At 40.5% G+C, this 288,358-nt stretch overlaps 2 protein-coding genes across 2 annotated transcripts; one reads left to right on the top strand and one right to left on the bottom strand.

Annotated features, from left to right (window-relative positions):
• Positions 1–26,015: 26,015 nt before the first annotated feature.
• LOC307141789 (E3 SUMO-protein ligase ZBED1-like) lies at positions 26,016–27,590 on the top strand (the record flags this gene model as incomplete). The annotated part of the gene is made up of 1 exon (XM_079842243.1): positions 26,016–27,590. The coding sequence occupies one exon, from the start codon at positions 26,016–26,018 to the stop codon at positions 27,588–27,590; it is 1,575 nt and encodes a 524-aa protein (XP_079698369.1).
• Positions 27,591–55,375: 27,785 nt separating this feature from the next.
• LOC307142079 (zinc finger matrin-type protein 4) lies at positions 55,376–273,111 on the bottom strand (the record flags this gene model as incomplete). The annotated part of the gene is given in 8 exon segments (XM_079842605.1): positions 55,376–58,314; positions 121,216–121,312; positions 134,049–134,273; positions 146,046–146,205; positions 180,482–180,574; positions 205,700–205,804; positions 273,050–273,054; positions 273,057–273,111. Coding segments are annotated over 8 exon segments (762 nt in total). The 3' UTR covers positions 55,376–58,292.
• Between the last annotated feature and the right edge of the window lie 15,247 nt (positions 273,112–288,358).

Below are 288,358 nucleotides of genomic sequence, written 5' to 3'. Positions count from 1 at the left end.
CTCGCGGTTTTTGTGAAGGAGTCATCCGTTTTTCCCCATCGCGCTCCAGAGGCCGCACAGGCCTCTCTTGGATCCGCGACCTGGGGTTCGGATATAGAGCTCGAGGATGGGAGTGCCAGCAGACGGGCCTCGCCCTTTCTCTCCCTCTCTCCCCCGAGCACGTGCGCGGGACTCCGCCCGTCGAGTTTTTCACACGACTATTTGTGTCCCAGCCCAGAGGGACGCAACACGGTTTCCTTCGGTCTGGATGATGTCGTGTTTACCGCAGCGTCCGACTCTGAAGATTTCGGGCCTGCTTTTTTATGACGACGCTCTCCCGCCTAGCGACCAGGAAGCGCAGCGTTCAGCGACATGCGCGGAGCTCGTCGACGTGCTTTCACGCGCTGCGGTTTGACACCGGAAGCAGTTAAGGAGCTGCGCTAAGCCACGAATTTGGCTTTACGAGCCAAGAAGAACACAGCTCGCGCCATAGGACGTTCAATGGCGGGCGCAGTGGCGGCGGAGCGCCACCTGTGGCTCAACCTCACGTAAATCCGTGATAGGAAAAGGTTTTCCTACTGGACGCTCCGATTTCTCAGTCTGGGTTGTTTGGGGAGGCGGTCAACACGGTGGTTGAGAAGTTTAGAGCTGCTAAATCTCAATCTGCAGCTTTTTTAAGCAGTTCATGCCTAGGAGAGCGAAGGATTCTCCTAGCCCCTCACCCTCTCAGAGAACGCCCTTCTTATTGAAGGGAGTTTATCAGTAGGAGGAGCGACCAAAGCCATCCCCCACCCATTTCCCCGCCAACTTCCTCACAGACACATCGACCCAAAGCGGCCCAGCAAACCTTCTGCTCCGGCCACTTCGAGTCGCTCCTGACCCTCCGGTCAGAAAAAGGAGAGCTTCAGCACACGTCCGAAGCTGGGTCACACCGCGCAAGCGTCTCTGCCTGCCTCTCACCAGCTCTCCTTATCCAGCTCTGTTACTTTCGCCGCCAGCGCGCTTCGAAGTACAGAACTGGCCCGACCCACGCCTTTTTCCGGCGCTGAAGGAAAGAGACGCCTTTTGCTTTCTCCCCTCACGGCTGATTGGCTCAGCATCCACGGCTCGTTCATACGGAGACACATTCGGTCTTCTCCGGGAAACAGAGCGACCCAGTCTTCCCACTCTGGCTATGACATCTCCCACTCCGCGCCAGGACGCCACGTGCTCTCCTTTGTGGATGGTCATGCCTTCCTTCGAGGTTTAGCTCGACACCCTATCACAGGTATGTCCACCGCACCTCAACACCCCACTCCCTCTGTCACATTTCTCCCGTGAGTGGAAGCTTCTGCCAGGGATATCATCCTGGGTCCTTCAAACAATTCAGTCTGGTTATACACCCAAGTTTTGTCGCAACCCCTCCTCGCTTCGATGGGGTCATTCAAACTGTAGTAAACAGCGCCTCAGAGGCTTCTGTTCTACAACAGGAACTTACTTCTCCTCAAGGAGGCGATAGAGGAGGCTACGTTAGCAGAAGAGAAATGTGGCTTCCTAACAGCCGCTATTTCCTAGTTCCGAAGAAGGACGGCAGATTGCGTCCCATTTTGGACCTTCGTCGTCTGAACTTCGCCCTCTACAGAGGGAAGTTCAGGTTGCTAACACTCAAGGCTATTTTGTCACAGATACGTGCGGAGGACTAGTTCGATGCGATAGACCTGAAAGATGCATACTTCCATATTCAGGTCGTCAGACGACACAGGAAGTTTCTCAGATTCGCCTTCGAGGGGAGGGCGTAGCAATGCAAAGTCCTTCCCTTCGGCCTCGCCCTGGCACCGAGGACGTTCACGAAGTGTATGGATGCTGCTCTGGCCCCGCTGAGGCTCCAGGGCATTCGTATTCTCAATTACCTGGACGTTTGGCTCCTTCTGGTCCACTCCAGGAAGTTGATGACTCACCACAGAGATGTCGTTCTTCGACACATTCAGTCTCTTGGTTTGAGAGTGAACACCGACAAGAGTGTTCTAACCCCAGCTCAGCAGACCACCTTCTTAGGAGTTCATCTGGATTCAGTTCCGATGTAGGCCCGCTTGACCCCTGCTCGGTTCTCCAGTATTGTTACATGCTTGGCCCACTTCAGGCTCGGCCATCATGTTTCTGTGAGTACATGTCGCAGGCTCTTGGGTCTCATGACCGCAGCTTCCCGGTGTTTCCCCTGGGACTACTCCACATGAGACCCTTCCTTTGGTGGATGAAACGCTCAGGGGCTCGGTCAACAGGATCGGCCCTTCGCCTATTGAAGGGGTCACGAGGCTGCTTCCGTGGCCTATCAGTATGGCGAGACTCTATCTCTCTTCGGAAGGGGGTCAGTATGGGGGCTGTTTTCCGTCACCAAATGGTCATGACGGACACCTCTCTAAACGGCTGGGGTGTGGTATTTGAGGGCAGACCGGTATGTGGGGTCTGGGAAGGGAAAGTTCTCTCTTGGCACATTAACTGCCTAGAGATGAGAGCTGTGTCCATGGCCCTTCAGCACTTTCTCCCCTCCCTCATGGGACATCATGTCATTGTCAGGACGGACAACATGGCAGTGGTGTCTCATGTGAATCGCCAAGGGGGATCACGGTCACGCACCCTGGACAGGCATGAGCGCCGTCTCCTCCTGGGGGCTCAGGACAAACTTCTGTCCCTGAGAGCAGTCCATGTACCTGGAGTCTTGAACCTCGCAGCGGTTTACCTGTCGAGGCAGAAGCTCAGGCTGGGAGAATGGATGCTGGACCCTCAAACTGTATCTCAGATTTGGGAGGTGTTCGGAAAAGCGGAGGTGGACCTTTTTGCCTCGAAGGAGTCGTCCCAGTAGCGACTCTGGTTCTCTCTGAGTTCCCCAGCCTCATTGGGGATAGATGCGTTTGCGCATCCATGGCCCAATCTGAAACTCTATGCGTTCCCGACCATCAAACTGATTCCGTAGGTTCTGTGCAGGATGAGAGAGAGTGGAGTCAGCCTCCTGCTTTGTGGCTCCACTCTGGCCATCCCAGGCTTGGTTCTCGGAGATGGTCCTCCTCCTGGATTCTCCCCCCTGGGAGATCCCGATCAGAGAGGACCTATTGTCCCAGCTTCAGGGCATCCTCACCCGGAAATTTGGAAGTTGTGGGTATGGCCCATCAAGGGCCAGTAGCGCTGGATACTGATCTTCCTGCCGATGTTCAGGAGACCATTGCGAGTGCTAGAGCTCCCTCCACTAGGAGGCTCTATTCCTCCAAGTGGAGGGTCTTTGAGTCATGGTGCTCTTCCCATGCGGTGGACCCAGTTAACTGCCAGGTGGGTCCAGTTCTGGAGTTCCTGCAGGAAAAGTTTGCCGCTGGAGCAGCGGCTACCACCCTTAGGGTTTATGTTGCAGCTATGGCTGCTCCTAGGGAGTTGGACGAAGTTCCTCTAGGCAAGCATAGACTGGTTTCGTCTTTTATGCAAGGGGTTAGGCGCCTGAGGCCAGCACGGCGCCCTGGTATTCCTTCTTGGGACCTCTCAGTTGTCCTTGAGGGTCTAATAAAAGCTCCCTTTGAGCCCTTGGAGTCAACCCAGAGCGGATTCTGACTCTCAAGGTTGCTCTTTTGCTAGCATTATCCTCCCTGAAGCGAGTGGGCGACCTACAGGCTCTCTCTGTTAATGGGACCCATATGGATTTTGCCTAGTCAAGGTAACTTTAAGACCTAGGCCAGGTTATGTGCCCAAGGTTTTGTCCACTTCCTTCCGCTCTCAGGTTATCATCCTCACTCCCCCCCCCCTCCTTTCGACTCAGAGGAGGATGAGAAGCTTCCTTTTCTCTGCCCTGTTCGAGCATTGAAGTGCTATAAAGACCGGTCTGACGGTTTGAGGAAATCTAACCAGCTCTTGGTGTGCTTTGGTGCTGGCCACCGCGGGCTTGCCGTGTCGAAGCAAGGTTTTCCCATTGGGTGACGGAGGCTATTTCGCTGGCTTATGAGGTGCGTGGTATACCTTCACCTCTTAGCATTAGGGTGCATTCTACCAGAAGTGTGGCTTCCTCTCAAGCGCTTTTTAGAGGGGCTTTTCTGGAGGATATTTGTGTAGCGGCAGGTCGGTCCTCCCTGCACACTTACATACTTGCATAACCTATGTTCTCTGAGTAGGGAACGAGACGCTGCGTACGCTGCCAAGCTCCTCGCGCTGCTGACAGGCCTTCCTTTTCGGCAGAGAAATCTTAGGAGCAGATGGCGTGCGCGCGCCAGTATAGTGTGGCAACATCAGAGCGTCGGGGCGGCGCTTGAGCCATCAGCCAATTAATTGGTGTGATTCTATAAGGGCTTCAGACAATCGGCACACCCAGAGGGCATTCCCATTACGTCATAAAGTGACGCAGCGTCTCGTTCCCTACTCAGAGAACATAGGTTACGCAAGTAACCTGAGACGTTTCCAGATGCTATTGATCCCCTAGAGTTTGTCTACCACCCCAACTAATCACTGGGTGATGTGGTGGCCATAGATTGCTTTATACACTTCAACATCTGGACTGCAGTGGAACATATGTAAGAATGCTCTTCTGGATTATAGTTCTGACTTCAATACCATCTGACCAGGAAAGCTAATTGTGAAGCTGACAGACCTCAGGGTCCAAACACCCACCTGTAATTGGATTTTGGCCCCAAAAACTCTATTCCCTGTATACCTTTGACAGTGTCTCCACCCAGGACAACACAGCCTTTTCTGGCTTTCTGTGCTTTCACTTTTATATGGTAGAGGGTGCTATTAGGAATCTTCTGAAAGAGTACTAAATCTCCTGACTACCATCCCTTTCTCCCTTCCTCTTCATCCTGTCCCTATTCATCTCTAACTTCTTCAATAAATTATTCTCCAACATTCACGGTTGTGGTGTGGTCCTTGCTTGTGAAACAGCATATAAATCAAAACCGCCTAACGTTAGCGAATGAAATGTAGACCCTGGATGAACTACAGGACTGTGCAAGCAAGGTTTTTTTTTTTTCTCAGCTAGACACTGTTTTGCAAAATTATGACATTATTACAGTCAAACCTAAACACAATGTAAAAATCCCTCCCAACACTGCGGACATGTATAGTAAAAACATTTATAAAGTGAGTAATATTACTTTTGAAAAAAAAAAAAAAAAAAACATTATTATGTTTATTATAAATCACATTTTATTGTCTGGGACCCTGAACATCCTGAGTGTGACTTTTTTTTTACACTAACATACTACCAGATATCATTCCTTTTTTTGTGTGTTGTAGAGCTACCAAGTGTCAACCACCATTTAGAAAGGGATTCTTTTATAATTTTTTTTTATTTCAGCAAACTTCATTTAGGGTCAAAAAGACCCAGAATAGCGTAGAATGGTTAAAGCAGAAGGTATGTTATTTTTCTTTAGATATATTGCATGTTCAGATATTCATACAACAAAATATTCGGGGGGCCATGAAACTTTTGTGCAAATGATCAAAAACGCTGGCACGGAAAGAGTTAAATATGCAGATGACACAACTATTCTGGGCTTCATAAAAAGTGGGGATGAGTCTGGTTATAGAAAGCTGGTTAACAATACCCTTGCCTATGAAGAGGACAATGACACATCCTCAACATAAAGGAAGGCCGCCCCCTCACCCAGGCCTACAGAGGACTCACAAACGGCATCACTGTCTGGTGTGGGAGAACCGCCCAGGCAAAGAGGAAGGCTCTCCAAAAGGTTATAAAGTCTGCATAGAGGATTATTGGATCTGTCTGACCTCCCACCCAAGGACAATTTACACACAACACTGCAGGAAAAAAGCACAGAACATCCTCAGGAATACATACCAACCAACTCACTCTTTGCTCAGGCATAAACACTCAATATATAACCTGAGACATGGTAGACCAGTATCATTTAACATAAAGGATGAATTTATACCAGTTTATTTCCAGCCACATTCAGACTGATGGCAAAAGACTTGTTGAGACAAGGTTATAAGCTGTTGATATGTATCTGTCATACAGAGATTTTTTATTGTAGTGTTCTTACATATTATTTGTTCATCTCATGACAAGTGAACTGCAAAATGTGCATTATTTTCATATGAAAGTAACAGTGTGTTATAGTGTGTATCTCATGTCTATAGTGTGTGGTTTGTTGTACTTTTGTTAGTGTGTATTTGTTGTGTGTACAGCCTTGATACGTCTTTTTCTTATTATTATTTATTTCTTACCGTGTACTGTTGACTCTAAGTCAATAAATCCTATGCACTCATACTGACAAATGGCAAATAAACAAAACTTCTAACTTCTAATAATTAGGTAACACTTGATTTCGATAGTCCACTTTGAACATTCTATTTACTATAAGTGACTTTGCAACTATGTCAACCGCATTAGAGACTGGCGACCAAGGGACCATCAAAATAAAGTGAAACCAAAATTTTTATTTAGTTTGTTTTATTACAGTTTTACAGTCTCAGCATTCTGTAAATTGTAAGCTAAATTGTCACAAATGTTAGCTTGAACGTCGGAACTCGATTGAATTACTTGAACATCAGAACTCAATTGAATAACAATGCTGCTGTTGAGGAGGGATATGGGTAAGGTTTGGGGCAGGTTTAGTGGTATGAGTAGGTTTATGGGTGGTTTAAATGGTAAGGGAAAGGTCAGCAGTGTAATTCTATATAATTACATGCAGGTATTAAATACAATAAAAAAAATAAACACAATAAGTGTATTGTATCAAATTATTTATTTAAATGTTAGTACTTAGTAGTTAAAGACATCTAAAGTGGGACCGAACATTTTTATTCATACAACACATTTATTTTTGTAGAGATGTGTTGCATGTAAACTGAAAATTCACAGTTGCTTGTTCTTTTTTGGATACTCTATCATGTCTTCCCCTAAACCACGCATTATTACATATCTTCCTATTGTTCTTCCGCAACAAGAAACTGTGAATTTTCAGTTTACATGTAACACATTGCACAAAAATAAACAACTGTTGCTGTTTAGGGATTTAGACATTCCTCCATGTTCAAAAATGGTGGTGATTGTACTGTGGAAATTCCATATATTCTACTGTATGCTTCCAAACTTGATTGGATGATTGGTAAGATTTTGCTTCCTATTTCATTACAATGGCAGGCCAGTTGCCAATTTAGCAAACATTACAAACATTCAATGTCATATTTATGGAATATACATGCATGTCTGACAGATTTTGATAACTGAATGGATAAATTTGCATTTGAAGGCTCACATGATGAATGATTGTTTAGAAGTTTAGAAGAGTTTGACAATTTCACTGAGAATCAGCTCATCAGTTTTGATCAACAAGCTATGTATATTTAGTTACTGTGCAAATTGTAGACTATTTTACTTACTCTTTGGCACACATGTGCCAAAACACTAGAATACATTTTGTAAATGCACCAAGCAATGCAGAGTTTAACGGATATGGCTTAATCTATATGCCTTTATTTAAATACAGTGCAGTGACAATTTCAGCACAATACCACGTGCTAAAGTAGCAAAACGTTTGTTCATTTATTAAACTTCAACAAGTAAAGTACCCTAATAGAACAACTCTGGTCATTTACTGTACATACATCACTGCTGCATTGGTGCATGTAAACAACCTGCATTTTCTTATTAGGGTATGTTTTCTGGTTCTTGTACAGTAAGTCTTACTGCAATGAGACTAAACAGAATGAATGTCCCACTTAGCAACCATCACAGGAGGAACCAGACAATCAGCAGATGTAGATGACTTATTGATTAACAGAACAGCATTCATGAATGCGGTTGTGCATCTAGCCACTAGGCTTACTTGACTAATCTCCCCCTTAGGGTTGAAAGTGTGTAAAATGAGGGGAAAAACTTGACAGACTATGAGCTGGGCTGACTGCTAGAGCGTGAGGGGAGAAGAGAGCAGGAAAGCACTCTGATCTGCAGCAGAGAGGAACGAAAGCATCCAGGGTGTTAGGCAGCACGCAATACTCACAGATGAGAGGAAGCAACATTAAATATGGAAGCTCTGTGATGCTCAGACAGGCTGCAACAGGACAGGAATGATGTGATGGCTTTTGTCACGCTCTCTGGAGAAGAAGCTGAGATTTCAGCTTTAGTGGGTTTATTCATTCGTTCATTCATATTTTACTTCTCTTTTCTCCGTATTTGTGCGGTAATTCTGTAGTGCAGTTATGTTTCAAATGGAGAGGAGAGTTTGGACTGGCCTTCTACACTGGTTTTGACCGAGAAGGTGTCACACAATTTCAGAATCACTCTATCCAGTTTGTTCTACTTGTCTCCGGGTGTTTTAATGGCTGGAACTGTGTCAATCACACAGACGGCCAGTTACATAATGGCCTTAAAAGTGTAAGAGCGGCTTTCTCTCTGCCACACAGAGATGGCACAACAGCTTTCACCAACTGCTACCTCTTCAGAGACTGTCCTCACCCTCCATCTGACTCACGCACCTTCTGTGAGACACTCTGGGAACATTCCAATCGCCTGATAGGGCCATGCAAAGTGGACTTCACAGGGTATTCAGCCAGCTTAAGTGAGATTTCACATTGTAGAGAGTGTATATTCACTGCAAATGGCACTGAAAAACAATTTTACATGAAATATTTGGAGTGCAATGGCTAATAGTTCTAAAATGATGCACAATATAGCACACTATACTGTTTTTTTGACAATGGAAAACTAGTATTTGATATGTATTTAGCCAATTAAAAAACTTCAGGGGTGGGAAAGAATTCTTCTGGGACAGTGCTCAATGGGTAGCACTGTCGTGTCACAGCAAGAAGGTCCCCGGTTGGAGTCCAGGCTGAACTAGGAGTACATTCTGTGTGGAGTTTGCACGTTCTCCCTCTTTCTGTGTGGGTTTCCTCTGGGTGCTCTGGTTTCCCCTACATTCCAAAAACATGCAGTATTTGTAGGTGCTAACTTGTCCATAGGTGTGAATGCATGTGTGTGAGTCCCAAGCCATGTAATGGTGAGGGTTGGGGAAAGACCGGGCAACCTACCCCATGAAATTCATGGACATTCTCTCGCGTAACTTTTTTACAGTAATATTGTGAAATATTGTACACCTATTAGAATATATTTTAAAATGTAATTTATACCTGTGATGCAATAGCTGACTTTTCAGCAGCCATTTCTCCAGACTCTTTAGTGTCACATGATCCTTCAGAAATTTTTCTAATATGCTGATTTAAAAACATATTTTTTTTATATCATTGTTGAAAACAGTAGTGCTGCTTAATGTTTGTGTGGAAACCATTTTTTTTAAGGATTCTTTGATGAATAGAAAGTGAAAAAGAACAGCATTTGAAATAGTAAATACATTTCAAATAAATAAATGTCACTTTTCATCAATTTAATGCAAACTTTCTAAATAAAGCAGCATGCATGACAAAAGCAAACAGAACCCATTATAATCAGTGATGCTGTCTACACTATGGCTGCATCCGAAAGCTGGAAAATGCTGCCTCCGCAGGCAGCAGACGGTCCAAAGATCAGTCATCCTGTCTGCTGACCTTCATCTGATCATTTTTGAAGGCAGCATAGATGTATCCTTTGCTGCCTATGATATCCTACAACTCTGTGCTTTCCATCCCATGACAGTTAAGCTCAACAAAAATGAAAAGTTGCTTTTGCATCTGAAAGTTGCTTTTGGTGGTCAGTTTGTGTGTTAAATGTCTGCTTTTGACCACTTTTTGTCAGTTTTAATTACATTTCTAGTGAAAAATTAAATGTTCGCTACAAACTACGAATTATGCTGCCTCAGAAGCCTGTTCGAAACCAGTTTTGGGAGGTACCTTCATGCGCACATGCTGCCTGTAAAGTCATTGAGTGATAGGTCTGATAGGACGATCTGCGTGACCCAAATATTATGAGCTTTTCAAATGAACACATTTTGTCAAGTTAAGTTAACTCCTACAGATATGCCCTGCTGAGTGTGTAGGGAGCAGTGAGCACAGTGTAGGGACCCTGTGAATCAGAACACAGCTTTTCTATATTACAGCGACACATTGCAGACTCCTTATTTCCATCTAATGAATGCCACTGAGCGCCATCGCATCTATTGTCATGCACAGCGCTCGAAAAGGTCATGAAGAGATTTGGCAGATATGAATTATTGACTGATGCCAGCTGGAGTCTGAATCCCTCTGCTCTACTGGGCCTGTCTCCATACACACGGCACCAGCTGAGAGCACAGCGGGCCTCCCAGTATCCATCGGATTTGAGCTAAATGAAACTCTTCGCACCTGAATAATACTCTGATGCTTTAAAAAGCACACTTGTCCGATAGAAGCTAATATGCTAAATTATATCTAACACATCAAAGTAATGATCCTAAGAATCTCATAGAACTGTGAGGATTTCCCTAAAGCTGAGATGTGAATATTTGTCGCCTTGTGCTTTGCATTTTGTGTATGGGTCTGCAGTTCTGTTTTGACAGGTGGTGGAAACTGGGATTTACACTTAATGTGAGCTTGTAAGTAATCATGCGGATACTGCTTTTAGTGTCTTACTGATCCCATCATGCTTAATTTGATGCCGGGTTTTTTTCTGCCTTTAAGTCTGCTTATTTCCACGCTCACAGGTGCGGCAACAGCTCCAGTGTGACTCGTCATAAAATATTAAGCCTGCCGGCAAAGCGAGATGTCCCTTCTTCAAATTAAATTAATCAACTTTGTCCCAAGATAGCAAGAGAACACTTGATGATGATACCATCTGCTCAATATAATCTGCTTTCTGATTGATATTCCCCTTAGGCAAAAAAAAACTCTCAGCTAGTGAATCAGGACATATAAATAAACCCAAACATAGATTATGGAGAATAGCATTTGACTTTGTCATTAAGCAGTTTCTTTCTTGTTGCTCTGTGACTACTCTTTCATGTCTCAGAAGAATTTAAAGGAGTTCTTAATTATGCTTTATTTAAAATTGACGCGAAATGGGAATTGCGATCATTTTTCTTCCCTAGTGTAACGTTTATCTGAGTGAAACTGTTTCTTAAATGAGAAAAAATGTAGGGCAGGACTTGATTTTGTCCACTGGGAATTGATTGGATTGTTGTTTGCTATTGCTGTGATCTCATGTGAGTGACAGGTTGCTGGAGGGGAGGCTTTATTGTCCAGCCGTCGCACACATCAGAGAAGAGACCTTTTTGAGAGAGGGAGTTTTTGAATAAAAATTACAAGGGCACATAAATAAAAAATAAAAAAAATGTACGGGTTCATTGATTTATAATAAACACTGCAATATTTCATTAAAATATGAACAGTAAATTTTGATGTTATGGTATACTTTGTCAACTTTAAAGTGGTCAAGACATTAACCATTAAAACATCCTGCAAGTGTCATAGATCTGCATGAAATGGAAGTTGAGATATCTTCCCTATTGTGATGAGTTAAACGGCTTCTTAAACAAGAAAAAATGTAGGGGAGGGACTTGATTTTGTACATTGGGAATTGATTGGATCAGTGGATGTTTGTGGTTTATTATTGGTCGATGACAGGTTGCCCCGCCCTCATGCCAGTAAACACATCATCAGAAAAGAGAAGAGATGGTGCTGCAAGTAGGAGGGGAAATTATTTTGATGAAAGATTATTAGGGCACATGAATACAAAAAAATTTAAAATAAAGATTTCGGGTAAATCATTTATAATAACTACTGCATTATTCCAAAAAGAAGAATTGCAGGCGGTCTGTGATGTCTGAGGCTGAGACTGAGGGTTGAAATAATAGTGTTTTGGCATACACAACTTTTTTTGTGCAAAAAAAGTTAACATTATAAGTGCACCTAAAGGAAAGTGTTAAAATAATATTAATACAAATAATAATAAAAAAAATCCATGTCACTGCCCCTTTAAATATATTAAAATAATTTGGATAGCATGTCTCAGACATCTTGGAAGACTGGAAAAGGTTTGAGTTCATATTAAAATATTGACAAGTCTGTTTTGAGTTCAGTTTGAGACACTGTTGAGATCTCTTCTGAAACTCTACAGGTAAGATGATGTGACATGTAAGAGTCCTTTTCACAGGAGAAACAAACAAAAGTCTCAGTTTGGTCTTTTGAGATCGAGAGTTATGAATAGGTAGAATCCAAATTAACATGCTACAAGTGCCAAATAAAAGTAAGAATTGACTTGACAGTTGAACTGTAACTTATATAGAACTACCATATAATACATGGTTTAAGGTGAATTGTATAAATGATATTCTCAATAACACATAAGGATACAAATAGAACACTTAATAAAATAAACAATTTCATGGTTATTTTCTCAATTTACTCACATTTGGAAGGTGTGGCAAAAAGTTAATGCTATAAACTGGCTGTGGTTGCGACACAGGAGAATGTGTGACACTGTCACACAAGACGCTTGTTTTAACCACTCTATATATTATAATGATTTTATGTATATTAGAGTTTTAATAGGTTTACATGTTGTCTTAGTCATTTTAGTCCATTTTAGTCCTCTTATCTATTTTAATGTGTGTATGTCTTTAAATATTATTGGGTCTGCCTGTCATGTGATTGATCACATGACAGGAAACAGGAAATATCCAGTTTTAAGGAAGTAGCATGGCAAACTAGAGAGGTCGCTATTCAAACCGACCCCCGGAGAATCACCTGCAAAGTGGATTGTGGAGTTTCCAGTGAGAACTTTCCTTTCCAGCACAATTGGGATTATCACTTCCGTGGACTTTGTATATACACCGGTGGACACTTACACTTTGGGACATTCAACACATTGGGACTCATTCGGACTGTTTTAGGGTATGGCCTTGAGGACTCTATGCTTTTAACAGACTGATGTTTCCTGGTTTTACTGTGTTGTTTTACGTTCCCTGTGATTATTGTAAATTCAATTTATTTATTCATCTAATTTCTGCTGTCTGTCTTATCCTTTTAAACACGTTTAGGGAACGTTTAAGATTTGTTACGCTGTGTTGAGAAGAGTGTTTTAAGGATGACGACACAACAAGTTAATGCTGCTTCTTTTAATACATCAGCTGGTATGAATGATGAACGGGGGTTACAAAATTGTGAGTGTAAACAGCTATGCACTGAGGTTGCGGATCTTAAAAACATTGTTTTAAGACTGGAGAAGGATTTTAAAGACTCTGTTGAAAGTTCTCTTAATCGTGAAGTGTGTTTTAGAGATGCTGTGGATTTTAAATTTGGCAAAATGGAGGACTCTATAAAGGATGCTGTGGCGACACTGGAAAGAGAGGTCATCGAATGTTTCAAGAGGAGAGACAAGAAATGGGCGAAACAGCTGGAACAAACAAGGGATCCAGAAGCTGCCATCTCCCCTCCGGCTGCGACGATCAGCCCAGTGCCTCCCACATCGGCCCCTGGCTTTCCGCAGGCCAATGATCCCACTGCCTCTCCCACTTCACAGACTACCAACAGAGCGACCAATGGAGATTTCTGTGCCACCACTCCAGCGGGGCCTGATGTCAACGCCATGGTCTCTATCCTTCCCTTCTCCAGAGAGGAACTCCGCAGCGCACAGGCTGATGACGTCCCACTTCAGCGACTTACCATCTCACCCTCTACTCCACCGACCCAGGGTATCGAGGTACAAGAACACCAGGGCTTGCTGTATCGTCGGATCCAGAAGGACGACGGAAGGGTCAAGGTCCAGCTCCTCATTCCGCAGACCCTGGTCCAGCAGACGCTACAGTCCTTCCATCAGAGGACAGCAGAGAGACATCATGCGTGGCTAAAGACCCTCCTGCAGATTCTGGAAGTTGCCTGGTGGCCCTCGATCCGCAGAGACATCTGGCAATTCGTCAGTGACTGCAAGGCGTGTGGAGTGGAGACCAGGGAGTGTGCTGTTATCAACCCTCACAAGAAACCATCTCATCATTTACATCACCGTTCATCAGCAGCAACATCATCCATCAGAGAGACCTTCAAGCCGGTAAGGAGGAAATGCCAGGGGGGCTGGCGGGCCAGCAAGGCTGGGTGCAACAGGACCCTGGGAGGCATGGCGCCACCGATCCTAGGGCACCCAGGCTGGTATCGACTTTCACCTCTTTCGAGCATTCCAGTAGATTCCTCCGGCAGACTAGTGCCTGTGTGGGACGGCCTATTTTTATCTAATTTATTACAAAGACATTTTAAGACACACATTCAAGAGGATACCCACTACATGGACAATGGCTGACAGTACCTTCAAGGGACTAGTACCTTCCCCGGGGAGCCGTAGGCTAGGGTGTGACACTGTCACACAAGACGCTTGTTTTAACCACTCTATATATTATAATGATTTTATGTATATTAGAGTTTTAGTAGGTTTACATGTTGTCTTAGTCATTTTAGTCAATTTTAGTCCTCTTATCTATTTTAATGTGTGCATGTCTTTAAATATTATTGGGTCTGCCTGTCATGTGATTGATCACATGACAGGAAACAGGAAATATCCAGTTTTAAGGAAGTAGCATGGCAAACTGGAGAGGTCGCTATTCAAACCGACCCCCGGAGAATCACCTGCGAAGTGGATTGTGGAGTTTCCAGTGAGAACTTTCCTTTCCAGCACAATTGGGATTATCACTTCCGTGGACTTTGTATATACACCGGTGGACACTTACACTTTGGGACTTTCAACACATTGGGACTCATTCGGACTGTTTTAGGGTATGGCCTTGAGGACTCTATGCTTTTAACAGACTGATGTTTCCTGGTTTTACTGTGTTGTTTTACGTTCCCTGTGATTATTGTAAATACAATTTATTTATTCATCTAATTTCTGTTGTCTGTCTTATCCTTTTAAACACTTAAATATCTCACACAGTAGAATCTGACCCCATTTTAATACATGTAACTTCAACCAATAAGACTGATTGTTACAAATGTTCCGATCAGTTTGATTTTTATCTTGCTTTTCAAGTCTGTAAGTGGAAGCTTTACTGGCAAGCAGATTATTTGGAGACATATCAACTATGTTACATCCTTCTTGCATCATAAACCTTTTCCAGTCAATCAACCAGCCAACTTAACCAAGCAAGCATTCAGCAGAACTCAGGTCTGTGCTGTACAGTGTTCCATCCGGCCTTTTCTTCTGTTTCCTGCTGTTCTGGAACACATTGAAATCCTGCACGAATTGCTTCAGCAAAACGACTGAATGAGCTAATGTTCTGAGAAATTCTCAATGTGGCGAACTATGCAATTCAATTCTGGTTCTTGGTGGGTCTGGGTCATTTTCAGGTGGAAAACCATTTCAGCAGGCAATATCTTGGGGAAAATTCCTTAAAATAGACAATAGAAATGTATTATTTCTGCAGCAACTATAACATAAAATCAACAATAATCTATAATGAAAACAATCAGTAACAAAGCTCATTATCAATTAGTTGTGTCTGTGCACTCTGTCAGTGATGTGACGTAACAGATATGAATCCCAATATGTTAAATCTGTGTATTTATACTGTTATGGACTTTTAGTTTGGTTATCATCAGTTACCTGTTTCCTTTGTTTCTAGTTTCCTGCCAGTCATCCGTATTTAAGTTCCTTTGTGCTCAATTCAGTTGTCCGGTATTGTCGTGTCTTACACGCTTCACATTACCTGTTCTTCATCTGTGGACAACTTGAGTTTGATTTATAATAAATACCTTTGTTTTGTACCTTTTGAATCTTCATTAATATTCTTCTGCTTGTAAACTGTGGGCAAACATGTTTTGTCAATGTATTTATATCAATATATATTATTTTAATTATTTGTAGTAGTAGCAATAGTATTATTAACCCTTAAATGTGTTAATGCTTTGTCAATATTCGGGACTGTAGCGATACGGATCTATATCTAACACAGATGGATCTCTAAATGCCGCAATAGTATGAAATTCACCTGATATTTTAATTACAATTACAAAAGAATAAAATAAAGCATATTTTGTTACCTTTCGAAACTTGGAAGGGTTCAGTTTGAGCAGATGCTTTTTACCATCATCCCTGTAATCGTCTGATTGCTTCTTTAACATATCCTCCATCAAGGATTAGTGTCACGAGGACAGTGACACTAATATTTGATTGCGTTCAGTACTTGCTCTACAGTAAATCGTTAAGATTTGCAGATGATTTAGTTAAGATTTGCAGATGATATACTTGTGTATGCTTTTGTTTTATGCCTGGGTAACTATGAGTGAAACATCACTTCATCATTGTGTATCAGACATTGCCACCTTGAGGAATAAAGGTGAATTGCGCTTATTGAGCCATTAGAGATTCAATTATTGTTGCGCAGAAAAAATACTCTCCATATACCTCTCAAAATAATTGAATTCAGGTGTTCCAATCACTTCACCTAAGCATGCAGGTGAAATAATAATCAGGAGCTCACTGAATTCAAGTGTGGTACTGTGATAGGTTGCAACCTGTGCAATAAGTTCATTCGTGAAATTTCCTCACTACTAAATATTCCACGGTCAACTGTTAGTGGTATTATAACAAAGTGGAAGCAATTGGGAACAACAACAACAAAGTGGTGGGCCACGTAAAATCAATGAGAGGGGTTAGCGCATGCTGAGGCGCACAGCCTAATGCTTCAGCATGCCAAGACATTTTGGACAATTTCATGCTCCCAACTTTGTGGGAACAGTTTGGGGATGGCCCCTTCCTGTTCAAACATGACTGCACACCAGTGCACAAATCAAGGTCCATAAAAACATGGATGAGCGAGTTTGGTGTGGAGGAACTTGGCTGGCCTGCACCTTGGGATGAATTAGAGCAGACACTGCGACCCAGGCCTTCTAGTACAACATCAGTGCCTGACCTCACAAATGCACTTCTAGAGGAATGGTCAAAAATTCCTAAACCTAAACACACTCCTAAACCTTGTGGAAAGTCTTCCCAGAAGAGTTGAAGCTGTTATAGCTGCAAAGGGTGGGTCAACTCCATATTAAACCCTACAGATTAAGAATGGGATGTCATTAAAGTTCATGTAATTGTAAAGGCAGGCGTCACAAAAATGTTGGCAATATAGTGTATATGTATAATGAATAGATTGAGGAATACTAAGAAGGCTGATGTCTTACTTTAAAATTGTAATGAGGGGGAGTGTATAGTGAATGTTTATTCTGTTTAGTCAGAGGTTTGAGCCTAGCCATCATAAATGTAGGAGAGTGACAGAATAGGTTCTGTCCTGATTAGCTTCATAGCTGCCACCATGATGTGTGTATAGTAAACAGATTAAATCGCTCATCTACTGATGTAGCAGCTGTGAGTAGTTGCGTGGTAATGCGTGTATGTGTGTAATGAACTCTCTGAGGGGAGCTTTGAGGCTGCTGTCAGCTCTACGGCCACAATCATGCTGTTTATGGGCATTAGGGCCCAGGTGCACTGCCTCATGGGACTGTTTATCAGCGGCGTACGGGCGTATTGGGCAATGCATTTCAACCCGAACACGCACACTCAAACACCCTCATTCTGTCATGATTTCCTCTGACCTTTCGCTACACTCTATCTGCAAGCGTTTGCCCACGAATGCTTACGGATCAGACAGAATTGGAGCTCTGAGCTCCCTTAATGCTTTCAGAGATTTGCTCTCTTTTCAGCCTCAGCAGACAAACGACTGCTCCTCTTCCCAAAACACGCCTCTCTCAGTTTTACATACTTTAAGCACTGTTCTCCCGTCTGCATTTCCATCAAATCCTGTCTCTTCCCCAGAGGCCAGCTGACTCGATAAACAAACAGACCAAAAACAAACAAACACGTAGAACTCCGCCGCACTCGCTCATTTACAGCGCAAACTAAATATGGATGCTTCGCAGTGTTAGGAGACACGCTAGTGAACACAGTCTAAAGCAGGAAGAAAGATCATGTCTTCCGGACCCAAGAACAAGCTGTAACTCCTGTTCATAGTCTTTCTGTCAGGCTATATTTTTAAACAATTAATTTTTTTTTTTTCAAAAAGTAATAATAATAATGTTTAATATTATTAGTAATAATACAAAGGATTTGTTTTATTTTCACTATTTATTGTGAATTTTAAAATATAAAAGTTTTGTTTTGCTCTATCGAGAGTATCGGTTTTCACAAACTATTATAAAATTCAGACTATTTTTTAAAAAACAAAATCAGTATTTTTTCAATAAAAAGAGATGATGATAATAACAATAATAATAATGATAATAATAATAATAATATTATTGTTTAATATTGTCAATAATAAAATGTATTATTGATATTTGTATTCTTTAAATTTCGATCGATCTGGATATCAGAATATGCCAACCCTTGACGTCATTGTGTGGTGAAGATAGCAAGATATTGCGTGTGCCTGGTTGTGGAAGAACACAGACACTGCATAAGCTTCCTTCGGATTCTAATATTGGGAATGTGTGGTTGAACTTTATTTTTAATGAAGTTCCAGCTCACATGCGTAAGACATTGCACGTTTGTTCCTTCATTTCACCACGGATTCGTTTGTAAACAAGAGACTGGACTTGCAGACAGGTTGAGATTATATGAATGAATGAAGAAACACACTAATGTGAGTAAAAACGTTTTTTATAAATAAATGTATATATGTGATAGTATTGCATTGTTACAGATCGTTTGATATCTATTGATTATGTGTACGTGTCTAACTAAACATAACTTACCACTTTTACAGGGCTCGCAAAGCCCAAGGTCCCGGGGCTATGTGTTTTCCAGACGGGCTACCAATACGTATAATCATCTTAAATAGTGAAATAACATTCCTTTCTTGATGTGCGTTGTTCACTCTCTTGACTTGATATTTGAAGGAAGAATACAATCGCGGAAGCAGCTTGATCATGCTGTCTGCAACGTGCTTTGCTTGTGTGTGCGTGTGTGTGCGTGTGTGTGTGTGTGTGTGTGTGTGTGTGTGTGTGTTAGTGATGCATGGTTCGCGGTTATATCCATCGATCGGACAGGCCAAGTAATATAAAAATAACAAGTAATTGTGGGTGGGTGAGAGATAAATCATTGTGTTTGTTTGATAAAGGCATTTTGCGGACTAATCATTCTGGTTTTTGTTTTCCCACACGCATTCAAAACAATGCCTCACGTGTACTCATGGGGAAGCCGAAGCTCATTAAATATGCAAAGCTTATCCAATCATAGCAGTGGGCATTTACTTCCAAGTCTTCAGTGCGGCATGCCCATAAAAACCAAGCGTTCCATGAGAGAGGCTCAAAACCAGGGCAGAAAAGAGCCTATTACTTTCATTATGATGTTTTTGAATGTAAAAACCACGCCAACTTCAAAAGTTGACCTCAGACAACAGTATAAAAAAATAAAAAAGCCAGTTCATGACCCCTTTAAAGTCCAATTGGACTTTTTATGTTTCAGAAGGCTACTCACAAGAGCCACCTTTTGAAGCCGTTATGCACATGAATGCACAATGAATGGACTATGAATGTCTTATATTTGTTTCTGCATATTCAGCTAGAGAAAGTATTTTAACATTAAAATGACATGTAATTAAAAGTTGAGGATTACTTTTATTCTTACCATAACTCTAACATCATATTGTGTTAGTCTGGGCTTAGATACACAGTTTTTTTTTTCTTTCTAAATTTCTAGGACAACAACACTTCTGCTCCTCATTAGAATGCTAAACAGCTCATTAGCATAATTTGAATGTCTTGATTATTTTGACCTGATTTTGTGAGGTTGTATTGTTCAGCTCTCCAAAGTTTTGGAGAACCAGAGCCAGGTTATTTTGGTGTGAAGTAATATAGTAGTTTCAATAGTTTTTGGTTATTGTTTATTAGCATGCAGTAATTTAGACCATGCAAACTTTTCACGTCCATTGAAAGTTGATATAAGCATTATACAAGCATTTAGTATATTATTGATTAGGAGAAGGCAGGTGCTAGGAAGACACATTATATTAAAAACTGAGAGAACAACGAGTACATTCTGTACATTTATGATAGTTTAGAAATATCTGTATCTCTCAAGCTTTATATGAGCTTCTAAATGTGTAATCATTTTTATTTGCATGGTTTATTTGTCATGTTGACTGCTGGTGTAAATCTAGATAGTAAGTCTTGTTTAAAAATGTTACGGCAGTGTTGCTATCAGAAACTATAATATTATTAAAGGTATTGAGAAAGAATTGTGTAAAATGTTTCCCTCTCTTCTCTGGACAATAACTTCTACAAAACATTAACATTTTCACCAGATGTATTGCCATGGTTAACTGTAGAAAATATATATGGCATGCAATACCCTGCTAAATACAGCTGGAAAATAGGTGATATAAAATAAAATAAAAAAAACATGAAAATATGAAAACTAAGTTTTTAATGGAAAAACACTTTTCATATAAAACAACTAAATTTGAAAAAAATGACTGTAGTTCTCCAGCACCTTAATTGAACTGTCAAATGAAAAGGCCACTTCTTGTAAGAAATATGTAAATAACAAAAAAGTGGACATATTTCAGTCAGATTTACCAGTTATGTTCATAATTTGACTCTTTGCACTAACATGGTTGGTGTTGATTTTGTCTATGTCAGTTGGTCTGCTTGATCCCTTAACCTTCATCAAGTCATCAAAACAGATTCACACGCAGACATTAATTTTCCATTAGCAGCGCTGGTTGATCTGACACGCATAATGTAATCACTTCTCCAGTATGAATGTTATGCAAATTCTTTGCTTACATATTTATAAATGCATGGATATGCTCTTAAAAGGTTCCTCTGGATATTTCAGTCTCTTGGAGAGATTTGTTGCGTAAGCGTGTAACAGTAAGCCATGTGGATGAATGAAGGTGCCCAGGGAAAAGGCTATACAGAGTTCACTTAAAATCACTTGATGTGTTGCGTGCTTCCCAGAACTCTCTGCAGTGAGTTTTGATAGTGATTATCTTGTACATAATTTTATTTGGCAATTGCTTTTTTTCATAGTGAATTAAATACACTGTGCAAGGTACTTATATATTTTATAAACACGCAACTTCGTATGTTCCATAGTAATTAAAATACTTTGCTGTTATAAGCACAAGGACTGCACAATTTTGATTAATAGAGTGTACATCATTTTCATGTTTATTAATCATTATATTAAAATAATAAAATGTATGTAATACAATATTATAATTGATATAATATATAAGTAATAATTCATTTAATACATAATCATTATTTTAATATATTTAAAAATTGTATATAATACAAAATAAACCAGCATGATATGAAGAGAAAATTATATTCAGCAATGTGTTAAATTAATATAGAAGGTTTTGAGATTTTTTAAATATATATTTCATGTGACAATAGGCTAATAAATCATTATATCTAAATAATTTGAATTCCATAAACAATTCCCCAAACAGATGGCTTGTATGCCTGATTTTCTTGCTCAAGCCAGACAAAAACTTTTCAAATGTTACAGTATACACTCAAATAAACAGTAGCTAGTTTACACTGCGCAAGCAATTTCTGTCTGCTTGATGTATTTTTTCCCCCACATTAAATAGATATAGATTAAATTAATTTGGGATGGTGCTTTTGATTGGTTTAGGTATTATACCCTCTACTGGAGCTTGTCAGTGTGCTCACACAAACTCGCTATTACATAGACTCCTTGTATCTCACACACACACACACGCACACACACACACACACACACACACACACACACACACACACACACACACACACACACACACACACACACACACACACACACACACACACACACACACACACACACACACACACACACACACACACACACACACACACACACACACACACTCACACACACACTGAAGGTTTGCACTGTGTTTGTCAGTAGGAAGGAAGGTCAACAGGTGTAGGCTGCATAGTCTTGTGAAATACATTTTCCTATCCCACTTTAATGTGCAAATATAAGCCATTTGTCCTTATTTTCACCAGAAAGTGTAAATGTGGCTCTATGGCACTCTCAATTATTTCCAGTTTCATCCTTCCTTGCAACCGACGGTGACAGTTTTATATCTGTTTTGCGTGGGTTTTAGTTCTTTGAGTTATTTTTTAAGGTTTTTAATTGATGTGATTATGATTTGCACCTATCGTTTAGTTTGCTTTGGTATTTAAGACCTGTGTTTTGTTTTGTTCAGTTCATGTTCTGTTCATGGTTTTCAAGTCTGAGTATTCCTAATATTTTTGGATGTTTGAGCTTAGTAAAAGTCTGCTGCGATTAGATCCTGACATTTTTTTCATCTTTGTTGCTGCCAATTATTGTCCTAAATGCACTCAGATAAGGTGAAAGGATTGAAGCCGGCATCAAAATATTCAATTTCAACACATTTATGGCGTCATACTTTTACCTCCATCCCACAAATGCCTTTGCACGATTCTTTTTCCTTCACCATGAAATCATTTATGGATATCAAAAGGAATCTGCATTGTTACTTTTTCCTCTTCTGTGTGTCCTATTTTTATCACCGCTATCACAGCATGCTAAATTTGTTCGATCAAACATCTCCTTCTGTGCTCACAAAGGCTTCTTAAAGATTGTATTGACTGAAGACACTAGAGGGTCTGTCAGATTCAGTATTGCCTTTGAGGGACAGTCCTCCAGTAAACAGGCCTTTCTATTAGTGGCCTATTTCAGCAGCCGTTCGACTGAAGGGGAGTGGGAGGTCGGATCTATCTGACCGTTGAAAGCTTGACAATGGCACTGAAAACCCAATGGAATGTGAGATGTGTACGAATCGATTAAAAAAAATAAAGAGGAATTGACATTTGCCCGGAGTCCTTGGGGCCAACAACACCCACTATAGTCTTGGCATGGAAGTCTGAAACTGTTCACCTTTCAATAGGACACAACAGAAGCTGAGAGCTACTGGCTAGACAGATTGAGGTGAACAGGTTCAGATGTACATAAAAGGTCTTCAGATACAAAATGACAAGTGATTTGCCACATTTGTCTGGAAGTATCAGAAACTAATTTGGGAACAGACCAATTTGATGTCTTTAATGTCCATCAACACATCAGTAGGTTTCTCTAAGGGGAAGGACGCAGATTACATACAAAAACAAGGTCGAGGGTGTCAAAACCTTGAAGGTTGAGCCACAGTCTCCTGACAAGCTTTATAATTGACCATGACAACTGATTAGTGCAGGTACCCGCAGGCAACAGCCCTCCACTGAGCTGACTGCAGTTTATTTAGGGGGACCATGCACCATAGAGGCATTTAAAATCAACATAAAACTAAAATGTAAATAATTTTTTACTTTTCATAATATTTGATCAAAATTTGCTGAACCTTTCTGCCGACATTACCAATACATCTTTCTTTTTAACCACTTCTTCCAATCAGAAGCATCAATATTTTGTCTGCTATTTTGCATTGCACTTGCCTTTTGTAAACAATGAGATTGAGGCTCACAATCTGACATCAAACAAAGGAGATAACAGCACTCATTCCGACGAATGGCCAAACCGCATAGCAAAAGCTTAAAGACCTTACGAATTCAGTTTCTGTCTTTCCCTTGTCTTGAATTGTTGTTATTGTTTGGTGTCAATGTGTTCGTGGTTGTGTTTCCTCCATGTTATTCTCCTGTTTATTGTTTTGAATTCTTGGATTAAAGACTATTTGAGCATCTTCATCGGCTTTCACTACTTCCACCAACCGTGACAAAATGCAAGACCTTAGCAGTACTGCCAATACAAATACAGTACTTTTCCCAAGTCCGTTCCAGTGAGAGAAGTTCCCAAGTCCATTCCAGTGAGAGGAATTCCTGAGCCAGTTCCAGTGTGTGAAATTCCAGAGTTCCATAGACCGTTCCAGCGAGATAATTTCCTGAGCTCGTTCCAGTGAGAGAAGTTCCCAAGTCCTTCTTTGGGGTTCTCCACCTGGCAACTTTGCTGTAGTTCACGTTGATTATCATGGCAAGTGACAAGCATTTCAGGAAGTGTGCTGATCCTTGTCAGAGATTTTTGACACTTGAGGACTCACACGACCTGTGTGTCCTGTTTGGGTGAGGAGCATGCACGCTCAGTCCTTGAATGGTCCGTTTGTGTGCACTGTGATCGTCTTCCATTGAGAACGCTCCGCTCTTGTTTGTCCTTCTTCTCGAGGGAAGAAGGACTGGTAGCTGTGCCTGGCGGCTCGGGTCCTGCTCTCGCTGAGATGGATAGGAGACTGAGATCGTGAGGTTCTCAGCTGGAGCTTGCTGAGGAGTTGGAGAGGGTGCACTGCTGGGAGATGATGTATTATCCCTTACGTCATCGGATCCAGCGGCCAGTGCTCTGCTGGTATCTAGCCAAGATGAGCAGGAGGAGGCTGAAGCAAGTGAAGATGCAGAAATAGCTGAACTTGCTCAGTCTCCCTGCCCCTTTATGTGGAGCTGGTGGAGGTGATGGAGCGTGCTATGGCAAGGCTCAATCTACCGTGGCAGAGTGGACGAGAGAAACCCGCTCGTGGAAGGCTCAACAAGCCACCAGACCAACAGACCACCAGCTCCGGTGAGCCTTCCATTCCTTTCCGATCTCCATTCTCCATCCAACTTTTTGGTACTTCCGTTGAGGCGGTGGTGAGAAAGATCAGAGAATCGAAGGTGCGCTAGGCTGCATTTAAAACCTTTATACCGCGCCGGTCCGAGGGGGTCCTGGTCTGTCTCGATTCGAGGATATTAGGCAGGGCCAGAGAGAGAGCGTCGCCGCTCAAGCACGTCTCCGGCGAGGAGCAGATAATAGAGACGGCGCAACTCGAGGCAGAAAAAGCAGGACATTAGAGAGGTAATAGAACACAGACATGACCAGCGGCCTGGGTCTGGAAGGGGCAGATACCATTTCTGCCTTCCCCCTCTTTGTTTTTAAACATCAGGACTTGGGCTGGACCAATGATGAAATCATTGATCTGATGGTCTGGCTAAGGCCTTTTGTTTAATAACAAAATCATAGAGTATGGTAGGCCTCCTCTTAATATTAGGGTGAAGGCTTCGACTAGTCGGATACAGGTAAGAGCTGTTTATATCTCCTCCTAAGGTTATTTTGTAGAGATGTCAGGTTCCTGTAACTTTTTTTAAAGGGTTAATTCAGCGATTAGCATTAAGCTTTGTATCAGTAGAAACCCGGTAGTTTATTCAAATGATTGTGCTCCTCCCCCCTTCATATCCCCCTGAGACGAGAGATTTATGTATTTTATGTCTGAAAAAAAAACTTCTGATGACGCAAATATCGTCATTTTGCGTCATCGGAGGCTTTTTTGGCCAGAGGCTAGAGACTTCAGCCAGTAGTAGGAGTTAGTTCCGCATGTTTTCAACCCGCCCATAGGGGTGGGATCTCACTCACAGAATGTAAATGCGCACGGCCGCTCTGGCATTCATAACGGAGCGATGAGGAGCAAAGCGAGTTTTCTAGGGCTGTAACGTCCCAGTCGATTAGTCGATTGTTAGTCGATACGTTCTGGCTCGACCAAAGTTCTGATTGGTCGTTTTTTTGCCGCGTTCATTTCATTAGTTTTGCCGCGTTCATTTAATCAGTTTTGCCGCGTTCATTTCATCAGGTGGAAAACACTTTGCTAATGGGGGTGTTTTCAGAGCACCCCTGTTTCACAGGTAACAGTCTGTCTTCAGAACACCCCCGTTGTTTTCATTTCTTTTGGATTTGCCCAACCCACTGGAGAAGAGAGAACGACTGAAGTAGGCTACTTCGCTTTTTCCTAGTCAGTTTTTCAACCATGTCAACAAAGACATCGGCAGTGTGGCAGCATTTTATAAAAATAGACAATGGGAAAAAAGTGGAATGCAAATTATGCAAGCAACAATTTGCATTTCACAGCTCAACGACAAACATGTCGTATCACCTAAAAACGGTAAGCTAACTTGTCTGCGTTAGGTTGCCCCGTCTGTTTTGAGTAGGCTAGGCTATATGAACATATCAGAATTACCATATTTCAATGTTTTAGTGTAGGCTAATAATCGTTTTATAACTGCAAGCGCACCCATCCACAAGTAAGGCATCCCCCAGTCACACCCAGACCACGCTGGATTTTAAGCCTCCTTTATCATCCAAATGGAAAATTAATATCACGGAAGGAATTATTAACTTTATCACTCAGGATATGAGGCCCATTGCTGTTGTGGAGGGCCAAGGTTTTAAGAACTTGTTAAAAGTTTTGGAACCTGGATATACAGTGCCAGCACGCCACACAATCATGCATGCACTAACCGCAAAATATGAGGGACTTAAAGAGAAAGTTTCGGAGTTAATACAACACAGCGAGGCACTGAGCTTGACCACAGATATGTGGACATCTCTTAGAATGGAGTCCTATATGACAGTGACTGCCCATTTCATTGATGGAGACTGGAAAGCACAGAGTCTTGTGCTTGAAACGAAACAAATAGAAGAGGCGCACACAGGAATAAACATTGCTGCGCGACTCTCTGAAGTTGCTGACACCTTTGGAATTCAAGAAGCAAAGAGAGTTTCTGTTGTATGTGACAACGCGGCTAATATGGCACTCTGTGTGGAAACACTAAAGGAATCACATGAATGGCCAGAGATGCAGGGCGTCAGGTGCGCCGGGCACACTTTGCAGCTCTGCATTAACACTGCACTCAAACAAGATCCCATTTGTCGTGCCGTGGCTGCATCACGTCATCTGGTGGGACATTTCAAAAAGGGGCACAAAGCAAAAACTGGGCTAAAACAGAAGCAGGAGCAGCAAAATGTCCCTCAGCATGAACTAATTCAGGATGTGTCTACGCGTTGGAACTCAACATTTTCGATGTTGGAGCGACTGCTGGAGCAACGCTGGCCCATAACCGCAGTGCTGTCTGACCCAAACTTCACGAAGAAGAGCGATAGCAGTACACTGGACCTTACCACAGCACACTGGAATGCGATAGAGGACATTAAAAATGTGCTGAAACCAATGACAACACTGACCGAGCTGATGTCTGAAGAGGATAACGTGTCCCTGTCTGCAACAGTACCCATGCTGGCAAACTTGAAGAAACGTCACCTGGCCATCGCGGATGATGACAGCCCCATTACCAAAAAAATGAAAAGCAAGCTGGTCGAAGAAATTGACAGTAGGTGGGAGTTTAATAACCGAATGATGATGACTAACAGTGTATACATTACAGCTGCAGTAGTAGACCCTCGTTTTAAGCAGCTGTCTTTTCTGGATGATGCCAAACGAGACGAGGCCTATACAGTAGTTGCACAGCTGGCAGAACGACTGAGTGCACTCAGCGCTGCCATAGGAACAGGTGAACCTGGAGGTGAGGAGCAGCATGTGTCCAAAAAGAAAAAAAAAAACGACAAAGAGAAGGAGATTGCTATGCTGTTGTGCGAAGATGAGGACGATCTGGTTTTTACAGAATCAGGTGGTAGAAGCACAGTGACAGAAGAAATGAAAAACTATCTTCAGGACAGAACCAAAATTGACTCCGGACCATTGGGGTGGTGGAAAAAAAACCAAGACAGATACCCGAGCCTGGCCCGAGTTGCAAAGCGACTGCTCTGTATCCCTGCAACATCCACGCCTTCTGAACGCATTTTCTCCAAGGCAGGATTTATTGTCAATAAAGCAAGAAGCTGTCTCCTTCCAAAGAACGTAGATATGCTTGTGTTTCTCGCACACATCACAAAAAAGTGTGGAGTGGACACTGATTGTACTCGTGAGTGAGTAGCCATTTGTTTATTTAATTGTTTTTACATTATTTCGTTTTGGACATTAATAACATTTTATTTTGCACATTTATTTGAAATACTTGTGGATTTGGGCATTTGATTTATTTATTTTTGTATTTGTTCTGAGTGCGCCTACTTTATATGCACCATTTTGTGTTTCGTTTAAAATTTGGCTGTAATGTTGTAGCCTACTTTTATGGTTCCCTTTTATTAGGCCTATTGTGCAAACTGCTGATTTATTTCTAGTACCTATTATTTGTTGGATTTGGGCACTTTATTATTAAATTTTTTATGTGGAGCCTAATGCGCGATATGCGCTGTGCCCACTGTATTCGTTTTGAGTCTATGCTTTATTTTTCAGTTATGCACTTTATTTAGTTTCTGATCTTAATCTGGCTTGTTTAATAAATATTCCTTTTTTATTAAAGTGGACGTGTCTTTTGTGTTTAAGAGTAAAAGCTTTAAGTTAATCGTATATCCGTGTCTCAGCCACGAAGCTGAGCTGATCATGTGTTCGAGCTGCACGTGCGGCTGAAATGATGATAGTGTCTGTCAGTTATTATAATACATATGACAAAAACAATTGTCTAAATTATGTTGCATATTCCTCAAAAGTTCTTGTGATGATATCACTAGTTGACAACAGTAGCCTACTATATTTTGGGAAATCATAGGCATCATTTTTTTTCTAACGTAATTTTTAGTAGATTTTTAGTCGAAAATTTCAGGAGTTCAGTCGACCAAGATTTTCTTTGGTTGATTACAGCCCTAGAGTTTTCTCAATGAATTCCTATGAAGGTTAAGCTTCCATAGACATGAACTGAAAATTTTGTTCGTTAATTAGCCTTTTATTCTTAATGAAAAACACAACAACAAAACGGTACAATGACAAACTCCCTTAAACAGGCGCTTTTCATTTTGCTTTGAAACCAAATCTTCTGTGATCATCTTGTCTGTCAGCTCCTTGCTCTCGTGATGAATGAAATCTGACTCCTGCTGCGTTTGTGCTGCAACTCTCGTTCGGCTCATGCTGTATTGAGTAGACACGTTGAGTTTTTAATTGTAGTGTCTGTTGGTTCTCTAACTGAACTAAAATATTTTATTACTATAAAAATCAAAACGACGGTGGGGTAGTGCCGCGGTGGGCAAGTGATGTAACCGGTAGGCGTGGCTTGGGAGTGGCCTCGTAGGACAGCAAAGCAAGTGCATTCTGGGAGTTGTTGTCTTTCATCCATATGAGCCAAAAATAAATTTTCTGGCTTTTCTCAGTCTAGAAGGAACCAACTTCTAAAATAATTTCACATTTCTGCAACATACATGACCCAATTTTAATACACATTCATCTTTCCAGCGGTGAAGTACCCCTTTATGTATAGCAGAGTTGTTTTAGAACCCGTGGTGTGCGTTGCAGACTTCCTCTTGGTTTGAGAGTCATTCTGCTCAAACCAAGTCAAACCGGAGTCAGTCTCAGCCCCAGAGATTTTGGTGTTTTGGTGTTTTGGTGAGTGGTTTAGGTTTCGTCTCGATCCAGGAATCGGTTTGGCTGAAGCCTCCGCTCCCTGGGAATTTCTATTTTTATGATGAATGTGGTAGCTTTCCTCCCGATCTGGAAGTCATTCTGCTGAAGCTTTCACTCTCTGGTAATGTTATTCAGTCTAGTACTTTTAAATGAGTATTGTTCTCTAGGCACCCCTTATATACTTCCGGGTCGCACTAGTATGACATCATGGCTGCCGCCGGCCAATAGGATTGCCGTGATTTTACAAGTGCTTCAGTCATCAGTCACACTGAGGCGTTCCCCATAGCGCTCTGACGCAGTGTCTTGTTCCCTGTTCTCAGGGTACTTATACGACTGTCATTAATCTTCATTTCATATTAATGTACTGTACAAGACTTTAAAATGTTTCAATCAATATTCATTTATTACTGTAAAAATAATAATTAAAAAAAAAAAATGGCTGAAAGAAATAATAGAATGGTGCATTAAGCTATTTCCGAAAAACGTCTCGGGTTACAACTGTAACTCTGGTTCCCTGAGAACAGTGATTTTACAAGTGCTTCAGTCATCAGTCACACTGAAGCGTTCCCCTTAGCGCTCTGACGCAGTGTCTTGTTCCCTGTTCTCAGGGAACCAGAGTTACAGTTGTAAACCGAGACGTTTTTCAGAAATAGCTTAATGCACCATTCTATTATTTCTTTCAGCCATTTTTTTATATAATTATTTTTACAGTAAGAAATGAATATTGATTGAAACATTTTAAAGTCTTGTACAGTACATTAATAAGAAATGAAGATTAACGACAGTCATATCAGTACCCTTAATTTTCTTTTTTTTTACATGAGCGTCATGGGGGCTGCAATGTTGAGGTCACCCTGAATACTGCTATCTTTATCTCAGTAACACTCTGTGTCAGTATTGGACACTTTGACTGTATACATTATAAATAAATTACAGCGTGTGCATGTGCAGTTATACAACCTCATTTGCTCACAGAATACAGCGCATAGTGTTATGAGTGTGTTTTAAATAGCATCAGTCCTGTGGTGTTTAGTCTCCACTTCAGTTTGAGAATATGGTTCGGGGTGATTTTGTCATCGAATAACAATGCGTTTCTCATTAGCATGGCTGAGATTTGAGCTGGCTTTGTGATTGACAGCAGTGACATTATGTGAGATAAATGACTTGGGAAGTGTTGACACCTCTGTGACAGCCTCGTGGGGTCGTTCTTCAGGGCAGCTTGAATTCGGATGCTGTTTAAAAGAGGAACAGCAGGCTCCAATGAGCTATTTTGTGTGTTTATTGTGAATCTGTTACTGGAAACTTGACTAATGTAGATGGTTGAATACCCAATTTTTTTTTTTTTTTACAGAAAATACAACCCTTCTAGCCAGATTATGAGGTTAGAAATTCCATCATCTGTCTGTCTGTCTGAAATTTACATTTCCCATCAGTTTCTGCAGCCTACTAGCATGAGAATGAAAGTCAAAATACATAAGTATTGCACCAATTACTCAACTAATGCATGTCCTTGGCTTTTCATTTTCTTGCATTTGTGAAAAAAAGATTCCTGACTTTGTCGTGAAGAGAAAACAGGGAGTGGGGGAAGGAAATTGTATGAAAAATGAAAACTAAACCATCAGTTCTCCTCAGGTGCAGAAATTAAATAGATGGTGGTAAGCCCACATTTTCTAATGCTGATGTTGGCAGAGAGTTGAATAGTAAAAATAGCTCATATTGCCCATTTGTCCCTAAAGGAAAGTGGACTTGAGTTTCATGAGAATACCTGCCCCAGTTTCCCCTGTAACCTGTGTTCTCCTTTCCTCCGTGAGGCAGTGGGGTAATGCACGATACTTGCTGCTGCTTAAGGTAATCCGTGAAGGAGGATGGAACTCTATCTGCGCTCTGCAGAGAGTCGAGCATGTAATGTGTATAATGGAGAAAGATAGGAAATTTCCTTTGAAGAGTCTCGTCCTCACAGGGTGACCTGAAAGGTTGAGGAGGGCGTGGGGGAACTCGAGTTACATTTTTGAGACAAACCTTTTGATAATACAAAAACTCTCTGACTTGTCAATGACTACAGCTCTGCAACATGTTTCATATATTTTTTTAAAAACTGCTTCCATCTTTAGCCTTGGCAATGTCTGCCAATCCATTATGAATCACCACACATACTTCATTTGATTACATTTCCAGCCTTTTCTCAATAGTAAATAATATCTTAAAAGTTAAATAGTTAGCTGTAAAAGCAAATCTCATTAATCTAAATTGACTCGTAGGAGTATATTAAAGAGAAGCAGTGAGACCAAGAGTGAAAGCTGTGGAGTAGTTCAGTTTTAAGATGAGGATCAGTGAAGTGTGTACAGACATGATGCTTTATTAACAAAGTTCGGGAGGAGCATGTTCAAATAATCAACCAAATTAGCATGGGAGGAGCACATTCAACTTAAACATAAACTCAATTAGCAACAGGGGGAACATACTGATTATTACTCTGATTATATAAGGCCAAAGTATACTTCACTTTTTACGCATACGCAAGGGTCAGGGGGGCGATTTCGGACACAGCCTGAGTGTGCCGGTGTCATGAGAAATCGTGTCCTCCTGTGAAATAGTGTTCACTTAGGACCCAACATGGTAATGCCTGATCAGAATGGGAGCCATAACATGCTTAACATATTGTAAATAATTTCAATTGATAATACCAATACAAAATCATAACATAATAATGTACCTATAATGTAAATAATAAAGAATAAAAAACAATAATATACAGAACAGGTGCACAAAATAAATACAACAGGATTTTTGTTTTAATTGTATAAACATTAAAGCTGGGCTATGGCTTTTGAAATGTAGGGTAACCGTGCAACTGTGGTGTATAAACTAAGCTAATCGGGTAGCTGTACGCTAACTAAAAATACATTAAGAACGATATATGCTTGATTTCACAACTTATAGCTTCGGTTATATACTAGTATATGAAACATATGATTTGCAAGACGTTAAAGACTATTTTAACACAATTTAAACAACAAAAATCAAAACGTGATTTTGTAAGAATTGTAATCAGGCTCTGAACAGATTACCCATTAAAAGTTCTTTCAGCCAATAGAATCGCTCTGGGGTCCTAAGCGGACACTATTTCACAGGAGGACACGATTTCCTCCGAAATTCCTTCCTTCCTTCCTCCTTCCTTTCTCATGACACCGGAAGGGCTGCAGCTTTTGCATAATTTGTGCTGTTTAATAATTATTTGATACTTAGCAAACTGGCAGCTCCATAAGTAATGAAAAGATGTATCTTGAACTCTGCCATGTATAAACCGTAATGAAACTACTTAATAATCAATTAAAAAGGAATTGATACCTGTATAATATTACGCTGGACCAGCGCGGTTTGAAAAATGGATGGATGATTCAGCAGCGGGTGCCATCTTGCGGGAATTCATTCAGCATGCGACACTCACAGTGCATTATGGGTATTCTCTAGCCGTTTAGCGTACATCAGTTGTACACTCGTTATTGTGGTGCATTGTGGGATTGAATGAGTGCACTCAATACTGTCCACTATGGTTAAGATAGTGACCTGTTTAAGGGTATAGGGAATTTCGGACACAGCCTAAATGTCATTGAAAACAAAACCAAAACCAAAATATAATGAAAACGTGACACACAGAGGCTATTGTATGCTGAGAATAGACATCTTTTATTAACTATTGCGGAGGGCCGCATCACTTGTGCATGAACTTGTTTATCTACAGGAGAACCCCTGAGGATACTGGAATGACCATATATGAACTTAACTTCCGTAGATACACCCATCGTATACCATAACTAACTGCATAACAAGTCATCAGTTATCTATATCCCCTTTCTTTAGTTCTATACTTCCTTCTAATAAAAAGTACTATAATTTCAAAAAGATCTTTATAACATCCATGTACTGCAAAACCAAAAGCGATAGATCAGATTAGATTTGACACCAGAAATCAGATTTCTACAGCATGTACTTAAACAGTGTACTTTAGGATTGGGTTTGGAAATCCGGCCATATCTAGTATGATATGGTAGCTTTTGAGCAGTTGGCTCAGTTGGAATGTTTTTTTTCAGCATGCAATGCATCTTAGGACACAATGACAACAACTCCTCCAGATCAGTTTGTGTTTGGTTCTTCTACAGAGTAAATGTCGGCAATTCCTCCTGTACTTTTTACATTCTGACTCCACAATGTAAGATCTGGGCTCAGTGAGGGTGTTCCTTATGACTCTAATCTTATCATGGCCTTTTGCTGTTTGCATCCAAACCACCTGGGACTCCTGCAGTTGAGAGAATGGTTTACTCCTCTTGTCATAGAATACTTTCTGCATTTTCTCTTTTTGGAGAATTGAGCTTTGACTTTCACAATGTCCTTTGACCTTGGTTTCTGCATCTGCTTGCAGTCATGCTGGTGCGTGTCAACCTAGACATCAATCTCTGTGCCTCTAAACCCAGTAGGGAAGGTTGCAGATGTTTAAATTCAGAAACAAGTCTGTCATATCCCTCTTTGTGGTTTCAAGAAGGCACTTTGAACTACTAGCAGCCCTCTCTGCAATACTGGGGATTCTCAGTACTGCTGGTAATGTTACAGAAATCCCATGAATGTGCAAAGTCTCTGAAAACTTGGCTTTGTGAACTGGGTACCATTGTCAGTGATTGACTTCTAGGGAATGCCATGAGAAGTACCTCTTCAGTTTGTTAATAATATATCGAGATGACAAAGTAATGAGTGACCAAGAATAAGAATTTACCAGCACTTGTTGACTGTACCAGTCAAATATGTCAGTAGCAACTACTGACCAAGGCGGTTCTGGTATCTTGTGGAGGTGCAATGGTTCCTTTTGTTGATCAGGGCATTGCACATGCTACAAGACTGCACAAAGTTGTCAATGTCCTGTGTCATAGTCAACCAGAAAACAGCATCACACACAGGATGGGTTTAGTCACTTCAGCTCCTGCATGGCCCTTGTGCAAGATTTACAAATACTCCGTTTGAAGGTTTGAAGAATTATTGCCCTTGTTCCCTTCACTGTGATTCCTTCCTTAGTAGTGAGCTCGTCTCAAAAGGAAAGAAGCGGTGTTGGCACACTTTTTGAATCTTCTTTTGCTATCCATGTTTGATGTCCAGCAATGATTTTACATTACATCACAGTTCCCTTTGTTTCAATCACTGTGCCTCTATGAGCCACTAATGTTGCTTTTGACTTCTCATGAATTTTCTCTTCTTTCCTCACTGCTTGGTACTTTTCAGTCGAGATGACATTGCACTTTGCCCTTTACTGTTAGGCTACAGTGGATTTCTTGTTTGTTAATCGTGCTGTGCTGATTGACTGCATACAATTTCACTTGCACCAAGACACAGCCCATCAATATGGAATGATTTTTCGCTGCTGTCTGGGTTCGCGTCAGTGATTTGATTGATGGATTTGAAAGTGTCTTTTGATACAAATCTGCATTTATGACTTTTTACAACAGGGACATGGTTGTCCGAAGGCCTTGCATTGATCACGTTTTGCTGGGGGATTCCCACCGCAATTTTTGCAGTTAATGATTTTCTTTGTCCCGCTCTTGTGTTTGTGCTGCCACTGCACTGTTTTTTTTACCCCTTGCATTATAGTGTACGGCATCAACGCTCGTAGGCATACTGCATGGTGCTGCCAGCACCTTTGTGAGCTGCTCAGTTAATTTGCTGATTTAGCAAGCAGATCTCGGCAGCCATTGACTACCACAGTGGGGGGGAAAATACTATGGTAGTCAATGGCTGCCGAGATCTGCTTGGTTATAAACATTCTTCCAAATATCTTACTTTGTGTTTAGCAGAAGAAAGAAATTCATACAGGTTAGGATCAACTTGAGGGGGAGTATGATGACATAATTTTCATTTTTGGGTGAACTATCCCTTTAGATCCCTTTCTCTGAGCATTTTTCCTTTTGTTTCCTTTGCCAAGCACCAGTCTGTCTCTGATCAATTTGTCTGTTAATACACCAAAGTTACATGTTTTTGTTTAATTTGCCTCAATGGTTTCTCCTGATTTTTGATTTCTGGTGTCAAATGAGTGTCTCTCCATTGTCACGTTTGTCTCTGGGTTGCATACTTCTCTGAATTTTAATTTCAAACATTCCGGATCTTCTCTTGACTCCGCGGGTGTAAGTATATCTTTCCCATTAGCAGCCAGTATCGCTGGAGCATATATAATAAATTAAAGTTCTCTTTCGATTGCCTCTGGTCCCACAAGATTGTGGAATATGTAGGCTTTAGTTTTATCTGGCTTTTTTACTATGCGCTGAGGCGATGAATATGTCCAGTTCGAATTTCCACCAGTTTTCTGCTTTATGTTCTGCCATTGCGCCCTCTCTTATCCTCTTCCTTTGTTGATTGTTTTAACTTCTGACACCATGTAGTTATTATAGACACGGAAGCTTTTGTAAGCTGGAGAATGACATCTTTTATTAACTATTGTGGAGAGCCTGCATCACTCTTGCATGAACTTCTTTATCTGCAGGGAAACCACCCAGGATACAGGAATGACCATATGTGAACACAATTAAGAGTAAATGATGCCCATTTGGTGTGCAATCAATGTTTTAGCTGTGTATTTCATCTTTAACTGCTACAGAGAGTGATGGGAAATGTAAGCTGGGGGGGGGGGGGGGGTGTAATAATATGGGATGATATTAGACTCAAAATGATTAATACATTCACACACACTTATCCATGAACTTGATAAATGTTGCAAACATGTTTTACCATCCACAAACAAATGCCTTTTATCTTGTGTGTGCAAAATACAGAATTACATTAATGTGCAGCGATTTGTACAAATAGAAACATAGTTGTGAATACAAAACTTCGATTTTGTATTAATGTAGGTCAGAATTTGTGCGTGCAACGAGTAAGATGTGCATTTGTGGATCCGTTGACGCGCATTCATTCATTGACTCGTTTGTGAGTTGATCCTATTTGATTCATTTGGATTCTGAGACTTTCATTTCGCCGGTTTGGCCTCGCACGATCCACACACACAGCTGTCTAAGAAAACCTTCTGCCACTAGATGGCAGTATTCTGCAAAAATCAGACACCGGCACCGTGAGTGTTATTCTGCCTCTAAGACGCTTTATGTGTCCTCGTTATAAAGACGAGGAAAACGAGGAGACCTGTTAAGGCTAACGTTAAAAAGGTATTCAAGGCTACTTTGTATAGGCAAGCAGATTAAAGCAGGTTATGAACACAACATTGTTCATCACAACATTTTTCTCCCACAGAAAACCATTATAAAATGTTTAATATGCAATATAGCACATGTTCAATAAAGTGTATAGGCTACTTTTAATATCACCGTTTTACTGTAGGAAGCCACATTAAGTGTTTTCTTTTATAATATACATTATGGGAGAAAACGCTTATGTAGCCTATACAAGATGAGCCCAAGATGCATTAATGCATTAAGACAGCGATAATTACAAGTATAAAAATATGAACCCAAAACGCACAAAATTTCATATTGTTTCCTCTGGAATATTCTAAAATGCTTAAAGGGTTAGTTCACCCAAAAATGAAAATTCTGTCATTAATTACTCACCCTCATGTCGTTCGACTCCTGTAAGACCTCTGTTCATATTTGGAACACAAATGAAGATATTTTTGTTGAAAGCTGATGGCTGAGAAAGGCTTCAGATAGGCCTCCATTGGCATTCAGTACATTCACACTTCCAAGATCCATAAAAGGCAATTAAAACGTCGTTACAAAGTCCATCTCACCACAGTGACTCTACAATAATTTTACGATGCGACGACAATAGTTTTTGTGCGCAAAAAAAATCAAAATAACACCTTTATCCAACTTGTTCTTGTCTTCCGTGTGTGCCTCCACGACGCATGCGCGAGAATATGAGGTAGCGCCGGGGTTCGGGAATCCATGAAATGCACACTTTAGTCCGATTTTGTCTCTGCTTGTAAACAAATCGCTTCTGGGTCATGTGTCCGAACGCCGGATCTGCGTCATATTCTCGCGCATGCGTCTTGGAGGCACACACGTAAGACAAGAACAAGTTGGATAAAGGTGTTATTTTGATTTTTTTTGCGCACAAAAACTATTGTTGTCGCATCGTAAAATTATTGTAGAGTCACTGTGGTGAGATGGACTTTGTAACAACGTTTTAAGTGCCTTTTATGGATCTTGGAAGTGTGAATGTACTGAATGCCAATGGAGGCCTATCTGAAGCCTTTCTCAGCCATCAGCTTTCAACAAAAATATCTTCATTTGTGTTCCGAATATGAACGGAGGTCTTACGGGTGTCGAACGACATGAGGGTGAGTAATTAATGACAGAATTTTCATTTTTGGGTGAACTAACCCTTTAATGTGAAAAACGCATTAAGAAGACCGTGCAAGACCATGCTCTTATTAATAAAGCATGTGCACATAAAAAAGGCAGATGAGCCCAGAATATGAACGCAACGCGTTTATAATTACACGTTTAAAGCATTTCCCTGCACGCTTAACGTGGCTTAATGACAGACAGGAATATTAAAAGAACAAATTCTGTACATACCTCACTAATAAAGAATAGGAGAGTAGCTATGTAGTAGACTATATGTAGCCTACATAAAAACAGATGAGCCCATTACTTTATAAGGGGTTTCCTAGATGTTGTTCAAAACAGTGATATTAAAAGTAGACTTTACTTTATTGAACATGTGCTATTGCATATGAAGCATTTTATAATGGATTTCTGTGGGAGAAAAATGTTGTGATGAACAATATTGTGTTCATAACCTGATTTAATCTGCTTATACAAAGTAGCCTTTAATACCTTTTTAACGTTAGCCTGTTAAGCGTTTTCCTCGTCTTTATAACGAGGACACATAAAGTGCCTTAGAGGCAGAATAACACTCACGGTGCCGGTGTCTGTTTTTGCAGAATACTGCCATCTAGTGGCAGAAGGTTTTCTTAGACAGCTGTGTGTGTGGATCGTGCAAGGCCAAACCGGCAAAATGAAAGTCTCAAATCCAAATGAATCAAATAGGATTGACTATTTGCTGCGGTGGGAATCCCCCAGCAAAACGTGATCAATGCAAGGCCTTCGGACAACCATGTCCCTGACTGACAAATGAGTCAATAAATGAATGCGCATCACCGGATCCACAAATGCACATCTTACTTGTTGCACACACAAATTCTTACCTACATTAATACAAAATCGAAGTTTTGTATTCACAACTATGTTTCTATTTGTACAAATCGCTGCACATTCATGTAATTCTGTATTTTAAGCACACAAGTTAAAAGGCATTTGTTTGTGGATGGTAAAACATGTTTGCAACATTTATCAAGTTCATGGATAAGTGTGTGAATGTATTAATCATTTTGAGTCTAAAATCATCCCATATAAACAATTTTTACACAAACATTGCTTGTAAATTTCACAGTAACACTTTAGAATACTGTTCTGTCATTAATGAATAACTACACAGGAACAAATGAGTAACGCACTATTAACATTCTAGTAACTACTATTAACTAACAAGAAACTGATTAACAAATTAGTAAGTAATAGTGCTTACTATTGATGGTAGTTCACTTCACTATAAGCTAATCAGTAACAAATGTTTTTTTTCATATCTCACAGTAAGAACTACGATATACTATACATATTGTAATTAACATGAATAATGCATAATGTATAATTAATTCTGGTAAGTGAAGATTATGGTAACCCTCTAGTAATGACTCAAGTATTACCAAATGTTCAGAAGGAATTATTAATTATTTGGATCAGCATTCTAAAGTGAAGAACATGATCTATGAATAAGCAACATTTGATCAATAAAATCTTCCTCCAGATTCAAAGAGATAGTTCTCTCAAAAATGAAAACGGTCAACATTTACTCATCCTCCTGTTTTATTTTTGCAAACCTGCATGACTTTCATTCTTCTGCAGAACACAAAAGAAGATATTTTGAAGAATGTTTAAATCCAAAGTACATTTATTTGTGTTCCACATAAATTAAATCATACAGGTTTGGAACGAGAGTGTGTGAGTAGATTCATTTTCAGCCAATTTGTCCCTTTCACAACAACCAGATATCCCTCTGCTTGAACTGCTCATTAAAATGCATGAAGCCAGTTTTCATTAGCATTGACCTGCTGCGTTCGTCATCTTAGTGCATGAAACGCTAAACCTCAAACTCCGCTAGCTGAGTCACTGTAGACAAGCCAGTCAAAAGAAATCAAATACAAGTAGAGTTGAACTCAATACTAACACGATCGCAGTATAGAACAGACCTTAGTTTCATAAATGGACATTTGACAAGATTGTTTCGTCACAGCAGCAATTGATCATGCTAATTTCTGCACCCTGACGAGATGAAAGCAGCACGGGATCAAACGGCAGGCTAATGACTTTTCTGGAAAAAGCTAACTGCAGCACTGTGAAGGTTTTGATCTCGCAATCACAAGGTCAACTCTTATGCTGTATGGTGAACATTTCAGTTGTTACTTGTTGACTAGTTAGTTGCCGCTTAACAGACTTTTAAAAGTCCAAAGCTACTTGCACTGATTGCAGGCTAATTCCTCTGGAGCAATCTGGGGTTAAGTGCTGGGCCAAAAGCGTATTAGATTATGTTAACTGTTCATTGTCTGCAGTATGCATACTTGCTACTGAATCTTCAGTATTTTGTATAGATTTTTTGGAATGATTTTATAAAGGGGAAAATGTGTTTGTACCACTTGCATCAGCTGTCTGTCTGTCTGTCTGTCAGTCTAAAATTAAACTGCTGTGAAAACACATAATTAATAATTTAAAGTGTGGTGACATGTCAGAGACCATATATATAATATATCACTCAGTCTGCCTTCACAAATGTAAATTTCAGTGATTATTCACAAGCATGCGTTTATATCTAGCCCACACTGAAGAAAGTTTAACAGAAAATTGTAAAGTGGTATTCACTGTTATTTCAAATTGTAGTTATGGAGCACAAAATCTGTTGCTTAACAATGCAAAAATTATTTAAGAAGAGAAATGTTATTTCCATTTAGTGTAAGATTAATAGTTAATTTCAGTATCCATTAACTTACTTCTTTGAGCCAGTGCAGTAAAGCAGTATTATGACAGACTAGCTGCTGTCACCCACATAAATGAGGAAACATCAGTAGCGTTGCACTTGCCTATTACATGTGTTTTATTTGCTCCTTGTCCCTGAGGTGTAATTTTCTGCTCAGCTGAAATCGGTAATTGAAATTTTGTGACCTCATCTTCACACTTTTGCTAGCCTGTAGTGCTCAGGTACCATCAGGGGCTCCTGTGATTGAGAAATATTGTGATGGAAGATATAGTAGGTATAGTAGGTACACTTTAAATCATCACAAGTGTCCTGTCCCAACGTGACCAAAGCATAGTCATCAGAATTAGCCTGACAAGCCAGAAAAACGCTTAAAAACTGCTCTTCAGAATCCTATGGGTGACGTCACGGACACTACGTCCATATTTTTTTACAGTCTATGGTCTCAGGCTAGCCTGACAAGCCAGACCCACATTAAGATGGGGAAATCACCATTGGCAGGGCTCAATCCGAGGGGCGGGATAAATGTTTTTCTTTCAAATTCCCTCTGCACGCAATAGGATAGCACTACAACCAACCACAGCAACGAAGAAGGTGAAGCACTAGTTGATGGATTAAATTTTCGCCGTATCCAGTCGGCAAAACTCCGAACACATCTTCATTTCTTAAGAATGACTTCAGTGCCGTTCTTTTCTCAAAGAAAAGCTTAACTCCAAGTCTTCCAGAGTCGCGGCCAAAGCCGATTCGAAAGATCGCTGTTCGCCAGCTTCTTTGTTTACAAGTATCACGCGGAACCGCGTCAACTCTGCCGTCATTATGTTAAGCCCGCCCACCGACTCGATACACGATGTGATTGGCATGACCAAAGTTTGGTTTTTCCAGCTCGCAAGCCAACAGAGAGTTGCTAGACGATCTAGATTTCTAGGCTACATCAGAATAGTTACAGCTTGAATTCAAGTGTAAAATCTTGTTCTGCAGGAGATGATATTTTAAGTTTTCAGTGGATCCTAAAATAATTTGGCCACTTAAATTATACTTAAAAATTTATTATGTTTGTGTTATATAACAAAATAGCAAACCAAGAAGCATTTATTTTAAGACAAACAGATATAGCACAAACACTTCAGTAAAGTAAAACACTTCACAGGAAATACGTTTTTTTTTTAAAGATTTACATCACAGTGAGACTAGGTGGTCATTGCAAAATTAAAAGTAAAGTTGCACAAGTAGCACAGAAAAAATGATGTTAGCTCTGAGAAAAGATGTAGCATAATTTATTTACAGATGCCACTTAGCTTGATATTTAGTCAAAGTTAAGCTATTTTTGAGGGTGACATGAGTGTCTAAAAGTGTCCTAAACATAGTATGTGTGTGTGTGTGTATTTTCATGAAATACCATTATTCATATAAATTAATGTCATTATGAAATTCAATTTTGCTTGCCTGTCATTGTTTGTCTGCCCTCATTGCACAGTGTGTAGATTTTCATAGTGTGTGAAATGTCTTGCATGTGTCAGATTTGACATGAGTGTTTTGTCAGTGGTGTCCAGTTGTGAGATATCAATATGAAAAGGAACAGCAGTGTAAAAGAAGGCTTGCATGCGTCTGACAGTGACAGATGATACAGACGTCTGCTGGAAGTGAGCTTATTAGACAGCAAATACTCCAGAGTCAGCGCTGACATTCATTTCAGTCAACCGCTGGCAATTCCAATATCACTGGTAAAAATCTTATTACGTTGAGTGACAGCTAGCATTTCATCATCAGCTGTGAATTGTGGGAAATTTATTATTAGGGTTCAAGGTGTGCAACATTTTAGCTTCTGAATTTTTGAATTTTAGGACATTGCATCAGGGCTATTGGGGCTTGGGATAAATTTTTTGGTTCCCTGGGCACGTTGACTAGACTAGGAATACTCAAAGTCCAGCTTCCATAATGCGGACATTGTTTGGAGAGTTTGCATGCCAATTCTGTATTTGCACTGGCGTGATAAATCAAAAGGATCTCGTTAGAGTAACGAAATCTGTCAGAGATTGTGTCAGTTCTAACGCATGTCTACACTGAGAGTTAGCAAAACTAGATGCTTTCGCCCATTATTATCAACAGAGCTGTCTACACCCCAAGCACTTTAGTTTTGCACAAGCAGTTTTGTTTTGTAATACCATGCCGCATTGCATGCTCACAGAGCAGACTGTCTTGTAAAAAGTATATTTAAAATACAATTATTTGTTACAGTAATCTGCACAAATAGTTTTGCTATTCGTTAAGACATTTATGTTTTAATTTGATATGCAAATACTGTCATCACAGATTAGTGCATTGTGACAGGACATCTGCTGCATATTGACAGTGTACAAAAGAGCCTGCGTTTCTTTTAGCAGCAACGATTTGTAAGCAAATGACAAAAACAACAGCAGCTTGACGACAATTTTACACAAATGGACTGATTGCTAAATTCTTATCACAGATCATTTTTTGTCTTGAATATTAATAAAGAGGGGTCTTTTGAAAACTGACAGCATGAACAAGCATGAATGTGAGATTGATATATCATTTTCTTTCATGGATTTGGCAAAGGCTTTTATCTAAAGCGACCTACAATACATTATCTTGTGAATACTGTTCAAAAGTTTGGAGTCTTTTTTTGGATGCTTTTGAAAGTAGCCTCGTATGCTCACCAAGGCTGCATTTATTTGATAAAAGCACAGTAAAAACGGCATTATTTAATATTTTTAAAAATGTAAATTATATTTTTATATTTAAATTATATATATTTATAAATTATATTTAATTAATATTTTCTTGGAATACGTGATACATTTGTTTTTCAGGGTTTTTTGATAAATAGAAAATTCAAAACAACAGCATTTATTTGTAATGGAAATCTTTTATAACATCATACAGTAAATGTCTTCATTTTTGATCAATTTAATGTACCCTTGCTAAATAAAAGTATTACATTTATTGTGTATTTTATTGATTAATATTTAATGATGCAAAATCTCTGGCTAACAACAGCATGTATTATGAAAACATCCTGATTGAGTGTATGATGAAACTGTCAGTGTGTGTGTTTTAATCAAATCTGTTTCATCCAGATGGGAAGCACAACAGAAAAGCTTGTGTAAAAGTGAAGCAGCATTTGCTATGGAACAAGGAAAAAAATACACAGACTAGGCTCCACCATCATCCAATCATCGTTATCACCAGAATATTAATCACCTGCACATCATCTCATCATGATTTCAGGCAGCATAAAAGCACACACCTCACTCTGTCACTTTGTCTGGTCTCATTTTTGAGTAAGGACTCACTTACCTTGTGATACTTACCTGTAGCCAGTGTTTGCGTCATTCCTCCATCATCTATCCTGATTCCTCGTGTTGCCATCATCTTCCTGGTCTTCCGTGTCTCCATCTCCAAAGGTTCCTTTACTCACCTCTATCTCCACCAAGGTGTGTACTCCAGCTTCCATCGTCCTCGCCATCCATGACCTCCTCGACCATCTGCAAGACAGTTATCTTGTCAGTATTCCCATTCGCTTTTGCTTTTGGCTTGCTTAGTTGAGGACAGTAAATATTCAACTATTACTGATCCGCCCGCATTGACACTATGAGAACTGAACTTAGCTGGATGATGAGATTACTGTTTTCTCCAGAGTGGCTGTACAGCCGACTCAAATTCTGTTGCATTATTTTCCTGTTACCACTGTGAAGCTGCTTTCCTTTCAGTGATAATCTCCATCTGCATTCAATAAAGCTCATTGTCATTTCTAACCATGTTTTGAGTCTCTGTCCCATAACAACTTCATGGTTCATTTTACTTCTGTGTGACAAACATTTCGATTCACAAGCTTGTGATTCAATTTGATATTGAATCAGTTGGATATTCGGTACATTACTATAATATTGAAGGTTCAAACAAACTGATTTGTATATAGACACTTGAATCACACACAAGGAAGTGTTTTAATAAAGTATCATACTAACTTTATAATATGTTTCTAGTTCAATTTGTTTTTTTTAAATGGGTCTAGACATTTAAATGGTGGCTGTCATAAAATCTTCACAGAATGATTTAATGCATTACATTTTGAAGAACAGTTATATATAATATGGTGCATAGAAGCGGCAACCTCCCGCAGTTTCTCTTGAAGCCAATACGGAAGTGCCTTAAACTGCAATTCACAGACTGGCCGCTAGGGACAGGCTCCAGAAGGAAGCAGAATCTCATTGAGCCCCATGTTAAAATGGTCAACTTTACAGCAGAATAAAACATGTTTACAGCCTGGTACAAATTGTGGTTTTGGTCTATACGACTAATTTTGCCCTTCATGACAACTGTGGGGGGGGGGGGGGGGGGATTTTTTTATAACTCATTCGTTTACATTATATAAAGCCTTAAAGTTCTGCATAATTAAGGGCGTGGCCACTTCGAGTGACAGTCGGATAGCCATTTATCTGCTGTCTGTTAGTCATCGCGTCACTTACTCCGCCCACGTCCCGCCTTTTTGCCCATTTTCTGTTATCCGGGAGTGACGCGCTGCCAAGATGGCAACGGCCATCTCGTCCATACTTTGCGCTTCAGAATGGCTCAACAGAATCCTATGGGTGATGTCACGGACACCACGTCCATATTTTTTTACAGTCTATGGGTGCATATATTTAGCAAAAAGCTCCTCTCTAGAGTTATTTTCTAGCTGATTAACAAGTTTATGGTTAGCTGAATGGCTTTTCTGAGGGAAATGTAACATTACGTGACACTGACGTGGTTCCGCGGTTGAAACACTGATTTAGTGATTTATATGAGACATGATACGGATTTTAGTAAGTTGTGCCTCGTAAAAATCATAATTACAGCTTGTAAAAGGGGAATTTTCTGGGAGCGTCATACCTGTATCACATGACCGGCGCTGCAGAGTCATTTATAGAACGAGCTCCGAATAGAACGTCACGTGTTGTCATCTCAATATGGTAATTACGGCCTTGCATAAACGCAGCATTATTTATGTTCTTCTTGACCACGAAAGCAGTGTGCAGATTCCTTTTAAACAAATCAAAATCAACGTGAAGATGCAAGTCAAAAAATCTAGAATCGTCAACATAAAAAAAAATCTACATGAAATCAAAATGGACTCTATTGACTTTCTTAAAGGTCCCATGGCATTAAATTGTCATTTTATGAGGTTTTTCAACATTAATATGAGTTCCCCTAGCCTGAATATTGTCCCCAAGTGGCTAGAAATTTTGATTGTTGTAAACCGAGTTCTGGCTGTCTTTCTCTGCCTTCGAGAAAATGACAGGTCAGACTAGCCAATCTTGAAGTCTCCTGTTATGAAGTCAAAACAGGAACGGTTACCTCCTTTTCCTCCGCCCAGAGATTTTGGTACGCCCATGCAAGCGCAATATTTGTCCTCAAGAGATCATGGCTTGTGAACGAGTGAATGCTGGCAGTTTATCAGTGTTTGGCTGTATAAATGAAAACAGAAGTCTTTTTTCAGTTCCTTCTGATCTGTGATCAGTGATTTCTGATGTGTAGCTAATTATTCAAGTTCACACAGAACTTTATTATTCGTGCACACGCTGCGGCTTCTCTCTCTCCCGACAGAACGGTGTTTACTATCTTGTGAGTCAGTGTTTTTGTACATCCTCATCACGTTCCACGTTCCACTATCTGTTCTACAATGTGCATACAGTCATGAGTTTCTGCTCAACATCGCAAGACTCACATCTTTTTAGAGATAAACCTCACACACGCCGAAGCTCGGGCTGCACTGGCCGGTCGGCCTTCAACATCACCGACCCCCAGTACTGCATCTGGCCCACAGCGGAGGCGCCAAACGCGGCGCGAGATTAAGCAGAAGAGGGGTAAGCGTGAGCGTATCCAGGCTAGCCAGCCTAGCCCACAATAAACTGGATTACATTCGATTATTGCTGTTGTGTCTTTGTTTGCGCTGTGCACTCAATGCGCGTCACTGACGCTTTTCATATGATAAGAAAATATCTAAAAATAATGCTACAATCAACACTTACTCGTAACTCGTTCATCTTGACAGCTGTTATGGTACATTGCATGTATTACAAAGTTGGTAGAATAAGGATGAAGATGGACTCAGCGTGACTGGGACTCAGATACAAACAAAATAAACTCGCGCTGACAGACAGCGCTCTCACAAATCAGTAGTTACTATAAATAACTTTGTTAACAATCGCTCTGTCTCTGTTCCGTGATGTCCGGTTCGCGAACAAATCATTCTTTTGAACCGGTTCTTTTTAGTGAACCGAACCAGTTCACCAAATCGGACTGAATCGTTCTAAACGGTTCTCGTCTCGAGTCAGCGCTGATCCATCATTTACTAGAGTTACTAACTTTCTGACATGAGTGACAGCCCCTCTGACTAGAAATTAACGAAAAACCTGTAGTATATGCTAGTAACTAAAACAGTTCACTGAACTGAGACGTACTGACAGAACTGATGAGAAGTGAACTCAGGTCCAGCCGTCTCTCTGGCAGCGGGCTCTGATCGTGCCTGGTAGACCTCGTTAAACCACGTCCCCTCCGCTTCAAGATCTGATACTCATTCAAATGCAAAGATGTCAGCCAATCACAACAGTGGGCGTTTTTACTGAAGTCTCACAGCAGACACACCTCTTGAAACAGGGCATTCAGCCAGAGGGCAAACATCAGTATAGAAAAAATGCCTTTTTGTGACATTTTATGATGTAAAAATCATACTAACAATATAAGTACACCTCAGGAAACATTATAAAATAATAGAACAATGCCATGCCATGGGACCTTTAAAGCATTTTACAGGTCTTATTGTGAACACATCATAAGGGCATGTTATTACTAATAATAAAAGCTTGTTTTTGAAAATCTCTTACAAAGTAAAACAGGATGTCAACAGCATTTCATGTTGACTTTCTCAGATGTGCTGTGCAGTGACAGCTAGCCGACTTAAGGAAATCAGATATGAGGGAACTCTTAATAAAGCTGCAAAAATAGTACCTACAGTACAGTCTGTTTTGTTATGAAACGTGAGAAAAGGGATTTGTTCCAGAGTGTCTCTGCAGTATTTATGATCAGAAGATTTTTTGCTGATATAGTCACAGGGTTAAGTTCCTCTTCGGCCTTGACTATGCTCTGTCAAAAGCAATCTCCTGCATTCAGCCAGTGTGATTCAGTGTTTCAGTATAGTAAACGATGTGGGACTACACTCCCAGAAAAGGTACACAATTTCTCCTTAGGTTACAATTATACCATTGTTTTCCTCCTATTTAGAGGGAAAAAAAATTACCACCCCAGTGACGGCCACTTGTACCTCAAAAGGCACAATTTTGTACTTTTTTTTTTCAGAGTGCATAGACCTTATTTGCAGCAGCATCATATCTGATTTTTGTGAGGGATAGACATCAAATAAGAATTGAATGCCGTAATCCCGTAGTCTTACCCCATTTCATAGGTCCTAAATCTTATCTCAACTTATCTCATCATCTCGTTTTAATATGTTTGTCCATCCCCTTTTGGAGGAGTTCTGTCCAATTAGGTTTTGTCTTTGGTTCAGGGTGTGACTGTTTCTCCCCCTCTCACATAAATTACATGTTATCTGATTAGCCACATGGTCTCTTAACTTTCTTCCTCTAGCAAGGGGATAATTTAGACAGGGTTTCTATAATGAGAGCACAACACATTTTACGCAAATTTGATTTATACAGTAATTCAAGAAATGAGAAATCATTCACGCCAATATCAAACACTCCATGCTTCCATGAACTATTAAATTGATATTAAAAAGGACATAAACAATGAGTGATTACAACATGGTAGTAAAATGTGTGGGTTACAAATATTATGTAGAATTATGTAATGAAATGATGTTTGATTATAAGTCCGTCTAGAATTGTTTTGGAATGATCTAATGCATTTTGTTTTATGTAAAGGCAGTCTCTGTGAATTTCAGTCCTGTGTTTAAGAGGTCAAAAAATGGTCTTACAATGATGTCTGCTTTATATCTTTGCCCTGGGGATCAAACAACCTTTGGCATTAACTCATGATTTTCCTTGGGAGACTAAAGATGTGCCATCCCTCAAACCAGTCAATCTGTCTTGACATCTAAAGTGTGTGTTCTCTAGTTGGGACCATCACTGACAAGCATGCATTGTCTTAATCCTGATTGGCTAGACTGGTTGATGCCCCAAATGACAGGATCTTCTGATTTAGGGTCCTGAGTGTTGCCTTGGAATTTGTGGAATTGTGGAGTTCTGTTGAGCCATCTGTCTGATTCATTCTCTGTTCCCAGATTAAAAAACTAATAGTTCATTTATTCTATTGACCTTGGAATTAACTAAAATAAGTTTAAGAAGAAGCACTAAAATTACTTAAAGCAAAACTCCAATAAAAATAAAGGTAGATATAATAAATACACTGCGTGCAGAATTATTAAGCACGTTGATTTTCTGATCATATTTTTTTTTCAAGCACATTTTACCAATTCCAAACCACATTAATCTTAATAACTACTATTAATTTTGTATTTAATAATTTATAAGTGATATATAATTGTTCATTGTACACAGAGGGTGCAGAATTATTAGGCATGTTTTCTTTAACAGATCAAATTAACCAAAAAAAAAAAAGAGATTTAACTCAGAAAGTCAAAAGTCTCCAGAAGTGCAAGGTGTCAGGATCTCAGAGACTTAAGTTAGGTAAAGAATCCAAAAAAATGACCCCCACTTAATAATAATCAAAGCTGAAGTGTTGTAAAATACATGAATAAGTGTTGTGAATACATGAAGACTGTTATAGATAGAGTGACTCTTGAAGGACCAGCATCACATCTTCACGGCCCACTGTTCAAAGAATTCATCTTCCAGAAATCTGGCAGTAAGTTTTGGAAGTTCATTTTTAGTCCATCTCCTATACTGAAGTCTGTTTTGCAGAGATGGACTAAAAATGAACTCCCAAAACTTACTGCCAGATTCTGGAAGATGAATTCTTCGAACAGTGATGTGGTGCCTAATAATTCTGCACACAGTGTAGATAGTCTTTATATTTATATATATATATATTATAACTTTTATATTTCATATATATATATAGCTAAAATCTCTATAAAATAAAAGCTAACTCAAATTATTAATAAATACTCTAATATTTAAAAAGTTGTATTATCTTATAAGTAGATGACTATGTAAGATTAAAATGCATTAGCAGTGTTATGTTTGTGTTATCATATATTATGCATTTTTATTCCTGTTCCTTTATATTTGTAATAGTACTCACAAAAATTGAAGTCAAACTGTGTTTCTACTATAAACGACCCCTAATGAAAAGGCCCCTAAAAATTAATTCTATGGGGCAAATATTGAATGTCATTTGTTGTGACTACAGTGTTGTGTTGAGTGTTGTGTTGAGTGTTGTGTTGTGTTGTGTTGTGTTGTTGTGTTGTGTTGTGTTGTGTTGAAGTGTGTGTGTGTGTGTGTCCTCTGTTGATGTCATAGATAAAGGTAATATCATTACTGGCTGCTCACGATTGCTGGAAAATGATCTATTTATGTATGGAAGGACTGTCTTCGTCTTTGACATAGGATATCCAAATGAATGTCAATTAAATCAAGCTGTTTTAAGAGTTCGGGTCATTGCCCTTGTGAGAGCCTTTGAGATATTTTCCTTAGCGGGTTGTTACCAAGAGGCGATTTGATTTTCCCAGGTAATTAGATTACAGTGGTGATGTCCTGAAAACACCGTCCTCCATTTATGGCACAACGTGAAGGAGAGAAAAATACAGAGAATGAATGATAAATAAGTGAAAAGAAGTGTCGGATAAAAACAAGAGAAGAGATTTATCTGTAAGTAGCCTATCTTAAAAGTTTGTAAGTGTTTAAGTTTTCATGTGCATGTGGCCCAGTGTTATATGAATAATTTACATAAAAAAATTCTCATTTTATTGTTTCAAACCTGTATGACGAGATTTCTAGCAAGCTGTCAATTTTATTTGTTATAATACTTTTCACATGTTTTCAAAGCAGCTTACAATCAAATGCCTTACAGTCGTATTTAGCAGATTAGAGCTTGCCATTCTATTAGAGTATTAATTAAAGTACTCAACGAAACTATATTAAAGCTTGTAGCAAAATCTGAACATTAAAGTGACTAAGGTTTTGAGAGCAGCAACAGGGACAATCGAAAGTGGATATAATGTTTTCAATAGATGATACTACGAATACATATGACTAAACAAAGAATACATTTACAAAATAACGAAAAGTAGAGAAAGAAAGCAAGAAAGAACGATCAAGGAATGACATTTTCACAAACAGTTAACCTCGAGAGCCAGGAAAGGGAGGAAAGGAAGTTCGTCTCGTCGGAAGTTAGGAATTGATTGAGCCACCAAGCCTTTTTAAGAAGTGCATTTGCTTAAAGGTCCCGTTTTTCCAGTGTTTTTGAAGCTTTGATTGTGTTTACAGTGTGCAATTTAACATGTGTTCATGTTTTGCAGTATTTTTCACACAATTTACTTATCTGTATACCGCTGTTTGAAACTGTTTGAAAAACAGCTTGATGATTTCCTTATTCTATGAAGTCCCTCCTTCAGAAATATGTAACGAGTTCTGATTGTGCCAGCGGTTCCCGTGTTGTGATTCGACAGCAGCTAAGCGCACGTTGCCCGGAAAGGTCATGCCTCTTACCATAACGGGGAGATGCATGCGCTCAAAGTACAGCGTCCCTGAAGGCCAAACAAAGGTGATTTGACTCCGGGATGAAAATAACAGCGTCTGGACGACATGGCGACAAACACACTCTACAAACGCAACACTTCCTCTTCTCCACGTGGGAGACAAACAAGACCATGGCCCCTTTTTTGCGTGGGCGGAGGTTAGTCAACAAACTGTTCTATTGACATCATTAAAGCAGGGAGTACAGGGATGTAGTCCAAACTGGCCGTTTGAAAGGGAACTTCTGTTAAATAAAATATCGCGCTTGGCATTGAACTTTGAGCTTTATAATTTTACAGGTATTATTTATGCTCTAACAGCAACATTACACACTAACTGAAGTTTGAAAAATGGGATCACGAAGAACAAGACCTTTTTTGCTAATTTCCTGACTCATAATTAGAGGTTAAGCCAATTAAAAGCTTAGTATTTAGCCATTTTGGGCTTGGCCCATTTTACCCCCCAGGAATGTATATTGTTAAATGAATGTGTATTGCATAATTTTAGTGTAATTTGTGTTATAATGATGGTGTTTTGTATGTGTGCATGACACTGTGTACCTTCTATCTCAGCTTATGGAAAAGTAGTCTCAGACTTCATGCCCATTGGCTGAATGTCTGACGCATAAGTTACACAAAATGGGAAACACTTCAGAAGTTTCGTCGTCATCTGATTGGTTGAATGCGTGTGTCACGTTCTTTAATGGTCCACCTGGAAACAAAGCCGTCGTGACACCAAACTCCCTAATGGAAGAAGAAAGCTGTCATGCTTACAACTGTGACAATGAGTGCTTATCAGGATCAACGTACGCTAGATTTTCAAAAGTATGTGAAGTTTACAGCACCATTGTTGTGCAATTGTCGCAGTAAACTTGGAAGACATTCTTGAATGATTGCACACTGTTATTGTGGGGACATCGACTTTACATTTTCATGCCCCTAAACAAAACAGACTGTAATCGGTTGCTTTAAATGTTGGTCAGATGTCATCTTGGGCACTCCTTGGCCAATGAATGCTGCTATGACTTGCCTTTGCCGTTCATCCCCTGACAGTTCCATAGGCTAAGGCTATGCAGTCAGGACAGGAAACAGAAATGATTAGTTCACCTCCCAAGTCTTCAGGTCTGAGTCATTCGTTCTTTTTATGTATCATATTTAATGTGATGTGACACTGTATTGGATACAATAATTCCCAACCTTCCTTACAAACAAGTGCTTTGTTTTTTTTTATTCTTACAGCTATGTGATGCGTTTCTAATCTCAAATGGTTGCTTTTTTATTTCTTGCAATTTATAAATTTGTGAATTTCTGCCATTATGGTTCTTTTCCATAAGATTGAATGTGGTAATAAAGAAATGGTTAATGTTTTAAACTTAAAAATCACTTTGTTAAAGCAAAGATACCTAAATGTAATACAACATACAGTCAATAATACTAATGTAAGGCTGTATTTGTTGTAAGATATTGAGCCGGGAAGCGGTCATGTGACAAAAGAACCCGAAGACTACTTGGGGGGTGAACTAATCCTTTCTACCGGAAAAAGATTTGTTCATTTTGACGAACGAGATTCAAAGATCCGAGTCTGTAAAATGATCCGAATTTCCCATCTCTACAAGTCACATAAAACACTAGACTCTTTTAGCACTTTCTTGAACATTTTTATTTGATGTGAGCAATTAATCTTAGCTCCAGCTCTGCAGGAAAAATAGGCTTGTGTCGCCAACCTCAATAAGGTCTGAACTTACAACAAAGTGCAGCTGGGGGCTAACTGCACGCAGACAAATTAACTTTAATAACCCTGAAAGCTTTTACGATCAATATGGCAACTGCTTACTGATACCCACTGGCTTAAAAATTGTTTATGATTTTCCTTTCCTCCAAAGCACCATCCTTCAGCAGCAATTCACATCCGGTCATGGGACACCAGTTTACAAAATAATATAATTGTGATTGCCTTGACCATGGACCAGTTGAACATCCATCCATTCATTCATTCATCCATCCAACCAACCAACCATCCTTCCATCCAATCCATCCATCCAACCATCCAACCATCCAACCATCCAAATCCAATCCATATCCAATTCATCCATCCATCCATCCATCCATCCATCCATCCATCTATCCCAATCCATTCATTCATTCATTCATTCATTCATTCATTCATCCATCCTTCCATCCATCCCAATCAAAATCCAATCCATCATCCAACCATCCAAATCCAATCCAATCCATACCCAATCCATCCATCCATCACAATCCAATCCATCTATCCAAATCCAATCCATTCCATTCCATTCCATTCCATTCCATTCCATCCATCCATCCATCCATCCATCCATCCATCCATCCCAATCAAAATCCAATCCAATACAACCAACCATCCAATCCATATCCATCCATCCATCCATCCATCCATCCATCCATCCATCCATCCATCACAATCCAATCCAATCCAATCCAATCCAATAAATATCCATCCATCCATCCAAATCCAGTCCTTTCCATTCCATCCATCCATCCCAATCCAATCCACTCCACTCCACTCCACTCCATCCATCCATCCAACCAACCAACCAACCATCCAAATCCAATCCAATCCATCCATCCCAATCCATTCCTCATCCATCCATCCATCCATCCATCCATCCATCCATCCATCCATCACAATCCAATCCATCCATCCAGCCATCCATCCATCCAAATCCAGTCCATTCCATTCATCCATCCATCCCAATCCAATCCAATCCAATCCATACCCAATCCATCCATCCATCACAATCCAATCCATCAATCCAAATCCAATCCATTCCATTCCATTCCATCCATCCATCCATCCATCCATCCATCCATCCATCCATCCATCCATCCCAATCAAAATCCAATCCAATACAACCAACCATCCAATCCATATCCATCCATCCATCCATCCATCCATCACAATCCAATTCAATCCAATCCAATCCAATCCAATCCAATAAATATCCATCCATCCATCCATCCAAATCCAGTCCTTTCCATTCCATCCATCCATCCATCCCAATCCAATCCACTCCACTCCACTCCACTCCACTCCACTCCACTCCATCCATCCAACCAACCATCCATCCATCCAAATCCAATCCAATCCAATCCAATCCATATCCAATCCATCCATCCCAATCCATTCCTCCATCCATCCATCCATCCATCCATCCATCCATCCATCCATCCATCCATCCATCCATCCATCCAAATCCAGTCCATTCCATTCCATCCATCCCAATCCAATCCAATCCATCCATTCCATCCATCCATCCATCCATCCATCCATCCATCCATCCCAATCTTATTCATCTATCCATCCAACCATCCCAATCTATCCATCCATCCATCAATCCATCCATCCATCACATCTAGACTTGATGATATTCCCATGTCACAGAAAATAATACCCAGAAACTCATTTATAGTTTGAAAGTGAAAATAGTAATTATCAAGTGTATTTACAAATGTGCACAGTACAGACTTCATTTTTCACCATTTCACAGGAAATTCACAATTCTTTCAATTTACATATATGCTTCTATACACTGTTTTTAATATTTTTTAATAATAAATATATCATTCTAGCCCACTGCATATATTGACCATAAAATATTTTGTAATCCATTTGTAGTTGAAATTGCATTCCATTTCATGTACTGATATTTGCTTTTACATGATCCGAAAAAGGCTAAAGACTGAGATGAGGTGAAACAAGAACTGATAGAAACGGATACATCTTAACAGCCTGAGTTTGTTCTCAAAGATCCCGCTACTCTGTACTTCACATCAAATGAATCTGTAATGTCCTTTGTCCTGATGCTTTGTTCTGAACTTTCTGATATTATTCACAAAACAATGTCTACAACAGGGGTCCTGTAATCCTGAGGCCTTTTATACTGTAGCAAACAGCACTGCAAAATATATTTAATGTTTAGACACTTTTACTGGAAACCAAGACAAAAATACTGGCATCACATTCAAATAACAGCCATTCAATAGTCTAGCTCACAGAAAATGAAATGTTATCTCTCTATAACTTTCAACAGAGACATCATTGGGGTTAGACATTAATACAGTGTCTTAAATGACTAACAGATGATTTGTAAAAGCCACAGGGTTTTCAGGATTTCAGTTCAATCACATATTGATCAGAAAGCAGCACACAAAAATCTTTTCAAGTAGATATAACCCCTCCGGTTCTACTCACATTGCTCCGAGCAGGATTCGCACCGGCGCTTCCGGCATGGGAGGTGGGCATCAGTAACTACTGCGCCCCTTGAGGCCAGGGGAGTGAGGCTTACTCACACAGCTCTTACTGACCTCCCTTACATAGATAATCCACAATAATCATCCTGGACTAGAAGTTCAGGGGTAAAAACAATATTGTTGTGTATAGATTATTTACAAAAAGAATGTTTTTTTTGTTTTGTTTTTTGCATTATTTAACCATACCATTTAAAACATCTGGCTTGGTCGCTACCGTAATACTCTGATTTGCATAAATGTCACACTATTCTGACCAAGGCCTCGTTTTTAAAATGTACGTACTGATTTTATACTAAATTCCATGTATTTGATCCTATATTATTCATAAAGGCAGAAACTGATGTGGGAATATTCACCCTCTGAGTTAATAAATAAATGAGTGACAACATTTACATTCACATGCATGGATATTTTGATATTTATTATATTTTTGGACAAACACTAATAATGTAATTGTCAGGGTCTTATTTTTTAAACCACTAAAGCAAAATATTGAAAAAGACCTGGAATAAGATAACAGGAGGTTTTAATGTCAAGTACACATTTTTTCGGAGAATATGATTTTGAATCAGATTACGTGGTGTATATGAACAATAAAGGAATAACAGTGTCCCACCATATAAGGACATTCGTGGGTGTCTTGCAGGATACAAACTGAAGCAGGATGGACTTTTTTGGTTTTAAACTGACTTTTTAAGGATAATTTAGGAAATGCTTGTTTGCTCATGTTCAGGGGGATTAGCCACTTTTCCACTATTGGGTCGAACAGCTCTAACAACTGTAAGGAGTGGTTTCCATATACTGTGTTCACGACATGTCATAATTACTGTAAATAAAGCACTGTATGCTTTCAAAATGTTCTTGCGGTACTTTGATGTCATACACCGATCGATCTGCGCAGTGGTGCTTCAAGTAGAACTCACCTTAACCCTTAAGTGCATGAATGTTTTGCCAATCATTATTACATATTCGGGTCTTTAGCGACCCGGATCTATATCTAACATGGATGGATCTCTACCCGTCGCTATAATATAAAACTCCTAATATTAGAGTTACAATTACAGAAGAATAATATAAAGCATATTATGTTAACCTTTGGACCTTGGAAGGGTTCAGTTTGAGCAGTTGTTTTAAGGCCATCACAACTGTCCTCATCAGAGCTCATTTCCCCAGAACAATCAGCAATCTCAAACATATTCTCAAAACTATCATTTTCAACATCTTCAAAATCAACATTTTGATCGCTGGCAGCTTCTTCACCAGATCCACCATTAAGTGACAGTGATACTAATATTTGATTGCGTTCAGTAATTGATCTGCAGTAAATCACTGAGCCATTTAAGTTTTGCTGATGATACGTCCTATTCTTTTGTTTTCTGCCTGCAGTAACTATGAGTAAAACATCACTTCATCGTTCTGTATCAGACCTCGCCGCGTAGTGGAATAAAGGGGAATTATTTAGTCATTAAAGATTCAATTATTGTTGTGCAGAAAAAAATATACTTGCACTGTTACACACCATGGGTCGTTAGTGACCCTATACAATTTTTACCACAAATAAATGGAAAAACAGGCATTCTTTAATTTATATATTTTTTCTTGTTATATTGTTTATAACTAATTGATTGAGGAATACTAAGAAGGGTGATGTCTAACTTTAAAAAAACGAATAAGGAGGAGGGTAGTGAATGACGTCCCAGGTCACTAAAGACCCGAGGTATGCGTTTAAGGGTTAAATCTTCAGTGTTCTGGTGGTACAACGGCGACATGGTACAAGTCATAGCTCATAAAATTAAGCTTGAGCTTACACATTGCAACCACAAGTTCTGCAAGCATGTAAAGGCTGTTACAGTTCCGAATCATTATCGTACTTACAACATAGTGTGAACGCAGCTATATTTCCACTTGAGCCTGGTACGGCAGCGTTACAAATCATTCTCGGCCCCGGAATTCTTAGCACAGTTGGCTAGTAGGTTAAATCGTGCTGGTAGAATGCGTGTATTTACATTGCAACTCAGGATTGGTCATTTGTCTGTTGCTGGCTACAAGTTTTTTTGTGCTGGATCAGCACGGAACGGTAAAGCAAAGAGAACGATTTGGCCTGACAGTGGAAAAGCGGCTACTGTGTACATGTATTTAAAAATGAGGCCCCAGGTCTGTTCTAGTTTTAGTTTTGTAGCTACCATATAGTCTACGATAACGAGAAAAAACACCACATTTTTATTTTTTATGCCACATCATAAAAGCAACAAAAAAAAGAGCATTCATACATAAAACAGCAGGCACTGAGCTCTGGTTTTACAGGCAGTCATTTTGGCATAGATTTAGATAAAGCTCAGAGCCTGGTTCACACATTTACGTCCATGTGAATCATCCATGATTGAGTCAGAGTGAGAAATGCCAACTCATTGCATCTAAACTCCTTTTTATTGATGGCATATTCCATTTGACATCAGTATTTAAGCAGCATCACAGCTCTGTAGGAATGTCCTGTCCTCTGTGACACTGACTGTGGTGTGAATAAACAGGACGTGTGTTTAGTCTGTGGGAACAGTGCTGGAATTAGTGCTGAAACATGGTTTTCGACCATAGCTGAAAGAGATCTCACACAAAGGCAGCTGAATTGATCCCTCATTGGCAGCATTCACACATAAGTGAGATGTAATAAGGTTGATGATCTCTTTCTGTCACCAGGATGCCAAAGCGAACGACCAAAGCAGCGATGACTCGTTTGAAGAGCAGAGAAATGACAGGCCACTACATAAAAGAGTTTGAAAGGCAAAAATAAAAGGAGCAGGACCGCTGCATGTCTATTCAGGCTGGTGTGTTCATGTTACATGATGAATATCGCTGGAGTTCATAGACATCCTTTTGTTTTACGCTCATGGAAGGACGGACGATATTCCTAAAGTAGATCAATCTTTTAGCTTCTGATTGTGAATAAAAAAATAAAACACTTGACATTTGAGGAACCTCAGATATTGTAGATGAACAATTCCTGTGGCCAAACAAGACATCTTTAGTTTGTGGAGGTCTGTAAATTCCTGAAACGGTCTTCGCGTTTCAGCTGCAGTATTTCCAGGTCTTCATTGCTGATGTTGTTTCAAACTGAAAAAGAAGAAAAAAAATGTCAATAATCATATTTATATCATGGCCAGTCTACTTACTTAAGTATAGGGTACCACGGGGCTAAAGGCTCCACGGGGTAAAAGGCTCCTTTGATTTTATTTTCCTCTAAACCACTCGATGGCCAAAAAACTTGCCTCAGCACTTTCCAAAACATCCGCTTTTCAAGATGCACTTGGAAATTTGTCTGATCTTTGACACGATCACGGGCGGCAGCACAAAGTTGATTCTGCACTCATTTGATCTAATATTTGATGTTTTTAAAAATATTGTAGATTTAAGTAGCAAATAAGAATCGCTAAAATGATTGAATATATTTTTAAACAAAAGGTCTTGTTAATGTTTGTCAGTTTTGTTCAATGTAATTAAAGCAACAGCTTTTCAATAACTGAAGAATATGTAAAAGTATGGTATTTGGGGTAAAAGGCACCCCTGCTGTTGGGGCAAAAGGCACTATATAAGATGATAATAAACAGCTAGCTGACTTTTCCATTTGTTGACATGACATGGTTCGATTACAGATTGTAAATATCATATATTAAGTTGGGTGTCCACCTTAGGGAAATCACCATATTTATAATGAAACCATCTTATTTAAAAATGTGATATTAATCATATCATATAATAAAATATAATGTATTGTTACTACTGTAAATCTACATAAAATTATTATGGGATCTTCTTCAATGCTTTCAGAATCTTTACTTTTTTTAAATGAATTTTGTTTATATATTTTTCAGATGTATTTCTCTATTAACATATCTTAATGAAAGCATATTTATTGATCAAAAAATTATTTTAATCATCAAAATAAACAGAAAATAGTTCAAACCTTGCTAATCTGATTGTTTTGAACAAGTATTAACTTAGACATTATTAAAAACATATAATTTTAGTGAAATTATTTGTATCAATACTGTGTGCTTTTTGCCCCATCCTGGTGAGCCTTTTACCCCATGTGTGGGGTAAAAGGCCCCCCTCGACACCCCACACATGTTTAAGATTTTTAAATAAAATAACCACTTTTATGATTTATTTTGACGCAAAATCTGTTGCTCCATAAATGTTCAATACAAACATATATTTTTTTCTGTGTATCATACACTATAGGAGTAGTGAAAAGCTATTTTTTTCTTAAAGAGCACCTATCATGGCATTTAAAATGTTCCAAATATTGTTTTAGAAGTCCCCAACAACAGTTTTGCATGCATGCAATGACAAAAAAGACTTTAGTTTTCTTATAATATGCATTTATTTTTACCTGTTTTGACAGCGATTCTCAAATGATTCCTTTAGTGATTCACTTTTCAAAACCCCGCCTTTACGTGGCGCTAATCTGCGGTGATTGGTCCGATGACCCAGTCAGTTGTGATTGGTATAGTCTGTGCAGATATTTTCGGAAACGGAACGCCCATCAAAGTCTTATAGTGACAGTAATTTGTTAATATGTGTCAGAAGTTATGAATATGAAAACCGCGTCTGTACCGTTTGATTGTAATATGAGCCTCAGCTGATCTCATTCATAAAAAAACTCCTCTATTCTCCTCACGAAGACTCGCGACAAATCAACATCCCTCAGGGCTTTTAGTTCAAAAGTGTGCAGATGAGGAGACATATTGATAGATTCTCATATGTCTGTGTCAAATTTCTAAACAGAGGAGTATTTTTTATTCAATACTTCCTCAAAATGCGCAGATATAGCCTAATCATGAGCGATTGAGTCTCTTATGTGTTGTTTTCAATTCATACTGGCAGCCGGAGGGCGCTCTGTGCACATGTAGTCCATGTACAGACAGATGAAGAAGATACCATGTGCCATAATAGAAGTCCATAATAGAAGCTTCCTGAGATCGCGAAACATACATTTGACGACTAATAAACACTCAATCGCGACGATGTATGGTCTTCAAATGCTCATCCTTGGGCAGATGAAAAAAGTTTGCTTTTGAGTCGCACTTCAGAACACAGGGTCTCGTCGCCATGATGTTTTCTAGTTTTCACTGGCGTCTTGGAGCGCAATCGTCTTGGAGCGCAATAAGTGGGCGTATCATATTCAAATAACTTGACAAGTTGACGTCATCTAGTCAGAGAAAAAGCTTCGGTCTTCTAACGATTCTTAAAAATGACTCAGAGTCGACTCTTACTTTTGAAATAAAATAACTATATATACGGTGCACAGTCATATTTCAAACTATGCAGGATGTTTTTGTTCACTTAGATCTATGTTACACACTACATGAAAGGTAAATTTCAAAATTCCATGATAGGTGCTCTTTAAGGTGTGCCTTTAGTCCTGTAGTACCCTAAACTTTACTTTATAAGTACAAGTGCATTTAACTTAAAGGATTAGTTCATAGGGGTGAGTACATTATCATGAAATTTTAATTCTGAAGTGAACTTATCCCTTAAGCATTCTATTGTTTTCAAATTTCCTGTTACAAACTACTTTTCCCAACAAGTAGCAGTGTAGCATGACATTTTGCTCCATAAAATGACAGACCCCAGCAGGCAATAATCGTCATTTCACCGTCTTGGTTAACTATAGACCCGATATAGTCCAGCTATGAGTAACCACTTCAAGCGAAAATAACCTTGAACTTAATAACTTGCGAGATGTACGATATTCCATCATGTAAGCACAGTCAACAGTGATTACAAGGTGTTTGATTTCATTTCTTTGACATGTTCTATGCATACCCTGTGCGTAGCCACGATTGATGACTAGTCTATTCTTGGGCTATGGTTAGACGTCTATTACATTTTCACTGACAGCCCAAATTTTGCCTTGTTTTAGCCTAGACGTTAGGGCTGTGTTTGGACGGTTTTGTTAGTAACTTATAGAAACGACTTTTTTAGAACAGTAGCTTGATGAAGAGTATTTTTTTGAAAAACGTGCAATTGTGTCGCTTGTAACTTTCAAAGCTTCTCCAATACTGTATGATTATGGAGGATTTCATTGGAAGTACCAGGTTTTGATCAATATACACATTTTTTAAAAGCTTTTATGTGACTTTCTGACTTTCATAATCAATGCAAATACACAGTTTGAGGTGGAAATATTGGGTTATGTCTAGGAGATTTCTTGTAATTTGCATCTTGACAGTGAAAAAAATCCAATCCCCCATAAAATGCCTTCATTTGAAACTGTAAAACCTGCCAAGCTTGAGGAAAGAGTGGGAGATTGTTTCAGGATGGATATTTCTTGGCTTGCATGTAATGACACAGTGTAAATATTTACTCTCATATATCTAATCCATCACAGAAGATAAACTGTTCCAATGAATATTTTCCTTTCTTTCTTCAAACATCAATTTGCACGCACGGAGATGCCTCAGGAGAAATGCAGAGACTAAATCTATGCACCAGGGCTGTCTGTATTTAAATCCAGAGCCTCAGCCCATGTCCTCAAGCCTGTAATAGTGACACAGCTGAACACCTGGGGAAGCTACGGTCTCTAGGGAGGTCATTCTCAGCACCCTTCCTTTGCAAACAGGGCTGAAAATAAATCTGCTCATCTTCTTGTTTGCCTGTAGAATAACCTTCCCAAACCTGGAGTCTGGCAAACCCACCGGTCTTATAATCCTTATCTCAGTTGGCTGAAAATACAAGGAGGGAATGAATTGCGCACGCTGATAATGTTGTTTATTTGCATACGTGTGTTTTAGCACCTGATTCACAAAAGAGATTATGCAAATCAGGTAATTGTGCAAACACACCCACAAAACAAGTGCTGATAGCAATATTTCCTGTCAGAAATAATGTGTAAAAATTTGATCTTTAGCTTGTCACTGTGGCAGTATACCCTCAGATGTGCAGTTTTGCACTTTCTATTATGCTAAAAGGTGCAAATATATAAAAATAGAGGATACAAAAAGGTAAAATGTGATTGACCAACATAACTATATATATATATTCACGTGTGTAAAGCAGTAAAGCGCTGCTCTGGATTAATATTTATTGTGAAAAGTTTCTCATTTGGTTTCTCATTTGCCTAGAAAGGAGGCATGCTTGTCTAGAAAGTAATTTAATAACCTAAATCTGCATGGTGTAATTCTATACCAGCACACACTGTATAGCGCTTGGTTAAACTAGACTGCAGGTGCATGCAAATAAGATTGAGAGTTTGGTGTTGAAATACTGCACGCTAAAGTGGCACAACTGTTTAGTCAATTCGCTCACACAGTTATAAAGAGAATATCAAAGCTGCTGTGAGGGAATAGAGTGACTCAGTTCATTGAGCATACTACAGTGAATAAAATTTGCAGGGTTTCGGCCCCATACCTAACCTAGTTTCTTTGATGGCTCATAAATGAAGACCTATCTTCAATCATTCTGACAGAAAAACAGATTTCAATAGAGCCAGCAATAGAAAGAACCATTCACTCTCTGCACCTTACTCCTTCAGACTTTTATGAGCTTTTTTCCTGCTTTGGATTCTTGTTTATTTCCTCACAAATATAAGAAATAATTGTCAAACATCTGAGCCATGCACGGGAAGCCACAATATAAGGTGAAATCGGAGAAGGAATGTTTCAAGACAACAAGTGAAAAAGACAATCATTAATGTGCAACTCTTACATTTAGCTTAACTTATACGAACAATTGCTAAATACAATGTTTCCCTACTAAAAAAGCCCAGCATATCACTAATATACACTATCAATCAAAAGTTTGGGGTTTGTATGAATTTTAATGTTCTCTCTTATGCTCACCAAGGCTGTATTTATTTGATCAAAAATACAGTAAAACTGCAATTATTATTACATTTTAAAATAGCTGTTTTTTCTTGTAATATATTTTCAAATGCAATTTATTCCTGTGGTAGCAAAGCTGAATTGTATCAGCCAATACTCCGGTCTTCATTGTCAGTGTTGAAAATAGTTGTGCTGCTTAATACTTTTGTGGAAACGTCTCGGGTTATGACTATAACCCTTGTTCCCCGAGAAGGGAACAAGACACTGCGTCGTCGAGTGACAACACTCTGGGAACGCCCACAGCGTTACGCATCTGAAGCATGAATGAAATCAAGCCAATCTGATTGGTGTTGCGTCGTGACGTAATAGATGACGGCATACCCGGAAGATACAAAAAGGAAGCTGATGCAAACACACACTAGCTCTTTTGCGATGAAGCAAGCGCTCTAGCCGTGATAGGTGTGGCGACGAGACGCAGTGTCTCGTTCCCTTCTCGGGGAACAAGGGTTATAGTCATAACCCGAGACGTTCCCCTTCGAGGGAACTCGAACTGCGTCGTCGAGTGACAACACTCTGGGAACGTTAATACCCACTAGGCCACACCGAAATCACCCCACGTCCCAGTGTGAAGCTGGAGACCCAGGCACACTCAGGACGCAAGAACTCGAGCACCAGGCGTCACCGGGAGGTGCAGACTGTAAAAACGTATGAAGGTGTGCGGGGTGGCCCACCCGGCCGCCTCGCATACCTCTTGAAGCGAGACGCCAGAAAGGAGGGCCACTGAGGAAGCCATGCTCCTGGTGGAATGGGCCCTCACGGCCATGGGGGAAGGCAAATTGCGCACCCCATAAGCCGTGGCTATAGCCTGGACGATCCAGTTACTGATCGTCTGAGTTGACGCAGGCAGCCCCTTCTTGGGTGAGCCAAAGCACACCAACAACTGGTCTGACCTCCTCCAATGGGAAGACTTCTCTAGATAAATACCCAGAGCTCTGACCGGGCAGAGCAGATGAAGTCTCCCCTCTTCCGCCGTCAGGTGGGGAGGGGGATGGAAAGCCTGAAGAACCAGAGACCGGGCTCCCTGAGATGGAACCTTGGGAATGTAACCCGGTCTAGGGTGAAGAATGGCCCTTACTCTGCCAGGGGCAAACTCCAGGCAGGTTGGCGTGACCGCCAAAGCCTGGAGATCTCGCACTCTCCTCAGAGAGGTAATGGCGAGTAGAAAGGCCACCTTCAAGGTCAGGTTCTTAGGCTCAGCCAGCTCCAGTGGCTCGAAGGGGGCCTCAGCCAGCCCTTCCAGAACCACCGCCAGGTCCCAGGTTGGGACTCTGGAGCGAGCTACCGGCCTCATCCTCCGAGCCCCACGGAGGAACTGTACAACCAGGTGGTGCTTCCCCAAAGGTCCATCACCTAGAGGTGCGTGGAAAGCCCCAAGGGCAGCCACGTACACCTTCAGGGTGGACGGGGTAAGACCAGCGGAGAAGCGATCTTGGAGGAACTCCAGCACTGAAGCAACTGTGCAGTTAACTGGGTCCACCTCACGCTCTCTACACCAAGTGGAGAATACGTTCCACTTGAGGCTGTACAGTCTCCTGGTAGAAGGAGCCTTGGAGCTGAGCCAGGTCTCGACCACCTCTGCTGACAGGCCCACCTCTAGGTACCGAGCCCCCTCAGGGGCCAGACCCAGAGGCTCCATAGCTCTGGCCGGGGGTGAATATTGTGCCCCCTGCCTGAGAGAGCAGATCCCTCCTCAGAGGGATCCGCCCTGGAGAGCCGTCTAGCAGAGCTATGATGTCAGAGAACCATACTCGAGTGGGCCACCGGGGTGCTACTAAGAGCAGGCTGATGCCCTCCCGGCGGACCCGCTCCAGAACTCCCGGGAGCAGAGCGATCGGGGGAATGCGTACAGACGCAGCCTCGGCCACGTCTGCATCATGGCATCCAGCCCTAACGGAGCTGGATGCCTGAGAGAGAACCACAGTGGACAGTGGGACGTCTCTCGAGACGCGCACAGGTCCACCTCCACTGGGCCAATCTCTCGCACATGGCCTCCACCACCTCTGGGTGGAGTCGCCACTCCCCGGGCCTCAGCCCCTGCCTCGACAGGATGTCTGCTCCCTAATTTTGGTCCCTGGGAATGTACATCGCCCTGAGGGACGATAACTTCCCCTGGGACAACAGGAGGATTTGATGCGCCAGTCTGCATAGAGGGCGCAACCTCAAACCCCCCTGGTGAATGAGATACGCGACAACCGAAGTGTAGTCTGAGCGTATCAGGACATGGTGGCCGCGGAGGTCCGGGTAAAAAGCTCCTCAGAGCTTTGTAGACCGCCAGCATCTCCAGGCAGTTGATGTGCCATGAAGAATGCCGGGTCTCCCACAGACCTCTCGCAAAACGGCCTTCCATGACCGCGCCCCAACCAGTGAGGGAAGCATCTGTTGAAGCGGCTCTCCGGCAACATGATGCTCCCAGCACCGGTCCTTGGGACAGGAACCAAGGTTTCCGCCATATGACGAGGAAACGAAGGCATTTGCGCGTTACCCTGATCATACGAAACGGATTTCCCCTCGGGGAAAACCCCTTGGCCCTCAGCCACCACTGTAGGGGTCTCATGTGCAGCAGGTCAAAAGGTATCACCTTGGACGCTGTTGCCCTGAGCCCCAGCAGTCTCAACTGCTTCACAGTGATGCTGCGGCCTGGCTTCACTCAGGAGACCATCGCCAGTATGGACTCCACGCGTGCGGGAGACATTTGTGCCCGTACCGACGTGGAGTCCCCTACAACCCCCAGGAACGTAGTCCGCTGGGAGGGCGAGTCTCAGCCCCAAGCATCTGATGTGGGCCAGAACGTCATCTCAATGCCGAACCGCCACCGCGAGGGGAGAGTGCCAGGCCGAAGGGAAGAACCCGATATTGGTACGCTTCGCCCCCGAAAGCGAACCTCAGGAACTTCCTGTGACATGGAAGGATGGAATATGGAAGTATGCGTTCTTTAGATCTATCGTGACGAACCAGTCCTCGGACTGGATCTGACTCACGATGGCTGGAATTATGAGCATCTTGAACCTGAATCTCCTCAGAGACCGATTCAAGAGCCTGAGATCTATTATCGGACGCAACCCACCATCCTTCCTTGGAACTATGAAGTACCGGCTGTAGAACCCGGAGTCCCTGTCCGCCAAAGGAACCCGCTCTATGGCTTCCTTGGCTAACAGGGCTTGTACTTCTTGTTCCATAACCCGAACCTGCTCTGGGCCGACCACAGTCCGGACCACCCCGTTGAAACTCGGGGGAGGAGAACCGAACTGCAGCCTGTAACCCAGCTCTACAGTCTGCAGGACCCATGTAGATACACTCGGAAGGCATGACCATGCGCCAAGATAATCTACTAAGGGAACCAGCCTCTCGAGGCTGGCCTCGGGTGTCAACCGAAACTCGTTCCCGACCCCCCTGAAGCGGCTAACCGGCAGGGAGCGGTCGAGAATGATTTTCGGTGGGCGCACACGTTCGCTGCCCAGTCGCAAGTCCCCTTGGAGGCGACGAAGGCAGCGTGTGTGCGCGGTAAATCAGTGAGGCCCGAAGCGTCTTTGACGGCGGGAACACAGCACTGATTTCCCGAGAGCTCCTGGGGGAAAACGACCTCGGTCGCTCCTACCCGGGAGAGGGGGCTGGCCAGCAGGGGCCTCATCTAAGGGAGCAGCTCGACAGGGCCGCAACACTAGGGCGGACACTGCGCCTAGCAACCGCCTGAAACTGATGTGTCCCGCAGGCCACCAGGCGGCGAGAACGACATCAACTTCAGGAGGGCTCCCTCTTAGATGAATATCCAGACAAGTCAAACACGCTTGGGTGACAGACTGATTAAAGTATCTAACTTATCAAAGTCAGATAACATGACACTCAATTCCTCAGAATTAAATGTCATCATAATCACCCAACCCGTGCAACCTAGTCTGAATAACAAGCTGAATAAAAAATACATCTAACTCCTCACGTTAGATAATACTTTAATTTAATTCCTCAGAATTAAATGCAGCCATAATATGGTCTGAATGATAGGCTGAATATCTAACTCCTCAAAGTCGGATCATATATTATTTAATTCCTCAGAATTAAATACAGCCCAAATCATCAGACGATACTGTTTTATTGTATTTATATGGCTCGTAACCATACGTTGCCTCAGCAACGTGGCTCGAGCCGTTATAATACAATTGGCTTTAATTCCTCGGAAAAAAGTCAAACAGGCGCGAGGCTGAAACACCCGAAAAGCGCACGGTAGTACGCGTTGAGATATTTCTCAATGAAAACAGCCAGCACCCTCAGGCGCTGACCGAATGCCTCGCACCCAACAGTATCCACAATACAGTGAAACATGGTCAGAAATGACACCGGACGATACTGTCTTATTGTATTTATACGGACTCGTAAACCACACGTTGCCTCAGCAACGTGGCTCGAGCCCTTATAATACAATTGGCTTTCATCCCTTGGGAAAAAAAGCCAAACAGGCGCGAGGCTGAAACACCCGAAAAGCGCACGGCAGTACGCGTCGAGATATTTCTCAATGAAAACAGCCAGCACCCTCAGGTGCTGACCGCATGCCTCGCACCCAACAGTATCACATTTCACCGTATCACGTTGTATCACTTTACTAGCAGACTCGAACCTACGCGCTGCCTTTTTTTTTAATTTTTTTTTAGCAACGCGAGATTGAATCTTGCATAGGAAATGGCGAGCCTCGATACGGAGCACGTCTAATTCCTCAAAATCAGACAGCTCACGCATCGGGTCCTCCACCCCGGGGGAAGAAGCCGCAGCGCGGGCTTCCACACGGGGAAGGAGAACAATGGAACTGTCCAACAGGGAAGGAGAAGATGCCTCAGCACCCTCTCAAGTTCCCCTGACAGCCCATCTGCGAGTCCCATGATTGATCAACCGTGCTGTCTTTTTTTTTTTTTTTTTTTCGACAGACACGGGACCAGCCACGGGGTTCGCGAGCCCTGCTTGTGAACAACGTTGGTAGACAAACAACATCAAATAAGACTGACAAAACACAGAGCGCTTCGCTGAAGAGCAAAAAAGCTAGTGTGTGTTTGCATCAGCTTCCTTTTTGTATCTTCCGGGTATGCCGTCATCTATTACGTCACGACGCAACACCAATCAGATTGGCTTGATTTCATTCATGCTTCAGATGCGTAACGCTGTGGGCGTTCCCAGAGTGTTGTCACTCGACGACGCAGTTCGAGTTCCCTCGAAGGGGAACCGTGATATTTTTCTGTATTATTTGATAAATAGAAAGTTGAAAAAACATTATCTATTTGAAATATAATTTGTTTTAACATTATAAACACTGTTAAAATTGCTGTAAAAAACAGCCACATTTTGACAGTAACATAATGTTTTCCATTAAAACAGCAAAGTAATATACCGTTGAAAACAATGCATTCTGGGAAATATTTGTTGTTTTCGAGAAAGTAGCCGACAGGAATTTACTGTGAATTAACAACGCTCAAAGTCAAAGCTCAAGGATTAAGAGCCCAACGAAAGAAAACACTGATTTCCATCATGATAATGTCAAACAAAACAATAAAACAACATCTAAACCTCTGTTAATTCTCAATAAGAACTTCTGTAGAAGTATGACAGAAATAAAGTTGCACTGTATAGTAATAACTGAAGCTGGTAATGCTGTTTGTTGAGTTGTTTAATCTTTCTCTCCTGAGATCTTGAGAGATTTAATGTCTTTTATCTTCACTTTACTTATATTTTTTTTTACACGTACACAAGCGTATGTGCACACTAGAACGCACAGCCTTGCAAAGTATACTTCTTTTGACTCAACGCATGCAGAGTCTCGCCATGAGTTATTTAAATACTGCAACAAAAAAAAAATAAATGCGCATGTGCAACTTGCAAAGTATGCACGGTTACAAAACTCTGGCCGTGTGCGTTCAGTACGCGCATACTCTTCTGATGACGGAATTCGCATGCGCACTGTACGCTGACCCTCGCGTAAACGTAAAAAGGGAAGTATACTTTGGTCTTTATAGGCTGTGGCTGGATGTCAGTTGTAGTTCTTGTTTTTCTCTTTTTTATGTTGTTATTTATATTTCCTTCAATGATTCTGCATGTTAACAGCAGGTGTTAATCACCATCTGCTTGTTAACAGCAGCTCACTCTTCACTGATTCATCTCATTAACTTCAACTGCTTCAGTGTCCACTCTGTAGTGTGGACACATAAGTGTTCACTAAACACTGAGGATGTTGTTGTGAGGTTAAAGGTGTAAGAGGAACAAATCTGAGTGAAACATTTTAACAGTAATGAACTGTAATTAATTTGCGACAACAAACTGTAGAAAAACTGTAATTTACTGGCAACCACTTTGCGTGACCTTTCCGACGTGATTACGCAATCCGTGGCGAACTGCAGAGCAGTGCAAGATGAGCAATTTAGGTTATAAAGTATATACTTTTTTTTTTTTTAAACGACCGATGGTTTCGCTAGATAAGACCCTATTCCTCGGCTGGGATCGTGCAGAGCTTATGAAGCCATTCAAAGCCCTTTGAAACGTCTCAGGTTACTTGCGTAACCTATGTTCTCTGAGTAGGGAACGAGACGCTGCGTCACTTTAATGACGTAATGGGACGCCCTCTGGGTGTGCCGATTGTCTGAAGCCCTTATAGAATCACGCCAATTGATTGGCTGATGGTGCGCACGTCGCCCCACCTGACGTAGTCACCTATATTAGCGCGCGCGCACCATCTGCTCCTCAGATTTCTCTGCCGAAAAGGAAGGCCTGTCGGCAGCGCGAGGAGCTTGGCAGCGTACGCAGCGTCTCGTTCCCTACTCAGAGAACATAGGTTACGCAAGTAACCTGAGACGTTCTCTTTCATAGGTTCACTCGACGCTGCGTCACTTTAATGACGTAATGGAAACGATATACCAAACACGCCAAGCTAAAGCGCTGCCGTATCTGGCTCAAAGAACACCAGATAACCTGCATGACTAGGTTAAGCAGACAGGACATGCGAACCCGGAGCCATGTCGAGATCCAAACTATAGAATCTCACAAAAGTGTGCGGAAAGGACCAACCTGCCGCTACACAAATATCCTCCAAAAGAGCCCCTCTAAAAAGTGCTTGAGAGGAAGCCACACCTCTGGTAGAATGCGCTCTAATATCAAGAGGTGAAGGTAAACCACGCACCTCATAAGCTAAGGAAATAGCCTCTGTCACCCAATGGGAAACCCTTTGCTTCGAAGCGGCAAGCCCGCGGCGGCCAGCACCGAAGCACACCAACAGCTGGTTAGATTTCCTCCATCCGTCAGAACGGTCAACATAACACTTCAACGCTCGAACTGGGCAGAGCAAATTAAGTTTCTCGTCTTCCTCCGAGCCAAACGGAGGGGGGTGAAAGGAGTGAAGAGTAATAACCTGAGAGCGAAATGACGTGGACAAAACTTTGGGCACATAACCCGGCCTAGGTCTTAAGGTAACCTTGACTAGGCCAGGGGCAAAATCCTTACAGGTCCCATTAACAGAGAGAGCCTGTAGATCGCCCACTCGTTTCAATGAAGACAGAGCTAACAAAAGAGCAACTTTGAGAGTCAGAATTCGCTCAGGAGCTGACTCCAAAGGCTCAAATGGAGCCAAAGTTAGCCCTTCAAGGACCACGGAGAGGTCCCAAGAGGGAATACCAGGGGAGCGTGCTGGTCTCAGACGCTTAACCCCTCGCATGAAAGATGAAACCAGTCTATGCTTGCCTAGAGGGATTTCGTCCGACTCCCTACCGGCAGCTATAGCTGCAACATAGACCCGAAGGGTGGTGGCCGCTGCTCCAGCAGCAAACTTCTCCTGCAGGAACTCCAAAACCGAACCAACCGGGCAGTTAACTGGATCTGCTGCATGAGTCGAGCACCACGACTCAAAGACCCTCCACTTGGAGGAATAGAGCTTCCTTGTGGAGGGGGCTCTCGCATGAGCAATGATCTCCTGAACGTCCGCAGAAAGACCAGCGTTTAGTGTCGTTGGCCCTTGATGGGCCATACCCACAACTTCCAAATCTCCGGGTGAGGGTGCCAAATACTGCCCTGAAGTTGTGTCAAAAGGTCCTTCCTGACCGGTATCTCCCATGGGGAGGAGTCCAGGAGGAGAATCATCTCCGAGAACCAAGTCTGGGATGGCCAGTGTGGAGCCACCAGCAAGAGGCTGGCCCCACTCTCCCTTACTCTGTACAGAACCGCCGGAATCAGCTTGATGGGCGGGAACGCATAGAGTTTCAGATTGGGCCATGGATGCGCAAACGCATCTATCCCCAACGGGGCCGGAGAGCTCAGATAAAACCAGAGCCGACACTGGGACGACTCCTTCGAGGCAAAGAGGTCCACTTCCGCTTTCCCGAACATCTCCCAAATCTGTGACACAGTTTGAGGGTTCAGCATCCATTCCCCCGACCGGAGCTTCTGTCTCAACAGATAATCTGCAGCGAGGTTTAAGACTCCGGGTACATGGACTGCTCTCAGGGACAAAAACTTGTCCTGAGACCACAGGAGGAGTCGGCGCGCATGCCTGTCCAGGGTGCGCGACCGTGATCCTCCCTGGCGATTTACGTGAGACACCACTGCCATGTTGTCGGTCCTGACAATGACATGATGCCCCCTGAGTGAGGGGAGAAAATGCTGAAGGGCCAGGGACACCACTCTCAACACCAGGCAATTTATGTGCCAGGAGAGAACTTCCCCCTCCCAGATCCCCATAGCTGGTCTGCCCTCGAATACCGCACCCCAGCCGGTAAGAGAGGCGTCCGTCGTAACCATTTGGCGACGGAAAACAGCCCCCATCTTGACCCCTTTCTGAAGAAAAAGAGGGTCTCGCCACATTGATAGGGCACGAAAGCAGCCGCGTGACACCTTCAATAGGCGAAGGGCCGATCCTGTTGACCGAGCCCCTGAGCGTTTCATCCACCAGAGGAAGGGCCTCATATGGAGCAGTCCCAGGGGAAGCACCGGGGAAGCTGCGGCCATGAGACCCAGGAGCCTGCGACACGTACCCACAGAAACATGATGGCCTAGCCTGAAGCGGACCAAGCATGTTGTGATACTGGAAATCCGAGCAGGGGCCAAACGGGCCTGCATCGGAACGGAATCCAGACGAACACCTAAGAAGGTGGTCTGCTGAGCCGGAGTAAGAACGCTCTTGTCGGTGTTCACTCTCAAGCCAAGAGATTGAACGTGTCGAAGAACGACATCTCTGTGATGACAGGCTAACTCCCTGGAGTGGGCCAGAATGAGCCAGTCGTCCAGGTAATTGAGAATACGGATGCCTTGGAGCCTCAGCGGGGCCAGAGCAGCATCCATACACTTCGTGAACGTCCTTGGTGCCAGGGCAAGGCCGAAGGGAAGGACTTTGTATTGATAAGCCTTCCCTTTGAAGGCGAACCTGAGAAACTTCCTGTGTCGTCTGACAACCTGAATATGGAAGTAAGCATCTCTCAGGTCTATAGTGACAAACCAGTCCTCCACACGTATCTGAAACAAGATAGTCTTTAGCGTTAGCATCTTGAACTTCCCTTTGTAGAGGGTGAAGTTCAGGCGGCGGAGGTCCAGGATGGGACGCAGACCGCCGTCTTTCTTCGGAACAAGGAAATAACGGCTGAAGAAGCCACATTTCTATTGCCCCCTTTAGGAGGAGAGAAGAGAGCTCTTGTAGTAGCACAGAAGCCTGAGAGGCGCTGTTTACTACCGTTTGAGCGACCCCGTCGAAGCGAGGAGGGTTGCGACAGAACTGAAGCGTGTAGCCCGACTGAATCGTGCGGAGGACCCAGGATGATATCCCTGGCTAAAGCTTCCACTCGTGGAAGAAATTTGACAAAGTGGGAGGTATGATGAGGTGCGGTGGACATACCTGAGATAGGGTGTCGAGCTGGACCTCTGAGGGGGGTGTGGCCATCCGCAGAGGAGGGCACGTGGCGCCCTGGTGCGGAGTAGGCAGTGGAAGGCTGGGCCGCTCTGGCTCCCGGAGAAAACCGGATGTGTCTCCGTCTGGACGAGCGGCGGATGGTGAGCCAATCAGACGTGAGGGGAGAAAGCAAACAGCGTCTCCTTCCTTCAGCGCCGGAAAAGGCGAGGATAGAGTCGGTTCTGTATTCCGAAGCGCGCTGGGCGGCGGAAATGACAGAGCTGGATAGGGAGAGCTGGTGGGGGGCGGGCAGAAACGCTTGCGCGGTCTGACCCAGCCCCGGTCGTGAACTGCAGCTCCCCTTTTTCTGACCAGAGGGTCAGGAGCGACTCGAAGTGGCCGAAGCAGAAAGTTAGCTGGGCCGCTTTGGGTCGATGCGTCTGTGAGGACGTTGACGGGGAAATGGACGACCGCGAGCTCCCCAGACCGTGGTGGGTGGAGGATGACTCTGGTCGCTCCTCCTGGCGGTAAACTCCCTTCTGAAAGAGGGGCGATCTCTGGACTGAGAGGGGGAGGGGGAAGGAGCGTCCCTCGCTCTCCTCGGCATGAACTGCTTAAGAGCGGCAGACTGGGATTTTGCAGATCTGAACTTCTCAACCACAGTATTAACCGCCTCCCCAAACAATCCGGACTGAGAAATCGGAGCGTCCATAAGGAAAACTTTTTCCTTATCGCGAATCTCAGTGAGATTGAGCCATAGGTGGAGCCATAGAGCGTCCTACAGCGTGAGCTGTGTGTTTAGTAGCCCGTAACGCCAAATCCGTGGCTTTGCGAAGCTCCTTCACTGCTTCCGGTGTCAACCCGGTGCCCTCGTCCATTTCCTTCAATGCATCCGCCTGATAGGCCTGGAGAATGGCCATAGTATGAAGGGCCATGCCAGCTTGACCAGCCGCCATGTAGGATTTGCCAATGAGGGCAGAAGTGGTCCTACACGGCTTAGTGGGAAGAAGGGGGCGGAACTTCCACGAGGGAGCTGAAGATGGCGCGAGGTGAGTGGCCAGCGTGTCCTCAACCGCGGGAATCGTGGAATAGCCCTGTTCCTCAAAACCCACGAGGTTGGTGAAATCAGCGGCTGCCGCGTTAGTTAGGCGGGCTGAGAACGGCTGCTTCCAGGATCTGGAAATCTCACTGTGTAGATCACTGAAGAATGGTAGCTTCCTCCGCGGAGGCCTAGAATTAGGGACGCTGAGGAATCTCTCATCCAACCGAGAAGATTGAGCTTCGCGGGGTTCATCCGGCCACTCGATCGCGAGCTTCTGTGTAGCTTCAAATCGCGAGCTTCAAATCCTCGGAGTCGGATGCTGCAGTGAAAATGACATTCTCCAGCCCGAAGGAAACCGCATCGCGTGCCTCCGGGCTGGGACAGAGATAATCATGCGAGTATTCCACAGGCGGAGTCCCGTGCACGTGCTCGGGGGAGAGAGGGAGAGAAAGGGCGAGGCCCGTCTGCTCGCACTCCACATCCTCGAGCTCTACATCCGAACCCCAGGTCGCGGATCCAAGAGAGGCCTGCGCGGCCTCGGGAGCGCGACGGGGAAAAACGAGCCTCGAGCGGAGGGTTTTGAGAAGGAGGTTATCGCAGTATTTACAGTTAGAGAACCCCTGAACCGCGTCGCGTGCGTGAGGAAATCCCAGACATTTAACACACTTACTGTAGGGATCGTCGATCGCGATGAAGCGAGTGCACGGCGGTGGGCAACGTCGGAATTCCATAGCACTTCACCACAAGGAGAACAAAGTTCCACAATCCGCGGTCGCTGAAGTGCTGAGGTATATATCGACTGAATCCTAGAATTTTGGGCCAGAAAAATCGAGAACCGAAGGGCATGAAATGGCCGCTTCGTGAAGGCAGAGAAATCTGAGGAGCAGATGGCGCGCGCGCGCTAATATAGGTGACTACGTCAGGTGGGGCGACGTGCGCGCCATCAGCCAATCAATTGCCGTGATTCTATAAGGGCTTCAGACAATCGGCACACCCAAAGGACGTCCCATTACGTCATTAAAGTGACGCAGCGTCGAGTGAACCTATGAAAGAGAACTGCATTGATTTGGACCTCCAACATTTTGTTTGCCATAGAAGTCTATTATGTGGAGAAAAATTCTGGAATGTTTTCCTCAAAAAACTTTCGATTGAAGAAAGAAAGACACAAACACCTTGGATGAGATGGGGTGAGTAAAATATAAGGGAATTTTCATTTTGAAGTGATTTTTGAAGCATACTCCGCATGCAACCTATCATATGCACGCTACTTGTGTGTCAAATTTGATCACAAAAGATTAAGTAATTTGATAGGATTTCATGTATTTGACCTTTTACTGCACTAACATTTTTCAGTTTTTTTACATTAGAGGTGGCATTTTGCCTGTTAGAAATACATGCTCGGTTGTAATATTATATTAAGGTGTGGTAGAATTAAGTGAAAACAACCTATGTTTGGGAACCACTGACATATTAGATACTGTATGTGAATGCTTTATCAAAGACTTTGTTTGTGTCTTAACCAGAAATGCAGTAGCACATATTTGTATGGTGTAGGTACAAACCGTGTGTGTGGTCACGGTTTGTGCTGTTTAGTTAGTCACGGATACAGCCATCACCTTGGAAACCGTGCCATCCCTGACAACCCAGGTGTAGGGGAACTGCCATCACAAACAGCCATTGCCAAAATGAGTCAGAGGTGTTTGTGTGTGAGGGCGCCAGAGGGGTCACGATCCCCCTGTATTTGCTCCAATCTGCTGGAGTGACAGCAGAAGAAAGAGGAACTGACATCAGCCTTCCCCTTCAGCATCGCTGTGAGGCCAGACTCGCTCTGGACGCTCCCGGGTCCCTATTAATACAAGCTTTAAAAAGAACCCTGTCAGGCATTGACTCATCTTTTGAGATCCTGGTGAAGTATTGGTGTGCCTTTGGTTCTTTTTCTTGGTCTCTGGGTGAGGTTGGACAGCTCGCTGGCCTGCACATTATGTTAAGGCCATTGCATACTGGCAACTTTTTGAGACTGTGCAGACAGGCAATTTAAGCTTGTGTCAGGTGAACAGGGCCATTTTTAGTATCATTTGAAAATAAAATTCTGGTTTTATGTATTTTAACTGGTTTGCTTGTGTAGTAATAATGTACTATGGTATATCAAACACTGTCATATTAATCTAAATTTCAATTAGTTATTAACATACGTTCCCATTCAACAATAACATATAACTTCTAAGGCCCCGCACACACAAAGACACGTTTAGCTGTATATGTAAAAATGTTGTATCATAACGGCATTTTGCTAGATGGTTTAAGGAGCCTGAAACCGCTATTTTTTTCAAACAGGGTCCCAGAGTGGATAAATCTTAAAATGACATCCTTGCGTTTTCATGTATACAGCCAATTCGTATATTTTGTGAAATTATGATGTCATCACTCTAGTCAGACACTGCATGCGCATGCTCCAAGTCTTCTTCTCCAATTTGAGTGTATATCTGTGGCAGAATTACAGAGCCACATACTGGTCTGGCATGTATACTACATCGTTTTGAGTCAGTTTCAGTGGTTTTGTGTGTACGCAGATTTTTTGGAGACGAGAGAAGAAAAAAAAAGATTGGATAGGGAAAGCTTTGGCTTCATGTGGATGTGGCATAACTGTGGCATTCATCTGTCGAAGGCATAAATGATTCCCAAGTTTTCTGATTAATTAATTAATTAATTAATTGCACATAACATTACAATTTATAATATATTTAGCTTTAGATATACATACACTGGCCAGGCAAAAAAAAAAATAGTGTTTGGATTTAAATAGGCAAATGCTTAAGAGTTTATGATTGCATTATTGCATGATTATTATGTTTCTAGCATGTTATTTGTTTGGCAACAGTTCTTCTAATCATAATTGATGGAGTGTGCAGCTTTTCATTTCTTAAACAACCAGACATATCATTGCCATATTCCAGGATGACAATGTCAAGATTCATCAGGCACAAAGTGTGAAAGAATGATTTGGAGGGAGCATGAAGAATCTAGCCTGACGTCGTCATACTCTGATTCTAGTCAGAATATGAGTCTGATACTGCTCCATTTGGCTGTGATTATGGGGTGTGTTTCAACTGAACCAGGAAAGAAAATGCCTCTGCACTCAATTGGATAGACCTACAACCAATCAGAGCAACGGAGTAAGTGACGTGTTGAGCAATGCATAGTTGTCAACAGAACTCAACTGCACGCACGCTGGAAAAAGTAGAAGGAGAAGATGAGTGTAAACGATCTTTGCCGTTGTTGTAAAAATAATTTAAGGATACATGGAATACTTACCAACAAAATCATAATTTTTTGAGATAAATAGTGAAGGTGAATGCATATACAAACAAGTTCTCCGTTTAGGATTAGAACAAGTTCAACCCAAGCGCTCTTTGGTGACGTGGATGGTTACGTAACTGTTGATCATTTGTCCATCATCATATAAAGCCCGCCCTGACAATTTGATTGGTCAGAATAGCTCTGGTTCGAGCATAGTTGCTCCACAACGGATCAAGTCCAGACCGAACTTCCCAACCTCAAATGTTGTGGGTGGGGCTAAGTTCGGCTGGCATCCAGGATATGAAGAATCATTTTCACACATGAATTGTCACCTAAAGTCCAGACCTTAAATTCATTGGAGGTCTTTGGGATGTGCTGGAGGAAACTTTACAGAGTGCTCGACTCTTACTTTGTCAATACAAAATTGATGCACCTCTTGTTGAATTTGGTATTCTGAGGATTCTTTGATGAATAGAAAGTTCAAAAGAACATTTATTTTAAATCTAAAAGTGTTTGTAACAGTGTAAAAGCTTTTAGTGTAACTTTTGATAAATTGAATGCACACTTTCTAAATAATAATTTAATAAAAATATTACTAACCCCTCTTTTTAATAGTGTATTATTTAATTTATTATAAAACGGTTAGTTCCAGCCCTTGATTCTGATTGGTCGCTTCACCCAACGGTTCTGTGTATCACTACATAATACCCTTTAGCAACCACTTTTAGTAACATAAACATATGTTTGTTCTCATTGATATTGTGCATTGAAGCTTACTGTATTATGTATTATGTAGAGCACAGTATTGTGTGAGAGAGAGAGAGATGGAGAGAGAGAGAGAGAGATTCACACCTGCTTCTGTTCAGCATCTCTCTTAACAACGAAGATGTGCATTTATTACTTCAAAATAGCTATTGATGCTGAGAAATATATTGTAGTGATCCAGTAGCTTAGCTATTTTATGACTAAAAGTTGCGGGACGGCGTTGATAACAAGTGTCTTTGCTCCTGAATGCTTGTGTGTGTGCGCGCAGCACGATCTTCGCTTTCTGTATGCAAGTGACGTAGGACTATGTGTGAACTTCAGTGTATAAATATAGAATGTGATTCAACTGATTAGTGATTCAACCCAGTGTCAAGGGGTTGGAGCGGGTGGCTGAAATGCCTTGGGGGGCCCCTGCTATGATCTCAGTAACACCCCCCCCCCATCTGATTTCAAAGGATACAAGAACCCCCCCCCCTCCCTGAGATATATAAATGATTTCAGGGATGGGCCACTAAAAACTCTATATTTGGATGCCATTTTCATTGCACAAAAAGTGAGCAGTTTAACCTTGGTCAAGTACTGAGCTGTTTGATAGCATAGACATGGGGGGAAATGTTTGAAAGTAATTGGAGAGGAATCTTACTGCATCATTTAGCATCTCAAATTATAGTCTATCATTTATGCTTCTCTACCAGAGCATATTTTTAAGCGTTGCATGCTGGGCTGAGAGGAAAACAAACCCTGAGGAGTGCCCATGTGTGCTAGACCACTTTAGCTTATTTTCCTCTGTCCTCCCCTGAAGTGAAAGATCTAGGCGATGATGATGAGTGCAAAGTTACACAACTGCCGTAAGGCAATATCATGGAAGGCATTATGACGGTACTTCTGTTAGATGCTTCCCTTGGGTTGACAGCACTTTGTTTGCAAGATATGCATTGTGCACTTTCTTTGTCTCAAAAAGTAGCCCGTTCTGCCTTGGCATACATAAAGAAAGAGACACAGTGTATGTAGCCTAATGAGGATGCACTGAGCCCAGTTATTTATTTCACAATCTGGCAGGGTACTAAAAAGTTTTGATATGGAGTCTTGCTGCACCATTTAGCATCATTCTCAAAACAACCCCTGTGAGGTATAGACCGCTTCAGCTTATGTTCTTCTTCCTCGATCTAGAAGATTACTGAAAGGCAGTATCAGGGAATGCAAAATATCTACCTCTGTTAGATCCCTCTCTAGTGAGCACTAACACACACTCTCTCATTTGAAGTACATTTACACACTAGACCTAACAAGGTGTGAAATCTGAACGTAGGTGCCCAGCATCCTGAGGAATCTTTTTCGTAATCACACTGAAAAGAACCACTTCTAATACCCAGCGTCCCATAAACTAACTCATTCATCATGAGTAAATTATGAAACTAAAGAAATTTGAGTTGAACTGTTTGCTAATGTGTCTCTCGAATCCATTATGAGGTTAGGAAGCAGAAGCACTCATCTCTCCATTACAAAACTGAAATATGCCAGCGTTTACTGTGATATTAAGCATTATTCAAGAAAATAAGTACTAACTAAGGTTTTACTAAGTGGGGTTTAAGAGGTACAATTCTGAGAATGTTAAAGAGCTCAGCTAACTATTTAACCCCTTGCCTGTCACCCCCATTTTGGCAAGTGGGGCATTTTGACATACCCATAGTAAAAAGGCTGCTGCTCATAAGTTATTCTGAATATACACATAACCAATATATTTCTAGAAAGCCAACACTTGAGAGTTTACAGCTGAATACTCAGAATTAAAATGGAGATATATAGGCTCAAACATAAAAACAAAAATTAAAAATATAAAGAAAATATTTTTAAATGTATACAAATATTATGTGAATGTAGTATAACAACTTATAACCACAACTGAAGTAAAGCCACAAGTGTGTTCATGCTTCATTTAAAATCTGAGGCTGTTATGTCCAAAACTATGAATTTTATGAAACATTTTCTAAGACCATGTCAGGATTTTTTTTTAGAGAAATTGCTTTCAAATATGTCGTTGGCCTGCAAAGACACATTAGCAGTCTTTTGTCTAATGTCTGGCGAGGAGAACAGCTCAATTAATGCTACAATGTCCTCACTCAACGATCATTTTACACCTCTGAGAGTATGAGACTTAATCCTCATTATTTTTTTAGCGTTATTCTTTTGTTTGTATTGAGCCATTAGCTATAGCCTTTATGCTGGCATGCATGGCCCATTAACAGCACACTTTACAGTAATCCACATTTTATCTGAAGTCTTTCTAAAAAAAAAAAACTAAAAGCACATCCTTGGAACCTTATGTGAATTATTGTAACAACATAGACAAAGCTCCTGGTGCAACAGGTGCATTAGAGCTACAGTTAGCATCAAGCTACATAACACAATTTAAAAGATTAAAATTACACTTTCACTCAAAATGTCACTTTAGACCACCATCGAGTGTTTGTATTATATAATGGGGATTTCATTCATATCATGATGTTAAAACATGTTATATTTAGCATGTTATATAGAGCTAATCGCTACACCTGCTTCACCGGTTATAATGTAAACATCCATTATTGATATAAAATAGCTGAAATCACATGAAAAATCACACAAAAACCTTATGCCATAGTTATCGTGTTTATTAGCTTCTTAGTTCATGCGTAGAAATGTTGAATTGGTTTGTTCTTCACAGAGACAGAATGAGGAAGTGTACACACAGAAGAGCGTCAGGAGGGCGGTGTTGAGTCACCTAAGATGATTGACAGCTCTAGAGGGCAAATGAGCACATGATGACTCATATCTGACGCAAATCAGGAAGAAGAGAGACAGAGCTGAATCTGTACATTGTTTCAGCTCTAAAGATCAGATAATTCAGTGGGAAATTAACAGAAATGGTATTCTGTATGACAAGCTATATAGCAAACGTGATAAATCAATATTTCTCCAAATATGCGCACTTTTGAACTAAGAGCTGAACTAAAATCTGTTCTTTGCGAGCTGTGTTGGACACCACCTAACCGCAGCAGACGAGATAATTCATTTGCATGTGATATTCAATTCGAAATATCACTCATTACAGATAGATTATTTTGCACTCCTGACATAAATTAAGAAATTAATTTCAAATATCGAAGTCTTTAATCTGTCTAATGATGCTGAGTTTGTCCAGTAAAGTAAGAGTATTATGTTTTAACGAGCAGTGAATGTTGAACAACAGTAATCTGGGGCCGTAGGCAATATTTGACACTTAAGGGGTTGTAACTATGCTTTAACTTTATAAATGCTAGTATGTATGCAAGCTTATAGATGACAATAAGCAGTTTCATGCTCATTTATCACATTTCTAAGATGAGAAAAATTCACAGATATTGCACTACTAAAAGCAACTTGTCTTTAATGCAAAGCTGGGAGTTTTGCGAGACTTCTAAAATGCAGCACTGAAACAAAATAGAAAATAACATTATGTAATGCATCTTTGCAGAATAATAAAAAATATATATATTATTATTAAAACTAATCCCAAACTTTTGAATAATAGTGCATTGTTTAACTTTGCATGCTGTTTTAAATGCACAGTAAAAACAGACATTTCAGGTACAGGCCACTAAAAATTACGGAGTTTCAGAATGACTTCTTTTTATTTGGATGCTAAAGATTTAACTATGCTTTAAACTTTATGAATGCATGTGATGTATGTGAGCTTAAAAAATGACAGTTTGCACTCTCATGCTCATTAATCACATTTCTAAGATGAAAAACATCACCGATATTGCACTACTAAAACCAACTTGTCTTACAAAGCCAAGAGTTTTGCAAGACTTCTAAGATGGTTGAGAGAGCTGAAACGCAATAGTGGAAGGCAGTCAGATTAAAGACCCACGCTAGCCCCAGCTGAAGGACGGGAAGAGAAATCTGTTTTTACAGCCAGCCTCTTTATGCCTGTGCAGGGAACTAATCCCAATGACTGTCAGCCGAATACTTGTCACCCCACCAAAGCTCCTTACACGACTCCACGCACATCCAGCAGGAGCCGCGTCCGCATCAGCAGGCGTCCCGTTGTCCCCTGGAGACGGGATGGTTTAATCCCCAAAGCTACTCTCTCCCAACCAGCACCCGGCGGCACATTAGGCAGCTCATTCCTGAATTATATAAGAGCGAGATGAGATGAAATGTATTCGTGCCTGTCCATCATGAGCAATCTTCCCTGTCAATGAGTTTCCGCTCTCCTGGAGTGAGCCAGGTGAACTCTGAGGCCATGAAACAAATGCAGATGTGAATGTATGACCAATCAAGCATGCTGTCGTTTTACCTGCACAATTATTCAAAATAAAATCTAAAGCGGAATATGGCTTAGTGGGATTATCGAATTAAAGCAGCAATGTGTTCTTACATGTGAGCAGCTCATGATCCGCCGGTGTTTGCAGCGTCTCGGATCGCAATAAATGCTGCTCCACATGAATTCCAATTTGGGTCGCTTTAATGTGCATTTGGAAAAGCAACATCCACCAAATATCTTCCCATACTTGGGATGGGAAGTACTTTTTGACAACAGACAAGCTTTAACCCTTTCACAGGTACATTTTAAATATTCTATCTCCCGGCCCCCAGCGTGAGTTTAAGGCGACCGTTATTTTAGAAAGTATCACCTTACTATTTCCATGCTGACGCGCCATGCTTGTCACGTGACACACAGCAGTCGCAATAACTTAACCTTTATAATGATCATGTTAACTGATCTACATAATGCGTGATGGGCACCGCCATTAGCCGTCATGTAGGAAGCCATCTTTTTTACAACACTCTTTTTATGTATAGTAATTAGGGCTGTTAAATTAATGTGTTAACACGTGCAATTAATTTTTTCAGTTTAGCAGGTTATTTAACGCAATTAATGCAGCATCCATCATCCTTTTGCTAGTTACATTATATGTCCACGTTCTTAATCATGCAAATGCTTTTAAACCATTCAAGCGTGTTATGACACAAAAGAGAACGCAGTGCTGTACGGGCCTGTGTCTGTGAATATCCTGTCTGTGTGACACACACACACACACACACACACATTTGTGCGCACAGAACACTACTTCAGACAGCACTTGAATGGACAAAAACACAAAATTATGCCAAAATGCATCATTTTTTTTTGCCGTTTTGTCGAGTATCCATATGTTTTGTCGAGTATCCTCATAAGCACAGTCATAAATGAGTTAAATGAAGTCTCAAATGTTGTGAGAAAATGGGATGTCAGATACACATCATGCGCGGCAGGTCTTAAAGTGACAGCAGCCTAATAAGCCTGCTGCTTAAAGAACAAAATAAAAGAGAAAATCACTCACTGCTCTTGTAGCTTTAATAATGATTATTCTATATTTCATTTATAATTTACGCCGTGAAATCTGTGAAGCATTTGATAACGTTATTAAATATCTGTATATATTCTACCTGGTAGACCTACCTGGAAATCTTAAAGCACTGTTTACAAGGTTAAATAGGTCAAAAATAACGAAAACAATAACTTTGTGTGTATTTTGAAAGGGCAAGTAGAAATCTGAAGTGGTCTGACTGGGCCAATAGAAAAATTAAGAAAAACGATTGTTCACTTAAAAAAAAAAAGTTATGTTTTTTAAAGCCTAATAAAATGTTAAAAATGTATAGATTTCAATTATATTGTAATCAAGGGCGCTTTAGCCCCCCTAAAAAATATGTGATTAACCTTTAAAACATATGAAACTGGCGGGATGCTTTGGCTTTGTCCCGTCTTTTAGTCTGCGTGTTCTTCAATCTGCAGCGGCGCCGAGCAGAGCACACGTCAGAAGCAGAGGTGTTTGCATTCATCTGAGCCTCATTGGTCTGTCACCGCTCGTCAATGTCAAAATATTTGAGAAAACCAATCAAATCAGAGTAGGCGGCTTTAAGTTCACACAGAATCTGCAGAGGCAAAACACGAATTTTAGCTGCGCAACTCGACGTCAAGTGAGAGAAATGTAAGCTAAGCCAGCTGCTTCTTTAAGTCAGAAATGTTAAACAAAGACAAAACTATTCAGGCAAATGAATAAACTTTTGTCTAATTTTGCCATTTTTAATTAAAAGTAGGCCAATTTGATTCATAATGTAATTAACAAACAAGAAATATTAACAAAGCCGTTTTCTTCAGATTAGGCATAAGATTAATAATGAATGTGTACATATTCTAAATTAATATTATTCCATTTATAGCCTTCAGTAAATTAAAAAAAGCTCAGCTATTTCAGCCTGTATTGGGCATAAGATTAATGAATGTGTTTATATTGTGAATTAATTTAATAAACTTAAAACTTTAATAAACAGTAAATTAACGTGTGTAAGAAAAGTATTCATAAAACATATAAATATCAGTATGTTAATATGTAAACCATATGTTTACTTTCTTCACTGATGAAAAAGGAAAAACTATATCAGTCAAAGCTCAGCGTTAGGAGGGGAAGAGACTGGGCAAGATACAAACAGAGAAAAAGAGAGATGTGGAGATAAGAAAGACAAATAATCTACTGCCCTGTGACATGGTTTTCAAGCTATTGATATCACATTTTTTGACCTTCAGAACATCTTAAAATGCACATATGTAGATCAGAGAAATAAACATTTTCTCAAGGGAGCTTTATAAGTATTGCTTTATAAGTATTAATAAACAGCCATCCTATGGATATGCATGTTAGTAAGCTACAAGTTAATAGTGCAATTTGGACCCTAAAATACCGTCACTGGGGGCTAAGCCTAAAATGAAAATCCTAGAACCGCCCCTGATTGTAATGCTGAATGGCTATAATTAATGGCTAAAATTGAGGGGGGAAAAAATGTCAATTTTACAATTTGATAGAGACATCAGTAGCAATGTTGGTATTGGTCATTTTAAATATAGGCTACTGTCTTTATGTTGTTTCTACATTAATTTTGAGATACAATTTTAAATTACAATATACAAATACACTCACCTAAAGGATTATTAGGAACACCTGTTCAATTTCTCATTAATGCAATTATCTAATCAACCAATCACATGGCAGTTGCTTCAATGCATTTAGGGGTGTGGTCCTGGTCAAGACAATCTCCTGAACTCCAAACTGAATGTCAGAATGGGAAAGAAAGGTGATTTAAGCAATTTTGAGTGTGGCATGGTTGTTGGTGCCAGACGGGCCTGTCTGAGTATTTCACAATCTGCTCAGTTACTGGGATTTTCAGGCAAAACCATTTCTAGGATTTACAAAGAATGGTGTGAAAAGGGAAAAACATCCAGTATGCGGCAGTCCTGTGGGCAAAAATGCCTCGTTGATGCTAGAGGTCAGAGGAGAATGGGCCGACTGATTCAAGCTGATAGAAGAGCAACTTTGACTGAAATAAACACTCGTTAAAACCGTGGTATGCAGCGAAGCATTTGTGAAGCCACAACACGCACAACCTTGAGGCGGATGGGCTACAACAGCAGAAGACCCCACCGGGTACCACTCCTCTCCACTACAAATAGGAAAAAGAGGCTACAATTTGCACGAGCTCACCAAAATTGGACAGTTGAAGACTGGAAAAATGTTGCCTGGTCTGATGAGTCTCGATTTCTGAGTCAGAATTTGGCATAAACAGAATGAGAACATGGATCCATCATGCCCTGTTACCACTGTGCAGGCTGGTGGTGGTGGTGTAATGGTGTGGGGGATGTTTTCTTGGCACACTTTAGGCCCCTTAGTGCCAATTGGGCATTGCTTAAATGCCACGGCCTATCTGAGCATTGTTTCTGATCATGTCCATCACTTTATGACCACCAAGTACCCATCCTCTGACGGCTACTTCCAGAAGGATAATGCGCCATGTCACAAAGCTCGAATCATTTCAAATTGGTTTCTTAAACATGTCAATGAGTTCACTGTACTAAAATGGCCCCCACAGTCACCAGATCTCAACCCAATAGAGCATCTTTGGGATGTGGTGGAACGGGAGCTTCGTGCCCTGGATGTGCATCCCACAAATCTCCATCAACTGCAAGATGCTATCCTATCAATATGGGCCAACATTTCTAAAGAATGCTTTCAGCACCTTGTTGAATCAATGCCATGTAGAATTACGGCAGTTCTGAAGGCGAAAGGGGGGTCAAACACAGCATTAGTATGGTGTTCCTAATAATCCTTTAGGTGAGTGTATATTAACTTTAATATTAGGTGCAATTAAATATAATTAACTAATTACAGAAAAAATGTGTGACTAATTATTTATTTTTTATTCGAATGAGAGCACTAATAGTAATATGCAATTTGAATGTCTGTGACATAGAATAAACACATCATGTGCCTGTAAACAGTTTGAGTTTGTGCGAATATGAATAACAGCTGCTTATCCAGCTCACCTCTCTCTGTGTTGGCGTGAAAGCTGATTTGAATCTGGCGGTATGTGACACATAAATAACAATCCCGCATGTGGGACTCGCTGCAGTTTACCGTCAAAATAAACATTTGATGGTTTAACGTTTGATAATGAAGAAATGAAGAATATCATAAATATTAGTATTGTAATTTTACATAAAAACTATATATATATATATATATATATATATATATATATATATATATATTAGGGGTGGCACGGTTCACAAAACCCACGGTTCGGTTCGTATCACGGTTTTAGGGTCACGGTTTTCGGTTCTGTACGGTTGTTGTTGTTGTTTTTTCTTTTAATCGTTAACACTCCAGAAATGTACTTCAGCATATGATATATAGCTTAATTATCCACAATTTAGGATACAGAATTAACATTTATTAATTTTTTTTTTTCAAGTAGAAGTTGTTTCCTAACTGGCTGTCTCCTGCTTACGCTGTCTACCGAGTCCGACACATTGCCGTAACATTTTTCATGTTAATCATGTTAATTTTGATCAGAACAATGCACTGTGGCTTTAATTCAGCGTGAGCAGCTGACCTGATTAACATGGAAAATAACACATTTCACCATGGAATGTAGTGAAGTGTTCTGTGTGTTTCACAATCACCCTGACATACAGCACTGTGAAAAAATGACAAAATACACGAAAACACAACACTGCCAGAAGTTTTTGCCCAAACTTCAAAGGCCTGTTTAAATTATTACAACTAGAAGCATATCTTAACTTTAATGTTACATTTATCATGTGAACTACTTATATGTGAACTATGTTATGTGAACTATGTTATATGCATGTGTGTTTGGGACAGAGGGTAACACGGTCGCATTTGTAGCAGATATGCTGCCCATCATAAATCAAAGCACGACACAGACAGGGGTCAGAGGAGAACACCGGAAAATGTGACAGAATGAACAATATTAGTCTGTATTTGCAATATACGAGCGGCACGAGCCGCGGTTCAGTTGTGCGAGACAATGGACAAAGGCGCCCGCTCTCCATACGCACTGCATCTGCCCTGCCAACGCACTGCTTGCGCGTGCGGTGTGAAGCCGGCGTTATACGATGCCGGCGCATCCTCCAACTCCGGGCAGTCTTCCATATCTCTCCCACTTGCCATTTCTACACGTGACGTGACCTGCAGCACTCCACATTTACTTCTTTTACTGTATATCCACACATATTCTTATTTTGGGCGAAAAGGACACCCGCTGTCTGAGGTAACATACGGACACGAGGCTACATTGTGTATGCGTCGAACCGTGTCGCACACACGCTCCGAACCGAGACAAGGTTTTTCCATGTACCGTGCCACCCCTAATATATATATATATATATATATATATATATATATATATATATATATATATATACTGTATATACTTTTTTTTATACATTATTATTTAAGTAGCCTACAGTATTAAAAAAAAAATGGTAACACTTTATTTTGATAGTCCACTTTAGACATTCTACTAACTATAAGTAACTTTGCAACTACATGTCAACTAACTGTCATTAATATATTTGTTGACTGTCTGATTAATATTTACTAAAACTTTATTTTGTTGGTCCCCCAACAGACATTCTACTGACTATAAGTAACTTGGCAACTACAATTCAACTTATTCTACTAACCCGAACCCTAACACCTAACCATAACCTACCAGTCTACTGACAGTCAACTAATACTCTAATGACAGTTAGTTGACATGTAGTTGCAAAGTTACTTATAGTTAGTAGAATGTTTAAAGTGGACTATCGAAATAAAGTGTAACCAAAAAAATTATTAGGGGCAAACATTTTTTCAAGTTATAAACATGTAACATCTAATATTTTATGATGGGTTGTCATATATTAAAGTTAAAAGTCTGTCTAGTTTTTTAAAGTGGCTGAAGTTGCAGAAACATCCACTTGCATCATGAATTGTGAGCTGATATTTTTTGAGTTTGCATACTTGTGTCCCATATAAATGTCCTCAATTGCATTTAATGGCTTATTGCAACATTCTTATCTCAATCAATTCAGACAAGGCAAGGTTTCGTTTTTTGTTACAGGCTGGAAAGGATTTGAGCCTGAGCTGGTCTGGTGAGCTCAACAGATCAGTTCTTTCTCACCAGAGACGGCACTGTCTACCTATCCACTACCCCGTTCCCCTGGGTTTCCTACAATTCGGGGAGAGTGATTACACAGGTAGTGGGAGCCCAATGAGCTGGAACCTCCTATCTTGTTCCAGGCAGCCCAAGGGATCGATAGCAGGAGGAGAGGGTCTAAACATCAGTGCGAAGTGCTCAGATTACACCTTTCTCATCTAATCAATCAGCACGACTGTTCAAGCAGCCTGCCGTCCTCCTCCTCCTCCTTCCGCAACCTCATTCTCTTGCCGTCTCCTTTCATCCTGTCTTTCCCTCCCCCCCTTTTTTCCATTTTTGTCACAGGGTGAAACAAAGGTATCTTTACTCAGTCTCCAGTCACACCACACTATCACACCCAGAAATTGGGTCACTGAACATCCTCCCCATCCTGAGCTCTCACGTGCCCCGTCCTCACCGTCTGTAGTAAAACGGCACACTGTCAGCAGTCTTGCACTCACACGCACTAAATCACTGACTTATCCAACCGCTGGCCACGTACTAAAAATCTCCTTAAGAGTGCTGACAAGCAAACAGAGCTCAGGTGAAAGCCCAGTCGAGTGATGTAGCAAGGCTGGAGCCGGCCTGCCTATAAGATAAAGGGTGTGTAATCACAGCAGGCCAGACCTGTGTGCTCCTGAGCTGTAAAGGAGATAAGAAAACACACTAAGCGGGGGGAAAAAGTAGAGAGTGCTGTGCCGATGGTGGAGTATGTGGACTGGAGTGGCAGATATTTCCCCACTTCACTCTACACTGTTCTGTAATCACTTAGCTCCAACTCCATTTCAGGTTTTCCACTCCTAGTCACTCCACACTCAAAGGTGAGAAATCTGGGTTACACTATATTTTGATAGTCTACTTTAAACATTCTACTAACTATAAGTAACTTTACAGCTACATGTCAACTAACTCTCATTGGAGTATTAGTAGACTGTTAGGGTTAGAAGAACAAGTTGACGTAATTGCAAATTGACTTCTTCTGTTTGGGAGCATCAAAATATTGGGCTCTAACCCTGCGCAATGCTGCACCAAGCGCGATACAAGTGTTTTTGCTAGTTTCAGCCCAACGCAGTTATCATTTTCAGATCCAGCGTCACAGTCTATTTCAGTTGCCTCAGAATAGCAACGCGCCAACAATCCGCAAATTTTTTTTTCAAATTGTAAATGAATATATTGTTTTATGTGAATGTGTAGGCTCAATGATTCTCACATCAGTTTAAAGCAAAAACTCTAGGCAACAACACCCATTAGTCAAAAGTATTGTGGACACATATCTATTGTGTGTTTTGAGGCCTTAATTTTAAAATATTTTTTCAAAAATATATTTTCTCTCAAAAATAAAAGCATGTACATTCATGTTGCTCACATATTATGGTAGCCCAGTTTGTGCTGAATACAGTGTAATTACACTTTTTCCATTAATGTGTTTATAAGCAACTGAAAAAAGCACAAATGTGAGAGCATGTCAAAACTTCTAAAGGGCCCCAAAAGAGCTCAGACTCCTAGGGGTTAAAGGGCGCGTTAATAACATGCGCATATAGGCGGGTGCACAATGCACGTAAACTCTGCTTGCTACACACACAGGGATGCGCAACAGCACGCAAACATTTTTAAATATGAAAAAGTAAAGGATTAAAATGTAAAATATTATTATTGTGTTCATAAATATAAAAATGCCTACATGTCATATGTGACCAGCCACGGAAAGTAGGCACACAAGTCGGTTCTGGGGCATTTTGAGTTATTTTGAAAGTGTAGCCTCCAAGCTTTCCAACGATGTGTAACACATGGAAATCTGATAATATTTGGAGAAGTTGTGGCCGTTTGAAAGTATGCACTCAAAAAACCTTAATAGGGAGAAAATTACCTCTAAACATTTTGCAGTTCTCACCTGTTCTCACCTGCTGGCAGTGACAATAGGGCTCATTTACATCTCATTTAGATAAGCCATACCCCCTGTAAAGCTCCCCCCTGTAAAGCTGCCTGGTTGCATAGCAACGACAGAGCCAACGGGATGCATTGTGAAGCATTGGGACTTTTTGAAGAGGATTCTGTGAAAACCGTGATCATTTTGGTCACTATAATCATGAAATGAAATTTTCATGCCATTTCATCTCTAGTTATGATCATCTATGATAAACTAAAATCAACTATAATTATGTGTTTTTATATTATAATATGCAAAGTACAATTTTTTATTAAAGAAATATAGAATTCTATATATTTTTTTATATTTATTCTATATTTTTCTATATTTTGTTCTTTTCTCTGACATTTAAGGGTAACATAAGCCTACAAAGACTCTTTTAGGTCTAAAACAGTTTGGATAGTTGTTAATACAGCGTTCCCACAGCTTGGTTAACTTCAAATTCAAGAACCTTTCAAGGACTTTCCTGGTCCAGCTTTTTTTTTTTGCATTTATTTTGGTCCATATGACAGAGGTCTGATATTCTATTTGTCATATTTCTGTTTTGCATAAAACTGAAGAATATTCGGTACATCCTATACTGTATTCTAAAATGATCTGATATTAACTTTTGAATGGATTTTATTGAAAAGAGCTTAGGCTCATGTAACCAGTCTATTTTTGCAATATTTCACTGTGTGTCTGTGAAACGTTGAGGTACCGTATAGTTTTGTGCGCGCGTGAACATCATGGCAACGTACAACACAAAGTACCTCACGCGGGAAACACTTAACGTAACGCATAAATGCAAGTAACAAACTTAAATCAAGCATAGTCCACGAAGTGTTGGCGAAATAACACATTATCGGACCGGAGAGAATAATATGGAATTTCTTCCAGAAAACTTCTTGCACAAAATAATTTCAAGCACTTTCAAGGACCTGTATGTATGTTTATTTTCAGTCATGTCGTTGTACACAGCACTCACTTTCTGCACAAGGGAAAGATGATCGTGTTGCTTCTTTACTGCTTCAGACTTTCTATCATCTGGGAGGTTTGCAAATTGCACTTCGTATCAGCTGCTCTTTATTGCTTTAGCACTGCCAGCAGAGATCTGTGCGCGGCCAGCCACCAGGGTTGCCAGGTTTTCACAACAAAACTCACACAATCGCTACTTAAAACTAGCCCAAAACAAGCCCAATCGCGTTTCAGGGGGGCTTCTCCGGTAAACATTTGGGGGGTAAAATATATGTTTTTTTCAACCCGCGGACATGAAAAACAGCCCGCGGCAACAGTGTTGAAGTAGGGATCTCCGAAAAACAAGCCGATTTCAACCTCAAAGTGTACCAATACTGCTATCTCAAACACGGAGAGGCTTCTTCGTGATCTCAACTAACAGATTCGGCAAAAAAAAAAGCTTCTTTCTCATTTTGCTTGAAAGTTGTGCGGCCGACTTGTGTCCCTACTTTCCGTGACTGGTCACATATGCTCAGGGAGCTTTGGTGGAATCCGGCTTTCCCATAGATGGTCGGCTCGCGCACTTTAACCTTGCGCATGAGCAGATCCGTTTTCACGCTAACACAACTGGCTTTTAAAGGGAATGGGAAAAGAGACTCTGATTGGTTTATATGGTTATGATTAGCACATTACGCCTAAAAAACACACATTACTCATTAAGAGAATAGGGACAAACCTTTTAGACCATGCGCCGGGCACGCCGACCATTTTTCCTGTCGTTAAACTAGCAAAAGTGGAGACACACATGCCCTAAGTGCATTTGCGCCGTGCACTTCAGACCATGCGCTCAGATCGTTAAAATAGGGCCCAAAGTGTCAGTAGATATTAAGCAGACAATCTACTAATACTCTAATGACAGGTAGTTGACATGTGTTTGCAAAGTTACTTATGGTTAGTAGAATGTTTATCCATCAAAATAAATTGTTACCAGAATCTGTTGCCATTTTCAAGCCCCCTGCATGAGAAACACTGGTATCATTTTTATTAGAGGTGTAACGATACCTCCATATCATGATTCGATACATATCAGGATACTAAACTCACGCTATGGTGTTATTGCGATACTCCAAGATGTGGTAAAAGGTTAACGTAACATGTACTGTTGATTAAAAGGCTAAATTTGGTATTACATTGGGGGTGGACATAATAGGCTTGGACTTGGTGCTGGTACCCAATGCACAGGACAATAGTGACACCAGAATTAAATATTCATGATTCTAAAGCTGAAAATACATAATTATTTTAGAATAATATGCCTTCAGTCTGTCACTGACTAGATATATTTAAACTAATATAGGACTCTTTTTACTGGTAACAAAATACATTTGGTATTATCAAGACCCACAAATATTCCCCCATTGAATTATTAAACATTATATTCAACTTATATAGTATATACTGTATATGAAATTTTGCTAACACAGTATTTTTCATTTTGGGTGAATTATACACAATACAGATTCTCACTATCCATGATACATATAGTTGCATTTTTGTATTGTGATACTGATATATTGTGACATGATATATTTTATATAATATTTAACAGACTACACATCTGAAAAGTGAGAGTAGTTGGGTTTACATCTGCATATGCTATTTTATTATTTAGCATATAAAAACAAGTTTTGTTTTTGTCGGTGGATACTGCAAGCGATTTATGTTTCATAAAAATGGAAGTTAAAAATAAAGCTTCAATTTCCATTGCTATTTTGGACCAGATGCTATTTCTTTATTAATTTATGCATTATGGCCTTTTACATTGATATGCACAGCTGCATCGGAGCGATCCTGAAGAGAAAACAGGCGCTCTGACTTTCAAACAAACCACTCCTCGCTCCAGGCTAAATCATGCAACTCCACTTCCACGCTTCCACTCTGTTCTGCTCATAGACTCTAGTGGGTGGAGATGGGATCTGGAAAAGAGGATGTGCTTTCACCACCCAAACGCATGTGTTTAACTCTTCTTGACTTTCACCTGCAGTGCAACTGGCAATCCAACAACTCAAACACATGGCAGAGTTTATAGTGAGCCAGTCAGATCCATTTCCACCTGCTGTTATGATGGAGAACATTAGAGGGAGGAAATGTTATAGATGAGTTGGTGTCTGCAACTGCTGGAGGAAATGAACTGAAATCAGACCGCTTAATGTCTGTTTTGCAGACCACAAGTACCTTAGGTAACATACTTAAAATGCAACTCTGAGCACAATGGATCCTACTGGAAAGAAAATGCAAAAATTAGGTCTCTTTAGTGTAACGGCTGTTTCTTATAGACACCACTGAGATTAAATAGAGGGCAAATTGACTTTTGCTTGAATATCTTGCTTCTCAAAATTGTCACCTCAGGAAAACACTCACACGTGTCTCCTTTAGAGCAGGTGTTTGGAATTTTTAACTTTTTACTTCCAAGTAATATATCCCCAAATATGCTAAGCCAGCTAAATCCCTCTATATTTTGTAGTCTATATTCTAAAATAGATATATACTTTGCGTTCACAAGAGAAGTAGCCTGGATGCCAGCCGAACTTAGCCCCGCTCACAACATTTTAACTCGGGCAGTTCGGTCTGGACTTGATCCGTAGAGAAGTAATTATGCCCGAACAGAAACTGTTCAGACCAATAAAAAATTGTCAGGGCGGGCTTTAGACGATGATGGACAGATGATAAACAGTAACGTAATCATCCATGACATCAAATGCGCTTGGGTTGAATTTGTTCTAATCCTAAACGGAAAACTTGTTCGTATATGCATTCACCTTTACTATTTCTCTCAGAAATGATGATTGTGTTGGTAAGTACTCTGTGTATCCTTAAATTCATTTTTTACAACTCCGGCAAAGATCGTTTACATTTATCTTTTTCTTCTAACGTTATTTATTCCAGCGTTCGGGCAGACAGGGTTGCCAAGTTTTCACAACAAAACCCGCCCAATTGCCACTCAAAACTAGCCAAAAAATAAGCCCAATAGCTTTCCGGGGGGATTGGGTTCTCCGGAAAAAAAATGGCATTTGGGGGGTAAAATATGTGTTATTTTGGCAGGGCTGCCTGCTAAAATTCGCATTCCTAGGTCTGTATATCACATAATTGGGGTCGCTTCAACCCGCGGACATGGAAAAACCTGCGGACTTGGCAACACAGTGCAGTTGAGTTCTGTTGACATTAGACAACTAACGTTATGCGTTGCTCCGTTGCTCTGATTGGTTGTAGGTCTATCCAATTCAGGTCTTTCCTGGTTCGGTTGAAACACGCCCCATAATCACAGCCCAACGGAGCAGTATCAGACTCATATTCTGACTAGAATTGAGTATGATGACGTCAGGCTACGAGAGAAGCACAGAGGATAGAGCAAAACAAAACCTGCGAGAACTAGCATATTCTCACCGGAATGTTAGGGGTGGGCGATACTGCAAAATTTAGTATCGATCCGATACCAGGTAAACACAGGGCCAGTATCGCCGATACCAATACAGATACTTTTTACTTTTAAAAGCATGCACTTGAACTTTCATGTGCTTTCCTTTAGGGGAAAGCAGCGTGTCATGATTTATGAGGTGAAAAAACCATTAATATGTTAAATCTGAATACATTTTCATGACCACTAAAAGATTTTGTGATTTGTCCTCTCGACACGCCTGTAAATTACATTTATTAATTTAAGTTATGCTGCTTAATTATATTTACAGTTTTTTTTATTTATTATTTAACAGTTGAGCTTTTTGAGACCCAGTTTGCTGTAATTTCACTTAATTTGAAATTGACCTGGCTCATTCTGTGCCCACACAAAAATCTTAAGCATTCTTATACGTCAAACTCAGAGCCTTCTGTAGTGTGTATGCAGCTCTAATTGTATCTTAACACTTCTCTCATTCATTTCTATTTTTATGACTCCTAAGAGGAGACGTGTGTGAGAATCTATCTTTGTGCGGTCGTTGCATCTTGGCTGATGTGTTCTGGTGGAGTGAGAGTTGGGGTGTGAGCGCTATGACTCAGAAGAGTTAGTGTGATGCTACAGGAAATGATGGCCTGAGCCTCAGTGGCAGAAATAGAGTGGCATAATGCTTTTAGAGGACGCAGTGGGAGTGGGCCGCAGATGTAAAACCGGGCAGTCTTCCTCCAGCGGTGCATCCTAGAGCTATAGATCGGGCGACACTGGCCATCGGCGGGTAAGCACTGCTAACACATTCTGTCAGCACAACCTGGCATGACCCTGTACCACAAGCTCCCTGGTCACGGTGCAGTGAGACTATTACTGGCCACCAACTGCGTTTCAGACACAAATGGAGCAGACAGACTGTGGTTGGGGTAAAAGCCAGTGAACATGATTGGCTAAAAACTTCCTCTCTGCAGGTATCATCCGTCTGTGGCTGATGATAACAACCTGTCTGGCAGTCTGCATTGGTCAGAGGTCAATACTGGGGACAATGAGTTAGTGCATCATCCAGTCTGCCAAATCACAGCTGGAAGGATGTGCACACAATCACAGGGTTTCTTGAAGACGTAAGAGCACAGCTTGAATCAAACCGCTACTCGTTATCCACCATATCATTATCCCTAAATTTCGAGTGTGCTAAATGTGCACTGAACAGATACAGACATAGATCCTTAATTGCTGAGAATGTTAATATGTTGAAAAATGCAGGTCTGGTTGGATGACCATGATGAGTGGATGTATTGTACTATTTTAAAAATATATATAAATTAATAATACGAATAATAACTAAAATATGAATAAAATGTAAAATATTACATATTTTATATTTTCTAAATATTACATGTTGCAATTATAGGGTTGGTTGACGCTTAAATTGAAATGAAGTCATTATTTACCCACCCTGGTTTTGTTTTTGCCCTATACATTTCTTCCTTTTTTGGACCAGAAACGGCTACGCGATACAACATGAGCATTCGTCAGACTCTATCAGTTCACTCTGACTCGCACAGAAAAAGCATACAAGTTGTGAGAAATCAAGACTAAGAAAAACGTATCATGTAATACAATCCACGTACCTTCTTCTCTGAGGTGAATATACAGTATATGTTATGTTTGTAACAAGATGTTATTGTATAAGTTCACATCTTTCAACAGTCATTCTGACCGTCATCTGAAAGCTGGATGGGAGATATTCAACTCAGTGAAGAACTTACACAGATACTCTTTTTTGGGATTTCTAGGCATTGTATTTTTGTGTTTTTGTTCATCTTGATTTCTCACAACTTGTATGCTTTTTCTGGGTTTCTGTGCACAGAAGACCAATGGCAAAGGTCAGGATTTTCACTAAATAAGTTTGGTTTGTCTTTTACCAAACCCTATCTATACCCCCAGAACACTTGGGATATAATATACAAGACAGCATACTGCAATAGAACAACACACTGTACAAAAAATAGAACAACACACTGTAAAAAAAAAAAGTCCATAACACAGTGTACTGTATAAATTACTGGAAAATGTCCTGGCAGAAAATTACTAGTACATTTTCCATTTAAATTTTTTTACAGTGCACCAGTATATATAGAGGGTAACGTCACCGATTGGCTAGAGTGACTGTGGTTACGCCCACTGAGTGGCAAAAAGACTGAGAGGCAGCATTGGTTTTCAGCGTGAATGCCGCGAAAAACACTCAAAACACTCAAAACACATCTAAAACGGGAAAGAGCTTTGAGTTTGACTTTACAAACAGATTTGACAAGAAATCGGAGATATATTTTTGCAGACTGCCGAGAGCTACAGAAAAGAGAAGCAAATGGATTGCTGCAATTCACAGAAACAACAGGACTCCAGGCAGCGAAACGTGGATCATTTTGTATCAATACAGTATGTTGAATTTTAGGGTAAAATCATGCCCTATATATTGTATTGTTATTTATAGTATTGGCAAATTGATTAAATATTTACCAACTTATATTCTGCATAATTCGATTTTTGTTTTGTTTTAAATAAAAAACCAAAAGGCTGGACGATATGAAACTATAAAGTGATCAGCTGGATTTAGACCTACCTATATTGCATTTCCCCGGCGTTGAAATCAGGCATATATAAATGTCAGGAAACACCTGGCTGCATGTCAAAATCCATGGATCACTGGATGTTCGATAAGATGTACTGAGTTCAACCTTTAGTTTAAACGAATAAACGTTTGTTACTCGCGTTTTCGCAGTTTGTCCTATTAAATCCAGTCATGCAGAAACTCTCGCCACTCAGTCCCAGCTCCCGTGTTCCAGCGAGAAAGTAACGTCAATGCATACCCTTTATATTTATTAAAGCATGAATAAATTCTGGGCATGCCAACAATTCCTGACATGGTTTACCAAGCATACTTTTTTAGCCCAGCATTTGGACAGCAAGTAAACATAGTCAGGAATCTCACAACACTCAACTATAGTATCTCACAAATCTAGTGCACTCCAATGTCTTCACTCCTATTGGTAGGAGTGTTTCCTCTCATTTACATAGGGTTAAACTTTTTTTGCATGCCAGATTGCATCCCATCAAGAGCCGCTGTCAATCATGTCGCTGGAAATTGCCAACTCTCACTGAAAATGAATGACATGATGTTGCTGCAGATCTCTGTATGTGCGAACGCCCCATCAGCTGTCCTACAGTGTCACCTTGAAACTAAACTCAGATATGACGAGAGGCTAAATGCTGCTCATGCAGAAGAGATGCTGATGGTTATGTGTGCTGAACCGAAAATGCACCGTCTGTGTGGCCACCTGAAACCACTTGATTACTTCCATCGTGATGAGAATCAGGTAGATCAATGCAAAAAAAACAAAAAAAAAAAAAACATATAGGTCTTGCATACATATACACTTGGAGTGTATGACAACCGCTTTCATTTTTGGATGAATTTGAAGGAATTGCAGCAGTGACAGGTGAAAATGTAACGTTGGATTGAAAGCTCCACATACGGCTACAGCAGGGGGTGCCAGGGTGTGTGACAGCTCTTCCTCCGCCCCCCTAAAGCAGGACATCTCTCTGACGTTCCCTTCCTGCTCTTCAGATAGATAATTATAGCCGTCAGAATTTGGACTGTCATTGCTGCTTTTCACGGAACGCCTGATTGTGTAATACGAAACTGAACAGTGGAAAAGACGAGGAAAAAGTGGAGAAACAGTTCTGAAGTCAGTGCATCCATCAACAAACCGCTGTCTATGCAGAGAGAAGACAGGCTGTGTTTAATCTGCACATTGGTGTCCAATTCTACATTTTTCACCATAAATCAGGAAGCAATAATGTCTACTTTCAATTCAGTGGCCATTTCTGGTGACAGGCATTTAGAGTACCTAAAAGTGCATTAAAAAATCCATAGAACCTTTCACATTGAGTTAGGCTTTTGTCCATAGTGGAGGCGCTCAGAACTTCTAATCAGCCAGCACAGCTGAATTGGAATTCATGATTCAGTTATGACTTATTTTAGACTTCTATCATTATCCTTTCTGGTCTTCAAAAATCAATTTCCCTCACATTAGTGGCAGTTCCTTCAGGCTGAATGTTCCTCTTATTTAATGGTGTGAGAGAAAAGAAAGAGAGAGAGAGAGTCACGCTTTACGACTTTACAATACTAAATCTTTGTATCTGCATTAGAAAAGCAAGGTCTTCTTTTCAAGGTCTTCATTGGTGCACTAGATGCATATTTTTTGATATTTTTTTGCTCACTTGACAAATTTGCCATGAGAATTGGCAAATGATCTTAATAATTATGATAATGACTTCACAGATGAGCTTTAATTCCCTAAAGTTTCATTCAGAGCTTCATTTAATAGACATCATTAGATATGGAGCTGCTCTTTTCCCCCAATTATGAACCACTGATTTTTATAGCTGTTATTTGTAATTTTTATTTTGTTTTAGTTTGCATTATAATTGTAGTTTTAGTTAGTGTTATGGTGCTGAATGGTGCTTCCACATTTATTGACCAATAATTTTTTATTTGGTTTTGTATTTTTGAATTTTAGTTAGTTTTCTGGTGCAAAAGTAGTTTTTATTTTATGTTATGGTTATTTTTTTTTTTAATTATATGTAATTGAGGGTTCCCAACTTTATTGACCTTTTTTAAAAAAAATTAATTTCAGATTTATGGTGTACAAATAGTTGTTTATTTTGTGCATAGTTTTTAAAATATTTTTTATATTGGACTTTTCCATTTCCATATTCCATTTCCATTACTTTTTGGACAACCGTTGACAAAAAGTTGTTACAATAAAAGATTTTCAACTAACCTCTTATCTATGCACCGGATCGTGGGCAGGGAGGTTGACGTGAGTGGGCGTGTCTGTACTTTTATTTACTTTTGTTTTATACAAAATATTCAATCAACTATCACAAACTATGCATCATTTGAACGCTAAAACACTCAAGATTCATGCTCTGAACTTGTTTTTGCAATAAATACCCAGAGAGGAAAGGGTTAAATTAAATGCTAAAGGACCGGCCATGTAAACATTAGCATAATATTAGCGGTACTCATCTTTCATCTCCTGTCGTTCCGATTAGATTGGACGAATCCAATAAACACCCGCATACATCATCGCATTACTGCAACAACCCGGTCCTGCAGATTTGCACTATTCAACATTAGGAAGATTAGACCCTTCCTATCAGATCATGCCACACAACTACTGGTACAAGCTCTTGTTCTCTCCAGACTGGACTACTGCAATGCTCTTCTAGCGGGTCTTCCGGCATGCACTATCAAACCCTTGCAACTGATCCAGAATGCAGCGGCGAGGTTGGTCTTTAGTGAGCCGAAGAGAGCACACGTCACGCCTCTCCTCATCAGTCTGCACTGGCTACCAATAGCCGCTCGCATTAAATTCAAGGCACTGGTGCTCGCCTTCAAAACATCCACTGGCTCTGCACCAATATACCTAAACTCACTCGTTCAGACTTACACACCCTCCGGGAACTTGCGTTCTGCCAGTGAACGACGCCTTGTGGTGCCATACCAGAGAGGTATGAAATCGCTGTCACGGACCTTTTCCTGGACCGTTCCCACCTGGTGGAATGACCTGCCTATCTCAATTCGTGCGGCCGAGTCTGTAGCCATTTTCAAAAAACGTCTAAAAGACACATCTTTTCCAGCAACACCTGACCGATCGAGAATAGCACTTATCATTCTATTCATTGTCTGTCTGTCTAATTTATTTATAAAAAAAAAAAAAAAATTCTGTTCTGTGCTAGATTAACTGAGACTTGTTACAGCACTTGCATATTGTTGATATTGTTGCCCTTGGACTGCTCTAGCTGCTTCTATTGCCCTCATTTGTAAGTCGCTTTGGATAAAAGCGTCTGCTAAATGACTAAATGTAAATGTAAATGTAAATCTCCGTGTAAGGGTCCACTCTTCAAAATGCATCCCACTTTTTAATCCAAAACAACGAAAAAATAGGGGAAAAACTATAAATCCTCCATTGTTTGCTAGAGAATTTTGAGTTAGCATAATCAATCATGTCCATTTTCAATGAAATATCGATTCTAATCCGTTTCTGGCAAACTCCCCCTGCAAGAATAGTCTCTTCCCCGTAATATAAACCCTCCCTCGTCTCTCTCCTTCAATCAGAAGCCCTGTCCCAAATAATAGGTACCCTAAACCCTCACGGTTTTCCTCTGAGTCCACACTTTCATGACATAATGCCGCTTTGACTGCCGTTAAGAAGTCTGCTGTGTAACCCGCACCAGTGCGGGCTTGGCAGAAGTGCGCATCGAGGGCGCATATCGACCTCAAAGGGGGCGCTCGCGAGCACTCTTCTGAGACCTAAAATGACAAATGGGACACCCTACGGTCTCGTGGACTTAACGGACACAGAGGCCATTGTAAGTCCACAAGACCGAAAGTGCACATATAAGTGTGCCATTTGGGACAGAGCCAGAGTCTCTCCTGTGATGCATCATACAGAGGAAGCGCATTACAGGCTTGGTGAGCTGTCAATCATTGGGTCCATGGTTTTCGTTGGACAAAGGCACTCGGTGCCTAGCCAATGCCTTTCCAACAAAGGTTTGATTGATGGACTTAGTAACCAATCAAAAGACATTATTTTGCGCAGTTTATGCAAGTAGGATTTGGTGAATCCTACTAGTGCTTAGGCTTTCATAACACCGGCACGCGCCTGCCAGTGTTCAGGGCAGAAACTGCAGTGGAGCACGCAGACTCTATGACTGACACTTCTTATCAACAAAATTAGTTTTTTACACTTTGTAATTTCTGTAAATAGTTGCTTTAGTTTTTCATTAACTGTTTATCCATTATAATAAGCAGTTTATTGCAGTTTATTGCAGATTTATTTGAATGAAAAACTACTCTTTACAATAGCAAATGTTCTGAAATAAATGGCCTTTTTGAAAGAAGGCCTAGTCTTTTCTTGACATAAAGGCTTACAGAAAGCTACATTACTGAGAGAATCATCCTCATATTTGAATCATGACATGATTAGACATCATGGCTCAGGCTCTTAACATTAAATTCTCATATTTTTTTCCCTAAGTGAAAAAAGAAAACGAAAAACGTGAGTCACTTACATGTATACTTACATGTATATTACTCTGTTCCCATATGAGTTATTATGACTCTTGGGTAGAAACATTTCAAGTGTCTAGTTTAAAATAAGATCAGATTTATGAGTATAGACCATAGGGTTTAAGAGCTGCAGACATTTTCATTTGGGTGTGTCGTTTTCAAAAAATTCTCTGGTTCGCAGGTTCTCAGGTTAAAAAAAATGGCAGGTTAAGAGGCTAACAAGGTTTGGTTAGAATTAATTTAAAATAAGTAATTTTTACAGTGTAATTACTGTATATATTTAAGTACTGAGTGATATTAATTAACTACATGTACTTACTATAGGGTTAGGGTAGGATTAGAATTTGGTTGAGGGTTAGTTCCATGTAATGTTCCATGAATGTGGCTATTACTATGGTAAGTACAACGTGTAACAAGGACACTGTCAAATAAAGTGTTACCCAAAATTTAATACAGTACGCATAACTTTTTCTCCCAAAGATGCATCATGCTTAAAATAACACCTGATTACCTTTTTGAATTCAAAGTTTTAGGCAACACAGCATACTGCAGTGAATGAATCGTGCTATAAATGTGCCATTGCTAAACGTTTAGTAGTAGATTGTAACTACTCTAACTCTGGGCATTTATGATTAAGCAACTTTGATTGGTTACACACAGGTATGGTGTCAGTCTCAGAAGAGCTCACAGAGAACAATTCTCACTGATTTATCAAAATTAGCTTTTTAAGTACAATACCGACACCAGCAACAAACAGTTATGCATAATGCAGGTTTATCTTAGTTGCATTTCTTTAATTTTCTCTTTTTCTTTCTGACTTTATGATTCAAATATGTAGCTTTTAGGTTCAAAACAAGGAAGAAAGTGGCATCTGTTGTGCTTTTGTTTGTAATACATTTCAATTTCAAAGCAAATGTAAACAGCCGTGTCCAAACCAGACGCAATACGATACGATTTCCAGCGGCAAGCAATTTGTTCATCCAAACCTAGTCTCCGCCTTAGACGTCACTACCTCGGACCGTATATGGCACACTTTTCTGGAAACACTTCAGGAGTTTCGAAGTCATCATCTGATTGGTTGAATTCTACAGGATGTCCACGAGACGAGTGTGTTGCGTTCTTTAACAGTCCACCTAGAAACAAATGCAGTGACTCTAAACTCCCTTGTGGAAGAAGAAAGACATCGTGTGTACAACTGTTATCTTACCAGGATCAACTAAATGCTTTATTTTTATAAGTATGTGAAGTTCACGGCACCATTGTTGTAGTAAACTTGAACAATGTTCATGAATGAATAATTTGTAGATGCACACCGGTCTGTCATTGCATGGGACATCGACTTTACATTTTAACGCCCCTAAATATGATGTGGAACAAAACGAACTATGACTGGTTGCGTTACATGTCAGTCAAACGTCCTCTTGGGCAGTCCTTGACCAATGAAAGCTGGTCCAGAGCTTTCCAGTCCAGACCTTCTGCTGTCAGTGTGAAGGTCTGGCTACGCAAGACTAATCCAAACCAGACTCAACCCAAGACACGACAAAATCAATCAAAAATCACATTCAATCAGAAAAGCCTGTCGGCGGGTTTACCTATCCATGTCTATAAAGGTCACAAAAAATTCTCACATTAAATAATGTTTTCCATTAAATAAAGCACATAATCAGCACTTGAGATTATCATTGTCATACTTTGAATGTTGTTTAATACGCAACGCAGCAGGAATTGTAAAATAGAATCGTCGCAAATCGCCATTGTGGCTGGATAGTACAAAGAAACTCGGATTAACATTGAAAAGATACATTTTCTTGCATGTCACGTCGCATCGCGTCTGGTTAGGACATGGTATAGGCTAAGGGCTGTTTCAGAATTTACATTGATTTAATATTGTTGTTAAGTCTGTGCATGTCTGTGGACTCTGTCCTGTTTTCGGCAACATTTTGTTTAGATATTTAATATGATAAATTGGGAATGTTGATAGATGGGTGTATATCATTGTCCATTTTGTTTGTATGGAAATTCCGAATTTCATCTATTGTGTTCAATGTTGTGTATTGGAGTGGTGAGCCATAATAATAATTATTATTGCATGATTTCCCCTCTCCTGTGTTGTTCGAATGATAATGAATGATGACATTTTTAGGTAAATTATGTAAAAACTAAACTATGCACTTTATTACAACACTGTAACAGTTCAGATATGCGAATGCTCAATTCGCATATCTGAATATCCGAATTACTCTCCTTTGGGTACAATATCTCCCAGCATGCTGGCAATTTAAAATCAAAATGAAAAAAAAAAGTTTTTTTTGGCTGCTGCCCTACATGACGAGACCAACCTGGCAGATTTTACACCCTTTTTTCCCATCTGTTGTGTATCAGTACAAGAAAGGAAGGGCCTATGCAGTGTGTGTGATAGTGTTTACCAGCATAAGATGGTACGGCCACCGTGATGCCTTGTGTGTGTTTGTCTTAGTGTACTCTATACGTTCTCAATCTGAAGGACAATAGATGCTGTAGTATTATAAAATAAAATAGATGCAACTCAAGAGTTTAAATCAGTTAAAATAGACTCCCCAAAATACATAAAATGCAGCATAGAGATTATGCTAATATAATCAATTTTATATTATAAATAAGTAAATGAATGGACATGGAAATATTTCAATTACATGTCGCGCAGCCGTGCACAGAAGACCAGCGGCCAAAGTCACGATTTTCATCCTTCCCTCCGGTCATTTTGACCCCCATAGGAATGAATGTAATGCGAGGAATTCTTCAGTACACATTACACTCAGATGAGTGTTCACCTGAGTGGTCCAAGACCCTAGGACTTTTGTCGCACTTGAACCACAAATGCACAAAATATTTTTACTGGATTTGAGGAGTTTTGTGGTTGAAATTTTAAAAAGTAACAAATCCTTCCCTCGCGGGTCAATTTGACTCCCAATAATTAATGTAATGTGAGGAATGCTTCAGTACACACAGAAAAACCTAAAAATGCTCAAAGTGCAAACTAAAATGCTAAAACTTGTGAATGCATCTTTATAATGTCTACATCGGAATGCATACTGAAGGGAAATGACTTTAGGACCCAGTGGAACAGCTCATTTACTCCATATAGAGCTATAAGGCCATCTATAGTGGTAAGAGTCGAGAAATATCATGTCATATTGTTTGTTTTCCACAAGAAGTCGGCAAAGACACAAAATGTAAGATATGAGCTGAATTAAAAGGGTTATGCAAGAAATTGTGTTATTTTGAATATGAAAGCTCTAGCATAATGTTCTGCCAGGAAGATTCAATGTTTCGTCACTTATCACATCCAGACCTAACCAATCATGTCCTAATTATCAGAGTATAAAAGATGGTCACTTACACACACATGTCTGAGTTCCCAGATGCTGACGCCAACATTTTCCTCCATCCTCCCCACCACCACCACCAGGATGGCCTCCGCCTATACCTCCCAGGGGGTCGGCTGCATCCCTGCCTTCATCTTCAGGCAAGAAATGCAGAGTCCATTACCCTCGGACAGGTACGAGCTACGGACAGGGCCTATGCCAAGAAACTCTAAATATAATACTTGCTGGTCTGTTAATAAATTTGTTACTTCATTGTACTCATCTGGCTTCCCGAGTCTTTCTGGTAGAACGAAGTTGAAAGACTGCTTAAATTACTAATTATTTGTTATTTATTGATGGAATTTAGTAATACAAAAATTTGCATTAAAAATAGAAAAAAAAATCTAAATGAAATAAGCTTTCTGGACAAAAAAAAAGAACAGAAAATAAAAAGTTGAATTTTACACCCATTTTAACCCACGAGGGAAGGATTTGTTACAAAGTGAAAGGAATTTCTTTTTTATATCATATACCCTCAAAACATGTGGGATATACGACACGATTTGCATAGGACCATTCTCTGATACTTCTGCATATTTGTTTAAAGTTTGATGCTGGTCATTATTATATCGATGAGCGAGAGCGGGACATTTTACATTTCTTCTTTTGTGGTCCGAAAAACAAAGAACTCTGTACTGCATTAGAAATAAAACCAGGGTGAGTTAATGATGACCTTAACATAAAACTCGCCTCTGCATGATGAACGCATATTAAATCATGAATAAATTCTCGGGGCAAACAATTCCTGGCATGGTTTAACATAAAGGAAACATAGTCAGGAATCTTACAACACTCAACTATGGTATCTCACAAATCTAGTGCACTCAAATGTCTTCACTCCTATTGGTAGAAGTGGTTGCAGGGTTAAACTTTTTTTGCATCCCATCAAGCTGTCAATCATGTCACTGGAAATTGCTAACTCTCACTGAAAATGAATGACATGATGTTGCTGCAGATCTCTGTATGTGTGAACGCCCCATCAGCTGTCCTACAGTGTCACCTTGAAACTAAACTCAGAGGCTAAATGCTGCTCATGCAGATGAGATGCTGATGGTAAAGTTTTCTGGAAATATTCAAATAGATTTCAGTCATGACAACTCCCGGGATAGCATGTCATTAATAACATGTCATTAATGTAAATGGAATGCACACAGGTTTGGTCTTGGCGAAATAGATCTGTAGCACTGCTGTTGCTGCAGAGAAAGTATGACTTGCTCAGAGCATACAATTAATGGAAAGATGCTGCTGCTGGTAGAGAGACGGAAATCCCCAGAAGCAGATCTAGGCAGGTGGTGCTGGGGAAGCAGAGGGCTATAAGAATTTGCATAGCTTGCAGAGTTAAAGGAGAACTCCGGGGATTTTTTAAGTTAATCTTAATCGTTATACCTTTGTGAGTACTGTCTATAGAAAAATAACACGAACCGGATTGGTGCTTGCAACACGGAGCTGTTACAGTTAATGCCTAGAGCTCCCACTCAGTTAAAACGGTAGTTATGGGGGCATATACATAAAGAGTGTCTTTGTGCCTCTTAACATACAAAAAATGCAATTAAAATGTCTGTCCAACATGAACAGGGCCCTTACATGACAACGAGATACGTTTAGCCACTTATTTAAATTCATCTTGTAATGCAGTATGTAGGTTCAGGGAAGAAGGAGGCCGGAACCGGCGAACAATAAACAACAAGCTTTAATAAAATAATTGAACAAAGTGAAAGTAAAAGCGGCAGCCCCTCACGGACGACTGCCGTGCACATACAAAAAAAATAAAAATAAATTAAACACAACTTAAAATCCAGGCCTGGTCCTCTCTCGTCCTTCACTGGATCCGCTCATCCTTATATGCCTCCGTGCTCCCTAATGAGAGCACTTGAGACCGGTGTGCCTCACAGGTCACGTTCATTCTCAATCACGCACACCGATCTCGCTCGCTCCACCCATGTCTCTCGCTCGTCCACCTCGTCACATACCCCCAACACCCCTCGTAGGCCAGGGAAGTACCCCGCGTCTACGCCTACTCCCCCCCCGGGGAGCCCAATCTCGGCGTCCGGGGATATGGGCCGGCGAGCCGAGAGAACGGGAGATGGAGACCCCCAGAGCGACCGGACGAGAGAGTGAAGAGAGGAGAAAAAATAAATTTGGTCCGGTTCCCTGACACACTGCCCCTCGGTCCTCAGCCCGCCGAGAGGCTCTTCCTCGTGGAGCGGTGTGTGTGTGAAGAGTGATGATCGGCTCACAAGTGAAGAAAAAATGTTTCGTGTTTGTGCCGTTCCAAATTGTGGCAACAGAATGCGAAAATACAAGAATTTACATTTTCATTGTCTTCCTTTTCATGACCTCGAGATTCTGCAGCTCCTCCCACCTAGACTATTTGTCTTTTTCCGGCTACAACTGAGTTCCGAAGGGACTTCAGCGCGAGACTACAGCTAGCCGTCTAAAACACTATTTAGCTGAATTTAAATAATGGCTAAGTGGCATCTCGTTGTCATGTAAGGGCCCTGTTCATGTTGGACAGACATTTTAATTGCATTTTGTGTCTGTTAAGAGGCACAAAGACACTCTTTCTGTATATGCCCCCGTTTTAGCTGAGTGGGAGCTATGGGCATTAACTGTACCAGCTCCGTGTTGCAAGCACCAATCTGGTTCGTTTTTTTTTTAATATATAGACAGTACTCACAAAGGTATAACGATCAAGATAAACTTAAAAATTCCCCGGAGTGCTCCTTTAAGGTCCTTGCACACTGAGTCCGAAATTCTCGTCCGAAATTTTCGCAATGTTAAAAAATAAACACAACCTCCCATTGTGTCAATCAAAATTCGGATTGGGTTAAATTTTCTGAGTTTTTTGCATCTGCAGCAAGCATTTTGAGAGGTGTTTTGACAATTCAGAGCCACCGTACAAGCGAACGCCAAAATCCAGAATGGTGTCTGACAAGTTGGTCCACTTTGTCTCACAGCACAAAAGCACTGTATGACATACAAAGTGCAGAATACAAAGAGACAGAATATAAAAGGGAATATAAGAATCATGATTCAACTTGCTGATTCGATACACTCCGAAGCTTAATGAAGCAGTGTTTTTAAATCGGTTATCACTATATAAGTTATTTAGTTTTTTTGGTGCACCTAAAATATTATCATCGCTTTATAATATTAATATTGAACCATTGTACTCACATGAATTGATTTAAATATGTTTTTAGTACATTAATGGATCCTGCATTAATGGATCCTTTAGTACATTAATTAGGGTTGGGTACCGAAACCCGGTGCCAATATGGCACCGGTACCTTTATGACCGGTATGTACCAGACCGAATCAGAACGCAGATTTCGGTGCCTCATTTCGGTGCCACTTAAAATCAAACGTGCTTTCGCGCTTTGGCCGGCGCTGAGCGTCTCGTCACATATCACAACTATTCAGTGTTTTCATCCACATCATGTTTATTTTAGGTTTCAGACATTTAAATGCTCATAAGTACTAGCAAAAAATACACAATGATGTCTATGGAAGTGGCAAAAACAATCCTTTCAGACAGTTAAGATAACTTAGTGTTTTATTCACATCAGATACACATTATATAGTGACTATACAGTTTACTCTATTCTTCTCCCAGTTCAGCACGTCACTTACTTTCATGTATTTCGTGAGATGAAGATACATGTATGTGATGTAAATCCGACAGATCCGATTCTCTGAGGCGCAAACTAACGTGGCGCCGCCCATCGCGCAGTATAGATCAACTAACACACATTTACTCACACACATATTTGAAAATCAGAATATCAGATAGTTCATGACATAGGCTAGTTAGAAAGTTTGTGAATATTTTGATTAAAAAAGAAAAAGCGAAATAAACCCGATACAGCTGAGTGAGCTGTCATACAGCGCTATTGTAGCAGCTGTGTGTCATGTGAGAAGCATGACGCGTCTCCATGGAAACAATAAGGTGATGCGCTCTAAAATATTTAGCCAGAGAATATGGTCATATTTCTGCAAAATAAAGCTAAAGCTTGAAGCTGGTTTGTAGCATACCAAGAATACAGACTACTGCTGTTATTACTGTATTTAGAGTTAAATTAGGCCTATTGTAGTTGGGTTAGGTGGCTTTAGTTTTACTGTGAATTTGTTATGTAAATTGTGTTTTGTATTTATTTATATTTACATATTTAATTATACTTTAAACTTGTAATAAATTGTTCAATTTAAATAATAATAAAAAAAAAAATCAATAAAAAGCCATTCTTTAATCTCATCCACCTCGTTTTGTGGCTCTTTTTTTAAAGTATCGGTTCAGGCACCGTTTAGGCACCGGTACCGTTTTAAAAGTATCGGTTTGGCACCGGTATCGGAAAAAACCCAAACGATACCCAACCCTAACATTAATGGAGCTGCAAAACTCCGCTATAAAGACCGAGTGGAATCTCATTTCCAACTCAACGACTCCCGGCGGATGTGGCAGGGACTGAGAACCATCTGTGCTTTTGGAACTAAATCCTCTGCAGAGGTGAGAGCTGATCCGTTACTGGTGAACGAGTTAAACTCTTTCTACGCTCGCTTTGATGGTAATCGCGGCAGCGCGACTCCGGCGAGTGACGCGTCAGAGAGAGTCCCTCAGAGCAGCAACGGTCACGTGATCTCTGTCTCGGAGGACGAGGTTCGGAGGGCACTCAAACGTGTGGATGTCAGGAAAGCTGCTGGGCCGGATGGTATTTCAGGTCGTGTTCTGCGGTCCTGTGCTGATCAGCTCGCAGGGCTCTTTACATCCATATTTAACGAGTCCCTTGCTACATCTGTTGTCCCCACCTCCTTCAAACGATCCTCCATCATCCCTGTACCTAAGATCAGTAAACCCTCTTGCCTAAATGACTATCGTCCAGTGGCTCTCACATCTTTAGTCATGAAGGTCTTTGAGAGAGCTCCACAGGGCTGTGTGCTGAGTCCCCTGCTCTACTCTCTCTACACCCATGACTGTTTGTCCACACACAGCTCCACCTCTATCATCAAGTTTGCTGATGATACTGTTGTCCTGGGTCTCATCTCCAACAACAATGAGACGGCATACTTGGACGAAGTGGAGCAACTGACATCATGGTGCCAGGACAACTGTCTCTCTCTGAATGTTAACAAGACCAAAGAACTGATTGTGGACTTCAGGAAGAGACAGCATCGGTCATACTCCCCTCTCATGATCAGCGGGACACCGGTAGAGAGAGTGAGCAGCTTCAAATACCTGGGTGTGAACATCTCCGAGGATCTGACCTGGACTACACACATCCAGACACAGGTGAAAAAAGCCAGGCAAAGACTGTACCACCTGCGCCAGCTGAGGAAATTCAGGGTTTCACCAGCCATCCTGAAAACTTTCTATCGAGGGGCGATAGAAAGTGTCCTGACTCAGTGCATCACAGCGTGGTACGGGAACAGCACCAGTCACGACTGCAAAGCCCTGCAAAGAGTGGTGCGCTTATCCGAGCGCATCTCAGGCTCAGCTCTCCCGTCTCTGCAGGACATCTACACCAAACGCTGCAGAGGTAGAGCTACTAAAATCATCAGAGACATTAATCACCCTGCAAACTCTCACTTCACCCTGCTGCCATCTGGTAAGCGCTTCCGTAGCCTGATGGCAAAGACTGAAAGACTCAGGAGGAGTTTCTTCCCCCAGGCCATCAGACTCCTGAACTCAGTCACGTGACTTCACTTCACCCCGCACACGCATAAACATACGGTTTTTTAACATTAACATCCACATACTGCAATTGCACTGCACTTTACTTTCCTATTGTTACTGCGTAACAACCTGTAATAAACCTTGCACATTATACTTCTTTATATATACATATATATATATTTTATGTTAACCACTTATTTTTAAGTCTACAGTTTATCTCACTTATCATATCCACATATTTTTTATATTTTTATTTTATCTTATTTCCTATTTTTATCTTTACTTGATTTATTTATAATTCTACTTATGTTAATACTTTTTATTCTAATTTTATTCTATTTCTATTTTAATTTCTTGTAACTGTTATTTGCACTGTCCATGGAGCGGACCTGTTTACATTTCACTGCCAGTTGTATATTGTGTATATAACTGTGTATGTGACAAATAAAACTCTTGAATCTCTTGAATCTTGAATCTTGAATCTGAGAGCGTAAATTTCATTGCTGCCTATGGAGGCCTCACTGAGCCTTCGGAGTTCAACAAAAATATCTTAATTTGTGTTCCGAAGATGAACGGAGGTCTTACGGGTGTGGAACGGCATAAGGGTGAGTAATAAATGGCATTATTTTCATGTTTGGGTGAACTAACCCTTTAAAACACATACAATTGACAAAGTTTAGTGGAGATGCAAGTGAAAGTGATCTGGCTTCAGGGCGAGGCGCGTCGTCAGAGACGCGGCTCGGCTCTCTGTGTCACAGAAAACAGCTTGCGAGCACTGAAGTGAGATGTTTTCCTTTTTCTTTTAAAAAAAAAAAAAAAAGTTTAAGCCTTAAACACACACAAATGCCAAACTTTTGTGAGGATGCAAGCAAAAGTTATCTCGCTTTGGGGCTCACGCTCTGTCTGTATGTGTTGATGCTGTGTTTGAGAGTTTGCTTCCATGTTGCTTCCAGGCCACTGACTGGATGGCGCAGAGTCATGTGACTGTACACGCGATAGTATGTTTTAAGGGGAAAGTATTAACAAGATAAAAAAAAAAACGAAATGACAGACATAGGAAAATTATGTCAGTTAGAGGTTCTGAATTTCGGTTTCGATTACTTTTTGATTAATCGTCCAGCCCAAGAACCATCCCACCAACACTAACTGTATGCATTATCAAAGATATCAATAGATATCCATTTGACAAAAGTGGTCCTGACTAAAATACGGTTTAGTGTAATTTACAGAAATATATTTGACTAAAAAATTCCATGATTGACCAATCAGAATCAAGTATTTCAGAGAGCCGTATAATTATATACTGTTTGTATTGTGTATATTGAAGGTGAGTTTACAATAAATAGCCTGTCTTACATTTATAGTTAGTTTACATTAGTTCATCAGTTAAATATTCTTAATTTGTATTCAGTGCTTAATGCAGGTTGGCAAAGCATGTTAACTGCTGTGGACAAAAGTGTTTCGTTTTCAACAAATAAAGTTAATATATGTAGCAGGAAGCCGCTTGTGTTCGGCACAGATCGGAAATGCTGTCCTCCCACAACAGCATCCTGAGTGCTGATGTATTACAGGGGGGTTACAAGACAAGAAAAAATGCTCTTCGTTTCGCTGTCTTAATGCAAAACAGACCCTTACATAAACTTTTCCTCCACTTCATCAGAATAAGCAGGGACCGACTGCAGCGACAAGATAGGGAAACATCCTCTTTAATCAATACTCTTCCTGGCTGTCAGTGATTCCTCGTAAGAGAGGATGTAGCTCTAATTACAATTAATGATTGTAAAATAGTAGTGATTTGGATTTCAGCTGGAGTCCTCCTGTCCAACCCAGGCGCCGTTGGCATGTTAATCAATTGGTTTATTGTGAAGAGCAATTAGGGGCTGTTGTCGACTCACGTAGCTCGCAGAAACGGGCCAGCTGCCTCGAAACGAAGATGATGAAAAAGTGCCTTCACCACAAGCTCTAAACCTGACAGTTCCTCTTATGAAGGGGGGTTCATTTCTGTCAACCGCGTGTATGATTGGACAAACAGCGGGTGCTCTACTACCTCTTATCCCCCCTCTCGCTATCTATCTCTCCACTTTCGTGTTCTAATACATTTTTATTTCATTACAAGTTTGAGGGCCATGTCCTGCTAGAGGCAGTTGGTTGGATTTGGAGGCAAATGGGGTTGCAGATCTGCCAGACGAAAACAAGAAGTGACTTTAATTGTTTCTAAGTGCTCACAGGTGGCAATGTTTACCCACCTTGGTCTGAATAGAAAACATCACGTTATTTGAGCCTGCTTAAATAACCAGCTTACTCTAGCATGAGTTCCCCAGCTGGTTCAGGCTGATCTAGATGTTTAGCCTAAATATTTACCAGCAAACATTAGCTGGTGAAGCTGATCGACCAGCATAATATGACTGGTGAAGCTGGACGACAAAACATTTTGCTGGTTAACCCTATAAAGCTCAATGTATCATAGTTGACACACATTTCTAAGACCTCTAAAGGATCAACATGATCAAAACTTTGCCGTCAATCTTCTACATGCCTTCTGTTGTCTGATTCATATACTTTTTTTAGCAAGTAAAAGGCCTTTAAGTACAATTGTAAAAACGTGTACTATTGTGGTACACGTGTCTTTTCCCTGTGAAATCTCTACTGATTATTATCAAGTAAACGGAAGAATAACTTTTATATTGTTAGTAAAATTTCAAGATAAACACTTACTGGACTGAATCGTTCTGCCCAATAATAAAACTACAGAGATTTGATAATGAAACAAAGCATTTTAATATAATCTTCCCAGGCACATACACACATAGACATCAAAGGGGGCTTGAGCATGGTTTTTCATAGTTCCGCATCGCACAAACGATTTTTGTTCTAGGAACTCCTTTTGGCGGAACTAATTTAAATCCTATTTCAGAGTACGGTCGAACCCAGCACAATAGGAACTTCCAGTGATGTACGTGTACGCTGAATGGCCGAACACACGCTAAACACCAGCCCCCGCCATTTTAAAAGCATCTACACACACAGATTATAACCTATATATTTACTCCAGAAACTAACTCTATGAACATGGAACACAGTGAATGATAGACCTATCAACCTTTACGCTAAAGAGAAAATCCAACGCAACTTTGAGGGGACCAAGCAAAACATTATGTATTTCTAATCAGCTTATCAGAAATTGGACATCAACCACATGGCAAACACTAATACTTTTTCATATACTGTCTACTTTCTACGGTTCTTTGTTCTTTAGACAGACAGTATTAGACATGACTGGTAAAAAGATTGTAAACTAATGAAGACGGAGAATGTGAGAGCTTAGAGCAATCAAATAAAGTCTCAACAACAAGCGTGGCTCACGTCACTTCAGAGTACTGGCGGTGCGAATGCAACCAGGAAAATGGCCCTAGGGGAACTTTTAGTTATCTGGGAACCACCCTGGTGGTTAGTTCCTATAAACTAAGTTCCTAGAACTACCCAGTGCGAAAGCCCCTTAAGCTATCAGTGCCTCGACTTTACAGCAAATTAGCCGAAAGACAAATATCGTTAACTTGTGGCTTGCTAACATGCATGACTCATGAGCTACTAGTTTATGTAATAAGTTAGCTAAAGTTAAGCTAAGGCAATATATCATGGCCATACAGGCTAGAGCAGTGGTTCCCAATGACGTTCCTGGTCCCCCAACACTGCACATTTTGAATCTCTCCTTTATCTGACACATCCATTTCAGGTCTTGGAGTCTCTACTAATGAGCTGATGACTTGAATCAGGTGTTTTTGATTGAGAAGACATGTAAAATGTGCAGTGCTGGGGCCTCCAGGAATGTGGTTGGGAACCACCGGGCTAATGTAGGCTACTGTACTTAATGGAGACACTACAGGTGAATACAGTAAAATGTGTGTCTAATAACGTCATCACAATTGCCACAATGACATGCTTATTAGGCGTTAACTAATTAAAATGCACTAATTTGCATACATTTGACAAGGCACTGCAGGTGAATAGTATAAACAAAATAACTAAAGCATATCACCACAGAACTTCCCCAGTTATGTCTGGGGATCTGACTTACATCAAGAGTCTTTTCCCCTGAAATGTTATGTTTAAATATGCAGATTGGCTCGTTTTGGTTAATTTAGAAGAAATCTACAGATGCAAACAGACGGAGGGTAGAAGGCTTAAAACAAACTCACAATCTAAGGCTGCGTTCACACTGCAGGGCTTAATGCTCAATTCAGATTTTTTGAAAAAATGCGATTTTTTTGCAAGGCCGTTCACATTTCCAATTAAATGCGACCTTTTGTGATCTCCTGTGTGAACGTGAAATGACCCAGAAGTGACCCGCATGCGCAGAAGAGTACTCAACGGTCAACGACGTCCCTTGTTGTTTACGGCCATTTCGCTGGAAATTTTTTCAAAAACCGCCCGGTTCCGATAAGAGCCCTCGAGTTTGGCCTGAATAGAGCTGTCCCCCCAAATATTAATTAACTCCGAAATATCGCTTCCCTTCCACTGACTGGTCTCAGCATCGTCCGCCATAGTTGTTTATCTTTTCATTCCCGCCTACTTCAACGTACAATGATGACGTTTGTCGCGTATCAACGACGTGCGGGTCGGATACATGTGACCTGGCAGTTCAGACTGAAGACGCATTTCAAAAGATCGGATATGTATCGGATTTGGACCACACACCCAAGTGGCCTGGGTCGCATTTGAAAAGATCGGATCTGTGTCGTTCAGACTGTCATGAAAAGATCAGATACAGGTCGCATAAGGGCAAAAAAAACGGAATTGGGTCGTTTCAGCCTGCAGTGTGAACGCAGCCTAAATGTGTATTTTGGAAGTTTTCTTTCCATTAGAGTAAAATACATTGTTTGTATTTACTGTAATTTACCACTACATGAAAAAAGTGTCCTGCCTTAAACATTAACTTCCTAATTTTGATTGTAGGCTCCTCATCTAATAACTATCCATTCTATTAATTTGTCGTATGCCGATAGATTTTTGTTGATTTTGAAGTGTTAAGTATTCCAATAACACTAAAATAATTAAAACTATGTATTGCCTTGTGCAAAATAAAATACAAATATTAGTGAAACTAATGTCTCTCTCCTTGCTGGAGTCATTTATTCTAAATATATACTTGAAATTAGTAGCTTAGAAAACATGGATATTGCAGCATAGTTCCGTTTGCTGGTGCCTGCTCTTGTGATAAACTTAATGAATACTAAAGAAGACCACCGTCTCTTTGTGGACTGATTATTTTGTAGAAATCTGTTGAGTATGAAACAATTGCGTGAGTGTGAGTGCATTGAAATAAATCGATAAGGAAGTCAGAGTTGTGTAGAAACAACCTGCATATTTTTTTATAATACAAATTATGGGTTTTGAACAATGTGAGGGTGAGTAAACAACTACAGCATATTTGTTTTTGGGTGGACTTTAAGAAGGCTAATGGGGAAGCCAGTGTATCATTGCTCGTGGTAGGGAGCTGTGCTCTGAGTTAAAAGAAAGACTGAGAAACTTATGTTTTAATACGGCAGCCTTAAGTGAGAGCGTTTTAATAACAGACATCCCACCGGTCAGCAGCACACAAAACGGCAAGATTGGTCTGTGCAGTTTGTAAAATTATGGCAGTATCACAGTGATTTCTATTGAACACAACAGGAGGCAGCAGACCTGAGCGGCTGTGATAACTGAGACCAGTGATGCTCCCGTTGAGGACAGAAGCAGTGGATGTCAGGTTATGCATAAAAAATATGGCCGATAAGCTGATCTCAGAGAAGAAGACATGAGGGATGAAAAGAGAGAGATTTAAAAAGAGAAGGATGAAAGCATGCAAAGACCACATTGATGGACACCCGTGGTAGTATTTCCTATTGAAATACCCTAGGAAGTTGGGGCTGTTTTTAAAAGAATATCTAATAGCCATTAGTTTATCACAGCTTGGTAAAAGCAGAATTCAATTATCTTCTAATGATTTTATAATTCTAATGCTGCCTTCACGTGCTATCGGAAATTTGATGATTCCGACTTCTGAAGTCGTGATTACGAGCGCATTGCATTCAAGTTTCAAAATGTGAGGGCGTTCATGTGCAATGTTTACCTAGTAAACTCGTATATTACGATAATTCCGAGAGCACGTGACGGCAGCATAAGCTACAATTGGAGGTGAACATTTTCATTCCAGAAAGCATTTTATTTTATGAAATATATTTTTCAAGACATATTTATAATTTATTCCTGTGATGGCAAAGCTGTATTTTCAGCATCATTACTCCAGTTTTCAGTGTTACATGATTTCAGAAAGGTCAACGTTTTCTGAAAACAACCCTGGTTTCTCATTTAAAGCTTCAGATTTTTCAATAACAGTGTCACAAACTGTGCTCAGTCAAAATATAGATGTGTGGAATCTAAATAAATGCATAAATTGTATTTATTTGTTTATAGTCTCACTTGACTGTTGTAAGGGTGGTTTGCCCACAGGGGTTCAAGGTTGCAGGATTGCTGAATGACTAAAAATAACATTATCAGCAAGATGGTAGAAAACTGTACATTTCTTGTCTATAACCACCCACTACTACTTATACCTACGGTGGAAATAAGGGCAATTGCAATAGCAAAACATGTGGGAGAGCGTTATAGTGTAACGATATTGTACTGCAATAGGCAGCACAAAGTTAATACCGAATCAAAACTAGTTTAATGACAATATCTGGTTATGGTTACACTTAAAATAGTTACATAATAGATGTATAAGATGATACAAACTTATACCATTAATCATACCCAGCATATATTTAGAATGTTACCTGAGGGATAGAAAGAGAGAGAGGGAGAGGAAGTGTATAGAGAAAGAGACAAAGAAAAGATGAGGCAAAGAGTGTCCCAAGAAAGGGACCCATTTGAAAAGAAGAGAGAGAAAAAGAAGAGCAGAGAGAAGAAGGGCCAAGAGCAACAGTTCAATCTTCTTTTCAATCCCTTACTTGACCATGTGACATTCAAACTGGCCAATCAGATAAGTACAACTTCCCCCACCGTACTAAAGGTGTAACAATTCATTAACCCCAGATGTACACACATTTTGGGCTACAGACCTTGACTACTATCAACATCTCGTTGTCCTTAAGAATTAAAAATGGCCCTTGTGCTAAGAAAGAGGGGTTAAGATAAAGTTGATGCTTAAATTAAACATTAATGATAACATTAACTCTCCTTGGCTATTAGGAGAGCAGTCTCTTTGGCCGTGTTTACACCTATAAAGAAATGCTTTGGTCATTTTGATCACAAGTGGACAATGCTATACAGGTGTCAATGGGGTCTAAAACGCTTTGAGCTTGTCCACTTTCGACCCGATTGATTTCGTGGTGTAGACACTCATGTGGTTGAATGTGTTCGAACAGCCACAAATGACCACCTACTCTCTGCCTCCTGACCTGCGTAAACATAATGGGAAGCGCTCTAGCCAGACAGGATTTAAACTTTGTCGGCGGAAGACCCAAGTTTGGTTTGAATATGAAAAACGTACCAAGCACAATGTTCTCTGACCATTCCTGATATCTAACACACACTCACCACTGTGAGACGTGGTCTTGCGGCTGTCAAAGCAGAAACGAAAGCTGATGCTATCTGTATGTTTTTCATACCCTTTTGTGTACTTATGTACATTGCGCAAACCTATTTCGAAAAAGATCTGAAAAAGCCCCTCCCCTCAAATAAATCAGGGCAGAAGTGGTTGAAAGTGGACAAAAGAGATGTTGGAACACCAGGTGTAAACGGGAATGGGTCTCCCTCATGATTCGATCGACCAACACGCATCTTTATACCAGGGGTAAACAGGCCTTGGAGAGATGTGAAGGAATCACACTGTTAGACATTTCTGTAATTTGTACAGTTATTTACTATATATCACCCAGTATAATACTGTAAATTCTCTTTACAGTAAATAACTGTAATTTCCCTTGCATCATGGGTATTTTCTATGACGTCAAACACCAAATACAGTGATTTCCTGTATTTTTAAAAAATAAAGTATAATACTGTATTTACCACAACGGCCTCTTTGGCACAATTGGGATCGACAGGATTTGCTTTAGATTTATATCAGGAACCATTAGTGCAGCATTGAAAGTTTCACCCGAGGAGAGAGCTCACGGTTCCAGAGAACATATGAGCTGTGTCCGGACACCCTGCGAAGATTTTTTTCATCCCCCGTGAGAACGGCAAACAAGCAAGGTAAGTGTGATTTTGTACTAGCCGCGGTTGTCTGCACCTCAATTTTAGCTTGTCAGCATTGGTGCTAAAAACTGAGGTAAACCTGACGTTTTATTTAAAAAAAAAAGTAGTTTATTGAATTAGATTAGGAACCGGTGCAGCGTTGTAAGTTTTGCCCGAGGAGAGAGCTCACAGTCCGGACAACATACTTTACATAACGTTAGGTTATCATTTGCTAAACTTTGCTGCTAAAAACTGAGGTAAACGTAACGTTTTATTTAAAAAAAAATGTTTATTGAATTAGATTAGGAACCAGTGCAGCCAGCGTCGTAAGTTTTGCCCGAGGAGAGAGCTCACGGCCCGGACAACATACTTTACATAACGTTAGGTTATCATTTGCTTCAGCTTTGGTACTAAAACTGAGGTAACGTAAACCTAACGTTTTATTTTTAAAAAGACTTCACGTTGGTGAGTTTATTGAATTAACTTTACCAATACAATGAAGATTTTGTTTATCGAGCATAATAAGTGTACATTAGGACGACGTTAGTTAGTAAATTAACGTTGGCCACTAGTTGCAAAAATAACGTCGTTAACAAACAAAGTTTACATATGGATTGACATTATTTATTTTACATTTTAGATAAGAATACTAGGAGCCTGCCTGTGCTGTGCGACACTGGAACTCATACAACGGTAAGTAACGTTACGTCTTTGTTTCTCCACATATTACTGTTAATTCAAAGTTTTTCTTGTATGTTTTAGTCGGGTCTGTTTAACTGAATCACAAAATTATTTAGTTTTTCCACCTCTTTTTAGCTGTAACTAGCCATGTACCATGTTTTTTTTCATAAATTATATTATACAAAAATAATCCAAAACGGTGTTTGTCCAGGACTGACAGAATATAATTTTATTTTCTGGAATTTAAGCAGTCCTGGACATTTTTTTGATAATTTTGGCAGATGAAATATAATTTATGAAAAAAAACATGCCAAAACTTTAGAATAATGTTGCTCAAGTGCAAACCTGAATACATTTCTGAACACAAAAGAAGATGAAGAATGTTTGTAACCGATTGTAAACAGATTGAGGCACCATTCACTTCTATAGTAATTTTTTCCTACTATGGAAGTGAATGGTGCCTCAAAATTGTCTGGTTACAAATATTCTTTAAAAGGTTTAGAACAACAGGGCGAGTAAATGACAGAATTTACTTTCTTTCTTTTTTTGGTGAACTATCCGTTTAATGACGGACCATTATTCTAAAGTGTTACCAAAAACATTTAAAGCAAAGGCACTAAAGGTGATGAAATTTAAAATATCTTTATTCTCTTAATTTTCTCTTGCTTTAAGTTTTTTTCGTGAGGAAAAACCCAGAGGAGGGAACAAGATGCTCCACCAAAACCGGAGTGTCTGCCAAATGCATAAATGTAAATGTCAATAAAATGTAAAATAAGTGATATTGAATGCACTCTGATTACTTTTATACATGATTTTCTGAAAATAAGATTTGATTCGAGGATGTTTTAAAGTGAACTTTTTCCACACATTTACATGTTTAAATTAAAGCACTTAAAATGTTTTAAATAAAGAATTTTATATTTCATAATAATTGTGTCTGTTTGGATTACTTCTGTAGGATAGATTAATGTAAGAATTAATGTAATTCAGTAAGTGTTAATTATTGAATAGGATTAGGATTAATGCACTGTTAACCAAGGTTTACAGTAACGGTACTGTATTACAAAATTACAGTAACATGTAGTTACTGTAAACTGAAATGCGGTTATTGTACTGTAAATCTCAAATACAGTAACTTACTGGCAACAGTGTTGCCAGTAAGTTACTGTAAAATCTCTTATAAATGTCTAACAGTGCATTTAGGACAGAAAATTCACACTCACTTGTTTTGGTGTTTAGAGCCCTGGAGATGTGCGTGATACTGCTCGATGGAGTTCAGGACCACTTTGCAAACGCTGCATGAGTAACTCCGACGCAGGACTGCAACACAAAGCAAAAAAACAAAAAACAGATTCCAACTTGAAAGCAGAACGGAAACATGTCCCTGCTGAAACACTCTTAAAAATGTTTTGTCCCATTTCTCATTCTCTTTTGAGCATTATTGATTGCTTTTTGTTTTCGAGATTGCCTTGGCTGACAAAGAGCACAGAAATCTATATTTAATCCCTGTTGTTTTGCTTCTCTCGAACTGATGACGGTTTTGTTTGAAGACTCCATTCTCCGTGTGTCAGATGAAAATGCGCCCGCTCCTAATATGTCATCTCATTCTGCAGTCTTTATGGAATCAGAAGTGTTAGTGATTTTAGCTTGCTTTTGTCTTGATGGCCTTTTGATTTGGGGGGTTATGCTTCAAGATGGTCTTTTAGAGTGGAGGGGCACCAAGCGCATCAGTCGGGAGGGAGTGAAGCAGATGTGAGCTAATTAAAGGCTTTGCAGGTGGTACCACAAATAACGAACAACGTCAGGCCAAAAATAGACGGATGTGAAGAATGGGAGGGTCGTAGAACAGAAAAGCATAGAGGCTCGTTCATTACATGTGGAGAGACCATGTGTGCTCTTTCTGGGCAATATTTCTCTCAGACATCTGCATAGTTATTTTTGTTGACAGAGTTGTCTGTTCCTCGATCTGTTCAAAAATAGGCTTTTCACACACTTTACATTATATTGCTGTCACACTATTACACCACAAGCTCTAAAAATAGAACCTGTTCTCAGTTTAGGTAAGGTGATTACGTACATGTGTAAGAATATATATGTAATTAGTATGCTAATCGGTCAAGCTTCCTGATTTTTTAATGCATTTTATGCATAGTTAAAACTCTCAATTCTGTTCTGGATGAGCGGCATACTTCAAAGCTAAATGCATACTTGTGACTGTAAATTTTACTGTTTAGAACTGTGGAAAGTTGCTACGTTGCTTGGAAACTGTAAACTACTTCGAGTGAGACATTTTGGCAACCATATTAACAGGTCAGCATTATAGTAGACTGATTCACATTGTCATAAAAGCACTGTTTTATAAAAGTAATAAGACATTAAAAATTGTGTTACATCGAGGCTCGAACACCTCTTAAACATGGTAAAAACACTGTAATGCTCAGCCTCTCATGGCTTACTGCTTTATTCGCTACTCTGCAAATTCACAAAACAACGATTTGCTTCCACCAGTGTCTGAAACAGGAATTAGCTGAAGGGTCATTAAAAAAGAAGACTAGTCGAATTAATAGTTGTCCTTACTCTTTGGTCTTACCAGGTCTGAGGAAATGAGAGGAAACTGAACAAATTCAGAGAGAAATGCTGAGTGCTTTCCAAGCTTCAATACCTGCTTTAATCTTTTATGAATTATGTCATTTAAAGTGGCTTTATCAAGGGCATCTAGACTTTATTCACATTTTTTTATTGCCAGTGTTTTGTCAGCATATAAAATTTTCACCCATAGCTAAAGGACAAAGCATTATGACTTCAAGCAGTGTTTTAGTGCTTTCGTTTAAAATTTATCTTGGAACTTCTTCATGGTCACTGAAACACACACACACACACACATGTGTCTGGTTCACTATCTTTGTGGGGACTCTGTTGCCTCTGGCTTGGCGTGCTCAGTTGGGGACACTAAATTTTTCAACTAAACATCTAAATAAATCTAATTAATAAACTAAATTAACCATTTAAACTAAATTACTGATCGAATTATTGATCTAAAGCCCACACTGTATGATAATTGAAATTAACTTATGACATCAGCGTTTTTTCCAGAATGGCTATACAGCTGAATACAATTATGCTGCATTATTTTCCTGTTTAACACTGTAAAGCTGCTTTGAAACAATCTACATTGTTAAAAGTGCTATATAAATAAAGTTGACTTGACTTGACTCTTCAAAGACGTAAGGGTTTTTATACTGTACAAACTGCATATTCTGTCCCCTTTCACTAATTCAGGGGTACTAAACCTACCCATCAAAGAAAACTTTCTGCATGTTTACATTGTCAACACACACACACACACACACACACACACACACACACACACACACACACACACACACACACACACACACACACACACACACACACACACACACACACACACACACACACACACACACACACACACACACACACACACACACACACACACACACACACACACACACACACACACACACACACACACACACACACACACGTTTTGTTCATGTTTTATGGGGACTTTCCATAGACGTAATCAGGGCTTTACATTAACACCACCAACCCCTCAAATGCGGATGGATTTCAGCGGTGGCATGTAACGCAGTCACTCCTATAGCCACTTATAGTGGGTTGAAATTTATATAATATACATTTTTCAATCGTACATGAATTGAACATGATTTTCTAAGCTTTTTGTTCAAAATGTAACTTTTTTATGAAACCCATATTCAAGTGTTGATAAAAAGGAATGCATGAAGCAAGAATAATTTTTTTTAATTTTTTTTTTTATTTAAGCAGAGGGCCTGCTCTTTCTTTTGATATATTGCATGCTCAGATATTCATACAGCAACATATTCTATGGGCCATAACATTTTGAAAATGATCAAAAACCCTGGTGGTGGCTGGCAATTTTTTTTTTTAAACGCTGACGGGGAAAGAGTTAAAAAAGCATCTGAAATAATAAACTAGGTACAATGTAGTTTTGTCAAAAATATAGATTTTTCAATGCCGATACTGAAAAATGCTTCCAATGCTCATTTTCCACAGAATAGATACATGATATCAGCTGCGCTTTCTCGCTCCCATGATTTCTCCGACAGCGAGTTGACACACAAACCCACGTCCCTTTACTCACTCGTTTATTTTTTTTCCAAGTGTTACAAGACTTGAATTTTGATGTGGGATTGCACAAATTATCCATATTGCTCACATCCAAAGCCAAGTATATTGACTATTTAAAACAATATAATGGGTCCTTGCGTCATTAAAAATATCTATATGGTTTTCCCCCATGAAATCGATGTCCAAATTGTGGCTAGTAACAGTTGGAAGACCACTAGCCACAGTGGCTGGTGAGCAAAAAAGTTAATGTGAAGCCCTGGACAATGATTTTTATACTGTACAAACTGTATATTCTATACCCTAACCTTAAAACTACCCCTAAACCTACCCATCACACAAAACTTGTTTGCATTTTTACATTTCTACAGTTTACTCCGACATTTGTGTCCTCATAAACCATTTATACAAGAACACACATACACACATTCTAATGAAGCTTTCTGGATGCTTTCTGTGAGTTGAGAGTGATGTGATGCATGTTCACAGACAGCTTGCGGTGTCAGTACACCAAACATATGGTGATAGCAAGTATGTGTAATGAATCTAAAAGACTATTCATAGCAAGCTATTAATATGAACAGGATGCATGATATGACTGAGAAATATTGCAATAAAAATGTATCTGACATTATAAAACACATTTTACAGGCTGCTTTAGTCTGAGAACAGTTTATTTCCCCCTGCTAAACTCTTACTACTTCACTGTCTATTAATTAAGAATTGACATTTAACTGAAAATTAAAGATGTAAAACTGGCTATTATATGAGTAGCTGAAGACTACACAAGGACCAGCTTCTTTTAAAGATTAAAAATGTAAAACTTGGCCTTCAGACATCATAAGTAGCTTTACAGAATGTTTGTTTCTGTTAAAAAGCTCTGTGTGATGGGATTTTATTTCATAGGACCCCTGATGACCTCTTAGTGTGGTACTCATAAACAAGCCTTGGAAGACTCTGTGGTGATTTCTAATCCCAGTTAATTAAAACGACTGAGTTGCCAAAAGAACCACAGCGAAAGACAGACAGAAAGAGCGAGAGAGAGAGTGAGAGAGATGTGGCACAGGGTATGAGATGAATGTTTACTAGGAGGAGATTAAACTCCTGGCTTGTGGGAAAGAGGTCACACTTATTTCCGACAATAGGCCATCAATCAGTTTCTCTTCTCTTGCCTAGGAAATTGCTACCAAATAGATGAGGCACTCGTAAAATTGCACTAAATTATTAATCGTGCCCAATCAGACAGACAGATTATTACTGGTGCTATTTTACCCTGGATTAGAATATTAAATTAGAACTGAGCCAAAAGTGTGACTCTTTTATTAAAAATAAGAACACTTTGAAAAGTAGGTCAGAAAATACGCAAATATGATCTGAAGATGCAAAAGTATTATCATTAAGCTGAAATGTGTTGAATCCTAAAATTATTCCCTGCTGGAAATAACAGCTTATATTGTAGAAGTTGCTGATCTCCCAGCCTGGTTTAGTTCTGGGAAATTAATACTTGTTTTTTTTCTGCAAGGATATAGTACATTGATCAAAAGTGACAGTACAGATCAGGGCTCTGAACCGGTTCAAGGAACGAAAACGAAAACCGAAAATGAACGAAATTTTAAGAGGAACAGAAACGAAAACGAAATCAAAATCAATTTGAATCGTTCTGAACAGAAACGTTAATTTGAAATGACCATTAACCGGTTAATAACGTTATCGTTTATCGTTCTCTTTAATATTTTAATTTGGCAGTGACCAATCATGAATTGAGTAGTACGGCATGTGACGTTGACGTATCAAGCGTGAGTGAAATGCCCGCGCACCAGTCATCTATGAATCTACCGGTAACGCAAGTCAGTGTAGAGCGCGCATTTTCATGCCTCAAGTACATTTCTTTCCCCGCTGAGGTCTACAATGAATGTGCAGGTATTGGAGGACATTCTTTTCGAACGTTTAAATAAGCAGTACGGACTTTAAGCTCAAATAGACTGATTTAGGCTAGATTATGGATTTTGTTTAAGCCTATCCAAGTAGGCTACTAGCATCTATCAAACATTTTTCCTATAGTCTTTCAGATTGCCAATACAGGACAGGTCAATGTTTTCTATATAGACGGTTGATGCTTCGTATTAAATGGTATGCTATATTGCATTAAATGATCAAGCTTTATTAGCTGACTGAATTTGATTATGTGATGCAAGGACGTGTTGCGCAGTGTTTGTTTTGAAATTAGCAGTTGATGGTGCATTAAAAGAGCAATGGTTATCCAGTTTATTTATTCATTATTCATGCAATTTTTAAAACAAGTCGTATTGAAAAAAAGTTATGTACAAAGAATGTTATCACTCTTCTGAAAAGAATTAGGCATAAGAGGGCCACTTTCGATTGTCTTACGCTCCATTAAAACAGGTCCGCTGTTTATGCTTTGTAATTAATGCATGTATTTCTGTTGTGGTTTTAAAAATGTTATGAAATAAATATTCAAGTTTAATTACCATGCGTTATATTATTATTGAGTGAAAATAAGTCTATTTATACATATTTGTTTAAAGTATAGGCTAAATTAAAATAACGTTATTAACCGGTATTTTTCTCAAATCAAACCGTTTTCGGAACAGTAATGTTTATTGAGGAACACAAAAACGGAAACGCTATAATATCGATTCTGCTCGGAGTGAACCGATTGATATTTTTTTCTGTTTTTAAGCCCATGTACAGATATTTTCTTTATGTTTCAAACTATTTATATTTTGAATAAATCATAAATAATAAAAAAACGTATAACGGTTTCCACAAAAAATATTAAGCAGCACAACTGTTTTCAACATTGATAAGAAATGTTTCTTGAATGATTTGCTTCCTCCGACAATTACACACATTTTATGGAGGATTCATTTCTCTATATGTTCATTAAACACTTTCATATACAAACCATATCCATTGGGTCATGATAATGAAAAACTGCACTAAATTCTATAATTCCATTACTTTCAAGCACAGAAGTTCTCTTATACTGTGACAATAATAATAATCCAGTATGAATGTCAATTTTAACCCTGCCTGACAAGGTGGGTATGAAGGAACAGGAAAGAGATGCTGGCTTGATCTTGGCTTTTTACAGATTCTGTGAAGCACATAAACTGCTCTTGCAATTTTAAGCAGGGCAAATCGCTGCACTTTCAATATCTCCCTTCACGAAATTGCAGGAGGCTCTTCAGTGCCAAGCTGGTATTTACATCCTAAAGCTTGTCACTCTCCCTGTTTTTTTTTGTTTAGGGGGAAATGAAAACCTGTTTGCAGCAGGAGAGGGCTGTGCTGCGCACCAATTTTCTCAGCAACACAATTTAGCCTCAGTTGGAAGGCAATTACACTGAAGTGTTCTCCACGAAAATAGCCAAGAGTCTGGGCTGGGATCCGCTAGCAGTCACCTCTCAGATGAGCCCAACCAATGGCTTCCTGTACCTGATGAGAAGCTCGACGGATAATGAATAGCTACATGTCCGCGAAAGCCATTCTGTTGCATTCCTCCTATTTTCTAAGTATTTTCCTTTTATGGGGATGTGTGTTCGTCTGTATGTTGCATGTACCCAGTGTTCGTGTGAAGGCTGCTAATGAGGATGATGAATGAGAGAGGACAGGATGAAAGAAGTCTTGACAGCTCCCTGAGGGACGACCAAACCAGAGCTGAGGAGATTGAGACGCTCAGGACTGTGGCTATGAGGCAGGGCAGTATTAAATACATTGTCTTGCAAAACCTATCCCCAATTGGGCCCCAAAGCAAGTCTGTCCTTATTTACTCATCTTAATGCTGCACGTTTATCCCCAAATCTAGTCTGTCCTTAATTACTCACCCTGATGCTGTATATTTTCTAGTGGAATCTTTTCCATACACCAACAGTTCATTGACACTTAACTTGCTAAGCTCCAAAAGGACCAAAAAATAAAATAAACAGCATGACAGAACCAAGTCTTATGGACTACTTTTATGGCAATGTTTTGTATGGTTCTTTTTTTTTAGATTTTCCCCTTGGCCATTGTTAATATGAACTGTTGTATGAAAAAAGAAAAAAAAAAGATTTCTCCCTTCTGATTACCTAGAAATAATAACAGCATACAAGTTTGGAATGACATTACGTAAAAATTATAGAATTTTGGGTGAACTTTTCCTTTTACATATCAAGTGATAAGACACTAAGTTAATTTTATTTTTTTATCTAACATGTAAACATTACTTTCTACCATTTTGTGCACTCTATTTATAGCCTGGTCCTACATTTACAACCCCAAATCAGAAAAAGTTGGGACAGTATGGAAAACGCAAAAAAAAAAAAAGAAGTGATTTCTAAATTTACTTTGACTTGTATTTCATTGCAGACAATATGAACACAAAATATTTCATGTTTCGGTGCGAATCGGTGCTCGTTCACATGAGTGAAAATTACGTATTATGAAATTATGAATTATGTTATGTGTGAATTATGAAAGATGTGATCTGAGACAATCGCCGACGCAATTAAAAATCCTGCTGTGTGAAATGTGTTCTGACTGAAAATTACATTGTGATGACCTACAGCCAATGAGAGAGCAAGATATAGGGCAGCGGGAAGTTCGGAGAGAAGTTATTGACCAGAATATAAGTATTTTAATAGATATATTTACAAACAGAAACAAAGCACAAATATTTGCTTGACCATTCGCAACAGCAGCACATTGCAAAATTTTTATATACCTCCAACTTTCTTTGCAGAACACACAATGCAGAACTCCCCGTGTCACCCCAACCATTTCCTCCTCCGTAATCTTTTTTTTCCTTTTTCTCCTTTTCGCTGCAAATCAGCACACAGACAATTTGGATTGCAAGCTTCTTGCAGGCTATAATTTTTAATAACAATTCCAGTCTCGCACGAGAACTCCGGTCTCACATATGCGTGATCTTCCATTATTTCCTTATCACTTCTCGTGTGTGTTTGGAAGTGAAACGTAGTTTGCAGACCAGACAGAGTTGTCACCGATTCTTCCTATTGTAAAGTCATGCAATGTGAAACCTCCTGTTGCTGAATACTACCCCATATAGTCATGCAGTGTGAAAAGAACAGTGATCCGACGACGATGATCGTGCAGTGTGAACTCGGCAAAACACTCAACAACGCAAGCGTCTCACTTATAATAAACCCATCCAACGTATCTGTGCCAGGTGCATTTTTTGACATGACATGCCACAACTGTTTGAGGCTCTAAAAAATATAAACTGGAATATCTCAATGCATCTCAATGCCTTGTTCGCTTTGACGTGTTCATGACCTGTTTAATCTTTGAAGGCAGTGAATTTTGGCTTGCACTTCTGTTAGCTGAAGCTGAATGTCTTTAGCGTGTCAGCCATGGTTCCTCACTGACTAAACAGCCTCTGGCTCCACCTTCTACAGTAGCCATGCCCCAAACTCTCACTATAGGTTGAACTGGAAAGATATTGACAGATCTGAACGGACTGCACTTAATGTTTAGATCAGCGGTGTCCAATCCTGCTTCAGGAGGGCCACTGTTGTGAGATAAGCTCCAACCCCAATTGAACACACCTGAACCAGCTTCGGTCTTACTAGGCATACAACTTCCAGGCAGGTGGTGAGGCAAGTTAGAGCTAAACTGTGCAGGACAGGCGCAGGTTTGGAGCCCGGGGGGCTCAGTGTTTACACTTTTGGGGGAGATAAACCCAAGAATGGCATACTAATAGTAGTCATTGAACAATAAACTGGGTTAAGAGAATGTATTTTAACATACGTGACCTTTAACTAACAACATCTATACAAAGATGTGATGTTTTAGAGTGAGGAACAGCTTGATGAGAGGCTTTTGTAATCAACGACATTTCTGCTGATATTTCAATAGACGTGACATTCACAGTGAAAAGCTTCTGACAAGGGCGTCCTGCTGGGGCATGGCTGGGGAAAATGATAATCTATTATGCAGAATGCAAGTGTCAATGTAGCATTTTTGTTTTTGTTGCCTCCAGGGTTGACAAAAACCATTAACAACTACAGCTTCCACAGGATTTGTATTGAAAGGGAAACTGTGCTTCTCAACACTATGTGCAGCACAACAGCCCAAGACCTTTTACTTTATGATGGACTTTGCAGGCAGTATTGTGAACAGCGGTTAAAAATAAAGCATGACTTCTTGGCTTGGCTTGCCTCTGCATTGTGATTTGTGTGTTTCTATCTCTGGTAATGCAGAATCTCAATTACCTGCTGAGTCTTGGCGGGTATCCACATGTTCTTTTTGGACAATACTCTTCACTGTGACTAACATCTCATGAGCCTGAAGCTCTGATTATCCTTGGACTGATCTGTTTGCTGGTATTTAAGTGAACATTAGGACAGTCTTCTACCCTCACACATCGTTCATCTCCGTCTTCTTAATACCTTCAGCATTGTTGGCAACAGGTATTTTTTTTCTGCATATGATGTTTAAACTGTTTCCCTTAAAGGAATAGTCCAAAGCCCCATGAAACTAGTCCATATGATTTTCTTGCATACCATGATTATTATATGGTAAGATTGAAAAACATACAGTGTTACAGTGAAGATAAAAAGTGAACAGTAACTTTAGAAATCACCCCCTATAACTGCATTCACTATTAACTACATTAAATGTACTGAATGTAAGAATGACAGATAGTGGTTGAAATGGGTACTGCAGTCCAAATTCTAAATATTTCTTGCCCCGCCCCCTCCTCCTCAGACTTGACCCTCACACGGGTTGCCAGTTTGAGGACATGCAACAGGAACGATCACAATTAACAATGGAAGGTCGAGGAGACTTACACACTGTACGTTGAGGAGTTGATTTATCAGTGTTTTAATTTGCTTACGTTCATAGAGATTTTTAGAGAGATGTCGATGCTTTTTAGGTCAGGTAGAATCTGTGATCTATGACCCAGTTTGTTCACTGGCTTCCATGGCAGCAATACGCAGTTTTTTCCACCGGCTGGCAACCTGTGGTGTTGTAATACTATTGGGTAAACTGGCAAAGTGTGGTATCGCACAGACAAAAACAAAAACAGACATTCCGACACGGAACGAACATATCAAAGTAGATCATTGTTTTTCTGAGAAACAAGTATGTGAACTTAGCATAGTTCCTAATTATCTACAAACAAACTATATGGTATTTTTATGCTTTAGAACAGTCAATAATCTTACATACAGCACCTTCAATCCACTAATATAGTCCACTTGAAGAAGTGAATGAAAACAAGTGAGTGAATTCGGACACTGAGTGCCCCGGTAAGGCTGTCCCCTCATAGCACCCTATTTAAGGGAATAGGGAGTGATTTTGGACAGAGACTTGGAATATAGTGCATGAGTGATGTGGACCATGCATATTTATGAGACTTTTATTGTGATTTTATGGATCGAGGCAATATAGCTAAATCCCCATCTTTTTGTACTTTAAGGAAGCTTTTAATGGAACAGTTTACCCAAAATTAAAAATGTTCAATATTTACTCATTCATGTTTATGTTACATAAAAGAAGACATTCTGAAGGTCAATGGGGTCCAAACAACATTGTGTGTGTATATAAGTTGAGAGGCCAATAATCTTGATCAGCCAATAAGTGTTTTCATGACATCATTTTATGGACAAAAATGAACAAAATATCTTCTTTTGTATGCCACAGAAATTATGTAAATGTAAGGAACATGTAAGGGTTTTCCTTTTTGGTGGATCTCTTTAAGGTCACTTGTTGTGTTTTTAAGTGAACTAAAATAGGTTTGTTCTAAATAAAATGCTAATTTGACACATTGTATAAGTGTTCAAAATGTCAGTTTTCTTTCATTTCCATGGTTATGCAGTAGGAATGTCACTGAATATGTACGTCTTTAACAACTGAACAAAAGAAGCCTGAATAAGACTGACTTGTTCATTTCAGTAGCAGGCAAATCAGAATCAAAGGACTTTGAGTCTTAGTTCCTAGAGACAAGTGACATGCCTTTTGCTAATTTGCCTTGGGGAAAGTAACTCTCGAGGCTTACGGATCTAGTTCTCAAGATGTATCCGAAGGCGATACTCGATTCGACCTTGTTGAAAACCCTGAGCAACCACTGCGATTTGACTCACAGTTTATTTGAACTGACTTATGGGATCTGTCAAGATACCTGTATCACACACTGCATGACTAACATGTCTAGTGATTACATCAATGTGAAATATGCATTTGAAGAGCACATAGTCACTGACAGGATTCAACTGTGGGAAGCAGAGGAAGGGGATGTACTGACATGCAACATCAGGATCGTGAAATGTCTCCGTAGCCTCTTAAGTTTGGTTATGATCTGCGATTTCACTCTTGAGAAACCATGCTTGTGCATTTTTTTTCTCTGATTCATTCATAAACTAGCGCATCATGTAACGTTACACTAAGCTGGCGAACAATCTCAGCTTCAGCTACGACACACCCCTTACGACATTGGTCCTACCTTTTGTTCACAAAAGGTGCATTTCAGGACTGATCCCAGCTATGTACAAGTGGCCTCATTTATGAAACAAACGTACAGTCAATGAACAATGAAAATCAATTCATTTTGCCTTGACGTTTTGTATGTAATGAATGCCACTATGACTTAACTTATCTCATTTGTATTTTATATTTTAATAATTATTTTTATACCTGCTTATTTTTCATTCTTGTACTCCAGCAGCCATATCACCCTGTAGCCCAAAATTGGTTTCCCACTGAAGCTAAGCAGGGTTGAGCCTGGTCATTACCTGGATGGGAGACCAAATGGGAAAACTAGGTAGCAGCTGGTAGAGGTATTAGTGAGGCCAGCAGGGGGCGCTCACCCTGTGGTCTGTGTGGGCCCTAACGCCCCAGTGAAGTGATGGGGACACTGTACTATAACAAGCACTATCCTTCGGATGAGACGTTAAACCGAGGTCCTGACTCTCTGTGGTCATTAAAAATATCACAGGATGTCCTTCGATAAAGAGTAGGGGTGTAACCCCGTCATCCTAGCCAAATTTGCCCATTGGCCTCTGTCCATCATGGCCTCCTAATCATCCCCATATACTGATTGGCTTCATCACTCAGTCCCCTCTCCACCAATCAGCAAGTGTGTGGTGGGCGTTCAGGTGCAATATGGCTGCCGTCGCATCATCCAGGTGGATGCTGCACATTGGTGGTGGTTGAGGAGATTCCCCCCTTCCATGTAAAGAGCTTTGAGTACCCAGAAAAGCGCTATATAAAAATTTAACGAATTACTCTTCTGAATATCATTAAATTTAAGGGATTTGCTATGGAGTGAGGGGGAATTAAATAGCGCTATATTGTTTCAAAAATGTTTGTAAATGTTTAATTTTATGTACCGGTATTTAATATACATATAAATTAATGTAATTATTTGCAATTACGAGGTTAACAGGTGTTTTGGAGTAAAATCAATTTCTCTTTCATGAGATTACTTCATCTTGGCCGGGTTACGTTTCTCCATGTCATAAACTTTAGGGGGCAAGGCTTCTAAACCGTGAATTTTTAGGGGCGTGATATTCAAATGACGATTGTTTTCAGCGCCACATTTATGAACTGATTGGCAGCATACAAATGTTTCATGAACCCTATCATAAGATGATTTCTGTGCTCTGATCTGCTCTCGTTAGATTGATAAATGAGGCCATCACATAGAAGGCACTCTAGCAATTCTATGTCAATTTTCTGGGATCAACTCTCTGTGTGAAAGGGGCTTATGTAACCTGTAAGATTGCTGGATGCACGTAAGAAACGTGTGCTGCAAAATGCGTGGACTCTGAATTGCATCCTTGTAGCTCTTTAGCCTGTTTTAGTTTAGTTATTCACTCAAGAAGAAACAAGATTTAGATCTTAGTTGTTAAAATTGAACTTGAACACTGAATTGAAGACTGACCTGTACTTTCATTGGCATCTAGACTGCCAGCCAGCTGCTCCAGCAGTCGCGCCCGTGCCGCGTTTCTCTTGTGCTTCTTGCCTTCATAGTGTTGCTGTGCCATCAGTGGGTTGTTGAACCAGGCACCACATAAGCAGCAGTACTTGCCCGCCTCTCCGTGATTGGTCAGCGGCTGCCACGTGGGAGGGGGTGGGTCTGTGGTCTGAGGGGTGGGCGGGGCCGACTCTGCACAGAACAGAATAAACTTTCATCAATATAGCCTTTATGAGCCTATTCAATATCAAAACAAACAATAAAGATTCTGTTGAGCCTGGCTGAAACTACCCTGCTGGCAAACACACTGATGGCTCCAAGCCTGATCTATGCAGGTCAAGAGAGGGTCAGCACATGTGGAGATGAAAATTCACCCCTGAGTTAGGTTACCTTCCTCCATCTTATGAGGAAAAAGCAAGCGAATGGATTGATCTTCCAGGTGACACTCTCAAAGACACCATGGGAATTGTTACCATGGTTACTAACCCCAAATAGCCACAGGACATGACACCGCCGCAGGTTAGAATGAGCTAAACATACTGTGATTGTTTACTGCACTTTTAAATGCAATAGATGCTGAAAAACCTGTAAAGTACATAGAAGGATTTTTGTTCAGTAACTTTTTACAGTACGTATTTTTGTCATTTATTCATTGTATGGACAAGAGAACCATGACCATCCTGCTAAATGTTTCATTTTAGTTTTCAATTGGAAGAAAGGAATATAAAAAGCGGATTGGAAGGACATGAGGGTGAGTTGGGCAAACCAACTCTAACCCTTTACAAACATACAATCTATCAGTTATGAGTGGTTTTGTGATCCAGAGTCACATATTCAATCACGCCTACTGCCATTTATTTGTGACATTTGGAGAAATATTTATGCATTCCCACGTTTACTTTATATTTCTTTAGAAATAATGGTCATTGCTATTAATTTTCATGTATGTGTGTGGCGTTATTTGATTGAAATAAAATAAACCAATTTGATTTAGTGTTGTAAATGAAAACAAACGTATTAAAAAACATTTAATTAGCTAAAATAAAATAACAAACAGTTATGATAACCTATGAATGTGGGTTGTGGAATAAACTGGAATAAAAATTAAAATGCACCAATTTTTTTTTTTTATTTTTTTTTTTATTTCCCTACCAAAACTCCAGAGAATGTTATATAGATGGTGACATGATATTAACTTTTTTTTTTGCACTGTTTAGCATTCAGGTTTAGCACCACATCAAGATGGGTTCTTTTTGTAACACTGATTGTATTCTGAAGTATATTATGTCTTGGTATTTTAATAATGTAATTCTGTACATGTAATTTGTTTTTAATAAAGCATAAAAAAAAATTAAATAATTCAACATCAAGATGGTGTTCTGTGCCAAGCCGCTGCTAATTCTGCAAAATGAGTGAGCTGAGTTTCGGGGTACACCTAGAGCTATGCATATCCGTTTTATATTTTTTATTCATTAGCTATATATGAAACTTGCAACCTTTCATAGTCACAATCTCTGTTTAGAATCTTCAGCTTTAATGATACACAATACGCAGTTAATAATAACACTGCATGTTTTTAGTTAAGAAATTACTGTCACTGCAACTGTTTCATAAAAAGTCAAAATGTCCTAAATCCTTCCAATTAATCACAGTTTGTTAAGATTTAATAAGAGTGATCCATAGAAAAAAATCCATAGAAACCTAAAAAGTTATAGGCCTAATGGTAATTTTCTGCCAGGACATCCGTTCATTTTAAGGACATTTCCTTCACTCCTAAAACACAACTCAAATTCACAATGAAATGCCTTATTCAAAATACGGGTAAACACCTGCGAAAAATCAAAAACCGCCAAAATGCAGATTCATCATGCGTAAACTTCATAAGCAAACGAGATTGGGGGAGGGGTTAGTACGTTTAATTGGATTTATTGACAAAGTAACATTTCAAAATGTAAAAGAATACCTGCATTAATATGTACTATGTGTATCTATTTTTGGGTTTAGTATATAATTTATTTGAAAATAAATGGGGATGGGGCACAAGCTCTGACCATGTGTGTGTATATAAAATGCATATATATAAAACATACACATATTAGGGTCTCGTTACATGGAATCTCAAATTGGACACTGGTTGCTAGGAAGTTTTTCATTTAATTTAGCTGATTTGTCATACTGTAGAAACTACACCTCTCTGTTCTCACCACCCACTTGTCACTCGGATGAGCAAAGATGATTTAAATCACTGTGCATGGATCACTTAAAACCAGCATGACAAAACATACATACAGACATTAGTGCTTGGTCAGGACGGTTGACTAGTCGAATAGTGAGTTTTTCTATATTATTTTCTTTTTTAGCAGTAGTAAAATAAAGAATTTAGAGACTTCTCAAGCAGGATTTTTATAACATGCTGACAGTGTGCTACTGTTGATCTGTCAGCATGTAACAATCCTCTCTGAGAAGTTGCGTCTTTAAATTAATCCGCTTTAAAGCACTTCCGATACAGCCATCAAGGCACTGCTTTTATAACAAATTCACAGCATTCACCAATTTGTTTCTAAATAACTGAGTGTTTTAAAGAAAATGTGATTTGTTTTGTTTCATTCTCTTGTGCTTCTTTTGAATTCAAGAATTCATGCTTTATAAACATTAGGGGTGTGACAAGACACTTAGCTCACGAGACGAGACATGAGATTCGGTTCACGAGAACGAGATGAGATTTATGCACAGTATTTTAAAGAAATCCTCAATGACAAAATTCATTACTGGAAAAATAGTCTGCAAGTGTATTTTGAAATGTTTTAACTAATCATCTTGTAATGAATGTCAAGCCACAAACTCAACTGACTGGCTTCTCCCCTGTATGATTTCACATGAGCCTCTTTAGACCTTACTGAACATGAATTATGAGCTTCCAGAACTTCTGACTGAGGCTGTGTGACTAATTCAACTCCTTTCCACAATTGAACATAGCAATAAATGGTAATGGTAAATGGACTGCATTTATATAGCGCTTTCAACAGACCCATGGCCATCCAAAGCGCTTTACACATTGCCTCACATTCACCCATTCATACACCGACGGCGGTGTCAGCCATACAAGGCCCTAAATGGCTTTTATTTCTATAGAAAAAGCAAAACAACAGTGGATGAAGTAATGTAAACGTAGCGGTGGCATATTCTATGCTATTTTCACCCTCACGCTCCGTCATGGCGATATCACGAGACAGCTTTTCACTCGACGAGAAATCTCGTCACATTTTAATCGTAAATCTGTGCCTTTATGGTCAGTGATTTTCAACGTGATGTTCCTGGATCGATCTATATATTTTGTTGATCCTGGAACAAAATTCCTGTCTGAAAATTTCCTAAACCTATAACCCACCACATAAGTTATGCCTAAATTCAGAGTACATGTGTTAATGAGTTTGTTTAATATTGTCTGCTTTATTATTTTAATTTTCATATCCCTTAAACAATTTATTTATTGTTCATTTTTGGTATTTTTGTATGGTATTTATTTTCTAGATTTTTGTTTTCATTTGTGTTATGGTAACGGAGGTGTTTTATTTTGACGTACATTCACATGAGCGGGTATATTGTAGGGATGTGACGGTGAGGACATTTTCCCACCGGTTAATTGATGTGTGACAACACCGGTAATACCGGTATCACCGGCGGAGGCTTTTAAATCACTAATTCTATCTAACCGAAAGTAACATGCACACGACCGTTCTGAACTGAAAACGCGCCAGTGCGCGCACACCGTGAATGACAGCTTGTCTGTAAATGCGCGCTCTGTGAGGCCATGGGCGCGTCTCAATCATTTCCCTAGTTCAGAATCAGTAGTCAGGGCACTGATCAAGCATTGATCAGTCTATGATTGAGATGCACGCCATGAATGCACCTGTTAGTTCGCCCGTAAAGCCTCGTTTATACTCGACGCGCCCGCACGAGCGCGAGGGTGCGCGCGGCAAAAATAAATGCGCGCAGTCAGCGTAGCGCGGAGGCTCGCACTGCGGAGCTAGGCGAAAGTAAACAATGCGCGCTCTGTGCGGCCATGCACATTTTACTTTCGGTTTTTAATTAGCGCCAATTCGGCTGCGGGTTGCTTCAATTGTGGGTTCATTAGCCTATTATTTTTAATGAAAAACACAACAACAAAACAAATGACAAACTCCCTTAAATAGGCGCTTTTACGTTTCGCTTTGAAACCAAATCTTCCGCGATCATCTCAGTCAGCTCCTCACTCTTAAATCTGATGAATGACTCCTGCCGCCTCCGAGACTCACGGTCGGATCCTGCTTTATTAAGCAGATACGTTCAGTTTTTATTTGTATTGTCTGTTCTCTAACTGAACTAAATTATTTTATTACTATAAAAAAAAAATCAAAAAGACGGTGGGCGGTGCCACGGTGGGCAAGTGATGTAACCGGTGTTGAGTCTGGACACCGGTAACACCGGCAACACCGACTATCGTAGCAAGCCTAGTATATTGCGAGTGTTCTCCAAGCATTTCAGTATGGAACGAGGCCTAGACACACATGGTCGTGGCATTCAAGGTTTACGGTTGGCAAGGAGTTTAAAAGGATTTAGCTCCTGGTTTAAATCCTGTTATCGGTTATTTGTAGGCCGTTTTGATTGTTTTCTTTGTATTAAGATTATTTGTTTGTTGTAATTTCATAGTATGTTTGGGTACGTTTAAATCATTGATAAGTTTATTTATTTTGTTTTGATGTATGTTTGTTTCAAGTTCCCTTTCGAAAGGGAACTCGCGCTGCGTCAGAAAGACGCTACAGGGAACGCCTCCAGCGTCTTTCTGACGCAGCATCACGTTCCCTGTTCTCAGGGAACAGAGGTTACATACGTAACCTGAGACGGTTTATTTACTTTGGTGTTTTGTTTTCTTTTTGTACAAAGCTCTTACGTTGATTCCCGATGTTTCATGGTGATACTTATGGGGCCCTATTTTAACGATCTGAAACGCAAGTGTCAAAGCGCGAAGCGCAAGTAACTTTGTGGGCGGGTCTCGGCGCTGTTGCTATTTTCCCGGCGGGATAAATGGCTCTTGCGCCCGGCGCAAATCTAAAATGGGTTGGTCTGAAGTAGCTTCATTATTCATAGGTGTGGTTTGGGCGTAACGTGAATAAACCAATCAGAGCGTCATCCAACATTCCCTGTAAAAGCAGGTGCGCAAGTTCCATTATGGATTGCTATTATTATGGCGTATTTACCAGGCGCACGCCAGGAGCGGTTCACAGCCGAGGAGACTGATGTTCTTGTAAGAGCAGTGAAAGACAGAGAAGTTGTGTTGTATGGGGATGGGAGAAACCCACCAAAAATAGCGTCGGTTAAACAGGCGTGGGAGGAAATAGCCACAATTGTTTCATCAGCTGGCATCCCCAGGACGTCGCACCAGTGCCGCAAGCGCTACAATGACATCAGAAGACGGGGAAAGTCCAAGCATCAATCGGGCACGCCGTGTAACGGGAGGTGGATCTGCCTCTACTCAGGACCTGACGCCAGCAGAGGACATCGCTGCGTCCACCCTCACCGATTTTTTTTCCTGGTTCTTGACGGACAAACCAATTTGTTAGATGTCCTTATATACATATATGTCTTGCCAGAAGTTGCCACTATTGGGCAAACAGGTCTCCTTAATTATTAGACTACAATTAGCCTGAATAATTTGTACGCTAGATTTATGCCTATTTTTTCACATCTTCGTGGCACACCACAATGATTTCCGTCATCTCATGTGTTAATATTTTTTAGTGTAACAATTTATGATTTGCAAAAATAACTGTTGCATCTGTGTAGATTACATGAGCAAAGTGTATGCGCGTTGTGCACGCTATACATTATGGTCAAGCATGCGCCCTTAAAATAGCATAATGAACAACGCGCAACGCGCCACTGACTTTAGACTAGCTTTTTTCTGGTCAGTGGCGCAATTGTTTAATGGAACAGCAAAATAGCACCAGGGATTGTTTGCGCCGGAACACGCCTCCTTTTTTGCGCTGAACCGCCCAGGGAGCGCAAGTTCATTCACTAGTTTAGCGACGTGCTTCTGTGGAGGGAAAAGCGCGCTTTGCGCGGGTGCAAAATAGGAATGACACATGCGTCGGTGTACAAAGTTAATTGCGCTGGGTGCAAGATAGGGCCCATGGCGTCCAATGGTGATCGCATCTGTGACGGATATTCAATAAAGTGTGGGAATCATCAGTCGAAGAGTCAAACCTTTCTTAAGCCAGGGAGCTACAACATGACAGGTGAACATGTGTAGAAGCACCAACCCTGGTTGTAAACCTAAACTTGATATAAACTGTAAACTTGTCCTTTAAATCTGATTGATTGATTTGAATGCTGTTCCAGGATCAACTAGCTGAAATCACATTCACCATATGCAGGGATTCCATATAATTTAGCATATCCCTAACACACACATCTATGCATTTATTCCTACAGAGCACAGCATTAAGTTCAGAGGCCGATGTTGTAGATGAACCCCAAAGCAAAGATGGTTTTACAGCTGGAGTGACAAGAAGAGCAGAAAAAGACGGGGGTTGGGCAGGTAAAAATCTCAAGGGCAACTCCATCACATCCGCTCCGACTGTCAGCACCGATCCTCGTCTGATGATTTTTCCCGAGCGAGCAGCACTCTGGATTTTCATGAAGGTTACTTTTGAGTCTAATCTCTCCTGAAACCCCCGTTCTACCACTTTCTCTTTAAATCTGTGGAAAAGTCCTTTCATATTGCTTCACTAATACTTTATAAAGCCGGCTACTGTGTGATCTCCATCTGAAATTCATCTTTGTCACAAAAGACTAAAGAAATGAGACAAAAGAGAACGAATAACACACAGAATTCTGATTTCTAGCTAACACCGACAGTGAACTATGATGATCACATTCTCACTCACACCATTGAGTGTGTGTTATTATATCTACTGTATGGAGAACCAGACACATTAGTGGAATTAGTCTGTAAGAAACACTACCCTGCTTAATTGAAATTATTTCCCCCTTATGACAGGAAATGAAATTCAATATTCATTGACAGGCTAAAGATAGAAACACATGCCACATGTTTGTCTTGATGCCAGAAGTAGACATTTGTGATGTGGTTAAGATCACTTTAAAGGGAACGTAATCAAATATGGGCAGAGACACTGAAAACATGTTCAAACAAATTTGTCTGACACAGAAAACATCAGCAATTTTAGCCCATGTTTAGTGTTTATTACCGCCCACACTGATGACTTTTCAAACTGGCAAATATCCAGTGACTAAAGCGCAAGTGATTGAGAGTGTCCATTGCAAATCAATTTTGTTTCACAGTGCAAAATCCAATTGAGTGGTGGATCTGTTCAGGGCACATGCTGATGGAAATGTGTAACACACATCAATAAAAGTCTCTAATAAGAATATGCACTATTTATATTTATTATATTATTTTATATTTATTTACATTCCATTTTTTTGAAAGAAGTCTCTTATGCTCGCCAAGGCTGCATTTATCAAAAGCGTTGGTAGTACACAGCCATTTTCAGATCTCTCCAGAGATGTTCAATCGGGTTCAAGTCTGGGCTACTCAAGGACATTCACAGAGTTGTCCTATAGCCACTCCTTTGTTATCTTGGCTGTGTGCTTAGGGTCGTTGTCCTTGTTGGAAGATGAACCTTTGCCCCAGTCTGAGGTCCAGAGAGCTCTGGAGCAGGTATTCATCAAGGATGTCTCTGTACATTGCTACATTCATCTTTCCCTCGATCCTGACTAGTCTCCCAGTTCCTGCCGCTGAAAAACATCCCCACAGCATGATGCTGCCACCACCATGTTTCACTGTAGGGACGGTATTGGCTAGGTGATGAGCGGTGCCTGGTTTCTTCCAGACATGACGCTTGCCATTCAGGCCAAAGAGTTCAATCTTTGTTTCATCAGATCAGAGAATTTTGTTTCTCATGGTCTGAGTCTCCTTCAGGTGCCTTTTGGCAAACTCCAGGTGGGCTGTCATGTGACTTTTACTATGGAGTGGCTTCCATCTGAACGAAAGAATACCATCCAAGTTCACACGGATCTGTGAAAACGACTAAAAATGCTGTATTATGCATGCCAGGGGTCCGTTCTTCGTACGTCGCTAATCGGTTAGCTGGATTTGATTGTTGACGATTTGGCATGATCTTGGATTGTTTGGTTCTTCGACGCTCATCCTGGACTTGCTGTCATAGCAACAGGTCCGTAAACTTAAACCTGCTCGCGAGCAGGCTTATTTCATGTAACAGGATTAGATTGCATCTTTTTAAGATGATACTTAAAATGTGTCCCAACCACTGCTACTTTATTACAAGAGGTCCTTACTGAACCAGTGGCAATAAAATTTTTAAATAATAATAATTATTTGAAAATATTTACAACAATATTATGTTGTTGTGTATAATACTTTAGGCAGAGCCACTTGATTGAGAGAGATATTTTTGATAGAATAATTACTTTATAATGTTATTGCAGTCTTACACACATGCTGTACAGTTACTCTGAGCCGTGCATTAATTTGAGTGGTGACAGTTATTATTGGAGTGGCTTGATGCAGGGCAGGAGACGCAGAGAACTTGATCTTGACCCTTAAGAAACTTTAATTAATGCTGTCACGTAACAAATCTGCTTCAAAAATGAATTGCTAATTACAACATTGAAATAAAAATGTAAAGGGTGTACAAATACTATAACATCATGAATATAAATAATTGGGAATCATGTTGAAAAAGAAAAGTGCATATTTAATCTACTATAACTCTTATGTTGGTTTGGTCGTTTGGCTGTTTCCTTATAAAGGTCCAGAAATTCATGTTTTTTTTATTTTTATTCGTTTTTTTTATGTGTTTTTTGCCAGGTGGCTTTTTTAATTATATGATGGCATTACATTGCTGTCTTGCCGCCAGCCAATCGCTGCATTACTGATCGTGGTTTCGAGTATCGATACATCTGCCCTCTTCAGGGAACACAAGAACGCGCAGTAATCTTAGACATCTTAATCCAGATATTTTAATCCATTATACTTCTAATTTCCACGCCCGTCCGGACGGGTCTCACGTGCAGTTGTGTCCACACAGTTTTCAACCGCAGATGGGTGCAGTTGACCGAGTTCGACACATGTTTTCTCACACTCTGTTTCGCAAGGTCTCAAATTTTGCAGACATCCGCAAACCCTCCTGATGACGAAAATTATGTCATGCGGACGTGCGCAGACGCAGACGACTGAAGTATACTTTGAGCTTAATGATATATTTTTCAAAAACTTGCACTTTGAAACCGGTTTTCAAAAGTTTGAACACATACTATACATCTGCATGACGTCACCGTTTTCACAAATTCATGTTTCAGAGACAATAACAGTATCGTTTTCAAAACCTTGCACTTTGAAACTTTCAAAATTTTCAGTTGTTAGGCCCCAAAAACGCAGGCCAAAACGCAGGCCAAAATGCATTAAAGTTTTCCATTTTTAGTTGAAAATTGTCTCATGTAAACAGCCCCTAAGACGCTTAATTTCCTTCTTTTATGGCAAAAAGCTTTACATTGTCACCTGAGTAAAAATCTAAATATGTTTGATTTGAGCCACGTTTGAAGTCATTGTAAATTTGTTGATATATGCACAGCACACTTGTGATCAGTTGAATGTTATGACATTGCTTGGCAACCATAAGCAACCTTCAGTTATGCCATGTTTATGCAAGTAGGTCGGTGGTTGAGTGGGCTGATGGTTAGTTAGGTAGGTATGTTCATGGATCAAGGGACTGATATGGATGTTTCAGTGAAATGGCTTGCTCTTTATTTTGATCTGTGATTTAAACTCAATATAATTTTTCAGTTAGCCTTTACATGACATTAACCCTGAGTCATAGTGCACACATATTCACTGCTGCCTCTGGCAGTTTCTGCATGACTTTATTCTCAGGCAGTTTTGTACTTAAAACAAGAAAACAGATACAAGATCTCTCTGCAATATGACTGCAGCACTTGAAGGACAAGGCACATTTTCACAACTTAACTTCTGATCAATGATGCGTCAGATGTATGAGCATGTCCTCCTATCTTTATCACTTCAAACACTGACTCTACAAAACTTTACTGAAAAAAAGAAATCTAATTATACTGTATGATGATGTTTTTTTCTCAGATGCAATTTTAACTGCCATACATCACATTATGTCCAGTCATCTGTAAACAAGTTCTGAATTATTCATTTACACAGCATAGATAAAATCATTTGTTAGGATTGTAAATATCAGAGTCATAAACATCATGTTTTGGCAGAATTGTATTTCTGTGTTTGAGGCAGCGAACTGTATTGATATTCCTCAGACATTCTGATTAATGATCTGTACTAAACGCCAAACCCAAAGTATGAAACTTATGCAATTATTTCAGCTGAAATCCATTCAAATGCTGTTTTAGACCATTTCTGCCTATTGCTGTGATTTTGCTTGATGACTAGATTTTTTACTAGTTGCGTGATCTTTTCTTTTCTTTCCTTTCTTTTTTTTTTTTTTTTTTACTTTTTAATAAGACAGGTTTTAAAAGCATTGCTTATTTTTTTCCCCATAAAGATGTGTTTTTTTTTCAGAGAAAATACAAACATGATCAAGACAAACATTGAGGGCCCAATTTTAACGATCTGAGTGCATGGTCTGTGCAGGTGCACTTAGGTTGTGTCCGAATCCACTTTTGCTAGTTTAACGACAGAACTAACGGTCAGCGTGCCAGGCACATGGTCTAAAAGGGTTGTACCTTTTCTCTTAATGAGTCATGGGTTTGTTTTGGCCGCAACGTGCAATAAACCAATCAGATCTAGAGTCTCATCTCCCATTCCCTTTAAAAGCCAGTTGTGCTCGCGCCATGGCGGATTCGCTATTTACATGGTGGAATTTGCAATCAATTTATTTTTAATATTTAAAAAATAAAAAAAAGTTGCCTCAAAATTGCAATGCGCCAACAATGCGTCTGAACACACCTCATTTTAAGACCAGCACATGGGCGAACAGATGGGCACAAATGCATTTACTATAATAATAACTGCGTCGGGCTGAAACTAGCAAAAAACACTTGGGTCGCGCCTGGCGTCGCATTGCGCCGGGTGCATGATAGGGCCCTGAATATCACCAAAAGGCTGTAAAACACACTACCGTTCAAAAGTTTGGGGTCAGTAAGATTAATACTTGTTTTAATGTAGGGATGCATTAAATTAATCAAAAGTGACAGTAAAAACATTTATAAACATCATAGACATTAAGACATTTCTGTTTCAAGTAAATGCTGTTATTTTGATGAGCTTTCAATTCATCAAAGAATCCTGAAAAAAAATTTCCACAAAAACATTAAGCAGCATAACATGTTTTCAACATTGATAAAACCAAGAAATGTTAAGCACAAAATCAGCATATTAGAATGGGAAAAAAAAAAAACAATATCAAAATAAGAGTCCATAACATCCACTTAGTGATTGTTTCCTTACTGCATCCTTATCACAGTTCTGCTCATTGAACAGACAGCTACTCTACAACACTCTACAGAGCAATATTATGTTTCTAGATGTATTTGTGTCTGTGGATCCGTGCAGTGTTCTAGGATGCTGGAGCTTGTGTAAAGCTTCATTAGCGCTGCACACACAGCTGGGCCGATGGGCTTAAACAAAGCCTTCCTGACAGAAATGAACTTTAGGCTGAGTTCAGCGCTCTGGGCTTCAAGCATGAACCAGTCCCTATGTTCCTACAGCGCTGATTCATAACTGTCTGAGCACACCTCTGGGTATCTAATACACTACTGTACAGTGTCTCTACTCTGATAGCAGTAAAAGTGAAAAAAGAACAACAAAAGGAAAAATATGAAGAAAATATTATTTTAACACGTTTTCATGAAGTAATAAAAAAACAAGAATAAATGTCCATTTAGTTTAGCTTATCTTACCTGTGGGTGTGGGCAAACTTGGCGACTCCCCCAGCACCAAGCGAACTCTCTTAGCGTGCGTTTTGCCTTGGTAGTGTGACTGAGCCACGATGGCAGATGTGAAGAACATGTTACAGAGCGTACAGCATTTATTTCTGTCCACCTCATTCTCTGCACTGTCCTAAAAAGACAAAAATACAGGACATATAGAATATGCATAGTTTCATTGTAAAATCATTAACAGTTAAAATTAACGCATCTGAAGAATAAATGAAAAAAAATATCAGAAAAGTATTTTCCAATTCAGCATCTTTTTCATATTTCAATTCTTTCCAGCATTGACTATATGATTATGACAATTGAGGGACTCAAACTCAAACTATTACAAAAGGTGCTAACATTCACTGACACTCAAGAAGGAACACGATGCAATAAGACATATGGGGTGAAATATATACATTTTTTACAGGGTGGGTCTTGCTTCAGTTCCCTAGCTTCCGAGCTCATGAATCAGTATCGTGTACACTAATTCGGACACTGGTAAGGACAGTAAAGGACATTGGCTCACTACACATTAGGACACTGATTACTCTATTTCCGGCGACCTGACAATGTCCTCATTGTACAACATCATTACTGGTATTTATGAACAACAGCAGAGCTGATATCTTTCTGACATTACTTGTAAAGTTAATTAAAGTACATTATGATAAATAATCTGCTTGTTCCATATATGTGCAACATTTCAGCCGAAAATAAATTATAAATGTTAGCAAGATTATGTTCATTACCTGTCTAATGATGTATGTGTCATGGTGGTTGCAGGAAGGCAGACACAGACAAAGATAATAAATCCAAAATGACAGGTTTAATGGTACTTCTAGCAAACAGACTATCAAGCAGCAACACACACTAACTAAGGCGGTGAACGGACAAGGGCTGAATCCGAAATCGCCCCTAAACCCTCATTTACTATTTCCTTCGTTAGTCCACTAATACAGTTCACTTGAAGGAGTGAATGAAAACGAGTGCGTGAATTCGGACATCCGTTGTGTGTACATCGGTTGTACACTTGTTATTGCGGTGCAATGTAGGATTGAATGAGTGCACTTAATAACTATGGTCCACTATGGTTTCAGACACCACTACAAATGGCTGGTATAGGGGGCGATTTCGGATTCAGCCAAGGAGTGACTGAAAAGGAAGAACTTATATAGGAACACAAACAAGGTAACGAGCAAACACAGCTGAACAGACTTAACTAATAATGAAGGTAACCATGGTAACAAAGGAGTGGCGGGAAACTGAACAAAGGAGCACATGAACCAATCAGAATACAAACAGCCAGTCCAAACACAAACAGACATGTGACAGTAAGTTTATGCTGAAATATAATAAAATAATGATTTCTATTTTAAATATATCTTGTGTCTTTATCGGTCGTTATGTGTACTGAGTTGGCTCACGTGATTTAAGTTTTGTGCTTCAGAACTTCCGTTAAGGGAATATAGTGATCATCGATGCAGCCTGGTTTTGTGGTGCATTGTGGGACTTTTTAGGGAGTGAACGTTTCAGTGCACTGGAAGGATTTTGCAATTGAGACAGCCCTTGAAATGGCAGACTCCCTGATCAGTGCCCTGACTACTGAACTAGGGAGCTGATTGAGACGGAATCACAGTTTTTCACCTTCTAGCTATTATTATTAGCCAGGTTCAGACAGACAGATGAAGAAGGCACAAAGATGAGGTTAAAGTTCAATTGCAGAGTTTAATAATAAATCCAGCAGGTAGGCTAATATACTGTAGATAAAGAGGCTAAGGCAAATGAGACCGGACAATGAGTAAAGGCGAGGAACTTAAATACACATGGTGATAACCTAAATGACAAACAGCTGTGATGGTTAATGACCATGGGAACTGATGAATGGCGGGGAATTAAAAAAAAAAAGAAACACGTGATGAATGAAAACCAACTAAGGCCTAGTCCATGGCTAGAGTTTTTATTCCTTAGTTCACTTAGTAAAAATCGTTCACCCAAGCACGATTTTAAAAAAAAATCTCTGTCCACATAAAAACACAAAACATGCTATGAAGTGCTGTCAAGTGCATGCCAAACCAACAGGTGGCGATATATATCCCTAACCGTAAAGCCATGTTGGCCAATCAGAAGCCTGAAAGAAAGGTTATTACCATTATTACTCATATAAACAAAGGAGATAGCTGTGCACAATCTGACATCAAACAAAGGATATAATAGCATGCACTCCGACGTCACAAACCAAAATTTCCGGTTTCACCGGGTACACGATAACCGGAGTTTCTGAAAATCTTCACCCTGGCAGGAGTTTCCAAAAAGGTTTGGTTTCAGTGACCTGATACTGTGTTTGCATGTGGATGAATGGCAAAACCACATAGAAAATGCTTCAGTTTGGAAAATACCCGTCTTCGTTTGGACAGGGCCTATAAGCAGAGGTGTAAGTAACAAATTACAACTACTGTACACTGTAAAAAAAAATTGGGGGGAAAAATTGTGTAAATTGATCATTACATATTGGCCCAATAAATGACTTCCAAATAATTATCGCCATGCAAAAAGATGCATTGTACTAATCATAGCTTAAGGTCTTCACTAAAAATTAAAATTGTATATTCACCGAACATATTTAATTGTGCTCAGTCAATCTATGAAGTCGAAGTAAAAAATCCATGTTGGCTGAACAAGTCCTCCGTCTGAAAAACGGTATACGCATGCGCAAAATGCGCTTGAAAAAAACCGTTTGTGTGGAGATTTCAAACGCGGAGACACGGGAGCGGCAGCGCGAGCGGAGCCGAACCAGCAGGTGCTGAAGACCGAGACACATTCCCGAGAGAATATAGATATTCATCTCACAAAGACTTTGGTGAGTATTTAGCACTGACATTATTCTCCAGAGTTTTGCTTTATGACCGGGTATGAAGTTTAAAAGACATTTTGTAGAATCACGAGTTCATGCATTCATTGTTTTCATGAGTGTGTTCTCGTTTACCACATAATTATCTAATGGTAGCCTGTAGCCAATAGTTATAGTTACTTATATGTCTAAAACAATAGGTAATAAGGAAATATAAGTAATTTGTGTGATATGTGCGGCATGCGACTGTTGAACACGGTGCGTTTGGCGTCGGCCTCTTTCTGGGCTTAAGTTATTGCCTTTTAATATCAAACACGTCAAGCTCGTGATTTTCTTATGTCCATTCATTCGTCTCATCCTCATTATATAATGAAGAAACTTCTGTTCTGTCTCTTGCCAGATGTGATGCAGGGGAGCGTCTCGGTTACGGATGTAACCCTCGTTCCCTGAGGAGGGAACGGAGACGTAACGTTAGTGACTAACGAATGGGGGTTTCGCTTAGAAGCCTATCAACTTCGAGTTTAGAGAAAACGCCCAATGGCGTGCCAATGCCAAGGGGCATGCGGAATTTGCATACGTAACTCCGCCTCACTGCGTGAGTATATAAGGAAGTACGAGGCAATATCGCATTATGTTACCTGCTTGAGGAGCCAAGACTGAACTCCTGCGTTCCAGGTAGCACAGCTGATGTGGCAAGGGGATGTTACGTCTCCGTTCCCTCCTCAGGGAACGAGGGTTACATCCGTAACCGAGACATTCCCTTTCGTTCAGTCACTACGACGTAACGTTAGTGACAAACGAATGGGGGTCCCAATATAATCCCGCCACTCAGCTGTCTTCCAGCGCCCTGCGTAAGTGTGAGTACACTGTCGTAAGACTAATACGGACGAAGGACTCCCACTTAACACAGGAATACCAAGGTACACTGGGAAGCATATCCCAGTGAGGGAATGCCAAGATGCCTACCCGTGGGGAGGACTTAAGAGACACATATGACCCGCTAAGGGCTGCATATGGAAGATCTCTAGGGTACCAGCCGAAGGTGGATTTTTAACCCTAGGGGTGGCGGGGACAGGCCAAGGGAAGAAATCCGCTCACTGCGGAGACTTACGGTGAAATACACAAGTGGGGGTCGCCGGAGGGAACCATGCACATGGGGCACCTGGCCGGACATGAGGGTCTGGGCTCGAAAGGGCAGACAGAACTGATGTCGGCGTCGACAGTGCTGGAGGAGCTCAGGGCTCTCGGGGAGCTCACCTGAGGAAATATCGCACGTATCCAGTCCGTGGAGTGGAGTGGCGAGCAAGCGAAGACACCTGAGCCTGGCCCATCACCGGCCCCTTGGGGGGGCGAGTACATAGTCGGACACTGGCTCCACTCGGAGATTGTAGAATCTGGCGAATGTGTTGGGTGTCGCCCAGCCTGCAGCTCTGCAGATGTCTGCTAGCGAGGCGCCATGCGCTAGAGCCCAAGAGGAGGCCACACTCCGGGTGGAGTGTGCCTTCACACCAAGGGGACATGGTCGACCTTGCTGCTGGTAAGCCAAAGCAATGGTGTCCACTATCTAGTGAGACAGCCTTTGCTTTGAGAGAGCACTTCCCTTCCGCTCTCCACCATAACAGACAAAGAGCTGGTCTGAGGTCCTGAAACACTGCGTCATGTCTACGTAGGCGCGGAGGGCGCGTACTGGACAGAGCAATGCCAAGGCTGGGTCTGCCTCCTCCAAAGGCAGCGCTTGCAGGTTCACCACCTGGTCCTTAAACGGAGTGGTGGGAACCTTGGGCACATATCCAGGCCGGGGTCTCAGGATCACGTGAGAGTTAGCCGGCCCGAATTCCAGGCACGCTTTGTCAACCGAAAATGCCTGCAGGTCCCCGACCCTCTTAACTGAGGCCAATGCGGTCAGCAGAGCCGTCTTCATAGACAGGAACTTAATATCAACCGACCGCAAAGGCTCAAAGGGAGGTCTCAGCAGAGCAGTTAACACTACTGCGAGGTCCCAAGAGGGTACGAGAGGAGAGCGAGGAGGATTCAGTCTCCTGGCTCCCCTCAGGAACCTGATGACCAGGTCGTGCTGACTTACCTTTTTGCTCTCCAAGAGATCGTGGTGGGCAGATATTGCGGCCACATATACTTTGAGGGTGGAGGGAGACAGCCTTCGCTCCAGCCCCTCTTGGAGAAACTCAAGCACGGACCCGATCGGGCATTTCCAGGGGTCTTCTTGGCGGGAAGAGCACCAGGTGACGAAGAGGTTCCACTTCAACGCATAGGCATGCCGAGTGTACTCTGCCCTAGCGGAAGTGATGGTGGCGACCACCGTAGGTGGTAGGCCACTCAAACCTGCCGCGTCCCGTCTAGGAGCCACACGTGGAGGTTCCAGAGGTCGGGACGCGGGTGCCATAGGGTGCCCCGTCTCTGAGTAAGGAGGTCCGGTCTCAGAGGAATAGGCCAGGGAGGGGCTGTCGCAAGGAGTACGAGTTCGGGGAACCAGGTCCGGCCGTGCCAGTACGGGGCGACCAAAAGGACCTGCTCCTTGTCCTCCCTGATCTTGCACAGGAGCTGTGCGAGTAGGCTCACTGGGGGGAACGCATATTTGCGTAGGCCCCGCGGCCAGCTGTGCGCCAGTGCATCCGTGCCGAGCGTGCCCTCGGTCAGGGAATAGTACAGGCTGCAGTGGGAAGAGTCGTGGGAGGCAAACAGATCTACCTGTGCGTCGCCGAACTGTTCCCAAATCAGCTGAACCGTCTGGGGATGGAGTCTCCATTCTCTCGGGAGAGGCTGAACCGCGAGAGCTCGTTGGCTGCGTGGTTCAGGACTCCCGGAATATGGACAGCAAGAAGGGACCTCAGGCGCTTCTGACTCCATAGAATGAGATGGCGGGCGAGTTGAGACATACGGCGGGAGCGTAGACCGCCCTGGTGGTCGATGTACGCTACTACGGCCGTGTTGTCTGTCCGGACAAGCACATGTTGGTCCCTCAGCAGCGCTCGGAAGCGGTGCAGGGCAAACCGTACTGCCAGCAACTCGAGGCAATTGACATGCAGGAGGTGCTGGGGTCCTGTCCAGCAGCCCGCGGCTGCTTGTCCATTGCACATGGCACCCCAGCCCGTGGCAGAGGCATCCATCGATACGACAACATGCCTGGAAACTCGTTCTAAGGGCACACCGGCCCGAAGAAAACTGAGGTTCGACCACGGGGTGAGCGTCTGTAAGCAGGCCCGAGTCACTTGGATCCGGAGCGTGCCAGACTGCCATGCCCATCTCGGGACTCGATCGCGAAGCCAGTGCTGAAGCGGTCTCATATGAAGCAATCCGAGCGGCGTTACCGCGGCTGCAGATGCCATATGCCCCAGGAGCCTCTGAAATAGTTTCAGTGGAACCGCACTCTTGCTCTCGATTTGACGGAGGCAAGTCAGCAGAGACTGCGCGCGCTCGCTCGAAAGCTGCGCGTACATGGCGACCGAGTCGATCTCCATACCGAGAAAAGAGATCCTCTGCACGTGGCAAAGTTTGCTCTTTTCCCAGTTGACCCGAAGGCCCAGACAGGCTAAGTGGTGGAGAACCAGATCTCTGTGTCCGCAAACCTGCTCTCGAGAGTGGCCCAGTATGAGCCAGTCGTCGAGGTAGTTCAGGATGCGAACCCTGTGCTGCCGAAGGGGCGCAAGGGCTGGAAGGGCGTAGGAACGGTCTGTGTCGAGGAAGGATGGAGACATGGAAGTAGGCGTCCTTCAGGTCGATCGCTGCAACCAATCGTGAGGACGAACGCATTGGAAAAGGCGTTTCGCAGTCAACATCTTGAACGGAAGCCGGTGAAGGAATCGGTTCAAGATGCGAAGGTCCAGGATTGGTCGTAACCCACCGGTTTTCTTGGGTACAATGAAGTAGGGGCTGTAGAACCCCGACCTCATTTCGGCTGGAGGGACAGGCTCGATCGCACCCTTCGCCAGTAGAGTGGCAATCTCCGCACGCATGACGGGGGCATGGGCCCCGGTCACGGTATAGCGGACTCCCCTGTAACGGGGAGGAGCCTGCGCGAACTGAATCGCGTAGCCGAGCCTGACGGTCCGGGCAACCCAGCGGGACAGCCCCGGAAGCTGAAGCCAAGCTTCCAGAGACTGCACCAACGGGGTCATATGGACGGCAGACGTACCCTGGGTGGGGCAGCGAGGCAGCGTTACCGGCCCGGACAGGGGAGGCTGTTGGGCATCCCGGTCGGGCCACGGTTAACGGCTGCGTCCTGACAGACGAGACCAGGGAAGGACGCACGTTCCACTGTGGTCTGCTCTGCCAGGGGGCTGGCGACAGAGAGGGATGCGAGTGGCGAGACCCGAGGGTGGCGCGCACTGTCATCACCGGTCTCTGGGTCCTCAGAGACAGGAACATGAGTTCTTTCCCAAGCGATTTCCCAAGGATTTTCCCCCGGCCCTCCACCGGGGGAAGGAGAGGCCCTGCTACCATCCCCTGGGAAGAACTGGAACCCATCTCTGAGTTGTCCACCTCCAGCCTGGCGTTTAACCAGTCTGGGGAGCGGACTGGGTGACATCCTCAACCACCTCCACGGCGCGGCCCAGGTGAAGGCTGCTGCTGGGGCCGGGCGGGAAGAGGGAGGGCGCCCTCGGTGGCGAGCGGACTGAGGCGACTGAGCCGGCGGCTGGTGCAGCAGCTGGCCGCCGGGGCAGTACGTGTTACAGCCTCAGACTGCTCTGGGGCGGCCGAGAACTGTTGGGCGCAGTTATCAGCCGCGCCGCCGAAGAGGCCAGCCTGGGATATGGGTGAGTTGAGGGGGCGGGCCCACTCAACGTCCTCCACATCACCAGGTAAGGCAAGGTGTTCTCCCGGACCACAGCTGTGGACATCGCCCGACCCAGGGAGCGTGCGGCCACCTTCACCGCCCGGGGGCGGGGTCAGTTGCGGCACGCAGCTCAATGAAGAGCCCTGGGTCGGCTCCACCCTTGTGCATGTGCAAAGGGGCGGCGGCCTGCCCGTAGCTCTGCGGGACCACGCCACCGAAGTAGACGAGCCCACAGGCTTTGGGAGGGTGCTTAGGACAGCCACACCACGCCACGCCACGTCAAAGCCCTCTGTGGACACCGTAGTGCGCAACAGAGAGTTTAACAGTGGGGGGGAGGGGGCCCCAGTGTACCCTAGGCCGCGGCCCCATCAAGGGCAGAGAAGGCGGAGGAGGCCACCAAACGGTCGCGGGAAGCACGGGGACTTCCGGGAAGCACGGGGACTTCCGGGACCGCGTGATCTCCTCATGCACCCCGGGAGCGAAAGGCATTGGGGGCGGGGCCCAACAGCTGTCGGGTGCCGCCCCCAAAAACCAATCGCGCAACCACGAGCACCCGCGACTGGGCGGAGTTCCACACCAGCGCGTGACTCACGGCTGCCCGAGATAACATGGCTGTCAACTTTAGGTCAGATCAGGCAGTGCTGACACACCCGGAGGTGGAGCACAACCTAATCGTCATCCCCAAAGGACTCCAGCCCACCTTGGGATGCGGCGATCGATATCTCCCTGCTATCCGGAGCGTGAACTGAACGAACGGGGCGTCAGAGACGGGCCGTAGATTCACTCGCGGGAGCGATGTATAAGAGGGGGGCGTGGCCCGAGGAATGAACGTCGGGGTTCTTAATACCACAGCACTGCCCTCAGGTCACCCTGGCCACCAGCCAAAGTACCATCTCACTCGCGGACGGTAGATTGGGGTGTGGCAGAGGGGACTCTCTCTCCTCGACCGCGACATCGCGATGGTCACGCCCCCGCAATGGAAAGCGTGACACATCCGCAAACACTGCCCGAACGTGCTGAAGCCCAAACACGCTCGAGCAGTGAATGCGTCCATAGACAGCAGCGGAAAATCGATCGCACCCGGAAGTGCACGGGCGAGCCGTCTTGAAAAAGACGTGCCACGCGCAAGCTCTTTTTGTGAGAGGAAAGCCTCGCAGTCGATGCCGAAGCGCCCAGGGAAACACACACCAGCTGTCAAACGGACCACTGCGCAGATCAGCAGGCAGGAAGTATGCGATCACTGGAACGCGCCGTTACACCAACACCGACTGGAAGCTGCTCGTCTCGAAAAAGCTGACAGAGTCTCAGAAGGCTGTAGGAGTGAAGAGGTAGGTTCTCTTGGCTCCGAAAGCAGAACATAATGCGATATTGCCTCGTACTTCCTTATATACTCACGCAGTGAGGCGGAGTTACGTATGCAAATTCCGCATGCCCCTTGGCATTGGCACGCCATTGGGCGTTTTCTCTAAACTCGAAGTTGATAGGCTTCTAAGCGAAACCCCCATTCGTTAGTCACTAACGTTACGTCGTAGTGACTGAACGAAAGGGAACTTCGTCATTAATGTTAGTTTTTATTTTTATTTGCAGGTTTTTAGCTTGCCGTGCCGTGTTTTCTTCACCACAACAAGACATCCTGTTATGCAGAAGACTTATTGAATGTATTCAGAGTTTTTCCTTATTGAAAATAAGGTATTTTCACCCAAATATCCTGTGTTGGAATTTACTTGTTAATAAAGTAATGTGATAAAATGCCCCAAAATTTTCTTGGGCGGGACAGCGGGCTCGTGGGCTGGAGCCTGGACGGGGCCGTGGGCAGGAGCCTGGACGGGGCCGTGGGCTGGAGCCTGGACGGGGCCGTGGGCTGGAGCCTGGACGTGGGCTGGAGCCTGGACGGGGCCGTGGGCAGGAGCCTGGACGTGGCCGTGGGCTGGAGCCTGGACGTGGCCGTGGGCTGGAGCCTGGACGCGGCCGTGGGCTGGAGCCTGGACGCGGCCGTGGGCTGGAGCCTGGACGTGGGCTGGAGCCTGGACTTGGGCTGGAGCCTGGACTTGGGCTGGAGCCTGGACTTGGGCTGGAGCCTGGACTTGGGCTGGAGCCTGGACGTGGGCTGGAGCCTGGACGTGGGCTGGAGCGGATGACTCTGACTGGGTTGTGGTGGGTACTGTGGGGTTGTGGGGCCCCTCCTCCACAGTCCCCACCGTAAAAGAAGACCCAGCCAGCAGAAGAGCAAAGTCAATATATTGGGCCAGGGAAAAATGGATCTTCCCCCCTGGCATCTGTGAGCGGATAGGGTCGCTAAGCCCAAACCTAAAAATGTCCTTGAGGGCCACGTCATTAAAGTTTACCTCACTGCATAGTTCACAAAAGTTCTGAACATAATTTTCCAGGGGACGATTCCCCTGGCGTAAACGTAGCAGAGCAACTGCTGGGTCCATAGTTGAGGGGTCAAGTATTCTGTAACGATCTATCCACTGGAGGCAAGTTGAAGGACCCAAGTGCAGTTTATTCCAAATGAAACATAAATCTTAACATAAATCAAAACAAGGACTTGGCATGAACTATAACAAAAACTCACCGACAGCGGATTACAACATTCAATACTTGACAAAGACACATGGCAAACATGAGGGCTTAAATACACACACACTAATGACAAGACAAGTGACACCTGAGAACAGTGATGAGACAATGAACCAATGACAGGACAAGACACAAGATCACATGAGGGCATGGGAGTCACATGACAAGACCAGGAAGTGCACGACAAGACTGTGAACATGACAAACTCAAACATAACCATGAACATAAACTGAAAACAGAACCAAGAACAATGAACATGAACCATCACCAAAACACCCTGTGACAGTATCATATTGAAGTTAGACATTTCAGTATCATGACCACTAATTCATGTCAATAAGATAAAAGTGTGTTTTGTTGAAAGTAGCTATTTTCTACATATATCTATGATTTGATTAAATATATATTGGTAATTCATTAAATATTGCAGGCTAAAAAGTAACTAGTAATTAGTACTCTGAGTAGTTTTTGAGAAGAGTACTTAGTACTTTTACTTAAAGGTGCACTATGCAAAATTCTTTGAGTAAAATATCCAAAAACCACTAGGCCAGTGTTATATATTTTGTTCAGTTGAGTACTTACAATATCCCAAATGTTTCCAACTATTTGTAAATTGTGAGAAAATTGCTATTTCAACCAAGGAACCGGGACGTGTGAGGAAGTCGCCTGTCGATTGCGTCATATCTGCATTACCCTCGGTTTCCGGTTTTATTCTGCAGAAACGCTTTACTCTCACTGCAGTGTGAACAAGTGTCATAACATAATTTCAACACACTCAGATGTATCTAATATGATAAACAGAGCTGCGTTACCTCATACTCATGACCGGAAAATCGGAAGTGGCGCCGGTGAATGTGTGATAAATTAAAAGTCACGCCGGAGACTGTGTCATAATAAAATCCCGCCAGAGACTGTGTCATAATAAAGGTCCCGTCGCTCTTCTCATTAACAATCGCTCCAGCGGCCTTGCTCAGCTCCACAATACTCGGTCCTGCTCTGCTTCATACTACAGTAACGTTAATAATCGCATCCATGAACATGATTTCTGCCCGAGTCCTATCCTTATTCTTTTCCACCGGCTGGGAGGTGAAGACCACGTCCCAAGATTCTGCGCTCAAACGTGGCGTCATCAAACTACGCCTTTGTTTTGAACAGGCAACCTCTAGTGGACGGAAAAGTTACATAGTGCACCTTTAAGTACTTTTTTGACACCAGTACTTTTACTTGTAATTAAATATTATTTCAGAAATGTAACAGTACTTGTTCAGTACTCTTTCCACCTCTGCCTAAAAGTCCATGAAAATGAAACTAAAAACAAACAACTGAATAAATGAGACATTTATACATAATATATACATTTTCAAAGGGGTTCTTTACATTAAATTGGTTTAGATATATTGCTCAGCCATAGTCTCCAGTCAGCCATAGTATTCCATTACTAAGTAATAAAAGATCAGACATTAAATTAATAAAAATGTCCAACAGAATTACTTTAACAAAGTTATTGCTCCAGTTATTTCTCACATATACATTTAGATTTAGTCTTTTTGCAATTTAGAAGTGCTAAAATATAACGTTACGTTCCAAAACAATTTTCGATGGACATCAAGAAAACAAACACATAAAATATTCAGCCAGTGCTCTCTGGCTGATCAGATGTACTTTGGATTACAGAATCTAACAGCCAGAAGATGTTTTGAATATTCATATGTCAGTAAAAACGGGCACAGACGAGCACAGTATGATTACAGCCACATTGTGTATGCTGCGAGCAGCTGCCAGTGGCTTGAACTGTCCTTCTCGTCTCTGGAGACTGGACTGTGGATTATTGGGCCACTATCAATTCTAGCACAGACAGGGCCCTTGGCATTCTCCCAACCCCCCGCTCTGAGTCAGGTCCTGATCCAGTCCAGCAGGAAACAGGTCAGCTTTAAGTAAATCAGGCGAAAAAAGAAAAGAAAAAAAAACTGTCCCAGTTCACTGACCTGCCTTTCAAAGCAACAATCCAGCTTATCAGCTCTTATAAACACAACAAAGTCAGTTACTGGAATGAGCACACCGAACACTCCTTTAGAGCATCCTTAAGATCAGTGATTCCCAGGCAGGGGAATGTGAACCCCAGGGGATATTTTAGCAGGTTGCATGTGAGGTACTTGTAAAGACTTTGCCTTTGTAGATCTACATAACAGGAAAAAAAAATAAAACAAACTAAAAATACTAGATCTGTCTAAAGATACAACAGCTAAAAAAGTAATAAATAAATAAAAACTAATATTAGTAATAATTGCAAAATATGTGTGTATGCATGCAATTGTTATTTTGATCAACATAATTTCTGCACATCCTGATTTTGCAGAGTTAGATGCGTTCCTGCAGTCAACATATTTTGTTAAAAAGTAAATTTAATGAGGAGACATTTAATATAAATGTAATGCTAACCATATCCCTACTCCTAAACCTAACCCCACCCACAAGTTATCCCTAAAATCAGAAGAAAATTATAGGTGAATAACATGTAGATGAAGATTGTACTTGGTGAAATAAGGTTCTGCATCATTTCCGCCACATAATAAACACAAAACATAATGAGATGTGGTGAAAAAAAGTGTAATTCTGAGTCCACAGAGATTGTATTGAATAAACAAGCCATATCTGTATGTAATATATACCTCTAAGATCATTTATAGATGTTTCTATATATGTCTGAAGAAATCTCCAGAGCCTCAGTTCCAGCAAGATAAAATCAATAGCTGTTGAACATAATTAGAATCACAATCTCAGTTAAGAGAGCAGGAAAAAACATTAAGTGACTGACTGTTTCCTGTTATAACACTGAATGTGGTGTTGTCTGTGCGTGAGATCTTTCCAGATTGATATCAGAGGGAATAAGATATGGAAAACCTGTGAGGGAAGTATGAGGGAAGCCATGTGGAGGGTGAGTCTGAAACACATCAGTGATGTTTAAGATGATTGAGAGTGTCAGGGGAAAATACTGTATATCAGTTTGACAGGTTAATTTGATGCTTCATGGGTTAAACATACTTCTTAAAGTAATAGTTGAGTCAAAAATAAAAAATCTAATCATATACACTACGGTTCAAAAATTTGGTATCAGTATTTATTTGTATTTTTTTTAGAAAGAAAAAAAATATCAAAAAATCCACAATCCAACAATATTAAGCGGCACAACTGTTTTCAACATACAGTAGATACTAATACGAAATGTTTCTTGAAAACAGTTATTCCCTTTCGTTCAGTCACTCCGACGTACGTCAGTGACTGACGAATGGGGGTTTCGCGTAGAAGCCAATTACCTTCGAGGTGTTTAACAGCGCCAAATGGCGTGCCAATGCCATGGGCAATGCGGAATTTGCATACGTAACTCCGCCCCACCGCGTGGGTATATAAGGAAGTACGGTGCCAACATCGCATTATGTTTCTGCTTTGGAGCCAAGAGTACCTCTTCACTCCTTCAAGCCTTCAACTGAGTCTTTGTCAGCCTTCGAGACGAGCAGCTTTCCAGAGGCGTTGGATCTACGGCGCGTTCCAGTGATCGCATACTGCCTGCCTGCTGATCTGCGCAGTGGTCCGTCTGACAGCTGGTGTGTGATCCCTGGGCGCTTCGGCGTCTCTGCGAAGCTTCCTCTCTAAAAGAGCTTACACGTGCCACGTCCTTTTCAGGATGTCTCGCCCGTGTACTTCTGGGTGTGGCCGGTCGTTGACTTCCTTCGATGGGCACGATCTCTGCTTGGTATGCTTGGGCGTTCAGCATGCTCAAGCAGCGTTCGTGGATGAGTCATGTTCCCACTGCGGGAACATGACCATCACGGTGCTGCGGTCTAGACTCAAAGACCTTCGTACAGAAGTGAGAGTCCCCTCAACCACACCCCGATCTACCGCGCCCCCCGTGGCCGGTACTTCGGCTGGTGGTCAGGGTGACCTGAGGGTTACGGTGTGGAACAAAGCCCCGACGCTCATGCCTCGGGCCACACCCCCCTCTAGCGTACCGCAACCCGCGAGTGTCCAGGCTGAAATCGCGGGGCCAGCTCCGGCTCCCCCGCGCATTTCGTTTGGCGCTCCGGAGGATGATGCGATGTCGGTCACCGCATCACAAGGTGGGCTCGAGTCCTCTGAGGATGAAGACTCGGCTGTGCTGCCGCCTTCGGGCGCGCCAGCATTGCCCGAGTCTGACCCAGAGCTGACAGCCATGTTGTCTCGGGCAGCCGCGAGTCTAGGGATAGAGTGGAACCCTCCGCCCTGTCCCGAACGCTCGCGGCTCGATGATTGGTATCTGGGGGCCCGCGCTGACTCACGTCAGTCCCCGCCCTCAATACCTTTCTTTCCCGAGCTGCATGAGGAGATTGCCCGGTCCTGGAAGTCCCCGTTGTCTTCCCGTGATCGGTCTGCAGTCTCCTCCGCCTTCTCCATCCTTGATGGGGCCGCGGCCAAAGGGTACACTGGGGTCCCCCAGGTTGAACGTTCTGTTGCGATGCAACTGTGTCCTCAGAGCGCTTCGACCTGGCGTGGCGATCCTAAGCACCCCTCCAAAGCCTGTCGATTCACATCAACCTTGGTGGCGAAATCGCACAGAGCTGCGGGGCAGGCTGCCGCCTCTTTGCATGCCATGGCGATCCTACAGGTCTACCAGGCCAGGATCCTCAGGGACATGCACGAGGGTGGAGTTGATCCGGGGCTCTTAAATGAGCTGCGTGCCGCCACCGACCTCGCTCTCCGGGCGACGAAGGTGACCGCACGCTCCCTGGGTCAAGTGATGTCCACAGATGTGGTCCAGGAGCGACATTTGTGGCTAAACCTGGCTGATATGCGGGACACCGAGCGGACACGTTTCCTCGATGCCCCCATATCCCAGGCTGGCCTCTTCGGCGGAGCGGTTGAAAACTTTGCCCAACAGTTTTCAACCGCCCAGAAGCAGACTGAGGCTCTCAAACATGTACTGCCCCGGCGGCCAGCTGCTGCCTCCACCCAGCCGCCGGCACAGTCGCCTCAGCCTGCTCGCCACCGAGGACGCCCTCCTAAGGCTCCCGCCCCTCCCACCCGGTCCCAGCAGCAGCCTTCACCCGGGCCGGGTCGCGGAGGAAGCCGTAGGAAGGCGTCCAAGTCCCCTCAGGCCGCCCCGCGCCCCGCTAAACGCCAGGCCAAGCGGCGCTCCTGAGACGGACGGCTCAGGGATGGGATATTCTTTCCAGGAGATGGTAGCAGGACCACTCCTTCCCCCGGTGGAGGGCCGGGGGAGAATCCTTTGTTTAGCTGCTGGCCCCCGGGTCAGCAGCACCCTATTACGGTCAAAGAAAGAATTAACACTCCCATCCCTGAGCCCCCAGAGTCTGGCGATGCCAGTGCGCGCCACCCACGGGTCCCGCCACTCGCATCCCACTCTGTCGCCAGCCCCCTGGCAGAGCAGACCCCAGTGGAACGCGCGTCCTTCCCTGGTCTCCTCTGTCAGGACGCAGCCGTTAACCGCACCCCCACACCGGGACGCCCAACAGCCTCCCTTGTCCGGGTCGGTAACGCTGCATCGCTGCCCCACATCGGGTACGTCTGTAGTCCGAATGACCCCGCTCGTACAGTCCCTGGGAGCCTGGCTTCAGATTCCAGGGCTGTCCGGCTGGGTCGAGAAGACGATCAGGCGCGGCTACGCGATTCAGTTCGCACAGGTTCCTCCCTGTTTCCGGGGAGTCCGCTTTACTATGGTCGGGGCCAATGCCCCTGTCATGCGAGCGGAGGTTGCCACCCTACTGGCGAAGGGTGCGATCGAACCTGTCCCTCCAGCCGAGATGAAGTCCGGGTTCTACAGCCCCTACTTCATTGTACCCAAAAAGACCGGTGGGTTGAGACCAATCCTGGACCTGCGCATCTTGAACCGTTACCTTCACAAGTTTCCGTTCAAGATGTTGACAGCGAAACGTCTTTTCGAATGCGTTCGTCCCGACGATTGGTTTGCAGCGATCGACCTGAAGGACGCCTACTTTAATGTCTCCATCTTACCACGACACAGACCGTTCCTACGGTTTGCTTTCGAGGGGCAGGCATACCAGTTTGCGGTCCTCCCATTCGGGCTATCTCTGTCCCCTCGCGTCTTTACGAAGATTGCCGAGGCAGCCCTTGCGCCCCTTCGGCAGCACGGGGTTCGTATCCTGAACTACCTCGACGACTGGCTCATACTGAGTCACTCTCGAGAGCAGGTTTGCGAACACAGAGATCTGGTTCTCCACCACTTAGCCTGTCTGGGCCTTCGGGTCAACTGGGAGAAGAGCAAACTCTGCCCAGTGCAGAGGATCTCTTTTCTCGGTATGGAGATCGACTCGGTCGCCATGTGCGCGCAGCTTACGAGCGAGCGCGCGCAGTCTCTGCTGACTTGCCTCCGTCAAATCGAGAGCAAGAGTGCGGTTCCACTGAAACATTTTCAGAGGCTCCTGGGGCATATGGCATCGGTAGCCGCGGTAACGCCGCTCGGTTTGCTACATATGAGACCGCTTCAGCACTGGCTTCGCGATCGAGTTCCGAGATGGGCATGGCGGTCTGGCACGCTCCAGGTCCAAGTGACCCGGGCCTGCTTACAGACACTCACTCCGTGGTCGAACCTCAGCTTTCTACGGGCCGGAGTGTCCTTAGAACGAGTTTCCAGGCATGTTGTTGTATCAACAGATGCCTCCGCCACGGGCTGGGGTGCCATGTGCAATGGACAAGCAGCCGCGGGCTCCTGGACAGGACCCCAGCGCCTTCTGCATGTCAATTGCCTCGAGTTGCTGGCAGTACGGTTCGCCCTGCACCGCTTCCGAGCGTTGCTGAGGGGTCAACACGTACTTGTCCGGACAGACAACACGGCCACAGTAGCGTACATCAACCACCAGGGCGGTCTACGCTCCCGCTGTATGTCTCAACTCGCCCGCCATCTCGTCTTATGGAGTCAGAAGCACCTGAGGTCCCTTCGTGCTATCCACATCCCGGGGGTCCTGAACCGTGCAGCCGACGAGCTCTCACGGGTTCAGCCACTTCCTGGAGAATGGAGACTCCATCCCCAGACGGTCCAGCTGATTGGGGAACAGTTCGGCGACGCACAGGTAGATCTGTTTGCCTCCCAAGACTCTTCCCACTGCAGCCTGTACTATTCCCTGACCGAGGGCACGCTCGGCACGGATGCACTGGCGCACAGCTGGCCCCAGGACCTACGCTTATATGCGTTTCCCCCAGTGAGCCTTCTCGCACGAGTACTGTGCAAGATCAGGGAGGACAAGGAGCAGGTCATGTTGGTCGCCCCGTATTGGCACGGCCAGACCTGGTTCTCAGAACTGCTACTCCTTGCGACAGCCCCTCCCTGGCCTATTCCTCTGAGACCAGACCTCCTCTCTCAGAGACGGGGCACCCTCTGGCACCCGCGCCCAGCGCTCTGGAAGCTCCACGTGTGGCTTCTGGACGGGGCGCGGCAGGTTTGAGTGGCCTGCCACCTACGGTGGCCGCCACCATCACTTCCGCTAGGGCAGAGTCTTCACGACACCTCTATGCGTTGAAGTGGAACCTCTTCGTCACCTGGTGCTCTTCCCGCCAAGAAGACCCCTGGAAATGCCCGATCGGGTCCGTGCTTGAGTTTCTCCAAGGGGCTGGAGCGAAGGCTGTCTCCCTCCACCCTCAAAGTTTATGTGGCCGCTATATCTGCCCACCACGATCTCTTGGAGAAAAGGAAGGTAAGTCAGCACGACCTGGTCATTAGGTTCCTGAGGGGGGCGAGGAGACTGAATCCTCCTCGCTCTCCTCTCGTTCCCTCTTGGGACCTCTCAGTAGTCCTAAGTGCTCTGCAGAGGCCTCCCTTTGAGCCTTTGCGGTCGGTCGATATTAAGTTCCTGTCGATGAAGACGGCTCAGCTGACCGCATTGGCCTCTCTTAAGAGGGTCGGGGACCTTCAGGCAATTTCGGTTGACGAAGCGTGCCTAGAATTCGGGCCGGCTAACTCTCACGTGACCTTGAGACCCCGGCCTGGATATGTGCCCAAGGTTCCTACCACTCCCTTCAGAGATCAGGTAGTGAACCTGCAAGCGCTGCCTTTGGAGGAGGCAGACCCAGCCTTGGCATTGCTCTGTCCAGTACGCGCTCTCCGCGCTTACGTAGACAGGACGCAGTGTTTCAGGACCTCAGACCAGCTCTTTGTCTGTTATGGTGGAGAGCGGAAGGGAAGTGCTCTCTCAAAGCAGAGGTTGTCTCACTGGATAGTAGACACCATTGTTTTGGCTTACCAGCAGCAAGGTAGACCATGTCCCCTTGGTGTGAGGGCACACTCCACCCGGAGTGTGGCCTCCTCTTGGGCTCTAGCGCATGGCGCCTCACTAACAGACATCTGCAGAGCTGCAGGCTGGGCGACACCCAACACATTCGCCAGATTCTATAATCTCCGAGTGGAGCCAGTGTCCGACTATGTACTCGCCCCCCCGAGGGGCCGGTAATGGACCAGGCTTAGGTGTCTTCGCTTGCTCGCCACTCCACTCCACGGACTGGATACGTGCGATATATTCCTCAGATGAGCTCCCCGAGAGCCCTGAGCTCCTCCAGCACTGTCGACGCCGACATCAGTTCAGTCTGCCCTCTCGAGCCCAGACCCTCATGTCCGGCCAGGTGCCCCGTGTGCATGGTTCCCTCCGGCGACCCCCACACGAGTATTTCCACCGTAAGCCTCCTCAGTGAGCAGGTGTCTTTCCCTTGGCAAGCCCTGCCACCCCTAGGGTTAAAAATCCACCTTCGGCTGGTACCCTTGAGTTCTTCCATATGCAGCCCACAGCGGGTCATATGTGTACTCTCTAAGTCCTCCCCACGGGTAGGCATCTTTGGCATTCCCTCTCTGGGATATGCTTCCCAGTGTACCTTGGTAATCCTGTGATAAGTGGGAGTCCTACGGCCTTAAGTGGCGGGATCTCACACTTACGCAGGGCACTGGACGACAGCTGAGTGGCGCGGTTATATTGGAACCCCCATTCGTCAGTCACTGACGTACGTCGGAGTGACTGAACGAAAGGGAACGTCTCGGTTACGTATGTAACCCTCGTTCCCTGAGGAGGGAACGGAGACGTACGTTCCTCAGCCACATCAGCTGTGCTGCTGGAACGCGGAGTTCAGATCTTGGCTCCGCAGCAGATACATAATGCGATGTTGGCACCGTACTTCCTTATATACCCACGCGGTGGGGCGGAGTTACGTATGCAAATTCCGCATTGCCCATGGCATTGGCACGCCATTGGGCGCTGTTAAACACCTCGAAGGTAATTGGCTTCTAGGCGAAACCCCCATTCGTCAGTCACTGACGTACGTCTCCGTTCCCTCCTCAGGGAACGAGGGTTACATACGTAACCGAGACGTTTTAAATGGTAATGATATTTCAAAAATATTGATGTTTCACTGTATTTTTTAATCAAATAAATGCAGCCTTGGTAAGGATTTAAAAATCGTACTGACTTTTGAACGGTGGTGTACTCCATGTATAATCCATATAACATTCATCTGTGGAGTACAAATACAAACAGCCCAATGTTTACACTGTTCTTTTAAATGCAATAATACTGAATAGAAAAAAAGGTCTTGTGTGCTATATTCCAACCATTATGAAAAATAAGTTTATTCAAGTGTGCTATTAGTGTACTTATTTTAAACTAAAAAATAAGAAAGTATACTTTCAGTCAACTTTTTATGTACTTCTCACAAATTACTTACAATTGCACTTACAGTAAGTATACCTGACTTGTACTGACAGAAAGGTCTAAGTATATTTGGACTATATATCAATCTCTTGATTGAGATATATTTAAAGTATAATTAAGTATTCCAAGTATACTTGGCTTGTAGTTGTGTTTACTCTTTTGATTGAATATCCTATTAAACACTTTTTTCCACATAGTTTACACATTGTCTTATAAACGTACATTGTTTGAAAATATTGATTTATGATTTATGAAAATGTACAGATATGTTCATAATTCTGAGTATCTGATTTTTTTGTGCAGGCTAGTCCACTGGTAGAGTATATGGGGATTTACTTCAAATCTACTTCACTCTTTCCCCGCCATTGACTGATTATTATTATTTATTTTTTTTGGTCTATCCATGTTTTCACTGTTATACAGTAGAGGGTGCTATTACACATCTACTAGAACATAATCTCTGGATCAAAACACAGGTGAAGAAGAAGCAGAAACATGTGATTGCTAACTTAATTGTAAAACAACGCTATCACCAAACATTAAACAGCTTATTAATCAAAACTGACAAATGTTACCATTAAATGTTAGTTTTTTATGAAACTTACCCACATTCAAGTGTTGATAAAAAAGGGTGGATGAAGCTTGAATTAAATGTTTTTAATTAGTTAAAGTACAGTTAAATGTATATTTCAAGTATAAAAATACCTAAATAGGAACATGGTAATATAAGTGCAAAAATAATATAAAAATAGTAAACTATAAGTATGATGCTATATTCAGTTAAACATTTTTTTTACAAGCATACGTGCAGTATAAAACTACTAGAAGTTTACTGAGTTCACTTCATAGTGTAGCCTACTTTCATTAACTAAAAACTGTACTACAAGTATTAAAATAGTAAACTAGTACTAGTATACTTATAAGTTCACTTGTAGTACAGATGCAGTAAAAATGAGAAACATAGTTGTGCACTAGTTGTGCAATTACATTTTATAACTGTTACAGTAGTACATTTAAACTTATACTTTTATATAATAAAAGTGGGCCAATTTAGTCCCAAGCAGCACTGAAATAGTACACGTTCAGGTTTACTACTAGTATGTTGATATTAGTATACTTGTACTAAATAAAGTATAAATATACTTGAACTTTATTTATGTATACTTACTAGTTCTGTGTGAGGGAAAGTACTATTCATTTGTGTGTATAACTTTTTAATGACAATGAAAGTGACAATGCACCTTTAACATTGCGCTAAACTTAATGTTTAATTTAAGAAAATAGAAGAAACCGAGAAAAAAACACATCCTGTTTGGAAAAACATGAGGATGAGTAAATGATGACAGATTTTTCATTTTTGGTGATCTATTGCTGTTGATTCTGCAAATAGCATCTGCTCGATCTGAATCAGACATTTAAAAATAAAACTGCCATATTTTCATTCCAGAGCAGAGAAAAATTTTGGCTCAAGCATGCTGTGTCAGACATTTTCCTCAGTCTTAAGCCAGGTTTGTATCTCCGCATCCTGCTCACCCGTCACTGCTGACATTTCTGCACTTAAATAAAGGTGCAAAGCAACACTCAGGAGGGCGCTTCATCAGCAAAATGTCTGTAAAACAGCAGTCATGGAAAATCTTAGCCGCACTTCCACTGCAAGGTGTGATGGTGGGAGTCTGTTTCTCTTTCTTTATCCCTACTTTTTCTCTCTGTGGATGTTCTGTCAAATTACTATACCACGCTCCCTAGGGGCAGCTGTCTCGTTGACTTTCAGTGCCCGTGATAAAAATTTTATTGGTATTGACAGCTCTGTTCCTCCTCACCTTGTTCACTAAGTATGAAAACCCAGACAGGACTCTTGACAGCATGTTGAAGCAGTGGACGCCTGACCACCACAGCACGTCTGCCACTCTTTAACCTCACCATTGTTTACTAAAAAGCCAACCGAGTAAATAGCTTTTGCTTAATATTTTCATGACTTTTGAGAAGTACACAGCAAAAAGAAAATGTCTCAATGTTTTTGTCTAATATTCCAGTAAGGGTCAGAAAGACTTTTAAAGGCACACTATGTCATTTTTCGCTGCTAGAGGTCACCTATTCAAAACAAAGGGCGTAGCTTGATGACGCAGAGATTGAGCACGGAATCTTGGGAGTTGTAGTCTTCAACTCTACAGCCAGTGGAAAAGAATCGGGATGGGACCATTATTATTAAGATTATTAACGTTACTGTAGTATGAAATTTACTGCTAGTGAGAGACGGGCATAACACACGACTCGACAGCAGCAGAACTTTTATTATGCCTCAGTCGCCACTTCCGCTTCTTCCGGTCAAGCGTATGTGGGGTAATGCAACGCTGTTTTATTATATTGTATACATTTGAGTGTGTTGAAAATTATGTTATACATTACTCTGTGCGTTTGTTGCACACTGCAGTAAGCTAGATCGATATTAGAATATTGTATTAATAAATGCTGGATGAAACATGACGGAGAAAATGGATTCCTGTACAATAATTAGTTTTCTGTCTATAAATGTCTCCAAACAGTTGTTCCCTTGTCTAATAAAACACATACTATATTAAAGTGTTTCCATGGTTTCTATAAAATAAAACTGGAAATCGATGGTAACACGGTCCATGTCCTGGTTAAAATTGCTTATTTCTCTGGATTTAAACATCATTGGAAACATTTGGGATAATGTAAGTACACAAGTCAACTAAATATATAACACTGTTCCCTTTCAGTCGGTCACGTTCAACATGCGTCGAAAGTCACAGACAAATTGGGATCACTTCTGGAAGCCTTATCATCTTTGAGTGCCTGCACGCATTTTCGGTCAACGAATCGTGGCTAGAATTTGGGCCAGCTATCTCTTTTCCTGAGACCCTGTTCGAATATATGCCCGAGGTTACCACCACTGCCTTCCGGGACCAGGTGGTGAACATGCAAGCGCTGCCCTCGGAGGAGTCAGACCCAGCCCTGGCTTTTCTCTGTCCCGTCCGCACTCTGCGGTTATAAATGGACAGAACGCAAAGCTTCAGGACATCAGAACATCTCTTCATCTGTTACGGAGGCCAGCAGAAGGGAAAGGCCGTCTCCAAGCAGAGGATGGCCCACTGGATAGTGGATGCTATCGCCTTGGCGTACCAAACCCAAGGCGTGCCTTGCCCGCTCAGGTTGAGAGCTCACTCCACTAGGAGTCTTGCCTTTTCCTGGGCGCTGGCAGACATATAGAGCTGCGGGCTGGGAGACAGCTAACACGTTCGCTAGATTCTCCTCATGTGCTCGCTTCAACCGGCCAGTAACATCGAAGTGCATGTTCTAAGTGTCGTCTTGCTGTGCCATTCCCCTCCTCATGGTCCGGATATGTGCGCTCAGAGACTGCAGAAAGTAGAGTTCCCCGGATTAGCGAACCCTGTTGAGCTCCTTTTTAAGCTCCGTGGGCTCTAAGCTATGTATGCTTACATGACACTTCCATTTATGAAGATATTCATTTAATTTATTCTTACAGTTGAATTGTACAATGCCTGAATGCACTGTCATGTGTATATACTGGCACATTTGAGTGAAATGCGACCCTGTTCTCACTGCACACAAGAGCAGACTCTCTTTTACACATCTGGACCAGAGCAGTTGTGTATGTGTGTGTGCTAGGGGACTAAAGTGTTCGCTGTTACCTCCCTACTGAAAGGAAACGGACAAATAAGTACAAACTTCATGGCCTAGTTCTGTTTCCCTGAGCCTGTGACCTGATTCCACCAAGCTGGCCAGTGAATGTGTGTGTTCTGACTGCTGTTTGAAGGAGAGGTGAGTGTGTAGCTTTCTCTCCGCTCACAGACATGTTTTCCCATCGCATCGTTGCTCCGCTCATGTAAAACAGGCCGTCTGCAGCTCACTGTCACAGCTTAGGCTGCGCTCATCATTGCATGTGTGTGTGTGCATCTATTATGATGTGTGTTTTAGTGCTTCATGTGATCTCTGTGCAGTGCATGAAACTCATTCAGTTTGTTTTGGAAGCACAGGAACTGAGTTGGCTGGGTGATGTATAAAATATGTTATATTTATTTATTAGTTACCGGACAATAGAGATTTTGTATTTTAATGTATTGCTATGCAGTTGAGATTGGATGCACACCACAGTAAAAAATAAATAAAACAAAAAAGCTAAGAAATGTATCATTTTATTCAGTAAGGACAATTGAACAAAGTTGAATAAACAGATTATTTTAAATACATTATTTTTTATTTTATTTCTATTCATCAAATAATCTAGAAAAAAAAATATAGAACTTTTTTTTTTTTTTTTACATTGATAATAATAAGACATTACATTTACTGTTTTTTTGTTAACTGTGGATTTTTTAAATTTATTTAGACAAAACATAGAGCTTTAATATCGGCCATGTATCGGTTATTTGCCATAACATGAAAATGATCATATCAGCTCAATATCATTATTTGAGTCTCTTAAAGTCAGGACACTGAGAAAACTGTTGGTTTAGAGTTTGAGATATCTGAGTGAAACTAAATATATCCTTTAAACCATTTCAGAGAACATTTTCTAGGCTGAAAATGATCAGGATATGATTGTTTTAATGATATCACCTGGCTCACAATACAGTATATGTCCTTCAAAACCATAAACAAAATTTTAATTAAATTTAACTCTTTTAAAAACCCATCAGGGTCGCAGTGGTCTCCAGCCGGGATGGAAACTATTGACTTTATCAGCTTGTTTCCACCTGCTTTTCGATGACTCTTTGATTTTCAGGGATGTTTTTTTAAGTCCTGGCACCATATCAGTGGTTTTTAGATCCACAGGGCCAGTGCATATGGATTGCTATGATTATTATGGTCCCAGAACCAGGGCAAATATTATCCCTCTCACCTCTAGACACATGGAGTGTAATCACACTGGCAAAAAAATTTAAGCAATCAGCAACACCTAAAATAGACCAACCAGCCCAAGTAAGAAAGACCAACAGACACAAAATAAAATGAACTCCTGCTCGATTTAACGAGAATGTTTTTTTCCTGATAGCATTTGCTGCAGAAGACGAATGCAAGTCTATTTCCTATTTTCTCTCAGATTTTCATTCAAACAAGCCTTTTTCTTCCTTGCCAATAACTTGTCACCAACACATTTGTCTGCGTGCATTTACATATGACCTATTTTGGGTTTGATAATAAAAGCAGAGTGAGTGTGTGTGAGCATGTGTGAGTGAAGGTGCTGGTGTGTGAAGTGGTGAATATGTGTGAGCATTTGTGAGCGAGTGTGTGTGTGTGTGTGTGTGTGTGCGTGTGTGTGTATATGTGATGCTCTGGCAGTGTCTGGTCCCGTTCTGTTGTTAACAAAGAGCATTTAATTAGGAGTCTGTTTATCTCTCTTCTCCACTCTCTTATTCCTCTGTTGTAACGTTGGGAAGGGTGAGAAAACAAGCTAAAAATAAGAGCCCGAAGGAGGAAAGTCACAGAGGCACATTAATTCTGCCTGTTAAAAGTGGAATACAAAATATAGATTTAAAAAAGGAGGACAATAGAGGAGGAGACAAAAAATAAAAAATAAACAAAAAACAGTATTTAACATGCGTTCACTCAGTCATTCTACCTCATAGAGAGCCACTAAAGCAAATAAAGATTTTTTTTTAAATATCTCCGAGCACCTTACCGACCTACTTTCCTCTTTTTTTGTTCTCCTGCGCGCCTGTGTACTTCTGCTTGACACTTTTAAAAAGGAAACTCAAACACTCTTTCCACAGTCTCAGTGTAACTCCCTTTTGATGAAGTCAACAAATCTGGAAAACAAGGCGAGTTTTAAGAAGTAACTGAAAACGTGTTATTCTCAGGGGTGGCTCTGCTTTTACATGCTGGGATGTCTCCGTTATGGAAGCCTGTTGTCACCTCAGTGGAAAAAATAAAAAAGGTAATTGTGAGACAAAGTGTAAAATAAGAAATAATGTCACAATTGGGAGATATAAAGTTCCTCTACACTGCGTCATGGAGTTGACGGTATGGTCTGAAGCATGTGTCACAGGCATGCCGGCAGGGTATATAAAGGCGCTTAGAGAGAAAGTAATCAGCTTCTTTGTCTTCAGGAAGCCGTTTGTTTGTGTGAGAGATATATAACACTAGATGATATACAAGAGCTGTGTGTTATCTTTTTAGGAGCAAGGAATGCTCGGTCAGCCCTTGAGGGGCTCCTCGCTCTGCAGCTTCTTCCAATCTGGCAAAATGTTGGCGTCAACATCTGCGAACTCAGACATGTGTAAGTACCGATCTTTTATACTCCAAGTTTTAGGACATGATTGGTTAGGTCTGAATAGTGATGTAACATTGAATCTTCCTGGCAGAACAGCTTTCATTGCCTTGGACTTGGGGGAGAATAGTCTCAGCCTCAGACGTCATGCCCATGCACCGTTGGCTGAACGTCTGATGCATATAGGAGACTTATCTGGAAACACTTCAGGAGTTTTGACGTCGTCATCTGATTGGTTGAATTCTACAGGATGTCCACAAGATGTGTGTCTGTGACCCCAAACTCCTCCATGGAAGAAGAATGCCGTCATGTTTACAACTGTGACAATGAGCGCTTACCAGGATAAACTAAACGCTGGATTTTCAAAAGTATGTGAAGTGCGCGGCTCTATTGTTGCAGTAAAATTGTACATTGTTTTTGAATTAATAATTATAGATGCACGCTGGTCTGTTATTGCAGGGACATTGACTTTACTTTACATCACGGCCCTAGACATGACGCATGATGCACACAACGCAGAACAAATCGAACCGTGATTGGTTGAGTTACATGTCAGTCAAACATCCTCTTGGGTGGTCCTTGTCTAATGAAAACGCCGTTCAGACCAGGTCTGGCCACGCGAGACTGGGGGGGGGGGGGTTATGCTGAGTAAACCCGTCTCCTCCCTTCCCCCAACATATAAGGAGCTGGTTGATGTTATGACCAACATCACAGCCAAATTAAAGTTAGATCGGCGAAAAAAGAGGAATCTGCCCCAGGCAGACTGGATGAGCGACTCCTCACGGGTCATAAGTGTCCCATTCCAGTGAGCTTTCCATTTCTCCCATTGATGAAATGGTTGTGGGAAGCCATTATCAGCTCTTGTTCACTCCCCTTCAGCAACCAGTTATTCAAAAGTGAAGGGCTGAACACAGATGTATGAGGATGCCACACGGGAAGAAAGATTGCAAGAGACTCTTCAGTCTGGGGCATCCTCATATATCTGTGTTCAGCCCTTCACTTTTGAATAACTCATTGGAAGGCTCCATGGAAGGCTCCAGCTTTGCCATTGAAGCCAATGTCAAACTAGGCTCAATGGCAAGGCTTATGTGGAGGTGGGCCAGGCTGGTGTAACCTTGCGGGGCTCAAGGAAAAGGAGAATGCTTACACCTTGATGCCCCGGTGTCACTTTCCAGACTTTTGGGCACGGGATGGGGTCCAAAAGTTCAGGGAGACAAAGGTCATGTCAGCGGCATTTGAACAATTTATCCCCTGCCATGGTTAAGGTCCTACATCTCCCTCTTCTGTCCCTGTTGCTAGCCCTAGGTCAGGGGTAGGCAAGTTCGGTCCTAGAGAGCCGCTGTCCTGCAGAGTTTGACTCCAACCCTGAAAAACCCTTACCTACCTGTAGCTTTAGTAATCCTGAAGACACTGATGAGCTGGTTCAGGTGTGTTTGATTAGGGTTGGAGCTAAACTCTGCAGGTCAGCGGCTCTCTAGGACTGAACTTGCCTACCCCTGCCCTAGGTGGAGGAAAAAGAGTGTCTGGAGAGTGTTGCTGCCCATGCTCCACCTCTGAGGAGTCGGGGATCGACACAATTTACCTTGTAAGAAGCCGAAAAAGCATCTGAGGGAAGTTTTAGTTTCTAGATTTAGTTTTAGTTTTAGATACTACTAGGTCGCGGGGTTGATTCTCAATACCAGCAGGAAATTACTGAGGTGCCCATGAGCATGGCACCTAACCCCCAATCACTCCCTGGGCGCCACAGCAAAACTCCACGGTTTGCAGTGTGTGTGTGTTCACTACTCACTACTCCTAGTGTGTTTGCACTAACTTGGATGGGTTAAATGCAAAGGGACAAATTCAGAGAATGGGTTACCATACCTATGTCACTTTCACTTTCGATAATGCTGAAAAATTGGGAATTGTGTGCAGTGTGAACAAAGCCTTTCTTATTTCATAAGACTTAATGGAGTTCTCAGTAAAGTTTCATGCAAATATCAACTTTTTCTCAGATGTTTCCCTAAAGGATCTAAAAATAGATTTAAATGAGACAATTATTGACGTACCATAAAGTAGCTATACAATTGGATAGCATATCTCAGATCATTTGATCTTGAAGGAATTTGATCAGAAATTTTTGAGTTCATATTGACTCTGACTTTTGATTGTCGACTTTGATATCTTGGTAAGTCTGGGCACAGTTTGAGACATTAAGATTTATTTCTATACTTCAGAAGAGACATTTGATATTATTATCATATTTTTCTCAGGAAAAATCTGGAGTTTCAATTTGCTCACCATTTAAACATTTCTGTCTTGAGCAAACAATTAAGAATATGAAGCTCTATTTCTCAGTACATGTCTGCGTAGGGAAAAAGATCGATATAAAAGGAGATCTCATGTGTGATTTTTTTTCTCTCATGTGTGAGACGGCATTGACAGGGCACACAGTGTCTCTGACTGATTCCAGACTGACAGATGAGTAAATGCAAGGAAGATCTGCTTCAATCCATTAATTCTTGACAGAGAAATCTGAATTGACTAGTAGGGGTGTGTGGAGTGGACAAAAAAAGTTGTGAAAGTTGAGTTTGAGCCAAAGAAAGGTTGTCCAGCATCAGTTTACGAAAGTGTCAGTGCAGTCATGGCAGAGATCTGTCTGGTCCAAGAAGAATTATTCATAAACAACCACACTAATGAGCTCAATATACTGTACAAGCACAGACCATGCTTTAAACAAAAATGGTAGCTGGGAGGTTAGGTTTCTCTCAATGCTGAATGTTTCATAGTTTTAAACTAACATCTCCACCCCTCAGAGACCCTTCTGAAAGCAATTACAAGAGCTCAATCACCTACTAACAAGTCAAAACAACCTGTAAGAGTCAGTATGTCAAATCATCAATCCGCACTGGGATCATTATAGTATGTTCAGGGCTGCCAGAAAATAATAAAAAGCCCTAAATCTATTCATCTAGTGGTTTATAGCCTCTCCAAATTGTCTGTTGGCTTCCTAAACAGCTTGTGTTAATCATTGCTTAATTCAAAAATCCATGAAGACATTAGATGACTGCTTTACCTTTTGGGGAAATGGAACATTAACATTCTGTCTCTGAGTGAAAACAACAGAACAATTTAAGCTCAGGGTCTGTAATCTCCACTGCCCCCATTTAGCATTTCACTGTAAACAAAACAATTCCCTCGAGGTTAATAAACAACTCTTACAAAAAGAAGTATACTTCCAGTTAATTTTATCAAGTATACTTAACCCTTGTGTGGAGTTCATATTTTTGTTATTCAGCCAGTGTTCGTGGGTCTGGTGGACCCGCTGCATTTTTGGGTTTTTAATTCAACACAATCAAAAATTGTATGTTAAAGGGTTAGTTCACCCAAAAATGAACATTTTGTCATTAATTACTCACCCTCGTGTCGTTCGACCCCCGTAAGACTTCGGAACACAAATAAAGATATTTTTGTTGAAAGCTGATGGCTGAGAAAGGCTTCAGATAGGCCTCCATTGGCATTCAGTACATTTACACTCCCAAGACCCATAAAAGGCACTAAAAACGTCGTTACAAAGTCCATCTCACCACAGTGGCTCTACAATAATTTTACGATGCGACGACAATAGTTTTTGTGCGCAAAAAAAAAATCAAAATAACGCCTTTATCTAACTTGTTCTTGTCTTCCGTGTGTGCCTCCAAGACGCATGCGCGAGAATATGACGCAGATCCGGCGTTCGGACACATGACCCAGAAGCGATTTGTTTACAAGCGGAGGAAGACGCGAGTATCTAAGCTGTTGGATTCTACATTGATCGTGCTTTAGGTCTCGGCGTAGTGCTCAAATGGGACTAAAGCATGCATTCCATGGATTCCCGAACGCCGGCGCTACGTCATATTCTCGCGCATGCGTCGAACGACACGAGGGTGAGTAATTAATTACAGTATTTTCATTTTTGGGTGAACTAACCCTTTAAAATACTCAACAGATGTTTACTTCATCCCAATTACAAGCAATATAAACAGCATATATGGTTAATACTTTCTCTTTACCTTTGTTAGATCACATTTAAGAATTGCAACCTCATGTGGGAATGGCAGGGGTAGAAATAAAACTCACTCTTGCACTCTCTCACACTTACACTCAATCTCTCTCTCACACGCACACACACACACACTCATGAATGCACACACACACACACACACACACACACACACACACACACACACACACACACACACACACACACACACACACACACACACACACACACACACACACACACAAATATGTGGTGTATGGTTACTCTCCATAGGCATAATGGTTTTTCTAATGTACAAACTGTATAATCTATCCCCCTACACTAACCCTACCCCTAAACCTACCAATCACAGAAAACTTTTGGCATTTTTTGAATTTCAAAAAACACCATTTAGTGTTTTAGTATGAGGACACAGATGTCATCATAAACCATGTTTACGTTGTACGACATTCCTTCAATGTCATTATACACATTTGTGTCCTCATAAACCATATACATGAACATACACACATTAACAGCAGGCCCTGACAGGAGGAGGACAGAGTAAAGGTACACAGGACCTACAATTTCCACACTTTTATTAGCCCGGGGTCCAGTGGACCCGAACATCCTGTGTGTAATATAAATGTGTAGGGGGGGTGTACAGTGTGTGGTCATTGAAAATGTGTTCTGATATATATTCCTCACAGAAAATGAGCCAAGGCCAATGAGTCTCAGTTTGAAAAAATAATTCATCGTATCATTTTTCTTTTGATAAAAAATGAAAACGGGTCCAACAGACCCGAACACCATACAAGGGTTAAGTAATGTTCAAGTATATTTTTAATTATGTGTTACTTAGAAAGTATACCAATATCAATGTACTAGTAGCAAACTTGTATGTGAACTATTTCAATACTGGGACTAAATTGGCCCACTTTTAGTATATAAAAGTATACATTTAAGTGTACTATAAGTGTAACAATAGTAAACTTTAAGTACACAACTAAATGTCTCATTTGTACTGCATCTGTACTACAAGTGAACTTATTCGTATACTGGTAGTTTACCATTTTAATACTTGTAGTATTTTTTTATTTTGTTTATGATTGATCACTTTGAAATACACTCTTAATAAACTACTAGTTTAGTAGTTTTATACTGCAAGTATACTTATAAATTTTCTTTAAGTGAACATAGCATCATACTTATAGTTTACTATGTACATATTATTTTTGCACTTTAAGTATACTACTATGTTCCTATATAGGTATTAATTTTGTATACTTGAAATACCTTTAACTCTTTCCATTTTAACATAATTTTATTGTAGCTTCATGCATCCTTTTATATACACTTGAATGTGCAAGTTTAAATTTTTTTTTTTTTAAAACAACATTTTAAACAAAATTGCATTTTAGTCAAAGACTTAATCTGGATCAGATTCAGAATGATGATCAAAACACAGATGGAGTAGATCGAGTCCATCTACACCTCCAAAGCTTTTCAGTTGTTTCCTCTTCATGGGTTCAACATTTCATTCAGTACCATTAGGTGGTTTTAAAATTATATGCTGTTTAATTTTTTATGATTTAATTATTTTACATATGCGTTAGCAATCTTCTATCACAAGTTTCTGCTTCTTCTTCACATGTGTTTTGATCTGGAGATTCTGTACTAAAAGAAGTGTAATAATATCCACTTCCATATAACAGGGAAAACATGGATAGCCGGAAAAATCAGTCAATTGCAAGGAAAGAGTGAAGTTGATTTGAAGTAAATTCCCATGTACCCTACCAGTGGACTAGCCTACATAAAAATTCAGATATTCAACATATCTGTTTTCTTCATAAATAATTATTTTCAAACAATGTAAGTTTATAAGACAAAACTATGTGGAAAACATATTTAATAGCTACTCAATCAAATAAGTAAACCCAGCTACTTATACTTTTCTGTCAGTATCCTATAAGTCAAGTATACTCAAGTGCAAATGTAATTATATTTCTGAGAAGTACATACAAAGTAAACTGAAAGTATACTTTCTTATTTTTTCAGTTAAAATAAGTATACCAATACCACACTTGAATAAACATATTTTTCGTAAGGGAAGTAAAATAGATTATTCCAAATAGTTGTCATTTACAGTATGTAGAGACATGAAACAAAATGTACACTGTATTAAGAGTGTAAAATGAATGTGAAAAATGAATAGCATAGCTCAGGTAATGTGATGAGAAATATTTTTGTGTTCATTTTGAGATCTCCGACTTTTGATTGCATACTTTTGTATCATTGCAAATATGTGCACAAAATGAAACAATTTTGAGAGGAGGGTGAGATTTACCTTGGTATTTTTCTCAAGAGAAATAACTGAGAGCCAGCCAATTTACATTAACTCTATCTCTATTTTCTTTCCATTTAATCTCTATTGCTATCAAAGAGAAATTATTGAGATATAAGAGATAAAAGAGACTTTATTAGTGATTTTTATAGAATATCACCAGGTAAGTCGTGGCCTAATGGTTAGAGAGCCAGACTGGTAAAATGGCATCCTACTGCTCTGGGGGTGTGTGTGTCCATGGTTTGTGTGTCCTGTGTTTGGGTGTGTGTCTGGGTGTGAGTTTGCCATGGCGTGTCCATGGTTCACTCCTCACTACTCCTAATATGTGTGCACTAACTTACTTTAAAGGTAAATGTGGACTTAAGTATCTGAAAGAAAACTGGCAGTGGGCGGTCACAAATACAAAACAAAACCAGACATTCCGAAACACATTTCAAAGTAGAATAACTGTCTGTTAGGGGTGTAACGGTACACGTATTCGTCCCGAACCGTTTCGGTACAGGGCTTTCGGTTCGGTGCGCGTGTGTACCGAACGGTTCCGAATGCAATCTTGTCAAACAGCTTGTAAACAATGTCACGCAGCATCATTTACCTCAGAATCAGAAGTCATTCAGTGTCCACAGCTGTTAATTCACTAGAGAAATCAACTCTTTCACTAAATATATGCACTATTTTAGCCTAATATATATATATATATATATATATATATATATATATATATATATATATATATATACATATATTTACATGTTTGCACACAATGTGTTATTTGAGTGTTGATTATCCTATAACTAAACATGAATATCAGCTGAATATAGGCTCATAGTTTGGGCTCTGTTGTTAACCTTTAATATTATAGTAATCATGTGCAAGTAAGGGCTCCCTATATAGTTTACAGCATTATCTTTAAGAAACTTTTAGTTATAATATAATTAATTTAAGGACAGACACATTTTTTTCAGTAAACCACTGTTTAATAAAAAATAAATAAAAAGCCATTTTTTAAAACTGCTGTACCGAACCCGTACCAAACCGTGACTTCAAAACCGAGGTACGTACCGAACCGTCAGTTTTGTGTACTGTTACACCCCTACTGTCTGTATAATTGTTTTGCAGAGAAACAAGTATGTGAATTTAGCATGTTTACTAAATCTCTGCAAACATATTATGGTAATGTTGTGCTTTAGTACAGTCAAAAAAATTACATACAGCACCTTTAAAGGGGCTATACTGTATGTGAAATTCAGAAACCTCTGTTATTAGTGACACCAGTGGCCGCAGCCAGCAGCTTATTGCTTGTGCTCGCACTTGTGCACACATAATGTACAACGGACTGAACGGGATTTAATACCCTAATATACTCACAGCATAGGTATATAGGACTATACGGGGTGTTGAAATGGTTTCGAATGCGCCCTCAGTTTGAATTAATCTCTTTTTTTGCATGACACATTGACATTACAGTACAGAGTATAGTCTTTCGGCATTATCCTGAACATTACATTCATTTCATGTGTCACTGAACACAAGAGAGGCTCTCAGGAGCACGCTCAAACGTCACATTCCTTTGATTTTCCCAGGCAAAAACATCAAGTCCTTCACATAAAAATCAGTTTACAGGCTTTCATAGACAACCTAGGAAATCGGGGAAGGTCCGTTTTTTTTTGTTGTTGTTAAGTTTCGTTACAAGCTGTTTACACATTGGTAATAAAAAAGTGATTAATAAATTAAAAGTCTTACATATAGCCCCTTCAATTCATAGTAAACAACAGACAAAATATTTGGATAATTATATTGGAAATAAATAAAGAGAGAAAGAAGAGAGAGAAGTACAGCAGCAAGCCTTTTGGAACATAAATTACACGTGAAGTTTAATTTTAAAAGCTTAAGAAAATACCGGATTGTCTGGTCTCAGTCTTTTGGATGGTGGTCCTCCATCTTCTGGGTGGAGCATGTAGAACAGGCGCACTTTGTTGGCATGTTTCTTGCTCTGTTGTGTGAGAGAAAAAGACCGCAAGAGTGAGTGGAATTAACATAATGCAGATCAGGATTGCATCCTGTTAATGTACAACAATACTGTGGTGCAAATAGTATGTATCTGTCAAAATAAAGTATAAATAGCATCTAATTAGGCTACTATGTACACATATTGCAAAGAACTGCTACTTTTACATGGTGTAAATAGAATATATAGTGCAAATAGCCGCTGCCATAAAAAAATATCTTACAAGAGCGTTCTGGGAAAAATGCGCAATTCCTGGTACAATTTAATTAATAGATCTGAGTCCCGCCACCCGAACCTACATCGCTAAACTAGGTTTGTTTTTTTTCTTTCTAACTTGTGAGAGGCCGTAGCTACATTTGGTTGTGCGAAGCGGCAAAGCAAAGCTCCTCTGAAACCTGAATGCGGTAAGTGAGGGAGAAATGAACAGTTCTGTGCAGTTCACATATTGATTAAGGGACAGTGCAGTTTTTTCAATATATGACAATCACAGGATAAGTGGCAAACCTAAACGATAGCTACTGTGTGTGTGAGTGAGAGAGTGTGTGTGTGAAACCCTACATTATGGGGACAAAATGTCTCCACAAAGATGGCAATATCTTGAAAATGTTTTGGTCCCCATGAGGAAAATAAATCACACTAAGTGGTATTTTTTGAAAATGTATAAATGCAGAAAGTTTTGTGTGATGGGTAGGTTTAGTGTAGGGGGATGGATTGCACCGAGATAATTAATTGTATACCGTACAAACTGTATAAAGTCCCCATAAAACATGAAAACACAACATAGCTTGGTCTTGTTGAAGTTAGAGGCCTGTTTGATGAAGTTGAAACTCTTGTCAGGCTGCTTTTAATCATCCCAGTCTCATCAGCTGAGGCTGAACAAAGTTTCAGTGTTCTTAGGAGACTGAAAACATGGTATAGAACAATAATAGCCCAAGTGAGACTTAACAGTATTGCTGTGTGCCATGTCCACCAGGACAAACTGGCCCATATTGATGTGAAACAAATATGCCAACAGTTAATTTCTGTTAATGACAGACATAAACATGTGTTTGGATTCTTCAAATAGCAATGAACAAGACAGTAGACACATTTACTATCGCATTGCACTATGAACAGAGTAAAGGTAAGTTTCTTTCAAACTGCCCCCTTGTTTATATTAGTTACCTGTAACATTACATAATTCATTAATTAGCATATTGTTAAGGTCAACATAGACTAAAAACTGTAATACATTATCCTTTTCATTTACTGAATCCTCAGCTTCCAGGGCTGTCCCCACCAATTTCAAAATCAAACCTATGCCCTTGTGTGTATGTATGTACCTACTGTATATGTTTTCTCATTTCTTATCTGCATTGAATATTAACTACTGTCTTCTGTTACTCCACCCAAACAATTTTATTATTTCATAGGAAACTGAAGATACCAAAGTGTTTGGCAGTCGCTTCAACTTTGAAAAATGCATGTGACTACTTAGCTTTCAAAACATTTACAGCCACACACATATCAAATAGTCGAGGTGGGCCAGGAGAGCAAAACCCCAGTGACCTTCGTTAGAAAAAAAAAAAAAAAAAAAGCTAACTTACCTGCTATAAGAATCAGTAATGTCCAGGCGGTGAGAATTTCAGTCTATGGCTGACTCTTTTTCAATTTTTGCATGCACTGCCGGTATCTCAGGTAACAGTTTTACACCTGCCCTGTTCGAACCCTATATTAGATAATAATGTGAGATCTGGCCATATATGAAAAAATATGAGATGTAAAGTGGATCATTATGATAGACTCACTTTTTTCCATACTCTTTTTAATATAAAACTTACAGCTGCTCTTCATTTTGGAGTTGGCCTGTGTCAAAACGCTCCACTTCACACACTGTTTATGCAGAGCCGTTTCCTGAGCTCAATGAGGGAGGGTATATTTTAAAATACTGCTTTTAAAATGCGATAGAAAAATGAAAGCCTTGCAGTATGACATTTCAGTTTTGGCTGTTTAAGATCACAGAACGTATTTACACAGTCAATTACAGAGATGTGCTCCTCAAGCAGAAGTGTTTGTATTAACTGAATATGTAAACTAAAGCGATGTTTTGTTCCAAAACCCGAGCTACCTATCATAGGCACACAAATAAGCAGCAACATTACACTGCCTTATTATCTCTCTCTCTCTCTCTCTCTCTCTCTCTCTCTCTCTCTCTCTCTCTCTCTCTCTCTCTCTCTCTCTCTCTGTATGTATCCTTCACTAATGTTCAAAAGATTTTTTTTAAAATAAGTCTTTAATTATTTGATCAAAAATACAGTAAAAACGTCTTGGTTACGTATGGTAACCCTCGTTCCCTGAAGGAGGGAACGGAGACCCGAATACGCATATAGGACCGCCGTGGGGGTCACAACATATGGAACCCAGCCTAACACAAGTTCCACCAATGCATACGAGTGTTTGACCTGGCGTTGGACGCTCCGCCACGTCCGATTGCCGCGGGTTGCAGAGGACTCGACAGGGTTCTGGGAAACTTGACTGGAGAAATATAAGTGCACGTATCCGTTCCGCAGGGAAGGGAGTGGCGCAGCAAGCCGACACTAGAATGGGCATTTCGGTGTTACTTACTATGGGAAGTGAGCACACAGGAAGATAGCGGCTCTACACGGAGGCTATAAAATCTAGCGAACGTGTTAGGTGTCGCCCAGCCCGCAGCTCTACAGATATCTGTCAGTGCTTGCAGGCTCACCACCTGGTCTCGGAAGGGAGTGGTGGGAACCTTGGGCACATATCCAGGCCGGGGTCTCCGGATTACATGAGAGTTACCAGGCCCGAACTCCAGGCAGAATTCGTCGACCGAAAATGCCTGCAGGTCCCCTACCCTCTTGATAGAGGCCAATGCAGTCAGGAGTACTGTCTTCAGAGACATAATTTTTAACTCTGCTGACTGCAAAGGCTCAAAGGGCGCTCTCTGTAGTGCGGTTAGCACCAGAGTTAAGTCCCAAGAGGGTATAGAGGGAGGACATTTTTAGGAGGCAGATTTAGTCTCCTCGCCCCCCTCAGGAACCTGACGATCAGATCGTGCTTCCCTAAAGACTTACCATCTACCATCTCATGGTTTGCGGCGATCGCGGCAACATAAACTTTGATGGTGGAGGGAGACAGCCTTCGCTCAAACCCATCTTGTAGGAAGGAAAGCACTGAACCGATCGAGCATCTTCGGGGGGGCTTTTCGGTGAGAAGAACACCAATTGACGAACAGGTTCTACTTCAAGGCGCTTCTTAGAGGGAGCTCTAGCGGAAGTGATGGTGTCTACCACATTCTGTGGAAGGCCACCTAGAACCTCGGCAGCCCATCCAGGGACCAGACATGGAGTTTCCAGAGGTCCGGACGCGGGTGCCATAGGGGACCCCGTCTCTGAGTCAGGAGGTCCTTCTTCGCGAGGAGCACTAGTTCCTGGAACAAAGTCCTGTTGGGCCAATACGGAGCGACCAAATGGACCTGCTCTTCGTCCTCCCTGACTTTGCACAGTGTCTGTGCGAGAAGGCTCACTGGGGGAAATGCATATTTGCGTAGGCCCCGGAGCCAGCTGTTGTGTGGCAGGGCATCCGAGTCGAGGGTCCCCTCGGTCAGGGAATAGAACAACTGGCAGTGGGTCTTGTCTGGAGTGGCAAACAGGTCTACCTGTGCGGCCCCGAAATGACTCCAGATCAGCTGGACCGCCTGGGGATGGAGTCTCCTCTCTCCCGGGAGCACTGGCAATCACAACAGCTCGTCGGCCGCACGATTGAGCAGGCCCGGAATGTGAATGGCATGAAGCGACCTCAGATGCTTATGACTCCATAAGAGGAGATGGCAGGCGAGTTGTGACATGCGACGGGAGCATAGACTACCCGGTTTGTTGATGTACGCAATGGCCGCAGTGTTGTCCGTACGGTCCAGAACGTGCTTGCCTAGTAGCAGCGTTTTGAAGCTGCTCAGCGCAAGACGAACTGCTAACAACTCCAGGCAATTGATATGCCATTGCAGTTGGGGCCCCGTCCACAGACCCGAAACTGCACGACCGTTGTACGTGGCACCCCAGCCGGTGGATGAGGCATCCATGGAGACAACAGCAGGCCTGGACACTTGTTCTAGAGGCACTCCTGCCCGTAGAAATTAAGGGTCCGACCACGGGCTGAAGGACATGAGTCCAGTCGGACTCTGGATGATGACTGCGGCCAGCAGCCCGAACAATCCGGCCATGGAGAGGGGGCAGCGCAGTGTCACACCCGTGTTGCTCTTTTTGCACCCAGGGGATAGCCTCCTCTGTGAGGTGTGCTGTTAGGGCGACCGAATCCAGCTGCATCCCGAGAAAAGAGATCCTCTGCGCGGGGCAGAGTTTGCTCTTCTCCCAGTTGACTCGAAGCCCAAACTGGCTGAGGTGCCTGAGCACCATGTCCCTGTGTTCGCACAACTGCTCCCGCGAATCAGCCAGTCGTCGAGATAGTTGAGGATGCGAACGCCACTCTCTCTCATGGGAGCAATGGCCGCCTCTGCAACTTTCGTGAAGACACGGGGCGAGGGGCCAGCGGCAGAAAAGAAAACAAATGAGAAACAAGGATTCTCCCCCGGCCCTCCTTCAGAGGAAGCAGTGGAGCTGCAGCCATCTCCTGAAGAGCAGTTTCCTCCATCTCTGGGCGGCCCATCTCAGGGTCGCTTGTGACGGCGCTTGCCACCTGGCTTGGCAGCGGCCTGAGCGGGCTGGACGTCCTTTCCACGCCGACGCCCGGGTGGAGGCTGCTGCTGGGCTTTGGCGGGAGCGGAGGCGGCGGCGGGCGGACGTCCTTGGCGACGAGCAGTCGGAGGCGTTGCGGCCAGCGGCCCGAACAACCCGGCCATGGAGATGGGGCAGTGCAGTGTCACACCCGTGTTGCTCTTTTTGCACCCAGGGGATAACCGCGACAGAATACAGGGGGAAGTGCAGCCTGTACCTGTACTCACTGTTCAGAATGGAACACCCTCACCGAACCAACAAAAAAATAAAAAAAATGTGGTGCTGTAAGAACAGCAGTTTTTGCTGCTTGCAGCGGTGAGCATGCGGTTGCGCTGTTCTGTGCTGTCACGCCAGCACAAGCGTCCTCGTCTTGATCTCTGTATTTCTCTCTCTTGCTGAGTAGTCTTTAGCTCTTCGTACAAACGTCGTTCGGCTCCGAAGTGAATGACAATAGTGCGCTGCTCTCGCTTCCTGGTTATACCATCGGGGCGGGCACGAGATGCAAATCTCACACGCCAATGGCCCATTGGCCTGTTCTCTATATCTCGAAGCTGATAGGGGCTCTCTGAAGTGAGCCCAATTTGTCGGTGACGTCCGACGTACGTCAAACGTGAAGGGTCAAGGGTCAAGCCAAACATCACTTGTCTCTTCATCAGACACATATCCTTCAAGAATGATTTTATGTTCAATATTAAAATAACAATGAATGATAATCAAGTATAACCATTTCCTACATTTGATAAATCAGTTCTCTATATTCACGGAGTGATTTTGGATATTGTAGTGTTTTAGTTGCTCTGTGCTTTTGAATCCAGATTATTCAGGAGCTGCTCTGATGTCTGTGTCAAGACGTGCTGACAGGCAACTGTCCTTGGTGTTGTAATAACACTCCAGGGAGTCAAACGAGATCAGCATATGTTAACTGTATGTCTTCCTAAAGCGACCCCCGGGGTCATCCCTGAAACATCTATGGGATTCTTTGGGGACTCAGGGGAAAATGTACCTCTTTGATCTATCTTCTTTCTTTATAGAATAGAATAAAGTCACTTCTGAATTAGAGTTAGTGTCAACATGTTTTGGAGAAAGACTTTGTTGATAGTTAGTTAAGATGTCCCGACCTTGATGGAGACTGTTTTTCTGGGAAACTTTGTGTGTGCGTTTCATGATTCTGTGCAGATCCAGTATTGGAGATGGTCCTTTCTGCAAACGATCCCAGACTTTGAGGCGTCTTTTCTGTGATCTCCGAGGTCATTGAGGGTTAATCTGGACCTGGGCGACACGGAGTCTACGCATTTTGAGAGATATATGCTCCTATCTGTCTACGTGTGGAAAGTTGCTTACAATGCATGTTGTTAGAACCAATCAGAATCATTCCACATGGCAATAATGACGTGTCTAGACCTTGAAAACAGTATAACTGTTCAGAAAATTGTATGTACGTTAGACGGAGGCGGGAGACTGTTGGAGGGAGCGCGGCCTACGAACTCCTCTTGAGCTGGCTTCTGCTGATGAAACTGCAAACTATTCTTCAGTAAAATTTTCTTTAATTAATCTGACTCCTGACTCCTGGTCTTCATTTTTCACTACTGGTCCTGGGTCCTAAGCTGTTACCCCAACAGTTTATGGTGGAGATTTGGCGAGCAATCATTCCTTGGTACACCTCTGGCAAACAAGTAGATAAGGTAGTATATTTTTATTATTAGACTTGTCTGACTGGAAGAGACTGGGTTAGGGGAACGGGAGAGCTTTATTTCAATGGGAAATAGGGAATAATTATACTAAGGATTGTGTTTCGGCTACTCTGAGTAAGTCGAGAGCTTTTTGAGAAACACACAAGGGGTATAAGAAGTCGCTCCAGTAGGCCAATAATTTGGAAACGGGGTGCAACGTAGGCATGCTTAAAGGGGAGAGAGCTGATTAAGGGCTAAGGTAAGGATACCACTCCTAAAGGGGCATGCGGCACTGGACAAAGGGGGCCAGTGCATCACCGCAAACCTTCTCCGTCTCTTCCAACTCAGATAGGGGATCCCCGAATTTAGGACAATAGACAGTTAGGGATTAAGTTATTAGTTAAACAAAATAAAAATAGATTCAGGGTTGTTTGCCAGGGATGCATCAGGAACGATCCCGAGTAAAATGTAAGGTATGACCCAAATTGGAATGGACCAGTAAGTGACTTTTTCGTATAAGTTTACTTTGCAGTTTCATCACGCAGAAGCCACAGCTGTGTTGGTTAAAGATCTTCGCCTCCATCTCTGCTGGTATAATTTCAGGTGAGTATGAACTTTGACTAAAATGATGGCTAAAAATTTGAGTGACATGATCAGTCCAGATAAAGATTTTGAGATGAAAGACAGCAAACGCTGTAAGCAGCGCTGCTCTAAAGCCCTGACGTCAAAGAAATTTGAAAGAATTATCAAGTAAATGGGCAGCAAAGGTTTTAATTCTAATTTGAAAAGTTACTTGACTGGCTAAAAGCTAAAAGACTGGAAAAATTTTAATTCCTAACTGTTTGTGAGATAAATTGGCAGAAATCACTGAAAATGATGTAGGATTTCGTTTGTGTAGTCTGAGTAAAAGGACTTGAAGTTGTTTTTGAAAAGAAAAAGGAAAAAGCAGATATAGTCACGGAGGGATTTTAAACAGAGTGCACAGATTGAAAATAAGGAAATAAGGAATAAGTTCAATAAATTGAAGTCTGAAGGAATTCCTTTTAAAGGAAAGATCCATGATCATTTTAAAATAAATTATGAGGTTAAAAATTAATGGAAGAGCTGTAATAAAACAATTTGCTTATCTGAATCTGCCCCACCATGTCATTTCTGGTGCTGTGGCTAAAATTGGAAGAGTAACTCAGACTCAATTTAGATGTTTGAAGTTTAAATTTATTGTTTGGACAAAAGACAAATATAAAATTATGGTTATTTGGAACGTCAATTCTGGCAAAAGATAGAGTTAAAAGGAAAATGTCTGTCGCTTATTTGAAAACAATTTTAATTTCTAGCCAGGTCTTACGCTGAGCTAGTGTGAAGTCTGATGTTTATTGGAAGATAAATGTGATCTCTAGCCAAGTCTTATGCTGTGCTAGAGTGACAAGTTAAAAGAATGCATAGAAGTCTCTCTCTCTTTCGAAACCAGCTCAAGGCTGATATCTGAGCCTGTGCCACAGAGTAAAAGCACAGGGCATCACTTGAAAATAATAAGACATGTTTTAGGGAAAACATAGTGTTTAAAAAGGTATGAGATGTTTTTACACATAGACCTTAAATGAGAATGAATTTAACATTAAAGTTAAAGTCTTAGACAACTTTTGAAAAGGTTATCAGAGAGGGAGAGAGAGAGAGACTGCTTGTGGAAGCAGGGATGGTACAATTTGTTATCGCCCTGCTAAAGCTGAAACAAAACAAAGAAATGATATCAGAACCAAAACAATCCAGCTGACTTTTGTAGAGACAAATTAATAATAAGCAGACGTAAAAGCTGAGTTTAAATAATAATTTGAGTAAACACTAAAAGTAGAATTTGCGAATGAGCAATTAATGTTTAATGTGTGTGTGGGTGTGACTGCTCTTTATGTTTTGTATGTGTTGTATGTGTTCCTAGAACTGTTCTGTCCTAATTGGGTGTCATTAACCTCTGGAATGAGTGTTTGACCATTACAGATGGGTTAAGGTAAACGACAACCTTTAGAGAAACTGATAATTTTGAAGGAATCTGGTGAAAAGATGATCCAGAACACGGGACGAGCTTTAAATGGATTGTTATCCAGCTCTGTCTGTTATGACGACTTTTGTCATTTATGATGTTGATTTGAATTACTCTCTGGATTAGTTCAAGTGGAATTATAAAGTTAAAGATTGCCGTCCATCATGGGTTAAAAACCATTGTCTAAATTCAACTGAGGGCTTAAATTTAATAATGTCAATTGATTAAAAATGGTAGGCGTAAATGTTATAGACTTGACGGCAGAGACAAAGTGACAAATTGGCTGAAGTCACTATCTAAATTATCCAGAGACCCCCTCAAAATTCTGAAAGGCCGGAGGGCGACCAAAGAGTTAACTTATAAAAATGAAAAGTTTTATTTTTACTTTATTTTTTTTATTTTTTTTATAATATTTTGATTTATATAGAGAACCACAATTAATGTTAAAGAAGCAAGTGACTTTAAGTCTTTCTGTGTCACTGGGATTGAGATAAGAGGAACATAATATTTTGGGTTTCTGCAGAGCAGGAGAGATAAGAAACAATAATGATCATATTGTGTGGCATCTGCAGATTGATAGAACAATAATGAGAAATAGCCCAAAGATTAATGATGTGAAATAGAATTTAGGAACACCCGTAAAGTTAAAATGAAAAAACAGCTTTAAAGAAATTGACGATGACTTATAGTCCAAATTTAAAGTAATATGGGAGATTATGAAATCTGTAAATTCTTGGTAAAGTTATGACACGTTTGGGTGTAAGTGGCAAGATAAGGCTAGTGAGGATTTGATGAAGTATCACTACCAAGTGACATGAATTAAGAGGTTTAAGATTTTGGTCATTTGGAGCTTACACCTGAAGAGTTTTAATGAACAAGACATTGAGAATAAAAGAAAATTAAAAAAGGGTACTTTAAGGAAAACCCTGATGAATGATCTTAAATGTTTTACTAATAACATGGTGATTAATAATTTGGTATTTAGTATGATTAAGCATAATGTCAACAAGATAAAGATGAGTGAACAAGCTTATTGAATGGAATACGAATTGATAATTAAGTTATTTTGATGAAAAGGTTTTAACATTAACGATTTTCTTTTTATGGATAAGTCCATCAACAGTTATGTGGGCTATGAGGGGAGAACATGGGCCTGTTGGAAAAAGTAAATTTAGCAAAAGGGTTCTTGAGTAAAAATTAGGAACAAGTTTATGTTTTAAGTGGAAATAATGAGATGGATGATATGAATGTTTTATTTTATTTTCTATTCTTTTGAGGTGGGGCATGCTATATGAGACTGAATGCAATTGGATGGACTATTATGTTGTTTATTTTTATTTATTTACTTTTGATTTTTTTTTATTTCAGGCCACTATTGAGTTTTATACCTGAAAAGGTCTGTTTTGAAAAAGTAATTACAATCCTATTTTTAAGTGGAAATTAGGAACAAGCCTAAATTGGTAGACCATTAATACCCCCACTTTGGCCTCAGGAGAAACTTAAAGGGTGGGTTCTAGAATCCACTGCCTCTCCAATATTATTGTATATATATATCTTAATTAAATTTATAATCAAAGACTTAGTCAATATTTATCTTTCTATATTATTATCATGAATTGAATTATCCTCCCTAGGTATGATTTTGTTTCTTCCTCTATATTTTCTAAAGTTTGTATTTGCTCTCTGAGTGGTGACTGAGGGTCTGTCCTAGGCGTGTGTGATGTCTCACGAGAACACTCGTATCAGGAAAACTGTGTGATCAGGAACTATTATTAACCTGTCTCCATGTTTTTACTCATTTGAAAGCAGACCCGGGGCTCTGCTGACTCTTGAATGCACTTTCCAAAAGGCTCCAGAAAATATCGGATCCTGTTTAGGGTCAAAGATCTCAAAGCGATGAGAGGTTGAGCATGATGTGGTTGTTCCCGATGACGGGTAAGACTTCCTACGGCCTGACGGGGAGCAACCCAAGCCAGGGAAATCACGATAAGTCATCTCGGACCCCCCTGAAAAAAAAATAAAATAAAAAATAAAAAATGGAGGAGGGGGTTTTATGTGAGGTGTGTATGAGAGGTGAGGCAGATGTCTGTGAGGCCAGCAGCATCTTTGTTGGGGGGGGAAGCTGTGTTTCGTAGGGGCCAAGGTCAAGACTGGACACGGCAGCCCCTGCCCTAATATTGGCCCCTCTATACCGCTCACCAAATACCGCATAATTGAGAGCAAGGAAACACCTTAAAGATTGGCATTCAAGGGTCAGCTGAGATCATTCTGGTCACTTTAACCTTGCAAATTTCAGTCATGTGTTCAGATTTTAGAAGCATCACACACCTCTAACTTGATGGGAATGCAGCAACAGAGATTGCTCATTTAGCCCGGCTTCCAGAGATTAAATATGGATTTGTCTTTCATTTTATTTTATTTTATTTTATTTTATATTTCCTTTTACTGAAACCCTAAAGAATTGTATGAATACTATTGTACTATATTGTCTGTTCCCCTTTCAATGAGAGAAAGCACGTTATCAGTTTGTTGATCAGGAGTTTTGAGAAAAGAAGAACATTGGGGCCCTGTTTGTGAGTGGAAGGGGTAAAGAGCCTCAAAACGGGGACTGGTCTTTTTAGTGGCCAGCATGTCCGTGATGAGGTGAAGAGACAATTGTGACCCTAAAAGGGAAACATGCGTCACCACTTGACCTTCCGTAGTGACCTCACTTGTAGACCAGACGTGGCGGTATGGGACCCCCACATATGGTCTAAAAGGGGGGAATGAAGGGTCAAGGGTCAAGCCAAACATCACTTGTCTCTTCATCAGACACATATCCTTCAAGAATGATTTTATGTTCAATATTAAAATAACAATGAATGATAATCAAGTATAACCATTTCCTACATTTGATAAATCAGTTCTCTATATTCACGGAGTGATTTTGGATATTGTAGTGTTTTAGTTGCTCTGTGCTTTTGAATCCAGATTATTCAGGAGCTGCTCTGATGTCTGTGTCAAGACGTGCTGACAGGCAACTGTCCTTGGTGTTGTAATAACACTCCAGGGAGTCAAACGAGATCAGCATATGTTAACTGTATGTCTTCCTAAAGCGACCCCCGGGGTCATCCCTGAAACATCTATGGGATTCTTTGGGGACTCAGGGGAAAATGTACCTCTTTGATCTATCTTCTTTCTTTATAGAATAGAATAAAGTCACTTCTGAATTAGAGTTAGTGTCAACATGTTTTGGAGAAAGACTTTGTTGATAGTTAGTTAAGATGTCCCGACCTTGATGGAGACTGTTTTTCTGGGAAACTTTGTGTGTGCGTTTCATGATTCTGTGCAGATCCAGTATTGGAGATGGTCCTTTCTGCAAACGATCCCAGACTTTGAGGCGTCTTTTCTGTGATCTCCGAGGTCATTGAGGGTTAATCTGGACCTGGGCGACACGGAGTCTACGCATTTTGAGAGATATATGCTCCTATCTGTCTACGTGTGGAAAGTTGCTTACAATGCATGTTGTTAGAACCAATCAGAATCATTCCACATGGCAATAATGACGTGTCTAGACCTTGAAAACAGTATAACTGTTCAGAAAATTGTATGTACGTTAGACGGAGGCGGGAGACTGTTGGAGGGAGCGCGGCCTACGAACTCCTCTTGAGCTGGCTTCTGCTGATGAAACTGCAAACTATTCTTCAGTAAAATTTTCTTTAATTAATCTGACTCCTGACTCCTGGTCTTCATTTTTCACTACTGGTCCTGGGTCCTAAGCTGTTACCCCAACAAACGTGACCGACTGAAAGGTAACTGTTGTATTTTGAAATATTATTACAATTTAAAATCTTAAATTTTTATTTAGTCCTGTGATGGCAAAGCTGAATTTCCAGCACTTCAGTCTTCGGTGTCACATGATCCGTCAGAAATCATTCTATGCTGATTTGGTGCTCAAGTAACATTACTATCAATCAACTTGTGCTGATTAATAATTTTGTGGAAACAGTGATAATTTTTTCTTCAGGATTCTTTGATGTATATGAGAATTATATTTGATAAATATGTTTATACTGTGTGAGTGTGCGTGATAGTCAATTAATAGGTGTTATAGAGTTGCACAACAAAATAGAACGCCATCCTAAAAACACAGCACTTGTGAATGTATGTGGTTAAAGCAGCCGTGCTTAAAATGGACGAATTTCAAAGAAAACCTATTTCTGAAAGGGTAAACTACTCAACCTTACTAACTGACTAATTGGTCTAGCACTGTGACCCCTTTAATTAAAATGACTATTTTATTTGTGGTCTATGTATTTTTTTTTTTTTTATTCCTATTTCATAATGGCACATTTAGCTTAGTAATATGCAATAAACTTAGTTTGAAATCAATATTGAAGAGCTCTGTTTCTGTGGTGGTGTTGTTGTTGTTGTTGTTGTTGTTGTTGTTGTTGTGTGTAGAATGTTCATTTTAGTCACTTAAAAGTTTCTATTTCAGGTAGCAGTACATGTAGTATGCATGAAGGCAGCTCACTGGGCTTGGGGGCATAGCTGCATTTGCATAGATGGGCAATCAAACCTCGACAAATTGTTAATGCTCTGATATCACTGTGGGTTTAAGATGAATAGCTTGAATTTGTAATGTAATATGCAATTTGTCTGATATTAAAAACTGTAATGTGAGCATCTGTGGGTATTAAGCAAGTGATTAATATAAGTTTAGATTAAGAACAGATTGCAGGTGAGTTCTGCTCTTTCAGGAAATGACTTGTATGAAAATGCTGAGCATGAGCACTGAAGAGTTTTTATATTTCAGTTTTTATTTTAATTTAAGTTTAAATTTAAGACATTTTGATGTGCTTTTGTAATGTATATTTTATTTAGCTTTAATTTTTTTCAGTTTCAGTTTTACAGTTCAATTCAGTTTCAATTTTAGTACTTGGACTTAAACTGGTTTTATTCAAATAATTTGTGTTTAATATTTTCATCTAATATTTTATATTTATAACTTCAGTTTTACTTCAGTTAAGGATTTTTAGTAGTTCTAGTTTTGGCAACAATATAAATGTAACAAATTAGCTCAAAGGGGAAATATGAATAATTAATTACATCAAATTATAATTATTTATACATATTTGGATTAGTTTCAGTATTGACTGTAGCTGAATTAATATTACAATTATTTAATCAGTTCGTTCACCGAACAGACAACATAATCAGTTATCAATATAGGAAATAAGGAACACTTATGGTGTATTCACATCTGTCTTGTTTGGTTCGATTGAATTAAATTCAAGTTTGTTTCCTCCCTTCGTGTAGAACTTTTGGGCAGGTGTGAATTCAGTAATCAGACTCGGGTGCGGACCAAACAATCGTACTGAGACCCAGCTAAATAAGTGGCCTCGGTCCGGTTCCAAACGAACTCTGGTACGGTGCTCCAAAGAGACACACTGCCTGATTGATATTTGGGCAGATGCCTATATGTCACAGCTACTAAAGAGGACGCATAAAAATGCTGATATGTTCAGCAAAGATGAAGAAGAGTGGATTTGAGCAGTCTCCCGTGTTAGAGTAAAAAAAAACTTCAGCATCATTTCTTGCACTCCCAGCTTTTCCCTGCGTGAAAATTCCCTGCGTGAGAATAGATGACCTTAGCACAAACGTGGTTTTGTTTACAAATGTTGGTTAATTTGCAAAAAGGGCAGTGTGAAAGTGAACCACACCAAACAAAAAATAATCTACATTGTATTTGGTCTGGACCAAAGCAAGTTAACTAGCGGAACTTTCTGGTTGAATACACCCTTAAAGGCCCTATCAGTCACACCCATGTTTGGTGAGTTTACCAATCAGAGATGGCGGGGAGAAAGTCTTTGCTCTTCCTTCACACTTTATTTGCATGTTTATGGTGCTCCGCTAGGGTCGATCAGGGGAGAAGAGGTGATAAAGACCAATGAAGAGAAGTTGTTTTGCGACTCTTTGGGCCGGGACAGTGATCAAGTTTGAACAAATGTGAAAAATGGAAGGTTTTTTATGACGCCTCAAGTACAACCAAGCATTTGGATCACATCAATACGTTACAAAAACACTGGCAAGGCCCTGTTTACAACTGGTGGTAGACGAGTGAGACACATACCTGTTTACAGCCGGTGTTTTAATCCATCTTTTGTTTACTTTCAACCACTTCTGTCCAGATTTTTTTCAAAGGGAGGGTCTATGGGTGGGTAAATGTATGTGTGTGTTTTTTTCAGATCTTTCAATCTAATGGACAAAATAAGCTTGCACAATTTACATATCAACACGCTCGGAGACGGCAGAAAAACATTCGGAGAGCAGCAGCTTTCCTTTCTGCTCTGACAGCCGCAAGACCACGCTAAACACTGAGAGTGCATGTTAGAAATCAGGAATGGTGAGAGAACATTCTGCTTTACATTTTTTGTCTTCAAACCAAACTTGGGTCTCCAGCCAACAAAGTTTCAATCCCGTCTGGCTAGCGTGCTTCCTACAAAGTTTACGCATTAAGTCAGTCGGCGGCTGTTCGAACACACTTGATCCCATGTTTTCGAATACCTCTGGAAGTGTTCGAAAGTGGACAAGCTCAAAACGTTTTAGACAATGTTTACACCTGTATTTAGTGTCGTCCACTCGTGATCCGATCCACCAAAATGCATCTTAATATCTGGTGTAAACAGGGCCTCAGGTATAGCTGGTTTTACATGGTTTCTTGGTGATCTAGTGTCACAATATCACCCTGTTTGGACTTTGTTTTCTGTTTTGCCTAATTTCCTGCCACTAGTCTGTCATCATAGTTACTGATTTGATGTATCGCCACTGTCAGCTGTGTTGTCGTTTGTTTGTGTATTTAAATCCACCTTTGTCCTGTCTCATCTGTTTTTCATGGTTGTGGTATTTTGTCTGCCTTCATCTTAAGCCATGTTTCCACTGAAATTACTCAAGACAATTTGTCCCAGGATTTTTTTCCCAGGAACTTTTCACCCCCAGACCTGTTGCTGTCTGCGTTAACATCGAGGTTTGAAGTACCATGAAGATTAGGCAAATTAATCTAGTGATGTAGGACTGTGCCCACTGGACTTCATCCTCAACATATAAGCTTAATAAACCCTGAACCTCGTAGTCAGTTCATTGGTCGTATTTTTTTAAACTCCATTGTTGATTCGAATAGAAAACAACTCTTACTGCACGCACCGCAACAGACTTTTAAAAATGGTGGTTGAAATAAAATGCTGCGTGGAGTCAACCAATCAAAATGCTGTGTGAACTCAATCAATCAGCCTGTTCAGCACCCAAGTACCACCCCAAAAAGTTCATGATCTTTAAAAAAGTACTACCTCACGAGCAGGGACTTTCTGAGGGGGACCCTTTGTCCCTGCAGTCAAAACATCCTGAGTACCACCCCAAAGTTCCTAGGGCGGCCTAAGTTTGCTGTGGATTTACTATTAACGTTAATTTTGATTCTCTATTTTCCTTGTCATGCTCTTGACTACAACCAAGTATGGCATCTAGATGGTTGGTTAACCCTTTTTACTAATATGGATGTTAAAAACTGCATATCAAACATTAGTCAGTAAAAAGGTATAACATTTTTTATTTTTTATTTGACTGATTAATATTCATGAAATGTTCATAAAAACTGTCCTTGAATTTTTAATAATACTATAGAAAATCTTTCATCAAATGAACCATTGGGTATTAAAAACATTGGCATCAACAGAATGTTATTAGGCTTGTGAGGATGCAAAATGAATTGTTTAAATGTTAATTGAAAAGTAATAAATGAAGAAAAGAAACATCTCAGGTTATGACTATAACCCTTGTTCCCCGAGAAGGGAACGAGACACTGCATCATCGTGACGACACTTTGGAGAACGCCCCTAGCGTAAAGCGTCTGAAGAATGAATGGAATCAGCCCAATCCTGATTGGTGTTGTGTTATGACGTAGTATGTGACGGCATACCCGGAAGATACAAAGGGACGTCTGAACACAACAGAGATAGCGTTCTGCGATGAAGCGAGCGCTCTTTCTTATTGGTGTGGACACGAGACGCAGTGTCTCATTCCCTTCTCGGGGAGCAAGGGTTACAGTCATAACCCGAGACGTTCCCCTTTGAGGGAACTCAAACTGCGTCATCGTGACGACACTTTGGGGAACGAGTACCCACTATGCCGCACCAATCATACCCTACCTAGTGTGAAGCTGGAAACCAGGCACAACTAGGGGGCGAGCACTCCAGTGCCAGGCGTCACAGGGAGATGCAGACTGTAGTATCTAATGAAGGTGTGTGGAGTGGCCCACCCAGCCACCTCGCAGATCTCTTGCATAGAGGCTCCAGAAAAGAGGGCCACAGAGGAGGTCATGCTCCTGGTGGAATGGGCCCTCACGGATCTCGGTGAAGGCAAATTGCGCACCTGATAAACCGTGGCTATAGCCTGGACAACCCAGTTACTGATTGTCTGTTTTGAAGCAGACAGCCCCTTTCTTGGGTGAACCAAAACACACCAACAATTGGTCTGATCTTCTCCACTGTGCAGACTTCTCCAAATAAATCCTCAATGCCCGCACGGGGTAGAGGAGGTGAAGTCTGCCCTCTTCCGCCGTCACGTGAGGTGGAGGATGGAATGCCTGAAGAACCACTGACCATGCCACACGGCCCAATGGCAGCCACATACACCTTAAGTGTGGGCGGGGAAAGACCGGCGGAGAAACGGTCTTGGAGGAACTCAGCACTGAAGCCACAGGGCAGTTAACTGGGTCCACCTCCCGTTCTCTAAACCAAGTGGAAAATGCATTCCACTTCAGGCTGTACAACCTCCTGTTGGAAGGAGCTCTGGAAGTAAGGTCTCCACGACACCCGCCGACAGGCCTTCTCCTAGGTACCGGGACCCCTCAGGGGCCAGACCCAGAGATTCCACACCTCTGGCCGGGGGTAAAATATCGTGCCCCCGGCCTGAGATAGCAAGTCCCTCCTCAGAGGGACCTGCCATGGGAGACCGTCCAGCAGGTCGATGATGTCGGAGAACCATACTCGAGTCGGCCACCGGAGTGCTACTAAGAGAAGGCTGACGCCCTCCCGGCGGACACGCTCCAGAACTCCCGAGAGCAGAGCAATCGGGGAAAGGCGTACAGACGCAGCCTCTGCCAAGTCTGAGCCATGGCATCCAGCCCCAGCGGGTCCGGATGGCTTAGGGAGAACCACAGTGGGCAGTGGGACGTCTCTCGAGACGCGAAGAGATCCATTTCCACCGGGCCAACCTCTCGCACATGGCCTCCACCACCTCGGGGTGGAGTCGCCACTCCCGGGCCTCAGCCCCTGCCTCGACAGGATGTCTGCCCCCTGGTTTTGGTCCCCGGGGATGGACCACAGGAGGACCTGGTGTGCCAGTCTGCATAGAGGGCGTGACTTCAGGTCCCCCTGATGATTCAGATACGATACTACGGCCGTATTGTCGGATCGTATCAGGACATGGTGGCCACGGAGGTCCGGGAAAAAGCTCCTCAGAGCTTTGTAGACCGCCAGCATTTCCAGGCAGTTGATGTGCCAGGAGAAATGCCGGGTCTCCCACAGACCTCTGCAAAGCGACCTTCTATGACCGCGCCCCAACCGGTGAGGGAGGCATCTGTTGAAACGGTCTTCCGACAACATGATGCTCCCAGCACCGGCCCCTGGGGCAGAAACCAAGGTTTCTTCCATATGACGAGGGAACGAAGGCCACTGCGCGTTACCCTTGTCATACAGAATGGATTTCCCCTCAAGGAAAGCCCCTTGGTTCACTTCCGAACCAGGACATGGTGGCCGCGGAGGTCCGGGAAAAAGCTCCTCAGAGCTTTGTAGACCGCCAGCATTTCCAGGCAGTTGATGTGCCAGGAGAAATGCCGGGTCTCCCACAGACCTCTGCAAAGCGGCCTTCCATGACCGCGCCCCAACCGGTGAGGGAGGCATCTATTGAAACGGTCTTCAGGCAACATGATGCTCCCAGCACCAGCCCCTGTGGCAGAAACCAAGGTTTTTTTTCATACGACGAAGGAACGAAGGCCACTGCGCGTTACCCTGGTCATACAGAATGGATTTCCCCTCAAGGAATACCCCTTGGTTCCCAAGCACCACTGCAGGGGTCTCATGCGCAGCAGGCCAAGATATATTCTGTTGGACCCAGCTGCCATAAGTCCCAGCAAGTCCTAAACTGCTACACAGTGATACTGCAGCCTAGCTTCATTTTGGAGACCATCGCCCGTAGGGACTCAATACGCGCGGGAGACAATTGTGCCCACAATGTAGAGAATCCCATACGGCTCCCAGGAACACGGTTCTCTGAGAAGGCGTCAACATGCTACTGCGTGTAGAGTCTCAACCCCAAGCACTGAGAGCAGCCAAGGACGACATCTCAATACTCGCAAGGGGAAAAAAGCCAGGCCGTATGGAGGAACCCGATAATGACACACTTCACCCCCGAAAGAGAACCTCAGGAATTCCCTGTGACACAGAAGGATGGATACATGGAAGTATGCGTCCTCTTTAGATCCACCTTGCTTAAGCATCTTGAATCTGAATCTCCTCAGAGAACGATCCAAGTTCCTCCGATCTAAAGTTGGACGCAAATGGCCATCCTTCTTAGGAACTATGAAGTACCGGCTGTAGAACCCGGAGTGTACTTCCTGTTCCATAACCCGCACCTACTCCGGGCTGACCACAGTCCAGACCACCCCGTTGAACTTTGGGGGAGGGGAACTGAACTGCGGCCTGTAACCCCGTTCTACAGTATGCAGGGCCCATGCAGATATATCCGTAGGCATAACCATGCGCTGAGATAATCTGCTAAGGGAACCAGCCTCTCGAGGCCGGCCTCGGGTGTCAACCGAGCCTCCTCCCCGACCCCCTGAAGCAGCTAACCGACAGGGCAAAATCGAGGAAGATTTTTGGTGTGCGTACGCATTTGCTGGACCACTGCAGGTCTTGCTAGAGGCGGCTGGTGACGCATATGGCCCGAAGCGTACCAGACGGCGGGAGCACAGCATTGATTCCCAAAAGCTCCACAGGGGAGGCGACCTCGATCGCTCCTACCCGGGAGAGGGGGCTGGCCAGCAGGGGCCTCATCTAAGGGAGCAGCTCGACAGGGCCGCAAAACTAGGGCGGACACTGCGATTAGCAATTGCCTGAAATTGATGTGTCCCGCAGGCCACAAGGCGGCGAGAACGACATCAACTTCCGGAGGGCTCCTCACCATGCATGGAGGCAGCCCCCTCAGGAACTGCCTATGCATGATTTGCTCCCATCTTAGATGAAGTCAAAGACACTTGGGTGACAGACCGATTAAAAGTATCTAACTTATCAAAGTCAGATAACATGACACTCAATTCCTCAGAATTAAATGCCATCATAATCACCCAACCCGTGCAACCTGGTCTGAATAATAGGCTGAGTAAAAAATACATCTAACTCCTCAAAGTCAGATAATATTTTAATTTAATTCCTCGGAATTAAATGCAGCCACAAATACGGTGAAACATGGTCTGAATGATAGGCTGAATATCTAATTCCTCAAAGTCAGATCATATTTCATTTAATTCCTCTGAATTAAATGCAGCCATAGTCATCAGACGATACTGTTTTATTGTATTTATACGGACTCGTAAACCACACATTGCCTCAGCAACGTGGTTTAAGCCGTTATAATACAATTGGCTTTCATCCCTCGAGAAGAAAGCCAAACAGGCGCGAGGCTGAAACACCCGAAAGGCACATGGCAGTACGCGTCGAGATATTTCTCAATGAAAACAGCCAGCACCCTCAGGAGCTGACTGCATGCCTCGCACCCAACAGTATCACATGCATTCTCACCGTGTCACGTTGTATCACTTTAATAGCAGACCCGAAAACCTACGCGCCGCCTCGGCAACGCGAGATTGAATCTTGCATTAGGAATCGCGAGCCTCGATACGGAGCCCGTATAATTCCTCAGAATCAGACAGCTCACTCATCGGGTCCTCCAAACTGGGGGAAGAAGCCACAGCGCGGGCTTCCACACGGGGAAGGAGAACAATGGAACTGTCAAACAGGGAAGGAGAAGATGCCTCAGCACTCTCAGGTTCCCCTTGACAGACCCATCTGCGAGCCCCATGATTGATCAGCCGTGCTGCCTCAACAGGCACGGGACCAGCCACGGAGTTCGCGAGCCGTAAGAAAATGCTTGTGAAAACAACGTTGGTAGACCAAATAAGACTCACAAACACAGAGCGCTAACGCTGAAGAGCAGAAAGCTTTCTCTGTTGTGTTCAGACGTCCCTTTGTATCTCCCGGGTATGCCATCACATACTATGTCATGACGCAACACCAATCAGGATTGGGCTGAATCCATTCATTCTTCAGATGCTTTACTCTTGGGGCGTTCCCCAAAGTGTCGTCACAATGACGCAGTTCGAGTTCCCTCTAAGACGAACCACTATGGACATTTTCAGCACTCCAAAACCAACACATTGTTTGAAATGTGTTGTTGAATTTGTCACAGAAGTAGTGTTGCTTAACAGTAAAGGGAATGAATATAAAGATGAAACTTCTCAGGAAGGTTTTAGTGTGCTTGACAGTCTGTCAGAACGCTAAATCCCTCTCAGAAACATAGTCTCGATGTCTCCCCTTTAAAGCACCACATCTAAAATATTGAATCTCTACAAATACACTGCGTGCAGAATTATAGGCATGTTGATTTCCTGATGATATTTTTTTCCAGGCACATTTTACCGATTCCAAACCACATTAATCTTAATAACTACTATTCATTTTGTATTTAATCATTTATAAGTGATATATAATTGTTCATGAAGACTGGAAATGAAAAACACCTTTTCAGGTGTGAAGAATTATTAGGCACGTTTTCTTTTACAGATACAATTTGCCAAAAAAGAGATTTAATTAATTTAATTTAATTAAATTCTAGAAATTGCTAGTATTGCATTAATATTGTATCCTTCTCATGGGCACTTAATATTTTTTGACTTTTCAATCTCAGTTAAATCTCTTTTTTGGCTAATTTTATCTGGAAAAGAAAATGTGCCTAATAATTCTTCTCACCTTAAAAGGTGTTTTTGAATTCCCAGCCTTCATGAACAATTATATATAACGTATAAATGATTAAATACAAAATGAATAGTAGTTACAGTAAGATTGTGGTTTGAAAAAAAAATGATCAGAAAATCAACGTGCCTAATAAATCTGCACACAGTGTATATCTGCCAGTGTAATCACATACTGTAGCAAGATTTCTACTGGTGGACACATTTTTTGATCATTCAACAGTATATATTGGCCTGCCCAAACGAGAGTGTGTGTTAAAGACTTGGAGGGAATTGAAGGCACAGCTGGGCTTAGGGTGAGTTTAGAGAGGTTGAGAGGGAGAAAGGGAGAGACAGAGTCTCCGAAGTCTATGAAGCAGTTAGACTGGATTACACTGTTCCAGTGAGAGGGAATGAAAGGAGTCGTTGATAAGCACTGAATGAGCTAAAGACCAGACACTGAGGGAGCATTTGGTCTGGGAGAGATTTGATTTGAGGGTTTAAGAGGAGACGGGGTAAATGATACAGCTATTAAAAATGTGAGTTTTGGGGTATTTGAACAATTTGAAATGGTACAGTGCCAGTAGCGCATGAGCAGTATGATTGTACAGTATGTATGGCAATAAAAAAGGTGTCTGAAAGTGGTTGAGAATTTTTTTTTTTTTTTGATGATCCTTTAGCAATATAATATGTGCATATAATCCATGTATAAAGATCCAATATACTGTGTGAGGGGAAAAAAGCATTGTATTACATCTTACGGTTTTTAGATTGGCATTGTACTAATGTGTAAATTAGGGATTTTATCTGAAGAATATTTCTCTGTTTTAAAATGACAGCAAACTGTGTATTTTCTGATGTTAGCAAAGTGATGTTAGAGACATTTTTGTTAATTTCTGTTAATAATATATACATAGATGCAGGCATAACATTATGACCACCTTTCTAATATTGTGTTGGTCCCCCTTTTGCTGCCAAAACAGCCCTGACCCGTCAAGGCATGGAGTCCACTAGACCCTTGACGGTGTGCTGTGGTGTCTGCATCAAGATGTTAGCAGCAGATCTTTTAAGTCCTGTAAGTTGCAATTAGGGGCCTCAATGGATCAGACTTGTTTGTTCAGCACATCCCACAGATGCTCAATTGGATTGAGATCTGGGTGTTGTTGTGCCCTTCAAACCATTCCTGAACTATTTTTTATTTTTGGCAGGGCGCATTATCCTGCCACAGCCACCAGGGAATACCGTTTCCATTAAAGGGTGTACATGGTCTGCAACGATGCTTAGGTAGGTGGTATGTGTCAAAGTAACATCCACATGAACTCACTCAAATCCTTACGCTTGCCCATTTTTCCTGCTTCTAACACATCAACTTTGAGGACAAAATGTTCACTTACTGCCTAATATATCCCACCCACTAACAGGTGCCGTGATGAAGAGAGATCAGTGTAATTCACTTCACCTGTCAGTGGTCAGTGGTCATAATGTTATGCCTGATCGGTGTATATATATTTTTTTAATTTAATTTAGGTTTTAAAAAAGCAAGTGAAAAAAATAGTATACTTGATGAATGTAAAATATTATTTAAAAGATTAAATATAACAATTTATACTAGTTAACATGTTAACTTCGAAAACCAAAAAACTTTTTTTTTCGTTTCAAATTTTCAATGGATACATTCAAATAAAACTGAGATTTTGCACATCTTTGACAATTGATCATTTAAACATATGTATAATGTAATACTGTTTTGAGTGTCTTGTTGTTTTAGTAATGTGAAGCTGTTATGAATACTGTATGTTTTTGTTTCCAGACAGATAGGAACAGCAGGTGAAAACTGAAACAAACAGTGAGGAAAAGGAAAGCGGAATGGAGAAATGGACAGGACAAACAATGCAGTGATATGGAGGAGACAGAAGCGTCCAGTCCAGACAGTGAAGGGCAGCTGACAGGTGACGAGGTTTCTCTCCAGACTGTGATGAGACATTAAACCCAAGCTTTTAGTCTATGTCCGTTAGCTATCCATCAGATTATCAGCCGTGCGCGCACACACTCGCACACAGCATGAGAAATTGAAAGAGGAAAAGGCCCCGAGATATCTAAAAGTCTATTAAAGTTGCTCTGACAGGTGGAGAGAGTTTGGTGCAGCTCAGTCCCAGGGGAACGGCTCTAATGCGTGCTGTGGTGCGGCGAACTCGTGTTATCACACAGTACATCTCTATCTGTCTTTCTGTTTTTCTCTCATTCTCTCCCTTTCCTTCTCTTGGCCTCTCCAGGGAAATGGACGGTTGATTCAGGGCCTGAAATGAACTGGTCATAGTGACGAGTTCATCCACTTGGAGTTTATTTGAGGACACAGCAGTCTTTCTGGATACTGGGGGAACTGTTGTGTATCTGAGGTGCAGGGCTGGGTAATATATCAGATAATATTTATATTTTTAACATCATTTTTAAAATTAACCAGTTGTTATTATATATTATTTAAAAGCATCATTATTTGCCCATTAAGTTTCCTAAAAGTTGCGGCAATACACACTATTGAATTGATTCCTGAATAAATGAGTCTTATGAATCTGTTATTTTTAGTGAATCCGAAAATTGATTATAACCAGAATAATTCATCAATTCACCAGAACAATTAATCAAATTGATTTAATCAAATCAAATTTAATCTCCTACAATTCTGCAATTTTTCATATATTAAAATGATAATCAATAATAATAATAATAATAATAATATTTTTTCTATAAAGCAAAATTAAAGCAAATTAAATATGATATTTGATAAATGTAAAAACATATATTGCGTTAAGCATATTGGTAACATTTTATAGTAAGGTTGCATTCGTTTTATTAACATGAAATATGAATTAACAATAATTCAACAGCATTTATTATTCTTAGTTCATGTTTATTTCAACATTATCAAAATCACAAATTGTAATTGTTAACATTATTTAATGCACAGTGAACTAACATGAACATACAATGCACGACTGCATTTTTATTAACTAACATTAACAAAGATGAATATATATACTGTAAGACATGTATTGTTCATTCCTCTGACTGACTAAAACTTACCCATTTAATCCCTTTGAGGGAAAATACATATATTTAAATAAATTCTAGCCTTCGTAAATTAAATTCAGCCTCACACTGACATCTGAGAGCGTTTACTCAAGACGAGGGATCGCAGGGATCAGTGACAGAAGAGCTGAAGTGTTACCAGAATGAAGAATATATCTTGCTCGCTTCTCTTCGTAAACCAATCTGGCCAAACGATCCTGTTGAACAGGCACGTTCCCTCAGCTACACTGATTTTGTGCAAAGGAGTTTGTCCTCATTAGCACGCTCGTTAATCTAGTGATTGCGTACTCTGTGGTCTTAGGAACCGTGTGTGAGAGATGTAAATAATGCAGGAGGATGATTATTTAATGTTCAATCATTGGGTTACTTATGAAGGGTTGTGGGTCTGAGGAAAGGTGCACTGCATTACAACTTTAAAAGCAGCGACTGAAAGATACATGAGAGAAGCATTTAGGTTACAAATGATTATTACATCCCTGATGATCAATTGATGAGGCCTGCTTTTAACGTAATGTGTGTCACTGGCGTGTCTGTGTGAGTGATTACCTCATAGTGTGCCACACGCTGGGACTCGGAGATCAGCTGAGCGTTGCAGATGTTACAGTAGCTCTCAGTGAAGAGTCCTTCATCACCAGCCCCGGCAGACTTCATCTGAACAAATACACAAACACACACAAAGGACTGTGAAACTCATTACATGAATTTGCGTATAGTTGAAATAAAGGCATTAGAGCTCTCACTACTGGGAAAGCAAATGTTAAAAATCCTATTGCTCCTACCTAGTCAGGCAAGTCTGATTTGTAGTTTTAGAGGGTTTTTGGCCCCTGGTTATCTGGGGTGTGTTTCCCATACAACAAAATAACTCACTGCCTAATTACCATAGTAGGATGCATTGTTGAAGAAATCAACTGTTTCCCTGAAAACCATATTATAGCACATTTTTCGTTCAACCATGATGGTTAGTGAAGTCAACCAGGTTTTAATGAATCCGTTTGAGATCGAATTAAGGCAATATTTTTTTTTGCTATAAATGAAAGACATGGCACCTGAGGACTAATTCCACTTTTTCTTTATTTCTTTATTTTGCTTTATTTTGCTTTATTTCCAGATTCAAACATAGGCTCGTTCTTACGAAATGCACATGCGCACTTTTCAAAAACGGTGCTTTAAATCTCTTGACAAACTAAAAGATGTAAATGACATATATTCGAAAATAAAAGATATAGATTGTACTGCCTGTTAGCTTGCTTATTTTGCTCAAAATATGGATTTATTAAGTCTACGTCATGCAAACAAGAAATGAATGGCCAGGTTTTCTAAACAGGGCAAATAAGCGTGAGAGTTAATGACGCACAAATTAAAGAACACAGACACAGCCGGATCAACTCCATAATGACCAACGTAATCTACCAGTTAGCATCTGGTTTAAGACATGTTGTTTTTGGGCGGTAAATATTGAGGCAAACACCACCAAACACAACCTTAGTAAATCACGTTGCATGATTCATTTAAATCCTCTCCTCCCATAAATTTTACGTCTGTAAGGGAGACATAAATAAGGTCAGCCGCAAAAATAACTGTCCATGCCTTTTCAGTGCTAAATTTTCACTGTGTGTCTTCCTGACAGTAGTTTTTAACGCTTTTAAAAGAGGGTTTGCGCTGGCGCAAGCTTTTAGTAAATATGGCCCTAAGCTTCTAACCACTGGTCAAGAGCTGTTGTTTCAACCACACAACTTTGCAAAGCTGTTTGTGAATGTTCATTTGAACTATGGTTTCGGGAAACACAGATCATGGTGATAACGATGAAACTTGCGACCACAGTTGGCTAATGATGCTTTCAGGAAATGCACCCCTGGTCAGTCTGAGAGACCAGTTGGCTGACCAGCTAAAACTGGTTGAAGTTTTTGTTGTTTTTTCCCAGAAGGCTGTTCCAAAATCTTGTGAGCTTACACATTTTCTAACGCAACATAATGTCCTTATCATCTTGGATCCTCATGTATATCATTTACAGCTGATTTTAATAGAGTTTAACATTAACAATGGCATTAACATTAACAAGTTTAACAATGGCATGGTGTCACGGTGACTGATGAGAAAGACGGAAGTGAAATGATGTTTAATAAACGATGAGCAGACAGGTGTTGCTGAAACAAAACTAAAATATCGGTAACACCTTCACTGTAAAAAAAAATTGGGGGGAAAAATTGTGTAAATTGATCATTACATATTGGCCCAATAAATGACTTCCAAATAATTATCGCCATGCAAAAAGATGCATTGTACTAATCATAGCTTAAGGTCTTCACTAAAAATTAAAATTGTATATTCACCGAACATATTTAATTGTGCTCAGTCAATCTATAAAGTCGAAGTGAAAAATCCATGTTGGCTGAACAAGTCCTCCGTCCGAAAAACGGTATACGCATGCGCAAAATGCGCTTGAAAAAAACCGTTTGTGTGGAGATTTCAAACGCGGAGACGCGGGAGCGGCAGCGCGAGCGGAGCCAAACCAGCAGGTGCTGAAGACCGAGACACATTCCCGAGAGAATAGAGATATTCATCTCACAAAGACGTTGGTGAGTATTGAGCACTGAAATTATTCTCCAGAGTTTTGCTTTATGACCGGGTATGAAGTTTAAAAGACATTTTGTAGAATCACGAGTTCATGCATTCATTGTTTTCATGAGTGTGTTCTCGTTTACCACATAATTATCTAATGGTAGCCTGTAGCCAATAGTTTTATTTTCCTCATGTCTTATATGTCTAAAACAATAGGTAATAAGGAAATTAAGTCATTTGTGTGATATGTGCGGCATGCGACTGTTGAACACGGTGCGTTTGGCGTCGGCCTCTTTCTGGGCTTAAGTTATTGCCTTTTAATATCAAACACGTCAAGCTCGTGATTTTCTTATGTCCATTCATTCCTCTCATCCTCATTATATAATGAAGAAACTTCTGTTCTGTCTCTTGCCAGATGTGATGCAGGGGAGCTTTGTCATTAATGTTAGTTTTTATTTTTATTTGCAGGTTTTTAGCTTGCCGTGCCGTGTTTTCTTCACCACAACAAAGACATCCTGTTATGCAGAAGACTTCTTGAATGTATTCAGAGTTTTTCCTTATTGAAAATAAGGTATTTTCACCCAAATATCCTGTGTTGGAATTTACTTGTTAATAAAGTAATGTGATAAAATGTCAACCCTGTTGTCTGTTTCTGTATTTTGCTTAATATATTTATGTTTTTAGTCATTTTTGTCTTTTAGGACAGTGAGAAATAAACAATTGTTACTACAATTTAAAATGTTTAATTGGACCAACCACACAGTTTCGCTGTAAAACATTTCTCCAATTCAATTTGGCCAACTAAAAAATTTAGATGTGATCGGTCACTAGAAAATTTTTAATTGGAGAGGTCTGACATTTTTTACAGTGTTGGTAAATTACATTTTTCCATTAGCTCAACATATTTCTAATTGAGCCCATGTTTACAGGCTGTTGCCACAATGGATAAAATTCAATTCACAGAAATTAAATTTGGCTAATTGAAAATTTTAGATGTGACCAGTCACTAGAAAATTTTGAGTTGGGAAGATTATACATTTTTTCCATTGGCTCAACATATTATTTCCAATTGAGCCCATGTTAACAGGCTCTTGCCACAATTGATAAAATTCCATTTACCGAATTTCACTTGGGCCAATTGAAAACTTTAGATGTAAACAGTCACTAGAAAATTTTGAGTTGGGAAGATTATAAATTTTTTACAGTGTTATTATACAGGTGCACTAATATGCATTAAATAATGCCTAACTAATGCACAGATAATCATGAGTTAATGTATGACTCATGAAGAACTACTGCATCAGCAATATTATTAATAGATGAAGTAATATATGAATCGCTATTAATTAAATGGTAACACTTTACAATAAGGTTCATTAGTTAACATTAGTTAACTACATTATTAAAATCTTGATAACATTAGTTAATGCACTGTGAACTAACATGAACAGCTGGATTTTTATGAACTAACGTTAACAAAGATTAACTAATGCTGAACAGAGGTGTTGCTCATGGTTAGTTCATGTTAAGTAATGCATTAACTAATGTTAACTAATACAATCTTATTGTAAAGTGTTACCAATTAAATATGTCATCATGTATTAATTCCCTAATAACATATTATATTAACTAATAATGTAATTGTGGTTATGGGTTTTGAATTCATTTTGAATTAGTTAATAGTCATGTGCCTCAACAAGTAAAGTCATAACATAATTATCCCTTTGCAAATCATTATCTAATGATTAATTAAAGCAGAAAACTGAAAGTTGAAATGCATGGCTTCGATCATTGTGGTAATTAACACATGATTGTCTGTGCATTAGTTAAGCATTAATTAATACATATTAGTGCACCTGTATTGTAAAGTGTTACCAAGAAATCGTATTTTTAATACATTGATACTTTTTAAATTTATACTTAGTGTACGTATCAAAAACTGCAGATTTTAGAAAGCAAACTTGTAATTAAAATGTTATTAAACAACTAAACTGTAAATGTTAAAAACATTAGGTTTAACATATGTCATTTTATCTTAAGTTATCTTTTTCTATCTTTTTTCATTGATCTGATTGCTTTATCCATGAACTCTATATCTGAACCTGCCTTTGAATTTAGCTTGAGTGCTTTCTAATTTCTAATTTCTAACACAACTTTTAGAAAAACCTTTGCATCTGGAACATGCTCACTAGGTTTGGGAACGTAGCTGAAGTGAGCAGTTTCACATTCAATGCACGGAGGTAGTGAGGCTATTTTTCACTCTGCTGAGAAATATTGCGAATGTTTTCCAGTCCTTGGCAAAGGCTACTGTTTGTGAAGAGCTACAGTATGCCATGTGTAAAATGACCTGCCTTTCTCAAGGTCAAACATACATTCAGAATGTGACCAACATTGGAAACATAGGATGATTTCTCTCCCACTTTTTACTGAAGAGACAACCCATTGTTCCTGTACATCAGGGGTGTCAAAATCAGTTCCAGGGGGCTACTGTCCAGCAGAGTTTAGCTCTAACCCTATTTAAACACAACTGTAACAACCCTATGATTTGTGTTTTGTGACATCTCTGTTGTTTTGTGAGTCTCTTTGTCTGTCAGTCCAGGAAGTTCATCTGATTGGTTCATGCAGGCTGATTGATGCTATGTCCTGATTGGTCCACAGTACTTTAAAAATAATATGATCACTTCCTCTACCCAGAGACCTTGTGTTTTGAGAGAGCGAGAGAGAGAGAGAGAGAGAGAGAGAGAGAGAGAGAGAGAGAGAGAGAGAGAGAGAGAGAGAGAGAGAGAGAGAGAGAGAGAGAGAGAGAGAGAGAGAGAGAGAGAGAGAGAGAGAGAGAGAGAGAGAGAGAGAGTTATGTGACCTGTGACCTGTATAGTGCAGAGTTTGTTTGTGTGTTAGGAGAGTTTGACTGTGTTAAGAATATTAGAGACTGTGAGTATTGCCTGTTTGTTTAGATTGAACCCTGTTTCTATCAGAGGAACTGTGTTGGTATATTTGACCCTTTGCCTGTTTTCTGACACTGATTTGGACTGCCCTTTTCAGCTGGCTTGCCTGGTTGTAAATATATTGTAAATACTGATTATTTGGGAAAGTAGGGAGTCTGATGCCATTTTTGTTTATTGTAAACTGTTTTGATCTCTGTTTTTGGTTAGGGAGTTAGGTTTGTATATTGTATTTTCCTTTTCTTTTCGGTTTAGGGTTTAGGAAAGAGGTTTAAAAACAAGGAATTTTTGTTTGTTATTTTGGCCCAGTCAACTCCTGAATCTAAGGTCCCAAATTAAATCAATAAATTCATCTTTGTTCAAATGCTTTTTCAGAGTTTTCATGTTGCACCCTTTTCCCCTAGACGGGGCGTAACATGAAATTTGGGGCTCGTCTGTTGGCTAGATATTTTAATTGCCAAATTTGTTTTGCTAGTTTATTTTGTTTGTGTTTTCTTGGGGTTTTTCTTTTTGTGTGGGAGGAAATATAGAAATTGGTATGATGTCGAAATTTGAACTAGATAAATTTACGATCGCAATTTTGAAAAATGTCGCTAAGACGATTTGTTGTTAATTGCGGATTTCTTTGACATAGTCGTACCTCGGAATGCGCTTAAAATGGAGATTAAAGAGGCACTGCACAAGGAGCTTTTAAAACAAAAGATCTTGCCTGGTGAGAGTGTGGTTACAGATGTTGCATCTCCAGCACTCTGAGGATTTGGAGTCTGTGGAGGCAGAGTTCAAATTTGAAGATGGGGCTTGCATTGATCCTGTTAATCCCTCTCCACCAAAAGACCAATTGTTAGCGATCCAGTTAAAAGAACTGGAACCAGCTAATCAAGGTGTTCAGGATTACTTCCAGGCATGTGTTTTGGAGCTGGTTTGACATACACTCTGCAGGACAGTGGCTCTCCGGGACTGGAGTTTGAGTGCTTTTTTTAAAAGTAAGAGGAAGCATTGGCATTTAGCATTTGTCACAAAGGAAAAGGTTCAGGATTTCTCAAGAATGAATAAGATATTCGAGGAAACCCCCCCATCAAACCAAAACCTCAATGTATAATTGAAAAGCAAAGTGTCATGAGAATTCAACATTGCTCTTTCGCCATCTGTGAGTGAGGGTGATTCTGATGTGCAAAATCAATTATTCACAGTGTTGGAGACATTGCAATCTGTGGTTAGAGTTGAGGTTGCACTTGTGGAATTCAACTGTGGTCTAATTTTGATTCTTGAAGAGCCTGCATGGCGAGCGAAGGAGTTCAGGTGCATTTAGTTTGAAGGAACTGATGGGTACACATCAGCCTGACAGCATGTGTCACACCAATGACTCAAAGCACCTAAGAATCTCAGATAAAGGCTAAACTAATCAGCCACTGACGGAGCATGGAGTAAGCTACATGATGAGATAGATTGTCCCCATCATGACAGCTGAGAACATACTGGACTTTCTCTTCAGTATTCTACTGAATTAATACAGACTGTCATTATTTGTATGGGGCTAATCGAGAATTGTGCACCTGGGCAAATCTTTGAAGATATTCAGGTGTACTAAATAGTTGCAGAGAATTCCAACATAAAGTTCTACATGTTATATGGGCTGGTAAAGCATTTCACTATATATCAAATATTACTTTAGAACAAATTAGTGTCCTTTCTATGTGAATGTGGCTTTGTCCTGTCAAAATTAACATTGCTATTAAACATTGCTAGTAAAACACCTGGCAAATTTTTATGGATGCACCGATATTAAAGTCAGCATGAAACTGAAGTTGCAATCATTTTTTCTTCCTTATATTGTAATGTTAGTCCACTGGAGGCAAGCTTCAGAACCCATGTGCAGTTTATTCCAACATAAATCAAAACAAAAAACAAGGACTTGGCAAAACAAACTATAAAGCGTTTTTAACTATAACAGAACTCACCATCAGCGGTTACAGATACAATAATAGACAAAGACACATGGCAAACATGAGGGCTTAAATACACACAGACTAATGACAAGACAAGTGACACCTGTGAACAGTGATTAAACAATGAACCAATGACAGAACACGACAAGATCACATGAGGGCATGGGAAATCACCTGACAGAACATGACAAACTTAGAAACGTGACAGTAAACATGACATTGAACATGATAAACTAAAAACATGAAACATGAACATGAACCAACACCAAAACACCCTGTGACACATATACACTGAGCAGGCATAATATTATGAACTTTAATCCTAATATTGTGTTGGTCCCCCTTTTGCTTCCAAAACAGCCCTGACCCGTCGAGGTATGGATTCCACTAGACCCCTGAAGATGAGTTGTGGTATCTGGATGGATGCCACATGGATGGGAGGACCCAATGTTTCCCAGCAGAACATTGCCCAAAGCATCACATTGCCTCGGCCGGTTTGCCTTCTTCCCATAGTTTATCCTGGTGCCATGTGTTCCCCAGGAAAGCGACGTATGCGCACCCAGCCATCCACGGGATGAAAAAGAAAATGTAAATCATCAGACCAGGCCACCTTCTTCCATTGCTCTGTGGTCCAGTTCTGATGCTCACGTGCCCACTGTACATTTCAGGGGTTCGGTCACTTTTGACCACTAAGACCACCAGTGTGACTCCCAAATGAATGTTAAATAGACTAACGCAATGATCATTTTGTCAGAACCTCTAGTTTGCATGTCTGATTTTTTTTTTGATGCCATTTAGTGCAACACTCTAAAAAAAAAGGTTCTATATGGCACCAAAAATGGTTCTTGGCTCGTAATCATAGGGCAACCTTTTTTAGTGCTATATAGCACCAATTTTGGTGCTTCAGTGGTTCTTCAGCGGTTCTTCAGAGGTGCTATATAGCACCTAAAGCTTGGAACATACTCTGCAAGAACAAAGAAATTTGTTCGTTTTCTCGAGGTGGCAAGAACAAGAACAAAGTACGTTCTGGCCAGGACATTCCATACTTCACGAGAAAAGCAGGTGCCGAACATCTCCGTTTCTCGGCATAAACCCCACTCACTTTAAAATTCTGACCAATCACACAATAGTTCTCAGACACCCACAAGAAAAAAGTTCTGCTCAGATGATGTGTCGAGAACGAGCTGCGAGAACTCCCAAACCAGGGCTCCGAGAACAAAATTACGTCATTTTGTTCTCGCAGCCCTGGGAGCGAGAACTTTTTTCTCGGTTCTTGCGGAGTATGTTGCGGCCTTTAGTCAAAGAACCGGTGAAGAACCTCTGAAGAACCACTGAAGCACCAAAATTGGTGCTATATAGCACTAAAAAAGGTTCCCCTATGATTACGAGCCAAGAACCATTTTTGGTGCCATATAGAACCTTTTTTGTGTAGCGTGAGTGTAGCGATAGATGCAACTACAACCCGGAACCCAGAAATGTTGGGATGATTTTTTATTTTTGAGATCATATAATCACATGAGCAATATTTTATTCACAATAGAACATATATAACATAACAAATGTTAACACTTTTGCAATTTGACGTTGAGAAACATTGTTTTTAAAGTATTCCACAATCTTTTTATGCACTCTTTCACAGATTGGATAGCCTCTGCCCATCTTTACTTGTGAGAGATTCTGCCTCTCTAAGAAATCCCTTTAATAGCTAATCAAGTTACAGACCTGATATCAAAATGTCTTGCTTCTTCAGCCATTTGTTGCCCCGTGCCAACTTTTGTGAGACCTGTAGCAGGCATCACGTTTGAAATGAGCTAATTTTGTGTTAACAAAAGTGTAACATTTCTCTGTTTAAACATTTGTTATGTTATCTATGTTCTATTGTGAATAAAATATTGGCATGTGGGTTGTTTTGCACATTTTCTTATCGAAGTGCAAATAGTGATATATTCTATTTACACCATGTAAAAGTAGCAGTTCTTTGCACTTAGATTTTATTTATACTTTATTTTGACAGACACTTATAAAAATGATTAAATACAGATATTTATTAAAATGATTAAATGGATGCAGCCTTAATGGGACAATAAAAGACCTCCCTACACCTACCCCTAACCCTACCCAATAAATAGTTTTATTATTATTAAACATTTCGTTAGGCACTTTATTTCCATTTTTAGAACATTTTCTTAATTTTGATTGAAAGTAAATGCCTTTCCGATGTGATATGTGATGGGAAAAGGGAGAAGAGCAAGCTCGACAAAAGGCGGATTTGAACATTGCGTCAAAACCTTGTTCCACAAGACTTATTTATTTGCACTTGGTGTAAATAGACACTCCGATGAAATAAATAAGAATTCACCCTTCGCCGCAAGTTTGATTGACAGGCGATCTGACCAATCACATCGCAGAATCTGCCGTTTTGTCCGACAAAGCAGGAGGGTTCGTAGATTAACGTCGGTGGACTTGAACTTGGAAAAACGTGTGTACTGACGTCTTTCCGCGGTTGAAACAACATTTCTTTTAGTGTTCATTCATGTTTATATCATGCTTATCAATGAACTAGAAGGAAGAGATAATCGGTTCACGAGCAGCTTTAACTGAGGCGCTACAGCGATCACGACACATTAAAGAGCCACAAAATGGTATTTATTGTTTAAATTTATTTCAAAAACGTCAATAGACATTTCATGTTTCAAATCAAAAGTAACTTGCTCTGTCCTGTCTGTTGGTGTGTTGTCAGCGTCCTCTTTGTTCCGTGATGTATTTTCTCAATGAAACATGTGTGTGGTGTGAGAGCGCCATGGCTTGTCGGACATAGCAACAGTAACTAAAGGGGGCGGGTCTTTGCGAACGGTCAATTGTCATTTTTTTTATTTCATGGTGACTTTAAAATTCTGGATTGTACCGATTGCTAATTATGTTCATGTTATGACCGATCTTTAAATTCAATAGTGTTTTGTCTAAATAAGACAAACATTTTAAAGAATTCTACAAGAGAATTTAGGCATCACAATATATGAAAATGATTATTCATCTTGAGATGTGCTTAAGTGTGTCATTAAATTAGTGTTTTTGAAAATTAACTTTAAGTGAGTGTTGGATGATGGTAAACTTTACCATCATCCAACACTCACTTAAAGTTAATTTTAAGGTTAATTTTAACCTTTAAGATAATCTAAATGAAAAAATAGGCAATATTAGCATGCACAATTAAATATCTAATGTTAATATTTTATATTTAATTGTGCATGCTAATTTCCCCCGTTCTTACATTTAGATAACCCATTTGAAACCAATATACTGTGTATCTATAGGAATTTTATTTCAAAGAGATGTGTGTGTACAATAATGAAAACGGTAGTATTTCATCAAATGATGGAAAAGAGCATAATATTTGCTATAGTCTGTTGCATTCTTTACAACCTATAGCACTAGGAATCTGCCTGCAAGCTAGGTATAATCCCATGCAAATTGTGATCAGCACAAATTTTGTAGGCGCCTTTACCTGATTTGCATAATTCCTTTAGTTTATCTGGTGCTAAAACAATGCTGACAATGTACGCATATAAACAACATTATCAGCAAGCACAATTCATTCTTATTGAATTTCTCCCTCAAGAGTGTTGTTTAATTCACTTAGTAGCAACTAAATGAGATATCCTTGAGCATACTCATTTATTTCACTTTTAGTTTCTGATTTCATATTTATCTGCCCCTAAATGTCACATAAAAATATTATAAAGTGATTGGTCTGTAGCCTCTTTTAATAGTTCTTAACCAGAATAAGCACAATTAATCCGATTTAGCCAGTTGTGAAGCTTATGACTGAACATTTGCTTTCACTCCATGAATGCTTTTCTCTTTAGAATCTTGATTAAATAACCAGGGAGGAAAATTATCTTGTGGCATAATACAGTTAATTTATGATTCACTGTGTGGCCTTGTTAAAGATTTCTTTCGATCTGAGCTCCAAAAACAACCCTCCATGTGCATTCAGACGCCAAACCCGTTTCACACAATTTAATTTTCTGTAAATTATAATTTTATTTTGACACATCAGTGATCTCTCAAAGCACCTCGATGCAAGTATAATTTGAAATCTTATTTTCGTAAAATGGCAGAGGGACTTTAAAGTGTTCAGGCAGTCACACTGATGTTTTTTTTTTTTCCTAAATGTCTTAAATACATTTATCTGTGCCTTTCTCAAGGACACGACTTACAGAAGGAATTAGCTCTATCTGAATGTGATTGCTTGGCTTTAAGCTATTATACTATTCAAATAATGTGATTTGTAATATTAATAATGATAACTTCTATGTACATGTAAACATTTGTCACATTATTTTCTAATTAAAAATCTTTCTCACAGGGGTGCAATATTGCTTTGCTTAATATTACTACCATTGAGGTGAGTCTGAAACAGCAAACAGAATTAAAACAGGATGCAGAAATCCATCATTTTTAACTTAAAAAGCAAAGATCTGAATATTTTTATAATTGTTAGTCCATATCTGCAAAACAGACTTCAGGATAGGAGATGGACAAAAAATGAACTCCCAAAACTTGCAGATTCTGGAAGATTAATTCTTCAAACAGTGATACAAGAGGATGTGATGCTGGTCCTTCAAGAGTCACTCTCAACCTATCTGTCTATTAAGCCTATAAAATGAATGTATTTTACAACACATCAGCTTGTGATTCTTATTAAGTGAGGGTAATTTTTTAGGACTCTTTACCTAACTTGAGTCTCTGAGATCCTGACACCAGGAAGGTTGCAGTTCTGGAAAATGGTGGCGCTGGAGACTAAAGGGTTCCTGATGATTTCACACTTAATTCTTAACCTTGATTCTTTTGCAGTTTTTGTCTGACCCTGCTGACCCAGTGAGCATTTAACCGTCCAATGGTCATGCCTTAACTGCAATTTCTAGTACTGCATTAGTATTGTATCCTTCTCATGGGCATTTTAATTTTAGTTTTTTTTTTTCAGTCTGTTAAATATCTTTTATGGCTCAATTTATCTGTGAAAGAAAACGTGCCTAATAACTCTGCACACCTGAATATAAGGTGTTTTAAATTTCCAGCCTTCATGAACAATTATATATCACTTAAAATGATTAAATACAAAATGAATAGTAGTTATTAGGATTAATGTGCTTTTGAATTGGTAAAATGTGACTGGAAAAAAATATATGATCAGAAAATCAATGTGCCTAATAATTCTGCATAATTATGATAACTTTTTTTGCTTTTTATAGAAATAAAAACAATTTAATTCGATTGGATTACAGTTGCTTCAATTCCATCAGCTCATCCAATACGAGCTGTTCATAGTGCGCAGCACTGATAACTGATCACGTGACAAGAAGACCGGCAGGACCGTGGCGGAGGATTCATTGCGCAACAGAAGCGTCAGACAAATGTCTATTTTAAAATTCACATTCAGCACCAACGCTCCCAATTCACAGAGTGTGCACAATCGTGAATTTGAAAGTGAAAGTAAACGGGATCGTGCATTCAAATGCGATTTCAATACGTTACCGCTGTTTGAAAGCGGCTCAAAAAGGCATGAGAATATCTCTCAATATGAAAGCTATCTGTCTAGATGTAACCATCTCTTAGCTTCTTCATGCTTGAAGAAAAAAAAATTATCTATTTGCTTTTACAGTAATATTGAGAATATTGAGAAGGCTACTTTGATTATGGTTTCACTTATTGTTTGCACTTGATCTATGATCAATTTGTGGAAAGGAGTTCAGTTAGGAGGTCAAAAGTTGTAGAAGCTCATAAAAATCATGTCCAGCTCTAAGGTCTCAAGATACAATCAAAAAAAGAAAGAAGCCGGTCAGTTGATTTTGTGCAAAATCGTTTACAGTGCTTGAGTATTGTTGTCTTTTACTACATATGATAATTCATACTCAGAAAGTAAAACTGAAATGACATCCATTACAAGATGATGAGTTAAAACATTTCAAATGCACCTGCAAACTATTTTTCTAGTCATGTATTTCATCACTGAGGATTTCTTAAAAATACGATGTAAAAATCTTGTCTCGTCTCGTTCTCGTGAACCCAATCTCATGCCTCGTCTCGCCTAGTGAGATAAGTGTCTTGTCACACCCCTACAAATTACAAAATAAAAGACATGGAAACATCAATGTGAAGCTAAACCAAAAACGGACGGGACAATAACTAGATTTTGAAGCATGAAATAAATGTTTTGTGTTACTGTAAATGTTACAACATTTTGCAGACATGTTATAGAGTTCTGATGTTCCAGCAAACAGTTGAGACAAATGGACTTACAGTTTAGAGAAGACAGACAGACAGACAGACAGACAGACAGATAGATAGATAGATAGATAGATAGATAGATAGATAGATAGATAGATAGATAGATAGATAGATAGATAGATAGATAGATAGATAGATAGATAGATAGATAGATAGATAGATAGATAGATAGATAGATAGATAGATAGATAGATAGATAGATAGATAGATAGATAGATAGATAGATAGATAGATAGATAGATAGATGATCTCATGATCACTCAGCCACAGGTACTAACAACCCACAAGATATTTCTTTCCAGACTACATCCACGTTTGCTTGCATAAGTGTAAACGGACCACACATCAGTGACGCGTGATTTCGATATGTCTGTGGGACGTGGTGCACGTGTCTAGAGCAGTTTACTCATGAAAGTCCTCCTCCTCTTCATCATACCTCCCTCTCCCATCTGCCTCCTGCTCTCTTGACAGCTGGTCGTGACTATGTTGAGGTCATGCCATCCTGACAGACATGCTGATGTTGTTCTGTTTTTTTTCACAGTCCATGTGGTGAAACCACTGACAGCTTTATATTCCTCCCCTACATCTAAAGTAGATTATTTGCTCTAAATGAATGGTTAATGTCATGGTGTAATGAACAGAAGCTGCTCTTTGTAAATAATTGGAATCTGTTTTGGGAGCGACCTAGGCTCTTCCGTCCTGATGGTCTTCACCCCAGCAGAATCGGAGCGGCTCTTCTGTCGGACAACATCTCCAGAGCGCTGCACACTGCCATCATATGACTAGTAAGTCAAAGTCCAAATAACAGTATTTGCTGTCCTAACTTAACTGACATAAGTACCAATGTAGAACATTATATAGAAACTGTGTCTGAACATAACTGTGTAGAACATTATATAGAAACTGTGTCTATTCCTCGTTTAGTGAGGTCAAACATTAAATCTACTGTAAGATCTAGGAAAAATCTAATTGTGATTAAACCAGAAAATCTCAATATTAGTGAACAAAAACAATGCTGTCCAAACTTAATTGACATAAGTACCAATGTAGAACATTATATAGAAACTGTGTCTGAACATAACTGTGTAGAACATTATATAGAAACTGTGTCTGAACATAACTGTGTAGAACATTATATAGAAACTGTGTCTATTCCTCGTTTAGTGAGGTCAAACATTAAATCTATTGTAAGATCTAGGAAAAATCTAATTGTGATTAAACCAGAAAATCTCAATATTAGTGAACAAAACCAATTTTGTACTAACTTAATTGACATAAGTACCAATGTAGAACATTATATAGAAACTGTGTCTATTCCTCGTTTAGTGAGGTCAAACATTAAATCTACTGTAGGATCTAGAAAAAATCTAATTGTGATTAAACCAGAAAATCGCAATATTAGTGAACAAAAACAATTTCTAAAACTAGGTCTTCTAAACATTAGATCGCTCACACCTAAGGCGGTTATTGTAAATGAAATGGTCACAGATAATAGTTTTGATGTACTTTGCCTTACTGAAACCTGGCTTAAGCCAAATGATTATTTCGGTCTTAATGAGTCTACTCCACCAGGATACTGTTATAAGCATGAGCCCCGTCTGATTGGTCGTGGCGGCGGTGTTGCAACAATCTATAGAGATATTCTTAATGTTACCCAGAAAACAGGTCACAGGTTTAATTCATTTGAAGTACTAGTGCTAAATGTCACGCTATTAGATGTAAGAAAGAAATCTGTATTATCTCTAGCCTTAGCTACTGTATATAGACCTCCAGGGCCCTATGCTGATTTCCTAAAAGAGTTTGCAGACTTTCTCTCAGATCTATTGGTCAACGTCGATAAAGCATTAATTGTTGGAGATTTTAACATACACGTAGATAACACAAATGACGCGTTAGGGGCTGCGTTTACAGATCTATTAAATTCCTTTGGGGTCAAGCAAAACGTCACTGGTCCCACTCATCGTCTTAATCACACACTAGATTTAATTATATCACATGGAACCAACCCAACCGATATAGATATTATACCACAAAGTGATGAAGTCACTGACCATTACATGGTAACTTGCATACTGCGTACTGCTGAAATCTGTCATGTTGCGCCACGTTATCGACCAGGCAGAACAATCCTTCCAACCACTATAGATAGATTCTCAAATAGCTTACCGGATCTGTCTCAGCTGCTAAGTGAACCCAAACAAACAGATGAACTAGAGGAAATGACTAGCAGTATGAGCACCATTTTATCTAGCACATTAGAAATTGTAGCACCAATTAGATTAAAAAAGGTTAGAGAGAAAACTAAAGCACCATGGTACAACAGTGCTACACATGTTATCAAGAGAGAAACTCGTAACTTCGAGCGTAAATGGAAACAAACTAATTTAGAGGTCTTTAGAATCGCATGGAAAGAAAGTATGTCACGTTATAAAAAGGCCCTAAAAGCAGCCAGGGCTGAGCATCTACGCAAACTAATAGAAAATAACCAAAATAATCCAAGGTTTTTATTTAACACTGTGGCTAGACTAACAAATAAACAAGCATCGCCTGAACAAAATATTCCGTTACAGTTTAGTAGTAATGATTTTATGAACTTCTTCGCTGACAAAATAGAAAGCATCAGAAACAAAATTGTAAATGTACAATCATTAATGATGTCTTATGATTCAACCGCAATTATCGCCCGTCAAGAACTACTAGACCGCTTTACAACTATAGGACAGGAAGAGCTAAATAAACTTATCATTGCATCTAAATCAACAACATGTTTATTAGATCCAATACCCACTAAACTACTGAAAGAGTTGTTACCTGTAGTGGAAGAGCCTCTTCTCAATATTATTAACTCGTCTTTATCTTTAGGTCATGTTCCAAGAATATTCAAGTTGGCAGTCATAAAGCCTCTCATTAAGAAGCCACAATTAGATCATAATAACCTGGCAAATTACAGACCAATATCAAATCTTCCATTCATGTCTAAAATACTAGAAAAAGTTGTGTCCGCTCAATTGTGCTCTTTCTTGCAAGAAAATGATATCTATGAAAAATTTCAATCAGGATTCAGGCCGCATCACAGCACAGAAACCGCACTCGTTAAAATCACAAATGATTTACTTCTAGCTTCTGACCAAGGCTGTATCTCAATACTAGTTCTACTTGATCTTAGTGCTGCGTTCGATACTATAGATCATAAAATACTATTAGATCGACTTCAAAATTACACTGGTGTTCAGGGACAGGCATTAAACTGGTTTAGATCGTATTTATCAGACCGCTACCATTTTGTCTGTCTAAATGGGGAAAAATCAAAGATAACATCAGTAGACTATGGGGTGCCGCAAGGATCCGTGCTAGGCCCTCTGCTATTCTCTATATATATGCTGCCACTTGGTAATATTATAAGAAAATATGGAATTAATTTCCACTGTTATGCTGATGACACTCAATTATATATTTCATCACGACCAGATGAAAACGCTAAATTATCTAAACTGACAGCGTGTGTTGATGATATTAAACACTGGATGACATGTAATTTTCTGCTATTAAATTCAGATAAAACGGAGGTGTTACTTATTGGTCCAAAAAATTGCCCACAAAACCTCTCACAATACAACTTTAACTTGGAAGGATGTCCTGTCGCTTTATCCACTACAGTAAGAGACCTGGGTGTTATATTAGACCGCAACTTGTCTTTCGAAAGTCATATTTCATATGTTACAAGAACGGCATTTTTCCACCTTAGAAACATTGCCAAGCTACGTAACATGCTATCTATTTCTGATGCAGAAAAGTTAGTTCATGCATTCATGACCTCGAGACTAGATTACTGTAATGCTTTATTAGCTGGTTGTCCTGCATCATCGATAAACAAACTACAGTTAGTCCAAAACGCAGCTGCTAGAGTTCTTACTAGGTCAAGAAAATATGATCATATAACACCAATTTTATCATCCCTACACTGGTTACCTATTAAGTTCCGTATCAATTACAAAGTATTGCTACTGACCTATAAAGCCCTAAATGGGTTAGCTCCAGTGTATTTAACTGATCTTTTATCGCCCTACAATCCATCGCGCTCTTTAAGATCACTAAACTCGAGGCTTCTGGTCATTCCTAGGATATCCAAGTCCACTAAAGGAGGGAGGGCATTTTCACATTTAGCTCCTAAACTCTGGAATAGTCTTCCGGATATTGTTCGAGGTTCAGACTCGCTGTCCCAGTTTAAAACTAGATTAAAGACGCATCTCTTTAGCCAAGCATTCACATTATAAATAAGTTTTATACTACAGTTAAATCGCACCAACAGCATTAATATTCTGAACAGCAGCTATGCTAATTATTTCCCATCTGCTTTTCTGTTGTTATCTCGGGACACTAGTCCCGAGGTAACTAGTTCGTCAGCTCCAGTTTGTATCCAGCCTCTCATGGAGACTTCAGATGCCCCTGTGATGAGACGACTCCACGCCTGTGAAGAGACGACTCAACGCCAGCGTTGTTATGGCCTAAAATAATACATGATTGATTAACTTATCCTAACATTTTTTCTTTAACATTCTCTTTTCTAACATTTTTCAATGTACATTTATGAAATGCACTTTCTGTGAAGCTGCTTTGAGACAATGTGTATTGTGAAAAGCGCTATACAAATAAATTTGAATTGAATTGAATTGAATCTATCTCTTTCTCACTCCTTTCCTCTCACCTCATGCTACTGTCAGACAGAGGACTAACACACTTGTTTTCTTGATAAAGTGTGGTGTTCTACAGGGGGAAAAGGCAATGATGGATGATGGGAGAAAGACACAGAGAAAAATGGGCCGCCCTTCCTTCGTGGATGCAGAAGTTCATGCATCGCTTTAATCACAGCTGAGGTATTCATAACATTTGCTCTTCAAAAGAGCACGCAGGTCCAACACAGTGAGAACAGAGTTTCATTTATCTTCACTGGAGGTGGCTCCACTGGCTTTGACCAGATTGTGCTAAATTTTTAATGGATTTGTGTAGAGTTTGGCTTTGTAATTAAAAAGTTATATATTATTATAAATAGTGCATTATTGTATATAACTGATCTCAAATTCAGTCTTAAATGTTTTGTTAATACACAAAATGTTAGAAATAAGTGTTATTTTAATGAGCGTTGTATTAATATTTTAAATTATATTTCATTTTTATATTTTCAGTTTATATTTATATATTATCATCAGTTATTATTTTTTTTTGTTATGTGCTTTAATTCTTTGTTTTTTTATATTTCTATTTATAGTTTGATTTCTTTAATTTATTTTTATTTGTGTTACTTCAACTGATTTCACTTCAGTTATCTGCCAGTGCAACATTTTACATTTTCTTTGAAGTTTTAGCAATTGATCTAATATACTGTAATTGTAATGGACAGGACAGTGACTTTCTGACAACACTTAAAGGGTTAGTTCACCCAAAAATGAAAATTATGTCATTAATTACTCACCCTCATGTCGTTCGACACCCGTAAGACCTCCGTTCATCTTCGGAACACAAATGAAGATATTTTTGTTGAAAGCTGATGGCTGAGAAAGGCTTCAGATAGGCCTCCATTGGCATTCAGTACATTCACACTCCCAAGACCCATAAAAGGCACTTAAAACGTCATTACAAAGTCCATCTCACCACAGTGGCTCTACAATAATTTTACGAAGCGACGACAATAGTTTTTGTGCGGCAAAAAAATAAAAATAACGACTTTATTCAACCTCTTCTTGTCCTCCGTTTTGGCCTCTGCCGTGAACTCACGAAGCACCATGACGCATGCGCGAGAATATGACGTAGCGCCGGCGTTCGGGAATCCATGAAATGTCACTTTAGCCCCATTTTGAGAACTACGCCGAGACCTAAAGCACGATCAATGTAGAATTCAACAGCTTAGATACGCGCGTCTTTCTCTGCTTGAAAACAAACCGCTTCTGGGTCATGTGTCCGAACGCCGGATCTGCGTAATATTCCCGCGCATGCGTCGTGGAGGCATACACGGAAGACAAGAACAAGTTGGATAAAGGCTTTATTTAGATTTTTTTTTGCGCACAAAAACTTTTGTTGTCGCATCGTAAAATTATTGTAGAGCCACTGTGGTGAGATGGACTTTGTAACGACGTTTTAAGTGCCTTTTATGGGTCTTGGGAGTGTGAATGTACTGAATGCCAATGGAGGCCTATCTGAAGCCTTTCTCAGCCATCAGCTTTCAACAAAAATATCTTCATTTGTGTTCCGAAGATGAAAGGAGGTCTTACAGGAGTCGAACGACATGAGGGTGAGTAATTAATGACAGAATTTTCATTTTTGGGTGAACTAACCCTTTAATGGCTGATGGCACCACAAGAACACACAGTCCCAAACCCTTCACACAGTCCATTTAGCACTTATAGGAGCCCTTGAATAGACTTCATATTATTACATTTTAAAAGCAAAATATCCTATAGTACAATACAATTTGTAATTTACATGGTGCTATAGCAAAAAAGAGAGAGAGTGTCAATCTGTGGTATCAGTTTCAAAATTTCTCAAAGGGGTTTTTAACTTTTGTTTAACTCTTTCCCCGCCCTTGACAACATTTTCTGTCATTTATGACACAACGCTTCCCCGCTTTTGACAGAACTTTCCGCTAATCCATGTTTTCACGGTAGGGGGCACTATTACGTATCTTCTGAAAGAGTCTCTGGATCAAAACACAGGAAACGAAGCAAAAACAAGCGATATAAGCATTTCTTATGCATGTGTAAAACAAAGTGATCATTAAAGGGGTGCTATTTCATGCATTCTGATTTATTTATACTGTTAAAGAGTTGGATTATCGTGCTAAACATGTTGGAAGTATGATTGAGTATGTATGTGCCAAATACACTCCTTCAGGATTCAAATAAGTTTTGGATAAGTTGTATGACTTCATAAATGGTGGAATTGCTTGTATGGGCACTTCTCCCGGATGAGCGTGTGCGCACATCAACCAGAGCGAGAGCAAGAGTGCGCCAAATCAACGAGCTTCGTTTAGGTTACTGAAGCTGTCGGCGGTGCTCTCATTTTGTTTTTAGACCATAAAATCAACAATGTCACTAAAGAAGTGTGTTTTTGGTTGTGAGGGAAATATAACTTTGTTCAGCTTCCCAAATAACCCAGCGTTTAGGAAAAGTTTGTTTTTCCGAAGCGGAAACTTTGTTCTGCAAGTGTGTTTGTTTGTTCCCGGTAATGAGTTGAAACTGCAGGCGGTGAGTGAAACTGCATCAAATGTCTGTGTTTTTTTGGCAATTGGTGCACAAGTGCATATAATGTAAACAATGCAAACGTATAGTGAATCGAAAGTTATCCAGGGATAATGCCATGATGTATTGTGTGTGTGTGTGTGTGTGTGTGTGTGTGTGTGTGTGTGTGTGTGTGTGTGTGTGTGTGTGTGTGTGTGGGCATGTTTTTGTGAAATATCAGGACACAAATGTGTATAATGACATGGGTATGACACAGGTATTACAAAAAGAGGGTGAAATATGAGGACGTTCCCCATGTCCTCACTTTTCAAAATGCTTATAAATCATACAGAACAAGTTTTTTTTCACAGAAAGTGAACTGCACAGTCTCCTGTGAGGGCTAGGTTTAGGGGCAGGGGCAGTGTAAGGGGATAGAAAATACGGTTTGTACGGTTTAAAAACCATTACGCCAATGGAATGTCCTCACATTTCACAAAAACAAACATGTGTGTGTGTGTGTGTGTGTGTGCTCGTGACTCTTTAGCTCTCCCCACTGCACGCCTGCACGAGCTCGGATGTTTTCGGAAAGAATCGGTACAGCGTATCTATCTTTTATAAATATGATAAAACTAAAGACTCTTCAAAGATATGAATGATGCAATACTACTCTATAGGTACTCAAGATTAACATCAGACTGTCAGAAACGGTGTGTGTTATGTACCCTTTAAACATTAAAGGGGTCATGAACTGGCTTTTTTTATTTTTATTATACTGTTGTCTGAGGTCAACTTATGACGTTCACATGGTTTTTACATACAAAAACATCATAATGAATAAGAAATAGGCTATTTTCTACCCTGGTTTTGAGCCTAGCTACTGGAACGCTCGGTTTTTATGGGCGTGCTGCATTGAAGACTTGGAAGTAAACACCCACTGCTATGATCGGATAACAATTTTGCATATTATAACAAGCTTCGTCTCCCTTAAACATGAGGAATTGTTTTGAAAACTTCCAATGTGGAGAAACGGCAACCGGAATGATTCGCCCACAGGGCTCGCAAAATGTCTTTATCAAACAAACACAATGATTTATCTCTCATCCAGCCGCAGTTAATTGCAATGTTATTTTTTATTACTTGGCCGGCCCGATCGGTGGATATAACTACGAACTGTGCATAAAACACACACACATACTAACACGTGGGGGCAGGAATGAGAATCCAAATGCAGCTTGAACATTAAGGCATAAACACAGAAAATACAAGAATGCAAACAGGCAGGAGCACAAGATCAGGGGCATGTACCATGATAGTAGTTTAACAAACTCAGGGTTACAGGATTAGTTTCGAGTTGACAAAACCAAACCAATCTGTTCAGGCTTTGTTGGTCCCATGATGCTGATCATCAGCTTTCTCTGTCAACTCAGGCTTTGATCCTGAGTTTAGGAGTTTAGCTGTGACATTAGTAGTGAACAGCCAATCACACGCTGTGAATCAGTGGAAAAATATATATATATTTTTTTAATTTACACAGAAGAAAAGAGCAGTCTATAAAAGAGGACAACTTAAAGAAAAATCTTACTACGTCAATGCAAGTAAAAGTTATGAAGTTAGTTTAGTTGATATATAGAGAATTGAACATTTAAGCTCACATGTAGTAATTTGTATAGCTTTATGTATTGATTTTAAAGCTTATTTGTATGACCTTTATATAGGCTATTTAAATTAATTTTAACCAAGTGTCTATTAATGATTGATTAACTAAAATGATACATGTGTAATTGAATAAGGCTATAATAATTACATAAATTATATCTAAATCATTCAAAATTACAAAATAATTATATAAGTCAGACGCTTTAATTTTTAAAAACCATTTGCTCTGTAGTGACCTTTAATTTGGAGTAGAAACAGAGGGAGTGACTTTATTGCTTTAGAGGTGTGTCACTTTGCTCACAGCTGATTGGTCCAATTTTGGTTTGAGATCTCTTATCCAGAACATAACCTGCCCCGGAGCAGGTTAGCCATGGAGCGTAAGTTACTATGGAGATGAACACAGCTAAAAGCCAAACCTCTTTAATGGTACCTAAAACCCAGGATTGGCACAAAACTAAACTTTAACATATCTGGTTAGCCAGCTAAACCGGCTTCATGGTATAGGCCCCAGGAACACATAGGGGAGCAACGACCGACCAACAACAACAACTGAAGCAGTGGGGTATAAATACACAGGGAAACAAGGTTAACGAGATAACAAAAGGGAGTGGCTAAATGGGAAACACCTGGGAGAACTAATACAACATGAAAAACTACAAAGGACTACAACACATGGCACAGGACAGGAAATAACACAGTGTCCACAAACACACAGGGAATATGTGACACACACACACAAGATATTGCTAGCCCTGGCCCATACATGTTCGAGTCTGATCACGAATCACAGGACAATGAACCAACTCAAATACAAAGCCTGTGATAGCATGGAAGTTATGTTACGTTAGACACATACATAATCAGTAGATATCAAACGCAACTATGCAATACTATCACATATAAAAACATTGTGATATTGCATCATTCCAGTGAGATCCAGAAGCCACAGCATTGTTTTTTAATCTCATCCTGTTTGCAAACCCAGTCTCTTGTTTACAAATGAATTCGGTGAAATGAAGTGAACAAATGCAATGTCTTCCCCACGTGAGCTGGATCTTCATTAAAAAGTTAATAAAGTTCAACCATTTGTAGGATCTGAGAGCAGATCGGACAGAGATGATTTGTTCAAACAGAACAATCTAGGACCATAAATTAAGTGGAAGCCATCCAGTCTGAGCTAACTAACGAATCCACAGCTCTAACTAATGAACTCCACAGTAAACAACAAACCTTGTAAAGAGATATTCCCATCCAGAGAAAAAACACTTAGTTAGTTCACCCTAAAATGAAAATTCTGCCATTAATTACTTACCCTCATGTCGTTCGACACCCGTAAGACCTCCGTTCATCTTCAGAACACAAATGAAGATATTTTAGTTGAAATCTGATGGCTCTGAAAGGCCTCCATTGGCACAATGCAGGGTTCACTCTCAAGACCATTAAAAGGTACGAAAGACGACGTTACAAAGTCCATCTCACTACAGTGGTTCTACAATAACTTTATGGAGTGAAGAGAATAGTTTTTGTGCGCAAAAAAACCCTAAATAACGACTTCTATAGTGATGACGATTTCAAAACACGGCATCATGAAGCTTCGAAGCGTTATGAATCAGTGAGTCGAATCATGATTCGGATCGCGTGTCAAACCGCCAAACTGCTGAAATTTGGCGATCCAAACAGCTGAATCGGCTCACTGAGATGGACTTTGTAACGACGTCTTTAGTACCTTTTAAGGGTCTTGAGAGTGTACCGTGCATTGTGCCAATGGAGGCCTTTCAGAGCCATCAGATTTCAACTAAAATATCTTCATTTGTGTTCCGAAGATGAACGGAGGTCTTACGGGTATCGAACGACATGAATAACGACAGAATTTTCATTTTTGGGTGAACTAACCCTTTAAGATATCAATGTTAGGCAGTTTGTAAAATACAGATTGGCTTGGAGATGGCATGGCTTGAGTCCCACGAGGAAAACACCAAGGATTGTTTGACCCCAAGACAAGAGAGATAAGACCGACCTTCTTCTTCTTCTTCTTCTTAAAGACCTTTAAATTACCTCTCAAACTTAGGGCTGAAATCTCTTAAAACGCAGAGATTGAGACTACCTTTTAAAATGCATCAAATCATCCCAAAATGATGCTAGACGGACTTAAAATCAAACATCTTTCAACTGCATAATTCTATATCATTTCTACAACCTATCTGTGACTATTATGCTTAGAACACACATTATTCATGCAATTGTTATAACTATGACTGATTGAAAGCAATGGTTGATTTACAGTGTGACTTGCTTGGTAGAGCGTAAATATCTGCTCATAACTGAAATTTTGGCTTGAATGAAATCTTTTTAAAAAGTATCGTATTCTTTTTTATAGAAATCATGTCTAAACTGTACTCTCTGCTGAGAGCGGGAAAGTTAAGAGGCCATGTGATGATATGTAATTTATGTGAGGGGAGGAGAAACAGCCACCTCTGAACAAAAGACGATACCTTATTGGTCAGAACCTCTCAAAGGGCTGGACAGACACCTCAGGTTAAAAGCCAAGACGAGTAGACAAACGACAGATTTGGGAAATTAAAATGGGTTAAGAACGAACAGCTTCATTCAAGCCACTACTTTCGTCTCACTTACTCTTCTTTCTTTTACTTGATTTCTTTTCTTTCCGTTGAGTCTCGTGTTCTAAGTTAAGTTTTGCCGCAAAGTTTAGCGAAAACTCTACAGCCCATAACCGCCTCAAAACTTCAAGCTTCAGTCACAAAAGACTCTGTTTCCATTCGTCCGCCAACACACCAACGTGATTGGCTTCCAAAGAAAGACGTCTATCTAGACTAGACGAGACCACCAGAGAATCAAAGAACCTGGGAAATCCCTCTTCAGCAAAGGACCACAAAGGGAATCAACACAAACGCAAGTAACACCTCTTAGCTGAACTGGTGCATTGATATAAAAATGTATTAACCCTGCCTAAGAAACGATAGAAGGGTTAAATGAATGATTGATGGTTCGTTCAGGTCATGTTTATAAAGAGCATATATTGCTAGAAACTTGAGATTTCATATTTTCACTCTCTTAAAACTCAATCTTTCCTCACTTTTTTTCTTCCTGCAATTCGTGTGAATGTGTTTGTGCATACGTTTATGTGTTAGATATTCGTTTCTGTGTTAGAATAAATCAATAAAGTCTTGATTATATTTTTAAAGAGAAGTGTCTTTGTCACATGGTGTTTTGGTGATGGTTCATGTTCATTGTTCCTTGTTCATGTTTTAGTTTATCATGTTCTTGCTTTGTTTTAGTGTCATGCACTTCCTGGTTTTGTCATGTTTCAGTGTCATGTGAATCCCATGCCCTCATGTGATCTTGTGTCTTGTCCTGTCATTGGTTCATTGTCTCATCACTGTTCACAGGTGTCACTTGTCTTGTCATTAGTCTGTGTGTGTATTTAAGCCCTCATGTTTGCCATGTGTCTTTGTCAAGTATTGAATGTTGTAACTCGCTGTTGGTGAGTTTTGTTATAGTTAAATGCCAAGTCTTTGTTTTGATTTATGTTGAGATTTATGTTTAATTGTGAATAAAACTGCACTTGGGTCCTTCAACTTGCCTCCAGTGGATATCTGTTACAGTCTTGTGTTATGTGCTTATGGATTTAATGTCTTAAACTTCTGATATTGTTACCTTGCAAATAAATAGTTTTCACTATAGTTTGGATATTTATATCTGCTACAGAGTTGATAGTTACGGCCCATTACAATGAACGCTGGACAATTCATTTGTTCGGCCGTAAAATAAGTGATTCCTTCAAAATTCCCTATAAATGAATTAATAATTACGTTTGAGCTATATTGACCTGTTTCCCTTACACATTAACAAATTAAATGTTTACCCTGTAAGTGTTGATGGACACGATCTACACCATCTGTGTTTTGATCTTCGTTCTGAATCCCACTTCAGATCTTTATATTAATGATCAGTTGATAACAATATATTCAAGGGCCATGAAAATTTTGTAAAAATGATAAAAAATGCTGCCACTTGCTGGCAAAAAAACCAAAACAAACGCTTGTACCTAAAGTACCGAAAAAGAATCAGGTCTACTTAGGCCAACTCATGAGTGACCTTCAGAGCAGAACGATAGAACGACTGCAGACATCTGCTGGCACAGTAAATGAGCTTCAGATTCCCACCACATGATATCATTAGGCCTCTTTAAATAAATGTGCTTATATGCTCTAGAATGGCAATTACAAATACTCTTTTAAAGTTGAGTGTAATGCTCCATGTGCTGCGATATGTATCAAATGATACAATGTATCATGAAGCTGTGCTGTTTTGTGCTTAATATAGAGAGGATATTTGATTGTCAGCTGCAGTGAAGAGATGCACATCAACAATCATTCTAAACGCTTTCCATGTAATCTGATAATTAGCACTATTACATGCTTTAGCACTCCAACTGTAAGGATTAGGGTTACAGTCTCAAATATCTTTTTTTTCACAGTGGCCCAAATCCACCCAGCAGATCATCAGTCTCTATGGGGTAAAAATTCTGATATGAAGGTAGAAAGATGTGTTTGCAAATGAAATTAATGTTGGCAGGCTTGAAAGCCTCGGGCCCCCATGACTGGCATCGAATCCCACAGCCACATCTCTTCAAAGCAGCCCTAAAAAGTTGATGAGAACTTTTTTTTTCACCCATCCACCAGCACGAGGGAAGCATTAAAAATGCATCAGCTAAAAGACGAAAGAGATTTGGGCCTCCGTTCTCCCTTTGCGATCTCTTCCCCCACCAACCCCATCGAGAAAAGGAGCAGCTTCAGAAATCTCTTCATCTGCTACGTTCTCTTGTCGCAATTAAGAACATTTCCTGTCCGATTCTGTCCCACAGGTTGACTCGCTGCTGATTAAAACATCTGAAAGAGAGGTTCTACTCTTTGCAGTGACAGTGAATGATGTGCAGTATTGCTGCAAAACACTATCGGCCTGTTTCCATCACTCATGTGCAGTAAAATAACAGTCATGAACGAATGCAGCGACGCTAATATGCCATGTCAAGTGTGAGTTATTTATCTGCCACAGACAGAAACACATACAACAATGTCAGTATACTCATTGGAGACTTTTTATGGGTGATTATAAGAAAATAAATTATAGAAAACTAGTTTAGAGCATAAAATAGCCAAACGCTTACCCTTTCCTTTGTATTTTCTAGGGGTGTGACGAGATCCCGTGCCAAGAAACCAGATTACTCGATTAATCGTCAAAATAATCGACGATTACTTGATTGCCAAAATAATCATTAGTGACAGCCCTAGATTAGGGATGGGCATTTTTGTCAATTTCTCATTTCGATCATCGATAGGTCTCAAAAACGGGGCTTGTGCAGGGGGCGGGGCTTGTCCGTCATTGAGATAATGAAAACTGTTATGAAAATGGTTGTTGACAAATACAAGTGACATGAAAACAGGTATATGAAAACATGAACATATAAAACAAAAAATAACTGCTAGATTATGATGCATAAATGTCTTTGAAAAAGAAACATCTTTATAAAATGACCGTCTCAAATAACCAAGTCAGTAATATCGAGCATTGCCTTTGAGCTGAAACTGTGAAATAACTCCACCCTGCAGAGCTTGCTAGCTGGTTAATAAACTCAACCAAACGCACCCTATATCAATATTAATATGAAGATTATTATGAACCTATTACGACATAAATCAACACAAAAGGACGTGAATGCGCACGTGAACTTCAGCGTGCTAGATTTGACAGGCGAAGGGTTTGAAACGGAACATTTTGAATGCGCTCTTCCCTTAACAACGCTGATACACGGACAACGAAAGCACACAGAAGCAACATTTTATTAAAATCGTGTTCTCATTATAATGCTTTGACAGATTGACTCTGCACATCATGCACTTAATTTTATTATTCATGATCGAAGCGTTTACAGGCATCACTGAGCGTTTTCGAACTCATAACGAAAAACAACTTTAAATAACTATAGGTCTACTGTTAAAAAATATGAGACCAGTATAGCACTGCTGCATTACTAATATAAATGATTCTGAGAAAGAAATAGCCTATCTAAAAAGAATATGACTGTCTCTAAACCATGTCGAGCATGAAATATGCGTTTGAGCTGAAACTGAAGAGAATGAACCGCCAGTATAACGGCAGCGCTTTTCTAGCTTATTAAGCTGTCACGTTCGAGTACTCGATTACTCCACCACTGTTGCCCATCCCTACCCTAGATTAGTTAAAATATTTCAAAATGCCTCTGCATTGTTTTGCATTTTGTGACTTTCGGTCAAATAAGAGACATTTTTCAAGTCATACATTTCTTCATTGAAGATTTCTTAAAGATAGTGTTCCCGTGAACCCAATATTGTGTATCGTCTCATGAGCTTAGTGTATCAACCATCAAATTCTCCAAAACTCTTCGCCATGCTTACGATTAAATTTCATATTTGAAATCACCAATGAAATCTGACAACAACTGTCTCATGAAGTTGGTTTCTAAACGCTCGAATCATGACACAAAGATAAAAAAAATTTTAGCCTGGACAAAGTTAATGCGCATGCGCAATCCTAAACGCACGTCTCAGAACACTGCCTGTTTCTATAGCAACCAGAATTTCCAACTGCAGTGACATGATGACTTTACTAATCAACGATTGGCTCTTTCATTTCGAAGGCGGGGCTTATTCGCCATATTGGGCGTTGCACTTTCTCCCATTCATAAGTAATCAGAGTGCACCATCTTCCTATATATAAAGTCTTTGAGCTATGTGATATTTTGGTTTCTTTTGAGTTTTATCATAAATCGAATTAATGCTGCAACTAAATCCATCTCTGCAGCACCCAACACTGACACCAAGGGAGATGTATAAATGGATCATATGGATCATAAATTATTTGGATATAAAACATTTTTTTATTTTTTTATTTAGAATTTTGTGTGAATTCCATTTGGTTATCATTAAAATATAGAAAAAATGCACAGAGAAAATAATGACTACGTTAATTTTTTGAAAATTTCCAACTGACTTTAGTTAGGATCTTACATATTGAATGGCAAACAAACTGCGAAATGAGACACTGTAGATCCATAATCATAGTCATAATCATAGCCATATGCTACATGGTTATCTTAATCATACAGTTATTGGCTCATGAATGTTTTTTTTTTTTTTATATATATATAGAGGCTTATCCATGTTTTCAATTTAAATTTTAGTATAACTAAATAAAAAGTATAAAATGTTATTATAATTAAGTATAACTAAGTATAATTATTATTACACATTAGGTTCATAAAATGCTATTTTTTCTCTTCCTGAAATGATCAAACTCAGAAAGCAGTGACATTTAAATTCCAGAGCCGCAAATATGGTGTGCTGACCCACCTGGTCATTAAGGCTGTTTGAAAATGTCACCCAGTCAGTGAGCTAATATAGATTATTCCCTCTCACTATTTGCATAGTCAGATACGGCACCGTATTAACTGAGGACTCCAGTGAGCAGTGAGCTACTGTATGCTTTCATTTCAGAGGGTAATGGACCAGAACATTAGCATCACAAGCTCATTTATAGACTACAGACGCCCCAGAAGAACGCCTCAGATGGACAGGAACATCATTAAGACCCCAAACCACATAAACAACATTCGTTACGTCAAAAATACACATTTATGGGAAATGTGCTGTGGTGTGTTGTTCATTAATGAATATATATATATATATATATATATATATATATACATCGGTTAAAGATGCAGTGAACTGACACAGTAAATCGTGCCTCCTGACCCGATGGTTCATTTCGTAAAAAGGGAATAGTAAGGAATTTAACAATTGTGAAACCTTTTAGTTCTTTTGAGTAAAAAAATATATTTGGACAAAAGAAATGCAATTTATTTCAATTATAAATGTACAACAATTCTTGCAAAAGATAGGTTTACACAGACGTTTACACTTACACTAAGTAAACAAAAATGTGGTTACATATTTCATAAATTTTTATAAAATATCCTACTACTGACAAAACTCATAATGTGTGTCTTCAACTACTCATCATCATTAACCTTAAATACAGTTAGATATACAGTATGCGTTTGATTCACTAAAAAGATTCAGTTCATAGCTGAGTCGGACAACACTGGTCGCATAATGTTTTTGATTCACTAAAAAGGACTGTTTCATTTGACTCATTCGCTCAGGAAACATACTATCCCAGTCACACTGTAGGTTTTTGAGAACCGACTCAATCGCTTGGGAACCAGACTACTATCCATGCCACGCTTTTTGATTCACTAAAAATAATGATACATACACAAAACTGAGAAATCAGAGTGCATGAGTTGAGCTGTAGATTTAGTAGAACTGTTGTATCGCTGGAAACGGAATTTGTCAGTGTTTTGTACTAAATACAGCACACGTGACAAACCACTAACAGAATCAATCGTAAATAGAAAAGCATCTTAAACGTCATAGGGCTGGGTCTCGAGACTAAACAGCAATTTGGTACAGCATTTAAAATGTGATGCAATGATCTCGGACAACAGTGTGATTCCTAAAGCCACTTTTTAATGCTTTACTCATCTGTCACAATAATCTATAATATTTTAATTTGGCAACTTTACTCAACAAGCCGTGACATATGCCATTATTTGCAATTAATTATATATATATATATATATATATATATATATATATATATATATATATATATATATATATATATATAATTCACTACCCTCCTCCTCCTCATTCATTTTTTTAAAGTTAGACATCAACCTTATTAGTATTCCTCAATCAATTTATTTATAAAGAAAAAATATCAAATACATTTTTCATTTAATTAAATTTGTATATGGTCGCTAACGACCCGAGGTGTGTAACAGTGTAAGTATATGTTTTTCTGCACAATAATAAATTAATCTTTGATAACTGAATAAGTGCAATTCACCTTTATTCCACAAGGTGGTCTGATACACAATAATGAAGTGAAATTTCACTCATAGTTACCGCAGGCAGACAACAAAAGAATAGGAAGAATCATCAGCAAAACTTGAAAAGGCTCAGCAATTTACTGAAAATTATGGTTTTGAGAATATGTTTTAGATCGCAAATATGAGCAAGATGCTGAATGCACTGGGTAACGAGGACAGTGATTATTGTATAAAACATCTGCTCAAACTGAACCCTTCCAAGCTCCAAAAGGTAACAAAATATTCTTTATTTTATTATTCTGCAATTGTTACTCTAATATCAGGAGAGTTTTATATTTTTGCGACCGTCCATCCGTGTTAGATCCGGGTTGCTAAAGACCCGAATATGTAATAATGATCGGTGAAACATTCATGCATTTAAGGGTTATTTACTTTTTTACTAATGTAATATAAGTTATGTTCCATATAAACTCGGTAAACATCAAATAAAACTGAAACTTCATTTTATTGGCCTGAACTAAAGCCCAAACCCAGAGAGGGACTTTGCCTCTTCATTTCAGAAGTCTCCCACTCATCACTGCTATAGAGAGTCCCAAGTCTTTGACCTCTGGGAGCATCCCACTGTCTTTATACCTGCCAAATTCATCATGCCCATCAGTGGAAGCCCTCTGCGAGATTGGCCATTTCTAGCAGAGATGAGAGATGAGGATGGCACAGCAACAAAAGCCTCCAAGCTGGATGAACAACCCCCAACCACAGAGCTACAGTATGTCAGTCCAAATAGGAATCAGAGCTATGAGAAACCCTCTTTCAAGCCGAGAAAGACACCAAAGAGCTAATGCCCCTTTGTTAAACTTGCAGCTTAATGTTTTGTGTAGGCTGTTAGTGTGTAGCGCAGATATATTTTCCACGATCTCGTCCATTATTCAGTTTGTGTGCGAGCTATCGCACAAACACCTCCACTCTCCAGGGTTTTTTTGGTTCAGTTCACAATGCCCTGGATACAGTCTGGGGCTAAATGTGGGCTGCAGCTGATATCGGAGCTTCCAAGAAAAGCCTTTGAATAAATGCCTATTTACCCCACTTTCAAGATGACAGAGGATTAGCCCTGCTTGCTAAACCCTCTCTAGGAATGATAGGATGCACACATCCGCTGTATATTAGATACATGCTCTCTAACGATAATGCTGAAAGCCTGTTTAGTATTTCCTAAAAGGAAATTATTTACTAGCACTTTAGCCAAAGGGTTCATTAGATTCTGATATATTAATGTCACAATGAAGCCAAGAAAAACTGAGACAGGTGCTTCTGAGAGGGTCATGCAACCTCAAACCTCTAGATTATACCAATATTGATTTTCATATTCCACACTGACTTCTGCTCACCAAGAGCTGGACACTCTAAAATGTCACGCTCTTACCACATGTCTCTTGAGACGCTACCTTCAAACCTACACGCAAGTCAATGTAAGCTGTTTTTCACTAACTTCCACCGATTTGGCCACTGAATTAGACCACCTTCCCTTAAAAATCCTCCCTTCAAACATATGTCAGCAAAACCGAATGCACAAAATGACTGACATGCAGAGACTGTCTCCAAATCTAACCGGCTAAACAACAGCATCCTGAAGTCTTGTTTTTTGACGATGGCTGTCAGAGACAGGTGTGATATCTCAGGACACCAATTTCAGTGATATCTGTCAGGGCATATTTTCAGTGTGATATTCCAGAAGAAAAATATAGCACCTTTGACTGAATATAACAGCTCTTATTGTTATCATATGCATTATGACTATGCAATCTCCTTGTCCTTTTGGGACTCCAGGAGCACTGGTTACTTCCAACAAAATCTTTTCTGCTGTTACATGGTTCATATTTATTTATCTTATGTGCTTTAAAGTGCTGTTTCATTTATGCACAATGGCGACTCACATCACAAAAAAATGTTGTTGCTTCAAGTAACATGTAAGGAGTCATATCATTGTTACATTTTCCATGTATTGATTTTAAATTGGGAGGAAATTCTGATTATACGGTGGCCGAGAGAGCTCAACGTACTGCAACTAAAGAAAACACATGCAAATAGTAAAAAAACACCAGCAAATTAAAACAAAAAATCTTCATCAGTTTTACAACACGGGCTGCAAAAGTTTACAACACACCCAAATACAAAAATGCACTGCAAAAGTTCACAACACAACCAAATACCAAAACTAATGATCATTCATGATCATTCACACCCCTTCGCATACAGCCTTTGTAAAGAAAAAGTGTCTTACAAAATGTAAATTAATATATTGTTTTATGTGAATGAGTAGGCACATTGATTCTCACATCAGTTTGAAGCAAAAACTCTAGGCAACAACACCCATTAATCAAAAGTCTTGTGGACACATATCTATTAGGGGTGGCACGGTACATGGAAAAAAACCGAACCGTTCGGTTTGCTTGTCTCGGTTCGGAGTGTGTGCGTCGCACGGTTCGCGCATGCGCAATGTATCCTCGTGCCCGTATGTTACCTCAGACAGTGGGTGTGCTTTTCGCGCGAAATAAGAGGTGTGTGTGTGGACATACAGTAAAGTAAAAGTGGAGTGCTGCAGGTCACCTCACATGTAGAAATGAAAGTGGGAGAGATAAGGAAGGCTGCCCAGAGTTGGAGGATGCGCTAGCAGTGCAGGAGGAGAGCGGGAGCCTCGCCGCGCGTGCCCGTTGCGCATACACACACTCTTGCGAGTCGCGCAGCTGAACCTCGGCTCGTGGATTGCAAATACAGGCAAATATAGTCCATTCTGTCACATTTTCCGGTGTTCTCCTCCGACCCCTGTCTGTCTCGTGCTTTGATGTCTCATACACACATGCATATGTTGTATATAAGTTCACATGATAAATGTAACATTTAAAAGTTAAGATATGCTTCTAGTTCTAATAATTTAAACATGCCTTTTAAGTTTGGGCAGAAACTTCTGGCAGTGTTGTGTTTTCGTGTATTTTATGTTATTTTTTCACAGCGCTGGATGTCATATGGTGATTGTGAAACACATGGGACACTTCATGGTGAAATGTGTTCATCAGGTCAGCTGAATTAAAGCCACAGTGTATGGTTCTGATCAAAATTGATATGATTAACATGAAAAATGTTACGCCAATGTGTCAGACTAGGTAGACAGCCAGTTAGGAAACAACTTGATATAACAATTTTTAAAAATGTATCCTAAATTGTGGATGATTAAGCCATATATACCATATGCTGAAGTAAATTTCTGGAGTGTTAACGATTAAAAAACAACAACAACAAGAACCGTACAGAACCGAAAACCGTGACCCTAAAACCGTGATACGAACCGAACCGTGGGTTTTGTGAACCGTGCCACCCCTAATATCTATTGTGTGTTTATCTATTAATTCAGTGTCTTACATTAAGTTTTTTCAAAAACCATGCATAAACGTTATTCTCTCAAAAATACAAGCATGTACATACATGTTGCTCTCATATTATGGTAGCCCAGTTTGTGCTGAATACAGTGTAATGACACTTGTGCCATTCATATATGTATAAGCAACTGAAAAAAGAATAAATGTCAGAGCATGCCAAAACTTCTAAAGGGCCCCAAAAACAGCTCAGACTTCAAAGGGTTACAACCAAAAACGCATACTCAAGTGGACATCTGAAAATCTCTTTTAAAAATATGTGTAAAAAATAAAATAAAAGTTTGAATCTTGTTTTTCATGCCCTAAGAGCATGGGGAAATAATCCTGACTGAGGTTGTCATAATTCATGCATGAAAGGTTTTAAATGTGATTTGGGGGAACATTGTAAACAATTCATTATTCAGGTCCATGATTATGAATCTATGATGTCTCAATTTGCTGCTTGTTTGTCATTCAAGATTTAAGATATTTTTTTCTAAATGTAATCTTAAATTTCTTTTTTTTAAATTCAGTGTCTGCTATATTTGTAATTAATCGAATTAAATGCACACAAATTCCCCCAAAAATGTATAAATAAATAAATACAACCCTATTATTTATGACTGTTATGGTCGGCAGGGAAGTGGTGAGATGAGGACCCAATTGCAGCAGTTTTTATTTAACAAACGCAAAACAAAGATAATCCAAACAAGGCAGCACTTTACAATAAGGTTTCATTAGTTAACTACATTAATTAACATGAACTAATAATGAACTGCACTTATAAAGCATTTATTTATCTTTGTTTAAGATTAACAAATACAGTAAGAAATGTACTGTTCATGGTTAGTTTATGTTAGTTAATACATTAACTAATGTTAACAAACGAGACCTTATTGTAAAGTGTTACCCAGAAATGTAAAGAAGAAACACAAATCCAGACAAGGCAGAGGAAGACAAACACAAGAGCTTTACAGCGAGGATGTAAGGAGTAACCGACTATTGAAACACAGGGATATATAGAGGGTATGCGCATAATGTCCCTGAGTGGCAAAAAGACTCAGAGGCAGCATTGGTTTTCAGTGTGAATGCTGCGAAAACACACAAAACACATCTAAAATGAGAAAGAGCTTTGAGATTGACTGTACAAACAGAATTGACAATAAATCTGAGGTATATTTTTGCACACTGCCGAAAGCTACAGAAAAGAGAATCAAATGGATTGTTGCAATTCACAGAAACAACTGGACTCCAGGCAGTGAAACGTGGATTTTCGGTTATCATTTTGTCTCAATATGTTGAATTTTCGTGTAAAATCATACCCTATACATTGTTTTGTTATGTATATTGACAACTCATCAATTAAATATTTACCATTTTATATTCTGCCTAATTTGATGTTTTTAAATAAACACTGACAAAAACTATAGGGCTGGACGATATGACGATGACGAGGATCTTTGGTAAGTTGTAAGGAACACTTATATCGAGTCCAACCTTTAATTTAAGTTGAAAATTGTTTGTTTTTCTCGCGTTTTTGCAGTTTCCTCTATTAAATCCAGTCACACAGCAGCTCCTTTGCCACTCAATCCGGCAGGAACGTGATATCAATGCATACCCGCTATATAGGATAACAAGGGTCTAACTAGGTCCTTAAACACAAAAGGGGAAACAAGACAGGAACTGTGACAATTACAGTTGTTTTGTATCTACTTTATGTACTTCTTAAGAAATTGTTTTCTTTACATGCAAGCATTTGCACTAAAACATTTATTTACGTGCTGTGACTTTGCCATTTTATATCTATTTAATCATCTCAACAATAGCTTTATGTATTGATTGTCATGAATTGCTGATAGAAAACAAAATGCACAGTGAGTGTCATCAGTAACCCTGCTGATGTGGCATTGTATGTATGCAGAACCAAAGCCTGAAACCTTTTTGCACTATACTTTTGCTGCATTGCAAGAACTTCAGGAAATGCAAGCTATACACTTTTTATTATCTGTTACAGACTTCGACTGATAAAAAAAAAAAAAGAATGGCCATTTATCGTTTAGGATTTATCTTAATTAGGATTAAAGCGAAAGCATTCTTAATTCATATAGCTGTAATTAAAGAACAATTAAGACCGCTCGTTTTCACACATACCTTGTGGAGTGTACTGGCCATTTCATTAGGCTGTTATTTTAGAATGACCTTACACGTCTTAATTGGATTTGTTATAATACTAAATGTCACAAGAATATATGGCCTCGGTCAGCAATAAGCCCAGAAATAGCCATGAAGCAATAACTGCAAAGATGCATTGCAGTACAAAATTTCATTCATTTTCTGCTCTTTACTGAAGCACCTTGCCATGCCCTTGTTTGTAAACCTGTCACTCACAGTATTCATTTTTCCCTCTTCTTTTCACCCCACAAAGCCAAAAATACGACTGCCAGATCCCTGTAAAAACCACAGTCATGTGCGTCACTTCCTGCAGGGCATTTTGTGTATTTGCGTTTTCCTCATATGTAATTCTTGGAAAGGCATGTGGGGATGAACCAGCTATGCCTACAGGACACCAGCATATGAGGATGGATTCCATGATGTAGTGAGAGCAGAAAGCCTGCGTCGCCCGCTGGGATGCTGGCACGTTGGACTCCTCATGTGCCAGGAAACATGAAGCAGCCCTGAAGCCCCACGTCACTGGCTTTTGGACCCTCATGGTTACCCTTTTCTCATACCTGGGTTAAAGTTCACCTACAAATTACTATTCTGTTGTCATTTACTCACCCTCAAGTCATTCCAAACACATACAAATGTCTTTCTTTATTATTATACCCTTATATGCTACAACATCGACACTGTCATTGAACAAAAATGAATCAATACTGAACTGATTTGAGCTGAATAATGACACATCTTCATTAGAGCTGCAATATACACTCTCAGGAAAAAAGGTACAAAATCTGTCACTGGGCTGGTACCCATTCAAAAGTTACGAATGGCGCTTTTCCACTTGGTATGACTCGGTTCAGCACAGCTCGGCTCAGCTCGCTTTGGCTTCGGTTTGCTTTTCCATGGCAGTTAGTACCGTTTTAAAGAGTGTGAGGGATTATAGAACGATCATTATAATTGTGCCAACTCTCCTTCTCGGCATGTGGATGTTTTTAACTGCAAGACGAAGAAGTTCGTTTCAAAGGAGGCTGGTGGCAGCAAATAAAATACTGCTAAAAAAAACAAGAGGGTCTTGGTAACTCGTACAACAAAGTACAGATGACAACATCACTTGATTTGCTCGACGGTGCACAAGGGTAAGCTAATCTTGTATTTAGTAATGTGGGTCTAAAAGGGTCTCAATCGCCAGATCACTGTCACAAAAGCATATAATGGTAGTGACGGTAGTGGTAGCTGGTAGTGATGATTCTCTATGACCAAACAGTGATCTGCAGTGTTTACGCCACATTTTAGTATCGGTATGGCACACTTGGAACCTCAACTGAGGTGGTACTTTAAGCAAAACCATACCGAGCTGACACCAAAAAGTGAGCCGCACCAAGCTGTAATATGCAGTGGAAAAGCATCGAAAGAGAGCCGCACCGAACCATAGCATGCAGTGGAAAAATGGCATAATATATACCATTTGTACACTTTGGGTAATAATATGTATCTTTAAAAGTAGTAATATGCACCCTTAAGGGGTAAATAAGGTACAAAAGCCCTAGTGACAGGTGTTGAACTTTTTTTTTGAGAGTGTAGCTTCATAACTAACTAACTTTGCCACATTCACACGGTTATTTAACTAAATTGACCTGAATAATGACATTATTGTGTTTTACGTAATATAGTGTAAAATAGCTGTTTGTGAATGTAAACGTTCTGTCGAAAGTGCACAATAAATAAAGTTATTGGGTCTCATTCACTAAGCATGCGTACGCACAAATTTGTACGATTCAACGACACAATTCACCAAAGATTTCGTAATAATTTTTTTTCTAAATTTACGGAAAAATATAGGAACAACTGAAACCACACGTACGCAAAAATAACTTACTCTGTACGGCTTTATAATTGTGTTACGAAGTTAAATTGCATCCTAACATGACAATAATTACAATGAAGTATATTGCATTAAATTTATTGTGAGAACTGGAGAGAATGACAAACTTGGCATTGCTCGACGATCAGGCGAGTGCGCATCTGCGAATAGCGGCAAGTTTGACGAGAAAAAAGGCTGTAAAGAGAGCATGTGCGGAAACCATAGACTGTAAAAAAATATGGAAGTAGTGTCCGTGACGTCACCCATAGGATTCTGAAGAGCAGTTTTGAAGCGTAAAGTAGGGTCGAGCTGGTCACCGCACGTCACACCCAGATAACTGAAAATGGGCAAAGAGGCAGGACGTGGGCGGAGCTGAGGTGATGTGATGACTAACAGACAGCATACAAACGACAATCCACCTGTCACTCAAAGTGGCCACGCCCTTAATTATGCAGAACCTTAAGGCTTTATGAATTGCAGTCTAAGTCACTTCCGTATTGGCTTCAAGAGAAACTGGGGGAGGTTGCCGCTTGGCGGAAACCCTTTAAATGCAGATGGTTTGGGTGTGTTTTATGCAAAGGACTAACCTCGTGCACGCGGCCGCTCATTTAGAATACTCCACATTCACTAACATCAGAACGAGGTTAAGAACAAATTCATGTGCTTTCAAACGTTTTGTGAATCAGGCGGATATTTTTTCTTGAGAAGTTCTCCTGTGCGTACAAATACGAAAGTATCCATGCAATTATTAGTGAATGAGACCCATTGTCTCCCAAAATAAAGAATTGACTCTGAACCACCTATACGATTCGTTTGTAATTTGAATCCCACTGCGTGACGGTTTTACATCACTAGAAAATACATTTGCATAATGTCCGTTTATGTTGTACTTGTCCACCCGCGAACAACTTGACCAGCACACAAACACGTCATTTTGCTGACGACTACTACTGAAATCTTGTAGTTTAACGTGGGATTCACAAAATTTGGACCAGCTTGCTCCTCAGAATCACAATCTGTAAGTATGATTAATTATTGATGTACTGTATATATTTTCTATCAGGTGTTCAAAATAAAAATAGTCAAATCGACGCCATCGTTACTGTCTTTACTGTATGTACAATCGCTGAGCTTTACGAAGCCACCGGACGGAGCTAAGGTTCAGTTATAGAAATGGCCACCTGGCCAATCAGAGCAGAGTAAGCTCGCGGGCGGAAAGGAGGGATTTAGAGAGGCTGATTCACACATCGAGTCGTTTGAGAATCATTAAAAAATCTGGTGATGTGAAATGTATATTATGAGAAAATTAAACCTTTTTTTTACCTTTGATGCATGTAAACCTGTTGTAGGAGACAAAATCAGGAGCCTTTAAAATGCATAATAGGGGCACTTTAAGAGCTGAAATTGTTTCATAATTTCATAATAAACTTTGCAACAATAATACTATTATTTTATTGTTTAGTGCTGTGAAGCTGTGCCTGTATTGTATAAAGTGATATATAAATAACTCAACCTAATACAATGTATTTATAGAGCACTTTTACAACTATAAAAATGGACCAAAGTGCTGTATATAAAATAGCATAAAATCTAGCAGTACGTACAAGCATAAAATAACAAATTAAACCACAAAGTCATATCATCCATCACATAAATAAATGTGACTTGACTTGATACTTTTATGGTTCTTTTGTTGTTATTTTGAAGTTCAGATTGCTATTCACTTTCATTAAATGGAGAAAAAAAATGGCTAGTACATTCTGCAGCATTTCTCCTTTATTTTACAGGGAAGAAAATGTCATTTAAAACAACATAAGGGTGAGTAAATAATAATTTTATTTTTGGAGTTATGCCTTTATGCGCTTGGCCATTTCAAAGAGATAAATCATGGCTTCTTCTTCCTTTTTCATTCCCTTTTTAGTGTTCGCTGCTCAAAATTCTACAAGAACAAAGCGATGTCCTTTTCCTCCAGCAGATGTGGTGTGGCTTACCTTGAGGTGATATCATTAAAAAGCGTAAACAGAACATTAGAGAGAGAGATATATGGAGAGAGAACAAACAAAATCCTGTAACAAAGGCAGACTCGCATTCCTTTCATCCTGTTGGTTCGTTCACACCAGAGCATGCGGTCTATGACTCACAGCCCTATGAGCTGCAGCTCTCATTGGACATCTGAAGCATAAGTGACAGAAGACAGATAACAGGCAGAGCCTTCATCCCAGCGACATCGCAGTTGAAGCATGAGTATATGTAGACTCAAACTTAAATATGCTAAAAAAAGATGCTGAATATAGTTGTGTTGTCAGTGTACATTTTAGTGGTTCTTGCACTGTTGCTCATATAGAGTTTGCTAAATCCCTAACCCTAACGGTGTAACTCAAACTGTTAATATAATGGAAATGAATGATCTCAAATTGAGCGGCCTGTGTGCTTTTACTTTCCTACTGTGTGAGGCTATACTATATCATTTATATCCTCTTGGGACCCAGGAATAGACTTTTGTCCGCTGTAGTGGACATTACATTTTAGTGAATTTCTCTGACATGTGACATCATACATGTCGCAGTCTGGATGTCCTGTACAGAGCACATTCGGGGCTTTGCAGAGATACCAAATGTTTGGAGGTTTCACCAGGACAACAACTTCTTCTTGGTATTTAAAAATGGCTGACATTAATGTTTAGCACTCTTATGGTAATATGATAATATTTTGTAATTATAATTTAAATCGGATTAATTTTCAAATGGTTTCTAATCAAAATATGACTTTCTGTTACGGAACAGGGCGTTGATTTCATAAATGTCCACTGTAGTGGATGCCAGGACTTAAATCATGTTTATCAGGCATTTTGGAGACATAACAAGTGAATAGGGAAATAAATGACATATCAATATTCTTATGAAATATTAGATATTATCATGAAAATGTTGAATATACTCCCATTATTACACTTCTATTTGCATTACATTTTGCATCAAGAACACATTAATATGCAAATTAGATGCAGTGTATAGACACATTGTATTGAATGGGAAAATCCAAGTATGGCCATTTTACCCTCATATTGCGTAAAGTAAAATGCTATATCAATGCATTACGTAATATTTTTCATAACATAGTTCAGAATCATCTTTAAACAAAGTTTGTTTAAAAAAAATCCTGAAACCTAAAAATTGATTGGTGAATTGTTTTTGCCTAATCATGTTATTTCATGTAATTTTATTTTTTTAGTCCTGGTGTCCACTACAGAGGACATAATCATAATATATGAATACAATATAATTTTTCAAAAAGGTATTTTTTTTTTCTTTCATTTGTTTCTTATGCTCTAAACAATGTAATGACATGAAAAAATACTAAATTCAAAAAACTTTTTTTTTTCTGGGTCCCATCGCAATGCAATTCAACATATAGAATACAAAACAAAAATGTCACTGGCAGGTGCTTTAGTGTAGATAGCTTCTTTGATTATAACAGGAGTTAATTATTTTGCCCTGTTGTGGCCGGTGTAGACAGATACAATGTTACTATAGGTTGTTTATGCTTGCCTAGCATCTATCTAACGTTGTGCATTAAAGGTCCCAAGGCATGGAGTTTTTATTTTATTTATAATGTATTCTGAGGTGTACTTATATTGTTAGTATGATTTTTACATCATAAAATGTCATCATTTAGAAATAAAAGGCATTTTTTCTATACTGATGTTTGCCCTCTGGCTGAATGCCCTGTTTCAAGGGGTGTGTCTGCTGAGAGACTTCAGTAAAAGCGCCCACTGTTGTGATTGGCCGATATTTTTGCATTTGAAATGAGCGGAGGGGGCGTGGTTTAACAAGGTCTAGGAGGCACAGACAAGCCTGCTGCCAGAGAGACGGATGTCACTTCTCATCAGTTCTCTCAGCACGTCTCAGTTCAGTGAACTGTTGTAGTTACTAGCATATACTTCAGGTTATTAGTTTATTTCTAGTCGGAGGGACTGTCACTCATGTCAGAAAGTTAGTAACTTTAGTAAATGATGGATCAGCGCTGACTCGAGACGCGAACCGTTTAGAACAAATTCAGTCCGATTTGGTGAACTGGTTCGACCAATCGGGACTAGCCCGGATACGCTCATGCTTACCCCCCTTCTGCTTAATCTCGCGCTGCGTTTTGTGCCTCCGCTGTGGGCCAGATGCAGTAGTGGGGGTCGGTGATGTTGAAGGCCGACCGGCCAGTGCAGCCCGAGCTTCGGCGTGCGTGAGGTTTATCGCTAAAGATGTGGCTCTGCCGATGTTGAGCAGAAACTCACGACTGTATGCACATTTTAGAACAAATAGACGCGACGAGGACGTACAAAAACACTGACTCACAAGATAGAAAACACGAAAACACCGTTCTGCCGGGAGAGAGAGAAGCCGCAGCGTGTGCACGAATAATCAAGTTCAGTGTGAACTTGAATAATTAGCTACACATCAGAAATCACTGATCACAGATCAGAAGGAACTGAAAAAAAACTTCTGTTTTCATTTGTACATCCAAACACTGAGAAACTGCCAGCATTCACTCGTTCACAAGCCATGATCTCGAGAGGACAAACAAATATGGCGCTCGCATGGGCGGGCCAAATTCTCTGGGCGGAGGAAAGGGAGGTAACCGTTCCTGTTATGACGTCATAACATGAAAATTCAAGATCAGCTTGTCTGAGCTGTCATTTTCTCAAAGGCAGAGAAAGACAGCCAGAAATCGGTTTACACCGATCAAAATTTCTAGCCACTTGTGGACAATATTCAGGCTAGGGGAACTCATATTAATGTTGAAAAACCTCATAAAATGAAAATTTCATGCCAAAGGACCTTTAACATAGACCTTAAGCAGGAGCCATATTTAGAATGAATCTGTATATTTCTATGGCATCGCTGTCGAAGAGTAATAAGCAGGTGTAGTGGGTTTACTTATTGTACAGTTATCGTGAGCATTGTAATGTTTGAAGCGGATGTCATAAAATGTCAGAAGAGCTGGAATATTTTTTAAACGAGTGGTTCATTCATAAATTCGTAGATCTTACCTTCGTGCTGTAAAAAGCTAAAAACCGGAAGACAGGACATGACGAGCAGAGTGCTGAAAAAGGACAGGGCTACATAAAGTCCATAGAATTTAACTGATGTAAGGTCATTCCATATCTTTCATATTGTACATTGACTATTTGATAGTGGCTTCAAATGTAGCTCTACCAGTCATATTTTTCATTCACTGTTTTTAAACTTTTTCACTTTTGTTTTACATTTTGGTTTGCATCCATGCAGTTCAAAAATAAAAAGTCAAATAAGAATGTTGCTTTCATTTTAAAAGTGATTAAGTCACTAGATTATCACTAGATCACTAGTTTGGGATCAGTTAAATGCTTTTGAAAGAAGACTCTTATGCTCACCAGGGGCCTCATTTATCAACGGTGTGTACGCACAGATATGTGCGTAGTGAGTGCGTAAGAACAGTTTTACGCAAAGCATGGGATTTACCAACTTGTACTTATACGTAGAAATGTGTGTACATTTAAGCAGACATCTGAGCATGCTTACGCAGATAATCTAGTGGTAGAATAGCGATACTACACATAAAAAAGCATTTAAGAGTGTCACAGTATGCATTAAGCAATCTACATATGTCCTGTATTTTCTTTTATTATGAAACACTAAATGTATATATATATTTTGTAATTGTAAACACGATGCGTAATTGGTATCAAACCCTATAAAAGACAGCTGTGACAAATGTTGTATGCAATTATTTCCTTGGACCCAACCTACATCCCGTTCCCTTACCGAAATCCTCAACAAGCCGAAATAAAATGGGGCTTTCAAGCTATCTATCGCCAGATTCCCAAACATTATTGGAGCCATAGACTGCACCCACATCGCCAGAAAAGCACCCTCAACCAACAAATTGAATGATGTAAATAGAAAATCGTTTCATTCTGTTAATGTGCAAATCATTTGTGATGCAAATTTGTCGTTGTTAAACGTTGTTGCGTGACTCATTCTGTGTTTGTGAAGTTCCTCTTATTTGCCAATTGTGGTGAGGAAAAAAACACAATCACATGATTTTTGAAGGGATGTGTTGTTGTCACCACATATGGTTCTTTGGAGGCGTTTCCGAATCCGAATGCTAATGACTGTGAACGTGAACGAGCATGGTACTTACGCACATGGGGGATTTATCAACAATGATTGCTTACTCATGTGCATAAGAACTGTGTACGCACATTTGATAAATACGGAATTTCTTGTACTTAGGCACATTCTAAATTTCATTCGTAGGACAAAATATAGAACCTTTTCTACGCACTGTTGATAAATGAGGACCCAGGGCTGCATTTATTAGATCAAAAATACAGTCAAACAGTAATATTGTGAAATAGTATTACAATTTAAAATAACTGTTTTCTCTTTTATTATATTTAAATGTAATTTATTACTGTGATGGAAAATTATTACTCCAGTCTTCAGTGTCACATGATCCATCAGCAATAATTCCAATAGGCTATTTTGCTGCTCAAAAACTTTTTTTTTAATTATTATTATTATCAATGTTGAAAACAGTTGTGCTGCTAATATTTTTTTTCTTGGAAACCGTGATACATTTTTTTAAAGAATTCATTGATGAATACCAAGTTCAAAAGAACATCTTTTAGAAATGTATTTAATTCGTCCTTGCTGAATAAGAATATTAGTTTCTTTCCCCAAAATAAATCAATATTGCAGACCCCAAACTTTTAAACAGTAGTGTGTATATATACTCTATATTTGGTTACCATACTAAAATCACTTATTCCATGATAGATTTTGGTTATACCGCCCCTAGTGGACAAAATTGGTAAAAAAAAAATGTAATGACTTAAAAAGGCAGGAAGATATCAGACTTGGAGATTTTTCTAAAAACTACAATGGATGTTAAATTTAAAATAGAAAGCACAGGAGCATGTTAATCGCAAAACTCTGTGAACACACTGGCTCACATTTTCAGCCTGTATTCCTGTTTTTCATCTTACACGCAAACACACACACACACACACACACACACACACACACACACAACACACATACACGTCTATATTACCAACAGGGGACCATCACTCCACACTGACCAAGAGGGGACCTGTGTTTCTAGTCATTTTGAAGAAACAAAACTTAGATACAAAATTTTGTTTTAAGGTCTTTTTTCATAATATAACTTCAAATAAGCATTTATTTTTTTATTTTTAAACATGCCAAGAGGGGACCTGACCGATGTCTACCTATCCAACAGGGGACCTCCATAGCCTGCAATGGAGCTGTGTGTGTGAAAGGGAAGAGAGCTGGCAGTCAAGTCTGTCTTCATTATTTAATATATATATATAATTATATAATGTTCACACAGGCATCAGGGAACACAATGAGCACACAACGGAGAAAAAGCCATGTTGTGGACATTACAGAAAAGAATTTAAGAAATAAAAAAATTCTTAAAATTAAGAGTTATCTTTAAGAAATTCATTCTCTGTCGTGTCTTCATACTTACAGTATATGATCCGTCCACATCTCTCATTTAAGCTTATTTTCAAGAACACCAACACTGTAAAAAAAAAATCAGGTCTCCAATTGAAAATTTTCTAGTGACCGATCACATCTAAATTTTTTAGTTGGCCAAATTGAATTTCTTGAATTTTAATTGAATTAAAGTGCATCAATTTACAGAAAATTTTCAATTGGAGACCCACATTTTTTTTACAGTAAAGGTATTTCAATGTGTGACTTATTTTTGAATAAAACATAGTTTCTGCTCTCTAAAATCCCAAATAATGTCCTTTGTTTTTGAGATTTTTAGAGTGAGATTTGATTTCTTGCACCAATAAAAAATATATATATATATAGGACTGGACAAGCAGAAATTGTTCTTTAAGGTAATAATCACAGGTCATCACTTTATATAGTAAATAATGATTATGTTAAACACAATGACTCAGTCCCCTGTTAGATAGTAAATCACGACACCAGTGTGTTTAATTTTTCATTTCTTGCCATAAACACACTGTAGAGATTTAGAGTTTTTATAGCAATAACTGAGTTTTAAGAGTTAAATCAAGCAGAAATATTTCTCTAATGTATTAATTGCAGATCATCTTTGAATAATGATTATGTTAAACACAATGACTCGGTCCCCTGTGAGATAGTAAATCACGACACCAGTGTGTTTGCGTTGTCATTTCTTGCCATCATAAACACACTGTGGAGATTTAGAGTTTTTATAGCAATAACTGAGTTTTAAGAGTTAAATCAAGCAGAAATATTTCTATAATGTATAAATTGCAGATCATCTTTGAATAATGATTATGTTAAACACAATGACTCGGTCCCCTGTTAGATAGTAAATCACGACACCAGTGTGTTTGCGTTGTCATTTCTTGCCATAAACACACTGTGGAGATTTAGAGTTTTTATAGCAATAACTGAGTTTTAAGAGTTAAATCAAGCAGAAATATTTCTATAATGTATTAATTGCAGATCATCTTTGAATAATGATTATGTTAAACACAATGACTCGGTCCCCTGTTAGATAGTAAATCACGACACCAGTGTGTTTGCGTTGTCATTTCTTGCCATAAACACACTGTGGAGATTTAGAGTTTTTATAGCAATAACTGAGTTTTAAGAGTTAAATCAAGCAGAAATAGTTCTCTAATGTATAAATTGCAGATCATCTTTGAATAATGATTATGTTAAACACAATGACTCGGTCCCCTGTTAGATAGTAAATCACGACACCAGTGTGTTTGCGTTGTCATTTCTTGCCATAAACACACTGTGGAGATTTAGAGTTTTTATAGCAATAACTGAGTTTTAAGAGTTAAATCAAGCAGAAATATTTCTCTAATGTATTAATTGCAGATCATCTTTGAATAATGATTATGTTAAACACAATGACTCGGTCCCCTGTTAGATAGTAAATCACGACACCAGTGTGTTTGCGTTGTCATTTCTTGCCATAAACACACTGTAGAGATTTAGAGTTTTTATAGCAATAACTGAGTTTTAAGAGTTAAATCAAGCAGAAATATTTCTATAATGTATTAATTGCAGATCCTCTTTGAATAATGATTATGTTAAACACAATGACTCGGTCCCCTGTTAGATAGTAAATCACGACACCAGTGTGTTTGCGTTGTCATTTCTTCATCTCAAACACACTGTGGAGATTTAGAGTTTTTATAGCAATAACTGAGTTTTAAGAGTTAAATCAAGCAGAAATATTTCTATAATGTATAAATTGCAGATCATCTTTGAATAATGATTATGTTAAACACAATGACTCGGTCCCCTGTTAGATAGTAAATCACGACACCAGTGTGTTTGCGTTGTCATTTCTTGCCATAAACACACTGTGGAGATTTAGAGTTTTTATAGCAATAACTGAGTTTTAAGAGTTAAATCAAGCAGAAATATTTCTATAATGTATTAATTGCAGATCCTCTTTGAATAATGATTATGTTAAACACAATGACTCGGTCCCCTGTTAGATAGTAAATCACGACACCAGTGTGTTTGCGTTGTCATTTCTTGCCATAAACACACTGTAGAGATTTAGAGTTTTTATAGCAATAACTGAGTTTTAAGAGTTAAATCAAGCAGAAATATTTCTCTAATGTATTAATTGCAGATCCTCTTTGAATAATGATTATGTTAAACACAATGACTCGGTCCACTGTTAGATAGTAAATCACGACACCAGTGTGTTTGCGTTGTCATTTCTTCATCTCAAACACACTGTAGAGATTTAGAGTTTTTATAGCAATAACTGAGTTTTAAGAGTTAAATCAAGCAGAAATATTTCTCTAATGTATTAATTGCAGATCATCTTTGAATAATGATTATGTTAAACACAATGACTCGGTCCCCTGTTAGATAGTAAATCACGACACCAGTGTGTTTGCGTTGTCATTTCTTGCCATAAACACACTGTAGAGATTTAGAGTTTTTATAGCAATAACTGAGTTTTAAGAGTTAAATCAAGCAGAAATATTTCTATAATGTATTAATTGCAGATCCTCTTTGAATAATGATTATGTTAAACACAATGACTCGGTCCCCTGTTAGATAGTAAATCACGACACCAGTGTGTTTGCGTTGTCCTTTCTTGCCATAAACACACTGTAGAGATTTAGAGTTTTTATAGCAATAACTGAGTTTTAAGAGTTAAATCAAGCAGAAATATTTCTCTAATGTATTAATTGCAGATCCTCTTTGAATAATGATTATGTTAAACACAATGACTCGGTCCACTGTTAGATAGTAAATCACGACACCAGTGTGTTTGCGTTGTCATTTCTTCATCTCAAACACACTGTAGAGATTTAGAGTTTTTATAGCAATAACTGAGTTTTAAGAGTTAAATCAAGCAGAAATATTTCTCTAATGTATTAATTGCAGATCATCTTTGAATAATGATTATGTTAAACACAATGACTCGGTCCCCTGTTAGATAGTAAATCACGACACCAGTGTGTTTAATTTGTCATTTCTTCATCTCAAACACACTGTAGATATTCACTGTATATATTGAGATAACTCAATTTTATGGTGACTTGCATTAAAATGTTTATCCGTCTCAATTAAATTATGTGAACTGAATGACTTTTAACATTGACACTTTAGTTATTTAACCAACTGATGATTTTCAAGTCAGCAATCAACACACAACTGAGTTTTGACCTCCAAAATCTTATTATAGTGTATTTTTATGGTAAGTATTGGTGTTTTATGTTTTAAATCAAGCAGAAATCACTCTTTAAGGAAACAATTGCAGGTCACACTTTATACAGTGAACATGATTTCCTTAAATTGACTTAAGTCCCCTGTTGGATGGTAAAACACGACACCTGTTTGATTGCTTTGCCATTTCTTGCCATCACAAACACACTGTAGAGATTTTGAAGGTCAGAACTAAATTTTTTGGTGACTTGCATGAAAATCTTCATCCGTCTCAATTAAATTATGTGAACTGAATGTCTTTTAACATTGACACTTTAGTCGAAGATTTTCAACTCAACAATCAACACACAACTGAGTTTTGACCTCCAAAATCATTATACAGTGTATATTAAATTTAAATAAAAAATAAAAATTTCCTTACAAAACAGTTTGACTCAAGTTTGACTCTCTACTGCTTATTCATTATTGTTTATGTTACATGGTCCATGTTTACATTACAGTATAAAATTGTTCCTAAGTTTTCCCCTTTTATATAGATGGTAATGACTAAATATCCTCGCACACCGAAATTTTCACACGTTAAAAAAAAGATCAAGCACGTTTACACACAGCCTCTGAAACTTTCCTTCCTTCATCATAAAAAAAAATCTGATCAGGTTCAGTTTTCTGCATTTTTCGCATCCATAGCAAGCATTTAAAGAGGGGTTTCAAATTTTTGTGTTATTCATTTTTGTGTTAAAATTTTGAACATAAGTTGAACAGTTTAAAAAAGAAAGTGTGAACCTTCAAATTAGCCATTATAGTTCATAAAGTTTTGCTGGCGTTTGTATCTAATTGAGAAAAGAATGAATGTAAATTGAAAGATGTCGTCATTGAACGCATTTTGTGCCAAAGCAAATAAATGATCCACAGTTTAGCCACATAGGCTGATGTGATCCCTGAGTGAAGAGTTTTGAAAAAGTGATGAGAATTCAGAAATGTGTCCTAGCAGATGTTTAAAAAACCCTGTAATATCACTATTAGTAAGGGATCACTGTATAATATCAGTCTTTAAATGTGAGATATTTAAAGTGAACCTAAAGTATACTTGCAATAGTGTGATTTTAGCACAATTAAATATCCTTAATGGATGTTTCGCAAAAGCGTTGTTTAGTGATATTGCGTCCTTGTGTTTCTGCTGTACGTCATCAGCAACTGTCTAAGTTCAATTACAATACTCAAGAACACATGTACAGAGGATGCACAAAAGTACCCGGATGTTATAAGATATATGAGTATAAATAACTCCATACAGATCTATTGTTTTACAAAAATAATCTATTGTTTACAAAAGGAGAAAACGTGTGTACTTTAATGAAAACTTGGACCATGTGACATAAACTGAAGTTAACAGCAAAAAAATATACTATAATGCTGACTGTTGTTAGTGTTTTTTGTTGTATGAGTTAAAAGTGTATATGTTGGGTGAATCCTCATTGTGTTCTGGAAGAATGAGTTGATTTAAGACATCAATGAAGTGTTTTGGTAGTTTTAGCACATTTTGAACGTGAAATTAACTGCTTTGCTTTGAAAGGTGTCCTAGCGATTGTAGCTGAGAGATAGACGTCAAACAGACTCAAACAAAGACCCAGAATTCTGTGGTGTTACAGCACTGTGGCTGCTGTAAATGGCTGCTGTAAGGTTTCTTTATGAAATAACAGGCACAATGGCAAAGATATTTCTGCAAAAACTCCAAAGTAATGTTCGGTTGCAGTGAGAAAGTCACAAGAGACAACTAAAAAAACTCATGCGTGTATTTAGCCTAGTGTAGATCTGTTTGCTTACACATCCCCCAAACTCCATTTACATATGAATACAGGAAAGGCCAAAGCCATTGTCTCACAGGTGAGGAACAGGCCTTACAGAGCTGTTAGACCCATGTCACAGACACAAACTTCTCATCCAAACTAGAGAAAACGCTGGGATTTACCTGGGAAAATTAAATCAATGTACACTTTTTCCAATCCCTACGACACATTTTTCAATACTTGGGTCACTTTTTTAAAACTCTTCACACACTTTTTCACACAAATTCACACAACTGAATTTCAGCTTGGCACAGCAGTTATTTTAGTGTTCAAAATGCACTAAAACTACCAAAAAGGACCCAACAAACACACTTTTTCAATCATAAAACACAGACCTAAAACACATGATCATTACACAATGTTTTCTTCTGTAAAATTTTCTTTTCAAAAAAAGACTTACACTATAATTCACTGCAGTTTATGTTACATGGTCCTTGGTCCAGTACAGTATAACATTATTCCTAAATTTTTCCCTTTTGAATGGATGGCAATGCAATTTAAAAACTAACACCAGCTAAAGCAGGAATTATACTGAAATATAAAATCTTAAAATCCAAAGGGACCCACTTTATATTAGGTGGCCTTAACTACTATGTACTAACATTTTAATTATCCATTTGATACAATGCACTTATTGTGTACATACATGTCTTTACATTGTACTTACATTTTTAAATATACCTGCATGTAATTACATCTGTAATTAATTTATGTAGTTACATTTGTAATTACACTGTTGACACTTCCCTTACATCTAACCCTACCTTTAAACTTACCAATACAACCACACCTGACCCTACCCGTATCCCACCTCAATATCAGCAAAAGTGTTTTGCAATACAATATGAACACAATAAGTACATTGTACCTATTTAAGTACATAGTAGTTAAGGCCCCCTAATATAAAGTGGGGCCATCTAAAGTCATAATTTATCATTGATTTGGCATAAAATACATTCAATGGCGACATCTTTCGATTTATAAGAATTATTTTCTTACTTCAACACAAACACCACCAAAACATTATGAACTGTATAGGCCAATTTGAAAAATTTTTGATTCTCTTTTCAAAACTCCCTGGGCCCTATTTTAACGATCTGAAACGCAAGTGTCAAAGCGTGAAGCGCAAGTAACTTTGTGGGCGGGTCTCGGCGCTGTTGCTATTTTCCCGGCGGGATAAATGGCTCTTGCGCCCGGCGCAAATCTAAAATGGGTTGGTCTGAAGTAGCTTCATTATTCATAGGTGTGGTTTGGGCGTAACGTGAATAAACCAATCCGAGCGTCATCCAACATTCCCTTTAAAAGCAGGTGCGCAAGTTCCATTATGGATTGCTATTATTATGGCGTATTTACCAGGCGCACGCCAGGAGCGGTTCACAGCCGAGGAGACTGATGTTCTTGTAAGAGCAGTGAAAGACAGAGAAGTGAAGTTGTAATGTTGTACATTATGGTAAAGGTGATTTCAGTCTTTTTTTTTCAGTCTTTCAGTTTTTTCAGTTTTTCAGTCGATTTTTTTTCCTGGTTCTTGACGGACAAACCAATTTGTCAGATGTCCTTATATACATATATGTCTTGCCACTATTGGGCAAACAGGTCTTATCCTTAATTATTACAATTAGCCTGAATCATTTGTAAGCTAGATTTATGCCTATTTTTTTCACATCTTCGTGGCACACCACAATGATTTCCGTCATCTCATGTGTTAATATTTTTTTAGTGTAACAATTTATGATTTGCAAAAATAACTGTTGCATCTGTGTAGATTACATGAGCAAAGTGTATGCGCGTTGTGCACGCTATACATTATGGTCAAGCATGCGCCCTTAAAATAGCATAATGAACAACGCGCAACGCGCCACTGACTTTAGACTAGGTTTTTTCTGGTCAGTGGCGCAATTGTTTAATGGAACAGCAAAATAGCACCAGGGATTGTTTGCGCCGGAACACGCCTCCTTTTTTGCGCTGAACCGCCCAGGTAGCGCAAGTTCATTCACTAGTTTAGCGACGTGCTTCTGTGGAGGGAAAAGCGCGCTTTGCGCGGGTGCAAAATAGGAATGACACATGCGTCGGTGTACAAAGTCAATTGCGCTGGGTGCAAGATAGGGCCCCCTAACTTATGTTCAAAACTTAACTAAAATTAATTAAAAAAAACAAAACAATTTGCTACATTTAGGCAGTATTACCATATTGAAATATTGGGTGATTCTTTTGAATCCTCAGAATCCTTTTTGGTAGTTTTAGTGCATTTTGAACACTAAAATAACTGCTGTGCCAAGCTGAAATTCAGTTGTGTGAATTTGTGTGAAAAAGTGTGAGAAGAGTTTTAAAAAAGTGACCCAAGTATTGAAAAATGTGTCGTAGGGATTGGAAAAAGTGTACATTGATTTAATTTTCCCAGGTAAATCCCAGCGTTTTCTCTAGTTTGGATGAGAAGTTTGTGTCTGTGACATGGGTGTAACAGCTCTGTTAGGCCTGTTCCTCACCTGTGAGACAATGGCTTTGGCCTTTCCTGTATTCATATGTAAATGGTGTTTGGGGGATGTGTAAGCAAACAGATCTACACTAGGCTAAATACACGCATGAGTTTTTTTAGTTGTCTCTTGTGACTTTCTCACTGCAACCGAACATTACTTTGGAGTTTTTGCAGAAATATCTTTGCCATTGTTCCTGTTATTTCATAAAGAAACCTTACAGCAGCCATTTACAGCAGCCACAGTGCTGTAACACCACAGAATTCTGGGTCTTTGTTTGAGTCTGTTTGACGTCTATCTCTCAGCTACAATCGCTAGGACACCTTTCAAAGCAAAGCAGTTAATTTCACGTTCAAAATGTGCTAAAACTACCAAAACACTTCATTGATGTCTTAAATCAACTCATTCTTCCAGAACACAATGAGGATTCACCCAACATATACACTTTTAACTCATACAACAAAAAACACTAACAACAGTCAGCATTATAGTATATTTTTTTGCTGTTAACTTCAGTTTATGTCACATGGTCCAAGTTTTCATTAAAGTACACACGTTTTCTCCTTTTGTAAACAATAGATTATTTTTGTAAAACAATAGATCTGTATGGAGTTATTTATACTCATATATCTTATAACATCCGGGTACTTTTGTGCATCCTCTGTACATGTGTTCTTGAGTATTGTAATTGAACTTAGACAGTTGCTGATGACGTACAGCAGAAACACAAGGACGCAATATCACTAAACAACGCTTTTGCGAAACATCCATTAAGTATATTTAATTGTGCTAAAATCACACTATTGCAAGTATACTTTAGGTTCACTTTAAATATCTCACATTTAAAGACTGATATTATACAGTGATCCCTTACTAATAGTGATATTACAGGGTTTTTTAAACATCTGCTAGGACACATTTCTGAATACTCATCACTTTTTCAAAACTCTTCACTCAGGGATCACATCAGCCTATGTGGCTAAACTGTGGATCATTTATTTGCTTTGGCACAAAATGCGTTCAATGACGACATCTTTCAATTTACATTCATTCTTTTCTCAATTAGATACAAACGCCAGCAAAACTTTATGAACTATAATGGCTAATTTGAAGGTTCACACTTTCTTTTTTAAACTGTTCAACTTATGTTCAAAATTTTAACACAAAAATGAATAACACAGAAATTTGAAACCCCTCTTTAAATGCTTGCTATGGATGCGAAAAATGCAGAAAACTGAACCTGATCAGATTTTTTTTTATGATGAAGGAAGGAAAGTTTCAGAGGCTGTGTGTAAACGTGCTTGATCTTTTTTTTAACGTGTGAAAATTTCGGTGTGCGAGGATATTTAGTCATTACCATCTATATAAAAGGGGAAAACTTAGGAACAATTTTATACTGTAATGTAAACATGGACCATGTAACATAAACAATAATGAATAAGCAGTAGAGAGTCAAACTTGAGTCAAACTGTTTTGTAAATAAATTTTATATTTTTTATTTAAATTTAATATACACTGTATAATGATTTTGGAGGTCAAAACTCAGTTGTGTGTTGATTGTTGAGTTGAAAATCTTCGACTAAAGTGTCAATGTTAAAAGACATTCAGTTCACATAATTTAATTGAGACGGATGAAGATTTTCATGCAAGTCACCAAAAAATTTAGTTCTGACCTTCAAAATCTCTACAGTGTGTTTGTGATGGCAAGAAATGGCAAAGCAATCAAACAGGTGTCGTGTTTTACCATCCAACAGGGGACTTAAGTCAATTTAAGGAAATCATGTTCACTGTATAAAGTGTGACCTGCAATTGTTTCCTTAAAGAGTGATTTCTGCTTGATTTAAAACATAAAACACCAATACTTACCATAAAAATACACTATAATAAGATTTTGGAGGTCAAAACTCAGTTGTGTGTTGATTGCTGACTTGAAAATCATCAGTTGGTTAAATAACTAAAGTGTCAATGTTAAAAGTCATTCAGTTCACATAATTTAATTGAGACGGATAAACATTTTAATGCAAGTCACCATAAAATTGAGTTATCTCAATATATACAGTGAATATCTACAGTGTGTTTGAGATGAAGAAATGACAAATTAAACACACTGGTGTCGTGATTTACTATCTAACAGGGGACCGAGTCATTGTTAATATACAACATTAATGTATTAAATTGTTGTTAATACATTAATGTTAATAAATATTTCTGCTTGATTTAACTCTTAAAACTCAGTTATTGCTATAAAAACTCTAAATCTCCACAGTGTGTTTATGATGGCAAGAAATGACAAAGCAAACACACTGGTGTCGTGATTTACTATCTAACAGGGGACCGAGTCATTGTGTTTAACATAATCATTATTCAAAGAGGATCTGCAATTAATACATTATAGAAATATTTCTGCTTGATTTAACTCTTAAAACTCAGTTATTGCTTTAAAAACTCTAAATCTCCACAGTGTGTTTGAGATGAAGAAATGACAACGCAAACACACTGGTGTCGTGATTTACTATCTAACAGGGGACCGAGTCATTGTGTTTAACATAATCATTATTCAAAGATGATCTGCAATTAATACATTATAGAAATATTTCTGCTTGATTTAACTCTTAAAACTCAGTTATTGCTATAAAAACTCTAAATCTCTACAGTGTGTTTATGGCAAGAAATGACAAATTAAACACACTGGTGTCGTGATTTACTATCTAACAGGGGACCGAGTCATTGTGTTTAACATAATCATTATTCAAAGAGGATCTGCAATTAATACATTATAGAAATATTTCTGCTTGATTTAACTCTTAAAACTCAGTTATTGCTATAAAAACGTCTCAGGTTATGACTATAACCATAGTTCCCTGAGAAGGGAACGAAACACTGCGTCCACTAGGGACAGCTTTGGGAACGCCCACAGCGTGATAGCGTCTGATGCACGTATGTCAACTCAGCCAATGGCGAGAGTGAGCGTCACGGGCGGGTGACGTCACGTCCAGGAAAGGATAAATATACATCCGGTCCGATCGCACTTCAGCTAAACTGCCGAAGCAAGGGATCACAGGGATGCAGGGAGTATGGCAAAGGGACGCAGTGTTTCGTTCCCTTCTCAGGGAACTATGGTTATAGTCATAACCTGAGACGTTCCCTTTCGAGGGAACTTCACACTGCGTCCACTAGGGACAGCTTTGGGAACGAAATACCAAAACGCCATAATACCAAATGCCTGTCGTGTGAAACTGTGGCACATTCAAGACAGGAGCACTGAAGAACCTGGAGCACATTCCAGGTCAAGATCATAGTATCTCACAAACGTAAGAGGCGAGGACCAACCGGCCGCATCGCAGACTTCTTTGAGGGAAACCCCCGATACTAAGGCCTTAGAGGCCGCCATACTCCTAGTAGAGTGGGCTTTGACAGCTAAGGGACACTGCTGATCAGAAGACCCATAAGACAGTGAGATAGCCTCGACTATCCACTTGCTCATTGTATGTTTGGACGCAGGGAGACCCCTGTTCTGAGGTCCAAAACAAACAAACAATTGATCCGCTTTCCTCCACAGGGCAGCTCTGTGGACATAAGCATCCAGTGCTCGCACTGGACATATAAGGTTCAATCTTTCCTGGTCTGGATTAACAAATGGAGGAGGACAGAGAGCCTGCAGCACTATAGGCCGTGGAACATTGGTTAACACCTTCGGAACATACCCTAATCTAGGGTAAAGGAAAGCTTTAACCATCCCTGGTGCAAACTCCAAGCACGAAGGGGATATTGATAAGGCCTGAAGGTCTCCTACTCTCTTAATAGAAGAGATGGCAAGAAGGAAGATGGTTTTCAGAGTCAGAAACTTTTCTGAGATGATGTTAAGTGGCTCGAACGGAGCCGCAGATAAACCTTCCAACACTATAGCCAAATCCCAAGTAGGAACTCTAGTGCGCACCGCAGGCCTCAGCCTCTTAGTGCCACGAAGGAAACGAGTTACCAACGGGTCTCTCCCCACAGTAATACCATCCACATGGGCATGGTAAGCAGAAATAGATGAAACATACACCTTTAGTGTAGCAGGGGTCAACCCAGAGGAGAATCGCTCTTGTAAAAAATCTAGCACTGAACCAACAGGGCAGTTGACTGGATCTAAACGTCGTTCTTGACACCAAGAAGTGAACAACCTCCACTTCAGGGCATATAGTCTCCTCGTGGATGGAGCTCTGGAGCTAAGAATGGTCTCCACTACCTCAGTAGAGAGACCAGACTCTATGAGCTCAGCCCCCTCAGCGGCCAAACCCATAGGTTCCACATTTCTGGGCGGGGGTGAAATATTGAGCCCTCCGCCTGAGATAGAAGATCCCTCCTTATCGGAATCTTCCAAGGTGAGCCATCGAGCAGTGTTACAAGGTTCGAGAACCAAATCCGGCTCGGCCAGTAAGGAGCTACTAGCAGTAGACTTATCCCCTCCCGGCGAACTTTCTCCAGAACTCCCTGGAGCAGAACAACTGGGGGAAATGCGTACAGACGCCGCCTCGGCCACGTCTGTACCATGGCATCCAGTCCCAGAGGAGCTGGATGTGTCAACGAGAACCAGAGTGGACAGTGCGTCGTATTCTGAGACGCAAACAGATCCACTTCCGCCTGGCCGTAAATCTCCCAAATGAGCTTCACCACCTCGGGGTGAAGTCTCCATTCCCCTGGCCTCAGCCCCTGTCTTGACAGGATGTCCGCTCCAATATTCTGGGCCCCCGGGATAAAGATTGCTCTCAAGGAGAGTAACTTCCCCAGAGACCACAGGAGGATCTGGTGCGCTAGTTTGCATAGTGGGCGCGAACGCAGACCCCCCTGACGATTTACATAGGAAACCACCGATGTGTTGTCCGTACGGACCAACACATGATGGCCCCTCAGGTCCGGGAGGAAGAACTTCAAAGCATTGAAGACTGCCATCATCTCCAGGCAGTTGATGTGCCACGAAAGATGATGGTCCCCCCACAGACCCTGAGCTGAGCGGCCTTCCATTACCGCTCCCCAGCCCGTGAGAGAGGCATCTGTCGTCAGGGTGACTCGACGACATAGTGCCCCCAACACCGGACCCTGGGACAGGAACCAGGCTTTCTTCCATATGACCAAGGCGCGGAGACACCGCCGCGTGATCTTGATCATACGAAAAGGGTTCCCCCTCGGGGAAAACCCTCTGGTCCTGAGCCACCACTGTAAGGGCCTCATGTACAGCAGGCCAAAAGGAATCACGTTGGACGCCGCTGCCAATAACCCCAGCAACTTTTGAAACTGCTTGACAGTGAATGACTGGCCTAGTTTGACTCTCTTTATAGCTGACAGAATCGCAGCAATGCGCGTGGGTGAAAGCACTGCCCGCATTGCTACAGAATCCCAAACCACGCCTAGAAAAGTGGTCCTCTGTACTGGAGGAAGCACACTCTTCTTCGCGTTCAGTCTCAACCCCAACTTTTGAATATGCGCGAGGACGACATCTCGATGCCGAACCGCCATCTCCTGCGACTGTGCCAGAATCAGCCAGTCGTCTATATAGTTCAGAATGCGTATGCCCTGCAGCCTGAGCGGGGCCAGAGCTGCATCTACGCATTTCGTGAACGTGCGGGGTGAGAGAGCTAGACCAAATGGAAGAACCCGATACTGGTACGCTTTGCCCCCGAAAGCGAACCTCAGGAACTTCCTGTGTTGTGGAAGGATGGAGACATGGAAGTATGCGTCCTTCAGATCTATTGTGACAAACCAATCCTCGGATCTGATTTGGGTCACAATCTGACTTAGCGTCAGCATCTTGAATTTTAGTTTCCTGACCGTACGATTCAGACGACGAAGATCTAATATGGGGCGCAACCCTCCATCCTTTTTTGGAACTAAGAAGTACCGGCTGTAAAAACCCGACTCTCTGTTCTGTACAGGGACCTGTTCTATAGCCTCCTTTTTTAACAAGGTTTCTACTTCCTGTTCCATTATCAGAGCCTGCTCGGGACGTACTGATGTTACCAGCACTCCGTTGAAACGAGGTGGGTGGAACCCAAACTGAATTCTGTACCCCTTTTCTACCGTCTGCAGGACCCATAGCGATATATTTGGTAGACGTTTCCATTCTGCCAGAAAATCTACTAAGGGAACCAGCCTCTCGAGGCTGGTCTCTGATATTTCCACTGCAACCATCTCGGCGGCCTGAAGCGTACTGGCAGCACCTAACCGATCTGGCTGTGTTTCTAACCTCCTTGGAGGCTGCGAGTGTGACACCTTGTCCTGTGGACGCCGAGTCACGAGCTCGCTGGAAACCGCTGCGCCCCGAAGCACCAAGGGTGGCGGGGTTGGCAGAACGGTCCCCTGAGGGCAACGAAGTGGAGTGGGCACCGTATACTGAGGTGAACACCAATCCACCCCGCGGGGGGGCGCCCTCGGAGACCTGACGCTGCTGGCGTCAGGACCTCTTTTGGCCTGAAGCCTTCTTCGCCTGAAGCACGACCCTCAGGTCGGTCTTCGGCTTAGAAGGCTTCGGCTGAGAGTGCCGACCTGGCCCACCGTATCTCTGAGGTGGAGCACGAGATGCGACACTCTCTTTTTGCTGCTGCCTGTACGAAGAGCTAGACGGCTGGGGCTGCTCACGCCCAGCAGCCCCAGAGGGTTGGTGGCGGCGCGGGAGATATTTTTTAAAAGCCTCCGCTTGCTTTTTATTCTCCTGAAATCTGTCGACGACTTCATTTACAGCGTCGCCGAACAGACCAGCGGGTTCAACTGGCGCATCAAGGAGAAAAGCCCTGTCTTTATCCTTAATATCAGATAAATTGAGCCACAGATGTCTCTCTGTCGCCACCAAGGCTGCCATAGACCGCCCAATAGCTCTAGCGGTCTCCTTGGTGGCTCTCAGAGATAAATCTGTGGCCCGACGCAGTTCGCGCACTGCCTCAGGGCTCACTGTTTCGCCGCCATCCAAATCCCCCAGCAGTTCAGCCTGGTACGCTTGCAAAATGCTCATTGTATGCAAACATGCACCAGCCTGCCCTGCTGCCGTGTACGCTTTCCCCACTAGCCCTGATGTTGTTTTTAATGGTTTAGTGGGGAGCGTGGGGGCCTTCAGGGACGATGCTGACGCAGGGGACAGATAACTAGCAAGCGTCTGATCCACTTTAGGCATCGCCCCATAACCATATTCTTTCAGCCCCCTTATATCACTGTATGTTTTTACTTGAGGGCTGAAAAGACGTGATGAATATGGTTTCTTCCATGATCTACACAGCTCACTGTGTAAATCAGGAAAGAAAGGAAGACCCCGTGGTGAAGGTGACACATTTGACGTCAAAAAGCGCTCGTCTAATTTGCTTTTCGGACGAGCGCCTTGTTTCTCGGCTGGCCAATCAATATTTAACTTCGCCACAGCGCGAGTAATCACCTCCACCAGCTCTTCGTGTGCGGGGGAAAGAGATGGCGAATCATCTTCCCCCAATCCGACGCTCAACACATCCACCTCCTCAGAGCTGGAGTGTTGAAGCGACGGGCTCTCACTCTGGGCGGAAGAAGCCGCAGCGCGGGCTTCCGACACCAGAGATTGAGCGACAGATCTCCCGGGTGAAGGCAGAGAAAGAGCGCTCGCGCTCGTCTCAAACCCCGCCGAGAGATCCATCTGCGAACCCCATGATGTCCTTCTCCGCTGTGCCTCAGCAGCAGCGGGTCCAGAACCAGAGGGAACGCGATCCTGATCACCCTTCTCAAAGAGTGACAGGCGGGAGCGGAGCATGCGAAGCGGCAGCTTCTCACAATGCTCACACTCAGCCCCCTCGAAGGCTGACAGAGCATGCTCCACTCCCAAACACATCACACACAAATCATGTGTATCTCCACCCGTAAGGAAACGGGGACACGGAGGAGTACACTGTTTGAATACTGATGCATTCGCCATTTTTAAACTGAGACTTATTGTGCTTTTGACGGACAACAATAGGTAGACAGAGACAGTTTTTCACACAGATCGCTTAGCTGAGGCAGAAAAGCTGAAGTGCGATCGGACCGGATGTATATTTATCCTTTCCTGGACGTGACGTCACCCGCCCGTGACGCTCACTCTCGCCATTGGCTGAGTTGACATACGTGCATCAGACGCTATCACGCTGTGGGCGTTCCCAAAGCTGTCCCTAGTGGACGCAGTGTGAAGTTCCCTCGAAAGGGAACTCTAAATCTCTACAGTGTGTTTATGGCAAGAAATGACAATGCAAACACACTGGTGTCGTGATTTACTATCTAACAGGGGACCGAGTCATTGTGTTTAACATAATCATTATTCAAAGAGGATCTGAAATTTATACATTAGAGAACTATTTCTGCTTGATTTAACTCTTAAAACTCAGTTATTGCTATAAAAACTCTAAATCTCTACAGTGTGTTTATGATGATAAGAAATGACAACTCAAACACACTTGTGTCGTGATTTACTATCTAACAGGGGACCGAGTCATTGTGTTTAACATAATCATTATTCAAAGAGGACCTGAAATTTATACATTAGAGAACTATTTCTGCTTGATTTAACTCTTAAAACTCAGTTATTGCTATAAAAACTCTAAATCTCTACAGTGTGTTTATGATGGCAATGTATAAGGTGGTAAGGTGGGCCTTTTACACCCCATTTTACATGGGGCAAAAGTCACACATTATTTATACAAATACTTAAGCTAAAATGTTTTTTTTTTTAATAATGTCTTAACACTTGTTTAAAAGAATAGTAAAGTTTGTACTATTTTCTGTTTATTTTGATAAATACAATAATATTCAATGAATATAGGCTACTGTCATTAAAATATGTTAAAATAAAAAATACAAAAATAAAACTTCTAATTACATTCTGGTTGTTTAGATTTTTAAATCTTTTTTTCTTGGATTCTGTGTAGAATTTAATTGTAATGTAATGCAAAGTTTGAAACTAGTCAGGGTATCTAGTAAAGATATGTAATGCTTGTTCCTTTAGTAAGCAGCCTGTTAAACAGCAGAGTCTCTCTGGGACAGCAGGCCATTCAAACAATAGAGGAGTGTGTGTGAACGACGTGTGTTTAAGAGCCCTTACAGTTCCTGCTCCAGCCTACAGGGGAGCTGCTGAGTATGACCTTAAACACACACACACACTTAGGTCCCCACTTGGTCATAAGTTTTAAAAAAATTACCAGAGTGTTTTTACTTAATTTTCACATGATTTAAACACACACACTTGTAGGTCCCCACTTGGTCAAAAGTAAAAAAAATCACCAGAGTGTTTTTTTAGTGTTTTTACTTGATTTTAACATGATTTAAAGCATGACCAACAGGGGACCTGAAAAATGTCCCCTCTTGGCTCAGAGGTCCCCTGTTAGTGAGTGTGTTACGACACCAAGGTCCCCTGTTAGATAGGTAGACAAGTACACACACACACACACAAACACACACACACACACACACAAACACACGTCTGGTTCACTATCTTTGTGGGGAATCTCCATAGACGTAAATGTTTTTATACTGTACAAACTGTATATTCTCTCCCCTTACACTAACCCTACCCCTAAACCTACCCATTACAGAAAACGTTCTGCATTTTTGTCCCATTCTGTATGATTTATAAGCTTGTTTCCTCATGGGGACCTCAATTTAGGTCTCCACGATGACACGAGTCGCCATGAGTAAGTTTGCATTCAGGTTGAAGTCCCCACTGGGATAGAAAAACATGAACACACACACACACACACACACACACACACACACACACAGAGAAATGCAATGTTACAATATGTACATCTTAGTTACCAAAGGAACTTTCATCTGAAGCTGGGACAGACACTTTTAAATGTCTCTGGTTTACAGCATCTCCCAAGCCTTTTTACACACCAGCACACTGTCAGAAACCACAAAAGCAGCTCTTCGGCATGACATGAGAGCATTAGTTTTAAAATAGATGTTGTTTAATGTGCAAGCTCGGATTGCACACTCAAGAAGAAAATATCAGATCTATCATTTACACTGGCAACCCACAGGATTTACTGTCTTTTAGTTTCAAATGTCTTTTTATTACATCTATAGCAACAAATATCATATTTGTGACATGGGGGGGTTGCATATGATTAGAGTGTGAAAAGCAATTAATGCAGATCAGGAGATGTACCAAAGATGCATGCTTTTGGATCGTCATGCCTGTTGCCATGGAGCAGTGTTGAGAAACTAGAGTACATGGTCAGAAGAGCAGCCTGTCTTAGACACACAAAAAAAAGAAAGAAAGAAATAAAGGAAAATGCACATAATTATCATTCCCTCTGAGATGGAGAAATTATGATAATTAGGCAAAAATATGGTATTTAAAGGAGGTCTCATGGGTTTTGACACCAAGCGCATTAAAAATAATCAGGGATAATCATATTGCTACTATATCTGAACTTCTCTTTTAGCACACATGGATGGGTCACGGTGGTCAAGTCGTAAAACAACCGAACAACAGCCTATCCTTTAACCTACTAGTTGATATAGAAAATATGTCATTGTGCACATCCTCACAAGCTGCACACACACACACACACACACACACAAACATTAAAGGTCTATTTTAGGTCTGTTGTTACTTCTTGCATTGAGTCTCTGTGTAGGAGAGTCAGTGGCTCGCATATTGCATAGTGCAGCAAATCATTTGCTCCATAAACTTCCCCTGTGCACCAGCACCTTATCTATCATTCACCGCTGACGGGTGTCACAGCTGCGAGAGAATCCCTGCTCACCATAGATAAAGCACAGAGGGCACAGGACAAATATATCTTCCTTAGAGAAAGCCCCATGCACCTGCCATCCAGAGGTGTAAAGTATTAAACAATACAGCCAAACCCAGAAAAAAAAACTAAGCAGATTTCAGAAAAATCGAACAAAGCATACGGTATGAACCCTATAGCTGCCATACATTCTCCAATTGAAATGAAACAATATCCAACATGATTTTAAGGGAATGTTTACCCACTAATGAAAAAATTGTCATTTCAAAATATATTTTTGATGAATTACTTCACAGAGCTTTGGAGGAGGTGAAAATTCAGTGAATACTTTAAATTTGAGCGTGTTCCTCAGAACACTTGCAATATAGTGCACAAATAGACTATTTTAAGGTGTTTGTTTGTGTTTTGGAGCTTGACAGTGTCCTTGTACGCAAAATAATTGTGTAAAACAACTTCTTCAAAAGTAATCCTTCTGTTCCACAGGGAAAAAAAAAATAACAGCATGCGGGTTTGGAACAACATGAATAATGACAGGATTTTCATTTTTTTATGTGACCTCTCCCAACAAAAAGAGCTATTCTCATGCATTGTATATATGATCTATTGTTTCATGCAGTATTCTGTCACAAATAATCAGAAAAAGCCAAACCCTTATTCAGTACAATGACCTGAGAGAGGTAAAGCATATTTACGAAGAAACTGGATTAAGAAGTCAAAGAATGTTCGATTGTAAGTGCATTATTGTCCAAGCGTTTGCTCAGGGACTAGTCTAAATTACTTTGTGGTAATCGACAGCATGCCACACATGCTGTCAATACAGCTTCAGTTTTATTGGACCTGGATAATTCATTTAAATGTGCTGCAAATACAGATATTGAATATTTCTGTCCTTGGTAAGCTATTTTAACACTTTAGTTTATAGTGAGCTTAAAATAAAATAAAAACACTGACTTTGCTAGCATTTCCATAATATGCAGCTGTTATTAAACACTGGCAACAGCAAAATGATAAATGATTCCATTGCTTTAAAGTGATTAAATATTAATAATCAGAAAAAAGCAATAATTCCATTGAGTTCATACCTGTTTACAGTTGCCAAGCCACATAGCAAATTATTGTAGTAATATAGAATTAGATTTGACAAAGTTTTTCAGCCTTCTACAAAGACTTTGAACACAGCCCAACCAATCAGAATTTTAGAACTTAGTATTTTATTTATATATATATTAGGGTGTAATGATACACTCATGTCACGATTTGATACATAACAAGATACATACGTGGTAAAAGTTTAACAAAACATGTACTGTTGATTAAAACGCTACATTTGGTATAACATTGGGGGTGGAAATGATTATATATTGAATAATATAAATTATTACACAATATACATATTCTTCATTCAGTACTGACACTAGAGCTCTGTAAAGTTGAATTTATTTCCTCTTATTTTCATTTTGGCTGAACTATTCACAATACATATTGTTGCATTTTTGTATTGCAATATATTGTGACACGATATATTGTTACACCCCTAATATATAGTTAGTCTGCCAAATATATGTCAATTCATGCCTTACTACCTGCCCTGCCCGCTTTGAATACTAAATAAAAAACTATTAAAGTTTATGAAAATATATCACAGATGGTATAATCATCAGACAGCAGGTCCTACAGGACTGTAACAAATTTCTGACCCGAACTGACAGCAGGAGTGTTCGAGTGAAAGTATGTAGTGTGTTGTAAATAAAACTTGTGCGTGTAGTGTTGGCAGCATAGTGTACTCTGTGGACATTATGAATCAAGGTGGCAGAGGTTGAAGATTTCAGCACAGTTCTAGTCTTTCAATTAGTTTCAAATGGTCATAAAACAGACCTTACCGCACTCTATCTATTTCTGTGATATAAATGGTTATGTTCACTCCCTGCTCTGCAATCAACGGCTGATGTTGATATTCACAAGACATATTTTGCATCTTGTTAACATGAACACATTCTCAAAGACTCTGCAGTAACATGACACTGACAGGCAGCTCTTATCTGCGGATGCGCTTATAAGAGTCTAAAGATCAATGTAATTTAAACTTTGACAATCTCAGGTTTCTCAACTGCTCAGCATATATACCTACTTCAACTTCAGTTAACAGCAGTCTGCATGGCACTCTTTGTACACTGGCATAGTTGTGGTTATAAGTTGTTATATTACATTCACATAATATTTGTATACATTTAAAAATATATTCTTAATATTTTTGTTTTTATGTTTGAGCCTATATATCTCCATATTAATAACAGTCTGAGTAATTATGAGTCTTCAGCTGTAAACTCTCAAGTGTTGGCTTTCTAAAAATATGTTGGTTATGTGTCTATTCAGAATGAATTATGAGCAGCAGCATTTTTATTTTGGGTATGTCATTCATGCACCACTTGCTAAATGGGGTGTTGTTTGGTAAGGGGTTAAAGAAAAACATTTTAAGAAAGTGTAGTAGGCTGTAATAACAGCAGTGACATATTGCCCAAAATAAGTGAACATGCAAATGATACAATGAGGAGTAAAAAGTTTGATCTGAATGATCTGTACTTTTTCTCTAGCATGTGGTTAAGTATATAGATTTCAAACACTAAGTTTTTTTAACAGTTGTTAAGAAGGATAGTGCATTGTACTAAATTCAAGATTGTAACTTTAAAGTTTACCTGTTTTTGGCCAGACCATTTGATATCACCATTTTATGCTTTTTCATTATTGTTGTCAGTAATGTTTGCTACATGTTTAATATTGGAAATACTTTTTTTCACTTTTTTAACAAATGTATTCTTCTCAAATCAGTGGCATGGAAGAGTAGGTTCCCATGGTTGCAACTTAGTGTGACAACGTGCCCCGCTGTCAACGTGCGTTCAACGATCTGTATCTCAATTACATTTAAATGTTAAATAGCTTTTTGTATCCAAGACTCTGGTGTATTTGTAAATCCCGATGTTTTCCCACATCAATCCTAATCAGAGAAATATTTGCTGAAGTAAAAAGTGTGACAACTAGTCCCATTCTTCCCTATTTCTGTAAAGAGCATCACTGTAAGGATCTCGTGCACTGAGTAAACTCTAACCGGCATCACCCTCATCATTATAATAGTGTATCTGAGCTTACCTTGAGCTAGATCTGATATGATCTACTGGAATCCGGCAGTCCAGATCCGTGTCTGTTATCATCAGCTGGAGTTAGAGAGAGATCGCACCTGTATCCAGCAAACTTCTTCTCTTATCTCTCACGGCTCGGTTCGGAGCTCAAGCAGAGATACAGTTTCCACAGAACACTTTGGCGAAAATGTTGTAGAACCAATCCCGACAGTCTTCTATCATAATATGGGGTCCACGCAGTCCATAAACCGTGAGATGGTGAACGATGATCGGAGAACGCAGAGAGGAGCGCGCGGCGACGCCATCAAACTGCGCGTAAAGCGAGAGCGAACAGATATAAGAGCGCGGGAACACACGTCAGTAATCCAGAGATACTACTAGCAGAGATATGGATTACACTGCACACACACACACACACATACACGCACGCGGGTATCATTCTCACAGCTCATTTGCTGTATGCTGGGCTCCCCTCTTGAGAAGAGACTGTAACTGGATACTTTTGTGTCATTGCTTTGGTGTTTTAAATCTGTTGCGTGACGGGGCCATAGTACAGTGATGGTATATATCTTGTATACCTTGTTATTGTACAAGGAATTAAATGCCATACATCATATAAGACCATGTTACGTTTTGTGAGTCACAGATACCTTATTTACAGGCACATTTCCTTTTGTTTTGTTGTTTTTGTAAATTAACAATTTTTTTTTTGCTCCACTGCTATATGTGGAAATACTGGAGATGCTTTTTCTGGCCATCTGTTTTGCTGCATTTAAAAAAAAATATTTAAAAAATGAGACTAGCTGGAAATTATCTATCTAATATCACCCATAATTATCTTTTTTTGGACAGGTACAACCAAATTGCCAGCTGTGTACAGATTTCTAGAAACGTCAATATCAGTTTATTCATGGTATGTATAGCCTACATGACACTTAGTTCTGGAATCAATTACTACATTTATGGTCATATTAATACAATAAATGCTTTGTACACGATTTGCATTAATTATAGGGGCTTATTTAAAAGATAACCATTCCATTTGATTGTCTATGTGTTTGCTGAGATTGTTTATATGCTGAAGCTTGACCACCATCTTAATAATTTCAAGCATGAAAACATTTTCATATGATTGTCTCCGGATATTTAGAATGTATCATTAAATTAATCCTTAAACCCTGTTTTACATGATGTCCCGCTTTTACTGAACTATTATATAGCTACTGTACAGCTATTATAACTTTGTATACACATAAACAGGTATCTCCCTCTCTTAATTCAGACTCTAAAATAGAAGTGTGGCTGCTCCTAAATGAAACATTTTACAGGCCTAAATGTGTTTCTGTCTTCACAGTTTATTAACTCCATATTGAGACGGCACTGTTTAATCACACGAAATCTGTTCGTGAAATTGTCACGTTTTTTCCTGAACACAAAAGCCTGCACTGAATCTTAGAAATGAATGTCCTATTATAGTGTCTCAGCAGAAATGACAGCTGCTTTTGTAGAGCATCCAAACACTTCCATCCCATCACAATGCAAGCCAATTCATCCGAGCGCCTGGTAATTGGTGATGCCGCTGTTCATTTGTCTCAAGTGTCATGTGTAGGACCATATTCTGGCACTGGCAGATGCTCTTCGTTTTGTTACATTTCACGTTGAATTCTGTACATTTGCTTTTCCAGACTCATTTTTAGTTTCAAAATGCATAAGATTACAAAATGTTTTTGGGGTTTTATATTAGTTTTTGGTTGTCAGACATAAATATTGAGCTTGAAGTCTATGTAAGGTATAAAATACAGTTACCTGGTCATTATTGCTAATTCGTCCATGGAAGGGTGATCAGGACCCTGAATACTGTTGTTTTAAAGGGGGTGATGAATTGAGAAATCAACTTTCCTTTGAGCCTTTGATATATAAAAGTTCATCGTTATATAAGAATATCCTACAAGTTTCAGAGCTGAAAACGTCCTTGTTAGTCAAAGAAAAGCTTTTATTGACACCAGGCCCAGAAAACGAGAGATCTCAGAATATGTCCACCACTGACGTAGTAGGACGCAGAAGCACCGCATCAAGCCCACCCACCTACTCGTGAAGCTAAACGATGCGGAATCGATTGTAAACAAGATAGAGGTCGAGACTGGATTTGCAGACATATTGAGATTAAAACACAATGCTGTGCCTTCTATATTGGATCCGACAGGAACGGTGCAACACACTTATGTGAGTAAAACATGTTTTTTTATATGTGTTAGAATTACATTGTTACAGATTGTTTGATATCTATTGACATACCTTAGCACGCTGTCACAGGCTGGAGAAGGTGTTGTTGGTTCATTCGTGATAAGACTCGGACTTGTAACGCCAGCTCACAAAGCCTAAAGTCCCGGGGCTATGTGCTTTTCAGACGGGCTCGTGCACGCGATGATGAATGATGTGTAAGGTTCTCGGCTATATTCACTGATGATCGAGCGAAATGATACAGAAATTACATTCCAATCAGTCGCGGGTGGATGAGAGATGAATCATTGTGTTTATTTGATAAAGACATTTTGCGAGCCCTGTCTGTGGGCTGGGTGATTCATTCCGGTTGCTGTTTGCCATACGCTGTCACTGACAGGGGAGCAGAAGCTCATTAAATATGCAAATCTTATCCAATCCTAGCCATGGGCGTTTACTTCCAAGTCTTCAGTGCGGCACGCCCATCCAAACCGATCGTTTTTCAGAGAGCCTCAAAACCAAGGCAGAAAGTAGACTATTAATTATTCATCATTATGTTTTTGAATGTAAAAACCACGCAAACGTCATAAGTTGACCTCAGACAACAGTATATATTTAAAAAAGCCAGTTCATGACATCTTTAACCCAAATTTGGGTCAAATATGGACAAAACCTACAGCCTGACATCGTCATACTCAGATTCTAGTCAGAATACTAGCTCTATTGGGCTGTGAATATTGGGCGAGTTTCAACAGAACCAGGAAAGAAAATGCCTCTGCACTCAATTGGATAGACCTACAACCAATCAGAGCAACGGAGTAAGTGACGTGTTGAGCAATGCATAGTTGTCAACAGAACTCAACTGCACGCACTCTGTAAGAAGTAGAAGAAGAAGATGAGTGTAAGCGATCTTTGCCGATGTTGTAAAAAGAATTTAAGGATACATGGAGTACTTACCAACACAATCATCATTTTTGAGAGAAATAGTAAAGGTGAATGCTTATACGAACTAGTTCTCCGTTTTGTAAACTAATTTAACCCAAGCGCTCTTTGGTGACGTGGATGATTACGTCACTGTTGATCATCTGTCCATCATCTTATAAAGACCGCCCTGACAATTTGATTGATCCGAACAGCTCTTGTTCAAGCATAGTTGCTCCACAACGGATCAAGTCCAGACTGAACTTCCCGACCTCAAATGTTGTTGGCGGGGCTAATTTTGGCTGGCATCCAGGCTAGACAAACCCAACCATTGGGTTAAAAATGTAATTTAAAAATTTAAACCAATGGCTGTGTTTGTCTAGCCTGGTTTTACCAGACTCTCGTACATTTCATTTGTACATAGAGTCTGGCCACTCTCCATTGACAAGCGTTTACTTCCTTGAAGGCGGGTACTCTGTTGAAGTTTAAAACTATTGGATCTGCCAAGAGTCACTCTGGATCTGCCTAACCAATCACTAACGTTTGGTCGTGACGTATGTGACGCGCCGTTCGCCTTTGATTCTTCTCACATTAACTGTGCACACCACCTCAGTATCAGTGATAAAACCTTGTGCATTCGGATTGTGATTTATTCACGGTGGAGAGGAGAGTTTTGTGATCGGAACGCGCTGCTCTCCTGGAGCATATCTCGTGCAATCATAACATGATTTTATGCTGTCAATAAAATGTCATATGCTTGGTATGATAAGAATAAATGCTGCCGTGAATAACAGCCCAATTCAAATGTTTACGTGCTTTTCTTCTTTTATTTTTTGAGCGGTGATAAAATATTTTGCTCTTGTAAACACTGGATGTGGATTCGGACAGCAATTACATTACCACACGACCTTGGTGTTTGTCAAAAGCAGTCGATAATTCAGCCTGGGTTTTTCTCGCGGGTGGTGGGAGACGGACGGCTTCAGCAACTCCTTCACCACTAACGGAGCGAGCTGAAAGACTTTTCCCGGACCACAACATCAGCAGTACAGCAGTGATTGTTCTTGCTCCGTGTAACGGGAGTTTGTTTGTTCAGGGAAGAAGGAGGCGGGAACCGGCGATCGTTTAACAACTTTTAATCAAATAATAAACACAAAATGAAAGTCATCCCCTCACGGACGACTGCCGCGCACAAACATAACAAAACACAACTTAAAATCCAGGCCTGGTCCTCGTCCTTCACCGGTGTCGCTCGTCCTTATATGCCTCCGTGCTCCCTCATGAGAGGACTCGAGACCGGTGTGTCTCAATCACGCACACCGGTGTCGCTCGCTCGTCCACCTCGCCACACTCCGGTTTTAACTTCTGGACATTCGTCAGCGCTGCCACACACTCGCATCTTTCACCGCCGCCCTTACTGAACTACAACTAGCGCACGACATCAACGTCATTGCTCTCAGCCACTCCCTCTGTTCGCTGATTGGACCGGTAAAAAATTGTTCGGGGGAAAACCTAAGCATATACAGCAGTCCCTGACGTAGTACTGAAGGAAAATGAAAAGTGAACGGAAGTACGTAGGAGGGCGGAGCCAGGCTAGCAGAGGTGGGTAGAGTAGCCAAAATCTGTACTCAAGTAAAAGTACAAGTACTTACTGAAATATTTACTCAAGTAAAAGTAAAAGTAACAATCGTAATATTTACTTGAGTAAGAGTAAAAAAGTATTCGATGAGAAAACTACTCAAGTAGTTAGTTACTAGTTACTTTCGATCTGATTGATAAGCGAAAACCCTGAATTTCAGGCTACTTGGAGAGCTTTCACACACCTCTCTGTAACACTTTACAATAAGGTTGTATTAGTTAACATTAGTTAATGTATTAGTTAACATGAAGTAACCATGAACAACACCTCTGTTCAGCATTAGTTAATCTTTGTCAACGTTAGTTCATAAAAATCCAGCTGTTCATGGTTTATTCATGTTAGTTCACAGTGCATTGACTAATGTTAACAATATTTTAATAATGCATTAGTAAATGTTTAAATTAACATAAAAATAAATAAGTGCTTTATAAGTGCAGTTCATTATTAGTTCATGTTAACTAATGTAAGCTAATGAACCTTATATATATATATATATATATATATATAATATATATATATATATATATATATATATATATATATATATATATGTGTGTGTGTGTGTGTGTGTGTGTGTGTGTGTGTGTGTGTGTGTGTGTGTGATTAATGGTTAAACAGTGTAAATTAATGGTGTGCTGGGCTAACTAGAGCTCTTCTTAAAACATACTTTGTATTTGTATAAGTATATAGGCTATTCTTTAGGTAGGAATAAAATACAATACCGTTTTTATTTGTATGTATTTTCTACACTTCAGACAGGTGTCTGTCCGGATTTGTGTATAAATGCAAGACGTCACATTAGGCTATTCAATTTGTTTCGTTTTGTGAAGAAAAGGATATGTAAATGTGAAGATGAGAACGTTTGTTCGTGGACGTGTATTGTTTGGAGGATTCAAACGATTCATTGCTTGCACAAGAGCGCATATGAGGAAAACACTCGGACAGTGTGTGAAATAGTATTATAATAAGGGAAAATTTCCCATAGTTACCAAATGACCGTTAATAGTGTTCAAATATAGGCATCATTGTGACACTTACCGCTACATGTTCTTTTCAGGGTGGAATTATTTTATGCTGAGAGATGTCAGTTCGTTGTGGTGCACACAACATGCATCGCATTATGAAACTATTCTTTTTGACATCTTGGAGTGAAAACATAGACTGAACTTGAGGCCACGGGCAATCTGCCTCCCGTAGCTCACACACATCTTCCGACTAAACGCGCGCTAATTATAAGCGGGTGATGCGTAGCAACCTCTCGCGAAGCAGCCTCTCCAACGTTTCGCGAGACTTGCGAAAGTCATATTCACTTATTTTAATATATATAATATAATTATTACCATTTGACAGTAACGGAGGAACGCCACCGAATGTAACTAAGTAAAAGTACAGTTTTTTCACAAGAAATTTACTTGAGTAAGAGTAAAAGTACCCATCTTTAAATCTACTCTAAAATTACAAGTTACCCAAAAAATGTACTCAAGTAAATGTAACGAAGTAAATGTAATTCGTTACTACCCACCTCTGCAGGCTAGTGTTTGTCCATAATATATTTGATGCAAATGTTGGGTTTTTTAGAGTGAAGGGTCCCACTTACACAGCTGCTTGAAATATTGTTTTATGTTGTACACTCTAAAAAAAAAGGTTCTATATGGCACCAAAAAGGGTTCTTGGCTCGTAATCACAGGGGAACCTTTTTTAGTGCTATATAGCACCAATTTTGGTGCTTCAGTTGTTCTTCAGCGGTTCTTCAGAGGTGCTTTATAGCACCTTAGTCAAAGAACTGGTGAAGAACCTCTGAAGAACTGCTGAGGAAACCATTGAAGCACCAAAATTGGTGCTATATAGCACTAAAAAAGGTTCCCCTATGATTACGAGCCAAGAACCATTTTTGGTGCCATATAGAACCTTTTTTTTAGAGTGTACAAAGAACGAAAAAGAATAAAAGTGCTGTAAGGCACATCAAACAAGCACAGTAAGATGTCTTATGTAAGAAAGCAGTTGCTGGGGACAACAATCACTTATTCAGTTTAACAGTCAATACACAAATATATTTCACCATAGAAACCAGCTGAAAAAATGAATTTACAAGGATTAGCCTTTATGTTGGTTTGCTGATCTTAAGTGGCGATATTTGATTTGATGCAACCTCAGCAGAGCTTTTCTGCTGTTTGTTTGTCACTTGAGTTTCCCACTAATGATCCTGATCAGGCTGGTGCATCAGCAGAACTGATGTTGAAACGCTTGCAATTGCTTAATAAGCATCATAACAGTGGAAACTGCAATTAATTAACTGCTGTTAATGAAAACCTTTTTATATTTACTGCATAAGTAAACCTGATGACAAACTCCCAAGTGTCTTTTCTTAAATGAGACCACAACAGAGTGGGGCAGGGATGACGTATTTTTGAAGGCCAGAACCTGGAAACGAGTTAGTATTTTAGCACTTCCATCGTCCTCATGTCAATGGATTTTTTTGAATGGATTTTTGGTTAAAGGCACAAAATGTAAGACTTTTTGGATTAAAATACATTATCTCAAATGTTTACAACAATGTTTAAATCCAGAGAAATTTCATTGCGTCGCCCGTGAATGATGTCATATCCGCGTTACCCTTGATTTCAACTACCGTTTTACTTCCGTAGAAACAATAGAAACGCCAAAGACGCTTTAATGTATTATGTGTTTTATAGGACAGGTTAGCTACTGTTTGGATACCTCTATCGACAGAAATGTATATAAAATGTATAATTGTTATATAGCTCAACACAGTAGGTCTCATTGTTTGAATCTCTTTTGTTATTTTTTTTATTTACCACGAATAGCATGTTTGTAACATACCTCAGAGACAACACTATTTTGTCAAGTGGCTAACATGGCAAAATCGTGCCTTTAAATGCTGTCAAGGTCTGTGGTGAACCAAGCACAATATATTTTCATGTTTTACTCTATGATATAAAATACATCAGTAATAGCCCCTCTTGTGATTTTTTTTAAGTATTTGTCTTGTAAAAGGCAGTTGCTAACAAGTGGCTAAATGGGACTTCAGACATTGTCAGGGACATTAAACGTAATCAGCCGAATAAATAAATTAATCACTCACTAGTTCGCTTTCACAGCCTCGTTGTCTTTATAATCGCACATTATTATATCTTGAACTTTCAGGGAAAATGTTTTCAAACGAAGCCTGAAAGAGTAGTTGGAAGCTTAGGGCATTTTTACGCTAGGCACCTTTGCTGCAGTCCAAGTCCAAGCCCGATTGTTCCAAGCGCCTCCCGCAGCATTGGTCTGGTTTCACACTCAACTTGATTCTGTTGAACCCTGGTGCACTTGCGTGAATTTTACATGCACAGGCATGATAGAAAACAGAACGTGGGTCAATATATTGTGTTTTTATTAATTTGGTGCTATTATGCACAGCTGAATAAACAACACTTGGGTTTACTGTATGTGTTTCGCATGAAGGCGGCTTTCTGCTTCTTGAAAACAGACTCATTTGAGGAAACAGTGGATTGCCATTCATTTGCTGCCCTGATTGCACTCGAAAACACTGCAGTCTCTCTCTCTCTCTCTCTCTCTCTCTCTCTATCTAAGGTAAATCACAACACTATCATCCCTTAAATGTGTTTTACTGAACTAAAGACATCGTCATCGGCTAGAATGCATGTGCGGGTTACATTTCTTCCTGAGCAAGTGAGCACCGGAGTCTGTGTTGCTTACACATTCACGTGAATCGCGGCACAGTTCGAGTGCAACCAACTCAGACCACCTTCTTCAGGTAGTCTCTGGTTCGGTACCTCAGTGCGAACCCAGGTCCGCATGACAGTTTTCACACCATGCCCCATTTCGAACTAAACTGCCAGTGTAAAAACACCCTGAGTGTGGCAAGAACTGGCTGAGGGTCGTGGGAACAGAGCGAGGCCGGTGGCGCGAGTGTTAATGAGCGACACCTGCGCGCCACACCAGTCTCGATTCCCACAGAGGAGCTCCGGAACGATATAAGGAGGAGTGATGACAGTGAAGCCCGAGAGAGGACCAGACCAGGGCTGCATCCAAAACCACATACTTCCCCACTGTATAGTAGGCGAAAAACAGTATGTGACAATCAGCCCAGTGCTGCGTTTAAGTTCAAATTTCTATGACCTTCCGTCGCTATCTTCCCTCCGTCTCGTTCACTCGGATGTACGTCAATGCTTATGTTGTGCGAGTGCCCACTACTGGTGGAGCCCTTGCAATGTGTTTAAATGGAATGCCCTAAACCCTTGATCACTTGGAGTGCGCAATGGAGCTGATTTATTATTCAATCTTTTTTTCCTTATGAATTATTTTTTTACACACCATTCTATAGGCCTGTATGTATGCTTGGCCTGTTGGAGAAAATATACAAAAATACACAAACGAAAATGATGATAATGCAGTAAACTATAACCGTCTGCTTAAGGTAGCTACAAGTATTATGTTGGTGTGATGTCACAATCATATTGCATTGTGGTCTATGGATCTGCCTGAAGGGTACATATTTAGAGGACTCACTCTCTCTGTCAAAATTGAAGGGTCAAGTGCCTGTCCAAATACACTCGCCCACTTAAGGAAGTTGAACGCACTTCAAAATGGTAGCAGGGATTCCCCTGAGAGGACGTGTTTAGGGAAGTTAGCGAGATTATGTGGCCTTCAAGATGTTGGGTCTGGGAACACACCATTGGCAGGGCTCAATCCGAGGGGCGGGATAAATGGTTGTCTTTCAAATTCCCTCTGCACGCAATAGGATAGTGCTACAACCAACCAGAGCAATGAAGAAGGTGAAGCGGAGCTAGTTGATAGATTAAACTTTCGCCGTATCCAGTCGGTAAAACTCCTTTCTTAAGAACGACTTCAGTGCCGTTCTTTGTTCTTTTCTCAAAGAAAGGCTTAACTCCAAGTCTTCCAGAGTCGTGGCCAAAGCCGATTCGAAAGGCCGCTGTTCGCCAGCTTCTCTGTTTACAAGTAGCATGCGGAACCGCGGCAACTCTGCCGTCATCGTCATGTTAAGCCCGCCCACCGACTCTATAAACGATGTGATTGGCCTGAGCAGAGTTTGGTTTTTCCAGCTCGCAATCCAACGGAGAGTTGCTAGTCATGATGTTTCATTAACAAAGTTCGGGAGGAGCACGTTCAAATGATCTATCCAATCATTATGTCATTCCAACCATCTGTCAGCAATCAGTTATCAACATGTCTACCCAATCAGCTGGAGGACTATATAAATACCCAGTCAACTCACCAGTGTTCCTTGACAGGTTTTCAGCATCCCTCCACCACCCCGTCTTCCTCACACTCACCTGGTTACTTTCCTAACCAGAGATATGGGGGGAGTACTCTAGGTTCGGGGCAAATACCGAGCTCGGAGCCCTCTCCTCAAACAGCACGCCAAATAAACATACCATTTATTCTATCTGACTTATTTGTAAGTGTGAACTTGTGAATACCCTGGCTGCAAGTTAGATTTGCTGCCGCTAGGGTGCGTCTAGATTTCTGGGCTAGAGTTTATGTCTAAAAGTGATTAATTTGATCCTGAAGACCATTGCCACCAATGTTTTCTACCATCAACTTAGCTCACAATGGTTTTGGGAAATGCAACCCTGGACTTGGTGTTGATGTGTTGTTTTACTTTATCTTCTTTGCAAGTATGTGTGTGCACATGCATGCTAGTTTGCACCCTGAAATGTCCTTGGCATTTACTCTCTCTGCATGTGTCTCTGAATCAGCAGGGATGAGGCCGTGGGTCTCTCACATGACTGTGCTGCAGGACAGAGCCGGAGGTGGAAGCCAGTCTGTCTGGACAGGGGCTGAAATCTGATGACAGCCACTGAGAGCAGGTGCTGCCAAACGGCGGCCCACTGCCGAGACGAGGTCAAACAGGACTCGTTACGCGCTGCTTGTATCCCGCCTTACGTTCCTCTGATCTGATGAGACAAGGATCCAGGAACAGCTCATTAGACTGCAGGGGAGAGAGACTGAGTTCCAATCCGCTCTCGTTTGGCCTCTAAAACAGTGATCCAGTCTGCTTAATGGACTCTGTATAATAGCTGCAGCACTGTCAAATGCATATTTTTAGCAGTTTTAGCAAATTAACTCTGTTGATGGCTCTGATGTCATGGTGCTTGGGTGGCTCAGCTGTTTGTTTCTTTTCTGTAGCTGTTATAGATTAGTTTAGACTGTTATTTTCAGTTTTGGGGAAAGTTACTTCTAAAAGTTATGCATTACAATGGTGCATTACTCGCTAAAAAGTTGCTAATTGTGTTACTTGGTTACTTTTTATAGAAAGTAATGCATCAGCATTACCTTTTCTCATCTGGGCTGGGCTTGCTTTTTTGTTTTCTAATAACAATAACAACAACCAAAAGGCCCTTTCACATCAAAAGTGAAATGAATAAGCCTCAGGCTGAAGGAAACGTAAATTCACACCTGTACAGTAAAGGGGCGCAGCTAAAACAAACCTTTCAGCTGTGCTGCCATTCTGAATTGCAGAAGAATAGGATGCAGGAGAATAAAGTTTAACGCTCTGGCTTAGTCCGAAATCGCATACTCTCTTGAGTAAAAGTAATTACTTCACTGCTAAAAAAGTAGGTTCTATAGTATGAATGCGTGTAATCTGGACGTACTACATTCACCATATTGTCCTTATCATGTGATCTACCAGCGTCAGCAGGGCTGGCCCTAGCATTTTCGGGGACCTAAGCAGATTTCAAAATCGGCCCCCCATCCTCCAACTTACACAACATACTCATCTTACACAGATTACATTAGACTGCTGAGATAGGGGCAATATGTAAATTTCGGCCACTATGGCCAGGAACGTATATGTACATGTAGATTTCACTCATTGGAACAGATTCGGAGACTTCACTCACAGGAAGCATTGTGACCATTTTAATTGGCATTGCTGTGATCCTTGGAGCGGGAAATTTGTTCACTGGAACAGACTCAGGAACATGACTCACTGGAAGGGATTCTGGAGCCGAGGTCTTGATGGTAATGTCCACTGAGGGCTTGGACGTAGGCTTGGGATGAACTGGAGTATCCAAATGTTTTTGGGATGTAACTGGATGATCATGGGAAAAATCCTCATTCACTTCATCAACAACAAAATTGTAATTAATGAAATTGACTAAGGGTAAATTATAATGACCAGGAGACAGGTACTGTTATATCCCAACATCCAGTCCCATCCGAAATTAGGCCTTGAGCGTGGTATCGCTCCAAGCTCACCAGATAGGAATAGTCCAAAAATTCCTCCACAAACCACTCCAGAGGGCATCCATTCTGTCTGAGTGAGATGAGATGTTCTTCTGCCTTTTCCATTTTCGAGTCCTTGTTTTGGTCTTGCATTCTGTCACGGATGCAAAACGAAGGAGATACTACAGGAGACTTTAATCCAATACTTAAACAAGAAAACCTACAACCACATATCACAGAGAACTGAATTAACTCAATCAGTTAGAAACCGTAGAAACAAAAAGGGAGAAAACGGAGGTAATTAACAGACTAGAGAATGAACAAATAAACTCAAACATGAACAGAACATACATGAGACAGTAACGCAATTCGCATTACTTGAAATGTGTTACCCCCAACGCTGGTTATTTTATTTATTTAATTTTTGAGAATATGTTAAAACTTTTGCATATGTTAGTGTAAGTGTTAAGTCACTGTAAGTGTAAAAGAGGATGTTGTTAACAAATAAATGTGCATTTCCTTCAGTGCCTATTTCTAGTATAAATTCACAATTGAAGCTATTGAATTGGAGTGTCCAGTGGATGGATGGCGGTGACATTGCATATTAATTACAGACCAACACTTTTATCTGTCTGTAAGGTTGAAATGTGAGAGGTTTAAGTTAGTACTTCTTGACACCTCTAGCTCACCAGTGAATGTCTCTCATAGTGTGGTCATTGAGAGCTGTGATAAATCTAATGCATTAATCTCCAACAGCTGTTTGGGTGTACAGCTCTTGGCAACAAGCATGGAGAATGTCCCACTTCAACAGACACCTGATATAGGAGATGAGACCTGTCAATCACCTGTCTGCATGTAAACTATCTGAGCTCTGAGATATGATGCTGTGCGGTGTGTGTGTGTGTACTGAAGAAGCTTGATATTTTATTCAAGCTTCAGGCCCTCATCAAAACGTTTCATTAAGTTCTCTTTCCTCACATTGAGAGGTAAACATGTGGAGAGGAGAGAAATTAACAAGAAAACTCACGCTGTGAGTTTCAGGACTCTCACAGTAATGCATATGCAAGTCTTATGATTCCAGTTACACCCATTAGTGTGAAACATTAATTTTCAGTCAAAAGTCATGTATTGTCTATTAACTCATTCGGTGGCCCTATAACCAGGGGTTTGAATCCCAAACTAAAAGAGCAACTTTGATATTTTGATAAGAACTTGATAAGAACCCAGTCAAAATAAAAATAAAATAAAAATATATAACTGTTTATTATTATTATTATTATTATTATTATTTTTATTGTTGTTGTTGTTGTTGTTTGTGAGCAACATGAGGGTAGACAACTTCTCCCTGCACACCCATTTTTTGGGTCTGAAGTCTAAAGGTCAAGTTTACCCTCAGGAATATACCAGTAGGTAAAGTTTTACATTTTTAATGTTGAAATGTTTAATTTGTTTTATTGCTTTAACAATGATTATAATAACACTAACATGCATTGCATGTATTAGTACTTCACTGTATTTCTGCAATGCTGGTCATTAAGCACTGGTGTCTTCTGCCATCTAGTGGAGAGATGAAGATACTGCAATACCAGATTTTCTTTATCAAAGAATACATTTTTAGTTTCTTTATATGTGATATAAAGTCTTATTGTATTATGTAGTTTTGCATCAAGTAATTTCCTCTTGTTTTATAGATGTTTATATATATTTTCAATGGATAAATAGACTTGATCGATTGTTGCAGTGCAGCTACAGTCTATTTAAGAGGGACTTTAAACCAGCTAAAATGGGATACAAGGGATAAGACTCACACATCTCTGCAATTCCCTCCCTTGTCCGCCTTTCTGACTTAAAGGGATAGTTCACCCAAAAATGAAAATTCTAAATTTGCACAATGAAAATGAACATTTACTCACTCTCATGTTGTTCCAAACCTGTATGAGTTTCTTTCTTCTGTTGAATGCAAAATAAGTTATTTTGAAGAACGTTGGTAACCAGACAGTTTACGGCAGCCATTAGGGTGGCCATATGTCCGGATTTTGGCCGGACAGTCTGGATTTTAAGCCCCCTGTCCGGCGTCCGCCTCAGCCTCAAGCCGGACACTCATTTGTCCTCCTTTTTGGAGTTGCTCTAAAGCTGCAAAAAAAACCCATCTCTAGAATCTTTATTGGGAAGCAGCAGCATAGTGTCTAATGTCGTAAGATCTCTGGTCAAATAAATGATTGGCTGAAAGCGGTGTCAAATAAATATCTGATATATCATTGGTTAAAAACGTAAACAAGCCTCCACGACGTGCTGGCAACGTCATATCATAACGTTAACATGCCGAAATGTCAGACCTCTTTTAATCCGGAATGGACAAAAGAGCACAAATTTATATCAAAAAGCAGTAGAGATGCTTTTCATGGATCTGGCACTGTGCCAGATTATTTGTTTATTTATGTATTTCTTTTATTTGTTTACAGGCACTGTGCACTTTGCAAGACAGGTTCATCTCAGTGGTCAGTTTTTGAAATAGACATCACATTGTTTTGCCTCTTACACATAGGTCTACTTCAAGATACATCATAGATCAAACGGTCTGGCAATGACTAGAGTAGGCTATTTCAGAATCACTGTATCATGATACCATCGATATGATGGACAAAATTGTATTGTAGTTGCGAGTACACCAGAGTCCTCTGCAATTGTTCTTGCTTTACTAAATGCTGCAAAGTGTCCTGCTTTTTGGTGTTATAATTACCAACATATTACCAACTCTCTCCCGCCTACCAACATTCTTTGAAATATCTTCTCTTGTGTTCATTTTTGGGTGAACTATCTCTTTAAAGTCCACATGAAACGGGAGCTGTGATAGTCTTTTCTTCCCTATTGTGATGCATATCATCAAAGTGACACAGCTTCTAGAACAAGAACTGGAATTGATTTTGTCCAACGGGAATTGATTGGACGGTGGTTTGCTATTGATGCGACCTCATGTGAGATGACACGTCATCAATCAAAGAGATGGCATTGCAAGAGGGAGGGGAAGTTATTGATTGAAGGGGTCATGAATTGAGAAATCAACTTTTTGATATATATTAAAGGTCATGGTAATATAAGAATATCCTGTAAGTTTCAGAGCTGAAAACTTCCTTGTTAGTCAAAGAAAAGCTTTTATAGACACCAAGCCCAGCAAACGATCGATCTCAGAATGTGCCTGGCTCTGACGTCTGAGTGTAGTGAAGCACCGCCTCAACAGAAGAAGAACAACACCTGATTCTGTAGCCCCGCCCACCGACTCGTGCCACTAACATAACACAGGCCTACATGGAGCTAAACCAGATCGAA

This window comes from Gobio gobio (assembly GCF_949357685.1).
Source record: "Gobio gobio genome assembly, chromosome: 18".
Taxonomy (NCBI): Eukaryota; Metazoa; Chordata; class Actinopteri; order Cypriniformes; family Gobionidae; genus Gobio; species Gobio gobio.
This window is presented reverse-complemented; position numbering and strand designations above follow the sequence as displayed.